Source organism: Platalea leucorodia, assembly GCF_965183815.1.
Source record: "Platalea leucorodia genome assembly, chromosome: 1".
NCBI lineage: Eukaryota > Metazoa > Chordata > Aves > Pelecaniformes > Threskiornithidae > Platalea > Platalea leucorodia.
This window is the reverse complement of record NC_138823.1, coordinates 26,205,253-26,489,954: the sequence shown is the minus strand read 5'-3', so window position 1 is coordinate 26,489,954 and position 284,702 is coordinate 26,205,253. Positions and strand designations below refer to the sequence as shown.

The following is a 284,702-nucleotide window of genomic DNA, read 5'->3' as shown; positions in this document are numbered from 1 at the left end:
GGGATGAGGAACGGCCAGGGAGAAGCAACTGGAATGGGAGCACACAAACGCCAGGAGCCTGGGCAACACAACACAGGAACCTGAACGACTGGTGCATGTTGTCAGACCAGATACTGAAGGCATGAATGGAAGAGGGTGGAATGGGAACTGTGACTGGAAAACAGGCATTTTAGGGAATGTGTTACCCAAGAAAGAGAAAAATAAAAGCTAATGGCACTACAGTAGCCATTAGCAGTGAGTGGCTTCCTAAATAAATAAATAAATAAATAAATCACGGGATAATCAAGAACCCAAAAGACATAATGGGAATTAAAAAAAACTTTTTGCGTACAGCTTAACCTATGAAAGGGGTTATTATATGTAATGGCAGCCTGCTGTAGCAGTAAGCTGGGGAGTCTGATGCTCCTAGACAGAAAGAGACAAGAGAGGATGAGACAGTAAAGCATAAGAGGGAAGAAAAAAAGAAATGTGTAAGCCAGAACACAACAAATCACAAGTATAGGAACAACCTACCCATCCAGAAACAGTTCTCAGAAAGACAAGGGCTGCATCTCGAAAGCCAAGCAGGCACTGGGAAGGAAACCATCTAGAATGGATGATCAAGTTTCACTGAAAGAAGACCAGCCAACCAAGCAAGCACTCTCCCTCTGGCATGCTCCAATGTGAAGTCATTTCAGAAATGTACTTCTGGACTTTTTTTTACTAAAGCATAAAGTTTTAATAAGAAGAAGTTGCACTAAACTAAGACCTGAAAGGGAAACTGTGCAAAGAAATTCTCTATACCATCGAATCCCTCTGCTCCAGGCTGGGCAAAGGCCACTGAGCAGCTCCCTGTGCAAGGACCAACCCCACTCCTCAGACACCGAGTACCGATCAGCTGCAGCCACCGCTGAGGGCACACACCCCAGTGCTCCGCTTCACCTATGCTTTGCTCAACGGATCAGAAGGACAGAAGACAAATGCACAAAGAAAACCAGGCACGCTAACCCTCCGACAAAAGGGGCACAATTAGCTCGGGTGTTTCCTGATGCCAGATTCACATGGCCGATTTCAGCTACCGCTTTTAAAAACCGGAGGAATTAATTTGCCATCTTTACCCCTCAAATTGCAGTAACTGCTACAGTGAATACCATTTTCGATATCTTATGCCAAAAAGGGAGACAATTACTCCAGCCATCTTCCATCTCGCAAAGGCTGGCTATTGAAGCACATAAACGATCAAGCAGGGATTTGGTGGCAGTCCCTGCAAGGAGAACCACGCTGCACCAAACTGCGGCGGGGCAGGACGAGGGTGCCGGGCGCTATTCGGACGAGTCAGTGGCTGACAGGATCCCCAGTGCTTGTGAAACACATCCTCTCCCTTCCTGCCAAACCGACGCGTGTGTGTGCGTTAATAAAAGATGGTGCCAGCTGTGAACCTGCTCCAGCACAAGGAACGGTGATGAAGAGAAGCACAATGCGCACCATCATCTCAGTAAAAATTTAGGGAAGCAGCATCACGATGAAGTTGGAGATACACCACCGGGGTCTTCAAGAACTGGATGTACTACAGGATTTCCTCGGGGAAAGTCAGTGTTACTTGTTTACCCTAAATTCAGCGACCTTGTCAGTTATTTGTCATGAAAAGATGAGGGTTTGAGCAATACGCACTTCAAACATGAATTTCACAGTGAAGCAATGATCACCAGAAGAGAGGGTGTCGTCAGAAGGACCAAAATCACCGCGGCTCACCGAGGGAAGGCTGCGGCAGCCGAACCCGCCCGCTCCCGCCACACCACCAGATCCGCCGCGCCAGGGCGGTGCGGCGGCGGGGACGCCCCCGCCTTGCGCACGACGGGGGGGCGGCTCCGCCGTCCTGGGCCCGCTCGGCTCCCTCGGCCGGCGCTGCGCCCGCACGCCGCCGCGCCGCTCCCCGCTACCGCACGGCCCCCGACGGCCGCGCTCACCCCGCGCAGGGGGCGGCGACCCGCCGGGGCGGCCGCCTCTCCTTCCGTCCCGGCGGAGCGGGAGCGGAGGGTGCCGGGCAGAGCGAGCGGCGCCGCGCTCCGCCGACGAACGGCGCTGCGGGCTGCCCTCCCCGCCCGCGACAAGTCGCGGCAGGAGCGGGCGGCCCCGCCCGGGCCCGCTCCCCTCCGCCGCCCCGTCGGTCGGGAGGCGCACCTTGCCGGCGGCGGGAGGCGCAGCCCGGCGGGGTCCGGGCCGCCGCCGGTGCGCGTTAGGGCTCCTCGGGGGCCCGGAGCGGCCCGGGACGGCGCGGCGTCCGCCGCCGCCCGCCCCCCCCCCGCAGCCGCGGCCCGGCGCTGGGCGCCCCGCCCGCAATCACGGCCCCCCACTCCGCCAACCGCCCCCCTCCGCGCTTGCCACGTCCCCGCTCGGCGGGGCCAATGGGCGGGCGGCGCCAGGTGTGTGCTACCTGCACCACGTGGGGCGGGGGGCGGGCAGGTGAGGGCCGCGGCCCCGCGCGGAAAAGCCCGCAGCCATTGCGCGCTTCCCAGGGGTGCAGCCGGCGTGGGAGCGGCCGCCGCCCGCCCCGGGAACGAGCGGGGGTGGGAAAGGGGGCAACTCCGCGCCTCCCCCGCGCCAGGTCTTCGGGGAGCGCGGCTGCGGGTGGGGGCACCCTCGCTCGGAAGCGCCTCGGGCAGGGAAAGTTTCTGGCCTCTTCTCTTCCCCCTCCCCCCCTTCGCTTCCCCCTTTTTTTCTCTTCCCCCCCTCCCTTTTTTATCCTTTCCACTGGCCCGGTGGCACCATGACGGCGTCTCCCGACTACCTGGTGATCCTCTTCGTGACCACGGCGGGCACCAACGGAGCAAAGCTGGGCTCGGATGAGCGAGAGCTGCTCCAGCTCCTGTGGAAAGTGGTGGACCTGAGGAGTAAGGAGGTATTTTTTTCCCCGAAGGGGGAGCGCCCCGACCTGCTGCTCCCCTTGGCCCCTGCCGTGCTGGGTACAGGCGGGGCGGCCCCAGCGCTGGGCTGGCCGTGGGTGCCCCAGGCTGGAGCAGGCTCTGGTGGAGGGCAGGGGCCGGTGCTGCTGGTGGGGACCTCCAGCCCGGGGAGCTGACTCGCCCCTCCTCTGCTTTCTCTGGAGCTGGGGCACCTGCACGACGTGCTGGTCCGGCCCGACCACCCGGAGCTGACGGCTGAGTGCCAGGAGATCACCCAGGTGGATGTGGAGAGCCTGGCACTGGCTCCACCGCTGGAGCAGGCGTTGAGACAGGTGACACCCCATAACCGGCTGCTGGGCGCTGGTCTCCCCTTGGGGGCTCCCCGGTGGGGTAGAGGCAGTGTCCCCGGCCATTTGTCCCCTCCATCACCACCACTGGGGCAGCGAAGCCTGGCACAGGGGCACCACAGACACGTGTGGGCCAGGGAGCCTCGTCTATAGTGGGCTTTGTGGGGATTTCTCCCTTGCGTTTTGCTCACCCACCTTGGGAGGGACTGAACCCAAGAGAGGGAGGTCAGGATGAGGCCCTTACCCTGGTCTCCTGCCGTGCTGGACCCTGAGTCTCAGCTAAAGGCGAGCCCCAATCAGTGTTGGAAGAGACCAAGTTTAGGTGCCCCCGAAACAGCTACGTGGTGGCAGGCCCTCTTAAGGCTTGTGGTGGCTCATCAGTCCCGGGAAGGAGACAGTACTGGAGCCTCTGGATACACAGGGAGGTGCGCGTGATCCTCATGGAGGGCAGGGCTGAAAGCCTGTCTCCTTTCCAACGTGCTCGAGTGCCCTGTCCAAAAGGCTCTTCGGCCCCAGCACTCCCTCAGCCCTCTGCAACCAGCTTTATGTCTCCTTGCAGTGCTCTTGCAAATGCTCCTGGAAAAGGTTTTTTTTTCCTGTGATGTGGACTGTCTGTGTGGCCACTTCTCAGTAGAAGGGGGGAAAGGGGCAATTTCCTTGTGAAGGTAGTTATCATTAAAGTTATCATGTGCTTAGCTAGTAAGAAACAAATCTACAAAAGTGAAGGATTAGTCTCACACAAAAAGAAATTACAGCTCCATGTTCCTGCTGCCCAGGAATAACGTGTTGCCAACTGATGACACTGCCTAGCGCAGCCACTCTGATCTCTTTTACATGTATGGTTTTTGTTGTTCCTGCTTTCAGTTTAATCAGTCCGTGAGCAATGAGCTGAACATCGGTGTAGGTACTTCCTTCTGTTTCTGTACTGATGGACAGTTGCACATTAGGCAGGTTCTGCACCCTGAAGCTTCCAAAAAGGTATGTACTTGTAGCTTAAATTTGACTCCTAGCGTGCTTTATATGTTTTCTTGCAAAACTAATCAACTTCTCTTTAATATGTGGGTGCCTCCATGCAACTGTAGTACAAACTGCTCATATGTTAATATGCTTGCTAGACTAAAGAGGCTGTCCACATGGAAGGCATAGGCGATGCTGTGTGCTTATGTAGCCCTGAGATGCCTTTTTATGTTAAATCAGAAGAAAGACTTTCTTGAATTAAGTGTTTGAGAAAGGAGCAATGCATTAACAGAGTACTTGTAGCTCCTGCACCTGTAGGAGCCACAATGGGTTAACAAGTGGGAATTTGCAAGTGTTGCCAAATAGTTAACCACCTTAATCGTACACTGCATTTTGAAATTTTATGTTCACCTTCAGCTTTATCAACTTTCGATCTTTCTGTATTCAGTTGACGCTCTGAGGGTGGTGCTCATGTGTGTAAGGAGCTGAACAGTAGTTAGAGGCAGGCTGCGGGTGATGACTAGTCCCGTAGTCTAGAGTTTTCTATAACTTCAGAGTTGCCACATCGTTAACAGTGTTACGAGGTCCTACCTACTTTTCATTAGTGATAGAGTTGCAGCAATATGCCGAGTCTCTAGTCCTGAAATAACTGCATCAATATTAATAACATCTCATTTTGTGGTTTGCTGTGAACATGCATTGCTCTGTAACTGAGCTGTCCTGCTCCTCTCATTGCAGCTGATCTCTGTGCCCATCAGTTTGCTGTTTCATCTTTGAAGGGGCACTGCTGCAAGTCTGTGCTGTTACAAAACTGATATTGGATAAGTTTGTTGGTGCTCTAAGTATTTATACCTTTGAAGGTTTAGAAGAGAAACAGCGTGATTCATAGTGAAGGGACAGTCCTTAATATGTAACTTGTCTTAGGGTATAATGTGAGACAATGGGGAAACGGGTTTTTAACTGACGTTCTTGTCACTTGTAACGGGTACGTGTTTTATACAGTTAATCTTTCCATGCAGTTAAATTATGTGGATAAAAGAAGGAAAAACTGCTACGATTATTTAAGTTATTTTGGTGTCTGGGATAGGCATCCTTTTTCTGTATCATCACAGGGTCACTAATAGGAATCAAATCTTCATCAAAATCTTCTGTTGCTGTTTCATTGAGAATTATTCATTTGAAATCTGCTCTGTGCTGCCTATAGATTAAGTAAACCAGATGCTTATGAGACCTGTAATAGTTCTTTGGTGAATACCCTAATCTTGAGGTTGGGGTGGGGGATCACTAAATTCCAGATAGGCAGAAATCACTAGGCTCTTGAGAATATATTTATTTCTTTTAAGATGCCCAGTCTGAATCAATCTAGCAGCTCATGGTGTTTGGAGAATGAATTGGCATCAGCTCTTCCAACTGAATGTTGGTGAAGTACAAAACTTGATCTCTCATGGAGGAAGACAAATAGCCATGCTAAAACTAGAGCAGGAAATCTTGGCAAGCACACCTGCATTTTCATAACTTTGTCTTTAAAGAGTATCGTTAGCATACGGACAGGTGCACTAGGCAAAGATAAGCTCTAATTTTCTCAAAGCAGAACTTGTTTTAGAGCCTAAACTTCTCTCTTTGGGCTCCCTAAATGTGCTTTCACATATCCTCTCATTCTGTTATAATGCCAACATGCTAACTAGTTGTTAAATCACAGAAAGCCCTTACTTTTGGTCTAGAGAGGCACTGCAGGCAACAAACAGTCAAGTGGCATATGAAGTATTGTGTCTGTGGGGAAGCTCTGGGGTGAAGAGCCAACTGAAGGAGTAGGGGTTTGTGTTAAACAGCTTCCCCCAAGTCTTCTCTATGTCTTCTCCTTCCCATCCCCAAAAAAATAAAAATCATGTGGTAGATGTAGTGGTGGGGCAAAAAGAGTTTTATTGACTTCCAGTGGGCTACATAACTTGCTTCTGGTTTCATATGCTGCAATTAAAGCAGTTAACCACTCATAGACTGACAACTTCTGCACCATATCAAACCCTCATCTGCACACAGTCGGGGTTTTTTGTTGTTGTTGTTTTCTTTCTTTTTTTTTTTTAAGGGAATAAATATTTGAAGTGTGACTATTCTCTGAAAACTCAGCCTTGTCTATAAACCAAAACATCTTCTGCTAGTCTTGCAAAATTTGCTTGGCTCTATAAACTGAACTGAGTGCCCTCTGGCTTTTTACAGTTAAAATTGGAATCAAGAATTGATGATAAATGTTGCAATAGCAGGCATTTGCCCTCCTACATATATATTGGATTTGAGGCACTAGTAATAATAGCAAATGTTTCTCTGGCAGTGAAAAAGCACATTTCTCTTTTTAAACCATGTAGGGAGGAAGCTGCTTAAGCAGGAAAAGTTTATAAACATGCTTATGTGGCTAAGAAGAGCTATGTGAGTTTCTCTGTAGCAAAGGCTGTTTGTGTTTCCTACCCATTATAAGGAAATTGTTAGAAAGCTTGGTATCTAATGACAAAGTAGATTAAACTCACCCTAGCTGACAGTCGTTACTTTGTCCTTTTACAGAATATCTTACTGCCTGAATGCTTCTACTCCTTTTTTGACTTGCGGAAAGAGTTCAAGAAGTGTTGCCCTGGCTCACCTGACATTAGCAAACTCGATGTTGCGGCCATGACCGAATGTATCCTTTTAACAGTGATGGTGTCTACTGCTGTTACAGCTTTGGCGGAGTTTTAGGACAGATGTGTGAGTAATGCCTGCAACACATGCTTGGGGGTGGTATAACTTTAATGAGTGACTTGGAGCTGTACTGAGCTTTCTCACAAAGATAAAGATAAAAACATATGAGGATACATGCTCCCATGGGGAAAATCCTGTATTTCTTTTTGATTTCTGTGCATTTTCTTTACTACCTTTTATAGTCTTGTGTCTTTAAACTTCACAGTTTTGTGTAACTGGCATATTTGTTCAAATAACTGATACTTTAATATTAAAGTTGTGAGATTGCTTGTTGCATCAGTTACATTTTTATTTTATTTTTAGGTAAGAGTGAATGTTGGGAGACCCTCTTAATTTTTAGGAGGGGGAACGGTTATTCTTGGTGTGAACTTGTAGACAATATTTGATTTCAGGAGTTAACCTAAGGCAGGGATGCTGTTGTCACATGTGGTATTCGGTCTCACGGAAGCTGTACATGTTACACCTCGCAAGGTGAGGCTGGGCTGGCAATAAGATGCAGTCAGTAACATGTTTCCACTTCCAGTGATAGGGATGTCTAAAATTACTTTCTGAATAGTCTTAAGCGGTCTGTAGCCTAGTCCTGTCTGTCTCTTTACTAGTCTTAGCTCGGTTTTGTTTGCATGCCATGTACAATTACCAAAGCCAAAACTGGGACGGTGAATGGTTTTTAATAACTCTTTTTCTCTGTCTAGCTTATTGTGTCCATAGAGTGGTTGCTATTAAGAGCTGGTATTTTTCAGACTCAAAAGTCTGTGGCTTCTGAATTATTTTGGCCTTTCACTGTAGGACTAGTATTGCCTGGGCTTTGTACCTGTGTCGGGGGGCATAAAATATCTATGTATGTGTGGATTTTTTGTGTTTAACCATAAGGTTGAATACTGGAGGCTGTCTGCTCTGCTTTGCCATCTGGAAATTAAGATTAAACTCCCCTAGTGAAGGAGCAGAAATCAATTCTCCCCTTACTCTGAAGTAAAGCAGTACACTTAATGTAGGAGTGTGAATTTTTATGTAGAAAAGTGAAATAAATACTTGTGTTGCATAGTCTAGAAGCTGGATGATGGAGATTTCTTAAAGTTATGGTCAAAAAACTTAATACATTGTTTAGGGATGCTTTGACATGAGCTGGAGAAGTTAGAGACAATTAACTACTTCGGCTGTTTTGGAGAGATGCCTTTGCTTTCGCCTTGTGTGAATGTCTGGTGTACGTCTTGCCACTGTGGAGATAGTCGTATGGCTGTAGCCATCTGGAGTGCCACTGGTCAGCTAAGGCGCAGTGACAGACTGTACTCCCTGCCTGCTGGGAGAGGGGAGCAGGCCACCCTGCCTTACCCAACTGTCAGGAAGCCCCTGAAGAGTCAGTGCCATCTGAGGGTGGTTTTGGCAGTTGCCAGTAGTATTTCCTCCAAGTTCCTAGAGTCTTGGTCAGTCTATCCAAATGCTCTCAACTTGAGTCTGAATTCTGGATACGATATGCTTCTTACGGTATATAAAGCTAAACAACTGTGGTTTGTCTTGTTTTGTGACTGCTGATGCTCTTATCTGTAAGCTTGCTATGTTGATGCAACGTGGCTGAAATTAACTGTCTCTGCCCTATACTGCTTGAGAGTGTTGGGGATGGAGGATGCAGAGACCAAAAAGGTAAAATAATTTGTGTTTTCCTTTTATTGACAAATATGATAATTTTCTTTCTCCTCACCTTGCTGAAATGTACCAACTTAATCTCCTCAGTGTCAGAAGCTGTATAAGTTAATTGCATTTGGAGAGTCTGGATGTGCATGTAATGCTTGCAATGAAAAAAAAATTGTTGAAGTAGGTGCTAAGTCTAAAGACTAGATCAAACAGTTATGTGCAGAGATTTCCCGTCCGTCCGTCCCCCCCCCCTCTTATTCATGTAGGTGACGCAGCTACTTTCCTTCTGAGACAGTTACGTAGCAAAGAAAAAGAAATGTCTAAATGAAAAGTAACTTGGATTTGAAGTGGATATGCTGGGGTGGGGGACACAAAAGCAAATTAAAAACAAATGGAGTAGGTTGAAATGAAGTTGCAGATTAGTGCACAGAATCTGACCAAGCTCTTGTTATTCTTGCCGGAAGTGCAAATCTTCCACCCGGTAGCTAAAGGGGCTGCATGAGTGGAATCTTCCATGATTTGTGCCTCACAAACTGTACTGGGCCAGGTTTGTTAGCATTTGGTGGGGAAAGAAAGTTTTGGTTTAGGGTAGGGTACTGACTAGAGATGCAGAAGATTTGCATTAGCAAACTGGTAGGAGGAGTAGAATGATTTTGGGGCACATCCCTTCATCTACTTACATCTCCATTTACCTGTGTGTAGGATGGTCATGATCAGTAAGAGAAACCTTGTGTGATATGAAAGAGTTATGGGAAAGCTGGGTATTATTGTCTTCCAAATGCTTTTATTTTGATGGGTAGCATTTGATTAAACAACAAATTACAGGCAAATGGAGAATGTACTGAGAATGTACTGTGTTGCTCCCAACAGTCAGGGGAAATAACTTCCTACTGTATAGTCATTCAAGATATATATTCCAGTGTATAACACACTGGGTAATTGGTGCTTGGCTATGTATTTCTTGCAGACAAGGCAAGCACAATCTTGAAAAAGAACATAGAGATATTAAACTGAATAATTGGCTAGGTTATTCTTCCTTTAGAAAGTACTTCTGGGCCTTACTCTCTCAGCAAACTACTTGAAATTGTGTACAGCAATGAAACCATTCCAAATCCAAGAGCTCAGGTGAAAGCTTTACATTTTCACCTTCCCTGCCCCCCTCTCCCCCCCTCCCAAATTATAAATTTAATGTACAAACAGCTACTGATTTCTTTTAATGCAAGGTAAGGAAATGTTTAAAATGCTGTGGAATTTGAGGGACTGAGGAAGAACGGAGGCTAGTTGTAACTGTTATCTCTGAGTGCTACTGCTTTCTAACTTAGTCTCAAAACAGTTTTTGGTGTAGGAGACAGTCTTCTGCCAGACTTTCCTTAGTCAGTATTGTGTAAGAGTAGCAACTGCAGGACAATTATGAGAAATTTCGAGTAACAAAAAGAACTTGAGAAAAGTGATCATGTTCTGGCAGAGAAAGGAACTCAGGTCTGTCGAAATCTTTTTTTTTTTAAACATATATAAGTATACAAAAGGAGCAGGGTTGTTTTTGCACCCTCTGTACCTCCCATACTTGCTGCACTTCTTGATTTGCAAAGCTTGCTGAGCCAGTTTTCACCGCTGTGAGTGCCTTCAGGGTGGAGTGAACAAAGCTTGCATGACTATTCATATTCAGTCTGCAGAAGACTCATCCTTTGCCTCAAGATTGGGTGTGCAGAAGCTATTAAATGGCAAATAGCTCTTGCTTCCTCCAGTGCATGGTTTGTTCCACTCACTTCTGAGCGGGGTTTGTGAGGATAACTCCTTACTAGGAGTATCTGCTGGGTGTTGTTGGTAAAAACACAGGTGTACTTCAGAACAGTCTGCCTAATGTGCTGGATACAATCTGGATACTGCAAAACGGAAACTTGGGGTTTTTTTTTTTTGTTTTGTGGGGTTTTTTTGTTTGGTGTTTGTTTGGGTTTTTTTTTTTTTTTTTTTGACCTGGATGTCTTGAAAACAATGATGTGGAGCACAGTTATAACCACTAGTACTTAACTCTAGCAATAAAAAGCCCATTATTGGGTATTACGTGAGAATCTTGCATATTGCTATTTGTATTTCCTGTGATAGTACCCAGGAACTGAGTAATATCAGATAACCTCTATGCAAAGTAGTATTTAAAAAGATGTAATCTTCTGACTGAAGAGACTTAAAAACAGAACAGAAGGGGAAGAGGATCAGTGCAGACCAATACTAGGTCATGTCATGTCGTCTCAGAGCTAAGCTGGTCGTTTAGTGCTTCTTTTGCCATAGTTAAGAAAGCAGTTGAGACTCTCGGAAATGGAAGAGGCAGTGGTAGGGAAGAAGTCTTGGAGGGCACTGGCAGTGGGCAAAGCTGTGGTGACAAATCTGAGGAAATGGTTAAATGGTTTAGAAATTTCTCCCATATTATATAGGCAACTGATAGAGAATGTGCTCCCCCCCTTACTAACTTCCTGAGTGTTGCAGGAGGTGGTACTGCAGCTGCACAGCAAGATTAAGAAGTTCCTTGTTTCCCATCCTGCCTTGTTACTTTGGGTGCGTCTTTTGCCCATTGCTTCATTTGGAATATATGTGTGCATGCTATTGCATATAGTAGCTTTAGACAGTCAGATGTGTTTTCTAACAGTTTTTCAAATGTGAACTTGGATTTATCCACTGTAGTCAACTCTTTACAGTTGCCCGGGAGAGGCAACCTTTAAATATCACTGTATACAAACACATGTGTGGTCTCCTATCCCTTCACAGAAAAAGGGGTGTGTTTTATAAAAACTATTCCATTAACAGCTTTTCCCAAAGTGTCCGTAGTTTCCAGTGCCTCCATTCATAGGAGTCCATCTGTATGTAGTCAGTCTTGTTCATTAGAATTCAGGTTTTCACTTGGTTAATGTTATTATTAACGTGCTCCTTAACAGATGCAGAAAGCTATCAATTTTCTTCTTCAATCTTGCCTAAAAGTCTTGCTTCTAGCTAATCAGAGATGAAGGTGTGAGCGATTTCTCACTCCTAGTAATGTTGATGACTTTCTTCCTCCCCTCCTACTGTGTTTATATTAATCTAGCGTTCCTTGGCACAGCTGACTCCCTGTGTCTGAACACCTGGTACCAACTTCTGTCAGCATTAAGGCGTTTTTAGGAACTGTATCTCCTGTTGATCAGTGTTTTCAATGAAAATGTTTTCTGAAGAAAATGAACAAGGGGTGGGAGAATTGTTTGTTTTTCCTTGTGTGATAGTCTTGCTTCAAATTCCCAGCTCTTTCACACTGTTGCATTCCCCTCTCTGGCGGCTGATCGCTTGTAGGCATCTTTGGCTCTGCAAAAAGGAAATATTGAAATGTCTCTTTGGTTTTGACAGCACATTCTAGCAGCCAAGCGTACACGTGTGCACATGTGCATGCATGTCCCCTGCCGTAATAGCTATTGAAACTCCTGCCCAGTTTCTCTTGGCTTTGACAGAGGAGTGATAACATTTCCAAAATCTTCATAAAAATGGTCAGGCAGGAGCAGGGTTCCAATGCCTGCATCTTCAGCAGCTTCTGGTTCCCTGGATGGGCAGCAGAGCCTTTGCACAAACGCAGCGCAGAGCTCTTAGATGCTGCAGGGGGAAGGGTGTCAGGAAAAGGAGGAGAAGCACTCCTCTGCTCTGATACACCAGGTGCCCAGAAACATCTGTGTGGTGCTGATTAAGCACCCTCTCTGCAAGGGAGTCTGTTTGTGGATTATTTGTTGTCTTGTCAACCCCCCATACCCAAGGGGTAGGGAAGGAGATGAGCTTGAGTGTACAGCTTAGGAAGAGATACTGCAATGGAGAAGTTTCTTGTTGTCATAAATATGCATAGTGTCTGAAACTGTGCTTTGGGGTTGTTGCATGTGGTTTGTTCAGGATTTTCAGCTTGGTTTTTAAGAAAACCTTTTAATGTTCTCACTACTTTACTCCAAAGAAGGTACTGGGAGGGAGGGTAATGGCTATGCTAGCAAACTGCGTTTAGTCAAGCAGCTGGGGGGGAGGAATCGCTGGTTTAAGTTTTCTTTTTTTAAACTATGACAATTCACTTAAACTTCGAATGTTCTTGTAAGACTAAGCACCATCCTCTCACCTTCCATACTCCAATGCACACTTAAAACCAACAAAGCCTCAAAATCAAATTAGCCTCAAAGTGTATTGTGTTGGCACAGCAGCTTTCCTTCCCTTGCTGTGGAAGAGGAGTTCATTAATTCAGTTGAAATTATTTTTCATCTCACAACAAGATAACAGTTAAACTCCAAAAACAATTAAAAAAATAATGTTTTGTAGGAGTGACTTGCAGTCATCCCACAAATAACAGGGAAGACTTTATTTTACAATGAAATTTGTGCTGTCTCCCCTGTTGATGAGACGATAGGACAAAGCTGGTGTGTGGTGTCTGTTTCTAGCAGAAGCTGCTGTTCTGTTCCCTGCCCTTCAAGTAGGCATCTGCCAACTCAAAAATCTGCTCAGCTCTAGGTAGAGAAAACTTGTTTTCTTTTAGGAGGATCCTTGCTATCTTGGACGGAGAAGCAACTTTGAAGCACCAAGATGCAGACTCTTCTGAGCTCTTGAAATGTGTCTAATGTAGTTTTGTGGGAATGTGGGCAAAGAATTGGTGCATTTGACTGTTTTGAATGTCTTGCATTACTGTACTGCCATGCCGGGATAGGTCTTGTTTAAGAAACTCTTTCACTTTTGGTCTAAAGTCTTGATGCAAGGTGATAAAAGAAGTCAAAAAAGCAAGTCCTATTCCCAGACTGCTTTATATTTCACTTCTTTTTCTGTACTTGGCTTTTTTACCCTACATTCCTCAAAGAAGGAGATGTGGGTAGAAAAGACCTTTTTAAAAATTCGCTTTATAAATGATGGAGTTGCAAGTAATCTTACAGTCCTGTAGCTTGGTGTTAGAGAGGGGCAAATATGACAGGAAGCGGGGGAGAGACCATAGTAAACTCTGTTTAAAATTGTGTGAAACAAGATGGTATGTGCAACTTAAATCAGACTCCCTTTATGAACGTGGGGGTTTATATCTGGTCATTCTACAGACCGTCTTGCCAGGGCAGAACATTTCCTGCTCTCTATTGGCAAGAGAGCTTATCCTTGCTATCATCTTCCAAAATCCTTCAGACTGATGCTCTATTTTGTCTCTTGGTTATCCACAATGGTGCAGTCTTAACAGATTCTCAAAATGCTTCTGCGTAACAGCAAAAAAATTAGGTTGTAACTTCTAATAGACAAGGCTTAGACAAGGTGCCATTTGTGAATGTTGTCAAAATGGTGAGTAAGGTATTTATTCTACTTTGGGATTTACTTGTTCAGAAAGCATGTGGTATAGCCTCCTATTTCTGGAGCTTCTAGTTGATGGTTTGCTTCTCCTCCTTCCCCAAATCTTCCCCTAGAGATTAAAGATGATGTTAATTAAAGAGGACAGGACTCCAGTGTCTTATGCATGCAAAAGTGTATCTGTCTGTCAAACATGCATAATGCATGAGTGTATTAAATATATATGTGCTTATTATGGGGTCTCGTGTCCCCAGACACTTTCTGGAGTGACCTCACACTCCCGCAGGTGGCAGTAGTTAGAGGCCAAGGCAGGCTAATGTATCCCAGCAGGAAAATGGATTAAATCTTCCCCTGAGAAGCGACTTACCATCAAGGATAACATGAAAGCTTGTTGCTCTAGCAGGAAGCCAATTAGAAACCTGTTTGGTGATGATTGACTTAACTCCAGCGTAAAGATTTAAATCTTGACAAGAACAGTCCAGCGTTTCCCTATGGAGCCTCTCAAGTTGAAGATATGGGGAATATTATTTTAACACTAATATCTGAACCATACAGTAAGTGATTGTGATGAACGAGTTTTCTATATTGCTTGCTTGGTTTTTCCTGCCTCTCTTGTATGCTGAGGAAAAAGAAAATAACTTGTACTGTATTTCATAGATCACAGATTTTCAGATCCAGAAAGAGTGAACTACAAATTTGAAAGCGGGCCTTGGTAAGTACCTTCTCCCTCTTCTTGCTGCGTTCCTCTCCCCTCGCCCCGGCCCCTTTTTTTTCCCCAAGGTACTGTTTAGATAAGCTGTACTTCTTTGTATTCCTAATTTGCGAATAGCTGTTACCATTATTTTATTTATCTTGCCACTGCTGTGGGAATAAATTAGATGCTTTAAGTAGGAAAGGGAACAGATATTCTGTAAGTCTATAATCAGAAGCAAGACAGTTTTCTTGCTAGGGTTTGGTGTTGCCTGTTAGCTGCTGGTAGTTCTGGGTTCTGCTAATACCTGCTTATAATGGGTGTTAAGTGTGCTGTGCTATTAACAAAGAATGTAAGCACTTTTGCAGAAGTAACCCTATTGGTACTAACTCTTATGCTTTTCCTGCAATTTGCTTCACAGTTGCTAAATACACATAATGATTTTTTTTTTTTTATAGGGAAGAAACATTGTGACATAAAGACATTGTGCCAAAGATACTGTGCTACCCGTAAATTGTTTAGGCTATGATGATTGTGTCTTCCCAAATATGTTTTAAACATAAAGCTTTATCTACTTTTGATGGCTGTTTTGTTGTTGTTTTGGTTTGGTTTTTTTTTTTTTAAATGTAATCGTGCTTTTATTTGTGTGAATACAGATTTTTCTCAGGGGTTTGCTGGATACTCCCTCTGCGGTATCAGAAGAGACTGGTGTTAAACTGACCTTATTTAGATTCCCATCTTGCATGAGTACTTACTTCCCTCTTCCAGATTAAGGAACTGTCATAATGGTAGATAATGCTCGCAATTCTGAGCCAAAAGAAGCAAGAAAATAATGCAACAATACTGGCAGAAAGTATCCAGTGAGATTAGTTCAGGGGTTATATTTTAGCATTGTTCTAAGTTTTTTCCCTTTCACTAACAAAATCCTGGGATGAGGTGGAAGATTCCCATCTTATTTGTGATAGCAAGCAGTACAGACTTAGGAGGCGGGGGGAGCAGTTTGGGACAGACACCTATAGAAAGGCCACCTGAGAAATTAAAATATAAGCAAGAAACGTGATCCTCCTACAACAGGGTATACCACAGCCCTTTTGTAGGAGGGAGTCCTCTGCTGCTGAACAACACTTCATCTGCTTAATCAATCCCATAGTCTCTTCTGTGCAAAAAACCTGTCCTTGCAATAGCCAGAAAGGCAGCCTTGGGTAGCTGTAAGTGTTTTGTTCTGCATGGCACTTTTAACGTGTAAGAGAACAAAAGAGACTGCGGTAATGACCAATTAAACCTGGCTTTCTGTGGCTGAGCTATTCCCATGCTAAGCAGCCAATGTAGCCTGTAGCTATATTAGTCTCTAGTAGCACAGTGATGGCCTGAACAAGCAATGTTAAGGCTAAACTCTTTGGGCAGGAGTCCTTTGTGTGCTGAGTATAACCCTGAATGGATTTGGTCTTGGCTTGTGACTGGCTCTTACACACTGTCACAGTACAAATAACAAGCACTAACCTCAGTTACATCTAACTGCTCTGCCTCAGTTTCCGCTTGGCTAAGATTAGAATAGCAAGTTTAATTTTGTGCTAGTAACCCTGTTCAGACAATGGAGAAGCAACAAACCATTGGTATGTCAGGAGTGGGGGGTAAATTGGAAACATGCTCAAAGAGATGAGAGCTCAAGGAGCAAATGTGGTGAAGCAGGAAAGGGGAGCTGGGAAAGGGGCAGCTTAACAGAGCAGATGTTCCCTGAGGAGAGACACGTACAGTGGCTTTGGAGGGCGGTGGCACTTAGCCATCGCTGCCCTGGCAGTGCCATCCAGCAGACACGGAGCAGGGACAGAAGCCTGTCCCTGGAGCACAGGTGACAAGCAGGGAGGATGGTGTGTGGCAGATGTCTCTGCATTACTCCCTCTTTCTGTGCCTGCAGCAGCAAGATGGAACTTGTGGATGACAATGCTGTTATCCGAGCAAGAGGATTGCCGTGGCAGTCGTCTGACCAGGACATAGCAAGATTCTTCAAAGGCCTAAATATCGCTAAGTTAGTAGCTAAGAATTTACCTCTACATTTGTAGGACTGTGTCTGCATCAGTCATGGAGTTTTATCGCTCTCTTGATTTAAATCCTGCAGGGGAGGTGCTGCACTCTGTCTCAATGCCCAGGGTAGGAGGAATGGGGAGGCTCTCGTGAGGTTCGTAAGCGAAGAGCATAGAGATCTAGCACTACAAAGGCACAAGCATCACATGGGGAATCGATATATTGAGGTGCGCGACACTGGCTTTGAAATCCCTTTCTTAACAGGAGTGCAAATAGCATGCTAATCACATGTTCTCTTTTCTTTCCTTAGGTATACAAGGCAACAGGTGAAGACTTCCTTAAAATCGCAGGAGGTAATTTTTAGGGAGCGAGAAGGGAGGGTTTGTTCCATCAGCATCTGTAACTAACTTTTAGCTGTAAACTGCTCCTGTTGGATGTGGCCTTTCATTTTCTTTCTTTGAACAAGTAGTTGGCTGGTGTGTTGACTACTATGCGTTCTGCTAGCAGCAGTCCAAAACATTCCATAATTTATTTGTCCATCGCTCTCTTCCACATTCTTGCCATTTTCAAGCAGTCTATCAAATAAGGATTTGATCAGGCAAGGTGATCTTGCACATGAACTTAATTTGTTAGGTCATCTTCTTAACTGAAGGGACCTAAACGTTATTGATTGTTGAAAAACAAAACCTGAGTAGTTTTGCAAAACAATATGACAGCTGTTGCTGTGGAGATTTGCATGTAGAAGCAAAGAGATATCGCAGTGTAAATAACAAGGGATTTATGGAACTGATTTTCTTCACATCAAATCTTTGGCTCAAACTGAAGGGAGAATTTAGGGGGAATGCTTATTTAAGGGGAATATTGAAATATTTGCAGCCTTGAATTGAAAGGCTGCAAACCTTGCTCTACGAACTCTCCCATGGTCTCTCTTCCTCCCCTTTATGACTGCAAGCATACAGAATTTGAGTTAAGATCCAACATGCTGTTATGTATCTACAATACCACCTTAAGGTCCTTGTTGGTTCCTGACAGAGATTTGGTCTGGGGATTGTAAATGACTAACTGGATGTCTGAGGTTGAGTTTTTAGAGTGGGAGAGGCTATTAAGCTGTCAAATAAATAGCTAATTGATAGGCTTGGTAATAGTTCTACCATTCAAAGTAAAGATGTTGCATGCTGACATTGGGGAAAAATGGTGCATGTCTGGCACCACCAAACTTCTTTGCAGAATGAGCTAGCTGTAAGTGACAGGACCGTGTTAGGATGTGAGGTTGGTTAGCAGCTAGCTTTGGTTAGGGTAGTGTTATAAGTATGAGCATCAGTGGTTGTCTCCTACAGATACTGAAAGTAGAATTGGCAGACTTTGGCAATTTTATCAGGATAGGATGAAATTCCTCGGCGGTTTTCAACATGCCCTTCGAACTTTCTCTCCCAGCACAATGGTCTGGGTACTTGGTTACTATATATTATGGTTTCAATGAGCATGCTGAAGGTATTCCTAAGTTAGAAAGGCAAGGTGCATAGTAGCACAGATACTGCTCATGCAAGAGATTCACAGACTGTGCTTTCCTTGGGCTCTGAACATTGTAAGTACTTCCTATTTTCCCTTTGAATAAGGATGAATCTCTTCCAAATGACGGAGTAACATTGTTAGACTTTAATGCGAAGTGTCCTATACAATATTTCTAGTTTATCAAAGTGGGATGTCTTTTCTTGGCTCTGGAGGCAAATGTTGTTCTACCTGTTCAAAAACTGTCTGTGGGGAGCAGAAGATAGCTATGCCAGACTTGCTCGCGATTTTATGTGGCTGCCTAGACTTAAGTGCTTGTGTACTTCTTTTTGTTAAAGGCACTTCCAACGAGGTTGCACAGTTCTTGTCGAAAGAAAACCAAGTGATTGTCAGGATGCGAGGTCTTCCTTTCAACGTAACAACAGAAGAAGTGCTGTCATTCTTTGGCCAGCACTGCCCTGTAACAGGAGGAAAGGAGGGAGTCTTGTTTGTCACGTACCCTGACAGCAGGCCAACAGGGGATGCCTTTGTGTTGTTTGCTTGTGAGGAATATGCACAAAATGCACTGAAAAAGCATAAGGACTTGCTGGGGAAAAGGTACATTGAACTCTTCAGGAGCACTGCAGCAGAAGTTCAGCAGGTGGGTGTAAAGCTTACAAACATTGGCTTCTTATCATCCAAACTCCTACATTGGCATACAGCAGTGGAAGCAAATACTGCTTGGCCATGACTTGAAAGCTTCTCTTCTCTCACTCTCGGCTGTTGCTGGAAAGAGTACTGTCTGAATTTCCATGAGGATTTGCTCCCTCTAAGTATAAGATCTTGTGGTATATGCATGTTCTCAGTCATATATACAAACCTTTGGGGGTTTGGCTTCCAATAGCCTTGCAAACAGTAGCTACAGCAGAAAGTTTATGTGGGTCTAGTGCTTTCTTTTCTAGTGCTTTTTTTTTTTTTTTTTTTCACTATAGATACTGAATTTGTCTAAGTCCAATGATGGCTGATTCAGGAGGAACATTAGCAACAAATCTTGATCTGAAAGACTTATCTTTAGTCACTGGCACAGAAAAACAGAGCCTTTTGATGTAGTTGTCAGATACATTGCTCTGAAGAAGACGAGTCTTATGAGTTGCCTCTCAGGGCAGGTCTCAGCCATCTTCTGCCAGCACTGGTTACCTAGCAGAGGGTGGTAGGACTTTGTGAAACTTGGCCTGAAGAGTGCCCCCTCTTGCATTAACATGGCTTGATGGACCATTAATTGCAGTTATGCTGTCAGGGAAAGGAAGTAGGGCTGAGAGGATTGTGTATGTAGGTCTCCAAAGATTTGTAGAGCTTCAGCTGAAGTCTAAACATGATTCTAAAAGGTCTTGTCTATGATGCAAATTATGGCCAACCAATAACCATGTCATTGTAACCAAGCAGTGGCGCAGTTCTGATCCTCCAAATATGTAGAGATTTCAATGCCTCGTTTGAAGGGTGACACTAATGATGAGAAAGCATAGCTGCAACACTCTTGTCACTGTATTTTTTTCTCAAGTGCTCTCCTAAGTTTCTTTGTTTCGCAAAACCTTCTGATACCTGTATAAATGTAAATGAATCTTAATCTTGCTCAGAGAAAGTTGAAGGGTAGTGAATGAATATTCAGTGAACTCTTGACCAGGGAAGGTTTTTACTGTTAAAATTCATAGCAAGAAATCTCAAAGCATGACTGTTGCAGATACTGTGACTCAGTAGCACCACCTATGTTACTTGATAGACTATTGCATCTCAAGTCAGGGATGTTTGGTAGTGAAATATGCTTCTACTTCCCAGGCTCTCCTAAAGTTGTGCAGAGGAGATATTTTGGGGTAGAAGCGTAACCATGACGCTGTAGATGGTAGAATGCTTTGGGATATTTTCCCAATAACCATACTGTAGAAATGCAGGGTTTGTGTTCTAAGAGGTCTTTTGAGAGTTGCATGACAGTTCAAGTAAATTCTCCAAAGCAAAATTGTTGTTTTCAAGGAAGAATGATCCAAAGATTTACTTTAAAATATCTGAATTCTAAGCACTGCTACTGTGCTTTAGGGCCAGAATCTACCTCCCTTGTTTCTTAAAATACTGCCCAGAGTGAAAACGGATGGCATTGGTGTTACATTCGGTTCCTCTGAGTTGAAGAATGAGTAAGGAGGCTTTCTGTAACCTCTCTGTTTTTCTGTTTTGCACAGGTGCTGAACAGGTACTCTTCCACGCCTCTCATTCCTCTCCCAACACCTCCTATTCTTCCAGTATTACCTCAACAATTCGTGCCTCCCACTAACGTCAGAGACTGCATACGTTTGCGTGGTCTTCCCTATGCTGCTACTATAGAGGACATCCTGGAGTTCTTGGGGGAGTTTTCTACAGATATTCGGACCCATGGAGTTCACATGGTACTAAATCACCAGGTGGGTAGGCACCATGTTTTTAGCCAGTCTGTGCCAACTGCCTGTATATGCAAACGCAGCCCTTCTGATGATATCAATAGGGAAGCACATTTGGGATTGACACTAATGGCATTAATTGGCCTCCAGCTCTCCTCTAAAAGTGTACTGGCAATAGATGTGTTGGCTTATTTGAACTCTGCAGCATTTGCTGTAGAGTGGTTTCTGTTACTGAGACCCATGTGCCTAACCCTAAGCCACAGTCTTGGAGGGGTTGGTGCTCCCAGAGCAGCAGCAGTGGTCCTGCACTGTAGGAGGCTTGAACTGAAGAGTCCTGCACAACAGCATGCGTAATTCCTCTTGTAGCAGGCAACGAGTGTCTTCAAGTGTGGGCAATATTAGCTCTCAAAGGAGTGGTTTGCCCCTGCCTTGCTGAACAATGTGCCTCAGGTATATTTGAAGACAAACGTGACTGTGGCCTTTTAGAGACAGGATTTCCTATGGCGTAAGTCAGCAGCTGAAGTTTCAGGTTTCCTGAACTGTGTTGTTGCTTTCTTTAAACAGTCACAGCTAAGCACCAAGATTAACAGCTCATTGACATGTATAAACAGTCACATCTTTGTCATTGTTTTCTGGAAGCGGTTTCTACCAAAACTTTTTAGACAAAGGACTGTACCTTGTTGTGATCAACTTTATCTGCATAGTCTTGTGACTTTAGGGGGAGGAGACTCCCTAGCAGCTCCTCTAACTCTGTGGAGATGCCCTGAGTGGTTACACTGATTACACCGATTATTGTGGTATAAAAATGGTTCTTCTAAAACTGTTTTGGTTGACACTAAGCCTAAGCTGAAACTACAAAATACTTCCTTGTCCTGGAGTAGGTCTTCTGTGTTCCCAGGGCGTGGGGAGGGAGAAGGGACTACAGTTATTCCAGTACCTCTTTATCTAAAGAGATTCCTGTGTCTGTGAGGACTTGACCTAACCAAGGCTGAAAAACTATAAGGAATGTGCAGGGCTGCGAGAGGCTAAGAAAAGATGCAGATGTTAAAGCACAAGTAACGGTTTACAGTAGTGTCAGCCCTTGCCAGCAGTAATGAAAGAACTTGGAGGAAGAAATTGATGTGTGTATATAGTCCTGAGGGCTGTCTGCCACCACTGCCCAAAGCTGTCAGTTTTTTGTTTTGTTTTGTTTTGTTTTTCCCTAGATACTGCTTTTGCCTGACCACTAGACTTTTATCTTTCTGCATGCTCTCCCTACTGCCACCATTCCTGGTTTCAACCCTCTAATCATGAACAACTGTGTAAAGGATGGTGATAAAGTTGCTCTTCCCTCCGAAAGTAGAACTGGCCCAGAACTTAAGTTAGAGCTGGGTTCAGATCTCTACCTCTAGTTCTGGCTACTTCAAGTCAGCAGCTGCATGTGGCTAAAATGAGGCCTCCCAGTTGTGTATTCCACTCATTTATAGCTGTATATAAGGATGTAATTTTTTTTTTTCCCCACAAGCTCATACCAAGCCTTAGGCTAGTACCCTTCTAAAACATTCCAGCCCATATTGGCCTTAACAAAAAACAAACCAAAAAACAAACAAACAAAATCATTTAATATCTGGCACTTGACTGTATTTATCCTTGAATTTTAAAAATCACAGGTAATAAATGTGGATTAGATCTTCCAGTTCTGCATTCTTACTAAATAGGTGCTTTGAGACCTGCTCTTACCAAAGTACCCCTGAATCGTAGTCTCTCCCATAGGTGTCCGTATTTTTTTTTTTAAACATAGAAATAACGTGGCTCAAGTTACAATGTAGCTTAATTGAAACAGGTAAATAAATACAATCAAGTTAGCACAAGTTGGAAGAATGCCCATATGATGCAGTGGGCGGACTAGGGTTCCCCAGCAATAGGGGGGCAGCTTTAGGGAGGAGAGTTTAAACATGGTGATGGGTGCTAGGGATGACTCACTGTACTTGACTTTGGAGATGAACGTATTTATGGCCGAAGAGACTGCTTTTAACAAGACAAATTATTGCTATGCTGCTACTTCATGGGAGCTCCAGAAACATTTCTTTCTGTCTGCCTTGTTTGTAGGGACGTCCATCGGGAGATGCTTTTATTCAGATGAAATCTGCAGACCGAGCTTTTCTGGCTGCACAGAAGTGTCATAAGAAGACTATGAAGGACAGATATGTTGAAGTCTTTCAATGTTCTGCTGAGGAGATGAACTTTGTATTAATGGGGGGCACTTTAAATCGAAATGGCTTGTCCCCGCCACCATGTAAGTTACCATGTAAGTTTTGCATGGGTCTTGCCAATACTCTACGCTATGTGCGGGTAGGTGTTGGAGCTGCTTTCTTGACTCTGATTCTTGGAAAGGAGTGTCAGATGGGGGTATTAAAATAAGGTCTTTTCATCTTAAATCATGAGCAGCTTGCAAGCATTATTTTTCCCTTTGGTTGTGAATTACTATGACTGAAGAACTACTTTAAAATTACTCTTGCTCTTCCAGTGGCAAACTTCCCCTCCCCTCCCTGAAACTTAACTTGGCCAGGCTGAGCCATGACTCGGAAAAGTAATTTGTAAGCCCTGCCTGGAGCTTAAAGAATAGTTTCCCATTTAAACTGATTTGTATTTACATTTTTCATCATGGTGAACATGTCAAGTAAAAGCCCTTCCCCTTTCACTTCCAAAACTTAATTATGACACAATTGGTAATGCTCTCCTTTGGGACTTAACCGTAAGTATTCTGTCTATTGCATCCCTACTGACTGAGCTCTTCCTTTGCTTTTTGTTGTTTGTACAGAATTGAGATTGCCTGTGTGGGAGTAAAATACATATAGCTTTGGCCTCAGAATTGCAGAAACTGTATTTCATGTAAAATTATGCTCCTCAGAGCTACTAAGATGAACATGGACTTCTAGATGAGCATTTGGGGGAAATGCTTTAAGAGCTCAAGGGCTAACTTGTTAAGCATACATGCCATATAAATCTGAGCCTATGGGAAAAATAATACTTTGCTTCCAAGATCATAAATGGCAAGGTAGTCCAGTAGGAGCTTTCTCTCTGTCTCTCTATGCAAATGTGTTGTTGTTGATGTTGTTGACTTTTTAAAGATGTGTCCTCTAAATCCTAGTCAGAGCTGCCAATATGGCAGCAAACTTCTTGGGTGTGGTTCCTTTTGAATGTGAGTAGACCTTCAGCTGTTCCTTAGGAGATAAGTTTTCCAGGTGACAAGCTTTTTTTTTTTTTGTCTGTTTTGTTTCTGTTTTTGCAATGCAAGTATCCTTCTGAGCAGGGATCTGCAGTATGTAGTCCTGTGTGACAGCTGTTGCAGACAGGGGTTGGAAACTTTTCCCAAGAGCTCCTAGGACAGGTTCTTCAGCAGTGTCTCAAACTTTGGGAACTCTTAGGTGGCAGTGTTGCCATTTCCAGCTGCTAATGCCAGTGATGTATTCCTCAGATAAGCCCTTTCTGCTCTGTCACTGCCCTGTCCCACAGTGCAGTGAGATGCTGTCACTTTAAAGTAAGCTTCTATTTTTGTTACTCAGGGTTATCTAAAGCTTTTATACATTCACTTATGGTACTGGGGAGGAGAAGAGGGAAGAAAAGAGTGGCAAAGGAGGAGGGTGAGCTCTTATACATCAGAATTCATTTAGAGCCTCACATCTTGCTGGAGCAGCACCATGTGCAATTGTAATTTTTCTCTTTTTTTTTTTTTTTTTTAAATGAGTGTTAACACTTGAAGCAACAAAGCCATGGCTTTTCCCACTCTGCTGTTGATTAATTGAAGACAGAGCTGTTTGGGGGATAGAGAGTGTCAGGATGAAAAGGGGAATGTTAGGCAGATCTTAGGCACTGAAGTTTCCTTCTTACAGTGGAGAAGTCTCACACTTCTTGATTGGAGATGTCATTAAAATTTGAGCCAAGACAAGAAAAACTGGCCTCCTCTTCAGAAAGAGACCCTATCCTAGAGCGAGAGGTGGCTTTTTGTGTATTACTGACTTTGCTTTTGACTGGGGGGATGGGCACAACACTTGTAGTCAAGCCCATATTGGTGGCTCAGATTTATTTTCTGTGATGAGCAGGAGAATGAGAAGCTTGTGAAGGTTCTTTACTTACTGCAGAGTTGTTCAGCTAATGAAGACCATATATATGCTGGAATTTAAAAGGTCCTAATCTATTTTCCATTTGTTCCCTTTAGGCCTTTCACCCCCTTCCTACTCCTTTCCAGCTCCTGCTGCAGTTGTGCCAACAGAAGCTGCTCTGTATCAGCCATCTGTGCTTCTGAACCCACGAACGCTCCAGCCCTCCACAGCATACTACCCTGCTGGGGCTCAGCTCTTCATGAACTACACAGCATACTACCCCAGGTAAAGCAGAGGAGAAACCAAGCAGGAACAAAGAAGTCTTTTTCCAGCAAATGCACAAAGCTCACAAAAGAACATTGTCTGCCATGCTAAAGGCTTGCGCTACCGAGAACAACTTACTCAGTATCTTGTTCAGGGAAACAATTTCAGGTTATCTAGGGATTTTCCAAGTTTTAGAGTATTTCAGGTAGTGATGCTTTTTTTTTTCTAAACATAAGTCACACAGTTACAGCGGGATTTTGTTGGGTTTGTTTGGTTTTGGGTGGTTTTTTTTGGTTTTTTTTTTTTTTTTTCACCTAACATGCCTCTTAAACTTGTTAGTTTGTGGTGTTGTGCCCTCAGTGGGAATTAGTGTGTGCAGTATTCCTTCCCATGTCCATAAAGAAGCCCTTGGCCCCTTTTTAGAAGGGGTGGATTGGGGTCTACCCTAACAAATTCTGCTGAAATTCTGCCTCTTTGTTTTTGTAATAAAGTAACTTTTGACCTTTATGGTGAAAACTCTGTTTACTTATTTATAAAAGTACTACATTGAAGCGCACATGTATTGAATGCATATATAAAGCATATAGAGGCATATATTCTTCCTGACCTCATAAACACCTCTCATGAAGGGCTTTTGGCTCTTCTAGATGTATTAGCTATCTTCTACAGAACTAAAACTCTTGATACCATTTGTCTTCTGCAGTTATGAGGCCTTGGAAAGAGCCATGTTCCCTGTAAGCCATAAACTATTCCTTGTCTGTCAGGAAACCTGCTAAAGAACTCAAGTATTCTATTAGATTCTGACCAGTGCTTTTTATCTCTGGAGAAGGATCCAAATAGCTACTTATGAAGTTGTTGAGCAATACGAACTCTCTAGTACCTGTAAGATAACAAAGGTTTTCTTATTACTTTACACTAAACCAGTATGTGAGCTGCCTGGTTTTGGTTTGTTTGTTTTTTTGTTGTTTTTTTTTTTTATTAAAATGTTTCTTCACTCATGAATTAATTTCTATAATGCCTTCATGTCTGTCTTATGGTTATGATAATATGTTACTAAACTCAGCTTCTTTAATGTAAGATCAAGAAAAATAAAATTCCAAACTTGCACTGGCAATATAAAACAAGTTTCTTAATAGTTCTATATGTCATGAGAACACAGTAGCAGTAATAGTTTGTAGTGACTTTGACATGTTGTACTTATTAAAGTAATAATAGACTGGCCATTGCAGGCTAAGTGTCAGGCCCTACACAGATCTCTCACTGAATGGGATCCCACGAGTCCCATCACTAGCTGCTTGGGCTGTGGGTATATATGTTGGTTACAGACTGATCAATCCCGAGTCCCAAAATATCCTTTTTAAATGTTCTTGTCTAACTGACAGTTGTATGCTATTCTTAGGAAACCATACCTATGTAGCTTCTGTGCCAATTACAAGTACCTCCCTCTTAACTCCAAAAATTTTACCTTGGTTTTTTTTTGTTTGTTTTTGTTTTTTTTTTTTTTTAAACTTGTCTTCTTTCCTTTTTGTGAGATCTGGTGTTTTGATATTGCTTTTCCATCCAGAGTAAATGTTTGATCCACAGACAAATAGTGTATACTCTAATAGAAGTAGTGATCTTTGTAGGTGATATTTTGGGTTTGTTTTGGTTTTTTTTTTTTCTAAAAAAAGTAAACTTTATGGCTTTTCAGGCAACTTCTCATGCTTTGTAAAGAATGCAATAAGAAATTGCGTCCCTTTCACACAGCAGTCGGAACTCTCTTAAATCGAGTTTTCTGGTTCTGAAATTTAATTCAAAAAATGTTAAGTATGTGCAGCAGGAAAGAATGGGGTATCCTCTGTACTAAGTGGTGCATTTAAATGCATGTACATGGAAAAGCAATACAGAGCTGGTGGCTAATGATCAGACAATGGTTCATAAATCTAACTAGTGAATACTTATGGAAATAAGGAAAGTTTCTTTGACCTGCTGCCAAAAGGTTCTACCGCTTGTGTTTTGCAAGGTCAAGTTGCTTTATAATAGCCAATTCTGTTCTCCGCACAGTAATCAACCTAGATGGGGGAGTGGGGGGGAGGCATTGCTTTGGTCTTCAGTATCTATCAGAAATCCCTGAAACTCTCAGACTCTTCTTAATGCTCATCTAGCTTTGCTGATGAAAGCCAATGGTGTAAAGAAATGAATGCCTTCTATGCTATTAAAATAGCTTTAGTGAACTCCTAGTGAAAACGAGGGAGAGCAAGTTATTCGGGATCTGTCAGTCTTTGATATCTCCGTTCAGCTTGTAATTATATCTGGCAACATGTTCTGACAGCAAATCAGTGGTCTCAGTCTCTGCCTAGTCCCAGGCTTTTAAGAAAAAGAATAGGATGCATGAGAGAAGGGTTTCTTTCCTTATCTAATCCTGGATAAACAGGTGTACTAGTTGCTGTATGTATGTACATTGAAAGTAATGAATAACTGCACTACTTGGCAACTGCTAACGTGTTCTATGGAAACTTTTACCATACACAAACTCAAAAGTTACTGCTACAGGATTTGTAGTTTTAAAACAAAGTTAAATGCTGTTGTATTTATTCAGTTCTAATGCTATTTTGATCACTTTTAAGTAGGGCCTTTAAAACCTCAAAAGTTTCTGTCAAAATCCATAACTGTAGGAACACATGTAAACTTTGTTCTTTTTTCAACAATCTTTTGAATAGTGAAGTGGGAAGAGGAGCTTCTTACTCAGTGGGTAGTATGCTGGTGGGACTTAGCCAAAAAATGATGTGGAAACTGAAAACCGATGTGGGTTCAAACAAACTGGATAAATTCAAGGGCAGGAAATTCATTGTGAGTTAGTGAATACACAGAAACCACATCTGGCTCAGGAAGTCCTTGAACTCAAAATAACTGGAAGAATGTTCTTATGTTCTGTGTCCTATGGTAAACTTTTGTGCTATTGAACCAAGGTGGGTAGGTGAACTTGTTTGTTTGCATCTTTGAAGTAGTATTTGTCTTGAGAGATATTGGTACTGCTTGTGAGCATGGGTCTTTTCCAATGTGTTTGTAGTTGTATTCAGCTGTGCTAGTCTAATAGTGGTTAAGTTTGGGTTATCTCCCTGTTGTGTCGGTGTATGTACAGCTCTCTCCCATTGGGGTGATTTGAATTAAAAGGTCTTTTTGTGTGGTAGTTAAAGGCATGATTCTGACACTTGCTGCACAAGAAAATACAGAGTAATTTTTAGTGTCCTCATCTGTCTGCTTCTGCCTCTTCCTGCTATGGATTAGGTATGAGTTTTCTCATTACACACTAATCAACTTGTAAAAGTATTTATTTATATATTATATACGTATGCAACATACATATAGCATTAATATATATGTATGCATGCATACATAAAAAGTGTGTGTGTGTATAAAAATAAAATGACCAAGGTTAGAAAAGCCTCACTTGTTTTCCGTGATGGTCATCATGGAGGATCTGATCCATCCTGGAGAACAAATGAGGCTTTTTTCTAAGCCTGATCATTGCTCAGATCCATATTGAAGCACAATTAAGTTACAACCAGTTTAAACTGGCAAAACTAGGAAGAAGTAGGCTGGATTAGGAATGATATCATTCAGAGCTGCTGCCAGCAGCTTTATTTGCATATCTGTGTGTCTGGCTAACCAGCATCACTTGACAGAACTGGGTTAGGAAACAACCATATGTGTATTTAGCCTGGGAGATCTGTCACAGATGGAGACCAGCAGCAGCCAGAAACAAAACCTCTTCATCAGCTTAGTTGTACTCATAGCATCATAGCAACACTCTGGACCACAGCTCTTAGGCTGTAGTACTCCCTTTCTTTTTTTATTTTTATAAGTATGTCAGCTTGGATTGCATGAGATCACATCTGCAGTGAATGGGCTCACTGAGCATAAAAGCCTACTGGTGGCTTCTAGTTGCTGTCCAGCAAATGGAGTTCACGTGTTTACATCACGTGGCAGAATTTGGGACCCTTCATTACCTATCCTTGCTCAGGGTGAGCCAATCTCCATCACGGATTTGTCAAAATAACCTCAACTCTTTAGTTAATGGCACAAACTTGTCACCAGAATGATTGATTGTTTCTGGGGGGAAGCCTTAATGATTCACTTTTCTAAGTGAAGGTAGTTTGCCAAGGATTAGAACAGCAGGGATGCCTTTAACTACTACTGTATTTCATTGGAGGAGTGCATTAGCAGGGAAGACTGATTTTTTGCGCGCCTCCGTAGGCTGTCATTATCTCTTCACTTGAAGGTTTTAATTAGTGAAACTACCATGGTGTCTGAAAAGCAGCAGAGTGGCAATGCCTTGATCAATAGGTATCTGAGTATTGGGATAGTAAAATTTATTTTAAAGAAACAAAACAAAAAACCAACAAAAACCCCACCTTTCTTCAAAGTTGATAAGCCTGTAAAAATGTTGTCGCTGGTAGCAGTATCCAAGATTTACTCAACCCACCATACAAAATGCCACCATGGATGCTGGTGGAGGTTCTTCTACTTACAGATCCCAGTTCCTTTTGTTCGCTTAATATACTGAATGATTTGATGTTCAGTTAGCAGCTCTTACTGTCACCTCCTGACTTTGCTATCTAGTAAAACATTTGGATTAGTATGACAGATTAATTGATGTTACAGCATTGTGCAAGCTAGCTGCAGAGATCAGTTCGAGTATAGTTTTTCCTCTTGCTTATTCACAGCACAGGTCAGTGGTGGGAGAGAAGATCCTCCTGTTGCACCTCAAGGCATATCTGTCATCCATGCAGGTGGCTTTTTTAAACATTCGCAGTGATGGCCAGGTGATCTCAGGTTATTCAGGGCGCAAAGATGTGTTGCTGGACGCTTCTCTTTACTCAGCAGCGGCCCTCTACAGGGGTGTGTTGAAAGTCCCAACACTACTCAGGGCAGACCATTACAGTATTCTGTGGCAGCAGGCACTTCTGGCTCTATCCCCGTTGCTGCTTCTTGTCATGCTACCATTAATTTATACAGATGGGAAGCTGCTCGCAGTAGGCAGACTGGTTAGAGATGCGTTGAGTGGGCAGCAGGTTATCTGGTTGAACCTGGGGATGGCATCTGTACCAAAGGAGCTTTTGGTGTTTCCAGGGGTAGAGTTGGACTGATTTTGGAATAAGGCTCCTTAGAGGTGAAAACTATTTTTATTAAAAAAAAAAAAAATCACAGACTGTGTTCTCAACAGGGAAGGCTATTTGTCCATGATTAAACAGCAGTCATGGGGATCTAAATGTTTCTATTTAATGGATGACCTGATGACTTAGTGCTCATACTTCTGCTATTTGTCAAGTTATATGGCCTTTCTTTAAATGTGGATAAACATTACAGTCTTGGAAAAGGAAAATTATTCTGGTTATGGAAGTGCTTTTGCTAATAGCATGTCTTGTTAGTTTTTGTGAACAAAGTACCATGTTAAAACTTTCAACTTCAGTAATTATACCACAAAATTTACTAACTTTGCCTCTCTCAAACTTTGTACGAACCACTTCTAAAAAAGCTTTATACTGAAGCTGCATTTCCTCCTGCTTTTGGGCTGCTTTCCAGCAATCAACATTATAGGCATTATGCTGCAAGCTTGTGCATACATGCACAGTATGCCTGTGACCTGTGCCAGACCAAGAGGTAGTTGAAAATCCCTATCGGTCTCTGAAAAAATCTGCTGTTCATCAGATGCTGGGGTGATCTGTCAAATTTCCTTGAGGTTTTGAAGGCTGTTTGGTGATGTGCACCTTCTGCTTTTTGCTGTTCCTTCTGCTGGCTTCAGTCAGAGAATCTGGCTTTGGGCTGCTGCAGAGCTCCTCAGGGTCTGCTGGGCTTCCTAGAGCTAGCAAAGGGGGAGGCTAATTTAATCTTAAAACACCAGTGGATGAGCCCAATGCATTGTTCTTCCCTGCCCCCCCTTTTCTTTTCTCTCCCATGACTTTCCCTATTAGTGCTCTTCTGTGTAGTATTGTGTGGGATATGTAGTAAGACTAACCTGCAATACAGGACCTGGTTTACAGTCCTGAAATTAATAGAAGCTGTCAATCAGTAGCTTGATGAAAAGATCTTCAGTATTTGTTGTCACAGAGCAGCAAATAGTTAATAGTTAACGAAGAAAAAACTTTTTCAGGACTACAGAGAACAAAGTCATAGGAAAAATAGGGATAGAAAATCTGCAGGGAGGGAACTGAAACGTGTAGGTGGTGTCTACGCACGTATCTGTTCCTACATGCAAATAGCACTGGGTATGTCTGTGGTTCTCTTGACCGACCTGCAGGATGCTTGGCAGAGACCTGAAAACCTGCTTGGTTATGTACGCTGACTGCTCCCAACTCACACCCGCTTTTAATATAAACCACAACTTCCTTCTGGATATTGGTATCTGTTAAGCAAATGTATAATGGAAAAAAATTATTAGGAAATCAAGCAGGAGAGACAGTGATCCTCACTGTCTCTACATAATATTTTAGTGATGAATGTTTGGGATCCCTTGAGGTGTATAAATGCTGTTTGAATGCCAACATCGACCTTTAGAACATGTGAAAACTTGTTCTTGCATCCAAAACTGATTTCTGAAACTTAATTGTGTTTTATTTTGAGAGTCTTTGGAGAATATCACAATCTCAGAAATACTGATTGGAAAAAAAAAAAAAAAATCCAGTCTGGCTGTTGATTAGATCCAAGAAGAAGGATCAGTTCATAAGGAAAAAAAGGTTTGCATTGGGAAACACTTCATATCCTATTTGATTTAAAGAACTAGAATGAAATAAGAAGAGTTAAGGTCTTGCGCTGCATCATTACTGATATGCAACTACTGAGAACGGCTGTAGAAATCTTCTCTGACCCCATGTAGAACATCGAGTATTTGTTCCTGGGATTTGTTTAACTAGAGAAGATAAGCTGGAATAGCTATTTGTCTTGTATCCCTCCCTGGGCCCTTCTCATTACTAGTGTCCTCTATCTGCTGCTTTTCCATCTGGAGACGTGACCACTCTAAGTTGCTTGTTGCTATTCCTCCAGGAGGTTGTCATCCCTCAGTTTGGGGCAACGCAGAAATGGCCGGGGGCAGCCCATGTATTCTCTTGTATGGGGAATTAGAGCAGGAGGCGCCCTTAGCCTCACCTGGTGCTGAAGCTGTCTGTTACCTTCATCTCCAAGGTGGTGGTGTAAATTAGAAAGCGGTTGTAGCATCTCAGTGCAAAGCCAGCAGGGTTAGCTTGACTAGCGGGAGTTTTAAACAGCGATGTCTGACTTCTGCTAAAGCAGATAAGGATCCTGCAAAAATAATAATAAAAATAAATACAGTGGGGTGCAGGGGGGAGAGGACTGAAGGAGAAGCACTTTTGCCCCACTGAACACTGTCGTACTAGAGCTGAGGAGAAAGCACACAGAGACTCAGCAGCGGGGCCAAGTAGCTGGGACCGTGGGAAAGCTGTTCCCTGGGATATCCAGCCAAGGCTCTTGTGGCCCAGCACTGCAAGTTCTCGTGGCCCAGCCTCTCAGCAAGGGCCAGAGAGGAAGAGGAACTTCAGTTTAACAGCAATGCTTTCCAAAGACAAGGGCTGTAGCCTTGCTTCAAAAGGAAGGCTAGATTGCCCAAGGTGTCTGTCTTGTGGGTCTGTTTTCTGGTGGTTTCTTGTTTTGGTTTTGGTGGTTTTTTTTTTTTAACAGCAATGCAAGCTAACTCTGTCTTGCCTTACTAAATTAGTTTACCTCAGAAAGCTGCATCATGGTCTGGTTTGGGGGTTGGGCTTTTTTTCTCCCCCTAATAAGAATCAACTCTGCAAAGAAAACTGGAAAAAAGTCTTTTTTCCTTGCTCTTCATATGAGTTTTGGAAGTAATGGTGTTGTTTTCATAAGGATTCTAGAAAAATTTAAACTATTCTATAGCTTAAGGTCTCATATGGTGTTCTGTTTTCTTATCTGAGATGCACAAATTACCCCTTTTTTGGTAGCTTCAGCTGTCTGGCCGAAAGGATTAATGTTGATGACACTTTCCACAAAGCTATGTGGTTGCAAATAGTCTGGGGGGTGCATCCTGTTCAATGAAACAAAGAGTAAAATTTTTTTCTTAATTAAATGTTATACATATGTGTCTAGCAGTAGCTGAAAACTCATATGGATTACCGGACATTTTAGCAAAAAGAGGGTATTTGATGGAACTGCCAAATCAAAACAAAGCAAGGGTCTGTTAACTAGCTACAGTTTTGTGGCAATTTGAATGAGGCTGTGGAAGACCTGACACAGAATATCAAAGCTTCTAACATCTACAAACTAAGAGTATTTTGGGTGGTAGAGTATTTTTTTTAATTGCTCCTGAATAAATTATATTAACTATCGTGGCATTAATATTGCTTTAAAGCAAGACAGGCATGTCCCTTTGTGGTACTAGACTTTAACCTGTGGCAGTTGCCATTGACCACCAAAGATGCTGTGTCTAAAGAGTCCATGAAATATAAGTAAATAAAAGCAAATACTGCCTTGCTAGCATTGCTGGCAGCTGCGGAGAGCTCTTTTTTCAGAGGTATTTGGCAGGTAGCTAATGGAGAGCACTGACTTGGAGCTTGCACCCAAACCATAGATGGGCATACCTGCCATGGATTCATCTCCTTGCTCTTTAGATATGTTTAAAACTTTGTGGTCGTACACAGCATATGGTGGCAATAAGCTCCACAGCTGAATGGTGCACTGGGGGGCAAAACTTATTTTTAGCCTCTTTAGTGTCATAAGTTGACAGCTGGACCTTGTGCTTGAGAAGTTGAGTAATACATAGGTATAGTGACTGTGGTGGTATTTTTTTAGAGATTAGTAAGATTATTAACATTATGGAAAAGGCATGCAGGGAGCCATTAGTGAGAAGTGTTGTATTGTGGTAAACTTTTATGAAGATGCTACTCTACAGCATAAAATCTTAACTTCCTATAGCTGGTTTTCTGACAATAGGCTCAAAACTGATAGAAATGATTGCAAGTGTCATCTTTGATAGTAGACCATCTTTGCTACCTAGTGGAGCCACCAGTGAAGAATCATTCACAAACGTACCCAGGAACACAATATTGTGGGGATAAACAAGCATTATAAGCAGTTCCTATAGAAAAACAGCTCTCCTTCTAGACATGGATAGCTGCTCACTGTAGGAGTAGTAGTGTTAGACCTCAATCAATTGCATTTGCTTAGTGAAATTCCTTGAAGACTTTTGTCTGAAGGGAAACCATAAACATCTGCATGTTGTGTCCAGGAATGGCTCTTGTCTGCTGGATTTGCTTGTCACCTGCTGTGATTGAGCTATCCCCTTCCATACCGTGCTGCATGAAGATGACCCAGGGCTTTGCAAATAGTGGGAACTGGGGAAGGGGAAGACTGAAAACAGTGGTGAGAACACATGCTTGAAGGCAAATGCACCTACTAGACTTGAAAGGTACAGAGGAACTCGAGAAGATGAGCTTTAATTTAGAGAGATTGAATATAGGCTAACACTGTAGGACTCGTGGGGAGGAACGACTCCTTCACAAGGCATCTTGGGACAGTGGCCTTTGGGCTAAACTTAGTCTTCCTGAATATCATTTTAGCTAAGGATTTAAGCTCAGATGTAAGCAAGCAAAGGGAAGACTGACAGTTTTCAGCAGAAACTTTCCCATGGTATTTTTATAACCATGAGTTTGGCGAATAGAAGTGGACGTGGTCTGGGAGCTACCTTTCTAGTGTGGTTTGGGGAAGCTATTCTAGGTCTAAGGAATAGTATGAAAATGCTGATGGAAATGGTAGGTGCTTGAAGCCATGCTCAGGAGATCAGGAAAAATGATCAAAGTAGCTTTGAGCAAGAAGTGTGGGCTTTTGGGGGGGTTTATTTGCCTTTTTCTTTTTTTTCTTTTTTTTTTTTTTTTTTTTTTTTTTTTTACTTTCATCTTAAAATTGTTTAACATGCAGGAGAATCCAGTGGCATCACTCAGTGTTAGGACAACTTCAGGGATAAACGGCCTATGCGGATCTACCTAGTAGTGAACTTGTTAACTTTTCCTTTAGAGGCTTTGAGGGTACGGGTGGCTCCAGCTGTACGGGAGGTGTGTTGTCTCTGATCTCCAGGGACACTCTCTTGAGACCAGTCAGTTGTGACTGCCAGAGTCTGGAGACAGTCGTCTTCAACAAGACACTGTGTGTACCCATGTGTTACGCTGTTAGGGGAGGCTGATTACCCCAGTGTAGTTTCTGCTGTTGAATTGCTCTTGATGCCATGGCAATGGGAGCATTACAAATATCTAATTATATGGCCTGTACTTTGATATCTGCCCAGGGCTTTAAGAAAGGTTAAGGTAGCATAGCCAGCTGCTGGCTCTCTCTGCTGCACTTGTTTGGCTTCTGATCGCTTCTGTCTTAACTTGTGTTTGTAGTATGCAGCAGAGGATGGACTTGTACACACAAATGATCCGGCCAGGACAGTGTCCAAAGAATGGATTTGCATTTAAAGGCCCCAGCAGTTAGACTTCCTTAGAGAAGGTAAGGATAACGAACCCCAGGAGATGGATTTGGGGGTATCATAGCGTTTTCTTCAGTCAACCACCATACTCAACATAATTTTTCATTTGCTGCCCTGGGAACATGGCTACTCTTTGCTATGTCCAGAATGTCACACTGCAGTACCTCAACGCCTTGGCTATTAGAGCCATCATTTAAAGGATTTTGACAACTCCAGTCTTGTTATGGGCTGCTGCTTTGCATACTTCCCAGGGCTCCAAATGTATGCTACCTCAAGCTTTAATATCAGTACTGAGAGCCTCCAGAAAGCTCCTCAGAGTCAGTTTTCTCTGAGGACCAAAGTGCAGAGATGATGTTATTCTCCTAGCAATGCGCTAGGATATAGTGTTGGTTAGGCAGAATGAGCTGTGTTCGTAGGTAGCTACAGAATCTGATTTCTAAACCTTGTGCTGATGTAAAATTGCAGCAACGAAGTAGACTGTTTTTGCGTAACTGGCAGCTACTCTCTTGCTTTTGTGAGCTTTCTGATCAGGCCATTTCAGCCTTTCAAGCTTGGTTTACTTGATCTTCTGTATAGGAACAGTCAAAGGGTGAAGTCACCCAGAAAGCATTTGTGCAGAAAAATGTGAGTTGAACTGAAAAGCAGTGAATTGATGGCTGCACCATGTGCTTTATCATGTGCAGTAGTCTTAGTGGAAGATATGGAAATATACTTACAAAAATGCTTCTGTAATCTCTAGTCTTTTAAAAACATGTTGTCAAAGAAGTGATAAGATTTCTTTTTTGCCCTTTTCTTTCCCCTATTCCCTTCTTCACCTTCCTCTCTGAAAAATAACAAAAAAATGCCCTCTTTTTCATTCTTCCTCTTCTCTGAGACAAAGGCAATTTAGCCCATGGTGTAATCCACTTCTGAGCAAAATCTTCACCTGCAGCATCACCTTGCTGTCATCTGCTCCAAGAGTCCTGCTAAGTGAAGTATAGAACGTGTGAAAACAAAAGTGACCATCTCAGCTAGTTGGCCAACAAGCTGTTTTTTGGCTGCGTTGATAAAGCTAAACCCCATCCACGTAGCTAATAATCTGAGGCTGTAGCCATTTAGTAGCATCCTGCCTTAAACTATGCTACACTGCTTCCTATGCACCCCTCGCTGGTTGTCTATGGCGGGTGCTGCCATGCAGTGACCCAGGTCAGGAAAGCTGATCCAACGGGAAGAACCCATGGGGAAAAGGGTTCATCTTTCAGGCAATATTCACCCAATCTGGTTTACTGCTTAGCTGTCTGAGTACCTGTGTCAGCTCAGAGAAGGGAAGGTAGAAGTGAGCAAAGCAGGCGCTGAGGGATGGTAATGGCATTGCCACGTTGGAGCTGATGGTAAAACTTCATCATGAAAACTAAAGGGTCGTGTAATATTAAATAAAGTCTAGCATACTCTTAGTGAAACACTGCTGCTCTCTTGACAGAAAATGTCATTGAAATGCTGTGTGTGTAAGGTGAAGACTAAAGCTTTTGATCCTTCAGTAAAGATTTAATATCTTGGAAATCAATAAATTAAAATTTGCTTTTATCGTGGGGTTCAGTGACCTGCACAATTCTTTCATACAGATTCCTCCACCCTTTCTGATGTTTTGAACAAACAGAGCAAGCCTAGATGGAGATTCTGATTGTGTTCCCAGTTTTACCACTGCTCAAGCTAATTGTGCTCAAGAAAAATCATCAGAACTCTGGAAATCAGCAGATGGACCTCTAACTTTCTTAAAGTTAATGCACAGTTTTCACAAGCATGTGCACACAGACCACTAAGCCCTTCACTGAGAGCACAGGTGCTGAAATCATGCAAGCCCTCAAGGTTTTTTTCTTGGTAAAGTATTAAGCTGCTCTTAACGCAGAAATAGTTTAGCCTGAACCTATGAAGTCTGATCTACTACATTCTTTGAAATAGCAAAAAAAGTCCTTTTTACCTAAGTTTGCACACAGTTTAAAGTTGTTTTTTTTAAAAGTATTTTAAGACCTCTAACTATGCATTTGATATTTTTATAAAAAAATTGTTTTCTTGTCTTGTACATATTTGTCTGATTGTTCTGTGCTCTGTATACTTTAACATATTTTAATGGGCATATTTTACACAGTACAGAAATAATTAGGAATGTAAAATGGATTATCTGAGGGGAAAAAAATGCTGTAACTCTGTAAAAATACAAGTGCAGGATGTTAAATGCTTTGTCTCTGATTCTGATCTTATACACTCTCCGTATGTACTCAGGTATTTAAATTTTAAAGGGCTTACAGGAGTAGACATTTTCAAACTTTGATCACACTACCTACTCAGAAAGTGAGGAATGCAGTTAATCTCTCATGTCATACTATTTTTATTTTTCCACTTCCTGCTCTGCTCCCCCTATTTAGTGTTTAATGATATCATATTTAAGAGAAGGAATCGTGATCTGTTGTAAGACCGACTGCCTAGTCTACTGTAAGGGAGGGTCAGGCAGGGACAGCTGTTTGAGTTTGGTCTCTCTGAACTACAGCGAGTATACTTTGGCCATAACCCAGCACCACAACTGTCACTCTTGGCAAAGAAATCAGATGATGTACATGCTCTTACTTAAATAACTGATATCTTTTAGCATTTAGCATCTCTCTCGCTGTCCTGGGACTGGACTTCAGCTACCGGTTAGAGCACAACATCTTTCCACGGCAATTATACTCAAAGGGGAGTGGGGGAAAAGAAACCCTGAAATAGAGATGTGTAAGGTTAAAAGTTGCAGATGGGTTAGGTTCTCTGGCATGTTCAGAATAAATAATACAGAAATGAGGATTGCAAGCTGATCTGGTCTTGAAATTGGCCACAAGCAACTCTTCTCCACTGCACGTTAGAAACTGTCTTCCAAGAGAGAAAGTTACTGCCAAACAAGATAAGGTATCTGGCAAACGGACCTGTCTCATTGTTTAAAAACACACAAATCCACAAGAACGCACTTGGTTATACTTCTAGAGGTTGATGTGGGAAAGCATTTCTTATGGGTGACTCCTTGCTGGTCCAGCTTCTCCTGGAGAGCACAGCTGGGCTGCTGTCACCCCAAAGGTGACTCCCCTCCCAGAGACAGGCGCTCGGAGCACTGTATGTGCTTTATCCCAAGACTCGTAAAACACGTGGACGGTCCAGGGTGGAGAGCCTGGGAGCTGGGAGCTGCGTCTGCTGGGGAGGCTGAGCTCAGCACCACGTCCTGCCTCTCTTGTTCTCCCAGACCCCTTTTCACTGTGGCCGAAGGGCTGCACCTTGGTGCTCCATCGGTTGCATATTCTCTTGAGAAGAAGAGAGCAACAGAGTTTTGCAATGTTGCAGCCTGGGAAGGGACTGAATCCACCTTGTAACCAGTGGTTGCCTGAGGCAAATCTGTCACCTCTGCGGTTATTAGGCTCAGGGGACCGTGGGGGGCGTCCCCAGCGGCTTTGGAGCCACTTTCTTCTCTTCCCTGACTTTTCCCCAAACTCGGCAGAAACGATAGCAAAATTTTAGGACCTAACCCATGCTGTGGTTCCTGGGTTAAAACAGAGTTCCTGTGAAGCACTTTGGGGATGGAGTGCTTATGTTTCCCCTATAGCAGTATTTAGTTACTGCGAGACCAAATCCACAACAGTGCCTTGGTATCTATGAAAGTAAGTACAAGGGGAGAAAAAAAAAACGGAGGGGGGGAGGGATGGCAAAGTATGGAAAAACTTTTCCAGACAAGGCAAGTGATAATGGAAATGAGGTTATCTAATTAAAAAAAATTCCCCCCCCCCCTTCATTTTTTTCCCTTATTTCTTTGCTCTTCTCTTTCCTGTGTGCCACCCTCCCGCAATCACTACAGTCCTGGTAATCTGGATTTATATTTTCTTCTGGCAAACTTCACACTGTTACAGTTTGAAGTATTTGACAGGACATTCTTTTAAATCACTGTTCTGTAAACATGAGTATATTGAACAGGATTAGTTGATGCAAAATATTTTAAAATGGTATTTCCAACTTCTCTTTCTGAGAAGGTGGTTCTGCCTTTAATGCTGGAGCACAATTATAAATTAATAGTTATGCAGAGAGAAAATTAGCCTACATGAGCCACTTGGGGAGTGATGGTGGAATACAGTCTTTGCATATTAACTGCATAGGAATATCCTAACTACGCAAATACAGTTAAGGAATGAGTGGATGGGAAGCAGTAGGGCACAAATTTTTTTATTGGAAAAATAAATCACAAACTGAATGCAACAATAATTAAATGCTTTGGGGAAAAAAAAAAAGGCAAACCTCATGTTGGGTTGCACAAATGGGATTTTTGTTTGGGATGCCCTTGAAGTTTTTGAAGTTTTCTATGCAGTGCTGGTAAAACTTTAGTGAAAAGTTATGGCCAACAGTTGGCACAAAAATTGCAGAAGTATGTGGACCAACTGCAGAGTGACCAGACGGGATGTGGAAACAGATCCCAAGGGCCTGCTGAAGGCACTGGGATTGCTTAGTTTGGTGAAAAGGAGGCTGAGGAGGGATATGAGAACAGTATATAAAAAAAAAATATGGCTATAAAGAGAGAAGGAATAAATTCTTCCCATTGTGGATGGGACCAGGAGAGAGAGATGGAGTTACAGCCAGGGATTAAGCGGGACATCAGAACAAACCTTCCCATGCTACCAATAGTTAAGTACTGATCTGCCTGCCCGGGAAGGCTGCTCAGGCTCCACCCCAGCAATTTTTTGGGACTGGTTGCCCAAGCACCCATCAGAGATGGCACCGGTACAGCTAATCCCACCGTTAGTGCCTGACGTGGACAAGATGTCCTCTTCAGGTCCCTGCCAGCCTTGTTTTATATGATGATACCAGTTTCTTCTTAGGACCCTGGCCTCAGATTTTATAAAGTTAGATGCACATCCTAATGTGCAGATCCTTTGATCCGAGTTGGGTCTTGTGTTACTTTTCACAAGTTCTCTCATATTTGGGATTCTTTGAATTCTGTTTGTGAAGTTCAGAACTGAATCATTTATATTCTTTTTCAATCAAGCAGTCTGTTTTAATTGATTACAACAACATTAAGTTTCATTTAACCTAAAGCTGAGTAGTATACCACGCCCCCATTATAATGGTTGTATGTTTTAGAAATCAAACAAACTAGAAATAAGGTGATTCCTGCAGAAGGGGAAAATGTGCGTATATTCAGTTTTCTTTTTGCAAGATTAATTGGGAAATCTCACGGCTTTGATATCTTCAAATATCTCGGTTACCTCAGTTAGGCACGGGATCTCAGCTGGAGGGAATTTTATTTATTTAAGCAGGAAAGCCTGAGCCTCCATCAGTAAAGATGAAAGTCCAGTTCCACAATGTAACTTTCTCTGAGATTAAGGTTATTGATTGAACTTGAGGTGTGAATCTATCACTCAGGTAGTCAGTGTAAATAATATGTAATATGAAGGTAATAACTGGAATTAATCTGAAAAAACATTGTGAAAATATATATTATGCTTTCATAAAGAATATATTTAAAATTATTGTATTAAATGGAGGAAATTCACCTTCTGAACTACAGTCTTAGTAAAACATGTTTTAAAATTTAATGGTTTTATATGTTTGAAAAAAAATTTAAACTGCAGAAGCTTACGATACCTTCTACTAGCCTGCATAACCTAAGGAATGACAGCTCTGTTTACCCTGATGATAAAAGTATGTCCAGTATTCAGGCTGCTACATCTTCATCCTGTTTCTTTTTTTTTTTTAACTGAGTCTCAGCAATCCTGTTGTCTTGTATTTTAAAATCCCAAATTAAAAATCTAAAACTGAATATTTGTGTACTTCATGTAGTTTTTATACAAGCTTCATGTTAAGGCATTTTTTAAAATAAGCTTTTGTCTAACACTTATGAGCTTTCTGTGGTCAGTATGCCAGCCTGCATAGCATGATGTTACACTGTCTAACTAGGAACATTACAATCTTTTTCTTGTTTTAAAACAATTTAAAAAAAAAAAATAATTAGATAATTCTATCACTTTGTTTTCTGTGAAAATAACACCCCACATTTAGGGTAGGATTTTTTTTAGCCTAAAGGTGTTCCTAAAAATTCCCCCTGCAAATTTTTATTCTTCTATTTGCGCTTTTGCAAGACGAGGGATAATCTTACTCTAACATCTCGTGACGGCAAGAGCTTTAAGCGGGTATTGGGAAAAGCCAGTTTCCACACCGCCTGCGGGCAGCTATAGAGAGCTCAGGGTTCTCCATTTCGCCAGGTCTGACACCAGTAAAATTTCTTGTCCCAGATTTCCTATCATGCATCTTGAGACATCAAAACCAAACAATTTTTAAACTATCGAATACTTTAAGTCTTTAATTATATTTTGGTCTGTGGGTTTTGGTTGTTTTCTTTTCAAAGATTGCAAGCTGAAAATAAATATACATTGTTTAAAGTAACTTGCAAAGGAATACCCCAAGTCTGTGAACACAAAGTGTTTTTAACCCATAATTAGTAACTTGCCAACCAAAGTTGGGTATGTGCTGGTGTCTGAATTGCAGCAGTGCCGTTCTCTAAGGAGATGTCGTTTTTCAGGGTGCTTTTATCACCGCCGACAGCGTCGAACGCTAGGACTGCTGTACGTCGGGATCTTACAAGTGGCGAGATCCTAAAAGCAACGCTGCCAGAAAACAGCAAATTGCAATGAAAAATGCAATGCCTGCGCTGTCTTTTTTTTTTTTTTTAATAGCTTAACACTTTCAGCAAAGGACCTTGTTAAAATGCAGAGCTGGTAGAAACTGGCCAAAATAATGAGAAGAGAGAGAAGACTCTAACCCGCCCTGTGATGAAGCGCTCCAGGGAGGGCTGAGGATGAAGATGCTCTCTCCCCTCTGCCACCCACTTCCCTGAGTATGGACTCTCTGCCTTTTTTCGTGCTCCCACCCTGCTCTTTCTCCGAGGTCACCTCCTCGGCCTGTCTGGATCTGGGGAGGGGTACAGCCGGGCTGTGCCCCTCACGGGGGGCGAAGGCCTGGCAGGGGGCAGTGCTGGAGTGGAAGGGAAGGGGGCGAAAGGTGGGGTACGGGGACCCGAAGCACCAGGCATCCCGCACGAGCGCTGCCCCAGAGGAGAGGGCGGCGAGGGGCAGGCACGGCCCGCTCCCCAGCATCCCCCGTCCGGCCCCTGTCCCTCTCCGGTCCCATCCCACAGGGAAGGAGCCGGCGTGTTTGCCGGGCTCAACACCACCTCAAAGCAACCAGTTATTTCAGTGTGTGCTCAGACAGGCACGTTCAGCTTATGGATCCACGCAGACTCCTTTTTTCTTGTTGTTTAATCATTAACCACTTGAACGGAGATGCAAGCAGCCCTCTCGCTTGCATCCTCACCCGCAAAGGGAGCCGAGTGACCCTTTTGAACACTGCAGGTCAAAGATGGGCTACTTGGCAAACAAGCCTGGGCAGTCGGAGCGAGCGTAAGCGGGATGAGCTTGCTTTCGTCCACCTTTGCCGCCTCTGACCTGCTTGGTTTGAGAAGCTGGTGGAAGGTCATGCTGTGCTAAATTGGAAACAAAGAAAATCAAAAAGTTTTTATGGTGTAAATGGAGTGTGGTGATAAAAAATGTTGTCCCATGGCTCCTGCATGTCGCGTGGCAGTGACTTGGCTTAGTACCTGCGTCTCCCTGGGGGATGCGTAATCCTGGTCTGCTGTGGGAGCCTCTGCGATGAGACAGTACCAGAGCTGGAGCAAACCCTGCCAAGGGGACACGCGGCCGAAGCACTGGCTACAGAACTGAGCTGGGAAACAGCTGAAAAAGCACCATGGCCGCACTGAGAAAAGTTACTAAATATCAACCCCACCGCTTTAGTTACTGCTGCAAGAGATGTGGCTGCACACGTCAGCCTGGCTGGGCCCAAGGGAGAGCACCGATTTAGTGGCCATAACTGAGCAAGGAGCCCACGTGAACTCCAGTAAACCATATCCTGATGGGCTGTGACTGCCTGTGAGATGTCTGGAACACAGAAATATCATACCCAAGGAAGGGCCTGGAGACCCAAACTTTGGTTTTTTTCAACTTTATCGCTCCAGTTAATGAAAGATATCACCTCTGCCCACAAGGTATGCATGCCCCTGTTCATACCCAGGGGCCAAGATTTTGAAGTATGAGAGCAAGCCCAGCCTCCTCCCTGGCCATGCTTGCACCCGGCCCTGTGCCACCGCACACTGCCCTGGCTCCTGGGCATGTCTCTGAGGGTCCGAGGGCACTCTTGGACATAAAGAAGCAACAGAGATCTTTAACCACTGCCATAGTTCCCTATTACTGATCACGGTTTGGAGCCGGATCAACAGCAGTAGCCACGCAAGGGGAGCCCCAGCGCAGAGCCAGGACCAAGCAGGGAGTTGAAGTAGCACCACCATCAATACTGGGCTGTCACTAGAGCATCACAGGATCCCAGGCAATGAAACAGCCTGAAAAGACCCAGGCAAAATTTAGGGAAGGCCAGCTGGAGGCATGGCGCTCTGCTCTTGATCGCTCCACACTCAACCAAGGCTTCCCGTGACAGGCAAACGGGTGGCAGAAGCTTATCCCACCCAGTCTCATTGCACCACAGAAGAGAAACCAAATGCAGGAGTGGTTTGGACCACAAAGGCTGTGAGCCTTGTCTACCCCAGCAATCAACAACTAGTATCGTACTGATTTTTGAGCCTGACTGGTGATAAAAGAGCGGTCCTGGGCTCACCACACTCATGGAGGCTGGGGTGGGAGCGCTGAGGCCCTGCTGTGAATTACTGCTGGAGTCTGGGGGGGTTTGGGCAGGGGCTGAGGCTGTGCCGGCCCCGCTGCAGCCAGATCCCTGATAGGGAGGGAGAGGGGTCCTCTCTTACATGGCTGCAGTCATGTTTAGGTGCACTTAGCAGTGAAAGCCCACCGTGATAGCATGGGAATGAAATAAGAATGCACAGAAATGAGCGCAGAGAAAATTAAAGATGGCCTAGATTAATCAGCAAGCCTGGTTTGCTTTTTAGAGAGCTGTTACACATTGCTGCCTGTAGAGAGGATCCATCACTGTATAATGAAGCATCAGCAGCAAAAGTGGGATTTTGTGAGTGTTCGCTCCGAGATCTCTAACGTCAAACCCCATGTCCTGTGTCCATCCATGCAGGTGGGGAGTTGCATGGGGTGATGTGATCCAAGGACTGCTGGCTCCGTCCGCGCTGTCTGTGTGTCCCTCCGCCTGCTCCTCTGGCTGCCAGGAACTGGGAGAGCACCCCTGGCCCTGCTTTGCTTCCAGCCTCAGCCCCTATATCAAAGCTAGCGTGAGGTTATAGAGGACAGCCATCAGCTGAGCCAGCCCTCGGCAGGCAGCGACAGCGCCTGGCACGTGCATGCTGCCTGAAATGGCACAGCAGCACGTCACCCGCATTTCTTAGGAGACTGGTGTGTAACTCGGGGTGCAAGATACACGCCAAACGAAGAACAAAGAAGCCCATTTATTAAAAAGCTTCAGCCTGTGGAAATCTGCTTGCAGGATGGAGAGGGAAGGGATGTTACATGTTTCTTACAAAGGATTGTAAGTAAGCACAAAGTTATGGAGTGAGAACATTTCTAGAGCACCCCGCTGCTTGGGTGCCATTCCTGTTTAAAGGACCCTTGTCACTACTCTGATACAAACTGTAGCTGGGCTATTTTTACTAACCAACATCTCAGATGGAAAATACGGTTACAAACAGATGGAAAAAGCTAGTAAGATAGAGCTGATAGATGGGCTTTAACACTTGATTCTTTTTCAGACAGCGACTCCAAAAATAGCAGAATGGAATCACACGTTCATTGTTTCTCTCTGACTTCAGATAAAAAAGCATCCATCCTGCGTTGGGAGACAAAACTACAGCTACAGTTTCAAACCCAGCCTGGTCTCCAAGTCTCAGGCAGGCTGGGTCTCCTTCCCGTGCGCGGTCACCAGTTGTGGCTGCTCTGCCGGTTCAGTAACAGCCGCGCTGGCACCTGGTTAAAGCTTCCGACGGTGCGGGTACCCGGGGGCACGGCTGTGCCACCCCGGGAGCTCATGGGCTGCAGGGGCCCCTGGTCAGCAACGCTGCCGGGGCATCACACGACGTCGCAGTGTCCTCCACCCACAAGCAGGATCAAGAAAGTATAACAAGGTAAAAACGAATAAATAATGATGAAATAAAACCGGGTGCTGTGGTTAGCTGTACACCCCAGGGCAGTAACAGTGTATCTGAGGTCATTACTCTGATCCTCATTCTTCGTGACAAGGGGAAAACAGTCAGCAGAGCTGGGGGGCTCTGGCGCAGCCGCCCCATCTCCGCGGGCAGCAGCCTGACGGGCAGAGCTGAGCCGCCCGCCCAGCACCGCGTGGCAAGTCGAAAAAACTACTTGGAAACAAGCTCTTGGCCACAACGGGTTTGGAAATAAACACCACTTGTGCTCTGTTGTGCAGGTGATTTTCTCCCCCTCCCAGCTCGTTATAAAACCCGTGAGCTGTGACCAGCTTTCTGGATGCTACAGGCCAGTAATTCTCCCATTGAAACGTTCTGGCTGCGGCACAGCGAGGCCCAGCATTGCCTCCGCCAGCTGAGGCCGTGGCCACAGAGCACGCTTTCCAACCCAGGAAGATGGAGGCTGGTAGGTGGAAATAAAAAAAGGCAGCATCTTCCAAATCTCTCTCTGTATGTGCTCTGGGATAAACGTATAGCGGCTGAACGAACTGGAGGGAAGGAAATTTCTGGTTTAATTAAATGAACAGACTGAGCAACCAGGTGCTTGAATAAAGAACAAGAAGAGCTGCCGCTTGTCCAGGAGAGGACTTTGGTGCTGGGGGCTGGTTCGTGGACGAGCGACTTTCTCCTGCTGCCGCCCTTGGGGAAAGCACTGTATTGTCCCCTTGCGTGTAGGTGACTTGGGCTGACATCAGTGGTGATCTTACACTTGCATGGGAGGGGGAACCGAGCTCCCCTTGACGGCAGACGCTGGCTCTCCCCGCAGCGCACACCAGGATCACCTGACAAATCCCATACGAGTGATGCACAACACGCTTCGGGTACCGACAGATTTACAGAAAGCTGCTTAAGGTGGAAGGCAGCTGCACGGCAGCTGTACGAGGCACTTGCACATCCTTATTTCGCTGTGTTCAACTCAACTGAACTAATAAGACAAAAGGCAATTTAAAAGCGCTTTGCAGATTACCTTGTTCAAGAGCTTCTTAAAAGCTCACACAATGAAAGTGCATTTGAGCTAAAAATATGGCATCAGTCATGGCAGTATATAATAGCTATAATGTTTAATCTAGGAGGAATCAGCTCTGTTAAGCGTATCACTTTACAACTGCTGGCACCTGGGAATAGTGTCTGTGTTTCTGGGTCAGTCTTTCAGATCCCAGTTTGTGAGACTAAAAGGGACTGAACGTCTTATACCTAAGACGTAACAGCCCTCGTATCACGCTCTTTTGTAAATCTAATGGCCAACAATGGTGCAACAAAAATCACGCGGGCAGCTGGTGAGGGAATTGATGCCTGTGATTTAATCCATCCCGACGTCAGTCTCAGGAACCCCATTTCAATGCAATTTGTGTGCTGTGGAAGCGTTTCTGCTGCTGAGTTATTTCTGTTGTTTCAAGCCTGATGGTGGTCACAGCCCTGCCGCCCCATGCTGCAGAGCTTCCCCCGGTCCCGCTCTCTGGAGGCTCCATGAGAGCGGAGCCTGAGCAGCCCCTTGGCTCAGGGGACCTGAGTTTCACCTTATGCTTTGCTAGCCAAGTCATCTGACTTCTCTCGGTTTTAGGACAAGACGGCTAATGAGCATTATCTGTAGGCGAGGGAAAGTGCAAACAGCTTTTATCTCCACGAAGCCAGGCAGTGTGTCCCCCCACCGGCTTGGAGTCAGCCGCATCTATCTACGTGGTTAAAAACTACCAGCCCCTTATCTCCCAAACCTCTTGTAACAGAGAGACCTGAGATATCTTGTTTTCTGGCTCTCAAGACAAAGACCAAGGCTTAGGTCCGCACTTTGAAGTTTCCTTTCTCCAATCGGGAGTTTGCAGGGCTTAGTGCGTACCATCCCCAGCCAAAGAGCCACGCCAGCGGGACTGCTGTTATCACAAAAGTGAAACCTATTTAAACTGCCACCCTGCTATCGAGTATCCCAGTCCCGATACGGCCGAAGAGAAGCAGGTAGTCAGTTCAAGGGCTAGCACTGTTTGCTTGATAAATATTGATGGTGTGGAGCAAGGAGTACTGCAACGCTGCGAATGGTCCTTAAAAATGTTCAGAGGATGAAAATTGCCAGCACTGTTGTGATTTTGAAGCTCAAATAATAAATGATTCAACAACTGTACAGTTACCATGGGGATGAATTCTCATTGAGCCTAAAATTACCAAGCTGCTGACAAGGACCTATTTTTAGTATCAGCAGATGTGTATCTTTAAAAACATCAGCACAAACCTACTACTGTGTGTTTGTGTATGCATGCCTGCTCGCCTGTAATTGAGTTTTCTGATGCTAATAACAAAAGCAAAAATAAGTAAATGTCTGATTGCTGCAACGGACGATGCAGCGATTTCGGCTGGGGGCGGTAAGTGGAAGTTGCAATTAATACCTGATAAATAAAGCATGCAAAGTGGCCAGATTGCTAGTATGTAACTGAACTAGTAAGCAGAGCCCTATCATTACCGTCAGCTAATGTGTTACAGTAATGGAGCGTCTATTTTTGGTGTCTATGAGTATCTAATGGGAAGCGCCCGTCTGCATTGTCACAGCCCCGCGACACAGGGAAACGGAGGCTCAAAGCTGACATGAGCTGCTGGCACAGATCCTGAATCTCTGCGCTCAAAGACTGAGTTTGTCAGCACTCTCCCTCTATTTCACACTTGAGGGAGGTGCAAGGATAACCCCCCCAAAAAAAGCTCACAGATTAGGCAAGGTGTTAATGCATCCCCAGCAATGACATAGCAGCAGCCGGTATCGGTGCCAAGTTGTGGAGTGCTTGCTAACCACCGACCCACTCATCCCATCCATGCTGACTCACCACACCGTCAGCGATGCAAATTGTGCCGCCAATTTAAGAAAGGTTAAGGCTCCCGCACCGCTGACTTTGACTGGGGTTTTCTCGTTAACTGTAATAGGACAGGCTGGAGACCTGCCTTTTTTTTATAGCCTAATTTTGCTGAGGGAGAGGCCAGAGGGTGGCTATAATGACATCTCATTTGATGATAAAAGGATTGGTTTGTTTTTGCCAAACACGTAGCCGGACAGACGTATCTCTGCTCGCCTCTTGGCATGCCAGTGCAGTACATATACATGCAAACAGAGTTTGCTAGCAAACCAGCCAAGCAAAAAAGCAGCACATTACAGCTGAGTAGAATAATAGGGCATTACAGGAGACAGTTCAGCAGTTTTGTTCAAAAACCAAACAATCTCTTCAAGTTTCTTAAAGGCAGAGATGGAGACAACGGAGAGGACTGCAGTGGTTCATAGCAGGCAGCAGTGCTCCCTGCCTGCACTGCCACGTGAGGTGCCAGTCGTGCCTCCCACAGAGAGCAATGGGAAAATAATTTGAGATTTTTGAGATAAGAGAGAGAAGAAGAATTAAGAATCAAGAAAAGCCCTTGTGCCGAGACACATTTGAAAAAAAAAACTGAGAATGATCTTCTATCCCAGAGTAAATTATGTAAAGGGCCCTGATTAAACCATCCATCATTTGCCATTTTCGATATTTAATTAGGAAAGAACGGTTAATTCCTCAGAGTTGGCTCTTTGAGATGAGTTGGCTCTTTGAGATGTGTTGGCCATATACACTCTGCTCTTGGAGCACACGTGCCTCTATTACAAATGTCTGACTCTGCTAAGAAATACCATCATGTTCTGCCACTGTAGAAGACTCTCCCCATTTTTTTGTATAATTGAGCTTGTATAATTTGGGCCTTGGGGGAGTTTTGTCTGACTTCGAAGAAGCTGTCCCTGTGGAAGCCAGCCAACCTATATTCCAGGTGAGGTTTAGAGATGCTCTCGTTCAGAAAGACTGTCTGAACAGCTTGGCTATGCTACTGAAGATTAAACTGTGAGCTTCAGGAGATCTGCATAACTGAACTGCTTGGGCTGGCCCTGCCCTGTTAAGATCGTACATGTGGGCTCTCATGAATTTCCTCATGCCCTTGCTAAAAGAAGAATAGGATGGTATGCACTGGAGACCAGAGGCATACGGAGCACACAGACATGTCTGAGAGACAGTCTCAGGCTTGCAGCTTACCTGAAGCAAAGGATGTGAATTTAATTCTGTAGCAAACAGAAACGACCTCACATTCAATTTTCAGTTTGAACAATTGAAATTGGTGATTTTTTTGTTGTCTGGTCGCAGTGATCTGAAACCCTTAACTTGGGCACTGGACTAGAACATTTTCTGAGAAGTCACTGGTTCACAGCAAACTGCTTCCTGGTACGGAGGGTGCTGACAGCTCTCGTCGAGTCCCAGGGCACTTGGTTTACTGAGGCAAGAACTGCCACTATGAACACAATCCTAAGAGCACGAAGGATGGGGTCCTTCAAATCTGGGAGAGGGCTTTTTTCCTTGCTCTCTTACCCTTGAGCACACATTAATGTTGCACTGGTTTGTTCCCTCTTGAGTCCAAAGGTATCAACAGATGATCCAGACGTGAGCCATGGGGGGAAAGTAAGAATACCTGAACCACGAGGATGACATCTGGTCCTTTCTGCCTGCCTTTTCCAGCGCTGGAGGAAAAGGTGGACATGCCTGCCTGAGCAGAATCAGCCGAGCAGTGGACGTTCTGCCTGTTGTAGATGAGCAGGTGGTGGCTGGGGAAATGCTGCTATTGCTTTTGAGCCCTCACAGATCTCAGTGAGAAAGGGCAGAATCTAGATCTAGAGGAAGCCATGGAGGAGAGTCTTGTCAACCACAGGACCATAAAGGAGAGTAGCGATCAAGATGAAGCAGGGTGAAGCTACATCAGGAAAAAGTCTTGAAATTACATGCTTTCTAAGGGGCTACATTTACATAGCCTGGATTCCTTATTCCTAGCTGAGATTTAGGGAAATACTGGGTGAATTCCATGCGCTGTATTAGAACGGAATATTTTGTTTTAGGTGGATGTGCCAGCTTTGTAGGATCATAGGATAATTGGGGTCAGGGAGATCTCAAAAGGTCTCTAACCCAACTGCCTGTCCAAAGCAGGGACAATTCTGAGGTCAGACCATGTGGCATTTTATCAATCTGATCTTAAAAATCTCCAAGGGTGGGGACTGCAACCTCTGGGCAACCTGTTCCAGTGTCTGACTGTCCTCACGGAGAAAAGGTTTCTCCTTATATCCAGAACATAAGGATGTAGTAAATTATTTAATCAGCTTCTCTGTGCCTCAGAAACATCATCATACACGGTGAGAATGCTAACCGCTGAATAACAGCAGTTATTCAAGGGAAGCCGTTGATGCCAGGGTCACCCAGGGCCACGAATCTCAGCTGTGAGACTCTCAGTACCACGTGCAGAACAGCAAAGGTAGTCCATGCTGACAACATATGTGCTGACGTCTTTGGTATTGACAAAAGTTTTGTCACCATTGCTGAATGTACAGTCAGAAGAACAGTAAGACAATAATAGATACTATTTGTACTTAATAGTATCTAACTGTGATATGGGTTAAAGTGCAGCAGCAACTAACTTAAAAAAAAGGTAACGCAAAGAGGAAGGCGTAACTGCTTTCAAAATCACGAGCTTTGCAATAACCAAGGAGTCAATAACCAGGCAGGTTCTATTTTATAGCCACAATGATGGAAATAAGACTTGGGCAGTGCTCGCTTTCCCCATCTCTCTAGGGCAGATGGAGGAGTCTGAGGCTTCTATGTGCAGCATTAGACAAAAGATTCAGACCTCAAGTGCTGGGGTGTCGAGGAGTACCGATGCAGAAATAGATATGGTCAAGCCCCAAATGATGTCTGTCCTGCCAGTGCAGACCCACAGTTCTGGAGACAATCAGTGATATGAAAAGGGCAAAATCCCTGCGAGACCCAGGCAGGTGCTGAAGGCAAGAACGCACCAGAATAGAAGGAAGAGCTGGGTCAGTGCTGCCCATGGTCAGCGTCCACATGCCAGCACCATTTCGTAGACAGTCAGGGTAAGCTGCCTGAACCTGTCTTAGTTTTCTCTGGCTACTGTTTTTCCTCATCAGGAAGCTTGTTTCTACCTACAGTTCTCCAGATGGGTCTCTAACAGTCTTCCGTCTCATGATGGGGCTCCATAATTTGCTCTCAAAGCTTTAATAATCGCCATCTCTAGGAGTTAGTAAGGGGAATTGAGGCTGACGCACACCTCTGGGTTTCAGCATAGGTCCTTCGATCTAGAGTATCTGAAACCATTTTTTTCCCCAGAGTCCTTCATGTCCTTGTGTTGGTTCAAATCTCACCTCTTTGGGGGGCATTTGCTTTTGCTCATATTCTGTTTCTCTTCCTGGCCAGCTCCAACATTTCCTGGAGTCTCTTCTCATGGAGCCCAACTTCCAGTCCCATATCCCTCTGTGGAGGCAGCTTGCGTGGGCAACACTCCTTCCTGCTGTTTCATGGTCAGTCCTCAGCATTACAGCCAGAGGCCAAAGCAGTCACCAGGCATGTCTGATGGGCTGGCTGGGCTCTCTGCTTCTCACAGAGGGAACCTTGCTCCCCTGACCACCCCAACCACCCTCCCACCACCCTCCGCAGAAGCCAGCTTCGCATCCAAGTGTACATGGTCCAACTGACCACAGCAGGTCAGGTCTCCTGGCTCCAAAAGCACTGGACCACCCATACCACCATGCACAGCTAGCAAGAAAATCAACTGTAACCATGACTAAAGATCTAAAACCCAAGAGTATGGAAGGGATAGTAAGCTACGTAACCAAGAGGGAGCCAAACTGGCAGACATCAGGATGAGAACTGCTGGGACTCTCTTCCACCATGCAGCAGCTGGTATGAAGCAGCTGACCAACATCTGAGATATTGAATTACCTAGAGCTCAGGTCTTACCCAGTATGACAATCCCTTGAGTTTTAAAGATTTAATTATGTGGGACTGTCACTTACGGAAGATCACCTTTGGTGTCAATCCATTAATCTCCTCTGCTGAGTCACAGGAGTTCAAATAAATTGAGTGGACTACTTGCAAAGTTGAAATCACCCACTGAAAAATCTTTGCTCTTTCTATTTAGTTTTAACATTCAAGTTAACTTCCCCTCTCCAATTTAAAACTTTCTAAAATTTATGGACTTAAAAGTAGTGCCTCCTGGATAACACAATTTCAACTTCTAGGTGTCTGTGCTTGTTGTACTTAAAAGGTGAAGATCAGTTTGTAATATAATTTCCCCAAGCAGATAGACTCTGAAACTATTAAATGTTTTTCACAATTAGATTTTGAGCTGAATTTTTCTTTTCTTTTTTTTTCCTCCTCACCCTGAAGGAAAACTTTTCTAACTCTAGAAAATATGAGAAAAATCTCCAGTCTTGCGAATGAGAAAAAACATTGCAACCACATTCAAAAAAAATGAAGCCAAAGAATTGAGACTTTTAATAATGAATAGGTTAAAACCATTACGATCATAAGGCAGATCTGTATTATGCTGCCTGCAAACTTCAAGTCACTCCTGCATGAAGACATCCTTGAAAGGGTCATTCAGCATGGATATATACCTGACAAAAAGGATTTTGGGGTTTTTTTAGGAAAAAGCAAGTGGATTTTCGCTTTGTTTATGAAAAAGCAGGTGAAATAAAACCCATTTGAAATTCTATTTCTTACAGTAATTTGGTAGTTCTGATAGGGTCTGATCTGCTTTTACTAAGATAAGACCTGTTCAGGAGCAGCTATCAAGGCAATGCACGCACAAGACATATGCAGTATTGCACTATAAATAAATTTGCCTTAAATTTGACAACAAGACAAAAAGCACAATAGTGTTCTTCCATAATTTTTGCTGTACACTAGATTTTTTTTCCTAAAAATCTAATTTTAAAGCTATTTAATAGCACATATCCTTTATGTAGGACTATCTTTTATTCTTAGTGTCAATAAAACATCTGCACATTTGACCCTGTGCGCAGGTACTGTTTCAGCAACTCACATTTGACCCCATGCTTGTGTGTGCACATGCCCAGCACCCATGCTGTGCATGTTTGCTCTTTAGCCCCAGAGCATCTCTGTCTTACCGCAGGCTGAACAGGATCAACACAAACCAAATATGTTGTGAAAGGGTCTCCAGCAAAATACTGGGAAAAGTGAAAAATGGGACAGTGGATCACTTCCAAATCCCTACGGAGGTAGGCAATTTGACTTTCAAAGATGCTTCACATCTGTAGCTCCTCTTAAAGGGGGAAAAAAAAGGGGGAAACCGGATCTATAGAGATGCAGAGGTGGGAATTTCTGTGTCTTATTTCCATTCTGCTACCAGTCTGGCACACTCCAGGCTGACATATTCCTTTTTTATGGGAATAAGATTTCTGTGTCTTGTGACCCAGGATCCACCCAGTGTTCAGGACAGAGCTGACAGGGGCTGAGGAAGTTCACATCGGAGGCCTTGGAGGAAAGCAGCTGTCAAAGGAGCCTGATGGAAGCTAACAGAAGAGCTGAATCTGAATCTGAATTCTCTCAGTGCCAGGAGGCACACAAGGCGCGAACATCGTTCTTCCACTTCGATCGGCCTGCGGCTGCGTGCTCTGGAGTCCCAAGGGCCACAGCGCAGTCTTCTGTTGGTTTTTTCCTCAAGACGTGACCGATCCAGTTCCATCTCCTCCTCCTCACTTCATTACTGATTTTCTCCATCTCTGAGTTGATGCTCATCGTTTCTGCAACTTTTTATTTTTTTTCCGGGAGGAGGTAGTTGGCCTCCTGCCCAACCCCCATGACTTGGAGGGCCAGTGGTTTTTCTGTCAGGGTGGCCTTCCCTTAGGCTGCGTTGGTTCGCGGCACCTTCTTCAATTTTATCCGGTGCACCCTCCAGAGAGGGATCCCCTATCCACCACCCAGGGGACGCGCCTTCTAGCCGTGCAGCCCCAGCCGAAGGAACAGAAGAGCAGCAAGATGAAAAATACAAATATTTTCTTTTTTACCTTCCAAAATGGTGTACAAATGAGATGATAGATGTCACACTGGTGGGGCATACCTGTGCACTGACTGACAGCTAGGTATTGCCAGAATACCAACCGCTAATGCTGCCTGCTAACAACAGGAGAGGATTAAATATCCCCCTCGTCTTCCATCCTTCAGGAGAAGCTGGGGATGTACGTCCTCACGGTCAGCCACCTGCTTCAGCACTGCTTGCCTTCCTGTGGAAAACTACTAGTCTTGTAAAAATGAAAAGGCATTGCGACGTCAGTTTAAGAACGCTAATAACCCGAATTTTCACCTTAACTTGGAGCCCATGCTTCTGTACACTTAAGCCTTGAAACTAGGACAATTGTTGTGATACAGACAGAGTAAGTCTCGACCTCTTGTGGTAAAATGCTTAGAGCAGCAAATATTTAGTATTAAGCCAGCCAGGATCCATTTCTTCTAATTAAAACATTTTCATCCTGCTGCTGTTTCATCACATACCACCAAATGAAAAATGTATTTCTTTAATTTAGTGCTGCTCCTAGAAGTGATCCCATTGAGCTGGAAGACTACAACCTCTCTGGACTGTAAAATCAGTCGGAGGCCACCATCTGAGGGGCAGCCGATAGCACAAGCCCCGTACCATGCTGGGGAGCAGTGAAGTTCCTCGGATGAGGACTGACAGTACCTACATGGGAGGAAAATGAAAGCAGGTCTATTTATTCTCTAACTTACCACTTGGCTTCCAACTGTAAAAGCTCCAGCAGGGTTGGTTTTTTTTTCCCTAGCTTTACAATTGTTGCTGCTATAAAACCTGTACTTGGGGTTGGAATTGAATGTATTAAACTTCTTCATACAGCTCAGGAGCTTACAGCCTTTCTTTAGCACCTCTTCATGGAAGTCCTGCCAAGTCAGTGATTACCAGGGGGACACAGAGACGAGGTGTTTTTATGATTTCTTTTGATTGCTGATGTCCTAGTGCCTACAGCGATGAAGAGTACCCTTAGCTGACTGTATTACTCTACCAGACACCACCAGATTAGATCATGGGAAGCAAAACCAATACAATTTAAATACAGGATATTGCATAAGGAACAGCTAATGCTGCGTGCCTCTGAATTTATGGTGCCTCACGTCCTGTAGCTTCCTCTAGTGTGGAGCCTACAGTGTCTACTAGTGCGGCTTGGGCACACTGCAGCCTTCCTCTCGCCAAGGGCACCAATTCCTTCTTCTCTAGCGGCTGCCTTTTGCCGTGGGAATTGCAGAATGGCAGTTTTGTAGCTTTGACAAGGCTGGTTGAGGTTAGTCACACAGCTAAAGCATCATTTTTGGAAAAGAAGCAGCAAACCAACCTCATTGACTCAGGAAATGACTTTGCCAATGTCATTTTTGTGTTGCTGCAAAGGCATTTATGTAGTTATCGTAGCACTTTAAGTGTTTTCCAGCTACTTCTAAAAAAAAAACCAAAACACAGGAGGAAATTCCCATAGAAGTTGAGAGGAATTTTTCTGTTAACTTCATCTGTTCATTTCATTGCAGCTAGGATTTCACCTCTGATTTCTGCCCCATGTTGTACAAACTGAAGATGAAAGACAGTTTTAACTTGCTCTCCAACTCATACACTGCAAGGTTTATAAGAAGTAAACCAGATCTTGGCTACCAAGAAGTGACTGAGCTACAATATTTGAAACCAAACAAACGAGCAAGTCAAATGTACCCACCAAAAGGCAACTGAGGAGAACAAAGCTACTTAATATTTGGGAAGAGCAATATGACATGGACAAAAAACATGTAAAAGTGGTGAAAGATTACAACCACAAGCTGAAAATAATAGCCTGGGTAAGGAAGGAATGCAAGGTGAGGAGAGGAAAATCATGAGGCCAGGGACTAGGATGGAATGAGGGATGTTCTTTAGATGGAGATGGAGATGGAGATGGAGATGGAGAAGCTGCCAACACTGGGAGTGGCCCTGGCTGGCCAGAACTTAAGTTGTGCATTAATCAGCCTACATCTTTCTTCTCCCTTATGCCTTCCATGAGATGCACTTGCTATTTTCTTTAAAACCTTCTTTAAAACCTGATTTTAAGACTTAGGGCGGAGTCTCTACTTTCCTACCATGTTTATTATGCCGAGTACCATACCAATATAATTTCTACAAGAATCTCTAAGTGCTGGTGCAATACACAATGCTAAGGTAGAAGGGAGACAGGAAAGGGGAACAGTAGACAAAAATCATTCCACCTGCCAGACTTCTGGCTAAACCGAGTTACTTTCAAGAGCTCGGGGAACATGAGAGTAGAAAGAGCAAGATATAACAAGGGTGCAAAGCTGAGTTTTGGGCAAGGTGTCAGGAAAACCTTTGTTCAGTCATATAGAGAAAACTCAGGAGGAATTAAACTGCAATGTAGACTACTAATGAAAAAGCTGTGGCAGCCTTGTGCCATGCTAATGCAACACCACAGAGAGGCGCATTCCAAGATGAGATGGTGAGTCTTTTGTGCATTTGTTTACAAAATTATTTAAAATCAAGTTTATCCCCAAAATATAGCCCCCCATAAATATAATGAAAATAAAGTTTTTCCCCAATGCATTGCAGTATCACTTATTACAAATATCTAAATGGATTATTTTTGATCCTACAGCTCACATGTGATCCACTGCAAAATCTCACGTGTTGAACAATTTTTTCTTCACAAGGTAGAAGAAAAATAGAGAAAACCTAGCTAAATGCCTATTATGAAAATATAATTTTATTCCAAATGTAAAGCTGAGGTAAACTGTCTTTTCACTTACTAATGAAGATAGTGTAAGCGAACTGTGAAGGCCAAATGTAGCACATACCCAAATTTGCTTTTTGCTTCTCCAGAAACCAAATAATTGGTATCTGAGGACCAGCACAGGCTAAATGTATTAAAGAAATCCTACCTCCAAAATAAAAAAAAAACTTACAAAAATGTTTACTCCACTGTTCAACCTTTTTTATCCTATTTAGGAAACAAAGCAGACAATGACTTTTATATCAATGTTCCTTTTTGTTTGTATGCCTGCATAGCGTAGCACAAGGCAATATCTGAGAGAATTTGCAATGAATCAATGGAAACCTTCTGGCAGTATTTCAACTCGTCCAACATCTTGTAAAATTTGGCTTCCGAAACCAAAATAAGCCACGTTCGATCCGTTCTCTTATGAAGATGCGACGTGCTCTATTTTGAAGAAGACAATTTTGAAGACTTATAAGGAAGATGCGATGATAAAGGCTGCTGGCATGAGCTTAGGATGTTCACGTTACAAGTGATGAAGATGTGTCGTTGAGTTATGCAAGTTATCTGAAACAAGTGCCAAAAACCCTTTTACCAAATCATCACACACTCTACGTAACACTTAGCTCACTATAACCCTTTTCATATACACATCTCCCAGCCTCGCACAAAGGAGAAAGTAAAAGCTATTTTAGAAGTAATTTAGGAAGCTTAAAAACCAGCCAGTCACTGTGAAATTTATTAGCATCTTTTCTAAGCCTCACTTCAACTGCCAGTTTATTGAAAAGTGTTATTCTAGTAAAATCCTTAAAAGGAATGTCTCGAGGCTTTCAATGACTACAAAGGACACTTGTAAAGTTAGCTGTTCTCATTAGTATACAGAGGCTAGGATTTGGGGAGGGGGAAAGGAGAAGCGGGGGAAAGGGGGACGCAGAATCGATGCATAATTATCAGTGGCAAAAAATTCAAATCGACCATGCCAGCTTTCCGAATTTCAGCTGACAGCCGCACATACAGCTTTAAGCGTAGTTGTGTAACAACTCGGGCTCCATCGGCTATGCTCAGTTTTTAGCGTGTTTCCTCCAGCTCTTTTAGTAAAGATAATTAAACTACTCATCCTACGGTTCAAATTCAGTGGCGGCACAACAAATACCTATCTGCCTGAGCATCTAAAGGACAAACATGAGAACAACTGGCTTTTTAGTTGTTGGCTAGTGGTTATATTTGAAGCTAAGACTTCTTTTTACATTCTATTGAACTTTTTTTCCTGGATTAAGACAGAAACAAGAAAATTTCAAATAAAAATTCATTTGAAGTAAGGACAACCTACACATTACATTATTGTATTAGAGGAGAAGAACTAATGGTAGATCTGAATCCTTTCCAAGTTGTGCAAAATGCCACAAAAGCAGCATAAGTTATGAGAAAAAGGACTTCAGATGTTAGTAATTAAGGAGGTTCTAAAATGCGCTGAACTTCTTCCTTTGCATTTTACATGCTTTGATATGGAAAAACTGCATTCTACTTATAAATTAATCAAGATAAAGCTAATAATAACATCACATACTGTTCCTAGCACACGAGGAATTCAGTGAGACATTATAAAAACCTTCAGCATCAGTTTCTATCAGTAGCTGGTAGCAGAGAAAGAAATCTAAAATATTTTGTGGATTTAATGTATTCTTGAAAGAACTAATCGCACAAGTAAACGTAGCTGCTTAAATTGCTCTCTTGGACAAAGGCAAACATCTTCCATTTTCTTTCATGTGGGATTGCTACCTTCTTCAAAGGAGAAGCTTTTACCTCAAATTGAGTGGGGGTTGGGAGATTGTTATGCTCCAGTCTGTCTGATGTGTTCAGTTCTGATCTTGAAGCTCATTCTTTGACTCCTAAAAACCTAACGTAGGATTTCACCAAGGAAGCTATTCAGAATAGGTATTGGAACTTAATCATCACCAGCATCAAATTATATGTTTTACGGATTTTTTTTTTTAAATTGCTGCCTAGACCTCTCTCCCCTCCTTTCTAGAGTCTTTTTTCCTCCCCCTCCCTGGAGAAAGAAAAAAACCCAAACAAGTAACCAACACAAGCTCTGTTCCTCCCCCAGTACAAGATACCCAATTTTGGTTTCAGTATGATTTGACTTATAAATTCCAACAGCCACATTCTCGGCTGCTCGAAGGGGCGTCTCACAGCTTACAAATGAGCTCTGCTGGCAAACAAAGGGGCTCAGTTGCATCTCCGTGCATTAATAACCGGTGTCCCACTGCATCAGACTATGCGGATTGTTGTGGGGATTTTTTTTTTTGTCTGCAAAATGGAGATCTCGCAACTGAAAGATCAAGGGGAACGTGCCTACTGGAGCATCATCCAGATAGTTTTGTTCTCATGAACCAAAATTCACTTCCCCTTAACAATGAGACACAGACCCAAAAATAAAAACAAGACCACGTTTATTCAATACAGACAGGTTAATTAAGACAGTAAGTCCTGTAAATCAGGAACACATTTCAAACACTCCGGTACGAAGTGCATATATTTAAAATCAACAGCTGCACCTTGTATTTGAGCCATTGAGTTTGTTGGGGAAGGGTGGATTCAGGTGGATTTTTTTTTTCTTTTTTTTTTTTTTTTTGGTAGAAAAAACTTGTTTCGGCTACCTTATGTGAACAATGCGTCTCAGGCTCCAGTCACTTATCAGGCTTTACAATTACAAGTCCAGCTGCCTTCCAGCTTTGATATTCACATTTTTAAAACTGCTTCATACAGTTGCAACGGGAAAAAATAATAATAAACGTTAAAATAATAATAAAAAAACCCCAAACAAAAAAAACCAAACCAGCCCGGGAGGGGAAAGGGAACACCTCCCGCCGGGGTCAGCGGGAATTATTGCAAATGGCTCCTGGGAAACGGAGCCCGGCGGCGGAGCAGCCCCGCGGCGGCGGGGGACCGGCGGCGGGGGGCCCGCGGCCCCGGTGCCCCGCTGGGGGGGGGGGGGGGGGGGGGGGGAGGAGGAGGAGGAGCTCCCGGGGAAGGCCGAGGAGGGGGGAGCACAACAACAGCTCGGGGCGGGCGGCGTGCGCGGCCTCCGCCGGCGGGGGAGCGGCGGGGCTCGGCGCCGGGCCGGGGGTGACCTTGGGGCGGGGGGGGGCACACCCGGCCCACCCCAACCGAGCCCGACCCCGCCGCGGGGGGGGCCCCGCCGCCCCGCTGCCGCCGGGGAGACTTACATCGCGGCCGAGCCCGCACCCGCTCCCGCAGTCCGCTCGGCGGGGGGCCCCGCCGCCGCCGCCGCCGCCAGCGGCCGCCCCCGCCGCGCTCTTCTGACCCGGCCGCCGCCGCCGCTCGTCCCCGCCGGCTACTGCAGGGGCTGCACCGCCGCCGCCTCGGCCGCCTCGCCGTCCGCGCCGCTGCTCCCCGCCGAGGCGCTGCCGCTGGAGGCCGTGGAGGCCGCCGCCGCCGCTGCCGCCGCCGCTAGCTGCAGCCGCCGGACGGCTTCTTTGATGAGGTTGCCGGAGAGGATGAGCTGCTGCAGGAGCCGGTGGGGGTCCTCCTCCTCCGCCGGCCCGTCGCCCGGCCCCGGCGGCGGTTGCTTCCTCCGGCGGGCGGCGCTCCGCAGCCAGCCCCGGCCGCACAGCTGCTTGGTCACCCGCTGGTGGCCGCTCCGGTCCGGCCGCGGGGGCTCGGCGTGCTGCTGGTGGGCTTGCGGCGGGGCCGGCCCCCGCGGCGCCAGCAGGCCGCCGCCGCCGCCGCTGCAGCGCGGCGAGTAGGGGGCGGCGCGGTCGCGGGCGCTGCCCGGCCCCAGGTGCTTGGGGGCGCGGGGCGGCGGCGGCGCCCGCTGGGCGCTCAGCTGCAGCACCTCGCCCAGCTTGGCCACCAGCGCGTCCACCTCCTTGGAGCCCGCTTGCCCCACGGCGACCGAGCGCTCCAGCAGCAGGAAGCGCTCGCCCGGGCGGCACGGCATCTCGGCCGGCGCCCTGCCGCGCCGCAGCCGCAGCGGGACCGGGGCCGCCGCCCGCCGCCCCGCGCGCAGGCGAGCACACGCGGCTCCGGCGGCTGCGGTTGAAGCTGGAGCCCGGCCCGCTGGGGTTGGTTTGTAAACAATGGGTGACGCGGGATCCCGGGCGCCTCCCACTGCGCCGGGCGGGGGGGGGAGGCCCCCGCGGCCGCCCAACCGCCGGCCGCCCCCGCCGCCAGCGCCCCGCGCGGCTGGCGGGGAACACTCGGCGACGGTGCGGCGGCGGCTCCCGCGGGCGGAGACCGCCGGCGGGGCGCGACCGCCCGGCGCCCACCGGCCACACCGCTCCCTCTCCCCCCCCCCCCACGTCTGCGCGCCGCGTGGACCGTCCCGCTTTCAAACCCCGCACCTCGGGCCCGGGAGGCGGGGCCAGGGTGATTGGCGGGAGGGGTGTGAGGGGGCGGGGCGGGCGGGCGGCCCGGCGGAGGGGAGGCGCGGGGCCGGCCCGCGGGAAGGGGCCGCGCTGGGCGACCGCGGCCCGCCGCCGCCCTGCCGCCTCGGGGCGGGTGCCCGGAGGAGAAGCGGGGGGCGCCGAGGGGGGCGAACGGCGCCCGGGCGCAGAGGCAAGGGCGGGCGCCTGCCCGAGGAGCTTCCTCGGGTCGGCACCGCGCCTGCCCCAGCCCCGCCGGCCTGGCAGAGGCCGCCCCGGGAAACCGTTAGCGCTCTGACGGGCTCCGCGTGCGAGCGAATGCCCGTGGCTCTGTAACCGCCTCCCTGCTGTCGGGGGACGGCGGTCGCGCGGGTTTCCGCTTTCCCCGCCACGCCGCACGTGGAAGCGGCGCCCGCGTCGCCCTCGGGGGGCGCCGGCGGGGCGGGGCGGGCCGCGGCCGTGCCCGCCGCAGCAGCCCCCCGCGAGGGTCGGTTCTCGGGCGGCCCCACGGTCGCGCCGCAGCGCCCGGTTGCGAGATGCCAACGCGGCGGCCCACTGCCGCCCGTTCGCGCTCGGCGGCCGCGGCTCCCCTGCCCGGTGTGTGCCTGCCCTGTCCGCGCCTCCGGCAGCACGCTGGTTGGGGGTTAATCCCTTGGCATAGGAATGCCTTTGGGGTCTTGTTTTCCATCACTAGAATTAGCAGACTCGAAGCAAGTCTCTGCGAGCGTTGTCTCGGGTTTTCTACCCGCCTGCGGTTTACTTCATCGCCTGCACCAAGGCTCCGTCCTGCCTCTTCCCGTCCCTGTCCCATTCCTTCCCTCGAATCCGCCACCACGTCCTTTAAGCGAGTGCTAAAGTTTCCACGATGAGCCTTAAATAACATTTTCTGGATGTCAAAACACTGGGGGCATAGTCCAGAACACGCTCATTCATGTCACTGGGCGTGCGGTGGGGGAACCGCTCGTGAGGTGGCAGTTGCTCACGCGCATAACTGCGATCGGCACCGTGCCCTCGGTTAATCAGTAAGCGGCTGGCAAAGGAGAGGGCATGGCCTTCGGTCCGTTTGTCCGTGTTTGCCTGAGCTACTTTCACTTGCTGTACAAAGCGAAAGGGGCCCCGTGCGTACGTGCACGTGGCTGTGACCATGCCTGTCACCCGAACATGTTACTGGTCCCTCCAGCCTAGGTGTCCAAGTCGTTACTACATTTCCAGGATGGATTTATGTGAGCTGGGCATAAAAAATGCTACCTAATTGCATATTATTTATTCATATATGTACTTAGCGTACTGATATTTTCTTACTTTCAGCGCCTTCTTGGTACCTGGTCGTTAAGACAGTTCTCCAGGTAATGAAAAAGTGGGATCTTGTTTCCCCACGCCAAAATATTTTTAAGAAAACACTTCTACCCTTGTTCCTTAATTATGCAGTATCTTTTCAAGTGAGATAAAGAACGGCCTACATAGATGCAGCGGATGGATCTACTTCAACTCCAAGGGAGATCTATATTCAGAGCACTTCTGAGTAGGTAATCTGGTATTCTGTTCAAGCAAAACTGCAATAAACCAGTACAGCTTATTCCAGCCTTTTCTTCTCCTCCCACAAAAGCAAAATAAGCTATACCAGCAAAAGCTCAGTGCTGTTTGTGATTACATCTACACCTGGGGCTTTCATGAGCCCAGCAATGATAATCACAAATCGTGCTTCATTGCATCCCTAACCAACAGCAGCGCTGGGAAAAGTTTGCAGGATAGAGCAGATCAGTGCCACAGATAGGGAGCTCAGCGCGCAGTCATTAGCAGAATCCTGATGTCCTCAGATCTTTTTTAATGCAAAACTTCAGTGATGACTGATTGACAATCAACTGAGTAAGTATCTGTCGAGGATTTTAGGACTAAACCCCCTGAAAATATTTACATTGAATGCTACTAATCAGGGTTAACAGTTTTGCCACCTCAACAAAATGGAGTGCTGTAGATCTGCATATCTTAAGGAGTTATCATCAGAAGGGCCTTTCAGATTACGTTCTCCTAGAGGAATCGGGAACCTCAGCCATTGCCTTGGTATTCTAACTGTTCTCTTCACAGTAAGAGTGAGAGACAAGAGAAAAGCTGAAATGCTGGAAAAGACATATCCTATGCCAGATCTGAAGTTCTCCCTCAAAGGTTTGTTTATGTGGGAAAAACTATGCCAAAGAGGGCTCAGAATGAATTTACATGGTGCTCACATCTGTGGAGCCGCTCTCAGCACATCGGCACCCAGAGCCCTTTCTGGAGTCAAACCCCAATCCATGCCGGGAGCAGGCCTAAACTGTCTGCGGCCACCGTCAGATGTTCCCGGCAGAAATCGGTTTTCATAAACAGCAGTTTATGAACTGTCAGTTGTTTGCTAATGTCTCTCTGCAGAAATGAGAACAACTTCAACAGCGGGTTTTGCAATAAAGTGGCTGTCGTACATGCAGGTGCCGTGATGCAGAGTTTGTGAGCCTAAGTGGCAGGGTTGGCTGCCAGGAAGAGGCTGGGGCTTCTTCCCTTGTAGCCATCGGGTCACTTGGCCGAGTCCCGAGTTAGCTATAGCAAGGTATTCTCGTTTAGATTGGGGGAATCGCAGCCTAGTTACCGTACTTCGTCTTCTACTGCTGGTGATGAGTTCTGCAGCACTGCTTTTGCTTTAGCAGCTTACCACAATAATTTCAACTTAAAAAACCCCAAACCCAAAACATTCAGGATAGAGGCAGGTTCTTTTAAAAATAAAAGGATGAAAAGAGTTGCAAAACCGTTGACAAGATTTTTCTGACCACCGACAACATTTTTCTGAGCAACGAGCATTGCTCAGAATTTTGAGACAATGACACTTTGACAATGACAATTTTGAGTCTTTGAGACAATGGCGTTTTGACAATGAATGTTGTCGCAATTCCTTTTTTTTTTCCTGATACATTTCTCTGTGTTGTCGGTTTCTGTTCTGGGATTGCCAAAATTCCCCCTGCAAATTGTTGCCCAAGTCATTCTATTAGCACGATGTTACAGTTGCAAACAATACTTGGTTCCTTTATATTAGTATTGTTCATCTGCACTCTCACTTTATCTGTTCACATTTTTAGGAAACAGTTTTGAAGATATTTTTAGTAATACTTGACTTCCAGATATCCCTAGCAGAGGACAAAGTCTGAGTTTCATAAACAAGTATTAATTGTATTAATTATCTATAACATTTTGACACAATTTTATAGCATTTGCCGAGGATACGTTTCATTTTCAGAATATAAAGATTAATTTATATATCTCACCTTTTGTACTGATCCTAACAAGGTGGGCAACTGGAAGTGACTTCCGAGCTTTAAACCTATTAGGGACAAAGAAAAAAACCCCTTAAGTCCTCTGAAGTTTGCAATCCAGTGTAATCTTCTCAATCCTTTCGCTACATGTATGTGTTTAGGATCACACACATGTTCTAACCGGTAACGGAAACCCAGTAACCCAATCACCATGAAATGAGAAATAATACTTAGTTTGTGCAGGTGTTTACATTTCAAACCCTTACGCTGGAACTGCGTGATCTGTGATCTCAGACTTCGGCGTTGTGTATAGGAATAAATCAGGTTGATAAGTTTGTGACGGAGACTATGTAGCGTTGCATCGCAATGGTAAATTACTTATAGTGTTGTTTACAAAACAGTAAGAGGGCTTTGAACTGGGTGAACCCGGTGACTAGGAGTCCCTTTCTAGTCCTTTCTTTCTTCAGGCATTTCTCAACGTCTTTTATTTTCAACAGAAACTTCTGTCACATCTATTAAATATGCAGAGCTTCTCTTCATAGCCATAGTGTCAATGAAGGATGCTTGTGCAAAGTAAATTAATTTCCTGTGCACACTTCAAATGCAGAATGGGGAGAGGCCAGAACACCATCCAAGTAAGATGAGTTTAGATTCCCCAATAATTGTTTTGTAGCCTGCGTTTGTAATAGATTTCCAAGAACAAAAGACATTCCTTTAGAAACAGCTGAGGTTGCTAAGTGACACAAATGTATTTACTGTGTCATAACTTGCAAAAGCCAAACACATTAAAACAGAGGAATTAATAAGCAGAAATGTCGTGAGTCTTACCCTGACTCCCAGGGTAAATATAAACCTGTTGGCCAACCGTTTTACGTGGTTTTGGATGCCCAGTCTGGGACCTCAATGGAAACAGGAAACATTAGTTGCTTTTGAAAATGTAGTCTTTCATCCTTAAGAAATTCAAATATGAGTATTTTGTCCCAACACAAGAACCTGAATTCAGATGTATGGGATTTGTTTCTGTCCTGTATTGTTTCTGTTTATACCCAGTCAGTTACCTAAGAATTTGCGTGTAGGATGCAAGTTCCTCACAAGGCTGGGAACTATCCGGTCAGTTGTGAGGCTGAGTTACTTCTTTTTGCTGAAGTTACCACTGTTTCTTACATCTTTTAGGCACAAAAAATGGTCTTTAGGGGAAAAGCTAAAGCTGGCACCTTCTTCTACCTTCTCTTCTAGTGTCTGACACACCAAACTACTGTATCCCAGCTCGTCCATGCACCCAGGATGCATGTCCCCTCTGGAGCGACCACAGGAACCTTCCTTTGGCCTGACAAACTGATCCTTCCCTTTCCCCAAGCTGCAAAACCTCTTCTCCCTCCTCTGATGATACACAAACATGCTGCAGATTCCCGGGGCCTGCCCCAAATGTGCAAAGGTGCCCGGTGTGCAGGGATTGCCTCAGAACGGTGCATTACACTACCTGTTTATTAGGAGTTGTCAGGTTGCCTTGCACAACAGCCTCTGCTAGTTTAGGAATGAGACAGCAGGCGTGGGAAAGGAGCCTGCAGACGTCTCAAGGACGCGCTAAACTACGGGGCAACCAGGTCTTTGTTTGTTTATTCAGATAATTGACTCACTTCCAGCTTTCCTAATAACCGGAATACATTTTAATGGTAACATTATATTATAAGCAATGGGCCGGTGTAATCCGTCATGTGGGCTTTTATGGATTTTCCATATATGCAGTTCCTGTGAATAATTTCAATTTGTCTGATCTTTTCAAATATTAAAATATAGGAAGCAGAGATGAAAACAAAATATCGAACCACCCCTGAAATCCCATGAAAATAGACTTTTGCTACATCTCTTGAAAAATACCACAGATTCAAAAGAAAATCCCATTCCCCTTTTGTCAAAATTCCCTGCACATTTCTGTACGTCTTGACAAAATCCCTGTGCTTGCTGTTATACCTTCAATCGGTAATTGTTTGTTAACCAGACACGTCTCTTGACAGTTCTGTTACAACAAGCCTATCTACAGCGAATACTGAAAAGCCACAATCAATAAACTAGTATATAATGATTACAAGTAATGTGTCTCACTCAGCATGTAGGCCAAAAAAGTTAAAAAAAACGCAACCTCTTGTCTAATTGTGTTTGAAGTAGACTTGTCTAAAATTAAGGGCACACTTGTCCCACAAGGACCGGAGCCAATTCCACTGAATCAATGGAACCTGGGCATGACTGCCAGCTTTCTTCATTGAAATCCCTCCTTCAAGCATGCTTCTGACATTAAGCCATTAGAAAAAGATGACTGTTACTTAAAAAGAAAAAAGAAAACCAGGCACCACCTGAGATCTGACCCCTTCTTGTTTGGAACCTGAACTGCGGTGTTTGCGTAATTTAGGGCCTGGACTGAAGCATGATCAACCCTTGGACCAGCAACATCTTGGGGCAGCTGCTGTAGTTATAGATATGGTTACATTTCCTTCTTTCTGCTCCCTGACCACAGCTCATCTGTTTTTTTTTTCCTTTTCTTTGTGGCGTTACTCTCCTCATTGTGAATTCCTCAGTTTTCCTGCTTATTCTGGTCCTGCACAGTACTACGATGTCATTAGTGGTACTTAGTAAGTCTGCAGTTTGATCCCTGCCATTTTCCTCTGCAAGAGTCTGGGATTAGCAAAAGATTTAAAAACCAACAAACTTCATATCCATTTTTCTGAAGTCTTATTAGCCCCTCAGAACAAGACGGATAGGTCTAGCTTCTTGAAACACCTTCCCTTATTCTCCCTAAAAAAATTATGCGTGTGACAGTCTGATTCCACTGTACCACCCACCTTTTTGCCTCATATAGTCCTTTTGATCTGCTTGCAATCCTTTTTTTCGTGTTTTTTTCTACTTAACTTTTCAAAATCCACACGCATTTGTGAAGTAACTTATTTCAAGCTTTTTTCTTTACGCTGTCTACTTATTTTATCTTCCAGCCACCTATTAGGTCAGCCTGATTTTCCCTTATTAAATCAAGCCAATATATTTAGACAGTGAATTTCCCAATAGCAAAGTCAACAAAAAAGATCCATAAATTATTACACAGTAATAATTTCCATCACAGTAGCAACCGTGTTTTCCTGTATATTTTGTTTAGACCTAAATTCACCCTCAGTGGATAATGAAAAACAACCCTTTAGGTTGCAGACCTTTCAGCGTACAATGTCCAACATAACAGATTTCATGAGATCCTTGGGTGCTATTATACATGCATAATTTAGAGTAAGTATCGCAGGTCGTGTTACTTACCTCCTTCTGATGTAGGGCTCTCAAGACTTTTGGATAGAAAAAAAGCTCTGGCTTACCGTAAGAGACATGGAGAGGTTCCTGCCTCATTCACTTTTCCTCTCTTCAGGGTTCTGCTGAGCCGCCACAGTTCACAGCCAAGGGCACCCACGTAAACCGGCTGTGATTTTAATTTTCCTTTATAGCAAGACCTGGATTTGTGGCAGTTCTGTAGCTGCAGAGGAGCGGGCTGAGTTGCCCCTGAAGTGGGAAGAGCAGGCAGTGGGGAAGTGAGCGGAAGAAGCTCTTGCACCCGTCCCAGTGAGAGCATTGCCTTCCCACTGGATTGGGTTGAATGGAGACCTGGGGGATGAAGCTTTACAGGTAAAGTCCTACGGGAGCCACTGCTTTCTACATGATTGGAATTCTTCTTATTGGGCTCTCACTGTTGCTGTTGATAAATGTGCTCTCCTCTCTTTGAAGACATTCAGCATTTTGGAATAATTCCCCCCTCTTCCCTCTCGATAGCATCGTTTAAATTAAGAGCACCAAAACAAAATTCCTGCCAATTATGAAGAAACTTTTCCAGTATTTTAAAGCCAAATAGCAATAACTTTCCTGTCTCACTCCGTGTCTCCTCTTCCCACCTGCTACAACACAATGATTATTGCTACTGGACATTTTGATTCCCACATTACATCTGTTTTGCTGAAAGACGTGACTGTATTTCAGAGGGGCGAGTCATGGGGGTTCAAGTGCTTTTTTGTCAGGAAAATTACAACTAGCCCTCCCCAGTACTTCCTGAGCACTGACTGCATTTTGTTGGGATTTACAAGTGATCTGTGCGCTCTTGCAGTAGCTGCTTCAAGCCCCACGCTAGTATATAAAGGGACACTTGCAGCCTCTGCCCCCATGAGCATGTCTTTATACCTTCGCTTGTGCCTGCTGCAGTAGCCACAGCTTCACAATGCAAAATGTTTAGTAACAGTATTGCTTAAAGTCTTCTGACCCCTCATGCCTGCTGCCATGCCCATGTTGGAGCCCTCACCGTTGTGCTAGCAGAACTGTGTTAAGCTATGCTGGGAGCCAGTGAGTTGGTCTTTAAAAATATGTCTTTTTCAGGACTCTTTAAAAATGCTGGATCAGCAGAAATTAGTAATGCTGGAGCACTGAGAGCAGGGCTGAGGAAGGATGATGGGACAGGAACACTGAAAGCGGGTTTTACCTGTAAAAACTTCGCACCATAAAACCATGGACTGAGATTTCTGCCAACCTTAACGCTTCTTAGCAGTACCGCAAGCTGTCTGTGCTATTAATCCTGGCCCAGGCGTGAGCAGGATCTCACTGGGAATAAGGAAGGAGGAATGGGGAGGCGTTGGAAGACCAACAGCATTCAAGTGGTGCAAAACTGTGCTCACAGGACAGAGTAGCTGACAAGATAGACACTTTAATACCAGCCTATATCTTCCTGTTAAACTCACTGCCTCAAATCAAAAGCAACAGCAGACCCAGACTTCATATTTTTTATGTAGAAAGAATTCCAGTTATAACTGGAATAAGTTATAACTCAGGTTAGCTTTGCAGTGAAATTAAGCCCAAAGAGCTTATAAACAGAAACCTTGATTGCAAAATTGATTTAAAACTGTGTAAAGTAGATCTGCTGGCACAATTCTATTTTAGCAATGAAGACAGGACCCCAAAGGCCAACATTTCTAAGGCAATTTGTCCAAGGAAGAAACACCCCTTTTCAGTTAATGAACCATTTTATAAAGCACTTAATATTATTAACTTTCATTATAACTTTCCTATAAAGTACACATTAGGTCACCATCTTCAGCTAGGAAGTCATCACTCAAGTTATGTACCATCGGCATTATGAGTTCATATATTTCAGAAGTTCCCTCCTTTGCTCTTTTCACAAATTTACCTACATGATCCATTTTTAAATGGTCCCGACTTTAAGTTTGTGTTTCTTACTGAATGTCAAGCTGCAAGAGGAAAACTTTCCACCACGTTTGCCAAAATTCATTGTTGTTGCAGCCTGGTGGGTTTTAATACTTTCGTTTAACGTTCAATTGAATAAGATAGTAAATTGAGCAAAACAGTGCTAAAACCAGAAGTTGCAACATGGTTTGTGAAGACGCAGAGTTATAAATGAGTTATAAATAAGCTAGGAACCAGAGAAGCTAGACATGATCTGTCTACGTGCTTGAGACTACCTTCCTTCTACCTCAAAACCATACCTGACCTGAAACATACCCACACAGCAGAACAAAAATAATTTAAAAATATCAAAAGGGAGAACTCCCATGGCAGTTCCAGCTTTGTGATGCCTTTCTTCCTCACGGCTTTCCTACTCTTCATATTTATGCAGATTCTTAATCAGCACTGGGCATTGCATAGTCTGGTACAGCAAATTGTGGTACATCGGAATAGGGATTGCACGTCAGAAAATAAAAGGTTAATGATGATGATTAAGGTTGTCCTGGGATTCCCGTATGCACTCTTATTATCACTGCTGCCATCATTCAGCTGCTGAACTCTCCATGCTGTGCTCATTGATGCCTCTGCAACTGAAGTAGGTAGGATATTAAACTGAAGAAATTTCTTGAAGAGAATGTGAATCTAAATTGCTCTCCCTTCATAAAATCATTCTGAAAGCACTGTGCAGTCCCAAAATCCCAAAAGAAAAGCTCTTCTAAGATACCAAAAGAGGAAGACGGCTGCATTGCTCAATTAAGAAACCCCTTGATGAGCAGAAGGGAGTGACCACATGAATATTTCCTGTGCTGAGGTACCCCAGCTTTTGCAGGGGTGTTGTAAGGTGACTTGTGTAATTTGTGGGTAGTCTGGCCGGCACCTCATCGTGGAGATGCCATTTGATAATGGCCTAACCTGGCTAAGCCAACCTAATGGCAAGTTGCCTTTGAAAGCCCTTCCCCAGCTGCACCTCTCTCTGTGTTTCTAACACATCCCTTGTGCTGGCCCTGGTGCTCTTTGGAGCCACAGCCAGTCAGATCAGAGGGCTCAGCCAGCAGAAAACTAAGCCTTGAAAAAAACAATTAGGTTTGTATCAGTTTAGCTTTCTGCACTGGAATGTTTATGGTTTGATGTACATCCCTGGGAAAGACCTTGCAGAAAGCATGGCTGGCAGGCTGGAGGGGGAGTGGGACTTCTTTCAGCTGTAAGTTTGACTTAACTGAATCATAAACCTGCAGGTGGAGTTTCCCCAAGACACTGACTTTGGCAGTGAAGCTCTTTTAAGAAATGCCTGCCCTGCTCCATGCCCAGCTGATTGCTCCCGCCCTTGTGCTGAAGTTCACAGCCTCCTCAAATGGGCCCGTGCAATCATCCTCTATAGGTCTAGACTATAAATTGGGCTGTGGCTCAAGGTACATAACTTCTCACGCAACAGCAGGGGTGATGAGCTGTGATGTAAGACCAGGAGTGAGTAGCTGGAGGTCATAGGGCAGGAACTTATTTAACCAACGTAGTTGCTGGAGCCAGTCTCTCATGCAACTACAGTTGGAGGGATCTCAGTGGATCACGTTCCTTTAACTCATCAGTGTCTGCAGTTCCTCTGTGCTTATTAATTAAAGAAAATGCTCTGTGTGGCAGCTACAGTAGTGGATTCAGTTTTCTCCACAGAAAATGTTCTGCTGGGGGAACAAATTAACACATAACTATTATCAGGAATAATGTGGCCAGCAGGACGAGGGAAGTGATCGTCCCCTTGCACTCAGCACTGGTGAGGCCGCACCTCGAGTACTGTGTTCAGTTTTGGGCCCCTCACTACAAGAAGGACATGGAGGTGCTGGAGCGTGTCCAGAGAAGGGCAACGAAGCTGGTGAAGGGCCTAGAGCACAAGTCTTATGGGGAGCGGCTGAGGGAGCTGGGGTTGTTTAGTTTGGAGAAGAGGAGGCTGAGGGGTGACCTTATTGCTCTCTACAACTACCTGAAAGGAGGTTGTAGAGAGGTTGGGGTTGGTCTCTTCTCCCTAGTAACAAGTGATAGGATGAGAGGGAACGGCCTCAAGCTGCACCAGGGGAGGTTTAGGTTGGAGATTAGGAAAAACTTCTTCACTGAAAGGGTAGTCAGGCACTGGAACAGGCTGCCCAGGGAAGTGGTTGAGTCTCCATCCTTGGAGGTATTTAAAAGACGTGTGGATGTGTTGCTTAGGGACATGGTTTAGTGGTGGACGTGGCAGTGTTAGGTTAATGGTTGGACTTGATGATCTTAAAGGTCTTTTCCAACCTAAACAATTCTCTGATTCTCTGATTCTATTATGGCATAGCATTGTGGGCTTGTATGTGACACCATGGTTGTACATCATTTAGTCTTGCAACGTAGACAGGCATCGCAGAGAGGACCCTAATACAATTGCAGTACAGTTACTAGGGCTTACTACTGCCACAGATCTCCTTTGCAGAATGGAGCCATGCAAATCTGCTCAATGTAGACTCATTAGCTCATGTTACACCCCTTCAGAATCCATTGCTTTAATCGTGATTTAGGAATAAACAAAAATCCAATTTCTTCCATGCTGGCAATAAAATATAGTTTATGTTGGGGGGAAAAAAAACCCTTAAGAGTGCCTATATTCAGTCTTGAGCTGAAGTGCCTGAAGGTGTGGTCTTCACAGGCAATCTCAGTGTTTCACTGGAGGTTTGTGTGCAGACAAACCTCCAAAAGGGGTGTGATTCTGATGCAACCATATGACTTGCAGAACTGGTGTCTGAGGCAAGGGCCAGTCACCATAAAGAGCTCTCTCTGTTGAGGCTGGTGTAAGGGACGAGTGAGCTTTTTGGACCTCTCCTGCTGAGAAAACTTCATAAAATACTTTACTTACAAAACGGTTTCTGCTTGGAGAGTGTGGCAAAGTTCAAACTAATTATTCACTGTTTTGTGTGAACTCTTTCTCCCATCCTTAGATGTTTGAATTGCCCAGCTCACAATGAACGCCTTCTCTTACTACAGCTGAGACAAAATGTGTAATGGATTTTGGCAGATCCCCTCCCACCCCTGCCAATATCTAAAGGAGACTAATACCACTGGTAAAAAAAATATGAAGAACTTCACACATATAGTTTCTCATTCTGATAATAAAGCAAACATGAGTGTGATGGAAAGCATTTTCTTTCTGAACTGAGTTTTGTATATATATTGCTGTTTGGAGCAACAAAGAAGCCATTGTAATGTAAAAATGTCAGTCCTCAAGTTGAATTTGTAGTTGCAGTTATCTGATTATATAAAAGGAGATGCTGAAGAACTGTAAAACTCTCAAATATTTATTCAGCAAAAAGGCTGAATCCCATACACACTTTCCTAGCCATGCACATGTGCATGTTTCTTATATGTCATTTAATGTGTGCTGCATTTTATAGCACAGCTTGTGTAATTCGTAACTTTGATTTACTGTATGATTTCCTGAGCATATAACAATCCCAAAATAAGCACCATTTTGTGGGTAGCAAAGTATTTGAGTGCAGCTCACCACCTCCAATGTGTCAGGAAGATCTATTGCACCACTATTAATGGCATATTCAGAAGAACTCTTACTCTACTATTGAAATTCTTCTAAGACTGTGTTTAGCTTTGGCAAATGTTTCCCACGTGTCTTTGAGTGGCAGTCCATCTTTTGATGTTTATATTTGCCATCTGGAGATGTCAGCTTTGTTCTACAGAAGAACTATGAAATGGTGTAAGTAAATTTCAAGAAGTGGAAAAGAACATTTTGAAAAGGTTTACAAACAAATGTACCCATAAATAGTATAGAAAAGTGAAAGTTTTATTCATGTGTAATGGTATGGACATACTTTTTTGGCAAGTCACTCTACTATCTGAAATTTTTTTCAATCCTAATGCTACAAATAACCCAAAAGGAATTGTAGGCAAATTCTGTGTGGGAAAGAATATATACTGTAATTTTTAGCTTGTTCATTTTATGCATGTGATCATAAGTTCGGTATGATCAGGCTCAGAGTTCTTCTAGTACTCCTTATAATGAGGCAAATTTCCTGATTTTCGTGGATCTTCCACACAACAACTTTTGTGGAAAATATTTGAACAAAAGCTGATCTACATGTAAAATATAAAAAACTCCTGGGTTCCTTGGTCAGGCAGATGCAAGAATTATGCATGATTCTTATGGCTGTTGCCATTACTATTCATACTTGCAACGATTTGAATGCAGAGTCTGTATTACCTTGTACTCAGCTACAACTCAGATATCTAAGCATCAGAAGAGATTAAATATAACCATGTAAAAGATGTAACCTCCTGTTATGCTGCAGTAGGTTTGTTTTGCCACCAGCTACGGCAGGATAACCGCTAACATGAAATTAAGATCTTGGCAGGTAAAACCTTTCCAGTCGAACTTCATAATTTCCATAACGTGGAACATTTGAAGGTATAGCCACATTAAATAGAGTGAGACGCAACCGACGGTTGTAAACCACAGAACAATTAAAACTCAATCCCTAGAAATGTGTTAATGTTCTTTCCAGTTATTTATGCTGTTGAGATAGGCACAGCCATATACAGTACTCAGAAACGATACGCATTCATCTATGTTTATATCACCAGGAAAGGCACTGCCATCTGCCCTTAGCAATTCTCTCTCTACTCTTTGCTCTTTGTAAGATGAGCCCAGCTTCAATGTCACGCTAAGATTTATTGCTAGCGATCTGCTTCGAGTTGTTTTCTGGTCACCAGTAGTTTGTTTGGATTCCCTTTTCTCTTCACTGTTGGCTAGTGCCACCGTGGGACTTGGGCTTGTCAGAGTTATTTTATACATCATTAGCTCAGCGGTGCAGGGGATGAATACTTTCCCATAGAAAAGTAATTCTTTCTCGGAAGATGCATGTAAATCGTGGCTGTTGAGACAGTGGCGTTTGCAAATTTCCTTGAAAGCTCAATACTCAGGATTTTATTGTTCGCTGTCTCACACCTCTTGCCATCATTTATATTCCTGCCAAAGAATGCTACTGAATCAGCGGCACCTCATGCTGCGTCTTCCAAGCTTTGAGACTGCCTGCTTTGTAATCTTAATGCCCTTGTACACAAGTCTTATTTACTTATTTTAATGTCATTTCAAGTTCATTTCCTTTAATGATCAAAAGTCCGTGGAGTGGTTTAGCCCTGAAAAGGAATGATACTACAGCCCTCGCTGCCTTACGGAGAGTAACTAGGGCAGATGCCAGCTGGGCGGCAGCCAGCCCCTGACTACAGCATTTGTAAGCTGGGAAGCTCCAAGGTGAAACATAATCAGGCACACTCAAAAACTAGGGGCTGTAAATAGAATAAAACAAATAAACGCATTCAGAAAAATGAGGGCTGAAGGAGCTGGGCTCTTTGCAAACACTCTTCCTATTTTTTTGACAAAAAGTCGTCATTTCATTTGTATGGTAATGCAAGTTCTAGGTCTCGGCACTGCCCTCTCCACAGCCCAACGCGTGCTCGATTTTCTGTCCTATTCCTTCTTGTGATGTAGTTTGCCGAAAGACTCGGGTACATTCCTGTTAGAGTCCGTGGGTTTGGCTGACAGGGTCAGGATGCAGCAATTCTCCGAGTGGATTTGGGGTGCTTCGGTGGCCGGCTGCTGGCATTCGTGTGCCCGGGGGCTCATTTTCAAAGCCTGAGAGCTGCTCTGTCATTGAAACCTGTGAGGGCTCAGGGCATTCAGCACTTCCCCTACGCTTCTCCAAAGTTAAGGTTTGATTTGTAGTATAATTTCTTCAAAGTCCTGTTCTGTTCCTGCTTTGCAGGCAGCCTGATACTACAGCAGTGCCTGCTGCTAACGGGGAAGTCAGGCTTGCAGGGAGCCAGGTACGTTGTGATAGCAGCAAAGTTGTCAACCATCCCTCCACACCCCAAACACTTCAATGCCTAGATAGGCCCACATATGTGCTAACACTCGTTAGCACAGAACTGTATTAGCCAAGCTGTCAGCCTGACTCAAAACATTTTCCATTCAATTTTTATCTCTATGTCCTCCGACTTGTCCACCTTTCATTTTTTCCCTGGTGAGCTCTGCCCATCGTTACCAAGAGCAGCACTTTCTGGAGTAGTCTGGAAGAACCTTAGTGATTCCTTTGCCTTCCATTATTCCATTATTTAAATTTTACTTTAATTAAAACATAATTTTTTTCAATCTCCCTGCACTGTAGCAATATCAATGAAGCAATGTGTGTCCCACCCAGATAATGGAGGATGGTTCCTCCTGTTATTAATCCATGTTATTTGTGAAATTCCAATAGTGTTTGCTTTATTTAATGGCTGCACAAATTACCTCCCAGAGGAGGCTGCAGACTTATTAAAGCTTATCTCCCTTGGGTCTAATTCTCTTCTGTATTGGTTTCTTGTGCAAGGTGCACATCAAATATTAGGAGGACCGTATATTTGGAATTCACTAGCATTTTACCTTCATCCACAAAAACCTACAGTGACCCAAAAGTCATGCTGGCAACACCGTACTTCTGGGCAAAGATGTCTTTTGGTGTGTTCTCATTTGCAGGGCTCACTGGGATGCCTGTAGTGTAGAACTATGCTGGCGACTCTTCCAACTGTACACCAGCCCTGAAGGACTAGACAAGTCAAGAATCAAAATTCTTACTGGTGGCGACCAAGTGGGTAAGACCTAAAGCAGCACTTCCACAAGCATTTTAGAGAAGTTTACACATGTAAGTCTCTGTAAAGGGCTTCTTAGGTTGAGATTTTGAAGGAGGCAGAGTCCCTTGGTGGAATTGTCTAGGGAGTGAGCACACCTCATAGCCAGTGGGTTCCTACTGTGATCTTTTTGTGATGGAGACAGGTCTTAGACCATGGCTCCACTAAGGGAAGCATCAAGGCACTTTTAATTACAGGTATTCCTTTCTCTGACATTTGTCTCTACCCCTGCCAGTGCTGCTGCAGGCTGCCCCATTGGTATGTCAGCTTAAAAAAGTAACCGTGGGGGAAAAATGTGCTGACTTTTCAAAGCTGGACCAGTTTCTCAATCACTCCCACAAAGAGCTGGGTCGGGTTCCCCGATGGGGTGGTGCGTTGTGATTTTGGGACTGGGGACTTGTGGTCAGGACAGAGGGAGGAGGATGGAGGGGGGGGCTCTGTGGTTTTGCTGCCCATCTTCTTGGTAGTTACATTCCAGATATGGAAATATATTCTAACTGGAGCAGATTTACTGGGGCACTCAGGAGAGAATGGCTGTTTTTGCAGCCGGTGTGTAAGAGCGAATTACCATATAATATGCATGGGAACTATGGAATGAAATATCCAAACATATGAGCACCTCTGTTTATCCTTACAAACACACTCTGAAATATTACTTCATGAGAGGCTGCAAGAAAGAAGCCAGAGCAAAAGGAAAAACCAGAATCATTCACAGCTGTCAATTAGAAAATGATGCAGTTCGTCAAAAGAGTTGAGACTTTATGAAAGCCAGCTACGCACTGCAGTCATTTATGCTTAGTACTGGCTTGTAACTATCGCTATATGTAAAAGGATAGCAAATAATTAACATAAAACTGGTTAGTTATTACTTGGGCCTGGAGCCAAACCATGTTATAGCTGATGTACCATAAAGGCTTATCCGCACTCGCACTGTTCCCACCCTTGCTCCGGTACCGGAGCGGCTTCTGTTGCAGTAACAACTGCAGAAGCTCTTGTTCGACCAGGCAGGGGCATTTTTACTGCCATGTGGCCTAATCTGGTTGTGCAGTCATGTGTGCACAGCGCAGCGTACGGATGTATGTTTTACAGCTTTTTCTTAGAAATGGCTTTAATATGCATGCCAACAGCCAGCATATAAAAATCATTTCCATCGAGTGATTTTGAGATATAGGCAAGACAGATTTCAAGGCTTGTTATTATGCTACTGTGATGGGCTTTAAAAAGGAAACATTTTTCCTAGCATGTTATAAATATCTCATCATGCCATTACAATCACAGGCTAGGAAACTATCACAGCTACACATGAGAAAGGCAACACTGCAGTAATATAAAATTTCTCACTCTCTTTTGTTTTCCTGATGGAAAGCTGCAAGAAGGAAATCCTGCTAATGTCCAGACATTTTCTTGCCCTTTTTTTAAAACCAGAATTGCTTGTTGTTTACTTCAGAAACTGAGGCTTTGTTTACGGTGTGTTCTGTGCTGTGAAGTGTATGGAAATACAGGCAGTCCCTGCTTGAGAAGGCTCCTTTCTCGCTGAGCTACTCCAAGGCTACGTATTCACAGGGGGACCCAGATTCAGGTTTGGTTGACTAACCCAACACATGCATGTGTCTCAGAGGACTCAGGCATTTGAAAACATAAGCCAAAGTTTCTAAAAGTATGCAAGGAGTTAAACAATAAACCATATCAGGTAGCCTGTTTATTACCATATGGCCATTTCCACTGCTGTTCTCCATAAAGTCGTGCCAGCACTTTCATTTTAAACACTGTTTTTCATTAGTTTATATAACACAGCTGTAAATATTTTTTCAGGCTGAAACTTGGCATTCAAAGTCACAGGGGAGAAACTAGGAAAAAAACCCACCCCTGGCTATACTGCTTTTGAAGGATATAAAAGCGAAACTGCTGGGAGTGTTGCATGGGACGGGTATGTTCAACTCAATAAAAGCTTTGGATAACAAGTGGAGGACGTACAAAGCCGTCTCAGCAGAAGTCCTTCACAAGGCAGCAGCCCTGGAAAAGGCCAGGGAAAGGGCCTGTGTGTTGAATCTTGAACTGGAATGGAAGAGCTCAATAAACAAAATACCAATATAGTAATGCTGAAGGAATATAATTAGTCACCACATTCTTGACTTCTGCTCTCTAGTATTTCCATTGTAAACGTGGATCATCTCCATCAAGCATGGGGAGAGCCATGGATACAACTGTGTGTCTTTGTATAAGTAACACAGATCAAGGATCTGATCACTGAGGTTGAGATCATACAAGACAGCTAAGCCATCTAACAGCCCAGTAGAAAACTAGCCTCTTTTTTTTTTTTTTGGCCAGCCTAGTTTTCTGCCAGGTTAGTGAGCTCAGTCACTCTGGTGAAGCCTCCAAATGCTAGAGCCAATGCAAGTGAAATGGCCGTAGCAAAGACCGTCTTCACAGTGCCTGTTGACATAGCTCAGCCCCTTTGCGTGACTGGCCTGGGCGCATCTTCCAAGGGAGACATCTCAGGAGCAGCGTTGAGCCGCTGCTTCTCCCCACTCATCCTGGACCCTGTGCCACCTCTCTGTTGGGCTGGCACAGCTGTTTGTGCAGCCAGGTGGTGAACCGCGCCAGGGAACATATATCGCTTTGCTGGGTTATTTCCTAAGGCGGTTTACTGCATGGTTACACAGTCAGGCTGGTGCAACTCGGGAGGCTGTAAGGAGGCACGAGTGATCAGCTGATAGGGACAGGGTAAACAGCAACTGCTTTAGCCAGTCCAAAGCGGTACTAACACCAGAAGCCAAACCACGGGCTCAAGTTATCACAGTTCTTTCCATTGGCTTCAGTGAACAATAATTAGTCCCCCTATTGCAACCCCAAATCTCAGTAGGAGTGAAATCAGTGAGCTTTTTTTTCCCGTGATTTCAATGGAATTGTGTTTAGAGTAAAAAACTCACATGAGTTTTGATGTTGTTTATGAAGCTCCTGTCTGAGGGCATTTGGAGCGGGTACTAAAAGGCCATTTGGGTAGCAACCCATAGAGTTTTTCCCATTTCCTGGCTTATTCACCAGCTTTATGTGATTATTGATATTCTACAAGAGCAGCTATTGGTCTCTGCTATGACTAGGGATGATGTAAAATAATATGAAAGTAAGTCCCTTCAATCTGAACCAAAGGAAAAAAAATCTGTGACTGATAGAGGCTCCTGTGCATTCAGCTCAGCTGAGAACACAGGCTGGGAAAAAAGCACTGGATGCCTGGGACACGTCCACTGAAAGCGAGCATCCAGCTTTCCTCTTCCCCATGCTTGGCCAGATACTCTGTGCTTGTATAGCTTTAGCAGCTGCGCAGAGAAAGTCCCGTGCTGGCTCCCCTAAAAGCCATCATGGACTTGCCCATCTGGGTAGGTCAGTACATCCATTAAAACCCCACTTGCATTAAACCAGAATGGAGAACAACTCTCCATCACCATCAAAGGAAGTCCAACACCTGGGAATTAACACAACAGGCCCTTTAGGCGTGTAGCTCATGCTTACGGCAGGATTACTAAAACCTCACTTATTTTTGGCTTGTTTTGGATCTAGGTGCCCAATATCCACTGTAAATATTGAAGTTTTGGCCAGGAACTCCCTAGACATGGCAATACCGAATGATAATTCCTGCTTGAACCTGCAAGGGTTTGGCTCTTTGAAAGGAGCTTTCAGCACCCCTAGAAAAAATCAGAGGAAACAACTTGATGCCTCTGGGAGGAAGATTTGTTTCTCAGTCCCTGTATCTGAAAAATACTTATAATTACACCTAACCTCACAGAAAAGCTGTGAAGCTCAATTAGTGCATGGAAAGCCCATCGGTGTGTACACAGTGAAGACTGTTGCCCTGGCAAGGGAAGGGACGAGGTGGCCCAATATCTCTGCGGTGAGTCAGTGATGTTACCTAATCCATAGCATAGCTGTGCCGTGTGGGATACTCGCTATAAACACACTGCCTTATCACCTGTTTACCAGGGAGGGTGAACTGGTTCAGCTAAAATAAGAACAGGAATAAACCTGTGTCCAACAGGTTTACCTCAACCTTACCTGCGCTTATGCCCCGGTACTCCCCGTCCTGGGTGAAACGAAATCCCAGAGGATTTTTTTTTTTTCTTGAATCATTAATTACTTAATTGAACAAAATGAGGGAGGATGAAAATAACCCAGAGAAACGTGGTTTTGAGCAGTGTTTCAACCAAAGTTTCCAAGCTGAAGTACAGCAATAAATGTCAGGGACCAGCTGCTTCCTTTCTTACCTGAGTCCATGTGGAGATGGTTGTTCCCTCCAGATACTCCCTTGGGAAACACTGGCTGAGAGCTTTATTTGCAAAAGAAATAAAGGATGTCAGCAAACAGAGGTGGACTTTATATTACTACCTTCTCATTTTTCCCTTTCCAATCCATCGAGTGCCATGCCTGCATTCAGGGGACTCATAAAACCATTTGGCCCGTGAAGGCTCTGGTTCCACTCCTCTCTGAAGCCACGTCCCGCTTCCCACCACCGTGCGGGAAGGAGAATGCGGCCAAACGTTCAAAGCATAGCACGTGGGTTCAGCAGACGTTGGTTCTCCGCTCACCCTGTCCGTAGGGACACGTTACGTGTCCTGTGGCACGTCACTGTTGCACATGTGTATGAGGATAAGAGCACCTTGTCACCTCTGGAGGATGCTCCAAGTGCCTTAGTGCTAGGTAAGTGGGCGATCATTAGAGAGAGATGCTTATGAAGTGCACAACTCCAGACATCCTAAGATTGCAGGCAATGAGGGCTTTATGTATTATTTTGACAATTACATGGCATTTATATTGCAGGAGCAATCAGACGTGCTAGAAACTGTACATACTGATAAGGAAATATAGTCTCTGTCACTAGGGGACACTTTTAAAAGATAAAGGAGATGGAGCCTGGGGGAAAATAATGCTCTGTCTTACAAACACATACCAAGGTAATGATGAGAGCTCTTGCACACACTTATAGATCACACCCAGGGATATACACTCATAGCAGAATTGTTAATTTTAGCTTTCCTGCTCAGTTGTGTTTTGTTTAGAAATCCAGTTTTTGAGTCAGGAAAGGCTCATCAGAGTACAAATGATAGAGGCGGGGAAAGGGCTAATCAGTAAGAGGATAAGAAAACTAAGGGAGATGGGGATAAAGAAGGAACAGAAAGAAAGAAGGTGAGTGCAATAGGAATGGTAAAACATATCAATGGAGAACGCTAGCATGGGGGAGATGGCAGGGTGTGGAGTTAGGAGAAGAGCATCATAAAGCAGGGACAACTGCCACTGGTAGTTTAGGAAAAGAATGAAAAATAGCCAAAGTTTTAAACGTGTATAAATGTTGGGCTCAGGAGCTCTAGAGGCATCAGAAAGGAACTGGTGACCACTGGGACTGAGGCAGGGACGCTACCCGAGCAAGGACAGAAGAGGATGCTGCCGCCCCCTCCCACGCTGCTTCCCCATCAGCACCCTTTTGTTAGGTCTGCTCTTAGAGTGGTTGCTCCTAAGGCCACCAGTCACGGTCTGAGCCATCCTGCACCCTGGTGCTGAGAAATGTGCAAAATACAGAGTCAAATCCATTTGCAGTTGTCCTTCTGTCCTGGTTTAGAGTTAATTTTCTTCCTAGTAGCTGGTATAGTGCTGTGTTTTGGATTATTATGGGAATAATGTGATAACACACTGATGTTTTAGTTGTTGCTAAGTAGTGCTTACACTAAGTCAAGGACTTTTCAGCTTCTCATGCTCTACCAACTGAGAAGGCTGGAGATGCACAAGAAGCTGGGAGGGGGCACAGCCAGGACAGCTGACCCAGACTGGCCAGAGGGATGTTCCATACCATATGACGTCATGCTCAGTATATAACCTGGGGGGAGCTGGCTGGGGGGCAGCGATCGCTGCTCGGGCATTGGTCAGCAGGTGGGGAGCAGTTGCATTGTGCGTCACTTGTTTTGTATATTCTTTTATCATTATTATTTTTTTTTCTTCCTCTGCTGTCCTATTAAACTGTCTTTATCTCAACCCACAGGTTTTACTTTTTTTTTTTTTCCTATTTTCTCCCCCATGCGACTGGGGTCGGGGGGAGGGTGAGTGAGTGGCTGTGTGGTGCTTAGTTGCTGACTGGGGTTAAACCACACCACCTTCATTTCAGTGAAGTCCAAAACTAAATTTGGGGCTATGTTTGGGTTTTAAGAGGAGCTGATGCCAGGGTCAGCCATTTCTTAGGTGCAGTCTTCCTCATTTACAAAAAAGCTCTTCAAAGTCATGTCTTCCTGAGCACTGCAAGAAAGCCAAGCTTGCCTTTCCAAAAAACACCACTCCCAACTCTTAGTTTCTTCCTTACTTCGACTAGAAGTAAGTTACTACTTACTTCCACTCCTTCTCTGATATTTTCTGTTTTCTTTCCATTTCCCATGCGCATGCAGCCTTTGGTCTTTGCTACTCAGAGTGATGCCTCCCACTCTCAACGCTCTGCAACCACATTACCCCTTCAACCATGTCATCGCTACTGCTGCAGTGCCAACCGCCGAGCAGGAGCAGGAAACCGATCCAGGGTTGAAGTACTGCTTTAAAATTGGGAGGAGAAGGGCAGAGAGGGAGGGAGAGGCATGGTTATTTTTAACCTGGATCAATTCCCTTACTCACTTCATGCTGCAACCTCATAGACATTTGCACCGGTGGAGCAGGCAACAGCAATGAGCTGGTGGCTGGGGAGTGTGTGCTGCTGAACCTCCCTTGCCAACACAAGGGTGGCATATGCGTGTGCTCTGCTCTGCTCAGCCCGTGAGGTGCTGGCCAGTGGCTTCTGTTGCTACCACCTCAAAAATGTACCCTTCGTTCCTCCTTCCACACGGGGAGTTCAAGACAGCAAGCAGCTGGAGGTGAAAGCTTTTATTCCCACAGAAAACCAGGGTTGTATAAGCTCTACGTGACATTGTTTTAGCTGAGCTACCTTGTCCCGTCACACAGATGAGGATCTGTTTGACTGTGCTGACTGCTCTTACAACATTATCTCGAGTTTCGTGGTATCAGGTGACGTTGGTAGGGGCCAGCTGTTGGAATCAGATGATCATATGTGAATCTCAGCTTTCTTTTTCCTTTCTTAAAGTAAGCTCATGGTAGGAAAACGAGGGAAGCCTGACAGCGTGACACAAAGGCTGAAGCATTTGAAGGCCCATAAAACACGCTTCAAATTTACACATTTTGTAAAATCTCATTATTTTTTGAGGCTTGATTCATGACGGCTGAATCCTCGGGACTGGCAATATTCATATAATGTAAAAGAGCTATAAACATTAAAGAAGTAAAAATGCACAAAGCTTCTACATCACCCGCCAGCTGCAGCCAAGCTATGCCTCATCAGGATTTATTGCAGCATCCTCAAGCAGAGAAAGTGGTGAAGTGGTACTATTACTTCTGATTACGAATGGACTGGGTAAGAGCATCGGCGCTATAAACACTCCATTATAGAATGGGCTGGACAGTACAACACCTACTATATTAATAACATTCAATTCTTCAGTTTTAAAAATAGTGCTCTCAGGAAGAAAAGCAATCGCATTCTGGTCTGACACCTGAAAGGAAATGTGGGAAGGAAATAACTGTAACTGGCACAGCTAATAATGGGCTATGATGTTACCCTCCTGGGAAGCGGGGGGAATTGTCCTGCACTTTAGACTGGAATTAGCCTGATTTCTCAAACGCAAATCTGTGTTAATCCTTCTAAAAGTTAAAAAAAGCCCAGGTGAGGTTTTGGTCCCCATGGAGCTCCTCTGTGCCATTTTGATGGAAGAAAAGGGTCAGAAAGCTGCCTCCACAGTTCGTCCGAAGGTGCCCCTCAGAGAAGGGAGCCAGAGACATTCCTGCCATCCCTGCGCAGTCTCTCCCTGCCTGCCAAGGGCAAGAAGAGGCTGGAGCAACCTGCCCTTCGGTAACCTTTACCTACCATAATGGTCCCTTGAGGCCTTTGGCAACTCAGAGATTAGAGGGCTCATCTGAACACAGAAGCTGCACCCATTTAACTTATATCATAGCTTTGATTTGTGTTCCCAGACCCAGTTCAAGGTGTGGTTTCACAGGTTCCTAGCTCTCTGTTCCCATCCCTCTGCCAGAGGTCTGTCCCTCCCAGTGGAGCTGGTGGCCCTTGCTGTGGGTGCTCATCTTGGCTGCTTTTGTGCAAAAACTGGGCAGTTTCCCGTGCACCTGCCTCCATCAGCCACTTGTGGGAGGATGCTGGACTTTCTCCACGGAGGAGCTGGGGCACAGGGGGGTTCGGTTCTGCCAGCTCACTGTGGGATGATGATTACCAGCACAAGCACTGATTAAACATCTGTCAGCACAGCTGCTTCCACAGCCCCAGGGAGTTCAAACCCTCCTCTCCCACATCCCAGCAGCATGCCCAAGTGACACAGCTGTGGGATAGCTGGAGGAGAAGGGGACGCTCTCCATCTCATCCCGTGGTTTATTATCTGCTGATAAGAAAGAAATCAAGATTCAGGCAGAAGGAGCAAAGAGAGGTCTTAGATATCACATCCTACTGGTGGATCTCAGAGTGGTGTTGGAGGTGGATAGTTTTACACCCATTGCATAGACACTGCACCAATAGCATTGAGTAGGTGGTTGATTTGCTGAAGGTCACCTAGCAAGCAAATGACAGAACTGGGAAAAAATGTCACCCTAGACCCTTTCCAGTGACACACTCACTTCACGACAGTGCCCCCAACCAAGAACCTCTCTGGCAGAGACAGACCATAGTTAAATGCATGCATCTTCCTCCCATCCACTGGGCAGGCATCAGATTTGAACTGAACCTGTCCTGTCCCCGCCTAGGCCCCCTTCCACCACCCAGATCGTGCACAAGGGGCCTTATATCACCCCACTTGCCCACATACACCCACCCCGGAGGAGTGCGATGGGACGCATCCAAGCTTCAAGACACACCAGTTTATCCATCCCAGGCTAACGTGGCATCTTCGGTTCAACTGATGCAAGATTACATATGGGCCACAACGGAAGCCCCCACAACATCTGAGAAATAAGATTGCTGAAGGGGGGCCTAAAGATTTGTTTAAACCTTTGTCCTCTCGCTTTTTCAGACTAAGTGGTGCATTAGCACAGCTGAAGATCCAACCTATTTTGTAGCAAGTGTAGATTGAATTAATCTGTCTCAACTCCAGTTGTACAATGAGAGGCTTCTTTAATGGCAGGAAGTCGGCTGTTCCCATATTCTTCCCTGAGACAAAAGTTCTGGGCACTGCTAGATGAGAAAATAGCTATGGCTTTTTCTGAAGAGCCAGTGAAATAAAATCACCAGAGGAAGTATTCCAAAGCCCTTCAGTACAGCAAACTGTGTGGGCAAAGCAGTACAAGCAAAGATTACATCATCCCCAGAAACAACCAAACAGCTCTGTGAAGGTAATTACCAAGTATGATGTAAACAACTGGATAGGGGTATGTGTAAACACTGCTAAACCAGAATACTGAGCGTGTTATCCTGGGGAACAGAATGAGAGCATTTCAAGGCATATGTTAATTCATCAGCTCTCACCATTATTCCTGATCACAAGTGCTTGCGTTTCAATACTGTCTTGGGAAGCTGTGAACATCAAAGCCCAGAGATGCGCACACACACACATCCAGGTCCACCAGCTCTGCCGGGGAGGTATGAATCTCCAGCAAGCAGATGATAACAAATAGCAGGAAGCCCATGAAACTACATCTTAAGCCAGATCTGGGAATGCAAATCAAAGCCACGATTTAAGTGACTTTGATTCAGCCCCTGTGTAAAGACTAGAAACTGAAAATCAAAGAGGGGCTTGATGCCTTTTTCAAGGAGGTAGCTCCATGGCCTAAATGAAAAGAGTTGGTAGCTCCCTTAGAAGCATGGGTCCAAATCTCAGCCAAGATGAGGGGAGAAGCTCTTTTCTCTTTTCAGAGCTGGCTACACAAAGGACTTTACTTTGAAGCGTGGCGTCGCAATGTAATTGCTTCATATAAGCTAGTATTCAGGAGCAGTCTCCAAATGAACACACAGCTTTTACTTCCCGAGTTGTTTTTTCTGCTTGGAGAAAGGGAGGGAGGATACTTCAGCCTGTACGGTGAGCTGGTACCCCACGGTACCATCCCTGCGGGATGGCTCCTGTGGCACCCAGTGGGGCAGGTGACAGAGCATAGCCAGAAGTCACTGATTTCCACCCAGATGTTGACACCGTCAAACCCCTGTGATTCACCTTTCGGGTGGTAGCATTGTTCAAGTTCCCAACAAATCACTACGAACAAACCAGCTTTCCCTGAGGTAACTGGGGTGGCAATCGGTGTGGGGATATTTGGCATGTCCGTGCTGGACAGCTGCAAGTTTTCCAAGCAGGCACAACTCTCCCACGCAATTTTGGCTGCCGTTTTTCCAGCTTCCTCTTCCTCGCCGACAGCAGTGCCGGAAGGACGAGGATGCAGAGGAGGAGCAGAAGGAGCACAATATGGCTGAGCAAGGTGCTCTCCTGCAAGAACTGCCTTTCAAATGTCTTCCCTCCTCATAACGTGCTTTCCGTCCCCAGTGGGAGAGGAGTATGCCGAGGGCCACCACTGGCTCACAGGACATGCTTCAAGGTGAGAAGAGGCACTTTTCCACATGCGGTTCACCTGAGACCCACCACATCAGACTGCCTGCTGACAAGCAGACAGCCATCGCCATCCAGAAAGGTGTCGTGAGGGCAGCACGTGAAAGTGCCCAGGTCCCAGGGTGTTGTTAGTGTCATCTATGCGGGTCCCTAATTTCACTGGCTTGGCTGGCAGCACAGCCTTTGGTGTTGTTATCCCTGAGCCAAGGCTTGGAGTTAATAAATACAACGAGGTACCCGTAACTGGGTGCAGCCCTGGCCTCGATGGGGCAGACTGCAGAAATGCAGGATCACTCCTGCTCACCTGGGCCAGTCCCATCTCAGGCTACGCCACTGGTGGTACCTCAAGCTCCGCAGATTTCCAGTAAAACTTCATCTAGGGGTTGTCTGCTCTACTTCAGGCCTTGTGAAAAGCTTACAGAAGTCTTGATCTTTACAGTGTATGAGATTCACCAGATGATTGTCACCTGCCTCCACTGCTGAAAAAAAAAGAGGACTGCCATCCCACTTAAGAGTGTCATTAGCAGTGCCAGGGTTTCTTCTTTAGTTTCTAGAAGGTCCTGTCTGCACCCTCTCTGCATGACTAAGACATTGGTGGGACATCTGGATCATATAAAAGTCCATTTCATGGCTGCGGGAACAGTGACAGGACAGCAGTGCAGCGCAGCTCCCCATCGTCACAAGCTGTATGGAGACATCAGCTGGGCTTCATGAGCTAAGTGTGATCGGTCCACAGCTACAGCTGCCCCCTCAGCTGCACAGAAAAGAAAGAGGCACTCGCCTCAGCTGGAGAGCAGAGGCTCAGACACTTCTAGGCTGTCTCAGCAGCCTGTGTCGTGCACCCACTAGAATGGCAATTTCCAGAGCATGCGTCAGACAGCCCTCCTACACTGATCCTGAGAGCAACACCTTGGATACAGGCCTGACATAATACTAGGAATATTTGTCATGATTTGTGGTACATAGCATCACTGATACGGTGACATGACCTGCTGAGCTGTGTGGGACATTTCCTTTGCTGTGAGGTGCGAGTTCTGCATGCTTGGCAAGTCTTTATTAATTTTAAATAGAATGGTGGATGTCAATTAACTGTGGGAGATATGTCAGCATTTGTTAATGCACTCTGTACTCCTTTATTAATTTTTCATACCGTCATGGATGTGAGTCTGCTCGGGGGAAACGTCAACAGTAGCACAGTGCATTTCCCTGCAGGGCCCTGTGTTCAGAGGCAAGGGATGGAGAAGAGGGGGAGGCTCTGTATTATTGCTTGGTGAGGTTTTTTTTTCTGAGTGCCTGAGTACACTCATGAATGTATAAAATTGTGGAACTTGTACATAACCAGTTTGAGTGCCTAAGTGCTGGCCTGTGGGGCTTCCCTCCCTGCCTGCAGCGTCATTCCGCAAGCTTTGTAGGCCTTTTCTAGGTCATGATCGATTTTATATATTGGACTGCATGTTGGATAATGCTGGTGCATTAAAAAAAAATAAAATTCAGCTTTAAAATGAAGACAAAGATTAGACAAAAGTTGTTTTTTTTTCCCCCCATGGAAAGTGCAATGCTTTAATGCTATGCAAACAGAGCAAAGGCAAGGGGGCTAAATTAAAGGACAGGGGAGATTTTGGTATACAGAGCTGGGAGCGCTTGACACATTGTGGAGAGTCTTCCAGTGTGTGACCAGCTTTCCCTATCTAGGAATCTTGGGAACTGGTGTGACATGGCTTTGTAATCTGCTGACAACATCAAAGGTGGATCCACCTCCATGAACCATTTTTGCACTGGTTCTTTGATCAGGAAGAGAGCTGTCTTGCATTCCCCAGCCTCTGCTCTTCCCAGAGCATCACGCTCCTGTCCTGCACATTTCCGCATTTCTCAGAGCTCAGATGAGGTCATCAAACATTTCCTTCTTTGCTTTTCCCTTTCTTCACTCTCAGGTCCTCTCAGGATGCTTCAGGCACAGATCTTGTAGAGTCAGAGAAGTCATGGGCAAACTTTGTCCCTTCCCCACAGCAGACGAATTAAGGGAAAGGACTCACTGCCCCAGTCTCAGGTGCCACCCTTGGAGCCTTGCCCCACTTTTGGGAGACTCATGAAACAGTGAATGCTTCCACCTCTCCCCCCATGTGATTTCAGAGCTCAGAGCAGGCGGAAGGGGCAGCCGCCTCTGCCACAGGGGACGTGCTGGCTGCAGTCCAGCTACATGGGGCTGTGGTACAGACTGCGCTGCAGGACAAACAAATCATAAGAGGACAAGAAAAGTGGGTTTCTACAAAGGTTGGGGGAAATCCACTGAGATCCGTATTTCTGTTAGATCATGAGAAGGGCTTGGCTGATGTTCTGCTCAGCTGGTAGAAGCTAGCCATGAATTTGGGATCCTAGGGGAGGCAGCCAGGAGCTCCACACTTTGGGCATCTGAAATGCCATCTGCCTCCCTTGCAGCCCTGCTCCGAGTCCCAACGGTCTTTAACACTGCTTTGCAATGAATTTGAAGACTAGCACAACTAACTGTATCGAAGCCTTAGTAATAGCACTCTGCAGTGTATATCCTACTCAGACTTCCTACAGTTCTTCTGATAGAGTAATGCCACTTCAAAATTGTTAGCAACAGGAAATGCTTGTCTGAGTTTTATATGGTTTTGCACTGGCAAAGGTCGGCTGGCTGGCAGGCAAACGGGCAGTATGAGGATTAAGCACAGCGATAGGGTGGTGGGAGGAGGCAGGGAAGAGGATGGGGAGCTGGCTCTGAGGCAGGCAGGCTCCTTCTTGCATCCCACGTTTGTAGAGAGGGAGATTGTAATGTGCGGTTGTTCCACAGCAGCATAAACCAATATAAAATGGGACTGCCAAGGGGTTCATCCTCCTCACCAGCCGTAGCTGTACTGGCCTTGCACGCCCAGGGCTGGCAGGGAGCCAGTGCAGGGAGCTGAGATGGCTGAAAGCTAGCACCATGGGGAAAAAAATGATGAGTCTCCAGACAAACCAGCTCCCTTCCCGAGTCACTGTGTGGTTGCACTGGTGCCAGTGCTGGTGCCAGGGGTGGAAGACAGGAAGGATGGCTGCAGCCCCAAATTACATCAGATTGAGGTCCAGCAGAGTTGTGTCCCAGCTTGGAAGGCTCCTTGAAAGACATCTGGCTCCTGGCCAACTTCTTCCTTACTTGTCCATCCAAAGTACAGTGTGCTGCTGAAGGGATGCTCTGTTCTCAAAGGCCACAGGTATGTTAATAAGTCAAATGGCTGGGGGCTTCTTCCTTGGCCCTAAGGGCAAGTGGCATGGCTAAACTCTCCTCATCCATCCTGCCTCTTGAGGAATAGTCCCTGTATCATTCATATCCCCCAGACTGGGCTGGACTGTAGTCTGGAGCCAAAATCATGCCAGGGAGTGCTGTAGTAACACTTAAATGGCATGACAGTGCGATGGGATGGCTCAGGAGCGTGGATGCTGGAGCAGGGGATGGCTCACATGCAAGGATCCAGCTGCTGAGGACCACCTGCAACACAACGTGGAGATATGGGAGGAGACCCACAGGGAGCCACCGGCTGCCAAGGGGCAACTTTTCCTGAAAGGTTAATCGGGCTCCTCTGAGATGCAATGCGCTCTGTAAGTGTAGACACCCCCCGGCCCCAAAGTAAATATGTGTCTGTAAAAATACCGTGCATTTCATCAGTGACATTGCTGTAAGGAAGTGCGCCGTTCAGTGTTGTGAAGTGTTTGTGTAGCCCAAAGAGACCCAAGAGGTGCTGCACAGCCTGTTCTGTGAGGGGCTTTGGGGCAAGACCTTCAAATGTCCTGGCTGCTCCACGCTGGTATTTAAAGGTCAGTTGTATTCTGAAAAGTTACCTCGACAGGCATGGTGGAAATTTGTCTTTCTAATCAACTCACAGATTCGCCCGGCTGACAACTGAAAATGTACATTTCCAGACTTGCTAGCTCACAGTCAGATCAGCTGCAAAAGCCAGAGCAGCTTTTTCTGGGTCTCCCACCCTCAGCAGCGAGGGCTGTGTAAGAAAGGCTTACAAGTCTGCGAATGGGGCTGGGGCTGGAGTAGAAATGCGTTGTCTTGGATGAGGAAGTTCTGCAGCCTTAGCAGGCACAAAATGTAACAAAACCTTATTTTAGTGAGTGAATTCCCCAGATGTGCCTGGGAACAAGTCAATTGACTACAAAAGATCTATTTATCCACAATCACTATTTAGAGTAAAACTGTGCTTTGCAGTCTTGAAGGCACTTTCGCAATAGAGGGGTTTGCCCCGGTGTCCTTGGCCAAAAATAGTCACTTCTCTTATTTTTGTCCTGCTAACGTATGCCAGCTGGCTGCCACCCTCCATTCCTGACGCGGCTGCATTTCAGTTCTGTTGTTTATGTAAAGTTTATGCAGGGTGATTTAGGGTCCTTTGGGATGAAATGTACTATGTAAATATAAAATTTTATTTCCAAAGCCCTTCTGTAGCCATTAAGGGCCTAATTCATCCCACCAAGCAGGGGTTCACACCAAGAGCTGGCCAAACAGATGCAGCTCCCAGCATCTTCTGGCACCTAGCAGGTTCAGGCACTGGAGGAAGCTTCCTTGAGCAACTTCTGGAAATACCACAGTGCTGCTCGGTGCCCCAGCACTCAGCTTCGGTTTGGACCAGGATTTTGAACGTCCAAGTGGAAGGGCTGTTTGAATACAAGGGTCTAGTTTGGCACTTTACTACATAAACTTGTTTGCAAACAGATTGGAATCTGGGTTTGGAGTTTTGCGTGCTCCTTCACAGTAGGCTGTAGGATAGTTTGGATGCATCTGGTTAATTTACCAATACAGCCGAGCAGGTGATAAGGAATAGGGTGGGCTATAACCATCTAAGTGCTTCTCTTTCAACCTCATTATAAATAAAGACTGAGACTGAATTTTAGCAATCATCATGACAACTTCTTTTCTGGCTCTAGGTCAGATACCCCTGTAATTTGGAATAATGTGCAAATTTACTGCTTTCACAAATAAATCCAGCCCTGCTGAAGAATTGGGAGAAGTAAATCAGGTCCAGTGCAATTATATCTTGCCATCTATGACAAGTAGGGGCCTATCCCAGACTCTATGTAACACATATCCACAATGCACACAACACAATACAAAATGCAACATTTGCAAAATAGCAAAGCAAATAATCTACAAGATATAGCTGCCTATTTAAATGGTGTCCTGAATATTTATCCATAGGAATTCCCGTGTCCCTTCAGCTGTAGAGGGAGTGGAAAAATGGGGGCTTTCTAATATGGCTGGAAAGCTAAAGAAAGTAAAAAAAAAGGTAAAGGTAAAGTTTGCAAATCCAGGGTAGCAAAGTCAAGTGTCCAGGACCACACACCTACAATACCCTTTCAGCGGTTTTTAATCAGGGATCTTCAACCTCCACTGACTGCAGAAGGAATGACATTGAACAACAAGAGATTTCCCTTAGTTTTTAGAAGCCACAAAGCATAAAGCAGAGCTCATGTGCCTTAACAGCAGGTGAAGTTGAAACTTCACCTGTGCCCAGCCAGCACCAGCTTCTGCCAGCCCAGACAGAGCCTGTGACACGAACGCCCGTGCCCATGTTTGTGAGTTGGTAAGCAGGAAAGTCTGCCGCCTTCCAGCTACGCCTCCTGCAGCTGATTCAACTCAGGTGAATGTCTCTGCCTCCAAAAGCAGCAGTGGGGGACAAAAACGAATGCAGGCCTCTTTCTCCAGGAGTCCCTCAGCTTTGCAATGAATTCAGTTCCCAAACGTGCAATAGCAGCAGCACATACTGTCAGGCTGGGCCTTTCCCGTGCGCTTTGTAGCAGCACCGCAACCGCCAGAGCAGCAGGAAAGGGGAGCTGCCTCACACAGACGCTGCTGAGGATGCCCTTGTCAAAACTCAAACATGAAAGGAGACTTGTGGGCATTTGTCCCCAGGCAAGAAAAATGAAGACCAGAAGGAAAAGACTGACATCCACACTATGCCTGGTATAAAATGCTGGGGGCTGCCAATTAGAGGAGGGAGGTCTGCTCTGGCAGTTCTCCTTGCTTCTGAGAGCAAGTGCTGCTGAACGAACACCTCGGTCACCAGCAAAGCTCCTCGTAAGCACTGGGATGCCGTTTTGGAGATCACTGGATGCCTTTCTCAGACAGGCTACTGGGACTTCACAAAGCAGGCAGGAACACTGCACCGAGAATTAAAACCTGGAGCTGCTGAATTTACAACAAGCAGCCAGACTAATCTGGACATTGAGCAGGCAGAATAGATATAATCCACATCTCCAGGCCAGAGCCATAATCCTCCTTCGTTTATGGGATGATGCACCTCTGCAGCCCACTCCAGCAGAGCCTGTCACCCTCCTGGAGAGCAGACTCACCCCTCGTACCTGTCTGAAGGCAGAAGAGACCATTGGAGAGAAGAAGTCTTGGTACTAGCCATGTGAGAGGTGGAGGCAGCACAAGGCTGAGACACGAAAGTCTTAAAAAGTAGAGACTGTAAGGCATTGTTTGGGATTAGGGTTATTTGGGATTAGGCGCTATTAGCAGTAGGCGTTTTGCTGACGGTGTGTATGTGACAGCAGCGGGTGAGCGTGGGGCAGGGCCAGTGACCACGGGGCAGGTCCCACCAGGCAGCCCACAGCCTGCGAATGGCCTGACTCTTCCCCACTGAGACAACGTCCTGGAGCACATCAGTTGTCTCCTGGCTTTGTTACAGCTAGGTGACCACAGCATAGACACTCTTTCCAGGGGAGCTGGTGGGTCCATGAGAGGTGCTGCTGCAGCAGGGGTCCTCAGGCCGAGGTGTGAAGGAAAGCTCAGGGTCCCTCGGGGCAAACGGAGGGGTTCTGGTGATCTCTTTGCAAGCCAGTGTGTGTACGCATAGGAGGAGGTACATCCACACTGTCCACCTTGCCCTCCTTTACTATGTTTTTGCCTTCCACCCCTGCCACTAATATCTCAATCCCCTACTCCCACCTTCCCACTGCACATCCCAATTTCCCATGCAGGATCCCAGATTCACAGCTCCTATTCTCCTACTACTCATCTCCCCTAGGACATTTCTGTCCCAGGTCCAGCTTCCTCATGCCCATCAATCCTGGATCAACTCCATCCCCACCTCCATCTGCTGTCAAGTCCCACCAAAGCCCATGCAATCTCCTTTTGTGGCCTCCCTGGACCTGGTTGGATTCCCACTGGGCTCCTGCAGCATGTGCTGGCAGGTGAGATCTGCTCCCCGTGTTACTCTCAACCAGCAGCACACAGCATCCCTCTTGTTTTCCCCTTGCAAATTCAGGGAAAGAAGGAAATAATTTGATTTTTCAAAGGTGCCTGTGACTGTTTGAAGCTACCTGATCCCAGGGAAGAAGATGGAAGTGTTCTGCGCCCTTCCTCAAGTTTCTTTTTATCTCTGTGCCCACTACAGCTGCACCAACCTCACAGCACATTAGTTAAAAAGCAGTTGCTGCAGAGGAGCTTAGGAGACTACTTTGGGTCCAAATGGGGGAGCTCAGAACCAGTGGGGAGCAGGAACTGGCTGCAATGGTGATGCTCACAGACCACCAGGACTAGGGTGCCTGTGGGCACCACACTGGTCCTTTTGCTCTAATCGGGCACTGTGAAATGTCAACCTGGCATTAAAACAAAACAAAAAAAGTAAGCATTGACAGAACCATGTCATATCCAGAGAGAGCTGAAAGACTCTACCACATATTATGCCCTTGCTGCTACAGAGGTTGCTGCTTCACTCATGGTGAGCACATCACCATCACTGAAACAGGGGAACGGTGCCAACGTGACACATTTTTAGCGCAAGTGCATGAAAGGGAAACATCTCTTTTTAAAAAACCCTCTTCCTCTCCCAGGGGCTCTCATAATTCACTTTTCCTCTCCAGCATGCCCTCTCCTCATTACACTCCCAATGTTTCCAGCTTTTTTTGCTTCTGATTTGGCAAAGAAAAGTTCATTGCCATGTTGTTATTCCCAATCCGAGAGTTAGGGCAGCAGGAGGTGCACTACAGGCTGGCAAAGGGGCCGTGGTGTGTAGTTTGCCTGTCTCTGGTATCAGCTGGGTTTGGGATGAGTCAAAGAGATAAGCGAGGGAACAAACAAGTGGGAGAGCGGATAGGCCAGTCGGCAGCGTGGCGAGGGTGCGTCTCCTGCTGACTCAGAGACCTAATCAATCTCCTAGCATTTCTCACGCCTTCCAGCTCCAGCACCAAACCTCCAGGAGTTCTCATCGGGGGATGAATTCCTCCTCCTCCTCCTCATCGGGAGCATGCACTTGAGCCCTCTGCATGGGAAACACTCCTGTCTTCTCCATGTGGCAGAAACACCCAGCCAATGATTGCACACACTGGCTAATGGACGGACACGTGTATCCCAGCTGGTTGTACCTAGATACATAATGCAGATACATTATCCCTGATTGCAAGCGGTAACAGCAGCCTAAGGAATGATTAGATATATTTTATAACGGAATTAGGAGATTGCAAGGGAAATGGAGCCTCAAAGGAAGAAGTTCAGACATCCTGAAGAAAACAAGCAGAGGTACTTAGGAGGACGCATATTTTGCTAAAACACAAGTCCATCAGAGGCAGCTGGGTCCTGTGTCACAAAATGAAATGATCTCTTGGTGTCACTCACACAGCGAGAGCTATGAAGCTTCCTCTGAAGATCTGTTGTGAAGGCTGGAAATCAAGTTGTCAAAGGAGTCCACTTGTTCTGAGAAGAAAGAGACAGGATGAGTGCTACCCCAGTGCCTCGCTTGTGAACCTTGCTGTCTAGAAGGGAGTTGTACTGCAAGACTAGCACCAAGCTCAAGTGGGACCCTCTTTGGCTCCTTGGTGGAGCACATGGGCATCTCCTAAGGTTCTTTGTCTTGCCCTCCTCTTTTTCTTCACCTGCTTCCTATGGCCTTTCACTGTGGACGGGGTTTTGATGGTTGTTAGTGGTTGCCGATCATTTCAGACAGCCTTTTTTCCTCCCTCAGGGCTCCTGACCGCTCCCCATCCTGGACCTGGCTATAAATGATGTTCCTTCTTCCTGCCTTGCCCCAACTTTTGTTCTCTCTGTTCTCTCTCCCTCTCCCTCATTCTCTGAAGTGCTTGGCATATGTCTTTCATCTGCCCAGAGTGGGCTCCATGGGTATGCAATGAGCATAGAAGCTAATTAGTGACTGATGTCTCAGGATTTTAACTTGAACCTCGTGGTGCAGCCATGCCTTGAACGTAAATAAGGCACATGCTTTTGGGTGAGCATGTGGGGTCCCTTGAGAGCTCTTCAGTGGAGACCAACCTGCTGCTCAGGCCCAGGTGTGACCTCTGTAGACAACCTGGTGGTCGCCATCACAGAAACATGGTGAGATGACTCACACAACTGGAGTGCTGCGATGGACGGCTACAAGCTCTTTAGAAGGGATAGGCAAGGAAGGAGAGGTGGCAGGGTAGCCTTGTACGTCAGAGAGTGTTTTGATTGTCTAGAGCTCAACGAAGGTAATGATAAGGTTGAGTGCTTATGGGTAAAGATCAGGGGGAAGGCTAGTAAGACAGATATCCTGGTGGGAGTCTGTTACAGACCACCCAACCAGGATGAGGAAACAGACGAAGTCTTCTACAAGCGGTTGGCTGAAGTCTCACAATCTCTAGCCCTTGTTCTCATGGGAGTCTTCAACTTACCAGATATCTGCTGGAAATACAACACAGCAGAGAGACAGCAGTCTCAGAGGTTCCTGGAGGGTGTGGGAGATGATAACCTCCTGACGCAGCTGGTAAGCGAGCCGACCAGGGGAGGTGCCCCACTGGACCTGCTGTTTACGAACAGAGAGGGCCTGGTGGGTGATGTGGTGGTCGGAGGTTATCTTGGGCTCAGTGACCATGAAATGATAGAGTTTTCGATTCTTGGAGAAGTAAGGAAGGGGGTCAGCAAAACCGCTACCCTGAACTTGAGAAGGGCAGACTTTGGATTGTTTAGGAGTCTGGTTAGCAGAGTCCCTTGGGAGGCAGTCCTGAAGGGCAAAGGAGACCAGGAAGGCTGGATGTTATTCAAGAAGGAAGTCTCAAAGGTGCAGGAGCAGGCTGTCCCCATGTGCCATAAGTCAAGAAGACTGGCGTGGCTGAACAGAGCTTTGGCTGGAACTCAGGAAAAAAAGGAGAGCCTACCACCTTTGGAAGAAGGGGCAGGTGCCTCAGGAGGACTACAAGGATGTTGTGAGGTTATGCAGGGAGAAGATTAGAAAGGCAAAGGCCCAGCTAGAACTTAAACTGGCCACTGCCGTTAAAGATAACAAAAAATGTTTTTACAAATATATCAGCGACAAAAGGAGGGCCAGGGAGAATCTCCCTCCTCTCTTGGATGTGGAGGGAAACATTGCCACGAAGGATGAGGAGAAGGCTGAGGTACTTAATGCCTTCTTTGCCTCAGTCTTTAATAGTCAGACTGGTCATCCTCAGGGTTTTCAGGCCCCTGAGCTGGGAGATGGAGATAGGACGCAGAATGAAGCCCCAGTTGTGGAAGAGGTGGCAGTCACCGACCTGCTCCTCCACCTGGATGCTCACAAGTCCATGGGGCCAGACGGGATCCACCCGAGGATACTGAGGGAGCTGGCAGAGGAGCTTGCCAAGCCACTCTCCATTTATCAGCCGTCCTGGTCAACCAGGGAGGTCCCAGATGACTGGAAGTTAGCAAATGTGACACCCATCTACAAGAAGGGCCGGAAGGAGGATCCGGGGAACTACAGGCCTGTCAGCCTGACCTTGCTGCCGGGAAAGGTCATGGAGCAGGTCATCTTGAGTGCCGTTACGTGGCATGTGCGGGACAACCGGGGGATCAGGCCCAGCCAGCATGGGTTTATGAAAGGGAGGTCCTGCTTCACTAACCTGGTCTCCTTCTATGACAAGGTGACCCGCTTAGTGGATGAGGGGAAGGCTGTGGATGTTGTCTACTTGGACTTTAGTAAGGCCTTTGACACTGTCTCCCACAGCATTCCCCTGGAGAAGCTGGCTGCTCACGGCTTGGATAAGTGCACTCTGCGCTGGGTTAAAAACTGGCTGGACGGCTGAGCCTAGAGAGTGGTGGTGAAGGGAGTCAAATCCAGTTGGTGGCTCGTAACGAGTGGTGTTCCCCAGGGCTCAGTGTTGGGGCCAGTCCTGTTCAATGGCATCCTGGCTTGTATCAGAAATAGTGTGGCCAGCAGGACCAGGGAGGTGATCGTGCCCCTGTACTCGGCACTGGTGAGGCCGCACCTCGAGTACTGTGTTCAGTTTTGGGCCCCTCACTACAAGAAGGACATCGAGGTGCTGGAGTGTGTCCAAAGAAGGGCAATGAAGCTGGTGAAGGGTCTGGAGCAGAAGTCTTATGAGGAGCGGCTGAGGGAGCTGGGGCTGTTTAGCCTGGAGAAGAGGAGGCTGAGGGGAGACCTGATTGCTCTCTACAACTGCCTGAAAGGAGGCTGTAGCGAGGTGGGGGTTGGTCTCTTCTCCCAAGTAACAAGCAACAGGATGAGAAGAAACGGCCTCAAGCTGCGCCAGCAGAAGTTTAGGTTGGATATTAGGAAAAACTTCTTCACCGAAAGGGCAGTCAGGCACTGGAACAGGCTGCCCAGGGAAGTGGTTGATTCTCCATCCCTGGAGGTATTTAAAAGACGGGTAGACGTGGTGCTTGAGGACATGGTTTAGTGGTGGACTTGGCAGTGTTAGGTTAACGGTTGGACTCAATGATCCTAAGGGTCTTTTCCAATCTTAACAATTCTATGATTCTATGATTCTATGGTAACAACCTCTGAAGTACTCTGAAGACTTAATGTGTGCTACTCACAAACTGTTTTGAAAATTTCCCTTAGTGCTCAATCTTGCAACAAACTCCATCAGGAACATTGGTGAGTTACTTGCAATTGCACATGTGCGTGAACATTGTGGAAATCGCTATGAATCTTTAGAGAGTGAACTATGGGCAAATTTGGAGGAGGTGGTCAGGCTTTCAGATGGCCAACTGGCATCCATTTCTGACTCCTCCTCTGGTCCCTATTTATTAAAAGAAACTGAGTTGAAACAAAGGGAGTGAAATCAAGGAAAAGATGCTCCTAAAGCTAAGTTATTAACATTACAAAGAAAACGAGACAACAAATCAAAAGCAAATAAACGCATCAAGATGATCTCAATAATCTCAACACAAAACCAGTTAATCCTTATAAACGTTAAGAAAGGCTCTTCAGGAAGCAGCTGTCCCTTTGGTTACAAACACGCTAAAGTTAATTTAACATAGAAACCGGAGCTGCTTAAATAGTTTAGTTTTGAGACAGTACTATCTAATGTTCATATCACAGAGGCAGTTATAAAGCTCCCATCTTAGATTTCTGTTCTCGCAGAGTAGGTAACCCTTTCCTCCCCTCTGCAGCCAGAGTAAATGACAGATTTCAACAGAACAACTCTAATAAACAGAATTTTGACATGTCTTATTAACCAGAAACTATCTGGGGCAGCGTCAAGGGCTCTAGATTTTTTTTTAGCATAAAATACTTTTTCTTTATGAGCCAACATTTAATTCTAAAATATTTTCTTCATAGTGCAGATTTTAGGGACAGACACAGGCATGCATGCACACAGCAACGCTTTCATGACATAGCCCGAAGTCTAAGAAAGTCCAGACATTTCCTAGACATTAAACACAAACAGCAAACATTGATAAAGAAGCCACTTCCCAGAGGACTGGGCCTGGAGCTGCAGTCATGGAGGCAGCAGGCGTCCTCTTGGCTCAATGCTTCTCATGAACAGACCTTGTTTGGGTGCTGGCAGGGAGGCAGGAGGCAGGGACAACATGACCAGCAGAGTTTTGACTTCTCTTTAAAACGACTGTGCTTGGAGATACCGGAGAACCAGTCTTCTCTCAACAGGCTCATTGACCTGAGAAACCAGGTGAGATATCCCAGACTGGTCCTTAATGTTCGTGAACTTTGCTTACTCTGCCTGGTGACATTTCCCTCCCCAGCCTGCAAGCAAATCCGGTGCAAGGCCTGACTTGGAGCTACCCCAGATTTGAACTTAGCAAGTGGCAGGTTTGGAAAAAGTCCCATTTACATCCACAGAATAAACAGTATTTGGTGCCTTACAGAGCAGACACTGTACGTCTGCAAACGTTCCCCTGAGTCTTCATTCCCCTCCCTCCCCCCCTTTTTGTAAATAAAAAATTAAATGTGCAAGATGTTTCCTGAAGATTTTGGCATGGTCTTATCTGGATAAAAGGTCTCATGACGACTCTCTTGCCAACTTATAGAAATTTCAACACAAAACTATCCTATAAAAATAGCTGCTTGCCAGGGCTTGTTTGCTTTCTTCCCAACCATCGCTCAACATTCACCCATCTGCAAATTCAAAAATAAATGTGTACAATTTATTACTACTGTCATCATTCTTCTCCTAAAGAAGGCAACATATAGTCATCATTCTATTTTGGAAATAAGCTAGAAGTCAAGCAGCAGTTTGTCTCTTGCACTCCTTTAGGGTAACGAAAACCTGCCAGTTATTTCTTTGCTGACTTGGCCTCTGAGCAGTGCTGGGCAATGCTGCCTGATGCTTCCACAGCTGATACCAAAAACCTCCTGTACCCCACCAAGAACAGCATTTGCAGTATCCCTTTGGAGAAGGAGTGGCCATGGGATTTCTGAGGGGCTGAGATCTTACTGTCATCCCCAAGGAGACTGGTCTGGCCACGGGGCGAGGGGATGGGGAGCAGGGGTTGAGCCCCGAGAGCTTTGCCCCAGGGGGATGCCACCCAGGGCAGGGTGGCAGAGCCCTTGCCTCTGCTCCCCATGCACAACCCCCCTGATGGGCACTAACAGCAGCATCACTCTGCTCCCGGTTTGGGGGGAAAAGTGTTGTGGTAGGGGAGAAAGAGAAGGAAGCCATCAACTTCTTCCCTCCCCACCCACCTTCCCTTCCCACTTTTTGGAGGAGCAGTGATGATAGCACCGCTCCAATGCCATCATTAGTTTGTAGTAAATAGTAATAACAACACGTATTCTGTGTTCTGGACTTCTGTGCCCTTAGTCTTGTCCGGCAGGGAGAAACCCTTGTCCCTCATCCAGAGAGTTTGGAACCTGAGGGTGAACAACAGTGGGACTGGGAAGACCCACTTTTCTCTCCTCCATCACAGACTCACTTTGTGACAAGGACAAGATGTCCAGAGCTACAGAGAAGTGCCCAGCTGGCTCTTCCTTTGAAAACCTGACCCTAAACCTTCTGTGTCCAAGCTCTACATCTCCAGTTGGCGATAAAAGCACTTCCCTACACCACAAGAGTCCTGTCAAGAGATGTATTCAAAACTGAGAAGCACACAGTGATGGGGTGTTGTGGTTTAACATCAGCTGGCAACTAAGCACCACACAGCCACTCACTCACTCCCCCCCAGTGGGATGGGGGAGAGAATCAGAAGGGTAAAAGTGAGAAAACTCACGGGTTGAGATAAAGACACTTTAACAGGTAAAGCAAAAGCTGCGCACGCAAGCAAAGCAAAACAAGGAATTCGTTCACTACTTCCCATCAGCAGGCAGGTGTTCAGCCATCCCCAGGAAAGCAGGGCTCCATCGCGCGTAACGGTTACTTGGGAAGACAAAATGCCGTAACTCCGAACATCCCCCCCTTCCTTCTTCTTCCCCCAGCTTTATATGCTGAGCATGACATCATATGCTATGGGATATCCCTTTGGTCAGTGGGGGTCAGCTGTCCCAGCTGTGTCCCCTCCCAGCTTCTTGTGCACCCCCAGCCTACTCGCTGGTGGGGCGGTGTGAGAAGCAGAAAAGGCCTTGACTCTGTGTAAGCACTGCTCAGCAGTAACGAAAACATCCCTGTGTTATATCATCACTGTTTCCAGCACATACGCAAAACAGCCCCATACAAGCTACTATGAAGAAAATTAACTCTACCTCAGCCAAAACCAGCATATGGGGCAACCAAGTCCCTGTGATAATAACAGGGAGCAATATGCTGGGAGGGGGAGCCATCCTAGCATGTACGATTGCTTTGCTAGCTCTTGGTGGGACAGGACCACCAAGCTGGTGGAAACTGAGACCTTGCTGCCACATTGGCTTTGCAGGGGCACAAGGACCCGAGGGCTTTGGCCGGGCGAAGCAAGTGGCAGGGCATGAGCATCACCCAGGGCTTGCAGAACCGGCATCCCAGCAAAGAGGAGGCAGGCCCATTGCTTCCTTGCTCCAAAGAGGAGGGAAAAGAGAAAATTTAGACCCAGTTGCCTGGTATAAACATTAAAGGGATTTTGCATGCTTATATTTTTTTTCCTCGGAGACAAATTATGCTGCTTTGGGTTGCCATGGTTTCTGGTTTCCCTGGTTACCCCTCAGTATGGGGGGGGCGGGACGTGGGATGATGAGGGGAAGGAAGGAGGAGCCAATTGCAAAGATCCTGAACAAGGCAGATGACATCAGCAGGGTTTTTTTCCCCGGGAAAAAGAACAAAAAGACAGAATGGATGTCTCTTGGCAAAGACGGTGGCTGTGTTTTGCTCCCTTTGATGTTTTGCAATTCAAAAGGGGGAAAAGACTGCACAACAAAATTAATTGTCAGTGAAAACCCACAGCCCACTGTTTAGTATTTCCTTAGACTTAGAAACAAGAGGATCAGTGGGGAAGAGAACCATGATCCAAAGAAGAAGTCGCAGTGATGGGAGCGCCTGGGGGCACGTGCAGGCTGGCAGGCAAGGCCAGGCTGCCTTTACCAGCTCTTAAAATGGCCAGGCAGTAGCAGAGCATTGATGCAACTCCAGCTCCAGAGAGAGCAGGTCAACGCAGCTCTCCTCGCCAGCCCCATCCCGCTGAGCCTCACGCAGGCTGTCCCCTTCCAAAAATCAAGAGGACAATGGATACAAAGAGGGCTTCCTTACTTGGACAAGTGCCCAGTCTTTAGTGAAACCCCCATGTTGTTTTCAAGCAAGCAGTCAAGCTTTGAGTAAGGACCAAACCAAGCCTGCATGAACCCTCTTATATAACCGCATGTTTCAGTGGTTGGAGAAGAAATCCAATCTGATCCCAGTGGCAGCGCGCCAATAATCCTCTCACCTTTCTCTTAATATCCTGTGACTTGGTGATATATGTCAGGCCATTTAAACCCCGGCAGCAGAGTTCAGGTGCCGTACCAATTATATTGAGTGGACGGGGAGACATGCTAGTTGAACGGGAAATAGGTCAGAGGAATAATTTAACTAATAAATTATATTAATGAGAAGTTCTTTAGGGAGCAGTTGAGTTTATAGTTCTGCAGTGGAAAAGAGGGTCAGCAGGAGACAGGAGAAAAATGGGAGTGGGTAGTGAGAGGACCTGGCAATAGACCTGGGTAAAGCAGGGAAGAGCAACAAACGGGTGGCCGAAGAGATGGGAAACAAGATGAGTTGAGCATGTCTGCTCTCTCCAGCACAGACCCAACTGCACTGGGCACTGAAATCATCTTCACAGGGCACAGAGATGCTTGGGCTAGCTCATGTCAGGAGGAAAATCGCTGCCTTAACCAAGCTCTCTGCCCAGGTCAAAATAGGCAGTTTCTCATCAAGGCTAATTAGGTGGAATATGGTGTCTCACAAGGACAGCAATACCGACCTCCAGCCCTGGCAGCAGCTCACTTAGACCTAGCCTGGGCATCTTTACACAGCATTTCATTCGCCACATAGAAATATCTATGGACCTGTCCAAAATCCGCTGACGTCAAGTCTTCCCAGTGCTGGGCTTTGAATCAAGCCCAAGTCTGGCGTCTAGAAATAGAGTTAGCAAAACTGAAACCATTGCCAGGAACACATAGTATCCTTGGGTTGCCTTCATTAACAGTTCAGTTTGAAATGATTCCTAAGGACTAACTTGCTGTGCTCTGATTGCTGCAGTTTGGAAGTGCAGGGGGGGCGTTTCAGCAAGGAGGGAGCAGAGACCCTGCTCCTTTCTGCAGGGTCCCGTGGCTGTATGTGTTGTACTTGCAGATAAATCAAGCCAAGGCACACTTTCAGATGGTACTAATGGTAATTCATTAAATGTCCTACAGGGAGTGCAGGGCATTACTGAGCATTGGGCAAAAATTATAAGGATGAGTAAACAAGGCACCTTTGGAGTCTGGTCCCTGCCTGTGATAACAGAGAGATAACTTCAAAGTTATGTTGTCCTCACTGCAAATGAAGACCTAGAGATTTGTGACATCTAATTTTAGCTGTTTTGAAGTAAGTTAAATGACTGTTGTCAGCCAGGGGCATAGCTCCAGCCGTGTCGAAGGGAGGAGGGCAGCTGGGACCACACGCCTCGGAGGTGTCCCTCTTGGGCACCTTGCATAGGGTGGGATGAAGTTTCTCCTGGTGGTGCCTGTTTCTCTCCACCATTTTCAGACAAAGCCCAGCCAACTGATTTCAGTTACCTGACTTCTGAGCAGACCATGTCAGGTGTACAAGCCCCATCTGTACTGTCTGTGATGGCTGTTGGCAACGACAGCTCTGTCCCCTGTCCCCAGAGCTCCTACTGAACGTGCCCAGGCCTGAAACCCCTCCTGGCAGCTAAGGACAAAACTGCTCCTGGCAGGAGATGGGCATGGGATGGAACACCTCCCCACAGGGAAGGCATTTTGGCCTTCTGGTTTCTCTCTGCCATACAGCATCCAGTCCACAGAGTTTATTGCAGGTTGTGGCTGAGTTTCATTTAGGGCTGATGCCGAGCAAACCACAGAAACAAGGCCTTTATCAGAGCATTTATTTTTATAGTGAGATTTGAAGAAGTTTTACAGTACTAGCAGTTTGAAAAATAATCTTCAGCATTCATGAGATGTTATAAATTGGGGCTTTTATGTATTAGAGACAGGGCAATAAATGCCAAAGGGGATTTATTGGTTATTGCTGCTCTGATAAAAGGGTCATTAAGAGTTGTAAAAGTCAAAACGATAATGGGGAGATGTTGTAAATGCTGTAAGTGAATAGAATGAAAGAACATGATATACTCGTCAGCTGAGGTCACTTCCTAATAGTTTATAACCCTCTTCTAACCACTGAAGAGAAGCCTGGGTTTGCCCAGCCAGGCAATGGAAAATGCCCATCAGTCACTCCAGTTGGGGTACTGGGGCATCCAAACCAGCACCTTACTGACTAGCACCCTGAGAAAGCCCAAGCCAATAGAGTAAACCTGTATACCATGTGGGGATCAGTCTCTGAAAGGGCAACTGTGGAGCACAGGTGTGCATCATATGTGGGACAGCAACAAGGGCCATTCTGAGCGAGGCACTGAAACGGTCGCATGGGAAAACAGACCTACGTGCCCCGAATCTGCAGCTGTGATGGAGACAAACCCCATCCCTTAAATGCAAAGGGAGTTTTGTCTGAAATACTCCTGCAGGACTGCCAATGACTTAGCAACACTGTTTGCTTTATCTGCCCTGCACACAGTGTCTGACCAATGAGTCCCATCAAAATTTAAATGTGAAAATTATTTTAAAATGAACACCATCAATTCCCACAGCTTATTATAAGCAGAGCTGCTGACAGCATCTGTTATTAAGGTCTCCAGCATGTCCCATTAGGAGCCTTGTTTTCTGTTGCTTGTGATTTTGTCAAACTTGAACCAATATTTTTCATTCCAAATCTCTGTCTCCTGTTGAATTACTGTGGAAAATTTCAGGCAGATCAGTGCAGCTGTGTCCAGCTGTGAGGCTAGAGGAAAAGACATCATTCCGCCTGTGTCAAAATAAGACACTGGTGACTTTTCCTTTGAGGAAGCCTAATTTCTCTATACTCAGAAGTCTGTCATGGCAGCGTTATTTCTTTTCAGCGATCTACTTCTTGCAATTTCATAGGAAAATTAGAAAAAGCTGGGAAATTATGTTCTCTGGGAGAAAAATGAATCAGCACGTACCCAGTGGAGATGCTACTGCATCACACCTGACTTCCCGGAGTGCTCTAGCCCAAGGTGGCCATGACTTTACCTGCAGTTACAGGTGGGATGTGCTGTCGGTCCAGTGAGGGCTCGATGCCAGAACTAAGGGCAAATGGTGATTTTAGGTCCTTAATGCAACCTGTGAATGCAGCCGTGAAGAAGTCACCTGATTTGAATGCAGAGCTGTGGGAAGTTTAGGGTCTGATTTATAGGATATAGGCAGGATAAACTGCAGGAAGGAGGGAGAGGAGGTTTACACAGGGGCAAGGAATTGCAGATGGAGACAGTGTGTCTGGAGACTGAATTTTGCTGATGAGTAGGGTGGGCTTCACTGCAATAGTGCCCGAGGGAATCGTCCTTATTCCCTTGGTTTGTTTTCCCCATTCCTCTGCATGGGTGAAATCCTCACCCTCCTCCCCCTCAGGAGCATTATTGCAATTGCCAGGTGAAACATCCGCAGGTGGGAAATGCCAGGGACTCCCTCCACATCTTCTCTTTTTCTGAGCTACTCCAGCGATACGATCATATGAAAAAACCCACGTAAGAATAAATAGCTCTGTTTTCAGGGTTTGAAGAGTTTACAGTAAACATGGGCTGGGCACACTCAATACAGAGTAAACAAACTGCTCATCCTGGGCACTGGAGGAGAGGAAAGACCAGTGGGTGATCATGTGGCTAGAGATTGTATCATAAATCACTTGCCACTGGGAGACAAAGGATGGTTGAGTAAGCATCCTTAATCCTGGCCTCTCTTAACTTTCGAGTGTTTTCCTTCGCAATCCGACTGTGTTTCAGCTTCTGCGGTACATATGATATTGTGGCACGCCACGTATCAAGACGCTGCAGACTCTCTCTGACCTAGTAAGAGAGGCACGTCGGATTTATTCCCATAACAAGACTTGAGCAGGCACACTGCAGACCTGTTCTCTCCAGCAGATGAGCTAAGGAGCTTGGCATTTCACCTGGCCTTAATTCCCCCCGCAGACCAGTTGAGGCTCCTTTTGGAACCTGATAGAACGCAGAAGCGCTGTAGAGCCCAGCTTGGTTAGTAACTTATTTGATCTGGCAGGTACTGCAGCACCTTGACATATCGATTTCACATGAGTAAACTAATCTGAAGAGGATTAAAAGATTGGCTGGCGTTTGGGAAAACGATGGATATTTTTTTTCCTAGTGGGATCTATGAGTCATCTTTTATTTGACTAGTCATCCAACTTTCAGATATTAAAATACTTCTTGAAAATACTTCTTGAAAATACTTCTAAACCCTTTACTTATTTTAATCAAAAGAGCACTGTTGTTGATTATACCTGCTTTTAAAATCTTTTCATTTTCTGGTCAGGAGCAAGTACAATAATGCATTTTACAGCTTAACTATAAAACACAAGGAATAAAGAATTTCTAAACATCACATGAAATGAGAAGTTATTCTCTGAATTATTCGCAGAACACTCGTAAATAAGGAATTTATGTAGAGAAAATAGGGACCCCTATGCATACTCAAAAGGGAAGAAGTTCATCAATGAAATAGTATGAGCAACTATAACTGTAAACAACATTTTAAAATCAGCAACAGTACTGGAGAAGGCTTCTCAGACAAATATCTTCAAGCGACTGACCAATTATGACATTACTCAGAAAAAATCAGACAAGTCCCAGCCCTGCAAATGCCTCAGCAAATTATCAGCATCCTCAGAGAGGATAACCTCATTTCCAGGGCACCACTGAGAACAGACAGACAAGTTGGGTTTGTTTTCCATCTAGTCTTTGTCTTCTTGTTACTGTAAATGGTATGCTGTTGTTTGGTTTCCAGCACTTATGGTTAAGCTACTTATAAACAGCATGACTGTAACTTCACCCGTGGAAATGATGGTGGATTTATTTACAAGATATTCATTTGCACTTGTGTAATTGAGTGGAGAATTCTCCTCCGACCTGCGTGTTCTCGCCTGGCATTCTTCCTGTTGGCTTGTTTTTAATTACTTCTAATATGCATAGTAATGCTCTTAATAACTTTGCTCAGGAAATCTACATCTGCAGTGGGCTTTTAATTTACAGCTTTAATGTTATTGTTTTTATTTTCTTCTTTCCACTAACAACGCAGCTACTGCTGCTTCAGATGTGATCAGAGGATTGAAACATCCCTTCGGTGTGCAATGGGAGGCTTGCTGCTTTACCACTGCCTTTCCTGGAGTGAGCCAGGAACGCACGTGGGACAACGCCGCGCTTGTACTGGTCAGTACATCACCCGCCGACAAGCCCTGAGCATCCTTCTCCACAAAGCCTAGGTGGGCCCTGAGTTAAGGTTACACTCTGCTGAAGTACACTGCAGAAAGGAAAATAAGGAGCCTTGTTCTAACCCATATTCTCTTAATCAGTTCTGTTTCTGGACATCTGCATCCTTCTTTCCCTTTTCCCCAGTTTAAACAACCTCACAGCCTTCATGGAAAGCAACCTATCGCCTCTACCCCAAATCCTGACTGTGAGTGTTGTTTCTTTGCTTACTCATGCGGCAGTACGGGTTTCATAAATTACAGCATAGCATGGAGCCTCCCATGCACTAACAAACCTCACATCAGGAGATTAACTCAGAAGTCATGAGAGTAATATATTGGGGATGCATTTGCCTTCATGGTTTTGAGTCTTCACAAGGTTCTATCTAATCATGAAAGTTGGGAATTTGCTTTTAAAAAAACTAAAACAAAGCAGAAAGATAACTGAGATTCTTCCCTAGGCACGTGACTTCTGGAATGTGAGTTAAAAGCAAAACATAAAACAAATATAAAGCTTTAGAAGTCAGGAGAAGCAGAACCACTGCAAAGACTAATTTGTGCGTGGTGTTTATTGTGTTATACAAGCAAATAAACTCTGAGGTTACATAGCAAATAATGATTGTGACAGATGAGCTACACTGTAAAAAGTTCTAGGTTTGGTCCAGATTTTTAAACATAAACTAAATAATTTTCTGAGAAACTATGTTTAATATACATGCGCTTTAAAAGTTCTTTAACTCTGCAGTACTATGTGGAGTAAATAAAACTCAAACTCTGTATTTACATGCAGTAAATGTGCACAGTGATGTGTTTTGAAAAGGAGGAGAGTTAATAATGCATGAAGGGTGCTACAGGTGGAGGTGGAGTTATTGGCCTCTGGTTGCTGAAAACTTTTGAGATGCAAAGGGAGTCACACCGATTTAACTGTTAGCTCTCCTGGGAGGTTTTTCTGGGGTTTGTTGGTAAAGTTGTGATTCACCTTATTTTTAGTTGAAAATACAAAAAAAAGAGATTTTCTGGGAAAAAAGATGAAAGAAGGGTTTCAAATGAAACAAATATTGGCTTAAAGAAAAAAAATTGGTATTAAAAATTTACAAATTTACATTTATTTACATTCTATATTAAATTAAAAATATATTGTAATAAAATATATTTAATATCTTAAAAATAAACCACTGAGAAGATGTTGGTAGAAGTTTTGTGGACTTTTTTATTAATGACATACTAGACGATCCACAGTGTAAAAACTCCTCTTTCTCCTCTGTTCATCCTATGTATCCGTTACCTTCAATCTGTGCTTCTTGGCGTTAAACCTTTTTCTGTCTTTCTGAGCCCCACAGTTGTGCTGCTCGGGCACCATTCATCTCATGCACCTCCAGCTCTCAGCACAGCGACGGCAATAGTCCCGACTCCAGCGACGACAGACCCTTGCCGGCTGTGACTCCTCACACCTCTCCTAGCCAGCTCTCTCAGGAAGGGATGAACAGCCCCCAGGAGATGTCTCTCTGTGTCCATTAGCGCAGCTGGAGTTGGGATGATGAGCTGGAGCAGCATGCGGGGCGTTCAGATAGCTCAAGATAGGGGAGAGGAATCCCACCTCTTTTCCCAGGATTACACATCCCGGGAGGAAAAGGAGGAACCAAAACAACCAAAGAAGAAATCTGATTCCACTGGGAGCTGCTGATGAAAAGCATTTAATCCAGGCTCTAAAAATTGGGCAGAAATATTCATTTATGTCTTACTTTAAGTGGCTCACATTTATAAAGCAGTGCAAAAGCGAAGGGGTCCGCTCCCCTTCAGAGAGGAGAACTTCCATGGAAAACACATTTCGTGATCACTGCCACGGGGCAGCAGATCAGGTATGACAAGAGCCATTAAATCAATAAACCATTGCGAAACCGAAGGCCGGAGCTATTGGGAATATACAGAAAAGAGCACAAGACTGGCCGAATTCTGCACTGATCAGCTTAATACAAATCAACTGGCAATTTGAGGGCTAACGAGGATTCAACGAAGGTAAAAGTTCTCCCACAATGCTTGGCATCAGATGGGGCATGGTGTTTGCTAGGTGAGAAAGACTGCCTTGTCCTTCTCCACCCTGAACCTGTTTGTGGGTAAATACATTCATTAAACGTCCCAAATGACTTCAGTATTTCAGACTACTACCTTGACCCTCAACTCCATCTTTCTTGAAGCCTTGTTTATCAGTGCTAATGACCTATTTCACGGGGCAAGTCTTCATCTTGGCTGATATACTGTGTTCCCAAAGGCTGATGTAACAAGGGTCGCAAATGTCTTGTGACAAATCTCTTCCATCCTCTCTAGGTCCCATGTGAAATCAACTTGCATGTATCCTAGATTATATACTGCCGAGCAAGGAGACGGCATCTTGGCACAAGCACGTTTAAATCCCCCTAGGTGCAGGGAAGGAGAAACAAAGATTCATTACAGTAATAAAGTTTCAGCCTTCTAGGGATGAGGTCAAATGAGAGCAGCAGAGTGCTGGCAAACAGGAGAGCAGCATCTTATGTACGTGTGAGCTATAAATAAGCCTTCCGACGCGTGTCTGTTCAGCAAGGTCCATTGAGGGAAAATAACCACCTCATCACTGAACATTGCACAGGGCAAGAAATGTTCATTGGTCAGTGCTGTAGAAGCAGGATTAGCTTTTTATCTATCTGAATTTGCTCTCTTGGCTTATTTACCTTTAAACCTGGCCATCAAGTTATGAGTCCTGACAATTTCTCTATGTCTAATCCAATGGAAAAATGCTACCTACTATTGGTGCACTTACCAATTTTGTATTTACTGAGAATCCTTTCTTTGTAACGATGGAAATTCAGTGTTTAGGGTAGGAACTGCTCACTGCAATCAAGGCTGGAAAATGCAAGAGCGCACGCCAGAATGCTGCCCACTTCTTTCGAGTCATTGAAAACACACGCTTGTATTAATATGATTACATTACCACATATTAGTATGTTTTTGTTACAGAGTAAAAGCTACTGATCAAAATGACAAAGCAAACCGAAAAGTACAACTAATATCTAGGTTGCAACATGTTGCCATAACATTTCTGAGAAACAGGAGCCTCCTGGGAGCGGTGTAGGTGGCATTCGCTCACCTCGGAGCCCCGTCGTCTCTATCAAATTGCATTTCCCTGCCACTGCGCATGCCAGAGCCTACCTTAATTTAGACTCTGTGCTCATAAGACCCTGAACTCCTTCCACTGCTCCCTATTGCGGGTACAAATGGCAGCCAGAATCTCCCAGGACTGCTCCCATCAGCCTCTTGCCCCTCCATTCAGTTCAGCAGAGTTAGGTGACATATGCAATAGCTTGGATTTAGTTCGGTACTTCTCCAGATACCAACTGCAAAAACCAGGGGGGAGGAGGAGGAGGAAAGAAAAATCCGCAAGCAAATGTAATACCCGCAGGCTGATATGTCCATTAACCTTTCTAAGGAAAGGCAGGAACACTCATTTTCTAGCAGTCTATCAGTTTTCTCCCCATTTACATATGTACTCTTTGCCCTGGCCATAAAGTGTCTAAACGAAAATTTATTGCAGGGGACTGGCTATTGATTTGCAAGCCTCCACATCTGGAAGACATGAACCAAAAAAAAAATGTCCATTCTTTGAGCTAATGAAAATTTAAACTCTAGCATGTAAGAAATTGTTTCAGGATAAAATTAACTGACATTTTGAATACTCACCATTTACACTTGGGTTTAATTTATAGTCAAATACTGTTTACAAAACTCACCAGAGAAGTTTCAGTGATATTTGTGGGACTATTTGAATTCAGGGAAGCCACATTGGGCCCTTACAGTGATGAATTGTATCCTTCTGAAGAATATTCCAGGAAAGGGTTACATGATTGCTGCTTCTCAGGGTCCCTGATGTCAATGGGATGGATACCATAGTCTCTCCTGAGACTATCCATAATGTTTCTGTGAATGAAACGAGCTAGTCCATGACCAAGCAATTCAAGTAAACTTTCTCTCCGGGAGGGAATCCAGGTTTCCCTCTCCATCTCTTTGTGTTTTGTTCCTTCGCATCCCTGCCAAAAATGACGAGTTCAAGGACTGAGCCTAAATTTCCTGTCAATTCCTGTCCAAGTTGTTGCTGTTGACATCCTGACTCACTGAAGAGGAAGGTATTATCTGCCTCCGTCAACAAACATCATTCTCTTTGCAATTCCTCGGGCAGGACCAAACTCTTCACCTGTAAGGTCAGAGTTACGTAAAGCTGGGAAGGATATTTAACAAATGACTCTAAGATGACGTACACAGGAAAAAGTAGCGCGGCCAGCTAAGCTCAACCACAAAGCCTGGTTTCCCCAGATTCTCCCATCACGGGAACCATATAAACATTTGGCACTTTCACTAGCAATATGCACCAACATGTTGAATGTTTGCTCATCTGAACTCTCATAAATTAATCTCTTCATAAATTGCTCATTAATGATAGATGTCTCATCCACCTACCATCCAGGCTGCCAGTTTTACCTGAGCAGAAAGCACTTGCATCATCAACTCAAAAACACCCAGAAAGATTTACAAGGAAGCAAAGAATCTGCTTTTGTTTTGAGATGACTGTATTCAGATTAAATGTCAAGTTTAGCCACTTTTTGCTTGAAGCAAACCCATACCTTTCCTTCCCTCCCTCCACCTGCCAATGTATATTTGCTTCTTGTGTAAGCATTGCAATAAGGTATTACAGTAACAGCCACTATAACACCGGTAATAATACCACTGATGATAATAAATATCTTGCACTAATATAGCACCTTTCCTCTGGGGATCACACTGGGCTTTAAGAAATCAGTGTGGGCATCTCCTCCAGAGCTTCCATTGGAATGGAGTAAGCTGAGATCCCTGCCTAGCCAGGTCCTCTCTCTCATGGCATTGCTCCCTGAGCCCCCCTCTCCAGCTCAGCACATTCATTCAACGCAATAAGGTTTCATCCAGAGCTAGCTGACCGAGCTATCGGAGATACCAGGAGTGGTACAACTACTTTCACTGGAAGAGGAGCACAAATTCGAGTGCGGCAAGTGTTGCAGCAACACAGCTGTGCTGCTTTCTGCGCCCAAGGTTTGACCAACTTTCTGCATATCAGATGGTGGGGACTGTTTGAGAAGGAATATGCAACTGCAAAAATGAGTCCAAGGTGAGCGGCATAAGGATGGGGAGATTTCAGATGGAGGAGGAACAAAAGAACCAAATCATGGCTTGTATGCTTAGGTTTGTTACCCCAGCTGATAGAAATGCATCTCTCAGGAAGAGGAAGTCTGCAAACAAGCTAGAGATATTCCAGTAACATCGTGAGCTTTGACACATGCGATAAATCATTCCTCTTCTTCAGGTGACCCAGTTTTGTCACTGGATCAATCTCTCATCTTCATTAATTACTATTGAAATTGCAGGCAGCAATCCATTTGCTGTAGAACAAGCAGGAAACAAAGTATTCAAAGTATGATGAATCAGTGCTTTAACTAGCCCAAACATGACAGGCAAAGCTTGCTGCCGTCACTGGTGATTCCCCAAGAAAAGCATTTATGTAACTGTATAGTTATGCATAATTATACAGCGATGCGTGTCCTGCTTACGTGTTAGGCCTATTTATTCCATGCGTTTTTCATAATGCCCCATGTCTCATAAAAGCAGTTATACAGACTGATGTAGGTGCCAGTAAAAGTAATAATTTCAAATCATAGAATCATAGAATCATAGAATTATTAAGGTTGGAAAGGACCTCTGAGATCATCGAGTCCAACCTGTTAGCCTAACTGCCTGGTCCACCTCTAAATGTGGCAGTTTAATTCAGACAACTCCAGGCTTGGGGAGCATCAGTTCTGGGAATGAAGTCAAAGCCTGGCAATGCCGACCGGGAGTCAGGAAAAGCTCAGGGAATGGAACTGCCCTTCCTAGAGGAATCACACTGTAACAAGCCGTCTGGCTTATGTTTGCTCCTCAGAAAATTACAGCTGGGATTTTCAGAGCTGCCTGGGAGTCGAGAATCTGCATCCCAGATGGAAGTTGCAGCCTACATTAAGAGCGACATATAGTTCCATCCACTTCTTTTCCTGCTGTCTAGGAAATCCTAGCAGACAACAAACAGTTTGGTAGCTTGGTGATAGCTAAGCTGCCTGGTTGGAGCGCACTTTGCCCGCGTTGGAGTCTGTTCCTACTCACTCCACTGAAAAGCAGCACCAGCTGCAGAGAGCTGCTTGAGTCCAAGACATTTTAATAACACTGGACGCAACTCTTGAGGAGGGACCTAGTGTCTGCTTAGTGTTAGGGCTATAAGTTGTATTCCTGATAATTTATAATCTTCAAGCATCAGGCCAAACTCCTTTCTGCTTAAAGTTGGAAACCCATCAAAAGCAAATATTGCCCTTCCTTCTGCCAGCAGTAACGTGGCCAGCCAAGAACATGGGGCTATGGGTGGGAGTCGCTGTGTTGGGATGGGGAGATGTGCCCGATTAGTGTATTTAGTAAGACACTAAGGCACAAATACATTAAAGATCGCGTTGCACCTCTTCTCTGAAAAACACTTACATAAAAAAAGGCCAGCACGATGTTCCAAGAGCAATTTCCTGGATGTGATCAGTCATTCCTGCTGATGTCAGTGCCAGGGATGGGGCTTCAGTGACTTCCAGTCATGCTAGCCCTGCCCTGCAGGGACAACACGGTGCCTGGGAAGTGACCTGGATTCTAGCGCTTGTTTTGCACCAGCTGAAGTGTTTGCTAAGCCCTCATCATCAGCACCTGTGCAATGCCACCAACTGCACTGTCATCGCACAAGTGTCACCGGGGACGCCGGCGGGAGCCGGGGAGGCTGCGCTGCTCGCGGCCAAGCAGCTGATTAACGGTGACGATGCTGCACGGGGAGGCGAGGGGCCAGGCTGCCTTCCCATGTTGGCAGGGCAGGCTGTGGTGGGGAGCAGCACCTTCTTCCTCAGAAATGCAGCCCCAACAGCCGGGCTGCAGAGACAAGAGAGCCTCCAGGCTCTGAAATCTGCAGGGGATGGTTAAAAAACTAAAGGCCATCAAACCCAAGGGGAGGGAGACAGGGGGAAGATACAGCTTTGACCAACCATAGAAAAATAAATACAGCCCTGACACGGCAGAAGTGATAGTGAAATCAGAGACACAAGCTGCAAGGAATGTCGTCATAAGCAATAAAAAACCAAATTGTGGTTTAGTAAGAGCTGACCAATGTCCTAGGTGGCAAAGCGTGAGTCAAAGGAAGCGCTGAGCTGTGAGTCATCCACCTCAAAGGGCTTTATTCTTGGATAAAAGTCAAAGAGACAGCTCAGGGAGAAAAAAGGAGTGCAGGAAAGAACAGAGGCAATGGCAGAGCACTGGGCCTCCTCGCAGAGCAGAGGCCAAGCAGAGGGCAAGGCTGCTATCGGCCAGTTACGCTCCCTTACAGCTGTTTCTAGCCGGGCACATAATACACTGCGTGTTTTACAAATACAAGGGTCAGGCTCCTGCCCTGGGGAACTTGGTCTACAGCACAAACAAGAACTAGACCAAGAGCAGAAAGAGGGAAATGGTACAGAAAGCAAGTCCCATCACTAAGGGTGGGTACGTGTGTTTAAACAAGCAAAGAAATAAGTATCAATTTTTTTCTCCTGTAGTCTTTTTACCATGACTTTATTACTGATACAGTGCTCCGCCAGCACTTGGACTGGAGGAGCAATACAGCAATTAGCCAGCTGACGTGGCTTGGTCTTATGAAGAAAGATGAAAAGCGAGAAACTAATACAGAAAATTACAGGTCAGATAAAGGCAACTGTGATAAGGATCAATGCATTTTTGGAGGGTGAAAACACAAAGAAGGGTGAGGAATTATTTAAGGTGATACAAAAAAGGGATGGAGAAGATGATGGGACTGTTAGAGGGAAGTAAAAGAGAAAGCGGCCAGGATGAGAGGCTGTACAGCGTCACGCAAATCTAAACACAGGCTGACTTAGGAGTTAGCTCTAGATTACAGGGAAGCATCAGGAGTGATGGGAAGAAGTAAAGAAAACGAACGTGCAGGATCTCATGCTGCTGCCAGGACAGTATTGGAAAAATGCATCTTTGAACGCATGGTAAATACAAGAGGCAGGGTAGAAGACAAAAGAGAAGAGGAAGGTGGTCGTGGTAATCACATCAGTAGTGTCTTCTGTTTCGGGGGGAGCTGCTAAAAGGGATAAAAAAAGTTACAAAGGCTCCAGCAGAAATCATAACATAAATTTACCACCAGAGGACTGAGGCAAAGAGAGAACAGAGCGAAAGTATGTTTCCATTTCCCCAACTCAGTTTCAGTGAGCAAATCTAAATTAGCTCCACTGATTTAATGGATATTAACTGAGTTTTACAATGAAGCGGGTGACGACAGAACCTGACTCACTTATATCCTGGGCAAGGCACGCAGGAGCTGAAGTGATCAAAAGCACTGGAAGCTGTGCTGGGAGAAAGTAGGAAGAGAATTAAACAGATAGAAAAATCCCAAAGGTTCTATATGGTTCTATATGGTTTGTGCAGTTTAATTTTCTGACTTCTTAGATCCAGTTTTAAGTAATGGTTCCATATTGTCATAATCCCCCAATATCCCCCCCTTATTTCCTTGCATTCCCCATACCACGTGGGAGAGCACAGTGCGAAACTTTGGTCTCACAAACACTTATGTAGGCAGTATTTTTTACATCCTGGTAGAACATATACAGCGTATAATTAAAATAAGCAAAACCTTGGGATACTGATAATCCAGAATCATAAGGTAGAAGCCAGAAAATTAACCCCACAAAAGGCTGAAATTAGGAGAATGGCTGAAATCTCTGCAGTCATTACCTGATTATTGAAACTAAACTTTACAAAAATGTTTAGGCATGGGATCTTCTAACATGCAAAAAAATATAACTTGGTTTGTTTACAAAATAAACGAGTACACATTCTTTACTTTTGAGTAATGACAAATATGCCCGGTATTAATGCTTTTTAGTAAGGTACATCTGTGTCTGTTTGCCTCCTGACATCTCCAAAAGAGAGAAAGAAAGATCGTTAAGCCAGAAAGCATCAATATCATGGACTTGTAAACAAAAAGGAAAGTTATGTCTGTAGGACTTAGAAATAATATGTAAATAGAGAACGAATGTCATCATGGAGATACATGATGCATGTTTGTACAGAGAAAGCTTGGAAAAAGAACACAACATCCCTGTATTTATTCATTGTAATGTATTACAGCACAATGTTTAGGGCACATTGTAAGCTGCCAAATGAAATAACTTTCATATAATATTAGGTACAGAAAGCATTCTGGAAGATTGAAGTGCAGCAGTAGTAACATTTTCAACATTACTCTAAAAATTATTTCAGCATATTCATTCTGGGAGAAAGAAACTTGCATGAAAGATGATTTTTGGTTCTCCCACCTTCAAAGGTGCAATTTTTCCATAGAAAAGCTTGGAAAAAATGAAAAGCAAGTGAGCAGGCTGGATTTTTCACTTCTCTGCTACCTGTACAGTTGTGCATGTAAATAACTTGATGTGCATTTATAGTTCTACGGAATTCCAAGTGTGGGATGATCCACATGCTGGAACATCAGTAGAAAACTGGAGTTGCACAAGAAATGTAACAAGGTACATTATGAAAAAGCAGGTACAAAGAAGGCTTAAGAAAAACAAAATTTAGAGCATAACTGAGCAGTCATTTGTTTTATTCCTGTCCACATATTGATGGGCTGAGTACAAATATTTAAAACAATTACTGTTGTTTTGATTGCTATGATTATTTGTGCTTATTCCGGTAACTTACAATAGAATCAAGTTATGAAAAAAATAAACCAGATCAAACCCAATTACATTAAAAATGCAATGGATAATTTATGGATCATTAAAAACATAAGCAACTCTCTTAACTATCCAATAAATCAACAATTGCAGAAGTATTTTAGATTTTATTAAAAAATCCAGGAAACTTATAAATCTCATTTTACGCTCCAATAGGACACACAAATTGGTTTAGTTTTTCCTTGCAGCTCCTACACAAGTAACCAAATCAGTTTTCCAGCAGTTAGTCGGCCATCGGCCCGACTGCACGTCAGAAGGCATATCAGAAGACATGCCATCCCCAAGGGGTGATCTCCACCAACCTCTCCGATAGCTCCTCCAATGGTTGCTTCTGAGGGGTTTAAATAAGCCCAGCCGCTCTGCTCAGCGATGCACTCCTGCAGCAGACAGGGCCAGCTGCTGAGAGCTGCCCGGGTCACAGCCTCCCCACCCAAAATCGAGCCCAGGCAGCGCGGCTCTCAGCAGACCGTGCCTGGGGAACTCCCTCCACACACACACATACAATGAGATGCAGACAGCACAGATCCTGGCCACCTGTCAGTTTTTTCACTCTGGTTATTTCTAACCTATTAGTTAGCGAATATCCAGGTGTCTTCAGCAATTTCTCAATATTCGGTCAATACCATCCTGCTCCCAGAGATGACAATCCTAATCTGACAGTTCATGTTCAGGGCGAGGCTCCCTCAAAGGCCGGCAGAATTTAGTCCAGAGCACTTACGCAGGGAATGATGTCTGCGCCCTGGAAGTGAACCTCAGTGCATCTCTACACACATGCCCCAGATCATTAGAGAGAGATCCCCAAGCTTTGACACTACAGGTCTGACCTAAGACAGAGAAAAATCTAAGACAATTTAGCTAAGCATCAGATTTTGCCCCAGCCTTCCAGCTTTTGCTAGACTATCTCTGCCAAGACCATGGTCCTTTAGACTCTGGAGCTTCTCAGCATACTTTTAATGATTGTCATACTGCAACAAACCCAGCTCCGTGTATGTAATCAGCTTGACTTATTGTCATGGTCAGAACTCAGGACTTTCACCACCAAAAATCCAAGCTACTACTGCTTTGGGGTGAAATATGCTCTTTCTCGCAGCATCACTACTTGTGGATTGGTGCAATTGAATGCTGTGCTTCAGAGACTCCACAAAATGACAAGGTCTTGACTGGGGGAGCCTGTAAAGGCTCCTGCAATAAACAATGTAGGAGATGAGTCTTTGTAGCCACACCATACCATTCTTTGCGTCTCTTCCTTGGACCCCCACCTGTTGTCATTTTAAGCATAAACTACCTAACTTCATCTTAAAGATCCTTTATCACCAGTCCTGTCCTCCTCACTTAACTACTGTCTCTAATTGCATCCATCAGCGAATATGCTGGCTTCCCCAGGTCTTCTGTTAAGTTACAGAAAACACTTTTCCATGCTATCCTTTACGCTCTGAAGGCATGCCCAGCTCACATTCACAGAATTACCCCATCCCTCCAAATCCTTCTTTTGCCAGAGTGCTAGCCATAATCATGATAATCATTAGGTGGCTGGTATGCTGAAATGCCCACCTATTCCACTGCTTAAAGATGTTTCATCTCTTCCTTTCGCTCTTTCACTGGCCTCCCTTTACCTAAACACAGCCCATTTTCCCAAAAGCAGGCTGTAACTTCATTAGGGGCATCCTTTTGTGCTGCATTTGTACAATCCCTGCGCGAGTGGAGTGCTGGTACCGTGCTCCGGGAGTTCACCGCGATGCAAAAAGCAGCCCAAAGCAGGCATGCGTCAAGGCTCAAGCAACCCCTTCTCTCACCAGGCCCAGAGTTTTGTGCATGGCCACCAGGCCCGGACTCTCTGGATAACACCGTGTGCTGAATTTGGCAGCTAAAAACCTGCAGGGTCGCGCTGGGCACGGAGGGCGAAGCCCTGATGCCACAGCCTGAGCGGGGTGCCAGGAGGGAGGCCTCCCCCGCTCCCGGGGAGGGAGGCTCTTCGTGCCGAGCGGGCGGCACCCCCAGGGGAGGCTCTGGTTCGGGCCCGGCGGCCTGGGCCGGCCCCTCTGAAGGAGCAGGACTGCCCGGCCCGGAGGCACCCCGGCTCTGGAGCCGGGCTGGCAGGCGGGGGCGGCAGGGAACCGCACTTCGCGGCCCGCGTGATGTTAATTTGGAGGCTGCGAGGCGGGGCGGGCTGACAGGAGGCCGCGGCTTCGCGCCTCCCGAGCGGGCCGGGGCCGGCTGCAGCGGGAGCCCCTCTCCCCCCGCCCCGCGCCGGAAGCGCGGGCTCGCCGGCCGCCTGCGCCTCGGTACGCCGCGGCTGCGCTCCGGCCTCCCCCTCTCGCTCCGCCACCATAGTTCCGCCGGAGAAGGCTCCCGACGGCGGGAGCAACGGCGGGGCGGCAGGAAGTGAGGGGCCGCTGCGCTCCGCTAGCCGTGTTATGCGAGAGCGCTCCCGCCCCCGGGGCCGACGAGAGGCGGGCGAGGGCGGCAGGAGCGCAGGCGGGGCGGTGTCGCCCCGGAGAGAGCGGCGGGGGGCCCCGGCGGGGGGCGGCGGCGGCCGCAGGCTGGCGATGGAGGAAGGTGAGGGGGGCGGCGGCGCCTGTGTCACCCTTATCCCCCTCCGCCGCCGCCGGCGGGGCTGCCCCGTCCCGCGCCCGGCCGTACCGTGTGAGGGGGCGCGCGCCCAGCGGCCGCCGCCTCAGGGCGCGGAGCTGGGGGACGGGGCGGGAGGTCGGTGTGGCCCCGACCGGCGCCTGCCGTGCCGGGATGGGGCTGGGGGCGGGGGACGGGGCCTCTTCCCCTGGCGCAGGTCGGCAGCGGGGCCGCGGCGGGGGCTCGCGGTTTTGTGCCGGGGTGGTAGCGCACGCACGAAGGTAAAGCGGCCGCCTGCAGGACGCGAGCCGGCCTCCCCCGGCGGCGTCGGTCCCACCGCTGCAGCGGCTGGGGGCTGTGCGGGCCCAGCCCAGACCGATCCCCCCTCGGGCCCCGCTGACGAGGCCTCCGCTTCCCGCCCAGGGCAGCCCGTCGTTTGCGGCACCAAGCGGGAGCGAGCCGGGTGGATGGGAGCCCAGAAACTTGGGGTCTGTTTCTCTTCCCTCGCCCGGTATTGCTTCTGTGCAGAGCACCCCGGGGCGGCATCCCTCGGCTCCGTGGATGCCTCCGTGAGTGTGCTTTTCCTTTGGCATCCCCTCCGTTTCTCCGTTTGCATGTGTTAGTCTGTCTCCTCTCTCGTTTCGCTTTTAGTGCCCCACACAATCATTTTTCTCCAGGTCTCTTTTGTGCTAACCCCCCCTTGTGAGGACTGGGAGATGGCATTTAGTTTTCTTGGGGAGATGAATAGAAACATGACTGTAAGTAGAAGCAGAAACATGACCCAGAGAAACGCAAGAGCAACATAAGCATATGCGATACTGTCCCATGGCATATTCCAGCCTCCCAGCTGTTCTCAGCTGGGGGACTTTCTAAGCTGGATGTGGTTTCTATGTATTTAGTGGTCTTCGGCTATTTGTCCTCCATGAATGTGTCCTTCTTCTCTTGAATCGATGTAAACTCTTTGTGTACAGAACATTCTTTGGGTAGGAGTGATCTACGTGAAGGTGATGTGCGACGAACTGGTTCCTTTTAGCCTGACTCACCAGGTTTGTTTGATAACTTCTTGTTCCAGTATTAGAAAAGAAGGTGAATCACTGCACTATTCAGCCTGTTTGTGCACTTCACTAGCTTGTAGACCTCTGGCATGTTCCTGTTGGTGATCTTTTCCAGGCTGAGGCATCCTCAACTTGCTTCCTTGTTCCTTGTACGGGAGTCATTGCACACCTTTGATCATCCTTGTGGCCCATCTCTGAATGTTTCCCAGCTCTACTTTATCCTTCTTTAGATGAGAGGACAAGAATTACAGACAGTGCTCAATTTGCAGCCGAAAAATGGATTAATATAGTGGCACACAGGAGCAATGAGTTATGCTTTTCTGCAGTAGATACACAAAAATAAGTGGAATGCATGTTGTCTCAACAAGAGTTGAAATAAAATGCACTGGGAACTTACAGGGAACTAGAAAGCAATCTCAGATGAAAAATTGCTTGCTGGATAGAGAGGTACTAGGGGCTGTGTCATCGATTCAAAGGCATAGATTATTTTTAGTTGTCACCTTGTTTGACTTTCATTTCACCCCATTTAAAGGATTCATAGAAGTGGAAACAGCATTTTTTTCTTGTTTGAGGCAGCTGCAAATAAAGCAGAAGTAGCATACTTGGATCTTTCTTTATTATTGCTTTAAGTGGGGGAATCTGTTGAGCAGTCTTCAAAACCGAAGTGAAAATTATTTCTGACTGAGATGTAGTTGTTTCAGAATTAGAATTTTAAATTGTTCTTTCTTTGGGACTTTTGTGTTACTGCTGCTAACTCTAGACTTTATAAGTGTGTTACACTCCTAATCTGGTTAACTTATCTGCCAGGAAAATGAAAGAAATGCCTTTTTCTCCAGTGTTCTCACTGCTGTTGCTTTGGTCATAACTAGGATGACAAAGGCAGACGGTTGTCTTTCCAAGCACATACCTGCCCATTCTGGTGATCTAGGTCTTTTCCCCCCCCCATTTTATTCTATGTGGTACAAGTGATTTTTAATTGCAGTGCACTTGGTATTTGTGATGCTCATTAACTTAATATACATGACATGAAGAGATACTGGTGTATATTTCATTTTGGATTGACATAACGATAAATGTGATATTGAACGCCCTAAACCTTGTTTTGTTTAGTATCTTTCCAATTCTTGTCTTATTTAAGAAGGTAGACATTTTCTGCTCATTCCATGAAAAATGTTACTGAGATCTTGGTTTGCTCAGAATAATTAATAAATTGCTTTGAAAATCCTGTAAAACACGAATACAGGTGTCCTGGTACAGGCAGACACTACTTTAAAGGTTTATTTATATTACTACCTCTAGTTTCTGACTTTTAAAGCTAATAGTTGGGAGTTAAAAGTAGACCGATTTAGACTTGAAGTAGTATACAACCAGAGTAATTAAAAGCTTTATTGTGGGATGTGAAGATTGACACTTCAAGTTTGAAGTTGAGTGGCTTTATGAAAGAGCTGGTTTAAGTCCAGAGGAAATCAGTGGCTACAAAATTCCAAGCAATGTTGGACACTACATCAAACCGGATAGGTAAAAATTCTGGAGTATGAGTTACAGTTAAACCTTTTCATCACACATGGATGTCATCTTTCATATAGTAATTATAACAGATTTTTTGCAATGAGTTTTTTTGTATGGAGACTTGCACTCTGTGTATTAGCCTCATTGCCTTTCAGACTGTAAAATAAATGGGCCAGCGCTTCAAATTGCTGTTGTTTACAGAAAACTAAACAGAAGCCGAAGAAGCCCTCAGTCTTGCGATGTGATCTACGTGGCCTAGCAGACTGGGCTTTTTAGTTACATGTTGGACTAAAAATTCATAAATCTGCTTAGTTCCACTAGATCTGGAAGCAGGAAAAAAGTAATATGTTTGCTTTATAAAAGCTTTTACTGCATGAATAACAGGCAGCTCAATTTAAAAGTTATGGACTAGCCCAATTTTTGTATTACAGTAATGTGCCTGGTACACTACTGTACTATAGCAGCGTAAAACCAGGATGAGAGTAGAATGAAATTGGCACCAATTTCTCCCAGTGTCTATACCAACTTCTTTAAACTACTGCTTTCCTTCCTTTGTGTAATACGTTCACCATGGAATAAACCAGTTAGCTTCCAGTTTGGGTTCTAGGTAATCCCAGAGTATGGCCTCAAGAGAAAACTGTTGTATTTTTGAAGGAATAACATAGGAATTGATTTCTGTATTGTTATATAGTTATTTTAGTTAGGCATATGAAATACTTTACTTGCGTCTTTTTGTCAAATGTATCTGCTGTGGGGTTGAATCAGTAGCGATAACTGGCTGTTACCTGCTGCTGTGTGGATTTCTTAGAGTGTGGTTTTAGGTATTGTGTTCCAATAACTTCCAAAAAATGTCTTCAGGGGCAGCAGACCTGCGACAGAGAAAGAAGCAAAACTGCACAGAATCTGACAAAATGGCTCCAGAGGAGAGAAACAAAGAAAACTCAAAGCTGGGAAGATCGCCAAAATGTAAGCTACAGAATTTTTAGCCAACTTCTGCTATTTTTTTTTCGCTATTCTTTTACATTTTATGGGAAGATATTTGTAGCACAGTAATTTATAACAGACTTATTTTGAATTAGGTTTTTGAATGTTACAAGAAAAAACAGGCATGCACATGAGAATTCTTTAATAATGGCATTTTATGTATTGCAGAGTAAAATGGTAGTCCTGGATTGTTTCAGGTTGGGGGGGAGAGGCAGAGAGGCTAAGAATCCTACTGTTGTTACTATTTGAGTATAAATAAATATTTTAATTGTGCTTGGAGTGATCTTTCGGTTGGGAAGCTGAAAGGCATGAAGTAATGGTACTGAAACAAGAACAGACAAAAAGTCCGTACAGCTTTTCAAGAAAAAGAACTAAAACCAGGTGTAATTTTAGGCAAGTGCTCACCAAGCTAGCAAAAACTTTTTTATGTTAAAAGTGCATACTAACTTGAGGGAGCTAGCGGTGAAGTAGACAGCCATTGAATGAGTTTGGTAAAATTCAGATTAGTTCCTTCCTCTTATATTTGAAAACAGAACGGAGAATAGAATGTCTCTGTATTGATGTTAGGTGTGGTATTGCCACCTCTTTCTGTTAATGTCTTTAAGAAGTTTGTGATGTTTTGGGTAAAACCTAGAGTTCGCTCTGTTTATTTGGAAGACACTTTTCCTTCTTGGAATTCATTTGAAAATGAAGCTTACTGGAATGGAGAGAAATTTGCAGTGTAGTGTGTGAGTATTTTATCTGAGAGTCCTATGAAGCACTGGTAACAACTGGGAAAGAAAACTCTGCAGGACAGAAAAAACAAACCAGTTCTCGATGTATCTGTGCTGATGATGGTGTGATAATTCTGATGCCCGTAAGTTTACTTGCTGTTCAGAAATGAGTCATATTTAGGGCATACTGTTTGTTTCTAAGTCCTCTGGACTATTATAGCTTTTTCACTGTCCCTTTTCAGACATGTTAATTCAGCGTTTTGCGAAATTTTTCTTTGGCTGTCTTGCGGCCGTCACTAGTGGAATGATGTATGCTGTGTACCTCTCAACATATCATGAACGGAAATTCTGGTTTTCCAGCAGGCAGGTAAAGAAAAAAGTTAAACTACTGAAACAAAAGCCAGATTGTGTCCTTGAAATCAAAGCTGATCCATGTCAGGTTGGAACTACTTGCTTGCAGAATCCCATGTCGTTCTACTCAGGCCTCTGTCTTTGACATAGTCTCTTTTTTTGATTTTTTTTTTTTTTCTTTTAAAGCGTTTTTCTTACTAACAGAAGTCTTGTCATGTCATGCTTTTATATGTTTTTCTGTGCCATCCTTTATCATTTGGAGAAAAAAACAAAGCATACTGGGATTGCATAAACTAAACAACAGGAATTAATATTTTTGTTTTGTTTTTAAGAACTGTATTATTTAGTGAAGTGTGGAAAGTTGAATGAAATTCAAATTTGTGCATATGAAAGGATCCTGTGGATCTTGTGCTGAGTTACGATGTGGATTTGAGTTGCTCTGATTCTAAGCATGTTTGCTGAGTTATAGAGAGCATTATATACCTGACAGAGGTGCTGTGAAGATTAATGTCTTGTGGAATACTTTGAAGATGTACAGTGGAGTCATAACCATGTGCTGTATTACAAAACCAGTCTATCTGAAAATATACAGTCGTCTATGGGAAGAGATTGCAGGAGGTGAATATATTTTTTTTTCCCCCTAGGAACTTGAACGAGAAATTACATTTCAGGGTGACAGCGCCATTTATTACTCATTCTATAAAGAACTGCTAAAGGCTCCGTCCTTTGAAAGAGGTACAAAACCCGTTTGTTTTATTAACCTTGAAAAGTCCTGTTCCTTTGGAGACAGTAAAAACTCCTGCAGACTGGGGAGACTGATTTTATACTCTCATATAGGTATATCAGTCAGATTAATTTAAAACTGCATGCTATCCTAACTTTTCAGTGCCTTTTAAAAAACAATATTTAACTATCCTGTATTCCAGCAGATTGCCTTTAATCAGTATTCTGGAATAGGGTTAATATTACTCTCATATTGCCCCATATGGAAGTTACCATTGGATTTGCCAATGCCACATAGTGGATTTTCTGCCATGTAAGCGTAATTGATCTTTAATTTGGGAATGGAGGATGGAAATGACTGTTTTCCATACTCCGTCAGAAGACGGAACAGTTTCTGTCACGAGTTGATCTGCTTCATCCTGTCCCTGCCAGAGGTTTCGACTCCTGTGAGCTGTGATGAGTAGATGTTGATGAGCACTGAGCAATGGGGACAGAAGCCAACAGAAGGAGAACAAACTGGGTGGTGATGGTCTCTCCTCCCTTTGCGCTCCTGCTGTTTTGCCTGCACTGGCTCTGGTGCTCCCCAGGTCCCTAAACCATCAGAAAACTAAAGCAATGAAAAGAAGATGGAATACTTTCATGCTAGTGAGTTCAGGCTGCCTGGGCTAGCATGGGGAAAAGGCGAGAACTCCAGGAGAGAAGAGGGAATGAACAGCCCTGTCTCGCGGTGATCATCCATTGAATTAGTTCAGTCCCCTCGTGAAGCCTCATCCGAAACCAGTTAAACTTTGTAGGTGTAGCTTTATTGGTTGAACAGTTTCCCACCTGATGTGCACATCAGCAATATAGGATAGGTCTTTGGTACAGTCAGTTCCTCTTTATCTCTGGGGAGATTACCCATGCTGTGGACAGATGGACTGCCCCATTCAGGTGTGCTGCCTCTGCAAGCAGGTAGACTCACGTGTCTACTAGGTGTTATGGGGGCACCCAGTTTTCAAAGGTATATCACAGCTGTGCTGAACCCAGTTGTAAATCCTGCAAGACCTGGTTTGGCCTGCAGAGAACCAGCTGCAGACCAACACACCCAGACATGCTCAGAGCTGGAAATGGTAATCTTGTTTGGCTGTTGCATTGTTGTTGAGGGTTTTGTTCTTTCCCCCCACCCCGCTCTCTAATTTGGATTATTTTTCCTCTTCCCTCCATTGTCCTGAGTAATTATGTAATTTTAAAAATTATAATATCTCAGAATGATGTATCCTTCAAGTATGCCAGCTTCAATTTCATCTCAATCCCATACAAAGGCATATTGCATTAAGTGAATGATTTTTAGAACTCTCAGAAACACAAGGCTGAAAAGGGTGACAAGGCCATCATATCTGACTCCTTTGTGGAGACAGGTTTAATACATCCTGCTCATCCCTGTTAGATCTTTGTCTCACTTCTTAAGAACCTCCTGTGAAGGTGATCTGTAGGTAGCTGGTTCCAGGGCTGCATCAGTATGTTACTGAAAATACTACGCTTCAGCTGGTTAGTTTGGAGCCTTCTATTTAAAGGCTAGATCAAAAAATGTAATAACTTTGTTGCTAAATCAGTAGGGTAGAATGGCATCTGGCACAGAAATTTCTCCTTCCTTTAAAATTAGGAGTGGTGAATCAGTAGCTTTAACGATCAAATCTGTTCCCCTCTACCTTTGAGTACACTTTCGCCTCTTTTAAGAACAGCAATAGTAAGTGATTCCAAGAATAATACATTTTTTTGTCTATAGGTGTTTATGAGTTGACACACAACAATAAGACAGTATCACTGAAGACGATAAATGCAGTCCAGCAAATGACTTTGTACCCAGAGTTGATTGCCAGTGTTTTATATCAAGCATCTGGTAGCGAAGTATGTGCATTTCTCCTACTTTCTGTGCTTTCATTATGGTTGTGTATGTGTGTGTGTATGAGACTTTCTATGCTGTATACAATAAATACATGCAATTTTTGTTGAATGAATTGAGCTAAGCCTCTTACCAGGTACAGGTTCTCCTCAATTCTGATCAGTCTCTGGCATAGGATTTTGTGGGTTTATATGCACTAAACTTTTCTGTCTGTTATTCTTTACGTCTACAAACCGCTTAGAAATGTGGAGAGTATCTGTGCTATCCATTAAAATCAGGGAAGTTAGCTCCTTTGGAGTACAGAAGTCTGTTATAGTGGTGCCTGTCTCTACCCATTCCTCTGTAGATAAAAGGGAAAAACACTTTTGTAGATAAACCTTTTGTCTCTTTCTGCTCTACTTGGGCTTTGTTCTGCTTACACTGCATACTTGTGTCCTCTCTCATTTATCTTTCCTTTTTTTATTATTTATTTATTTTATATGTGCTTCTCTGTGTTTGGAACCGTTTTTGCCACATCTTTACTTCTCCAAGTTCCTCCCCTACATAACTTCTTCCAGTAGTCCTGGGAACTTTATACCTCACTGCAGTATAGTTTTATTTAATCTGACACATACAATGTTCATGCTAAAGCAAATACAAAAATCGTGGCACTAGCAAGCTGAGTCCCGAAGCATGCTCTTAATTCAAACTGCTTTGTTCTCCCTGAGCCCAAAATAAAAGCATGCTCAATACTTTTCTAGAACAGGGGCCGTCTCTTACCTGTTTGTAAAGCACCTAGCACACTGTTAGCAGTATACAAATAGTAAATAGTAATCATTTCCAGCTTCAGCTCAGTTGCCACTATGTCTCTTCGTTTTTATTTGTAATTTCAGGAAGTTATTGAACCAGTGTATTTCTACATTGGTATAGTTTTTGGACTGCAGGGAATTTATGTGACTGCATTGTTTGTAACCAGTTGGGTTATGAGTGGGACTTGGCTGGCAGGAATGCTGACTGTAGCATGGTTCATTATTAACAGGTAAGAAAAACATCTTTATACAATCTAGTTTGTCAATAAGGCATTTTAAAATATTAGAGCGGATGGAAATGCTTTCTATTAAACTTTGTGTTCTCATTGTGAGAGCAAGCTTTTATGCCAAATACAAAACATCTCCCAGAGATGCACTGATTCTCATGATGCTTTTATTAATGGAAAGGCCTCCTGTTGTCCAAACCATCCACACTGCCAGTTGAACTGATTTTATATATGTGTGTGAATACAGGAGTATTCTCACACAATTCCATTTTGCAAACACATTCCTCAGAAAGTTTTGGTTTTGTGCTGGTGAAGAATGAAAACAAATTTCCGAAGCTGCTGTAAAACAGAATTGCTTTCTGTGGCCAGCTCTAAATATTGTGGTGGTAGTGGGTTTTTGTGCAAAATGGAATCTTCTTAGATGACCCTGATCTCAAGATTTTTTTATTTTAAAACATTTCACTTGCAAGAAAATGTCTCTTCCCTTCATGAAACACGACAATAATAGGGAGCCTCATTTGGGCAATGAGAACTTGTGTTCAGGTTCCTGGTTTGTCATCAGGTAGCTCTGGGGCTTTCTGTGAACTTGAGAGCACTTCAAAGAAAAGAGCTATGGAGGAGCAAAATGTTAGAGAGAGACCTTTAAAGTTGAACTGTGGGGAAGCATCTTTTAGGAGTGTGAAGTCATCATGACCAAATCTGTGATTAGTAGCTAAAAATACTGTTCATCAAGCTGGTGTGAGCAGTGGAAAGTAGGAAAAATGGTGAATAAATCTGTATTTTTTTCAACAGCAAAGAAGATTAAACACTGTTAACAAATTGAAAGGTCTAGTAGTTAAAAAAGCTCTAAATACGCCTCTGTAAGAGGCTTCAGAGGTAAAAATGAAAGGTGATGCTTTCAAATATCTGAATTATAAAGGAGCTTGAGGATCCTTTTTAAAAGCATAGTAGACACAAAGAAGACTATGTACCTCTGAAACTGATGCTTTTGATCACATTTGAAAGTGTGACTTGTGCTTCTAAGTCACTTTAGCACTTTTTAAAACTTTCTCCTACAGCCCTAATTGTGCAGATACTGTCAAGTCATTCCATGGGAAGACCCTGCTGCTGTTCTGGCCCATGCTCCCCATCCGTCTTTAATCTCTTGTTTTGCTGGGCAGAATTTTCCCTGTAGACAGAGCATCTGCTGGTGCTACTGCTATGAGGGAGCACTGCTTTGGATTCTAAGTATGTTGTGCTCGATCGCCTAAATCACTTATTTAAAACATATTGTATGAGAACTGAAAGGAATCTTTTCTCACAGCTGTGAGCTGATTTTCATCGTAATGTGAAAAGCTGCTGTTACGGCAGCAGTCCCCTGCCTGTGGACATAAGAGCATTTAGCACTGCTCGTGGCCAGAGAAGGCTCCATTGTCACAGTGCAGGTTGGCCGAAGCAGTGTGTGATGCATCCGGCTCGCACAGTGTTGTGGTGGGTCAGAAAAGGCTGGAGGCAGATGCTTTTTGGCTTCAGTCCTATAAACGCCACCTAATAAGGAGACCTGCTGAATAAATGAGTAAAGATTGGACCCTCCGTGCTGATACTAAATTTGTGACCTGTATCAGCAGCGAAATTGTGTCAGTATTACTTTACACCTAATACAGGAATAGTTTGCTTGCAAGGCCGCACTGATAACTAGAAGTGACTTTTAGGCTTTCGTTGATATTTTTGTTCCATAAAGCTTTCAATAATTTTGTTTGTCTGTACTTTTTTCTAGGACAGATACAACAAGAATTGATTACTCCATACCATCAAGGGAAAATTGGGCTTTGCCATATTTTGCATGTCAAGTAGCAGCTCTCACAGGCTATTTAAAAAAAAACCTAAATTGTTCTGCTGAGGTAAAGCAAAATTAATTTCTTAATAAAGAGTTGCTGGTAGAATTGTGCTCTAGAGTAGTTACCTCTGTCACTATTGCCCTACTAGGCAGAAAACAGTAGATGTTTTGTTTGTTCTTTTCAAAACAGCCACTTGGATTTCACCTAGGCATGTGCAGTTTTTGCTAAGCGACTCGTGCCCTGCCCTGTTATGCCCCCGTGAGGGTTCGGAGAGAACAGTGTGGTAATGAGCTGTGTACTGTCTTTTTAAAATAAACTGATGCAGAATTTTTCTCATTATGTAAACTATTTTGTTGCTCTTCCTGTTGCTCAGAGAAGATGGTGGTAACTTCCTTTCCCTGTCTCTCTGTCAAAGATGTTTCTTCTGATTGGCTTTAAATGTTTTTGAATATTTCAGTAATTGCTTTCCTCCATCTGAGAATGTGTTAAATATGTCTGAAGTCAGTATTTTAATTATTTCCTAAAATAATAATTAATTTCCATAGTTTCTGTTTTAATGACCTCTCAAGTTACTTAGTGACAGAGATGCGTAAGTATGAAGTTAATGCTTTTTTTTCTTTTTCTCCTCTAGAAGTTTTGTTACCTTTTGGTGAGTGCTTCAACATATACCTTCATGATGATGTGGGAATACAGTCATTATCTCCTGTTCGTCCAGGCTGTTTCTCTTTTTCTGCTAGACAGCTTTGCCCTGGCACAGACAGAGAAGGTATTAGAACTCTTCAACCTACTGATCGTTGAGGACGTGAATACAGCCTCAGAGGTGCCTGCCATACGTACTGCTGAGGAGGTCCAAAGGGCACAGACTGAGTGATGACTGGAGTGTCTTGCAGCCTGGGTCCAGCTGACGTGCATGTCATGTCCATCAGAAGAATAAAATGGCTTTAAACTCACTCTCTTTTGGATTACTGTGTTTGGGACAGCTTTCCTAACAAAAGGGTCAGAAGCTAAACAATGACCTGAAGCATCCTTGGAGAGCTGAGAGAGTGATGAATGATACTCAGTCATGCATCCTTTTTGGCCTAGCTGCCTCTTCTTTTCCTTTCCCTATTCACGGCAGGGTGGGGCTGACGAAAATACTGCTCTGTTGGCTCTGTGCAGTTAAGGGGCTCATTTTCACCCTGAATGGCCTGCCCTGTACTGATTTAGTCAATAAATAGGCTAGACAGATGCTGAAGGCCAATTGATCTTTTTAATACAAGAAAGTATTTTAATTTATTCTGCAAAATGGTTCTTAGAAACGGTGCAAAAATAAGGCATTTTTACTCTGCCTGTTGCAATGGTATATATGCTACTTTGTACATGTGTGCCTTGTAGTTTTATTAGATGTAATTTCCATTTCAAACTGCATGTAATACTTATTTGTCACCTCTTCCTTCAATTGCTGTTTTTTCCTGTTCCTCAGCAGCGGGAAATGTTTGATCTATTTTAGTTCAAAGCAGGGTCCTTAAAATATAAGGGAGAAGATGGGTGTTTTGGTAAAAGTCTACAGAATTGATTATCAGGGTTTACCAGGTCTGCTTATCAATTAGTAAATAACAGAAAGTATCAGTAAGAGTCTGTGTATTCCTGAGATTGGTTAAATGAACAAGTAATTGGGAGGGCAAGGAAAGCGCATGTTTACAGTAGTCAGCTCTTTCACACAAATTGTTGTTTTTCATACTGTTGCATTGTGGTTACTGCTTCATTCTGTTACAGAATGGGGAGAGCTTGTAAAATACTACTACTTTTTTGGCATTTTTACAGAATTCTTGTGAAGTAATTGTGCACTAGTTACTGGGGCTGACCAAGATCATTTTGCTGTGAAATACTTTCCAGAGCCAAACAGTACCCTGCTAGATTCATGAGTTGGAGGATAGAGATCCATTAATCCCCTGATTAACAGAGGAATGGAGTGAGCTATCTGCTACTCTAAAAAGCAAGACATATATCCACTGTAATTTTATTTTATTGTGTTTTGTTTTGTTTCTTCAACAGGTGCATGAAGTATACAAAATCTACTTGTTTTCTCTCTTCTTGGGGTACCTTTTGCAGTTTGAAAATTCAGCCTTACTAGTGTCACCGTTACTGAGTCTTGTAGCAGCTTTAATGCTCTCTAAATGCCTTCAGGTAACTAGACTCTCCTCTAACTCTGAGTGTAGTTTTTATTATTGAAACTGAACTCCAAATGATACACCATTCTTAAAATATTTTTGCAGATGAATATGAAAAAAGGTACATTTATGTCAAGATTGCTGAAAATAATGTACATTTATTTGGTGTTTACAATAACAGTGACAATAAACTTCTTACTAAAGGTAAGATTCCGCTATAAAAAATTATTTTAATTGTCAAAATCTAAATGGGAAAGTTGCAGATGTATCTTGGAAAAAGCTTTTGAAGTGTTGCTTATCTTATTGATCTGAGAGTTCATAGCTTAATTCATAGCAAATTGGAGTACTAAAAATTGAGTAATTTTGTATCTATATAAAAAGTCTTTAACGACTCAAGCAGCTGTTTTTTGTTGGAGTTTTGGTCTTTTGGGTTGAGGTTAAAGTATAGTATAGAAATACTCTTTAAATCACACTTTAGCTATTTCAGAAATGTGTTTTTTGTTGTAACTTGGATGGCCTCTACAAACTGGTCTGAATATTAAAACAATATTCTTGTGCATGGAGAAGACCTGGTAGCCAGGAACAGGTATGAGTAGTCTCAGGGTAGATGGTAATTTTCAATTAAATTTCAACTAGAACATGGCAACAGAGACCTTCACTTAGAGTAGGAGTCAGCTAGGAGCTGAGATTACACAATGGGATTTTAGCCTGGTCTTGTATTTTGATTAGCAACTCCCTCTTGCTGGCTCTAGTCTTTTACATAATTTATTGTGCTTTTCCTCTATGTCTGAAACTCACCCTGGTTGTGTTAATTAACAGTGTTGACTTAAAAATAAAGAAGCTACTGAACCCTAAAAAAGTTTCAGAGAATGCTCAGATCTGATTGTTTTCTTGTGCCATTCAGACTGGCTAGCCTTGCTGTATCTCCAGGAAAATAAAACCTAACCTTGAAAAATATGAGTTAAATTACGTAGACAGTACACAGAACTTTTGGCTGCTCAAACAATTTATGTGAAGATTACAAATGCTCATAACTTTTGCTAGGCTGCAGTCCTATTGTTTAGTGGAGCCAAACGCAATGTTCTTTGGCTTGCTTGGGGGTAAGTCTATGTCTGTTTTTCATGATCCTTTTTACACCACTCGGTAGTCTTTTGACAACTTACTGACAGCTTTTCACTTGCCCTCTTGTTGGGGTACATGAATGAAATGAAGGGAATTATATTCTTAAGGAAACCCTAAAGATAGATTTATTTAATTGAAGATTTACAATACTATACCAGTACCATAATTGGCACACTTAATCCAATTTGTTAGTTTTAACTAAATCTTGAATAGTTGATTGTTCCCTGCCGTTTTGTGATCTGAATGAAGTGACTATGTGAAAGTCGCTTCAAGTACTTGATAAGATTTTTCTCTGCGAAATTAATTTTCAGGTGTTTGTTCCTCATAAAGAAAATGAACATTTGCTGAAGTTCATTGAAGTAAAACTTGGCTTAAACACAACTAAGTAAGTTTTTAAACTCTTTACACCTTCTAAGATATCCAAACTTCTGAAACTGCTCTGAGAAGTATAAAATTTCAGTGGCTTGTGAGAATTTTATAGAGGAGTTAGGGAAACAGTTTCTATTTGTTGCCTGGTTTTAAGATTGAATTAAAAAAAAGATGCATATACAGAATTTACTTAGGATTTTGAGGTTTCTGAGGCACCTCAATATTTTTCATGCCTTGGGGTGAAAGCATTTCATAGATTTTTTTTTTTTTTTTTCTTTTGATGTTGAAGAGCAAAAACTTTCTGTACCCTGTCTAGTGTTTCTAGTAAGACTTGAAAGCAAAGCTAATAGAGTAAAGGTGGTGGTACTAACTTTTTATAGCCTGGAAAAGAAAGAGCTCTGAAAAGAGTCATGAACTATCGATACTATCTCGAAACAGGGTTGGGTTGTGGGGTTTTATTTTAAGTTTTGTAAGAATAACACCCCCCCAATAACCCCCTGTATGTTTTGGAAGAAATTAGGACAAGGGACAACTTAAAAGTCAGAGGGAATTGTTGTGATTCTAAGAAAAACTGTTTGCATCTGTAAGAGTTGAATGTTGGTCTACAAGAAGAAGACATCATGGCTACAGATTTTCTGGAAAACATCAAATGGAGTGTTGGTAAGGACTGAGACACCTTCTGGACCCAAGCCAAGACTTGCAGTTCTGTGCAGGAACTGGGACTCTCTCCTCAGAACTGCATCTCTCTTACAAAACTACTTCACAGGAAGAAGTGGAAAATGACATCACACATAACTGAAATTGTTGGGGAATTTTTGGAAGACAAGATGTAACAACATTGACTAAGATGCATTGTTTAACACACATACATGCACGTTCTTAAGTATTTTGCAAGAAAAGAAAGGACTGCTTCTGGTCAGGATTTCAGCTACCAGGTATTATGGACTTTATTTTTTTTTCCTCAGGGACTTGCTACATGTTACTTTCCAGGCTGTCAAACTCTGCAATGAAGCCAGTCATTGAGACAAACTGGGTGCAACTACACATAGAAAATTGTGTAACTGTGGGTTGAAATTACGGTTTGCAGCACAAGAGCTTCAAGATCTGTCTTTTAAGGCCAGTTTGGACATGCCCAGCTGTTAATCTTTAAACTGATTCTGTCTGATTGAAAGCGGTTCAGTTCTCTAGTCTCCCCTTGCAGGAAAAGAAAAAGAAAAGAGAGAGGAAAGCGAAACAAAGTAAGACAAGAATGAATTCACGGCATTACATGCTGCACCAATTCCACTTGAGAATCCACATTAATAGTGCTTCCTGGCAGAGTAGATAATCTTTCTGCTCATTAATTGAGAAAGAAGAATGATTGAGTGGGTTCGGCTACAGAACTAGAATTTCAGCATTAAGGATTCTATTCTTGGCAGTGCCTCGGGCTTGTTTGTGATCTCAGATGACCACTTTCCCCTCTTCATCTCCCCGTTTGGAATGAGGACAAGCATACCTTCTTGCATCAATATCACTCAAATCTTAATCTACTGTGACAACAAAGTGCTTTGTGGTCCCCATAATGGAGTTGCATGGGAGGCTGGGTTTTTGTGATTTAATAAGAGAGTTGTAGTCTGGTCTCTTCAGATCACAGATTCTTTTTTGGAAGATAAGCTTTTGACAGTTACGCTAAAGAGTACTTGCAAAGCAGTTTCAAATGATACCAAGATAACTTTTCAAAGATGAATTTCAAATAGTTTACTATTACATGAAGAGGTTAAACTGTGATCGGTTATGTGCTGGGTTTTTTTTCTAATCTGTGGGGTATTGTTATTGTTTTTAATGGGATGTTTTTGCCTTACTAGGAATTTTACAATGAATTGGCTCCTTTGTCAAGAATCTCTTCAGGCACCCTCCCAAGACTTTTTTTTGCGACTAACACAGTCATCATTATTGCCTTTCTATATTTTAGTATTAATTATCTGCCTTTTTTCTGTAACTCAGGTCATTTTTAGGAGAATTTGGTAAGTAACTTATTTATACTGAAAAATAAGAAGTTAAAAATAAGAGGTTCATGAGTGTCTAAGTGAATGGTCATCGTGTTTGTTGTTCCAAAGTTTGTTGCACCATCGAGCTTGCCGGGGTGTGAGCACCAGAGGCTCCTAAAGGAAGTCCTTTAGTAACGAGCTTCTTGACCATCCCTCCAGTCAAGACAGGGAGTTGTCATTGGTTTGTTTCCCCATAGGTGCAATTCCTGCAGAGCTCTGGCAGGTCTGGGAAGCCTGCCATATGAGGATAGGCTGAGAGAGCTGGCTTTGTTCAGCCTTGAGAAAAGGAGGCTTAGGGGTGATCTCATCACCACGTACCAGTACTTAAAGGGTAGTTACAAAGAAGATGGAGACTCCCTTTTTAGAAGGAGTCACATGGTGAGGACAAGAGGTAATGGGTACAAGTTACTCTTAGGGAGATTCCGATTGGACATGAGAGGAATATTTTTCACAATGAGAACAGTCAGCCATTGGAATAATCTCCCCAGGGAAGTGGTTGACTCCCCTACGCTGGACACTTTTAAGACTCAGCTGGATAGGGTGCTGGGCCATCTCGTCTAGACTGTGCTCTTGCCTAGAAAGGTTGGACCAGATGATTCTTGAGGTCCCTTCCAACCTGGTATTCTATGATTCTATGATTAATGTTTTGTGATGTGTTTATGTCTCTTCCTGTTGCGAGGGAGAAAGATGTTTTGTGTGTTTTCCCCTTCCAACAGCAAAGTTATCTGATTGTTGCTAGAGGATTTGTTTCTCTAGTTTTTTTTTTTTTTTTTTTTTTCCCCAAGTTTACATACTGCGAAGGATGAGATGGGTGGAGTTGAGAGGATTTCAGATTTCTAATACTTCACTGTTGTTTTGGGTTTTTTTTTAACTCTTGTTTACTGTGATAAGGTCCATCAGCCTTTGCTGCTTAGAACAGAGCTGAAGTAAAACTGACTCAATTATTTTTAGTTTCACAGTGATTCACAGTTCCCTTGAGAGAAGGGATAGTCGAGCTGTCTGTTTACAGACTAAGAATAGCAAGACTGTAGATCCTAGCGTAACTTGGCTTGGAAACTCAATGGCTAGGAAATTATCTCTTCCTGGTAGAAGATGAATGGTGCAACTGCTCAGGTATTAGGGCAAATTTCTCACTTGTCTGCAGCAAAAATCAATCAATTTTTTCAAGGACTAAGACTTCTAATAGGTAAAGATTATACTGCTATAAATGAAAATGTTTGTCAGGTTGGATGTGTGATAGTATATTCAAAAGAATGAAACAAATTCTTCCAATTTTTTGCTAGTGTTGAAATAGCTATTTACTACTTTGTAATGAGCAGTGACTCCAGTATGTCCTACAGCTTTTTAAAGAAAAGCTTAAAATAAACCTTCTTCCCCTCAATTTTTTTTTTTTTATTTTCAAGCAGTTAATAATCTCAAATATTTTTCCATTTGTCATGAGGAAGCTTATTATAAAATTGTAACCTGAAATCACATCATGGTAGAATAAAATGTTATCTATTGTGTGCCTTGCTATCTTGTTAGTAGAAAAAATTTGTTGTAAGATTTTGGTTATGATTTTTATTTATAATATATTACTGAAATTTATAATAATGTGAGTAAAAACTGTTTTTGTTATCTTACTTTGTCATAAAATGGTATACACATTCCATACACAACTATTGTCCTACAGATTTCATAATTCTTCACCAAGCTAATGAAATGAAGAAACTTAGTTAGAATGCATGTACTGCATGCTTCATCTAAATGTTTGCAGAGTGTGCATGCTCTTAAATTAGACTGTCTCTTGTTGCTGAATTACCTTAAAATAGGATTTACAGTCATAGGCAGTGATCCCATTGTATTAATTCACAGCCATTGCTCCAGAGAGGTTACAGTCTAAAACAAGGGACAGCAGATACTGATAGATCATTGATGAAGTACAAAAAACAAATAAGCAGTGCAACAATATTGAATGATATGACAAAGAATGATCTCAGTGTACTGCTGACTTAACAGTCATAAAAGTGTTTTTATTGGCACCTGTGCCTGAGATAATGTCTGAATTAAGTGATGTCTCATTTTCTCCAACTGCAGTGGTGAACCACTGAAAGAGACAGTTAAACTTGAGGATGGTCGAATTGGAGAGAGGCCAGAAATAGTTTATCATGTAATTCACACAATTTTACTTGGTTGTCTAGCGATGTGTTTGGAAGGGTAAGTCTGATTTTGATGTATCTCTTTTGAAAGCAACAGAGAGTTCCTCACTGGACGTGATACGCTATTCACCCCTTTGAAATTCACCCCTTTTCAGAAATGTATTTGGCATATAGTGGTACTAGTTAGTAGGGGAGGCAGCAGAGATAATTTTGACTATAAATTGGATACAGGTACATGATGAATTGTGCTCGGTCCCTTTAACGTGTTTTCCAAGTTTTAATGCAGCCAAAATCTGAGACATTAATTGAAGCAAATTTTAATCACTTTATGGTGTTTAAGTGTAGAACTGCACTGTAATTCTTTGAACATTGTATTCTAGCGAGATCTTGTGTAGTGTTTTGATGAACAGTGTATGTTCTGGAATATTGGGACATGGAAGATTTCTTATCGATCCTTTTGTGTCTAGGCTAGCATGAAGTATACCTTTGCTTGACATGCTAAAGCAGTAGCAAAGCTGTTTTCAAAGGTATTGTGTTAGTCTTTAAACCTACAGAAGCCAATGTTGGGAAGATGTTATTGTTCTAATCTTGGCTTTCAGCTAAATCAGCTTGAAGGTGGTAGACTTGTGTTTGTATTATGCTCATTGTCCTAAAAATCTGAATATTCACAAATTATTAAAGTGAGCAGACTGTTGTGTTACCATGTAGTTGTCTTGACTTGTCTGTCCTTAAGAGGCGGAGACAATACCAGCAAATCGTAAATTATTTATTAAATATTTTCCTTTCCTTTCTTCAGGAACTCCCTTATAGTACAGTGTCTGTACAGCTTTGCTGAATAGCTGCTTTTTGTCCTTGCTTGGCTGGAAAACCGCAACAGCCAAGTGACTTTACTAGTCTCTTTGTTTTTCTTTCATCCTCCCCTGAACTCTGAAGGATTTTGTCATCTTTGACCTTGGATCTTGCTCCTACATCTTGCAGCAGATAATCAGGTGCCTGCTCTTCTGCTAAGAGATTTTCTTGGTTTACCCTTCAGTGCCATCAAATTTGATCTCAGATTGCTTGAACATCCAGACTGTGTTTGACATGAAAAAAAATCCAAATGTTTTTATAAATAGCTTGAATACAGGGGCATGTGCAGAGTCCCAACTAAGTTATTGCAATGTTTTTCAGAATGAAGTATCTATGGACACCTTATGTTTGCATGCTTGCTGCATTTGGTGTGTGCTCTCCCGAACTTTGGATGACGCTTTTCAAGTGGCTTCGACTGAAAGCTGTGCACCCAATATTGCTCGTGAGTTGCCGTTGCTAATATCTTGGGAATTACAGCTAGCAAGCATATAACTTTTCAAACAACAATTACCTAAGACCTGTAGAAGAACCCATTAAAAGAACATGTAGTTCTGTGAGCAGTGGATCTCATATAGTCTGCTTTTTCTGTGTCTTTCATTCTTAATATCACACTTTCACACATTCTCTGGTACCTGGTGATAAAGTTGTGTTCACACTGCAGCCTTTCCTCATAAGAAGGAGAGCTGTCTTCATCTCTCTATATTTCACTCATCTGTTTAATTTCTTTTAACAAATCTTTGAGACCTCAAGCCCTCTGTCGTATTTAGTTGAGATTGGCCAAGAGGGTCAAGCGCTCTGTAGGAGGAGCGCAGGACAAAAAGTACAGGCAAGCATTGATATAAGCCTTGTTTCACTAGGCAACGAGGCTAGAAATGTGGTAGTTAGGTATATTTAGTTGCTGAGAGTAAAGCTGCTTCATAACAAATGGTATGTGGAATTACTTTGTATAAGCTTTGTTCATGTGTGGCCATTATAGAGAAGTGTTGCGATTGAAGATGAGCTTGTGCTACAGTGCAAACAACTCCCCCGCAACCCTAGCTTTATTCTTAATATACCAAGAGTTGCTTTGTGCAATTATTGGCAGCTTTCTGCATTTGTTTTATTAATAAAATAACCATAGGATATTACTTACCTTAATTTTGAGAGTTTTATGGGAATAAATATTTTATACTTAAATCAGAGATTCGCTATGTCACTTGTGAAAATGCAATGCACTGTTACATCAGAAACATTGACAGTGTTCTTCTGATCAAGGAGTAACAATATGTTCCTGTACACGGTAAACACATTCCTTTATATACCTCATGTTTTCTTCTATAAAGACCTGCTTTATTACTCTTTGCACAGTAGATGTGTTAATAGCTTATTATCAAGAGAATGCCTTGTGTGCACTCCTTACCAAACGTTTCCTGTACCAGGCGAGCTATTTTCTCCTTTTCGCAAAGCAAAAATTATATCAGCTAGAACGATGGTGTGCTGAAGAATGGGTTTCTGGGTTTTGCAATATTGTTAATCTGAACAAAAGTGTCAACAGTATCAGAGGTTTGAAATGCTCGTTTCATACTTTTTTGCCTTTCTTAGATTATCTCATTTTCATTTGTATGTGAGAGGTGTTTACTTTTCTTCGCTTCCTTACATCATGTGCACATTGCATCGTTGTTATTTGAGCAGTAGTTAACCATCCCTAATATTAGTGGTAAAGTTATCATGCGTCAAATAAGTTCTTCCATGCTAAATTAGGCAAATTCTTGTTAGTGGGGAGTTTTTTGCCTAGTAGAAAACTGTGAAGTTTCACCTACCGTCACTCCAAGGTTTCAGGCAGAAATGCAGCCTACTGTATGAGCAGAACCAACAGGTAGTCCAAGGCTGAAGAACGGAGAACGGTCCATAATCCATTTTTTCTAACATGTATTTTCTAGGCTCTTATTCTGAGTATGGCAGTTCCTACAATAATTGGATTCAGCTTGTGGAAAGAGGTAAGAGAAGTACCTTTGTGGGTTTTTTGTACGTAGGCACAATATGAGTCAAAATGATGAGGAAATATAATGAAATATACTTGGTGAAGCTAAATATATATGATGAAATAAAAGCTGTCATCCACTGAAAATATGTTTTGTTTTGTTTTAAACAAAACTGTTTACATTTTTCAGTATGCGGTATTTGACAGTTTAATTTGTTAATGATTGCTTTTTGTAATTAAGAAGTCTTTAAATTTAAATCAAGACTTTATTATATTCAGCTGTTATGCTTTGGATATATAAACTGACTCAACAAAGAAAATATTGCCAAATAAAAACTTGAGATATTAAAAACTGTGTTGCCTCAATCTTGGTTTTAGTGAGAGGGAGTGAGGTTAGATGGAAGTAAAATTATGGGAGGCCATATGCAAATAGTCCATTTGAAAAGTTCCCATCAAATTATAATGGAGTTAAATCCTTCATGCAGAGCAGTGTGTAGAGGTTACAGTACAGGGAAGAAAAGCTACAGATGTTTCCATGTTTAAAATAAATACTTAGTTCTTTATTGCAAGTCACAGACAGACTAGGAGGAAGAGTGTTTGGAAATTATTTTTTAAACTTCCACAAGTGCAAAAAATATGGGAAATATCCCATAAAGTATAACCCTCTACTATACCGACATAGCTTCAGAATAGTTTTATAAGAATTCAAATAATTATTTTTTTAAAAAAGCATTCAAATACAAAAACCAGTCTTGACCAACAGTGTTTTAACAGATTTGGTGACATCTGTCTTATAATAGAAATTGCGGTCGCAGTGTAATCTGACTTTTTACACATTTCTGCCAGAGCAATAGATATTCTCCTGAAAAAAAAGCTACAGTTGCTCAAGAGAGTTATGAAATCTATTAGAATAGAGGAAACTAGGTTAGTTGACCAAGAATTCTTTTTCAGATTATTTTTTAATAAAAGCATTGTGGCAGTTTGGACTCTAGAGGGCTTCATCCATTGTACATCCAGCTTTTGCTTTTAAGCAGTGATGAACAGTTTGTTCTCCAGGTTCATAACTCATCCCTGAGCTTGGAAACTTTGATTAATAGTAACGGGACAGTGCAAATGCCTCGAGGCTCTTCATCTGTTACTGTGGCTATAAATGGGGGAGCGTACAGCTCAGCATTTTTCTGCTTGGCTGCCTCCTGACTCAGTCTGGCATAGTCCCTCATCTTACTAGATTTTTCTAAGGGCTCTGATTGATAAGTGAAGCTGGTTCTCCTTGGGGTGGCAGTAGCGGTTCCTCTTTGTCTCAGTCGTTCTGGGGACAGTTCAGATATCTGTATAACAGCACTGCTACAGCTTTCAGCCCTGATACAAACATATGGCAGCTGTTCTTGTGCTGCCCTAACATGTCTGGTTGTAGACTGCTATCACTTGACAGCCGAATTGTCCAGGTAATGGGAGTGGAAACTACTCAGTTAAAAGCAGGCTTCCATTTCCAGCTGTCTGTCTGCTGTGGCTGTCCCAAAGTAAGTTGTCCCTTTAGTCTGGCATAACCTGTAAACTTTATCCTTTTCAGAGCTGGCAGCCAGTGGCTTTCACTTACTATTTACAACAGCATGCTCCAGCCCCTCAGGGCTGGCCAACTTCTAGCCATGCCTTCCTCGGATAAATGCTCAAAATGGCTCCCAAAATGTTTTTCAAGAGCATAACCTGAGATATCCTACTTTGTACAATATAGTGTACTTTTCTTCACTGCAGTAATTGAAGTAAAAGTCAGAGGAAAGTCCAGGACAGATTACCCACATAATACTCTTCTAGGAAATTTCTTCTGTCCTTTCCCACTTGCATAGCACCTTTCCATCATGTCACAACAGTCCAACCCCCTCCTGTTCAAGCAAGTTTACCATGAGAGATTTGTCAGCTTCTTGCTTCAGTGCCCTTATTTATATGCATTTGCATATGAAAACCTGAACTATGGTTTTGGTGCATTTAAGGCCAGTTGAAGTTGATGAGTGTTGTTGCCACGTAGTTTCTTGAGGTTTTTTTATTTTTTTTTTTTTATTATAAGTATCCTAATAAAATAGGAATAGAGATGAGACCTTGTGTTTAACATACTTATTTTGGAGGTCTCCTGCTGTCAGATAAGTATAAACAGTGTGTTTCACAAAATATTCACACAAAAATACCAATCAGGAGGGAAAACTCAGATGAAACCCATTTCTGTTGTGTTATTTAAGGCCTTAATATAATGAGATGCTCTATAGGTTGGTTTTTTTTTTTTTTAACTGTAAGTAACCAAAAATATGTTTCCATCAGTTTTTCCCTAGGATAATGACAGAGCTTTCAGAACTACAAGAATTCTATGATCCTGATACAGTAGAACTCATGACATGGATAAAGTAAGTATGAAGTCCTACATTTCTATTTTACTTCTTTATGTCAGAGTGTTTTTGTCTCAGCATTTTGTGGAGTTACTGCTATTAATCTGTGTTTTCCCTTGCTAAGTCATTACATGATGTAGAGGGAGGAGAAATGTGTATTTTAAGTTTGGTATTACTCCCATGGAAAGAAACAGGAATTCATCATTGATTATAAGAGAGAAAGATCCTGAAACACTCAAGCATTACTAGACCTAATTTCCAAATAAAGGTGGGCATCTTAGTGCTTTGTTCTTCGCACGCTAACTTTTCAGTAGATTAGGGGATTCGTGTTGATTGTAATTCCACAGGGGACAGAAACACTGAAATTTTTGTGTGCATGAGCCAGTAAAATGAAATGTCTGAATGTAAGGATTTAGAGACTGGTCAAGAAACATGCAGTGCGACATGTATGATTCAAACTTCCCCTTTGACCAGAAAGCTGGAAAGGTTCTTCTCTGTCTGGCTAGGCAGGGCATAGCAAATACTGAGCTATGTAATAGTTCATACTGAGCCATATACATAGCTAATACTGAGTCAAGTTATTGTCACATATATATTTTTCTTCTCACCAAAAGTTTCAGAACTGGATTCTGGCCTCATTCAATCTAACTTTGAATTATATCATTAGGATCTGCACTTCTCTGAAAGTTAGATCCCGTGTGTTCAGATAACTTAACTTTGTCTTTTTTTTTTTTTTTTTTAGAATATTATTTTTTGTATTTATGTAGTCTTTAATGTCAACCTATTCATCTTCAGAAAAGACAAGGCTGGTAATTACGGTGTTCCAGCCAATTTCTTCTTTCTGTTAATAGTAGTGTATGTTGTTTGTCACTGCTGTAGCTCTTCAAGGCAGCAAATGGAATAATGCCAAGTACGTAATGGCTTTTACATTAGTCTGCATATATTACACTTCAAGTACATAATTAATCATGGTGAATTGCATTGAGATTCACTCAGCTAAGAGCAATTTGACTACCCTTATTTGTAGCAGCTGTTCATATTTTTAATGAAAATAAGGACTTTTTTTTTTCTTAAGTATATACTTAGATATCCATATTGGAATTTTAATTGAATGTCATTATTATAGTATATTTTCTTAGAATTTTCACTCTGATAAAATGAATTTATTTTGAATTTTCTCTGCAGGAAAAGTTGCCCAAAGTCTGTAATAAAATGTGACAACGACTGTTTTCTTTCACTAATGCAGGAACATGAATAGTCAAAAGTTGAAACCAAACCCAGAAACATAGTTACTGTAGATGTTATTCTATATCATGACACTACTTACTCATAGGCGATTAAATACATGGTCCTAGAGATAAAATTAAAATAATCACGAATCTTTCCCTTACAAGATAACACAATGTTGTTTCTCCTTCTACCTGCCCCCCCTCCCACGGTTGTTTTGTCACAAGTCAGCAGCCATTCAGGAAAGCAATAGTTTGATCCGTTCCAGGACCACTCTGAATGGTGCTCTATGGATTGCAAGGAGGAGAGGAGCACAGCCATCAGCCCTTGCCCCAGCGGGAGACCTTCCTCGCCAACTCCAAACTGCTGCAGGTCTGAGCTTTTCCTGGCAAGGGAACTACTGCCACTGCAGCATTAACACCAATTGTAATTAGACCCCCAACGATATCTTCATGCACTCCAATTCACACCACAGCACCTTAAAAGATTCACACAGTGTTTAAAATTAAAAATATTGTTTTGGGAAATGCATCCTGTACTCAGATATGTATGTTGATGTTGCTTTTGCAGACGACAGGCTCCTGTGGCTGCTGTGTTTGCAGGCAGCCCACAGTTAATGGGTGTGATTAAGCTTTGTACCGGATGGATGGTGTCGAGCTTGCCTTTATATAATGATGATGATCTTCTAAAAAGAAATGAAAATGTGAGTATCTAATTCCATAAATGCGTGTGTACTATCAGTGATTTATAGACTGTTCCATCATGTAACACTGAAGTGCCTGATTGAGATGTGTGGGAGTACTGTAAATGTTAATGCTCCAAAGAAGATGACCTTGTAACATTCCTCATGACACACACGTTTGCATTGCTCCTCTGTGACTCCCAGGCCACCTGGCAATGCAAATTATTTGTTTGGTGCCACTCCCACTGCATGTGAGCGGCATTCCAAATACCACCCCCCCAAGTATTCAATTTATCACTGATTTTTGCATTGCATGAATATGTTTTCTTGATTTATAGATTTATCAGATTTATTCAAAGAGGTCAGCAGAGGATATTTATAAGATACTCACATCTTACAAAGCCAATTTTCTGGTTATTGAAGATTCAATTTGCAATGAAGTGGGACCTGTAAGAGGATGTAGAGTTAAAGATCTATTGGATATTGCTAATGGTCATGTAAGTAACAGTAAGAAAAAATGAATGTTTGAATGCATAAGTAATTCATTTAAAAAGAAATCTTCTTATAATGCGGATCTTGTTTTTCTGATTGTAATTGACATGTAGACAAAGACTCATAAATTTAAAGAGTGATCAATTAAGTTTTGGTTTGTCTGTTTCTTATACACCCGTAATCTTACCCCTACTGTTCTTTACCTGCCCTAATCCCTCCTAATACATTAGTATCTAGTTGTGCTGCTTTTCTGCCAATCATTAAATACCATTTAACTATCTATAAATGTTTAAGACTGTAACACCTGAAGTGGTTATTACAAAAGCAGTAAAGCCCTGCCTCAGAGGGCATTCTTTACTAGCTTTAAAGATGAAATTTTAAAACTGATAAAGTCAGTTCTTCTAAAACTCTGCCTGGGATGAGGACCAGCCTGCATTCAGTTCAGTACAGCCTGTTTGGTAGTGATGAGGTTACAAGTCTGTTCGTTTCAGTCTTGCAGATAAGTTAGCACCCCAATAGATAGTTTAAGCCATAGTGGGTAGAAAGATTGGTTGAATAAACTGTAGAGTTACAAAGATATCCATGACTGTTACTTCAGTCATTGCCATGCTGTGTCTGTTCTGAACGCTGATAGTGCTGCTCTTGCTGCTGAAGCAGGGAATGGGATGGGATTTATAAAGTGATCTCATTACCATTTGGTCATCTGCTCCCTGGGAATCCAGCAAAAGTTTTGACTTTATAAAGGCAGGAGTGGCCCTAAAATCGCTTAGGGTTTGGTTGCTTATTCTCAGGTCAACAGGAGAGGGGGAGTCACCGGTTACTTCTGAGCAATCACAGGTTAGCTCCATTTGGTTGGTTTCCTGACTAAGACAAAGAACTTAAGCATCTGTTTGACATTACAGCCTGTTGTGTATCAACTATACCAAGTTAATCCTTGGTTGGAATGCCTTTTTTTTTTTTTTAATGGGGAGGATACATGTTTCTTGTATATAGTCTTATATTCCATTCTTGGGGAAAAATCCAAGCTGTTCATCTATGGTAGGTATTTTATAAGCTCTACTTTCAATGATATACGTTTCAAAAGAACTTGTAATGCAGTCATTTAATTTCTGTAGTTGCTTTCATTTGGAGGAGTAATTATAGGGTGTGATATGTTTTTAGGCAATTACTCTTTAATTTCCCCAGGAATCTCCAACTGGTGTCAGTTTCACTTGTAGGTTTCCTGGCCAGTTTATCCATGGAGGATAAACTGTCTCTGTTTTTCTATTAACTTCCTTACCATTGCTGAAATCTGTCCTTTTTCTTTCTTTGGCTTGCTGCTAAAATCATGTATGCCACGATTATTCCATGTTGTAACCATAACAGAGTGCGTGTGCATGAATAACCGCCATCATTGAAAATCAGCACATGTTATCTCTCAGTTTCTGCTCAGATCTGTTTTTTGCATGTTCCTGTTCCCTCTTCACACTTAGGCTGTCAGCTGGAACAATTAACCACAATTCCAGGATTCTGTTCCCTCATACCCCTGTATTTCTCATCTCCATGCTTTCTGCATGCCTCTCTCTCACACATAATCCTGATCGCATCCTAACTTCAGCAGCACAGTTTTACTGTCAGGTTTTTAAGTTTTTGTTTGATTCATAGATCAGAATGAGTTTCTTCCTCCTTTAATTCCTAACACCCAATTATTCAGGAGTTCATACTAAGGAACACTTCCCAGTACTTTTCAGAGCGGCTGTTGCTGGCGATGATAATTTCAATCAAAGAAGGGAAAAAAAAAAAACATCAAAAGACATTATCCAGTGCAAGGAGCCCGTCTTTGATAAATGCCACACACAACACTGTCAGCACCCAAAACCAGTCATTTACTATTTTTGTGTAATTAGGGTTGTTGAAGTGACAAAGGTTATCCTATTTATAGTGGAGAGATTAAGAAGGGGAAAAGAAGGTTCATGATTAGAGTTTCAGTTAAAATCTGTTCTGCTGAATGTCTGTAATCTAAATCTGTAACAAAACAACTGTTATATACATTTAAATGTAGGCAACTGAGTGTGCAATGTTTTTAGAAAAAGATTGGTTGGATAGTAATGAACATCACTTATGCTTCCTGTCTGTGGCTGAGTCCGTACTGGTTTGGATGCTAAAAATGATAGTTGTAGAAAAAATATTGGAATGGCCAACAGAAATAAAGTATTTTTTTCAGAAAGTTGACATAGTTTGTTCCTGATAGTTGATATAGTGTGTTGTCTCAGGAAGCTTTGAAACAAAACTCTCAGTTTGCTTGCTAACAAAAGTTGTCTAAGTCGTACTGAAAGATTATCAAGACTTTCCAAACTAGTGGAAGCTAGTGCATATGTAGTTGGAGACTGCAGCATTTACTTATTCCCCAAGTAAGTGAGACAGTGGACAGGCTGTTATGCTGTTGACAGGTCTATGGATGTATTTTCCAAATTGCTGTGTTTAAGAAGACAGGTATTACTTTCTAGCTTGGACTATGTCCTATAGTCCTAGTCCGATATCTTGTTTGTGACACTGGCTGAGAGCATATGATTATTAACAGGGCAAGACAGCAGTCTGTTGCTGAAGGACTGTAGTTCAAGGGAGATATCTTTGTGTTTGGTAGCCACCGACAGATTTTTCTCCATTTATTTGTCTTACCACTTTTTTTAAAACCATGTAAACTTGTGCCATTAGAAGGAGTAGCAAAGGGATTTCTTCAAGGATACCAGATAGTAGATGCTAAAACGCACAAGCAATTTGCTTCCAAATCAATCAATTGGAATTTATAGGGTGATATATGTGTTTGTCTTCAGTCTTTATTAGGTATGTCAAACTTATTTGGCCTGGAAAAGGTAATTGAGAATTTCCTTCCCTACATAGGTGGTATGCTGTGTGCAGTACTGGGTAAACGGGGCATGTGGATAATTTCCACTGCTGTTGTTCTTCATTGTATGAATGTGGTACAGTGGTTTTAATGTCTGCTATCCTGACAAAGGTGTTAATTCACAAAGGTTATTTTAGATGGCTAAACAAATTACAGGGGAATATGTTTTCAGCTTATTGGAATTGTACAGCATGGAAATTAAATGTCTATTGTAAATGAAATTTACAGAATACAGAAGTAAATTAAATGTACAGAATTATGTTCTGTAACCACTTATCTTCAGTATTTTAATTAGATCTTCTTCTTTTCTGACAGGTGGTTTGTGAGGAAGGTGACAGTTATGCCTACTCAAAATATGGACGATTTTGTCATGAAATCAAAATGAACTATTCTCCGTATGTGAATTATTTTACTCGGGTATACTGGAATAGATCCTACTTTGTATATAGAATCAACACTGTGATATCCTTCCAGTCGTGAAAAAGCATACGAGCTTCTTTCCAAGGATTGCTTGTGAATGAAATTCAGTTGGAAAAGTTCCTTTTGATCAAGGAAGTTATTTTTGCAGATACATGTGCGCATATGCAGTGTATTGACAACTTTATTTTACCAAACTGGAATTCTTTGAACTACATATCAACAGACACAGATACCATCCTTGAAGGAAACGGGAAAAATTGTTAATTTTACAGTCTCTACAAAGCGTGACAGTCTTCCACGTTTTTGCATTTTTCTTCCCATTATAAACCATCTTAATCTTCATGTAAATGCGATTTCTAACTTTAGTATTGGAGAGCTGATGTGGGTAGACTTCAGTAAATGCAGAAAAATTAATTAAAGAGCTCATTTAAGTCGTATAGCTTGTATTTTCTAGCAAGAAAGCAATCAGTATCCCGAGTCTTTTCAAGTAAGTGTTCGGGGTTTTTGGTTTTCTGTTGTTTTAATTCTTCCTGTCTTCCACTATAAACACTTCTATGTTTATCAAACACACATTCATACATCTTATGTGTAGCTATAGCGTTTGTATAAATCAAATAAGGAAGATGTTATTTAAACAACGCTTCCATAGGTTACAGCACTGACCTCTACACTGTTGGAGACCTGTTGGTGGAAGTGCTTGGACTTAGACCTAGCAGTAGGAGTTGACAAGGTCAGACCTTCAGTTTGGAAAGAACTTGTCTTCAAGGTTTTTCCATGCTTAAATGTGTATGTGTGTATGCACATGTGTGTCTTAGCAGCTGTCAGAATGGGCCAGTATACGACAGTATGCCATACTTGTTTTTAGACAAGTGTAGCAGGACAACTCGGTTTGCTACTGAGACTTCTGCACTTCTGTTTCACCCCCTCCGTGTGCGTGCTGGTGTATATGTGTGTGTATGGGGAGGGATGGGTGATATTCATTTCATTCAACTTCTTATGTGACAGTTATGTTAAGATAGTGCCATAACTGTAATTTAAAGCTCTCTAATCACCACCATTAAAAAATAATGGTACAGTTGTTCATAGCTATTTTTATATCAATTATGCAACTACACTGAGATCTTTGAAAATTTGGGAAAGTACTCTGCAATCTTGCTTCCCTATAAAATTTGTCTTCCTCGTATCACCCCCTTTGCCTCTACAACTATTTTTCTTAACAAATTATCTCTTCATCCTGTTTGTTGCTGGCTGATATGCTTTCAAGAGAATTATGCTTTAATTCCAACTCTGGGCCTGATCCTGGTGTTGTGAATGGAAAAATCCAACAAAAGGTAATGGTAACTTTGCTTCTGTAGGTGTAGCTGGACAAAAAGCCAGGATGTAAATTTTGGAAGAGGTTATTCACCCGTTAGGAGTTACCTGCAGTTATGGATTCTTGTAACACCTGGCCCAGAGACCAGTCTATCAGGCATGTGGGAATGATTCTTTGGAGCCCGGATTCTTTAATGAAGGATCTGGCATAATAGGATGAACCTGCAACTGAAAAATCTGCAAATGAAAGCTGCAAAACGATCCTTACTGCACTTGTTGATAAAACGCAAATTCAGAGATTTTAACTCTGAAGCTACTGGGAACTGCAGCATGTTGGTGTATATGTGTGATTCCTATCTGCTCTATGCAGATACATATGCTTACTTTACACTAACAGATAGTGCTGAGATTTTTTTAAAACCTATTATCACTATTGGAGTGATTTAAAAGAAAAAAGCTTTACTGTTGTAAAAGCCAACATTTCTGTAATCTATTTGTTACTTTCAGTTATATTTTTAGGCCTGTGAGTCTTGACAAGATGTTAAATTATCCATTTTATTTGAAACCAATGTTCAGATAAATCTATCAAATATACTGGATGTGATCATTGAGAGAAACATTTATCAGAATAACTGAGTTACAAGTTAAAAGTAAATATCCTTTCTGGGGATACAGTCATTGTGTTGAGGACAGTGTGTATGTGTGTCTCTGGTCAAATGCAGTCTGCATTTATTTGCTTATGCACAAGTGCATGTATTTTCCTGCACTGGACTGTTGCAGACTTTTCAATTACTAGATAACAACAGAAGCTAGTGTATTAACTTGAGCTATTGCAGGCCTGCAGCAGCCTTCTCTGTATGTGCTAGTACAGATGTAGATGTAATATTTGGAATTAAGTTTAGAGTTCCTTTATTAACAATTTCAGTTTGTTTGAGTTACTGTCAAGGAATTGCGTGTCTGTGTGTCAGTCATTTACTCGCCTGAAGTTAATCGTTCATGAATACCATTTCATAACAGCAATAAGGCATTCCAGGTAGCAAACTTCAGGGTTACAACTGCACTTGGGTGGATGAAGTCGCATAGTTTACGGCTTCGTGCCTTAGACTGCCATGCCAAGATGCAATATTTAACTATCCTTGACTGCCTGTTGTGTTTTACCGCAGTGCTGTATGTATTAAATTAGTTACCACATAGGATGTAGTTTGAATACTTACATGTAGAGCACACGTGTTAAGAAAAACACGAACAAGGTCATCCATACATGTAAAGAAAACTATCTTGTAGCACGTTCGCCTTTATACATGTTTAAATGAACCTGTTGAACTTTATTTGAACTGTGACGTAGTTGTTATTATCAGTTTTGTCATAGTTTTTAAGATGTATTCTTGATACTTCGATTGATTCTGCTTTAGGAGAATCATTTAAGATTTTTACCTTGCTTTTTATATTAGAGAAAATTGTATTGCAGCACCATTGGCACAGCAGCCTTAAGTAGCAGAAGGAGCCTTTTACATGGGAGAAACGTTGTTCGTGTTCCAGTAAAAAGGCATCAATTTTAAAATGAGTGACGGGAAGAATCGTATCTTACGAAGCAAATGATAAGCTTGAAGTTCTTATCCAGCTATGGATTAGCAAAAATACTATTGTCTATTCTAATCTCCACCTTCTGTGAAAAGGGAGCAGTAAGTTTCATGATACCCCTCAAGGATAAGGACAATAGGGCATAATTACGTCGGACTTGTAGACACAACCCTAGCTTGGTTTTCAACCAGGTCACAGGTTTAACTCCCTGAAAGGGCTGGGGGAACGTTTTGCAAATTTTGATCTGTTTTGCTACAGATGTTGCAATTCAGTTGAAACATGTGCCTTGCAAGCTTTTATTAAACAAACAAAAAACTCAATTGGTGTTTCTTTTTGTGAAGATTTTTTTTTTTTTTTAAATTCCCGTCCCTCTGATTTCTAGAGCTTCCATTGTGTCTTAATACCCCAGCCTCTGAGGGTGCTTGTGTAGTCAGTGGTGCAGCGAGGATGGATGCCAGCCATCTGATTAACAGCTCTTCACTGGGAACAACGAGAATTTGCATAGCAATTTGTGTCACTATTTTGCTGGCTTATTTCCTCCTTCACATTTCCAATTTCTGATACTCTTGATCTTAGTAAATGCAAAAAAATTACCTTGAAAGAATAAATTGAGTCTAGTGTTTTCAGGCACTCACCTGTTACCATAAGACTTGTGGATTAAAGTTTAATTAAACCACAGTTAAACTGACAGGTACAGCTTTGTCTTAATCTTAAAAAAACGCTCTTTCACTTCCTGAATTACCACGTACTTGAACTCAGTCGATAGATTTGGCAGGAGATATTTGAGACTAATTAAGTAAAGGCATTTCAGAACATAAGCTTCTGTTCATATTATTTAAAAAAATACTGGGTTTTATTTCTTCCAAAGTAAATGGAAATACAATTTAATACAAGACAATCTTAAATAGAATTTCCGTTCAGGAGGGTAAGGAGGAAATACACAAATACAGAATAAAGAGGGCCAAAAGGTTTAGCGGGCATTGAAAATTCTTCAAACTATTTGCTCTGGTGGCATTGCTCTTTACTGAAAGGTAGAAGGCTAGGGACCAAATCTTGTTCTTACCACCTTATTTTTACTAAGTCACCTGCAAATGTCCCAATCTTGTGACCCTTCATCAGCTTTCCCATGCAATTCACATGAATAGGAGCTGCAAGATCAGGTCGTAGGGATTGTAATCTGTCATTGAAACACTTCTTAATGACTGCCATTAACTATGTATTTCGTATTCTTTAACCAAAAATCGAACAGGAGAAAGCGTAGGCTGTTTGTGTGAATGTGTGGGCATGCGTGTTGTATTTGCATTTAGAGATGTCTGGTTTACTATTGCGATTTGGAGATGTAATGAGTAACTTCTGTTACCTCTAATGGTGGTTGAATCTATAAATCTCCTAAATATTGACGGGCAGGTGGACTCTAGAGTACGATGGTATTCGAGATGAAAGAAAAGCTGAGTTTATTCCAACATAAGCAATATTTCATGTGAAATAATACCTCAACATAAATCTGTATAATCATACCTTTAGTACTCTTTTTAAAACTTAACTTGGGGGGCGGGGGGGAGGGGAAGTGAAAATTCTAAAACATGCAGTGTGTGTTATTTCAGTAATCATTTCTACATCATCAGTACAGCTAAAAGAAAATATCACCATTGTGTTGCTGCACTCTCACTATGCCAAATGCAGGGCTAGCGATGCCTAAAGGTCTTCTGAATTGTTTGGTACCTCAACTAGATGTTTAATTGTGTAATTAATCTGGCAACGTTTTCAACTTCAGCGCAGTTAAATGTATGTTATTCTGCCTTTCAAGTCATGTTTAAGGTTACCTATTTATTTGATGGAAAAGAGGTGGGTGTTTAATGCCTTTCAAAGTTTCAAACTGTGTTACTGCAGTAATGCAGAATTATTGGTGGTGCTTTACTTGTTAACAGTGACATTTAGCAGTCGTATATGTGGCGTATGGATATATCTATGTGCAGGTATTTAATAACAGACCTAAGGAATCCAATTCCTTTTATCCTGTTTGTTGTCTTGGACAGTTTTTTTAATCAAAATAATGTATACACAGTAAATATTTTTCTCTTGTGATAAACTTTTTCTGTGAAAAAAAAAAATAAAATTGTAATAAAAGCCAAGTCCAGAAAGTATGGATTGTTTGGGACACAAACCGTTTTATGCTTTCTTTTGAGAAATCTGATACCCTTTCACAAAAAAACCACGTAGTTCATAGTGAATTAACCTCCTTCCTCTGTTGCGGTAATAAAATGATTTTTGTATTCTGTTGTATTATTTGCATATGCAATTTTCAGTCAAGTGAAGACTGCACAGCATAGCTCAAATACCTGTCTTGACAGGGCAGCGTAAATGTTCTTACAGCTCTTGAGGATTAGCAGCCTGCTCAGACTGGATCCATACGCCGTGCTGACAGTGCCGACCTGTTGAGACACAACGGTATAAGGAGGAGCAGCAAAATACGAGGTGCTTCATACGGAACTGTTGAACTCCGACTTGCTCCCTAAAGATCCTCCTACAGCAAGCACGTCACCTGGAAATAAATTGCTATGCAATATCAAATGCTTACTGATTTTTTTTTTTTTTTTAATCAACTAATGTATCATCTGTCTTGAATTTTTACAGATCGTGATTACATATATTGGAGCCTTCTATCATTTTAGAAGATATTATTAGTAGGAGAGAAGTCTTGGAATGCAGACTGCTTGGTAATAATTTACCATATAATGACATGAAAACCTTGACATTATTTTAGTTAAATTCTAAAAATGATAGAAATACCGGATAAAGTGCTCTCCAAAAATCAGTCATACAGCACCTAAAAAAATACGTATTTACATCTTTAATTCTTAACGGGTTTGAACAATTCATCAGACTGCTTCCTTTTAGACCAGTCAGGAATCAAGCTTAATTTTAAAAAGATGAAATGCAGTGATGTTGGAGTATTTAAGCTTATCCGTGAATTCTTCAAGCACCCAGGCTTTGTGATTGCTTAGCTGGAATGGGAATGGAGATTTCTGGCACCATGAAATATTTGTTGGTGTTTGTGTACTCTTCCCTGTCTTTATCCAAAACGGAGACCATGGTTACCAGCTGTGAAATACAGAATATGCTATTATCTATAATAGAATTTATATTTAGATGTGTACATAAATAGATGTATATAAATGTGTATATATTTTATGTGTGTATATATCTGTATAAAATATATATCTGATTATAATCAATGTTTGAGAGGTGTTAGGTAAAATTACCATTGGTTTGGGGTTTTTTCCCTGTTAAATAGTGGCTCTGTAATCTATTTCTAGGACCTAGTTCCCCAGATTTTCCAATTTTTGCTGTGACCCAGACTAGCATACTTCAATTCCTGTATGCTTTCAGATTGCTTAGGTAACAAACATGACAGACATTTTTTAATAGTAATGAGATGAGATGCATTATAGAATATACAAACGCAAAGCAATAGAGAGTCAGACTGAACTATTCAGTAGGTCATGACACACCAGCAGTATATACACGTTTGCCTTCAGCATTCTGAACAGCTTGACCCTGCCTTGGAACAACTTCTTGTTTCAAAGATTTGACTGTAGTGTCTGCTGTCAAGCCTTGACTCCTGATGGTGCTATACTGGCTGGTTATAGAAAGACCAAAACCCTGTTAAGACTGACTTTTTTTTTTTTTTACACTGTTGCAATAAATACCAGCAGATTCTGTAAGATGCAGGTGAATACAAAATGATGCCCTAAGCCATTCTTCCCTCTGAAGAAAGTTGACAAAGGACGGGCAAGAATGCAGCCGCCTTAGAATCACAGAATCATGGAATCGTCAGGGTTGGAAAGGACCTCTGAGATCATCGAGTCCAAGCTGTTAACCTCACTGCCTGGTGCACCTCTAAACCATGTCCCTAAGCACCACATCCACACGTTTTTGAACACTTCCAGGGACTGTGATGGTACGACTTCCCTGGGCAGCCTGTTCCAATGCCTAACCACTCCCTCCGTGAAGAAGTTTCTCCTAATATCCAACCTAAACCTCCCCTGGTGCAGCTTGAGGCCGTTTCCTTTCATCCACCTCGCTACAACCTCCTTTCAGGCAGTTGTAGAGAGCAATCAGGTCTCCCCTCAGCCTCCTCTTCTCCAGGCTAAACAACCCCAGCTCCCTCAGCCGCTCCTCATAGGACTTGTGCTCCAGACCCTTCACCAGCCTCGTTGCCCTCCTCTGGACACGCTCCAGCACCTCGATGTCCTTCTTGGAGTGAGGGGCCCAAAACTGAACACAGTACTCGAGGTGCGGCCTCACCAGTGCCGAGTACAGGGGCACGATCACCTCCTTGCTCCTTCTCTTCGCTGCATCATGTTACGCTGCCTGTGAGACCCCGCGCGCAGGAGCGGTGGCCCCCCCGGAGTCGTTGGATGCTGGAAAGAGCGCGTGTGGTTTCCTTGGCTGATCTAACTTCAGCTCTGGGTAATAACACAAAATCACTGCTGCAGAAGTTTATGCAATTTTAGAAAGGGACATGAAAATCAAGTCTTGTTTTCATTTCATCATGAAAACTGATTTCTGAAACACACACTAGCAGTGTAATTTGTATCTATTTCCACATTATTAACACCTGGATAAATGCTGCTGCTTTTTTTCTTTTTACACCCCCCACGCCCCCCCACACCCCCGCCAGTTTGGCCCATTTTATGATGATCTGAGCTGTACTCTGAACTGCTGGTTGCACTCTAGGGACATGTCCCAGCTGTGAGAGAGGGCTAGAGGGAGGCCAACGGGCTTGCTGAGAGTTTGGCCTCTGAGTTTGGCCTCTTAGATTTAGTGGTTGCAATTCAGTCCTCAGTTCACCAGATAAGGTTTGCTAGAGAAGAACCCTAAAATAAATTTTGCTATGATCCTTTGGCAATAGAAGCTGACAGTGTCCTGAAGATATCTACGGAGCTTATTTAATTAATTTCTATTTATTTCTTCTCCGTGCTGTTTCCTGTCAGAGCCAAGAGCCATCTCCACTGTCCTTTCTCAGGTGGCCTCGTGGGTTAACGCTGCATCGCTCTCTGTGGGTTCTGCTTCAGTTCCACAGGAAGAGTCACATTCCCCTGGAAAAGACGGCTGCACGGAAAGAGCCGTACCGTTTTCTTGGCAGTGTCCTGAGAAGGAAATGAGTTTACTCCGGAATGGTCAGTCTTGTACCATTTCCGTATATACTGTACATACATATACATATATAATACAGCTTTTGAGCATTGCTTACCATTCCTTAAACTGTTTAGCTGCCTGTTGATCCCTGATGAGCACGTAGAGTCGGCTGTGAACAGTGGAAAATTTTTTTCCTGGTTTTCGAAGTAGTTACCAGGACAGAGTATCACCCGCCGACTCTAAAGAGACCCAAACACAAGCCTGTGCTTTGACTTCCCCAGTCCCCCTCGGCTGAACGGGGCTCCCTCCCCGCCCCTCAATTCCAGAAGAAAAATGGTTTTCATTGAAAAGTGTGATTGAGATGTTTAGTATTTTCATCAATGCTTTCATATTTCCAACAAAATAATGCAGTTTGGTCCTATAGCTTGAAAAAAACATCTGAGTAGCCCATTATAAATAACTTTTACCATTTCAAAACAGGTGTTTAACGCATATACGACTGCCCGACACCAGTAAGAGCAGTATTTCAGCCGTGCCTGGCTGGGAATGCAGTCACATAATTTTAAAGCAGGTAATCACAGTCAGACGCACCTCAAGTGTGTTTGCATCTCTTCAAATTGTCGGGTAGGATGCGTGTCCACAAACATATATATATTTGTTTTGTCATTGCACGGGTTTTGTGCAACTGGGTGTTGAAAATAACTAGTTGTGCTAGTAAGTATGCACGGGGGCAAGGCTGTCGCTGGTTCTGCTCTGTAAGGTGGGCCTTCAGTTCCGTCAATGGAAGTGATGTGCAGCAGAAGCCTAAATTTACATCACCAAAATGATGTGCTAACAAGCATGTTAACAATACGGGGGTTCATACGTGTCAGGGAGTACTGTGAGTAAAATCCAGCTCGTGTCTCGACAGGCTATAGACAAAACCGTATGTTTCTAAATGCGCGCGTGTGAACATAAGAGAATAGAAAGGGTAGCGCATCTCGGAATGGAGGTGGAAATTGAGCACTTGATATCGAGAGGATTTCATTTGCTTGTTGAGAGTTTGCCTAAGGCCAGTAGGACGCAACGCATTTCAGAAGAGGGTATGTTGCGCCGTATCTCAGTACTTGTCCTAAACTGAACGCTCGTTCAGGTGGTCTGGCGGGCTCATTAAGTGTTGCACATTAATGAGCTTTCTAGTGCCTTTGCAAGGCAGGGAATTATTCACGTTTTATTTTTAAGTAGGGCACAAAGAGTAAAAATAACGCGCTCAAAGCTTGCTACAGCACGTTAACCGTGGATGGATCTTGCTGGTTACTTTCCTGTTGTTACTGGTAAACCATTCCTTAAGAATATTTGGGTTTACTTTTTGCCTTGCCAGTCTGAGATCTCACATCGTGCCCGTTTTTAGAAACGATCGCCCCTTCACCTTCCTAGGGTAAAAAGAAAGGCTGACAGCTTGTAATAATGCGATCACCCAGTGTTCGCCTCTCCTTAAAACCGGTCATTGCCCAGGTGGCAGAGGTGCAGATCTAGCAGTTGGGTGTCACCTTTGACTGCTGCCCGTAATATTTGTCTAAAGCTGACTGAAATGGTTTCTGGCTTTCTTAAGCAAAGCTTCACTTCCAGCCTAGAGACGTTATCATTGAAGTTACAACGCAGCTGGCAACGAACACCCCCGCCTGGCTAACAGCCTTCTAGTAAAACTAGCAAACCTGTGGTCAAAACAGCAAGAGGGAGCCTTTCTAATGGAAAAACATTAACACAGTTTGACCAGCTGGATGCGGAGGCTCGGCAAAAGGCTGTTCCTAAGCTGCTACCATCACTATGCGAAGGGGGATGTTGCTGTGCTTGTTTATTAGCAGGAATGGAAGATGCTGGGACTTGCGCCTGGAGCGATGAGAAAAGGAGTGATGTTTGGTTTGAGGAGTAGTGGGGAGTGACTGGAGTGGTCTGGCTTGCATTCGTGCTTCCACGTTATAACCAGCGCGATGATTCCCACGCCCAGGTTGTTTTACACATCTTTAGCAGGACTGATGCCTTTACTTGCCTAATTCAGAAGGACCATTTCAGTATCGCTCTCAAGAGCAGCAGACACAATTCTTTTCACAGAAGTATTTTCAATGCGATAATTGGTGCTACTGTTCATGTGTTATGCTGAGACGTGTTTTGCTCTTCCCCCTTCTGCCACAAAAGCATTTTCCCTGAAGGAGCAGCAACCTGTATACGCGCCCCTGAGAGGCCACGCTTGCAAGACCAGCCCAGCTCACATCAGAAAGATATGTCTGCTTGGTGACAACGGTTTTTCAACGGTTCAAGTATCCCAAGGCCCCCTCTCCTTTATGCAACAGTGTTTTCTCCTCCGTTTCCTCTACTGGTTGCTCTTTTAGCTTGGCTGGAGTTTTTCGTGTACTCTCAGGAGAGCAGGTTGCCCGTTTGCCCCGCAGCCCCCCCCGGGCAGCACCGCTCCCCCTCCCGTGTCCGCCTCGCCCGCGGAGGCGCGGGAGGGAGCCGCTGGACACGCTACACGCCGGCGGCAGAGGGGCGCGGAAAGCCAGCTCTGGAATCGGGAAAAATGAGGAATTTGCCCGGAATTGCTGTACGCTTCGCCACGGACGGGGCTGGGCCTCCGGCCCCGGGGGGAGCGGGCTCGCCCCGCCCGCGGCTCTGCGTGGCGGGGGCGGGCCGGCGCCCCACGTGGCGTGGGTGTGCGGGGCGGCCGCGGGGCGCAGTGCCGCGCCGGGGGGACCGGCTGCGCTCGGCTCGGCTGCGCTCGGCTCGGCTCCGCTCGGCTCGGCTGGGCGGGATGCGGCGGCTCCCGGCCCTGCTGCTGGTGCTGCTCTGCGGGGCGGCGGGGCTGGGGCGCGGCGGCGCTCCCCGCCTGCTCCGCTTCTCCGGGCAGGTGCCCGAGAACAGCCCGGCGGGGACGCGGGTGCGGGGCTTGCGGGTGCCGCTGCGGAGGCTGCTGGGCCCCGGGGAGCCGGCCGGGGAGTGGGCGCTGGAGGGCGACGGCGCCTCCCGCTTCTCCCTCCAGCGGCGGCCGGGCGGCGGGCGGGGGCTGCTGCTGCTCCGCACCGCCGAGCGCCTGGACCGGGAGGCGCAGCCCGCGTACGGGCTCCGGCTGCGGCGGCGGCGGGCGGGCCGCTCCCCGCGGGAGGCGCTGCTGCGGGTCCGCGTCCTGGACCGCAACGACCACCGGCCCCGCCTGCCGCCGGCGCGGCCGCTGGAGGTGGACGAGCTGGCCCCGCTGGGCACGGAGGTGGCCCGGCTCCGCGCCTCGGACGGCGACGAGGGGGCCAACGCGCGTCTCACCTACCGCCCCTGGCCGCCCGGCGCCGGCAGCCGCCTGCTCTTCGTGGTGCCGCGCAGCGGGCAGGTGCTGACCGTGGGCTCGCTGCTGGGGCTGCGCCGCCTCCGCCTCTGCGTCGCGGCCCACGACCACGGCCGGCCGCGGCCGCTGCGCAGCCCGCCGCGGTGCCTGGGCCTGGCCGTGCGCGGCCGGCGGGCGGCGGGCGGGGGGAGGCGGCGGCGGCGGCGGGCGCCCTCGCTGCCGCCGCCCGAGCGGCCGCCGGGGCCCGGCTCCCGGCGCTACACGGCCCGCCTGCCCCCCGGGGCGCGGGTGGGCGACACCGTCTTCACCGTCCCGCGGAGCCGCGACCGGGCGGCGGGCGGCTGGTTCGAGCTGGCCTCTCCCGGCGCCACCCCCGTGGGGGTCGACAGGGCCTCGGGGCGGCTCTACCTCCGGCGGGAGCTGCGAGCGGGCGGCCGGGCCGAGGTGCTGGTCAAGGTGCACCGCGGCGGCGGACGAGGTAGGGGCCGGGCCGGGGCGGGCGCGGGGCCGGGGCCGGGGCGCGTCCCCCCGCGGCGCTGCCCCGGGTGGGGCGGGAGGGAGCGGGCGCGGCCGCGCCGGGCGCTCCTCACTCCAGGGGATGCGGCCGCGCCGATGCCGCCCTCCGTGGGGTGCGGGAGCTGCCCCCAGGCCGCGTTTGGTGAGCTGGGGATCTGCCGGCTCTTCTCTGCTACCGGCTGCGCAGCTTTCGCCTCCCGTCTGTGGAGGAACGGATGAAACCGTGGGCAACGGTGTTTTGGTTATGTTGTCTTGTCAGGAATTCCTGTCACAGCAGGTTCACTTCTGTAGGACCAGAGAGGTCTGCTCATGGGTTAACGAGCAGTTAAAGCTTGTTAAAAAAAAGGGGACGCACCACAGCAGACAGCTTGTCTTGTAGCGGGGGGAGTTCATAAAATCTCAGAGTTACTAGAGAACCTGTTCAGGTCGCTGTCGTCCTCCGTGACCTGGGGAGGGAGACGTGCTGCTGCCCCGGGGGCGCGCGCTTACGGACCCGGGGGCGCGCGCTTACGGACCTGGGGGTGCGCGCTTACAGACCTGCAGCTAAGGCCCATGGCGCTTGGGGATCCTTCTGCGACCGTTCGCTGAACCCCGCCGAAGTGATGCTGGAAGTCAGCCACAGCGGTGGCAGGGCAGGGCAGGGCACGGGAAGGGAATGAAGCTGTTGGGCAATTGATGTCAGTGGGCTTAGGATGAGCAAAAAATAAAAAAAACCCCTGAATCTGGAATCATAGGATTCGGTGTAGAGAACAAAATGGAGATGTTGTACCACTGTGTAAATCCTCAATGCATCAATGGCTTGTATACTGTATGTGCTTCTCCTAATAACAGCAGAGAGAACGGCTAGACTCCTTAAACTTCTTAAACCATGTTAAGCTTGAGGTACGTTATGGCTACTAAAGCCATCCTTTCCATGTGTTACTTTCATCTTATTCAGAGTAAGTTTGATAGTGTGTTTGTAATGGTAGCTCAGGTCTCTGATAATGTTACTGGTTATCATTTGCTTGTTTTTTGTTGGGGCTTTTTTCTTAGATGTTTACAACTTCTTTGTAGGAGGCATATTTAGAGTTTTCCATAAATGTTTTTTACAGCCTAATGCTCAGGAAATGTCAAACATAGAGCTGGGGGGAATGCGAATGTGTTGAAGCGTGCGGGGGGCTGTGATCTCCATTACCATCCCGCACTGTGTGCAGCCTGCAAATCCCAGAGCCACCTGCCCGAGAGACTTGTTCTTGCAGGAGTGGGCTGCATTATGCAAGTGAGAAACATTTAACATAATAAAAACGCGGCTGCACAGTATTTCTAGGTACTAACTTTAAACAAATCACCCAACAGCGAAAGCAGAACTTCTCATTCAAGCTGAAGATGGAGTTGGAAAGGTGATATGTTGCTTGACTGTCCTGCTTATTTATAATGAAAGCAAACAACCTTCTGAGCAGTGTTGTACAAACGAGTAATCATGTTGTCCGCCAGCCTGGTGCTGTACAACATGTTTTTGCCGCTGTCTATGCATTGTCTATGTCAATAACGTATTGACAAGAGATGAGCCTCAGGGAGAAAGGAATTGGATGATCAAGTGGGACAAGGTCATTTAGACGCTCCTTTAAGCTGCTTTTAAAATCAAAACGATCTCATCACTTTGTATAGTAACAAACTTGGGATCTTTCTCTGGCTGCTTATTTTACAGGAAGATGATGAAACAGTGAGAGGCTTTGAGCATCCATTTTTTATCTGAAGAAACCTGGTGAACTGTCTAAAGCCAAACAGAATTAACCTTGGTTTGCTTCTCATTTCTCCTCGTGCCTCTTACTAAATATAATTAACAGTGGGTCTCATAGTAATCAATATTATGGAACACGTGCCAAACTTTTAATCCCCTCATTAATTGAAATCCAAAACTATTGGACCCTTATTAATTGCCATCTCTTATGTAAAAGTTGTGAATGAACTTGGGCGTTTCACATGTGCTGCTTCTCCAGTGAAGCGTCTGTCTTGGGGTTTTGTTTTTTTCAAGAAAAGCAAAGCTTTTTTTGGCATTTAAAAAAAAATAAAAGAGGAGGTTAGATAGTAACTGAGAGCACCGTTTCTTGCAACTGTAGTCCTAGGAAGACAAGGTATTCATGTACACAGTTGAAATACTGAAATGAACTGAGCATAGAGTACGGTAACTTTCTGAATCCTGCCTGTTGCTCAGTTGTACTCGTAGCAGTGATGTGTATGGGGCTGCCCTCTGTTCTGTGGGGACACCGTAGCTGGCACCGTGAAAATACAGTTCTTTTCGCCTTGAGTATACACTTGGTACATGAACTATGCATTGCAAAAGGGTTTGCACGGCTTCTGTGAATTGTCTTATTTACCTACACCAAGCAGTTAGCATCTTCTTTAGGAATCTGACAGGTTGCCTCAGGCTCTCAAAGCCTTGCTGTTCTGGGCTCTGCATGAGCGTAGTTGTGGGATTGGGACCTGGAGTTCAGACAAGACTCTGACACAAAGATAGGAGCCCTTTCCTCGTTCACATTTTCTTCTGGGACGTTTAACATCGTGGAAACACTGACTGCACCATCAGAAGGCAGGGGAACAGCGCGTAGCCTGAGCGTGGAAGGGCTGGGGGTGGTGGGGAAAGGGCTGTAGCTCCCCTTCCCTTCCAAGTCTGCCTCTGTTCACGCACACCTGCCCACACCTGCAAGCACCCACGCAGATTCTCAGACTTGTTACCGACTTACAGAGGGTGGGACATGAGCAGTTGCACAACTGTTCCCTCTTCCTCCACCGATGACCATCCTTTCTGGAGCTGGGGGTACGTACTGGTGCACCCTGTGTAGAAGCTTTATGTTTGGGACTTTGTCTATCATGTTTCAGAAAGTGAAGGAACACAGTTTTTTACCCTGTGTTTTGATTCTAGCAGACTTTCAGCTCTGTTTTATCTTTTTTTAATCTTAAAAGCCTACCACGAAGGGCTTATAGAGCACATGCTGCATTGGCTTGGAATAGGGAGACCCCCTGGGTGATTTCCATGCTCCTGCACACACCGACACCGCAGATACAGCCCACGTGCTATCAAACTGAAAACAGCCGTGGTAAGAAGTCACTCCATAATCTACAAAGGTTATTTTTCTTTAACAACAAGAGAGACTCAAAAGCCCAGCAAGACAAATCTCTTCCCCCTCCAGCATGTCTGTGGCGCTCTGAAGAGTAAGCTTGAGGCTAGCAACCCTTTCAATCAGGGATGCCTCAAGACATCGAAGTGAGGTAAACGCCAGCAGTTGGTTTACGACTGAAACGAATAAAATGGTTGTAAGGCTGTTCAGTATTTTCAAGTTTTGGAATTGAGATGGATCTCTCATTCCCTGTTCTTGTTCAGGTGGGATAACAACTATTTACTGCTATAACTGAATTCCAAGGAGATAGATCTTAAACTTGACTGAGGAGGCTGTAGCATAGTGCTGTTCCTATGGGAGAATATGATCAGTACTGAACCTGTATGGCTCACTGGAAGCAAACTACATTTTAAAAAGGCATCTGTCAAATCTTGAAATTCCTGAAAATACAGCCTAGACTGCACACAGAAACATTACATGCAAGTAATGCATGTCCCTTGCACTTTCTTAAAAAACTTCCACCAGGATGCCTGCTGGGAAAGGAAAGCCTTTCAATCCACATAATACAGCTTCTGTAAAAACTAACAAGTAATCCGTATATGTTGCTGGCTATGATTTCAAATCAAGATATAGCTTAGGGTTTGTTTTTGGTTTTTTTTATGGAGCCAGAAATGGCCCATTGCTTCCTGGCACCCCTGACATTTTTAGAACAAAATAAATCTGACTCCAGAAACAGAAATCTGACCTGGCAATCAGGTTTGGAGGTCATACTATATGCTGCTTTTCTTTTTTTTTTTTTCCCCCTCCTGGTGTCAGACTGATTAAAACCATCTGTGGATACCATTGCCATGCCTTCAAATTCAGGTGCCGACAGAGAAAAAGCTTGCTTCACTTAAACCGTGAAACCATTTTAATGTCCAAGGATCATTAGACAAAACCCCAAGCTCCAGGATGAAGGTTCTTGTGTTACCCTGTCTGTCTGTATCTTCGGAAGAATCTTACTGCAAAAAAAAATTATGTCAGAATATATAATGACCCAGAGGCAATAAATAAGTGGTAAGAATGTCTGATAAAGTCTATAGCTGAGAAACCAACTAAAAGCTTAAAAACTGAAGAGGTAAATATAAAGTTTATGTTACAAGTATTCTTAGTAAGGTACATGAGAAGCTTTTTAAATGATGAGAAAGCCTTTATCATAACAAGTTAAAGAGAAAAGCAATAGCAGGCCTTCAAAATAGAATATTCAGCCCTTTATTCTTAATGTTAACATCTTAAATCCTTTCATACAGCCTATGATTTCATATTTCTGAGTTTTCATTACATTACAACAGCAGGAAGGCATTTAAAAATCTGTTTCAGACCCCGATCAAAGCTGCACCAAGCCAGAAATATCCCTGCATGCTCTCAGTGTTGTTGGTGGAAGGACTCTTGGTGACAGCAAAGTAAGGAGCGGCTCATGCATTTGACTACGAATGCGCTTGCTTTACATCAGGTGGGTTGGCTGAGCTTTTGAGTGAGTAAGCAAATGCTATGCATATGGAATAGACATATGCTTCGGGAGAGAGAAGTAGCAAAGCGGCGAGGGATATGGCCGTGGAAGTCGAAGAGGATCTGTTTAGAAATTCAGCATGTAAGGAGAACTGGGAGGTAGGCTATCGACTCTACTTTTTCATTTCTTAGGGGACAGCACAGGAACCAGCACGCTGCTCCTTTGGAGGCTGCTGCTCTGGTTAATCCAAACACACCTCTAAATGCCTTTACCAAAGGTGCATGTGCTGCTGGGTTTGAGGTGCATCTCTTACAGCTGCATCCAATGGTGTTAGCAAGAAATATTGCTACAACTCTTTTTGGCACCTCTTTGTACATCTAAAACACGCTATTGCTGCTGAAAAAAAGTACTGGTATTTTGCTGGTGACGATAACTTTTTAAGTGTTTGGAAAGAAGTTAATACACTGAAAGTATGGTCACAGGAACAGCTCTATTGCACAAAGCCTCAGCAGCAACTTTTTATTTTGAAACCATTTGAACAAACCTCAAGGAGAGACTTATGTTAAAGGACAATGCTGACACAGGAACAAATGCCTGTAGCTTCTCTGCAGAAAGACTGGGACTGGAAGCAAGGTGATTCCTAACCACTGCAGCAATCAGACTCTGCCTCTCAGGAAGAGGATCTTTTATGCCCCACACAAACTACTTTAAACTTATTAAGTGTCACTTTAATAAGGAAAAGTGGGTGCTGTGTTGTGTGGGACAACGGGAAGGCAGAGGCAGCGATTGGGAGCGTGTCCAGTCGTAGGCTCCTTGAAGGATGTTGGGTTTCTTTAATGATGCTGCCCTTACAAAAAATGCTTGGGAATCTTCCTAGAATTTGTGACTCTACATTTTGAGCCCCCTTTTTGTTGGCAGACAAGAGACCTTGCAGGTAATTTCAGTTCAGTGACGTAAGTACAGTCTTGGAGTGTGTTGTACCACAGAAATGTCTATTTTTTCTGTATCGTTTCACCTGCTTTGTGAAATATTGACCAGAGCGTGGAAGATGAAGTTGTGAGGGATGGAAACAAACCCAAAGAACATTCCTCTCCTTCCTATCAACAGTAAAAGCTGAATGATTTGCAAAGAGAAGCAACTTTTAAATGCCAAGATTGCAGCTGTGTCTTGCAGCACTTTCCTTCTTTAAAAAAAAGAGTAAAAAATTCCCCAAATGTCCTCTGTGCTGCTGACTCCTCAGCTATTTTTACTATGTCAGCATGGTCTGACTTCTTCAGCAACCGACGTGCCTGCAAATAATTAGGGATTGTATAGTATTTAATAGCATCTTTTAATGGTGATTAGTAGGCTGTTAACATGGCAAGATGTAGTAAAAAACTTGTTTTATGAAGAATCCTGTCATCTCGCAGCTTTTGAGATCCTGTAAATAATTGTACTTCCCACCTTCTCTGCGGTGCTGTGAAGGGTCCCTAATCCTCGTGGTTGGGTAGTAATGGACAGCTGTTGGCAGATAAAATAGATTTAAGGGTGGAAGCAAAGATGCTACTTCTGTAATCACAGGTCTGACAGTGCTTCAGAGCCTTCCTCTGGAAACAAACAAAAAAAAGGAAATGTTTTAAGAACTAGAGGATGACGCCACAGTCATGCTTTAAAGGCTAGGGCAGGACGATGTGGTAGCAGAAAAGATAAAATGGATTTTGCAGTTCTGTTCCTGCTTCTGCCTGAAGCTTTTCCTGTGATGTACGGACATCTGCCTGTGGAGACAGATGTCTTTGCTGCCCAACAAATGCCGTAGGTGTCTCAGATACCCAGTGTGATGGAGGTATTTGCTGTAGCTTTGCGTTCCCACAAAAAGTGAAAAATTAGCTGAAGATTTCTCTTTGCTGCCCGTGTGTACAGTGGCGCCTGCAATTGCCCTTTAGCTCTCATGGTCCCATAGGATAAGTCTATGGGTGGTATTGAGGTAAGCAAGACCCTGCCTCCTAAAATTGGCGAGGTGGTGTATGAGTGGAAAACATGTCAAAGTGCTGGTGTATATTAAGAAATATGTCATGAAAATAATGCAAAGTGATCTCTGCAGGCTGGTCTGTCGAGCTTGATGGCTGTGGTTAACCAGGGAGGGAAAATTGAAACCCACTGACATAGCTTTAGATGAGGCAGTTGCTACAGTCGCATTGCCCAGCTGTTCTGTGGCTGTGGGCTGTTTACCCACAAGCTAATGTAGTGGTTTGTGGGCTTTCAAGGGAGTAGAGAGACCTATGAGTCTTTTTTTTTTCTTTTTGCTTCTGCCGAAACACACTGATCTTTTCATAGTCTTCAGTATATCCAATTACATTTAAAAAAAGTTACTCTTGAAAATTGTAATTTATAAGGGAAATTGCAAATTTATAGGACAAGCATTTACAGGACTTCTACGACAAGTTATATTTATATGTATGTATATACACAAGATATTTTCTATCTCAAATATAATTTTGTATGGTATTTGAGATAGAAGTTTGTTAACTTATTCAGCGCATCAGGTGTTTTCTGGCAATTACATTCTTATTAATTTGAGGAAATACAGGTCATTTGAAACTAATTTTGTGTTTCAGTCCTGAAGATGACAAGGGTTTCTTAGCTGTGATAGTAACCATTTCTCAGGTGTGGATTTCCTAGTGAGGGTTCAATAGCGAGGCAAGGCTCCTGTTGTCTTGCCCTGCCACTGAGGGGTGACAGTGTGGCCTGACAGCACAATGAGGGGCTGTGTAGGCATCCCGCCTTGATGTCCTGTTTCAAGCTGGGTACTTCAGAAACATCTTCACATACCATGCTGTCTCTTTTATATTCAAATGATTCATTTTGCCAGAGAGGATATAAGCAAAATATAAACTACCATTTTTTGTGCACGTTTTACTTCTCAGCTTCCCAACATTAGTCCCTCAAACCCACATCAGTCAGCACAGCTCTAATCCTCATCTTGGGAAAAGAAAATTACTTCTATCACGTTTCCTCCTTACATTAAGGGAGGAAAATAAGTGATTAAAGGAACACAGAATTGATATAAGCTTGCAAGAATAGCCATTTGCAGTTTAAAATCCTTTTCCAGTTCTTTCTTTGCCTTCATGCTCTGGTCCAAGGGTGGCACAGGTATATCTGCTCTGATCTGCTGAAGCCAGATCTGCTCTGATCTGTTTAGCTCTAAAAGACAGAAAGTTAGCAGCTCTTCATTGTGTGGATGTCCACGTGGTGAGCTCCCCCATCCTTGCACTTGCTACGTCCTAAAACTTTTAATTAGGTTCCTCTTGGCTGGTGGTTGGTTGACATCCCTTGCATGCCATCCCTGATATGCTTTTCTTATATGTAAACAAGGGGTAGAGCTGAAGCCTCGGGGATATACTGGTATCTCAAACAAAACCAGCCCCTTAATGTTCTCTTCTAGATTGATCATACCAAGACTCTTTTTCAAATGCATGGGGCAGAGGCCAGGTGTTTTATCCTGTTGATAGTCTTGTTGCACAGGTCATAGAGCCTGGTTTCCTGATTATTTCCTTCCTTTCAGTGGATGATTCATATTGACAAAATGGGTGAGCTGTAACATCACTGGATGATGTTGCATTTTGATTTAATAGGATGCTGCGGTTGTGTCAGTGGAACAAAATAAAACACTATTGATTTCGGAGGCCTGATCTGTTAATGCCTTTGCAGTTATGACAGTTGAAAAACGAATGCATTGCTGGAAAAAAACCCTACTTTATCAAGACTGTTTTTGTTTCACTGACTTGTTTCAAGTCAATGCAATAATTTTACATAGTATTTGAATGACACGTGTCTGTAACACCTTAAAATCCTTGAGTTTCTCATGCCTAGTATCTGTGCAAAGAGGAGACAGCTACCAGAACAGAAATGTTCATAATCCTGAGTAGTGAAGGCTCAAAGTGCTGCTTCTGAACAGCTTTTTCTGAATGACAGGGCAGAATAGGGCTGTTTGACTGGCTTCCAGTTAATCTCTGGTGCATGTTCAACACTGCTTTTTTTAGAGTTTGGGACTTGCTCCAACTTAGACCTGACCCTTATAACAATCTTTTCATCATAGAATCATAGAATCATTTAGGTTGGAAAAGACCCTTAAGATCATCAGGTCCAACTGTTAACCTAGCACTGCCAAGTCCACCACTAAACCATGTCCTCAAGCACCACGTCTACCTGTCTTTTAAATACTTCCAGGGATGGAGACTCAACCACTTCCCTGGGCAGCCTGTTCCAGTGCCTGACTGCCCTTTCAGTGAAGAAATTTTTCCTAATATCCAATCTGAACCTCCCCTGGTGCAACTTCAGGCCATTTCCTCTCATCCTATCACTTGTTACTCTGGAAAAGAGACCAACACCCACCTCACTGCTTCCATTCACTCCCGGCCAGAATTAGAGCTCTGATGTCTGTATGCAGATAACCTGGGCTGTTTTGTCAGCATGCTTGCAGGTTGCTTCAGTTTAAGTTTTGTTTACTTGCACAGAGAGAACAGCTCTGCTCCTTCAAGCCTTAAAAGCAGAGATAAATGCTGAGGGGCTGAAGGAGTGAGGCAGGTCTCAGCTGCAGAAAGATGTTCCGCTTGATATTTGAAGTTTATTACCACCTACTGCTGTACCAGGGCCCTCCAGGTTTGGCCTCATCCTGTGTTTTTCCTTTCATATGTGGTGCTGTCTGTTTCTAGAGTGGTATTCATTCCTTCCCTCACTTCTTACCTTTAAGTGAACAGCAAAAATTAAAACACAAGGTCTAAAGAATGTTTGTGCTAGAAATTCCCTCAGGCTGCTGGGGAACAAGTGACACGTGAACATGTAAGCTTCAGAAATCAATGAGGTGCAAAAGCTGAAGGGCAGGGGGATTAAAGTGTGATGGAAAGGATTTAACAGTCTTGCTGGTACCGTGCCCCTGCCTAGAGGCAGGCTTTGCTCTGTCAAAGTGATTGCCGGCAGATATTTGTCTAGTCAGGTCTTAAAGATCTTATTGATGGATGATCTCTCGCCTCTCCAGCTGCTATCAAGTGTTCCGTTATCCTTATAATTCAAAAATTGCTGGGGGATTCCCCCTGCTCCAACATCTAATGCAAATCTTTTCCTTGAGAATGAGAGTTTGTTATTTTTGTTTTGTGGGGTAGGGAGCAGCTGACTGACTTCATACATCAGTCCTTTGGCATCTTATAGCACTGTTAGCATGTCCCTTGCAGTCTCCTGAAAATCTCCAGGTCTTTCCACCTTTCTTGACAGGCCATGTTTTCTGGTTGTGTTCTTTGCTCTTCTCTGGACACTTGCCAGCTGGTCCACATCTTTCTTGAAATCCAATCCCCAGAACTTTAGTTCACTGGAACAGGTTACCCAGGGAGGTTGTAGAGTCTCCCTCCTTGGAGATATTCAAAAGCCATGTGGACATGGTCCTGAGCAACCGGCTCTAGGTAGGCCTGCTTGAGCAGGGCGGTTGGACCAGATGGCCTCCAGAGATCCCTGCCAACCTCAACCATCCCATGAGTCTGTGATCTCAGGCTTTGCTAATGTCACAATTTTACCAAGGTTCAGTGAGGGCTGAACATGAGCCAGCAGTGTGCCCAGGTGGCCAAGAAGTCCAATAGCATCCTGGCTTGTATTAGACATAGTGTCGCCAGCAGGACGAGGGAAGTGATCATCCCCCTGTACTCGGCACTGGTGAGGCCGCACCTCAAATACTGTGTTCAGTTTTGGGCCCCTCACTACGAGAAGGACATCGAGGTGCTGGAGCGTGTCCAGAGGAGGGCAACGAAGCTGGTGAAGGGTCTGGAGCACAAGTCTTATGAGGAGCAGCTGAGGGAGCTGGGGGTGTTTAGTCTGGAGAAGAGGAGGCTGAGGGGAGACCTGATTGCTCTGTACAACTGCCTGAAAGGAGGTTGTAGCGAGGTGGGGGTCGGTCTCTTCTCCCAAGTAACAAGCGATAGGACGAGAGGAAATGGCCTCAAGCTGCGCCAGGGGAGGTTTAGGTTCGATATTAGGCAAAAATTTCTTCACCGAAAGGGCAGTCAGGCACTGGAACAGGCTGCCCAGGGAAGTGGTTGAGTCTCCATCCCTGGAGATATTGAAAAGACGGGTAGACGTGGTGCTTGAGGACGTGATTTAGTGGTGGACTTGGCAGTGCTAGGTTAATAGTTGGGCTCGATGATCCTAAGGGTCTTTTCCAACCTAAATGATTCTATGATTCTACGAGTCTATTTAAATACACATTTCAGAGGAGGGGAGGTGAAGTTTTTGCAAAAGTCCAGAAAATTATCATTAATTTGAACAAAACAAATATTTACCCTGACATGGTGTCCTGAACCCAGTGAAATTTATTCCCTTGTCTGTCTTTTTTAAAGCATAAAGCTCTGGTTTAGGGCTGACATTTTGACATGGTGGTGGTTTTTACAGTTCTTACAGCAGGATTAGGACTCTGTTATTGATTGATATTTAATACTTGGATCGTTTACATGAGACAATATTAAGGAAAAAGCCATATAATTATTGAAATCATTCTCTAGGTTTCAATAAATGGGAAAAATGCTTGACTAGGTATTTGTCTCCGCAGAAATTAGGACTGCTTGAATTAGACCAATGAATGAACAGAAATAATTTTTAATGCCGTGTGCCTACAGGTTTTCATTCTGTTACTTGGCCTTAGTAAAATGACACTGTCTGTATCTGGGTTAATTAAGACGTGTGTTTCTCAGCCCTCCCTCTTGGCTATGGATAAAATACTGACCGCTACAGCTGCTCTTGTGAGCCACTTGCTTGTGCTGAGGGTTGTGCCTTGTGTTACACCGAGCAATACAGAGCAAAAAAATTCTTAGAGGAGCGTGTTTAACGGATGTTCCCATTTATGCAATGTCAGTACATTAGAAAACCAGAAACCATGTAATCTAAGAATTTCCTCTAGCTGAAGAAACCAAGTCTTAAATTATTTTAAATACTTTTTAAAATTCCACAAAACTTCAATGAAGTCTTTTCCCTCCTGGGAATGATTACGTCTGGTAAATTTGTCCAGTACATATTTTTACTGTGAGGTAAGGCTGCTTGTAAATACAGGTCTTGCATGTCAGTGGATGCTCCATCTGTGGGTAGTCTTTTATTTAGTATCGGATCCCTGATGTCTGCAGTTAAAATTTGTTTGGAATTTCTAGCTTACTTCTTGCCTTTGGTGCTGCTTTTGTCCATATGCTGCTGTCCTCTTCCATCCTATGTGAAATGTGGCCTTTCTGAAGGCAGAGATCAAGGGTTTCCTGTATGAGACATACGGACACCCGGGTGGGTGTTTCTTTTGAGAGTGGTGTAGCCCTTAACAGACCTGCAACCTCAGTGCAGTTTGTTGAAGTATGCAATCATATTGTATCAGGCAGACAACGTGCATTTCTCATGTGTACTTTTCTACTTCCCCCCCTTCCTACATTTAGGGTTTTTTTTTTTTTGTTTGAACTTATTTTATATATTCAATAATATATTCATTTTGATTTGAAGTCAAATCTCAAAGCCACCTATGGAACACAAATGTGCTTAGGAAAATTCCTTCAAGAAGCTCATGTGTACCTTTAGCATCTGTTAGCAAGTTGTTGTGAGTTCAAAAGGTTTGAATTTAGGTCTCCCAAGAGGTAAAAATACTGTGATTAAATCTCTATGGGTTCTTTGCAGTAGAAGGTTCCTTCTCTTTCTTCTCTGGTGACAGCCCTTTTGCGCGTCAGGAGTTCACCCCTTTTCTTGGGCTGACACTAGCGGTGGCACAGCCACCCCGGCAGCAGATCTGGGGTGATCCCAGGAGTTGTCCCACTGATGGTCAACCCTGCTACCTGAACGCCCTTGGACCGTGCTACCGGTCAGAGATCAGAGGGGATCTAGGTTAGATACTCAGTGTTGCGGGTCCTTCCAGGCTGCTCCCAAGTCTGACAGTCTGAGATTGGGCAGATGCAATCGTCTGCACCCGTTGTTTTAGGTATCAGAGTTCACTTCTTAGCCACAAAGCAATACAGGCACAGTCAACGTATGTGCCATTTTTCTCCAGGGATTCAGGTAGAGGTGCTTGTTCCTGTCCCCAGATCCTCCATGCCCAGCAGAGAGCAGTTTGTGTTGTGCTTCCCCTGCCAGTACGTAGGGCTTGCTCGCTCCCTGCAGCTGCTGGCTGACCTGCCCCTTCCCTTGCCTCTCCCTGCAGAAGCAAAGCCCGAGGCTTTGCCTTGGGGAGGGGTGTTCCGTTTCAAAGCCAGTGTTTTACTCCCCTAAGATGCAACCAGATGGGATGCTGGGGGCAGAAGGGGAAGGCACGTCTGCCTTTCCTTGCATATCCAGTGGTTTGAGAAAACTAAACAAATTAGTGTTGGAGCAGGAAGAATTTTAGGAAGTTTTGATTGCTTACCACTTCCACTGATTTTTAAGAGAAATATGTGAATAAGCTCTAAACCTGATTTGGTAGAACTGGCAACATTTATGCTGAATTTGTTGAAAATAAAAAGGCCAAATTTCATCCGAGTCTGGATAAGTACGCTCTTGAAACTGTGTCATGGCAAGTGGTGTAACTGACATAGTATTTAATATGCATATCTAATTAATTAAAAGCTGTTCTTGAAAGTATTTTTAATTAGTTGTTAACTGCACTTAATGCACATTGAGCTGCCAAAGTCTGTATCTGTACTGAATTTTTTGCGCATGTAATAGGCTGAATGTGATGGGCAATTCAGTTTGTTTACAGATACTAATGGATAAGATCTTAAACATTCCCGACTAAAGTTTGTGAACAAGCTGCCTAGAAATGCATGTTTCTTTTGCAGATAATGACTGGTACCTCTGCCACGTGACACTCCTTGCCCCAGAAGAGGAACTTCTGTCCTGGGGCATGTACCCATACCCCTACCTGGCACGTGTCGATCCAGACGCCCGAAAAGGCACTCTTGTCTACCAGCTTGTCGCTTATTACAGTAACAATGAAAACACCAGTGCTGGGATAACTTACACACTCATTGCAGGTAGGTCTATTCTGAAAAAAATGGTAAAATTCTGTTAAGTTGCAGATTTTTCTTAACAATTTCGCATTTTATCATTTCGTTGATAGATTTTTCCCTTGGGGAATCCTTAAAGATACAGCAAATACAGCAAATAGAAGCTGCAGGTACTTTAAGTAAGACAGTTATGTGGATGGAAATCTTTATTGCTGCCACTTTCTTTGCTTTACTTCTATTTTGAAATCAATTGCAGCCTTACCATTAGCTTAAGGCTCCATTTCTTGCCCATTCTTGTCTCTTTGACACTGCACTGGTCAACAGAGCATGGTGTGAGTAGAAAGATAAGGTGCACAACTGGAGAGGAAAAAAGTGCATGCAAGGACATAAGTAGATGATTTGAGGATTGCTTACCTTAAAATAGTGAAGATGCAAACGTTCTTGCTGTGGGGCATTTTTCAGACCGGCTTTGTGCATATATTGATAGGTGGTGAAGAGCGATTCCGAGTAGATAAGGATACTGGCGTTATCATGACGACTGGCTTGCCTTTGACGTGGAACAAGGAGTACATGGTTACTGTGGAAGCCACCAATGAGTACGGCAATAAAAGCCCCTACGCCTCCATTTCCATCCTGGTGGGCTCCCGACCTCCGCAGTTCACTAACATGTCCTACAGTGTGTTTGTCCCTGAAAATACTCCAGCAGGAGAAAAGTAAGTTGTACTTTGTTAGCTGAGCTCCCTCCCGGCAGTCTGAGAGGAACTTCACAGAGCGCAATAAAGTGAAATTTTTGTGTTGTTGCTTCTCAGGGCTATGCATATGTGTTTGGCTATTACTCTTTAAAAATAGTGTTGTGTTTTCTAAAAGAAACTATGCCTTTTCTGGTGTTTAAGAGTCTCCAGTGTGGCACATGGTGTAGTCTGGGATGCTGGAATTCTGCTGAAATTATTACTTTAATGCTCTTGGGGTCTTATTGCATTGCATCATGAATTAAAACTGCCAGACTCCTGGCTATGTATCTTCTGGAGCACTTCAGATATAAATGAGTGCTTGAAAAATACTGTCTTTTAATTAACCAGATTTGGAGTCGTTTGTATCCCATTCGAGTTGTATTTAAATTTTTAGAAAGGCAAGTCATTGCCAGACTCTTGAGATAACAACACCCGTGTGAAGCCCAAACAGATACAGCTAAGTCCCCAAGGGGCTCTGCCGTTGCGTGAAGAGTAGCTAAGCCACGCCACAGTGGGGAGATGCTGCCGAGCTGGCTCTGGTTTTATTGTCACTGTTCAGCTGCTTGAGAGCAGCACGGGCTTTTAAGGCACCAAGTAGCAGGTGGAGCAGTGCCATAGGGCCTTTAAAGGAGTAGGAAACCTCAAAATGAGCTGATGAAGTAGGAAGAACTGCTGGCGGTGTGCCACTTACTCCTTAAAAGAGACTGAATGAGGAGGAGGGAAATTTGTCTCCTTCCCAGGAGCTTTCACTGAGATGGGCTTGAAGTATATTGTCACACTGGCCAGAGACTGCTGTGAGAGATGGAGCTTCAAAGCATAAGTCACGGCAGGAAGGCAAACATTCATTTCGTGTCTTGCCAAGGCAGACAGCAGGGTCTGGAAAGGCCCTATGCTTTGCGGATTTCCCATCCATCTCTGAACCTGTCCCTTTTCTGAATATACGGCTTCAAAGAAAGTCTATAGTAGCTCAGCTATCTCTGTAACTGAAGCTAAACCAGTAACTGCTGTCAAGTATTTGGAAGGGTACAGAAGGGAAGAAAAAGATGTTCTCATGTTAGTAGGGGCTTGAAATAGGTTGTTATCCCAGCCCTGCTATGTCAGAGGATCAGTTTGGTGAGACAAGAGAGGGTAGGTGGGCTCCCTGTAGCACGGTGATTTCCAGTCTGAATACAAAGCTGACCCCAGCATTGACAGAGTGAGCAATTCACCTTTCGTCACCCTCATCTTCCTCTTCTAGGTGTTCAGGAGACAGCTTTTGTTGTTGTTGTTTTGAAGCAAAGGGTTATTCTCTCGTTCTTTACAGAGTAGCAGTTGTTGAGGCTGTTTCTTTCCAGAGCCAGCCTCTTTCGTACACTCTGCTGACAAACCCCAGTGGGCTTTTCAGGGTGAGGCAGGAGAGCGGAGAGCTCAGCCTGACCCACCCCGTGGACTATGAGAGCGAGCACCACCTCTATCACCTCTTACTGAAAGCCATGGAAGTTGAGAGCACCCTTAGCAGCGTGACTGAGGTACGTGGATCACTTCGCTTCCTACCCACTGTCACTGCAATCTTCGTTACCTCGTTAGCAGGAGCAGTTGCACACAGGGATAGCCTAGAAAACTCATGAAGATGCTCAGGAGGGAGGAGGCCTTATGGTGCAGGCAGAAGGCTGGGCTCTGATCTGGGCTTAGATCTAGGCTCTGCAAAATACCTCTTGTTATTTCTCTTTGGCTTTGCCTCCTATCTGCTTGGAAGTGGAGGAGATAATACTTCTCTGTGTTACAGGAGTAATGTGAGAAAAAGTTTAGCATCAGAGGCGTGAGGACAGAAGAGCAGCAAAAGCAATGACTGCCCAGGCAGTGTCCAGAACAAGGTGCCTGTTTTCCTAAGTGTAGAAACGAAAATCTCTTCTCAACATCTCTTTTTGTCTTAGGTCATGGTCCATATCACCGATGAAAATGACTGTTCTCCCGAATTCCAGCACTCCATTTACAGCAGAGACAACATTCCCGAAATCATTCCTGTCGGCACGTCTCTACTGCAAGGTGAGGACCATCCCGGTACCTTCCGTTTTAGTCTTGCCGCGGACCTGCTAGTCTGTGTTACGTGTTCGTGTTCTCACCGTGAGGAAGTGCTGTCTCTTCCGCAGCGAGCACTGCCTTTGTATGATGTGGATGGTGGCCTTCCTGGAGAGCTGTAGATGGCTTTTAGGTGTCCTGAAAGTAGCGTTGTGAGTGTCTTCAGATGAGGACCACTGTGCTGTGTCACACAGCTGTGCCCAAGGAGCAGTGAAGGCAGCGGACAGGCAGTCACTTAGTGGATTGCCATAGCTTGTTTCCGTCAAATCTTGTGGTTGTCTTTTAACTCAGCTTGCTCATCTTTTTGTGTCCTGGAAGCAGCTGCAACTAGTTTCTCTTTTCTTAACGTGTTAAGAAAAAGAAAGAGTTTTTTAAATGGGCAGTTTTATCAAATAGGTATTAATGCTGTATAATTGACTTACAAAATGTTAAAGGAGAAACCTTTGGAAAGCCTGTAAACTTTTATATTTATGGTTGTGGCTTACCAGTTATCATTCCAAGTTCGTTGTGTTTAACATGGCCACATATCACTCGCACATAAACCCTGAGTGCAGAGATGACATTTTTAGAGGCTAGAATAGTATTCTGTTGAAAGATTAGAGCTGTTGGAAATAATTTTAAGCCTCAAGTTCCAACCAAAACTTCAAGGTCACTCTTGAAATTCCGTGGTTGCACAAAGAAGGAGTGAACTTGGATGATGCTGCATGTCTTGTCTCAGTCTTCAGAGCCCAACAGACAAGGAACAAAAGTCCACTCTCCAACCTGTTTTACTCATGTCAATTAAATGCCTTCAAAGATGTCTCGAGATCTGATGTAGTCTGTCATGATGTGATACATGCCACAGGTGTGTTCTGCCTAAAACTGAGGGAACGCTTACAGGCTCGCAGTCAATATTCAAACTGAAAGTAGGGGCAGGTACCGGGGTAGTAACGGGAACACGGGCTGAGACCTCAGGCGGGTTATGAACTGTGTGAGAAATGCGTAAGTGCCAAGGCAAGACTTAGCAAAAATTCACATGTCTAAACTGTGTCTTTTGAAGACAATGATGTAAATTTCCTGAATTTGAAGCTGAACATGTGCAGGTTGTAGTGGTGATAAGAAGCTTAGCTTCCCTTGCATAGCCACATGCTGATAAGAGAGCTGCAGGGACTGCTTTCTCTACACAGTTACCAAGAGAGTTCAGAGCTTGCCGTAGCTCGTTTTTTGGTTTAATGGTTCTTGGGAAGAAATAAATTGATTGGAATGATCAACTCCTGAAATTCCTAAGCACGTGATTTTCCTTAAAGAGAGGTATGCTGTTCTCTCTGGGAGAGTTGTAAAGCTGATCAAAAGTCACCCAGTTGTGAGGAAAAAACGCGTGCCCCATGTCCAAAGCAAGCAGAATGGCAGAATGGCAAAGCTGTGCAATTGCATCCTGTTTGGTTGTCTTGCCATACAGGGCACATTTCAAGAGAAAGAGCCTTTTTAGAGCAGAAAATGCGAGGTGGAAATATAGTGCCGGTCAGTGAAAATGGGTGGGTGAAAAATCACTTGGTGTTGAAGGGCTGAGCAGCGTTGGTAGTGGCTGCAGGGAAGCTGTATGTGCAGTCACCTGTGCCCTGTGCTGGATGAGTGCTGTGCCACTAACTCTGACTGCCAAAGCAAGTATCATCTCAGGGGAAAAAAAAAAAATAAAGGCAGCTCTTAACCTGGGCTATAGTTCCTTGAGGGGTGGGATGTTGCAACCTCAGAATGTCCCACAAACAAAAATAAATGCAAATTCGAGACAGCCTTTGCCATTCTGCGGCTGACTGGGTTGCTGTCGATGACAGTGAAAAAGACAGTGTGATATATGCCATTTGTTAAAACTGTAGATGATGTAAGTGTAGGTTTTAGTTGTCAACCATTTATATTTTAACACACTCAAAGTCTGGCTTGTATCATGTTTGTAGTGCTGATGCTACCCCTAGCTGAGTCAGTCTACTTAATCATTATGGGCAGATTTATGCTCACTGCATGTGCTTTAAGATGTCTGGATGCAAACAAGCTATGATCTGAACAGCATGGAGGGATGCTCTCAGCAGGGATTAGTGTACTCCTTTGGCTGCACCACTGTGCCAGCAGAGCAAGGCTTAGAGTTGTAGCTGGCAACTTCGTGCTAACATACTAGGCTTTGAGCTGGAGTTAGCTTGCACTAAGCTTAGACCATGGGTAGAGCTAGCACAGACCTGTTTGTAGTTGCTATATGATCCTCGAAACACCTTTGCAATGCAGATCAGTTTGCAGGATGGAATGAAATAGAAAGGGCATGGAATTCCCAGTTGCTATTGGGAAGTAAGGCATGTCTTTGTCATATACAGGCAAGCGTCACGTTCCCTACTTGCCAGAAATATCTGGGGGAAAAAAAGTATGATCATTAAGCACATAAAATGTATTTTTGTGAATGGCCACAATATCTTGGTAATGACTCTTCAGATTAAATCAGAACTTTTCAAATCAAATATGTTTTCACTTTCTGCATATCTTTCCAAAACCAATACTTGACCACTAAATTTAACAGTTTTAAGTCACTTTCATTTCAGTCTTTCTAGAGTTTTTGCTATATGTAGGTTTTCAGTACAGCAAGAGAGTGATAAACTCTAAAGCCCTTGCTTTTGTAGTGTGTAACACACCCAAACATTTATTCACAGTAGGATTTGGAGAGATGTTAAACAAAATGTTACAACCACCCTAAATGACCTTTTAAACCAAGATGAGTAACCTTCCATAGGAGACGTAGTTGAGTTTTTTGCAACTAAGTAGCACAGCATTTCAGTGTGCTTTTTGAAATCTTTCTCTTCCCCTTTGAGGGGAATTAACCCCTTTGAGTTAATATTCTGATAGTGATGGGTCCTTGCTCCTTCATCTTATTTTTGGATGACACTGTAGCTGCCTGCCAGGGTGTCCACGCACTGCAATAACTCTGCTGCTTCCAAAAGGCTGCGTGATACCGCTATGGCTGCATCTGCACCCTCCTGGTAAAATAAGGAGTTTGTTTAACACCAGTGTGGGTATGAGTGCAAGCCTCATTGTTTGGCTAGAAAAATGGCAGGGTAATTAAAGAGGTAGGCTTCTGCTCTTAAAAATCACTTTTGATACTACATTGTGAGCTCTAGCTCTTTGTTCTGCTGATTTGCTGCTTCTGAGCAGATGGGACACCCAATGTACTGAATAAACACTTGCTGGGGAGGAATGTTTAATCACTTTTTGTACCTTGAAGCACTAGGTAATTAAAAAGTACTTTAGCTATAACATAGCTGGGAGCTAATTAAATTTGAACAGCATCCCTGGAGAGAGTGAGGACACAGTTTATGACTGATAATGTTCTACCAACATGCATATTGATTGTGTGGTAATTACCAGTGTTGACTGCTATTTGTACAAGGCATGTTGTATAGTATTGGGATCACGGCTGTCTTGCAAACCTGCCTTGCTGTGATCACTCAGGCTGGGCTGGAGGAGGGGAAGAGTTGTTTTGCTTTTTTACTCCCAGCCTCCTGCTGAGTTCCCAGACTCTTACCACAAAAATAAAGCTTTTATGGATAAAACAGATTTAGGTGACATTTGTTCTCTAAAAAAAAGTATCTGAAGTTTACTTGGTAGGAAATAGCATAACCAAACCTCTTTTGCAGCATGACCATTCTGTTAAATGTGTTCTCTAATAGTGCTTGCAACAGACTGCGACTCTGGCTCCAACTCTGAGATCACTTACTTCATCCAGAGCACTGATTTTTCCATCACGCGTCACGGGGTCATCAATTCTAACCAGAGGCTGAACTTTGAGCGAGCAAACCATATGTATGAGTTTGTGGTGATAGCTGTCGATAAAGGACATCCCCCTCGGACAGGGACGGCATCTGTGCGGATTCGAATGGCCAACGTGAATGATGAGGCTCCTGTCTTCTCCCAGCCCGTGTAAGCCAGCTTGAACACCTGCTTTGGTTTTCACAGATGCTATTCGTATGTGTAACCTTAATAACACTCAGCTATATGGTAGCTTCTTGTTTTGTGCAACTATAGTACCAGTGAAATCGAGGGGTAATTTGTATGAAGAAAGGCTTTACAAATTGGCCTTTCATTTCTAGATTGTATCAAAAAGATACACCAGCTGTGATACCAGCATATTGACTTTATATTTAGAGAGAGAAAATAGAATGAGTAAAAGACCGAACTAGGTCTCAAAGTGATTGTCTGTGTATAAATATATGACAGATAAAAAGGGTAGTTAGCAAACATTAAAACTTAATTTTATCATCAGCAGATTGTATTATAAGCTAATTTCATGAAGCCCTGAATGAATATAATTTCTATTTTTTGCGCAAGTATGGACATGTTTTAAATACAAAACGTACATACATTTATTTACAAAATGAAATACTGTTTTGTATTCATCTCTGTAGTATCTGATGCTTTACATTAGTATATAGGGACATAAGAAACACTGTATGGCAGTCCATACTAGTCCTTTTTCTCATCTTTAGGAGACAAGTGATCCTAGTTTGCAATGCAGTGTAGTGTGGTACATATTGATATCTTCCAAAAGATCCTTGGAAATTACGTATACCAAAAATGCAAGGTTACAATCCTAAAATACATACCCTATGCCAAAGAAAGACGATCAAAGTCTCGTCTTAAACTGATTAAGGATTCCATGATCGCATGCCCAAAGCTTAAAAAAAAATTACATTCATAATGAATTTAAAATCCTTGGCTGATGGTTAACATGGTGATGGTTATTCTGATACTGAATGTGCTGCCATTGCTCCCTTATGTGCATCAGTTACAGAACTTTCCTTTCGGAAGATGCTGGTCCCAGCACCCTAGTGGCTACTGTTCGGGCAAAGGACCCTGATGGAGATGGGCTGCTATATCTAATTACAGGAGGCAATGAGGAGGGCAACTTTGAACTGGATAGTCAGAAAGGTAAGGAAAGAGGTTTTAGAACAGTTATTTACTGTCTAATGTGTATTGACTCTCCGTCACCTCTGTGTCAAAAATCATGAGAAAGCACCATATTTATATAATCTGCAAATGGGGATGTTTGTATCAATGAGAATTAGCTCTTTGATACAATGGCCTTTCTCCAAATATCAGTCAAAACTTAGGATCCTGGTCCAAGGACTGTGCAGTCTAAGATGACTGATTCCTATGCTTTACAACCAAAATACAAACTGAACCAACAATACAGTGGCAGAGAAATGTGATGCTCACTTGATTGTGTTTGTTTGTTTACACGGTAAAATAAAATGGCACTTTATGCTTCCAAATTTAGGTATCATTAAACTCCGCAGAAACCCACCGCCCAACCTGAAAGGGCCACAATACACGCTGAACATCACTGCGATAGATGACAATGCCTCCGGGGGACCCACCCCTCTCAGCAGTTTTGCTGAGGTTATTGTAGGAGTTAACGACATTAATAACAACAAGCCTGTCTTCAGAGAGGTAAGATGTCTTTCTGCAGATATTCTTTTCCCATCCATAACTGGGGTTATAGACTCCTCTTGGCTACTGGTGGTTGCCGGCAGGCTGAAGGGACTGTGTTTGCAGAGCAGAATGAATCTGTAAGTGAACATGCAGCCAGCTTTCTTCATACTTAAAGTGTAAAGTCTTCCTTCTCCTTTTTTCCTTCCACTCCCTTAAGGCTTGATTTCTTTGTGAGTATAAATAATAGAAGTGATTTTCTTCTTAGTTCTTCTCAGATGTGCTGGAAAAAACATCGGCACTGTGCAGCAAATTCATGTGGCTCTGTGTAATATACAGGGTTGGATGTTTGGGTGTGTTTTTAGTGCACTTACTACAGCGGCAGCACCTGGGTTCTGGAGAATCAGCCTCCAGGCACGTATGTGCTACAGGTAGAAGCCTACGATGCAGACCTCGGTGTCAACGGAGAGGTGAAGTATGGGCTCATGCACCGAGATGGAGCTTCTCTAGGCTTCAGCATTGACCCAGACACAGGTCAGTAGCTTTCAGGTTACTGAGATAAAGTGAAAATGTATTGTAATGACAGTGCCACTGTATGAGTGTGTCCATGTGGGCTCATGCTTTAACAGTGTAACTGCAGGGTTAGCTGTAACAGCTTATAGAATAAACACTGAAAAAAGTTCAGAGTATATGGATAGCCGTGCACATAGGTTAAATTAAGGTTATAGTGATTTAAATGACAAATTAAATAGGGAAACAAACCCCATTTCAATAAGAAGGTAAAAAGCTATTCTGTATCAGTTATCTTCCTATTGGATCAAGCGTAGCTATAAAAATAGCGAGTGACTCTAACAGCTTGAGTTTGTTCTTCCCTTCAATGTGGCCACAGTTTATTTCTCATCTCATGCACAAATAGGAGGTCCAGTGCAGTGCGTATAGAGTCAAAACCCTCGTACCAGAACAGGGCAGTGACAGACAGTCTTGATGCATTTCAGATGAAGAAGTTATAAAACTTGTTGATGTTTCTATAGTCAAAACAGTAAAATGGGGTATTTGCATGTCCAGGACTGTGCAGAAGACTGGAAGGGCCTACAACAGAGCAGCAGAATCCTGGTCCCTAGCATAGTAGAGACATAGGTCTGGAAGTGGCCTCAAGAAAGCCAGTTTAAAGTCTTCCAACCAGAAGAAAAGAGCTGAGACAGGGAGAGACTTGATTAGTAGAGGGGAAAAACTGAAGATTTGGAGAAATTTGTTTGATTTATTAACTGAGCTACATGATTCTACTCAATTTTAATCTGTTCAATGAGGCAGCCTCCAGCTCCTGTATTAGACATGACTTTGGCTACATCACTTCTGCTTTCTGTGGCATGACTCTTCCCCAAAGTAATAATGAGCTGCCTTTGAAATATTCGGTTACTTGGACTATCACTGGAGTAAACCTAAGAGAGGCCTCGCGACAAGGAGGAGAAAGTCCTTCTGTGCTCCACAAGGAGTGAGATAACAAGGCACTTGGACTGAAGCTCCTCATCAGGGCAGCAAGAGAGAAAGCTGTTGGCTGCTGGCAGCATGTGACATGTGGGGAAGGCAGAGGCAGGGGAATTGGAGCTGGTCTTGTCCAAGGCACGTTTTGCAGGGTTGGTGTGGATTAAGTTTGACGGTTGCACTGCATGCAGTCAGAGCTTCCTCTTGTGCAGGAGATGTGCAGGTCCCTTTCTGCAAATTCAGTCCCAAGGCTGTGACACGCAGAACAGGAGGTGTCTGTGTTCCCAGGAATCATCACAACCACGCAGAGTTTTGACCGGGAGAAGCAGAGGGAGTATACGCTGTCTGTTACTGCTACCGACCAGGCACAGGAACCGCTGATCGGCGTGTGTCAGATCACTGTCCTTATTGCTGACGTCAATGACAACGATCCCAAGTTTGAGAACAGCCGCTATCAGTGTGAGTGTTTCTTCACTACATGTCCCAGTACTGCAACGTGAACCTGGTTAGTAGTGCCTTATAACAGTGGTCAGTTTTTTAGGTGACCAGTCTACCTTTGCTGCCCACTAAGCCAGTTACCGCTTAACCCATCATCACTGGAAATATGCAGAATTGATCAGTCCTCTTTATTCATTGCGATACTCTTGAAAACATTGACAGTCTTCGCTCCTACAGATCAGGCAGATCCCTTCTCTTTGCGGCTTTCCCCTGCCCAGTTTTTCTGTGCACTGAATTTTTATTCTATGTCCCAAAACGAAACATGACATCCTAGCTGGGAATTCATCAACCCTGACTAGAAGAGCAATCGTCATCTGTGTCTCTTTAATACAGCACCCCTGTTCTAATAGGCTGGAGTGGTATTTATCTCTTGTCAAACAGCCCGAAATCCTTGGCTTCTAGCCTGCATTTGGCTGGGAGCCCCGATGCTTCCTGTAACTGTGCTACTGAGCTAGCTTTTCCCGTTTGCCCTGGTGCCATTCCCTTTTTCATCCCCACATGACGTGCTTTTCACCAGTCTTTAATTTAACTTGATGCTTCTCCAGTAGAATCCTGCACTTCAGTACACTTGGACCCTCTACATTTGATGTCACCCACAAATGACGAGCATACTCCCTAGTTGCTGGACTAGAACAGGCCCGTCCTTGCATAATTGCCTCAAAATGGCAAAAGATGGTTGATGATGCATGTGACAGCAACTCAATTTTGGACACGTTTTGCCAGTTCTATGGAAATGTCATGTAGGGCAAAGCAGTGACCAGTGCCTTATTAAAATGAAAATGGCTCATAAATAAGTCATCTTTAGCATCACAGAGGCCAGCATTTTAGCAGGAGTCAAAAAGAGGTTGGATGCTTGCACAGCAGGATTTTAACAAGGAGGAGAAGAGACCTGCTAGGAAATAGTCTAAATATACATCCACACTTCAGAGTTATCTTATAGTGACTAACTCCAAGTGCCAAATTGGGTAAGATGTGCAGATTGGGAATAGCTGTTTCTACATTCCTACCAGTGGTTTCTCCAAACGTGGCCAAAGGAGTGCTGAGAAATCAGGTGGGAGTGATCTCACCGGAGAGAAATATTTTCAGACAGAGCAGAGAAGTCCTTGAGGTAAAGGTCATGTTTGTGCAAAGATGAACCTTTCTACTCTACCTTCAAACATGTCCTTCAGGTGAAACTGCCCAGGATTATTATTTTTAAAAGTAGTGAAGATGAGCGGTTGCATTTGGTAAAGAAGTGACTTCGGCACTTCTGAGGAACCGGGCAGATTTTTTTCTTTTTTCATGAACACAGGGTTCCAACAAAGGTCCTGAAGCAAAGGCAGCCCTTTGGGATGGGGAAACTGCAGATAATGAGGTCACTTTATGCATAGCACTTTTCCAGCATCTATACATAAGTAATCAATGCTTGTACGTCACAGAATTAAAAATAGCTTCTTCTCTAACAAGATCAAATGCCATTAGTCAGGTTTCTATTCTTCCTGGAAACTGCTGGTCCTTTATTCCTCTGCAGTAGGATGTTGGTCAAATCCCTGACTTAAGCCATGCATGTTATCATCTGCCTGCAAAACAGGCATCAAAGAAATGCTTAACTCCATGCAGTAGGGATGGTATAGTAAGTGTTAGAGTTATGCCAGCAGCAAGCAGAAGTACATGAAATGAGAGAGTACGGCCCTTCCAGGTAATTTTGTATTTTTTCTTACAATGTGATTTAACAGGATTTGACTATAAAAGCATAAATTTAAACACAAAAAAGGATATTTTACAGTGTTTCTTAGCAATAAATTCCATTCTCATTAATCTATTTTAGTGACAGTAAATCTCTTTTGAGAGTAGCTTTGGCTGTTACTGACATAGCAGGGACATGAATCCTAGGCCAATTACATGTCCTGGGGGATGAGGGCAGCTAGTTAAAGCTCAAATTGTTGTTCATGGAGCAAGTGGTTGTGGTGGTTTAAGGTTTTGCTGCCACAGAGTGTAGATATTGAGGGAGAGAACCAAAACAGAAAACACAACCACTCCACTTCATAAATAGTATGCAATTCTGATTGTCCCACCTTGAAAATGCTAAAGGAGACACATACAAGGGAAATCAACAATATGAAACAGTTTCTGAACAAGAAGTGATTAAATAGACTGGGTTGTCTAAACCTAACTGTGACAGCCTTCCCACTGCCAGGGCCATTTCAATACACTGAGCTGATGGAGCCTCAGTGCATGGAAATGGCTCAAAAACACGATCAGGCAAGCACACGTGGCTACTTGGAGGACGAATTGGGACTGGATGGCTAAAGATGGAGGGAAGAGCAGGACCAAGGTCAGATCAGAGCAAACTAAAGACTGGGGTGTGGAAGAGAGTCAGCTGGCAGGGATGCAATAGCTTCATATAAAATTGTGCCTCACAGAGAGAAGGAGAGTAGGAAATGACCGCTCGCAATTTCCCATCATTTTGTTGGTGTCCCGGCCAGGAATCAGGCTTTAGGAAGACAAAGTGACTTACTCTTCTGTGCAGCTGGTACTTCAACTGTGTGACTCTTTGCCACCAGATTTTTAGATGATCATTATAAAAGCGGGTTCAAAGAAGGATTGGTCTGTCTAGGACTACGGGCATAAAGACACAACCTCTGTCTCAGGTGAATTGCTGGGAACAGGGAGTGAGACCTAAGGAAAGGGGCATGTATAAAATGATCATTTTCCTTGCCCTGGGCAGCTTCTCCAAAACACTGGGGTGTTGGGGGCATCTTCACTATGACCCGAGTTCTTCATGCTTTGTGATGACCTACTGCCTCCCGCTGGCGATGCTGCCGCCACCACTCACATTCAGGGTTAATTCAGTTCACACAGAATTCCTTTTGATGCCAGCCTGCTTTTATCAGCAGCTGAGCCCAGCAGCCTGGGCTGTGATCTGAAGCAGCTGGCGTGCGGGTGGCTGCAGGGTTTGCCAGCGCCGCCGTGGAGAGGCACAAGCGCTGGCAGTGGCGTAGTCAGTAAACCTGCTTCACCAGCAGCTCGCTTAACAGCCCAGCGTGTCAGGGGAAAGGGAAGGGGAAGGTAAAAGAGGACTATAGACACTCTGTTAGTGATGATACTTTATAAGCTGCCTCATTACAGAAACATGTAATCTCCCATGAAGGGGACTATGAGGTTTTACAGGGGTATTTCAATTATGCACAGCCTGGTAAACCAGAGCAAGACCTGCTGACAATACCTTTGTCTTTTCAAAGACTTCCTCAGCGAAGACACGCCAGTGGGGATGAGTTTCCTCCGTGTTGCAGCTCATGACAGCGACCAAGGTGTGAATGCTGCTGTCACATACTCAATGTTAGAGCATCAACTGGAATACTTCCAGATCAACCCCAGCACGGGCTGGGTATATGTGAACCGTCTGCTATCCAAGGTAATGCGACTCTGCTTGGAAGAAAGCAGGCTACGACCCCTCAAATCCACTGTAGAGGGTTAATTGCAATCTCTTGATTTGTACAAAATGGTTTGCAAATATCCTCAATCTTCTTCATTTCATAGACAACGCGCATTAGTTGCTATATTGTAGCGACAGATGGAGGGAACAGAAGCAGCACTGTGGAGCTGACGGTAACTGTCACTAATGCACTCAGCCAGCCGCCCCAGTGGGAGCAGAGCAGATACTGGGTAACCATCCCCGAAAACACCACTCGTGACACCAAGATAGTGGTATGTTAAAAGTGCAATTACTCCCCTCCCTCTTCATTTCATTTCAGCTTCTTCCTCTGTTGTGCTCTGTCTCCATGTCAAAGTACGTGGATGCCCACTCTGCAACCTTACTGCATTGCGCTGTTTCCTTATCAGCCTTCGCAGCTGCGTACCCTGCTAGTGTTTGTCAGGAGTACCTGTTGCAGCATAGGCTGGCATTTCAGCTGGCAGCAGTTTTCCCAGTGACTTCTTACACCAGCAGCTGTTAGGGTGTGCTCCTGCAGAAGCAAGACCCGTGCCCTGCCTCTGTGGGAAATCCTGGAGTGCTCCCACCAAGGGCCAGCTCCTCACTCCTCCATCCTCAGCGGACTGTGCTGCCTGCCTGCATCTGTCCTATAGCTTTTCTCAGTTTAGCACTACAGCATGGCACAGCTGTAGTTTGCTTTGGGCTCTTCTAACCCAAACCAATTCCTTTTTAACCTGTACAGACTTATTCTTTAAGGATAGCCTCTTCTGTAAATTGCCAGATAATTCCCGCCTTCCTCCTCCTGCATGTAATATCCAAGTACTTGCAAACAATTTAGGTTTTGTCTGTATCTTGCCTGGTAAGATGTACCACTCAGTGGAGAAATGATCTCTTTTTGGATTGCTTTTGTTTTGGAAGGAGGAGAGAGGAGGGATTTGCCTTAGCCAGTGATGCAGTTCTTGCTTGGCACATTTACAGGCAGGTAAATGTACTGCTGATTAAAAAGACCTGCATCAAACCTAAATGTTGTAAAATGAAACTCAGCTCTGTAAACTGTTTCTCTTTTGTCTGTTATCCAAGTCATACAGGCACGTATGTTCTTGGAGAACATACATGCATGTATGTTCTTGCCATCAAACTGAACATTTGACACTTGCAACCCCATGCTTCATGAATATATGTGGTGGCTCTTTTCTTCTTCAGACCATCAAAGCCACATCCCCTCTTGGTGATCCCAGGGTTACCTATAATCTGGAGGAGGGTCAAGTTCCAGAGACTAACATGCCAGTTCGTTTCTATCTGAAGCCAAACAGAGCTGATGGATCTGCTTCTCTTCTAGTCGCTGAACCACTTGACTTTGAGACAACTAAGTTTTTCACCCTGACAATCCGGGCGCAAAACGTAGCAATGACCCCTTTAGCTTCCTTTACCACTGTTTGTGTGAACGTAACAGGTAAGCTTTGCTGCTGTTAGAACAGCTCAATGTTCATGTTATTTTTAGTGTAACTCCAAGAATTAAGGTAACGTCTGCGAAATGCCAGGCCACCCAAGAGTGCTTTGTACGTTTCTATACTGTAGAACGAAGTTGTGCAGTCGTTATAAAGGTCTGTTTGAGACAATTTCTAAGTGCAACTATAAAACGTGAAAATGTGATAATGCAAAAATGGGCCGTGTGAATGTTTATGCAACACTAGTGCCTGCTTTTATAAGTGTAATTGCAAAGATTTTCTTTTGATAGGAGGAAAAATCTCGTAAATGTCCCCAAGCCATTGAAAGGAGATGAGTATTACTAGAAATGTTCTGTGCTGTGGAAAGAGAAACAGCTCAGATATCAAACAGATACCCAAACAGTTTAGGAATTGTTGTTACATTCAGAATTTTCTATCTAATGTTGAGGTTAAAACTGTAGAAATAAAAAAGCAAGGGTCCTGACAATAGGTACAGCTTTCAAAGATTTGATCCAACCCTCCTTATAGTGGGATCTTTTTGTAAGGCTCTACTATAGATCCACATGAAACTAGAAATCTGATTTTAATCCCTGCTCTTGGAAGCATTAGTGGAGTTACTTTTGATATGTGGTCATTTAGATGAAAATATGAATAAGTGAAGTCTCCAGCCAAAACATTTGTCTCGCTCACCACCATGGAAATGAGACACCTAAGTGGTAATTTGAACGGGAATTCAACTTCCCTGCTTCACTTTATCACAGCATTGTCCTGTCTTCCACAGTCCACCAATGCAAAAACCCTCAGGGTTTGTGGAGAGTGCTTCAAGTCAGGGTCTGAGCCTCATTGTAGATTATGGACCCTATCCCAAAAGATTTTTCCTATAGTGCAGTTATTGGTATCAGAATTTGGCAGAAACTTCAATTTGCTCACAAACAAAAATCCTTTTTCAATAACTTAGTATTTCATATGAAAAAAAGGTTTACACACACATGTATGCATTAGTGGGAGAAAAAAGCAAATTAAACACCTTTAAGACAGAAATAACCACCAGAAAGTTTCATATGCAGAATTGTCCTTTATTTATACACAAGCATACAGAAAAAGAAGTCTTTCATAGCATGTTATTTTCCTTTCCTTACTCAGTGAATTTGCTGAAACTTACCTCTAACAAGACATATTCTTTTCTATAAGATATGAAAAAAAAAGCCTGCTAGAAAACAGGTTTTCACACATAATTATGCATATAAGGCAGAAATAAAATTGAGATTTACAGGAGCCCACACTGACAACTTAAAAAAAAGTAATTTAAGGCATTGGTCCTAATGTCTTAAATAGTTGTCCAAATAGTTGTGTGTCAGAATCAATGGAGTCACGTGGCAGTAGTAAAACTAAATGTGTGCTTCAGGGTTTGCAGAATGAGATATTAAGAATTTTGTCTGCTCTCCATAAAGACAGATGGATCCGAGGAACTGTCATTACAGCTCCTCTGTTTCGGCAGTGTGCCGCAACGCAGGAAAATGACTTTCTTAAAATGTGGCTGTTAAACTGTGATAAGTGCAAAAAGATGTAGGGGACTATGCAGCATTTCTGAGTTCAGCCGTCTTACAGACGAAGAGGAGCGCTGGACTGATTTGTCATGTGTTGAGCAGGAGGATGTAATTCCAGAGCAGTTTAAATGGATCCGAGTCAGTGCTGCCGTAGTTCTCCGGCCTGTCCTTTGAGCTCACCTGGTCCTACACAGCAGTTTTAGGGAGAACACATGTCAGAAACTGGCCCTTCAAAACACTGGACATACTTTTTCCAGTTTAGGTCTCTGCAGGGGTCAGGCAAGGAAGACAAGCCAGACCAGCACTGATATAAGCTCGATGTGGCTTTGCCTTGTGCCTAATCTGACCTGACTGCAGACGGCCGCCACCAGGGCAGCCCTTCCTTTCCTTCACCTGCACAATCCCACCACATCCCTTGCATTGGATGTGGTGATTACAGAGCTGCAGAGCATGTCAGATCACAGCTAGCCCTTCTCTCTCCAGAAAGTCAGTCTCTCTCAGAGCAACAAAATGAGCACTTTCGACATGGGGCCACGTGATCCGGCTTGTGGAAAGGGGGATCCCATGGCTTAGAGCAGGATGACAAGAGCGGGAAGATCAGCATGCTCCCTTTGGACATTGGCCAATAGTTAGATGAGGGGAGGCTAATGTGCAACTGCATCCTAAATAATCATTAGGTCCTACAGCCTAACATAACTCTGGCTATACTGCCCTGCAAAGGCCAGGAAAAACTGTTTTACACACATTCTTTGTCAACTCTATAGACTCCACAATTTTAATTTCCATTGTATGTTAATCAGCCCTTAATAAAATGCTGAAATTAACTACTGCTGTAGATAACTAGCAAAGAGTAAAAAAAAAGTCTTCAAACATTTTCTCACTGTGGTCCCCATCACCTCCTTTTGCAGATGTCAATGATAATGTTCCATTCTTTGTGTCTTCTAACTACGAGGTGTCTGTGCCAGAAGGAGCTGATATTGGCAAATCTGTGGTTCAGGTGTTAGCTACGGACTTGGATTCTGGCCTACATGGAGAGGTTTGACCTTACATCCAATTCTTTTCCTCCTAATAGGCAAGTTTTAGTATTGTAACTAGTGAGAGCGTGCAGACAACAGATGACAGTGTAATGAGCCACAAACACTTCTTACAGCACTTGTCAAGCATTTGCTTAGCATATGCCTGATCTGCATAATATGGGATGCAGGCAGAGAAGATGCTGTTCATGATCTTGGGATCCTGCATCATAACAGCTCATCCTGATCCAGCAACTGTGACAAAGCACTGCTGTGTGATTCTCAGGGTTGCTCCCATGACAAGACAAGGGGAGGTGGCTGCAGAACATGTTTCCAAACTGTTGCCTCTCCAGCTCATTATTTAATTGATCATCAGTGATTATGGTCAGTTAAACATGGCCATTTAAATATGGTCAATTAAATAACATTCCATTTCACCATGATTGGTCAAATGGTTGGTCAAACCAACATTTGACCATCATTGTCATAATGACCCAACCCTAGGAAAAAGCAGTGTTATGAAGGAAACTGCTCATTTTCTGTGCATTTTCCTGAGCCTTTTCCAAAAATCCTACTAGCTCTTCTGGGAGGGAACTCTGACTAGTAGAGATCTGCTGTTCTGTAACTGTCATTTTGCAACTTCTGAAGAGCAACCTGTGTGGTAGAACTGCTTGGCGGTGCTCTGAGCATGACTTGGGGGTGCGAGTGGAAATGTGGTTTTTTCAGAGGAGGAAGCCAAACCTTTGCTAAAGGGAAAAATGTGGATAACTTTCATCAGTGGAGGTTTTCATTTGTTCAGTCTCCTTGAACGGGACCCAAACTCTCAGCCCCATTCTTTTCGAGATCAGAAGCACAGTGGGTTGGCCAGAAGCTGGAGAGACACCAGGGAAGATGACATTCCATACATTCTCTGTCCTTCTGTTATTCGTGATCTTTCTTAACTGCTCCTACTGGCCACTGTTGGAGATCAGATACTGGGCTTGATGGGCCTTGATATTAGTGGTACAGATGTTCTTCTGTATGAGAATTCTGGGTTTTTATATCAAAATGGGCAAAAGACTTAGAAAAATTATATCCAGATGAACTGTCTTTCCTCAGTGTTGCTATTTTGCAGCCAGACCCAGTAGGTTACTGGGGAAGGGGGAAGTCCCAGCACCTGGAGATACAAATGAAAGTGGAAAATGCAACCTCTCTTAACTATTCCCTTTTTAGGTTCACTACTTAATACTGAAAGATGCTAGTGAGGATTACCAGTTCTTCACCATTGAGCCTAAAACAGGAATTATTTCCACCCATGCATCTTTTGACAGAGAGAAAAGAGCCTCTTACTTGATTGAAGTTCAGTCTCAGGACTCTTCAGAATCTGCTAGACCTGGTGTTCATGGGCAGCCCAACACAGGTAAAACTAGTAAGGAATTATGTATTGGGTAAAAGATATTAGAGATTGGGTTCCTTAACTTTCCTAGTCTTGGAGGGTATGTGAGCTGTTTGGAATATGACAGGGTATTCCACCTCTGCCATTTCTAGTCTGCATGTTCCTCTTGCATCTCCTTCTTAGACACAACCTACGTAAGGATTTTTGTCAGCGATGTGAATGACAACGCTCCGGCATTTCCTCGGTCAGTGTATGAGGTCAGCATAGATGAGGACAGGGATGTTGGAAGTCCTGTTGTGACAGCAACAGCAGTTGATGAAGATGAGGGTGAGTGGACCCTGCATGTCTTTCTAAGTCCTCTTAGTATTACTGTGTGTTCTGTGTAGGGCTACTTCCTTCATGGGCAAACAAATCTCTGCATTCAGGAGATGATTAAGCATTTCAAGCATTTGTAAAAGTGAGGCGAGAAGTTCTGGGCACACAGGAGCATTTTCTTTTATTAGGTGCTCAGGTTCACAGTGCAAAGGTTAAGCTAGCTGGCAATCTCTTTGGGGCAGAATGAAATCACCTGGAGTCACAACCGTGCTGTAACTTCAGAAGAGGTAACATAAAAACTCACTGAATCCTGAGCATGTGCTTGCTTTGTGCTGACTCCTCTGCTTTCCAGATCTCCCTGGGAGTCAGTTTTACTTATTTACTTTTACTATTGCAAGAAAACCAAACCTGTGTGTTTTTTGGTGAGTTAGTGGGTTGAATATGCTTGTGGAAGCATCTGACAAACCGTGGAAAATGTGGGATGACATGGCCAGAAATGAAGGCAGGGAGAAGTCAGGAACAAGGCAGGAAAAAAGGGAAAACCAGACCTTCTTTTTGGGCTCACATCATCTCTGATGGTATGAAACTGCCCCTACAGTGTGGTGAGACCAGATGGGCTGAGCCAGTCCAACAGCATGCATCACCAGTCAGTTCCTGTCTTTGCTTCTGCTGCAGCTTTTTTGTTCCTTTCATGAGTTGGTCCAGCTCAACTTGCTGGAGAAAAACAAACCCATTGAGAAAAGGAAGGCAAGCTGGTGTGTTGGTGACAGAGCCCAAATGAGCACCAGAGGAGCCTGTTGCTGGGAGCAGGTGGGAGTTGACCATTCCTTTTGGTGGCAGTGCTGTAATGCCTGTGCCTCTTAGTGCCCATGATGCAGAAGTGAAGAGGCCATTTAAAACCAGCCGCTGCACTTGAGAGAATTTGGCAAAAGCGACTAGCAAGTGATGCTCAAGCTCATGCTGCAAAGGCAGCCAAGCTCTTCCAATCACTAATGTTGAGAACAGCCTTTTCACTTTCTTGCCATCCATGTTGCTCTAGTCTTCTCATCCACAGTTGACTCACAACTTAAAATGCTGAATGTTCTTTCTACTCCTAGCAGCTCACCTATTTAATTCGGGAAATGACTTTCTATCCTGGAATGCAATGTCATGTATTGTTTTCCTTTTCAGATAAGTAAATATGAAGCACCAAATCATTTTATTTTTTTGTTCCTAAACGTTTTGCAGCAATCAAACAACTGCTGTTGTACAGGTGCAATGTTCTTCTGAGATGAATTCTTGCTCAAAATAGAGGACTTCTGTTATGTTTTAGCACCATCCAGTGGTTTAAAATAAAAAACTTAAAGAATATTGGCATTTGAAATGGGAGGCTTAGAAAACATTGAGCAGAAATAGTTTCTAGTATTTTAATAATATGTTACTTTTTATTATTGGCAAATGAATGCACAATAAATTAGAGGCACACAATTCCTTCATTATCAATAAACAGGTACATGTCTGTGACTGCAAATTATATTTATAAATGCAGACCTAACCCCTGTCTACCATACAGAAACCCTTCAAATTACATACATGGATCATTCTGTTTGTGGCTGCATCTATGTTTTATCTCCCACACACATGCTATAACAGTCTGGGCAAATAAGGTTTCTCTTGGATACATGTCCACTGTGTATAGCTGGATTGAGCATTCAGAGAGTGGACAGGCAGTGGTTGTTTACTTTCTCTTGTAGGTGCAAATGCCAAACTAAGGTACCAGATCACATCAGGAAATGCGAAAGGAGTTTTTGATGTGGAACCTGAGGTTGGAACTGTCTTCATTGCCCAGCCTCTGGATTATGAACAAGAACAACGTTATGAGCTCCGGCTTGTAGCTTCTGATGGCAAATGGGAAAACCACACTCTTATCATCATCAATGTTGTCAATAAGAATGACGAAGCACCAGTCTTCACTCAGAACGAATATCAGGGCAGTGTCTTGGAGGAGCTCACAGACCTGCCTGTACTTGTCCTAAAGGTAATGCAGTTTGCACAAAGCAGGGCAAAACCTGGCTTTTTGTTCAACTCAATCCCATCCATTCACAGAAATCCAAAAAGAAAGTTTCTTTAGGGTGGCTGAGCCCTGGTATTAGAATTTCGCTAGCAACTTTCTGTAAAGAAGAGAATAAAGAAAGCCTGGTTGAATTTGTGTGATGGACTTGCTCCCTTGAGCAGCATAAATAACAGTTGGACTCAGTGATCTTAAGGGTCTTTGCCAACCTAAATGATTCTACGATTCTAAATGTTGAAAAATGCGATGGCTTTCCTTTACAAAGCAGAGTTAGCATATTTTGAGTAACTGTATAAGCATAGCATGGTTGGCACATGTACCTCATTCATTTAAGTCACAGACCCTTTGGCTACATTTATACTACCAAATAAACATCACCGGGGATTGTTCTTTGACTCTGGAACTCGAACGTCTTCATTGTTTTGTTGTTAGAGCAGTCCCTGGCATGAGGACTGCTTGGTTGGTCCAATTAGGGTCTCCCAAACAATCCCTGGATACAGATCAGGAGCTGGACGTTCTCTCTGGCCTGTGCTGACAATCAGCTTGGATGTATGGCCACTCTGTTTTCACAGCCTTCTGTTCACTCGGAGAGGAACAGCCCCTGTTTGCCTTTGTATTCCAGCTCCAAAGAGTTTCACAAGAAACATTTGCTCGGCAGACCTGTTATTACTTCCACTTGGTTCTTCCTGCCGTTATTTCCTCTTTCCAAAAGATACCAGGAAGTAGAATATATTAGTCTGTCTAAATGCGATCCTGTTGTTTCTCTAGGCTGTGCATGATGTTTATTGAAAGAGCACTTGACCTGAATGACTCAAACCAATAGATGTTTGCTGTTAAAATGCATGCTATTTATTTAGCCTGCAGAATACCAACTGCCATCAATAACAGAACAGTGATTTCCCCTTTTCTTTTACATAAACACTTACCTGCTGTGGCTTGTTCCAGGTTTCTGCAACAGACCCTGACCAAGCAGCTGATCAAAATGCCATTAGCTATTCCCTGCACGGACAGGGGGCCAGTAGCGAATTCAGCATCAATGAGAACACAGGCGAGATCAGCGCAAATAGAAGGTTAGACCGTGAGAAGCTATCAACGTGGCGCTTTCTTGTTCTTGCAACAGATGAGAGCGGAGAAGGACTGACTGGCTTTGCAGATGTGATCATAGAAGTGAGGGATGTGAATGACAATGCACCCCTGTTCCTCTGTGTTTTGGATGGCTGTTTCATGGGCCACGTGCCTGAGGATTCTCCGGCAGACACTCCGGTCATGGAAATGACAGCAGTGGACCTCGATGACCCAAAGGCTGGTATGAATGCTGTGCTAACATACAGCATCATTCAGAATGTCCAAAATGAAATTAACCTGAACTTGTTCTCAATTGACTCAGTTAGTGGCACCATCTATACAGTGCTCGGGTCCCTGGATCGGGAGAAGGAAGACAAGTACCTAGTAGTGGTTGAGGCCACAGATGGAGGAGGCCTCACTGGGACAGGCACCGCCACTATTTTGGTGACTGATGTAAACGATCACGCACCAGTCTTCCTGCAAAGGATCTACACAGCATTTGTCTCTGAGAATGCGAGTATTAACACTGAGGTGGCAGTGGTGTCTGCTGTGGACAGAGATGAGGGAGAAAATGCCATGGTGACGTTCAGCATCCTTGATGGGGACAACGACCGCAAGTTCTCCATAGAGACAGATGAAGTCAACAACTGTGGGTTTATCCGGCTACGAAAGCGGATTGACTTTGAGAAGCCTCATGAGAGGGTGTTCAATTTGACTGTGAAAGCAGAGGACATGGATTTCTTCAGCATCGCTCACTGCGTCATCTATGTGGAAGACTCCAATGACCATGCTCCTGTCTTCTACCCCCAGTTCTATGAAGTGGCTGCACTGGGGGAGGACACGCCAGTTGGCACCAAAGTTGTTCAGGTTTCTGCTGTTGACTTGGATTCTGGCCTGAATGGAAGGTTTTCTTTCCACCTCCTAAACAAGTCTGACCCAGGTGGCCAGTTCTCTGTGGCTAGTGATGGGTGGGTGATGGTTGCAGGACTGCTGGATCATGAGACAGTGACACATTACCAGCTCATTGTCATTGCCACTGATATGGGGCAGCCTCCTCTGACTGGCAGTGCCACTGTTTTAGTGACTCTGCAGGATGTAAATGACAATGGGCCAGAGTTTGAGGCTCATTATAACCCAGTGGTCTGGGAAAACACAGCTTCTCCACAGGTCGTCCAAATGAACGAGACCTCTACATTGCTGTATGCTAAGGACCGCGACACTGCTGCTAACGGAGCACCTTTCTCCTTTCACCTTCTCAGCAATTTCGATAGTCTGACTAACTTCAACTTGCAGGACTTCCACAATGGAAGTGCCTTGCTCACTGCGCTGCATACCTTTGACAGGGAAGTACGCAAGGTGTTCTACCTGCCCATCCTGATCACGGACAGCGGGATCCCACCAATGAGCTCCACCAACACGCTAACCGTGAATATCGGGGACCAAAATGACCACCCGCATTCTGCTGGCTACATGGAATGGCTCATTTACAGCTATGATGGTAAATCACTCCCTGATGCTTGCTTCCAAGTGTGACAGTAAGGTCAAAGGAGCAGCTCCGAGAATCACAGGAGGACTCTGTCCTGTTCCACATAAGCTAAGATCTTAGTAGAGGTGCTATTGAAGGTTGCTTAAGCCCCACCTGAGAGCAGTAGATGTGTGGGGTACAGGACTCTGGGCCACTTGGTTTGTGGAAGAAACTGAGCCAGCCTTGAAGGAAAAGTATAGCTGGCTGCTATTCTATGCATGTTTCTATCAAACTTGAGTAATGGTCTCTTGTTTCCAGATGCAGTTTTCCAGCAGCATTAACATTTCAGGGAGAAAAAAATTAACAAAATTCATAATGTTGCTGAGAAGTGATGAGTCTGAATGCTGAGAACCTTCTTCCTCCTCCTTAAACCTTTTTCCTCCTCCAGACTGAATTCAGTTTTAGTGAATATTTTTAAGCTGAACTCATGTGTAAACTGCCTGAGACATTCATATAAGCCTTCAGCTGACAAATGCTGTTCTGGGGGAATTTTCTGTGAATGTTGGCTGCAGGCAGTGCAAGAGAAGCCACCTTTCCCTTCTTACTTTGGCAATTAGCTAGCAGTTCTCTTGTGATCCAGGGTCCCCACATAATAAGCCCAACAGCAAAATAAACCACACAGGTAAAAAGATTTTGGGATGCTTGCATCCACATAAGCTTAGGTCATTCCTTCCTCTTCGACTCTGCTGTGTATCCTATGGTTTGATAGCACATTAAATAGATTGTCTATTGTGGGCACACTAGAAACTACTTCTGTGTAGATGCTGTTGACCATTTATGCATACTGAAACGTTGTTCTCCCTGTTGTGTGCTCACTCTCAAGTTCAGCTTCTTGTAAAGTTGAAACCAAGTCTGGTTGCTATTTGCTGAGAAACTCAGCTTGTAGCCTAGGTACCAGATGTTTTCATTACACCTGAATTCCCTTTTAATTGCCTCTTTAAAGGTTAAACTCATCTGTACTGTTAATTTCTGGGAGGGACTATTCAAGTCTTCAGATCTTAGGTTATTTAAAATACTAAGGAGAGACAGAATCAGAAGGCTACTCTCATGTTGTATGCTACATTCCTATAACGTGGGAATCAAGCACCAGGGCATACTGTCTCCCGCAAAACATCTGGTGAATGTTGCCACAGTTGCAGGAGAGGCACGGTTTTCTCTCCTTTTTGCATGCAGTCCCTCAATTGTCAGGGTTTGTGCTGTTCCCTTTCACAAGGTGAAGTCCCACATTTTTTCCTCTTCTTTGTGTATCCTTGATTCTTTACTCAGTAGATATATGAATTCAGATACCTGTGGATCTTTCCTTCAGAAATAGTTTTTGTAAAACAACAAAATACTGATTTACGAGCTTTGCTGAGAGGATGCAAAACCAGCAGAATACCTGCTGCTTTCCATCTCACCCCAAAGTCTCACCATCTACTCAAAATAATCCTGGCTACCGTATTTTGGACATCCTCTCTATCTTGCTGTAATTTCCTCCAAATTGCTATTGTTTTTTGCCCAGTCAGCATTTTGGTTGTTTATCCTGCCGAACCCCAATCCCTATCTAAAACACTCTGTAAGTTGGTTGGATACTGCAGCCAAAATAGTGAAAATGCGTAATTCTGATGTTGTTTCTGAGTATCTCTTACATCTTTCCTCAGAGGTGGCTTCTCTTTTTTTCTTGTTGTCTGCTTTTCATTCCAGCCACTTGTTGAATTAAATCTATGTAGGTATATAGCAAACACCCGATAAGCAGGACACCATGTGGTGTTTCTAAACTGGTGCACATCTCTCGGGAACGATCATAACTATTTTTGTAGAGATTTTAGACTTAAACAAGTAAAACTTGAATGGCCAACCTGTTTGTGTATGTGTGAGAGGTCTGACCATGCCGCTTCTATGCTATGTTGTTTTAGGTATCCTCCCAACGACTGTACTGGGCCAGGTCCATGCCCCTGATGATGATGACTGGGATCGCAAAATCTACCAATTTGAAGGAAAAACGTCAAGGTATTTGGAGATAAAAATGGAAGTTGGGTGAAATGTATGGAAATCTTGCCCACACACAAAAACATATGAAGTATTTAAACTGCCTTTTTTTGAAAACAAGTGTGCAAAAGTATTGTTTTGGTTAGACGCTTGTGTATAGCTCTCCAAAAGCCCTGTATGCCAAACCACTCCACTTCCCGTTGCCTGATGGGCTGGAACACCGTTCCGAATTCCTGTTCACAGTCATACGCATAATCAGGATCAGTGAGCCACTACAGAAGAAATACCCACGAACTTCCACCCTCCTTCCTCTATGCTTCTGGAGAGTCGGTGTTTCCCTGTCACCACTGGTTTTAGGACCTTACTTGTATTGGATGTGTTCACACCGAAGTGTCTGGATTGTGACTAGGGTTGAGATGTACATGATGGCTTTCCCAAAATAAAGTGGATCAGAAAAAGCAGTAGTGATGATAATTGATAATTGCTACTTAGCTTTTAAACTTCTCATAGCTTGTTTCTTGGCTTAACTCTTATTACAGGTACTTTATCCTTAATGATAACTCAGGGTTGCTGGCTATTAAAGAAGGTACCCCACCAGGAACATACAACATAAGAGTCAGAGTCATTGATGGAGTCTGGCCAGATGTTGTCTCAACTGTAAAGGTTATAGTGAAGGAAATCAAGGATGATGCCCTCCATAATGCTGGTTCTATACAAATAAAAGGTAAGCAACATGATGAAGTACATTAGAATTGTAATACTGAAATCTACCTCTTTACTGTTACTGCTATGTTACTTAGAATTCTAATGCTCTTAAACATGAGATGAGAGTTAATAGTTTTCTAGGTAAGGGTTTGAAAATGCATCTTTGTTTGCATGGTCCTCTGACACTGCATATGAAGGTGCATCTATGGAGAAGAAAGACAGCAAGAAATGTTCATCTGATGCGGAAGACAAAGAAGCAAGATTTCTACACCAACTTTTTAACAAAACAGCAATTTGTATTTCAGAAAAAACTTAATTTGAACAAGTGTCTGCCTGAAATTGCCCAAATTTTTTCAATCTTTGTGGAAAAGTAAAATCTTCTTACACGTTTCTGATTTAAAAGAATGAAAAAAAGAAATTAATAAGAGTCAGAAAGCTTGAGAACACAAACCCTGAGTGGAAGCCAGCATGGACAATTTCAGAGCCTAAAAATGAAAATACTCCTGAATTTGCAGTTGAGTGCATTTTCTGTAACCTTAATATTATTCTGTGGTGCTCCTCTCGTATTGGTACAACAGTTGCAAGATATGTGTTTGTCAGGTTTTTAACTTTTATTACAGATATCACTCCCGAGGAGTTCATATCCCAATCCCCTGAAAAACAGAGTAAATACTACCAGATGAAGAAGCTGCTTTCAGAAATTGTATCAGTCCAACTCGAAAACGTTCACATTTTCAGTGTATTAAATAGTACAAGTCAAACCCAAGGGGTTGATGTTTGGTTTGCAGTTTATGGTCCACCCTATTATAAAGCAGAAAAACTTAATGGCAATGTAGCAGCCTCCAGAGTGTGGGTAAGTATCCATGCTGCCTATGAAACCACAGTATCTTCTCATTGTGTCTATTCAGATAATATCCATTGCCTAGTGAATGCCTGTATTTAGAATGACTGAAAGAGTAATGTGTGAGAAAAATTGATAATTTTAATGTATAAAGCCAAACAGTCCTTTAGCACTTATATTAAAAGTTGCAAATATGAATGTTTTAAAAACCAGCCTATAAATACATATTAAGTCACTCAAACACAATGAGCTTTTAGGAAAGTGAACATGTTTTTCCTACTGAAATGACTGTTAAACTCTGTATAAAGGATGTGTTTGGCTGTTGCCTTTCCACACGGTGTCTTAATGTTTCCATTTATAGTCTTCTACACAGAAATGTTCTGTAGCTGAAACTCAAAACCAGTCAAAAGTTCCAACTTTCTGAGTTAAGAGGGCGAAGCAGTAAAATAACCATTCTCCAGTGGAAAACCAGGTTGGAAATGTGCATTGACAATTTAGTAAAGTTCCTGCCCCTCTTGCAAAAAAAAAGTTTTGATCAAAGTTAAATGACTCGCTCTGTTGGAAATGCGTCTGTACACAGAGGCTGAAATAAGAGTTACGTTTAGAATCAGTGCTGCAGTACCAACTCAGTCTTGCCAGAAAAGGTATTTCTCCATTGCCCAATACCTGTCCACCCTTCCCAGTGTTTTTAAGACAGAAGCCCAAATTAAAAATACAGATCAGATGCTATGTAAATAATCCATCAGAACCATCAGAGATTAAAATTTATCTACTCAGCTTATGATGAATATGACAATATTTTTGTCTTCTAAGTGCTTACTCGCACTATAATTGACTTATACCAAGGCTTTGGCCTTAACAGATGCCAGGCTGAGCTACCTTTGGCTGATTAGAGTGAGGTAGATGTTGGAAGGAAGTGGCATAGCAACCAGTTTTGAGAATAAATAAGACTTGAGCTTTTTGTGGCTGTTGTTGTGAGCTTCCTTTTTCTGGAAAAGTCAGATGAATGCAACTAATTGTTCTCCACAGCTGGAAAACATCTTGGATATAAATATCACCCAGATTGGCATTGATGAATGCAGGACTGCAAACTGCACTCAGAGCAGCGGATGCATCAGCAAGCATGAACAGAGTCATGTGCCAACAATAACCACAGCTGGAAGCATTTCACTGGTGTCTGTGACAGTTCTGAGTCATGCCCTGTGTGGCTGTGCAGCTCGGGAGAGCCCTCATCTCTCCTGCTCCTCATACCAGACAAACCCTTGTCTCAATGGTGGCACATGCGTGGATACTGATTTGGGCTACAGGTTGGTAAAGCTTTGTCTGGTGTGCAAGCAAAATGCTTCTAGCTTAGTCTGCAAGGCGGAAGACTGGAAGCTTGGGGAGATGTCACTGCGTGTCTTCTCGCTGTGGCAGATCTCAGTTTTGTTATACTTCACGGACAGGTCTTGCAAACAAGCCTCTATTTTCAGGTAGATACTTAGGTTCATCATGGTCTCCAGGAAAACCTTGGGAAGTTTGCAGGCTGCACCGGTTCCTTTAATGTCATCCTGCAAAATGCTCTTGTGCAACCTACCTTAATGTTGTTAAACATTTAAATCATGTCACTTATGCCACTTAATAACCTCTTTCCCACATTGCTTGCCTCATGTTTTCTCCAAAAATGACATCTCATAGACAAAATAGTATGAAAGTGAAAAAAATGATGGGACTATAGTAGGTCCCTTTCCAGAAGGCAAGGCTTAAGCATATTTGCTTAAAAATGGTCATCCCAACATAGGAAAGCAGAAACAACTAGCCAGCCTCTTCTAAGAACCCTTGATAGGGGTGATAAGACTCAGAACGAAGCTGCAGAAGCCCTGGTCATAGTAAAGATCTGTGTCTGACATTGCTTCTCGGATGTAATCAACCAGGGAAATTTTTCTGCCAAGAAACTCTTGGTAGGCTCCGCCACCTATCGTTTGCTCAACATTGAGGCTTCTTTACTTCTGCTCCATTTTCAGTGCGTTTTTTTGAGATCTTTTTCTGCATCCTACCCCTGTCGCTCCGCTCTCATTAGCTACTAGCAACCTATGGGCAGTAGAAACTAAGAAATAGGAGCCCAGCTGTTCTCCGTTCCTCCTGCCTGTTTATGTTGCTCCTTTAGTTTCGCCCTTACAGTTTTTGTTATGGTTGTGCTGTGATTACTCTTTTCTACAGAATCCCCAGAGTATTAAGGAAAGAACCTCAAGCATCTATTTTTGATAGCGTAAAGAGAATAAATCAGTAAGTAGCTTGCAATAAGAGTGAAGTTATCAAGATCTATGACTATCATCCCTTTTCTCGCTTTTTCTGGGTGATATTACCTTCCACACCCTTCCTTTGCTTTCCCTGTCAACATTATAAAGTCTTTAAACAAGCTGATAACTAAGCCTGGTGAAAAGTGGGTTTCTTATCTTTGCTGAGGAGATTAGAGGTTTTCAGGTGTTTTGTGTATTACGTCTCTGTCATTTGTTCACAGAACTATTCTTGCATAGACATATTATCATTTAGAACTAAAGCTAAATTGTGTTTGTACAAACAAGTCAATAGGGAACGTTTTCTGATGGGAGTTTTTTTAGTGCTTAACCTGCACTATGGCCTAGGCAACATGGGCTCCTGTGTTTCCAGTGGAGAGTCCTGCTGTGGGGAGAGCCCTTTGCGACTTCTGCTTGGATGGTGGATTTTTGCTTTTCTTTATTTTTTTAATAGATGCAAATGTTCTGCAAATTTCCATGGACCAGACTGCCAGCAGACAAAACACAGCTTCAGAGGCCACGGTTATGCCTGGTTCCCTCCTCTTAAGCCTTGCTTTGAGAGCCGCATCTCCTTAGAGTTTATCACTGAAGTCGCCGATGGCCTTCTGTTGTACCACGGACCAGTGGCACAAGGGCAGCCGGGAGAACGGGAAGATTTCATTGCATTAGGTTAGCAACTTAAGGGGTATTTGTTCTTTGTGTTCATGTGAAGGTGAGATTCTCCTTACAGTTGATAGAGTTTTTTTAAAAAAAGGTTCAGAAAGTTACTTTTGAAAGGAAAATGCAGCACAATTTGCCAGTATGCCCAGTTTGTACCCTGTGTCACTGCATTAGAAGTCGGATTTTTTTAAGCTGTCCAAAGAACTCCTCCAACTAAAGTCTAACTGCAACAGCCATTTCAGCTGAGTTTCAGTGGGAACGTGATTAGTGTGTATCCAATAACAGTCTTTCCTTTGCAGAGCTTTCTGGTGGCATCCCGTCGCTGACCCTGAGCCACAGCTCTGGTGAGCTTTTCCTGAAGCTGTCACGAAATGTTAATGTTGCAGATCGCCGCTGGCACAATATTAAAATTATAAATGATGGAAAGGCAAGTGTAAATATGGACAACCCTATGGAAGCACTAATTCATGTACATGGTTATTCCTTCCAAATCCTTCCTCCCTTCTGTAGAGCTGTTTTATCAATCAGTCTTTCATCATCTCTGCAACAGCAGGGATTGAAGTTTGTCAGCTCAGGTGTCCCCTTAGTCTTGAAGCAGCGAAGCAGAACAAGGCCTGGAGAAGTCTGATCCAATTTTGAAACTGGCCCTGCTATTTTCTTTGTTTAATGATCCTATCTATCGCTTAGACTACAGAGCTGTGATAATCCAGGGGCTAAATGCTTCCTGGACTGATGGAGTGAAGTATCCTTAATTTCTCTGAGCAGGAAACCCTGCCCCACCAAGTGACTTCAGACGTGCAGCACAAAGGAGATAGATATGCTTTTGCATCAGGGACACATCTTGCTGGTACAACACTGATGAAGGCATCTGCTAGGCTTCCCCTTCCTCTCCCACATAAGACAAGCTGGGGGGCATGTCAGGATCTGGGATGGGGAGCCCGTCTACTCTGCTAGATTGTCTCTCTAGGTTCTGATTTGGCAGAAAACTCCAAGAAAATGCCATCTTCCATCTACCGTGTCAGTGACTTGGCATGGTCATGGTAGAGTCAGATCTTTCTTTTGTGTGGCACCTTAGTTATACGCCATGTGCAGTAACCTTCCAGATTAGTACATGGAAGTGTCTTATTATTTTAATAAAGTTTCCTGCACTGTAATTGCTAATTACTATTCCTCCTTCTGCTAAGTGAAAGAAAATGTGTAATTAAAATGTATGCATGCCTCTGGATGCAATTGTTTTAAATAATGCTTTTCTCTAGAAAGTGAAGCTGATTCTTGACCACTGCGTAAATATCTCAGTTAGAGACAACGACAGTGTCATTAAGAAGATCTCCCAAATGGATCTGTCTGCCTGTGAAGCCTCCGGAGAGACTGTGGGATCTCAAAGGTAAAATAAAACCAACAACAAGAACTGGAAACATAATTACCCAAAAGAGCTAAGGAAAAAAAAGGGGGGGGAGGGGGCAGGGATCAGCCAAGTTGCTGTATTTTGCATGCCACTAATTCTTTCTTTCCCTCCCTTCCCTTCAGCATGGGTAGGCTCTTCAGTGGCCATCAGCCTCTGCAGCTGGGTGGAGTTAAGAAGACTTTGCCGTACCACAATTCACAAAGGCGCTTCAGAGGGTTTGTTGGCTGCATACGCAATGTCATTGTTGATAGTAAGGTAGGGCTACTAAGACCAGTCTTGAGTTTACTGCTGTTAACTGTAGACACCTGATGTGATGCTTCTCTTTGTCCTTTTCCAGGTCTATGATTTAGAGCACCCTGCAGAGTCCTTGAACAGTGCTCCCGGCTGTGCCCTTACGGATAAAATGTGCCAGAGCGGTGGGATGGCCTCCTGTGGTGCCCACGGCAAGTGTGTTGGTGGTTGGGATTTCTTTCGCTGTGACTGTTCCCCAGGATATGCTGGACCAGGGTGTGAAAAAGGTACTGCAAGCTCTAGGGAGAAATTCATGGTGAGGATCTGTGGGAACAGCATCAAACATACTGCTCTAAATTTGCCATGACTTTGAACTGAGTAGCATAATAAGACCATGCTGTACTCTGGGAATGATTTATATCTGCAGCGACATAAAGATCCTTCTAACTCTTGTTGAATAAAGATAATGTCACAGATGAGGGTCTTGTTGAGACCTGCTTTACTTTTCAGGGGAGGCAAGTGGTCAGATGGGTTGTTTTGTCCTTTTCATCACAGCATCTTATTTCTCAGTGGTGAAAGATGAAACATTCTGCATTGTGCCTTCTTCCTCTGATCACACTGCTATTTGTCACCTTGCAGTGGTTATAGGAGTGATGAGGTTGCCAGCTTTATATGTTGTCTCTGTGAAACCTCAGGGCATAACCCTGAAGTTATCCTCAGGCCCAATTTTCTATCTATAAAATGGGGATAATTGCATTTGTGTCTGTCACTGGAATGAATTGAAGCTTGTGCAATGCCCCTAGACCACAGCAGTGGGTGCATGTGGGGGCATAATATCAGGCTGGCTCCAGCAAACATGTTATCCTGTACAAAATCAGCATGAAATATGTATGAGAGAACAAAAGCATGCAAGGGTGGATAATGAAAACTTCAGAGATGTTGTAAGAAAGTGCAAAATTTTAGCACAATTTAAAAATTTAGGAAATAAATTATTTAACTCCTCATAGCCCACAGCCATGTTCAGGGTACAGGGGAGACACACTTGAAGTTGGCTCTCTCCTCCCTATCTTAATACCTTCAGCAGCCATTGCTCTAAAGCAGAAATCAGAAGTGAGTTACAGGTGTTTATTGAGACTTTACCTGCCCTGTGTTTGCCTTCTCCCTCTCAGTACAAGGTACAAACGATGGGGTTGATCATGACAGTCCATAATGAGCACCAGTGCCCCATAACTTCGGGGGCTTTGTGTAGTTTTGGAAGAGACTTAGACCCTCAGTCCTGTAGTTTGAATGAGCTACAGGTGAGGATGAGCAGCAGTGAGCAGCTGGAAAGGAGCACATGCAAGCTAGCTTTGAATCAATGTGCTGTGATTAACAGACGGGACTGGTAGCGTATTACACATATCCTTTCAGCTCAATGCACTTACTTTTCCTTCTTGTGTATGGAACAATAATACCCTATGCAGGCAGCCAGACCCTCTCTTCCTTTCTGCATCTGCCACACAGGACTTAAAAGGTGTGACGGTAAATTACTCAGTGGAAGCTCTGTCTGTCCAACAGGGCAAGGACTGGAATCATAATTGGCACACTCTAGGCCTGGAGCCTTCACTGTTTAGAGTGTTTATAATGACCACAGAAATGGCTAATATAGTTCAGTTATTTGTATTAATGTTTTGCAGACAGATGATACTGGTTTATAAACAACTGCGTAGATTTAAATCTTATTCTGTTCTGCATTGTCTTGGGATGCTGGTTCACAAACCCAACTGTTGTATTGGCTCCTATCCCTCACCACTGAGGGACAAACCAAGTGCTCAGAAAGTAATCACTCGAAATCCATAAGTCATAGCCTGATGTAACAGGAAAACTTCAATTGGTTCCAGCTTCTTCTGATATATTGGGCTGCAAAATGCTGGTGTTCAGCTGGTGCTTTATGAATGTCTGAGCCATGCTTGCAGCAAGGAGCAGACAGCTGGGGGCAGGAACCACTGTTGTGTCCCAAGAAAATTTATCCCTGCTCATCAGTTACAGCCTGTAGCTGCAAAGATGGTAAATAAGAGAGAACAGTGGGCTAGGAAGAATAATATGAAGGGAATAAGCTAAAGGAGAAAATATGCTTTAAGAAAGAAAAGAGAGAGGAGAAACAGTGATAGGAAAAGAGAGTGCAGAAATGGTCTCTTGATCATTTGATAGTTCATGGCCTGTGAACCAGTCTAAGTGCCCCAGCATCAGCTGGGCAGTTCTTGGATTTCTACTTGTGTGACACTGACCTCAGATTAGCTGTTGGTGACCCAGCGTTCTTCCTGTCTGGTCACTAACTTGGACTATATCTTTATTTGGTAAAAAGAAATTTCTTTTTTCAACTAAGCTGTGCCCAGAACAAGCAGGTCTAGGATTGCTGTCGGGTAGCAAGACTGAAATGGGTGTCTGCTGCATAAGAGCACCGGGGTCTGGGTGGTTTAGTGGTTTTTGATTTCCACAAAAGTGTGCAGTGCAACTTCATCACGCTTTCTGCTGGACGACTCTCAGATGGATTCCCCAGGATGATGGGGAAAGAATGAATTTCAGTGCATTTTCCCCAGTTAACAGAATAAACACTGACTTAATCTCTCTTTGCAATAAAAAAAATAAATTACATATTATAACTTTTGACTCTGTGCCAGATCCCAGGCTTTCTCTTGTGCCAATTGAAATAGGAAGTAAAGTGCGTATTTTCTAACAGTGAGGGTTATTAAACGCAGGACTATACTGCTCAAAGAAACATCAGATTCTCATTTTTTTTTGTCTTCAGATCAATACCAACTACTTTACTGGAAGATATGTTTCGGATCGTAAAAAAAAATATGTAGGAGTTGTTTGACTCAGTGTAGGAGTGACTGGGTAGAACATGTAGCTTGTAACAGACAGAATGTTAGAGACATTATCTAATTGCCCCTTTCCTACCTAAATTCTGTGCCCTTTGTTTGTTCTTTTTCTCTTAATTCCCTTGGGGGTGGAGGGGTGCTTTCCATGATGCTTCCTGACGTTGTCAAAGCTTCTTAAGAACTAAAATTCTGACATTCAGAATTGCTTAATTCTCAAGCAGTAGAGATCTGAGAGAGCAGTAATTTCTGAGATTCTTTGCTTTGGTTTTGTGTGTGTTGTGCTTAGTTCTTCCAGAATGGGCTTTTGGAAGGGACAGCTGGATCCATTATGAGCCGAGAAGCATCCTCAGCACTCAGAGCACTCGGATCCAGCTGATGGTACGCACCCGTATCTCCCACAGCACCCTTCTCAGCTTGGCCTCTGCAGATGGGAATGGATACATCCAGCTGGAGGTGAGCAGTCCAAAAGCCATTCTGTTTCAGTGCTCTTAATTTGTCATGGAGTACCCCAATAAGATAAAAAGATGCAGTTTCTGATTAAGGACACCTGTTCTTTAATAAAGAGCAAGAATTTTTTCCATGACGGTAACTACTTTCATTTGTGTTGTCCTTCTCAGTATTACCCTTTCATAGCATAGATTCTAGCTGTTTCACTGCAAAAAGTACGGGTGAGTGAGTGCATACGATACAGATGAATGAGGAAGATTGTTTTGTCCTGTTTGCCTTTTCCTGTTGCTTCTGTCTGTCTCCAGCTATAAAGCTTGTCTCTATGTTTTCGTTGCTGTTGAAAAAGCCGTCAGGATTATATTAGCCAGAGTGAGGCTAATTATTTGAGTTGTAACAGGAGGGTCAGCTGGGAAGACTTAGAGGTAGACAGCAATAGGGAGAAGATTGATAAAAAGGTTCATCTGCGAAGAGAGAGCAGCCTGTGAAGAAAAAAGCTGATAATCCTTGGACTTGCAGTTTTCTTGTGGTAATTTCTATCTGGGAATAAAGCACTTAAATGAAAATTATACTCTTAGTTTGTAAAAACTCAGGTCCATTTCTTGAGGCAGGACAGTGTAATAACATTTAGAAGTGCATTTCTGTTATTAAATGTCTTTATTGTTGTCTTCTAGGTGGTTGAGGGTTTCTTTAGTGTTAACTTCAGCTTGGGGGACAAAAATCACTCTCTGAGAATGAGAACATTACGTATAAACAACGGCCAGTGGGTCCTTCTGACCATGGAGCGCTACAACAACGAATTTACCCTGCGTGTGAACAGTGGTGGAGGTGATCAAGAAGTGACCTCTGTCTTGGGTACGAATAGATGGTTTGAAATGGATTGGGCGAGCATTGTGCTAGGAAACCGCCTTCCCAGTCATTCAGAGAGTGATTTCCAAGGTACGTGATATGATGAGTTCCTAAAAGGAGGGAATTAAAGCCTAAAAGGAGGGAATTAAAGCCTAAAAGGGGCATCTTTGAGTGTATTGGAGAGGCTAAAACCCAGGTAAGAATTCCCATGGCGACTACTATGCCCATGAAGCTCCGTCGCCTCTACTAGGGAATTCAGAGCTAATGTTCAATTCTCTATTTGCCGTTGTATCTGGTCCTAGTGAAGATGTGAGATTTCCTGTAGATATTGAAAGACAGCACTTCAGATTTTTATTTCTCATGCCAGCAGCTCCCAGTAGGGACCTCATGCTGCTATCTTCACTCCCTTTTTGCCTTGGAAGGGTTTAAGTAACAGACACAACACCTCCTGGTAGGAGAAGAAGGATTTGCAAGGCAATTCATGGCACGCTTTCCATTTCCTGGGGTGGGGTGCTGGGACTTAGAGATTGCGGCTCAACGGAAGACAGCTTTTTCCATTCTGTTGCTTCTCATTCAGCCCCACTTTTAAGACTATATTTTGAATCTAGATTAATTTAGTGGAGCTGTTCTGGTTCACAGCACAGTTCTGCTAAATTATTGCATTGGTGCAACCAAGCTGTCCTGGAGAAGTATTGTCAATCTGTAGATTGGCCAGAGCACATAGGCGCATGTCCTGTAGTTCTTCTTCTAAAATAAAACTGATAAGCAGTATAAGGATCTTTTAAAAAAATATTTTAAGTTTTTTACAGTGCTCTAAGATCTCCTGCATATGTGTTGGGGGCAAGGTGGAGAAGTTGCTAACTCAATGTATTTCTCTGTGTACTCCCCTGCTTTGATGCAGGTTGTATGCGTGATGTCCAGCTGAATGGTCAGCCACTTCTTGTGGAGGGCAAAAGCACGGAGTTTGGCTTAATTCTGAGGCGGCAAGGTGTCACGATGGGGTGCCATTCCAGTGCCTGCAGCAGCCAGCCCTGTTACAGCCCTTTCCTTTGTGTAGACCTGTGGAGAAAATATGAATGCCGGTACATTAAGCTTTTGTTTTCATCAAGGGGTGGTTGGGAAGCTCGCTCTTTCTACCTTAGTTAAGGCAACTTGCTTCTAACAGTGAAACTCCCTGCTGCTCCTGGCCAGAGAGGGGCATCCCAAAGACAAATCCTGCTCTCCATCTCATCTCCCAGCCTGGGCCAAATTTGCCTTTTCCTGTAAGTTTGATATGGAACCTATTTACTCCACCATTTTTTCCATGGTGAGAAGATCACAGGCCAGTGAGGAAGTGAAATACCCTTTGATAAAAGGTGGATTGCAAAAGATTTGGTCTCTCCTTCTCTGTGTGAAAATATATATACTCTGATATAGCGCATATATATATATCTCTCTATATATCTATATCTATCTATCTATATACTGTGTGTGTATATATGTATAAAATATATATTGCATATACAATATATATTTACATATATTTTCTGTAAAGAAGTTGAAATTAATCATACTTTGTATGAAACAATGAGATTTTCAGAATTAGACTGCTACAAAACTGGTTTCAAAAATTGGCTGCCCAGGGCCAGAACCAAAGCCCACCAGCTGGTATCCTACACAGTTATTTCCTTGGAGAAGATCCACTCTTTAAGGAAAATTTCCAAAACATATATTAAAATATACAAACCAAAATACAGGCATTTCTGTTCAAAAAAGCCAAGCATACATACACACGGGACTGGGAGAAGGTTGCTTCAATTCAGCAACTGCATTGCTTCAATTCAGCCAAAATTTGGGACTTCTGAGGCCTGGTGTTTCATTGCTGAAAGAGGTTGTGAGATGGTCTTAAGTGTGCCTTGGGACACTCCTTTCTTCAGTCTGCTTGTGAAAGAACAATAAGTAGGCTCTTCCATTTATTCACTAGTATTTCTTCTTCGGATAGCAGAAAGCAGGTCTGTGCTCCTCACAGCATTCCTGCATGGCCTCTCCAATTACCTGTCAGAAGAAATCACTTTCTCTTCTGATTAAAGTCCTAAAAGACAAGATGGGTCATTCTGAGTAGATCAATGACATCTCTTTCCCAAAGGCCAACATTTCAAAGCTTATACTACGTGCTTGCTAACCCCATTGATCTCAGGCATCCATTTCCTTCTAGGGGTTTTGAACATGTCTGTAGAAAAGGGTTAGTCTGTTCAGAAGCTCCCTTTTTTAAGGAAGGAGTGAAGCTCTTCTGCATATCTTCTGGATAAGGAAAGCAGAACATATGTTCATGTTTTCATAAGCCTACTAGCTCACTGTGTTAGAGTTTACATCTGTTTCATACTCTCAATGTGGATTTGTGGTTTGCTTGAGAAGACTTTAATTATTGGCTTTGAAGAAATAGAAACAAACTTTGCACAAAACAGGTGCTTTGCTTGCCTGAAAGATATCTTCTGCTTCTGTTGTTCAGGTGTCCAGCTGGGAAAGTAGAAGTGACTGACAACCTTACAGGGCTCAGACACTGTACCTCATCACCTTGTGGACACTGGACCTGTAGGAATGGGGGTACTTGTGTGGCTCAATCCCAGGACAAGACTATCTGCCAGTGCCCCGAAGGTTACAAGGGAAGATGGTGTGAAATTAGCCAGGTGAAGGCTGGAAGACCCATTGGACTCAGCTCTGGCTCTATTCTGGCAATCAGCATGTGCCTCCTTGTTTTCCTAGGTAGGAAAGCAAGTACTTTTTTTCTTTCTTTTTAGTCTTGTACCTTGCTCCATTGAATCAAATCTGTTTTACCCTTGGATGTTGTGATCAGTGTTTCACTTTTTCTGGAGATCACCAGTTGGGAGTTCATTTGAGGATGCTAAGAGACAGGCATCAGCACATAGTTACAGTTTACTTGCTTTCAAGCCACTTCAAGCAAATTTAGGACTGCTCTCTTTCAGAACCACTTATTTTCAATCCTTCTTAAATAAGAGCCTTCCATGTATGTGTGCAAATCTGTGTGCAGCCACATCCATCTGAAACTCCCACCTGCCCTGAGCCCTTACATTTGTATCAGTTAGGACCTACAGCTAGTATGTGCTATTCACATATTAGGAAGGCAGAGATCTTTCTCTAGAAAGTTTATGATCTTAACAGGCAAGCCTCATTAAGAGCGTGGGGCAGAAAGAAATGTTCACACTCTGTCCAGTTTCAGGCGCACTTTGGCTGAAAAGTTAATAACACCGTAAAACTGTTTCTCATATTGATAAAGAAAAGCTGCATACAGATCTCAGAATAGTAAAGACTCCATGACTATATTACACTTGTAACCTTCATTAAAACAGTGTTTTACTTACTTTGGGTATCTTATTTACTCAGGATTGGTGAAAGGCCAGAGATTGGCCAAAATGCCTTCTATTTAAATGGATTCCTTTAGGTAAGTAAAATACTCTTTTAATGAAGTTTATGATGTAATATACGTAGATGATTCTTTACATTCCTGAATATGTTGTTTATATATTAACAATTACACATCTCTTACCTGGGAATTTGGTTGTCAAATTAAGCATTGATTTAATATCTCAGGAGTTATGTAGCTACTTGTTTATCATGCATCATACTTTGTCATATGTCATATAACATATATGTGTCTTCATTTCTTCCAGCACTCTTGGTTTCCTACACAGTGTGGAGTCAGTGGGGAAGTTCAGGGTTTCGGAAAGGAGGAATTTACCACATTCCTGAAGAGCGTGAAAGTTGGGAGGATGTTAGAGAAAATGTTTTCAATTATAATGAAGAAGGAGGTGGTGAACGTGACCAGGTATGATGCAGCTTCCATCCAGTCTTTGCAAATCCAACCTCTCCTCACCTTCCTTTCCCAGACCTTTTATTTAACTTATTGTCCTTATCCAATTGGCTTTTTTTTTTTTTTTTTTAACCTGAATTACTCTTGAGTGGGAGGCTTCTATTTCAACCCAATCTGTACCTTTCAAGATGCTGGTCATCTGTGGCCACCTTTGAGGGGGCTGCTCTGGACACAGCATTCTTGCTTCAGCTGAAGACTAACATTATGCAAAGGAACTTGGTATTACCTGAACTAAGCCCTCTGAACTAGGCCCTCTCTCTTCTTCAGTTTCTAGAGAACTCACAGAATCCAGTTTTGTGTTGCAGTGATCTTTAAAACATTTTTTGGTACGTGTTTCCTTTTGTGTTGTTTCTCTCTGATATCTGCATTCTTTTTTTTCCAGAGTGCTTATGATATAGATGAACTGAAGAAGCCTCTCCATACCATTTCCCACTTCTCCTTGAGGTCAGCTGCTCCACACTCCAGGACACCCACTGGCCCAAAAAGAGACTCATTCCCAAAACATGCACATCAGAAACAGTCAACATCAGCTGTTACCAGTGTCCCAGACTTCAAGGAATATGTTTCTCAAATCATCTGGAATGCAGACAACGATCTACAGAGTCTTCCAGCTGACACTATTCATTTTTACTGCTTAGAAGAGCAATGCTCTCTAGCAGGGAGCCTTAGTTCCTTAGACTCTATTAGTGGTGATGAAGATCTAAATTACGATTGCCTCCAAGAGTGGGGGTCAAAGTTTGACAAGCTTAAAGAACTCTATAAGGTCTCAAACAAACATTTGTAACCAGAGTTAAAGGAACTTGAAACATTGCCATGCCATATGGACAGTACTTTTAAAAATGCCCTTTTTTATATATAAGGTACATCAAGTAACTTACTTGATGCAAAATTTTAGTTACAGTAGTATGATATACTCACTTTTCCCGGAAGTGATAATCCGAACAGTCTTTTTATATGCACTGTATAGTTATTTAATGGTAGAAGTGCAAAAACTTTTAAAGCATTAATTTTCTTGAAAACTTCGGAATGTAGGATTTGTATAGAATGGCATTATAATATCCCTTTTTATTTGTGTAGACCACAGTGACTTACTATAGAATCATAGAATGGTTTGGGTTGGAAGGGGCCTTTAAAGGTCATCTAGTCCAACGCCCTTGCAATGAGCAGGGACATCTTGAACTAGATCAGGTTGCTCAGAGCCCTGTCTGACCTGACCTTGAATGTTTCCAGGGATGGGGCATCTACCACCTCTCTGGGCAACCTGTTCCAGTACTAGAATTCTCCTGGATGCAAGAACTCGAATTGTTTTCTCCCTAGTATTAATATGATTCCTATCAGGTGGGTAGCAATGGGTAGGGCATTTTTTAATCGCATTCATTTTAGACTGTGAAATAATTATTACAAATGTTAAATATAAAACATTTTAAATTTCTATTTGTCAGCTTTTGTCTTATCCTCCTAAACTGTAATCTCCCCCAACATCACACACACCACCTCACTCACAGTTACAGGCTGCCCAACTGTGTGAAACTTTTCTGTCTGACCCTTTTTCCAATTACCTGTAAAGAGGAGGAAATAGCGGAGAGATCCTAGCTGTGAATAGCACTTTGCTGACATGACAATTTACACTCTTAAAAGCCGTTGTCAGACCTGGGAAAAGTTTATATTCAGTAAGCTTTTCTTTCCAACTTTGCTTTCCACATGGAACCCTTCTTCATAGTCTGCAGCTGGAAAACGGAAGAGCTGATAGCAGGTGTGAGGAGAAGCTAGAAGGGAATCCAGGCAAAAGTTAGAACTAGACTCTTTCCGTCAGGAGAGTCATTGTAAAAATTGAGTTCCTCGAAACAGAAAGCATGGGAAACCCACCCTGTTCCCCTTTGCCTCCTCCTGCTCCCACCCCTCAAAAAAGGACTGTGGTTTGAGCATGGAAAGGGAGTCAGGAGCTTCTGAAATCTAACATTGACTTGAACACTCACCTCTGTGACCATGGGTAAATCACCTTCCCCTTTCCCTTTCTCTCTTTCTTACCTCTCTGACATAGGGGCAGCTACCAATGCCTGGGGTGATGTGTGAATGTTGATAGGTGCTTACAGTGTGCTTGAAAGCTCCAAAGTGCTAAGGTTTGTTTAATTGTTTTCTACTCAGTGTTTTTTTAATTATCAGTACAACATGATACTCAACATTTGTTTTTTATTGAAGTCTTGAAACTTCCTTTGATTTATAGATACTGTTTTACAATTAGACCTTTTGTCACTATTCATCATTTTACTTGGCATAAAAAATGCAAATGTAAATGAGTTTTGTACCGAGAAGGAAGATTTTGATACTGTTAGAACACGTATAAATTACACTGAAAATTGATTGAACAAAAACAGCATGTGAACTGAATAAAACAATCTGCATTCACTCCTTAAGATTATTTATATCAATTATACCAAAATAGCAATATTTAGTAGAGAGATTTGGAGCAAAGAGCCACTCCTTCATGCCAAAGTCTCCTATGGCTGGGCATTGATTGTTCCTACAAAGTCATAAAAAATAAATATTGTAGCTATATTAACATATAGCCACATCTTGCTTAATGTAAATTTTTCTTCTGTTCTAAAGATGTATGATCTTGCAACAAATTACAAAATCTCTTACATCTGGGGATATTACATATGTTGTTGCTGCAAATGGAAACTGCTGAGCCCCAGAACTTCAGTACGGCAACTGTTCCAAGTCTTGTGCTCTTATGACAATTTCATGAAGTGCATATACATTTTTATTGCTTTATTAAGTTGCCTCTTCTGAACTTGGTATCAAGTAAAGCTTAGCATAATTATTGATAAACTGTCTCTTCCAAAAGAGACCAATTAGAACAATGGGCTACAAATAATGCTGACAGGCTAACTACGCTCTCCCAGAGGATTATTTTGTAATTCATATTCTGAAACCGAACATTTTACATATGGATGTATTAAACAATAACTCAGGAAAGTTGAAGCAGTAGTTATTTTTTTTCCCTCAAATAACTGAAGACACAAAGTAACATGCACGACGATAACAAATCGCATTGTAGTCAGGACATGTAATGGACTTCTGTCCTCATGGAAGATGAGAAAGGGGAAAGTCCTTCTGTCTCCTTGGGTCACTTATAGCCAAATGCAGAATGTTTATCGCTGGCAGGTCGCTGTCTAGCTGGGTAGTTAAATGGGCTGAGATGGAAAAAGGGCACTTGTTTGATGTAGTATCCCCTGTTCTGCTTGCTGCGGGTGCTGCGGCTGTGGAGCAGATGAGTAGCAGTCCTGTAGGAAAGGAAAAACAGCCCAGTCATTTACGGCAATGACTGGGGCAAAATAGATTTGCATTGTGTATCTACATCGAAAACTTGCTGTGCAGAATTTGTGAACTCTTTCTTGGTAAAATACTTGAGAAATTCAGCCAAATGACTGAAATATTTAAGAGCTTCTGCTAGTCATCCTGCTTCTCCCCCAGAGTTTGACATCCTCGGCAGAGGCGTATCTGAAAAGCTTGGGAACCGGCTCCCGGCGAGTTGCGGCTTGGAGACTGGCACGGAGAGGCACGGGCTGCGTAGGTGCGGGCGTCTTCGTAACGGTGGAAGCTACTGCTGAAAAGAAGTAGCTGCTTCTGCCACTTGACTTGAGTCTGCCCCTGTTCATGGATCAAGGTCTTAATTTCTTTGCCTTTCCATAAGGCATTGAGGTGTGCGTAGGCAGGGGGAGGACGGAGGATTCGTCGTTTTACCCTCGGCTGAGCTGCGGGAGCCTGCTCTGACCGCTGCAAGGGCCCAGCTCGGAGCACTCCCTTCTTGCCCTCTCCTCTAGAGAGCTGCTAGTCACCACATACTCAAAAACGTGTTTCCCGTTACTTAGCGGAGCAGCCGCAGCGGAAGGGCAGGAGGCAGAGGCACGGCGAGGGAGGGCCGAGGGGCCGGCGGCGGGCGGCCGCGGCTCTCAGGGCGGGCGGCAGGGGGCGGCCGTGCTCCCGCCCCGCCGTGTGGGCGGGGCCTCACCCACAGCGCCGCCCCCGCGCTGCCCCGGCGCGCCGAGGGGCGGGGCCTCGCGTAGCCCCGCCCCCTGCCTGCGCGAGGGGGCGGTGGCCGGCGGCCATCTTGTCGGCGGGCGCTGCCGCCTCCTGCGGCGGAGGGCGCGATTTGCGCGGCCGCGTGCGGGGCCGCCGGGGGCCGGCGGCGGCAGCGGCAGCAGCCATGAGCGCGGAAGCGGCGGACCGGGAGGCCGCCACCTCCAGCCGGCCTTGCACGCCGCCGCAGACCTCCTGGTTCGAGTTCCTGCTGGAGGAGGCGCTGCTGGAGCAGCACCTGCAGAAGCCCTCTCCCGGTGCGTGTGGCGCGGCCCTGCTGGCGGCCGCTTCCCCTCGGCTTTGGGCGCGGCCGGCCGCCGCTCCCCGGCTCCTCACGGGCCCCGCGGAAGAAACGCTCGCTCCTCTCCCTGCGGGCCCCTTCCCTCGCCGCTGCGGCCTGCGGCTCGGCCGCTGCCTCCGCCTTCCCGGGGCCTGCTGCTGGCGCTGCCGGCCGCGCACCGGCGCCGCCTCCCTCCCGCCCTCCTTCGTCTGTTCCTCGCTCCCTCCCTCGCCTCTGGCTTCCCCCCGGGGAGGCGCCGCGGGGCTTTGCCGCCCCGGCGCTGGTAACGCGGTGGCCAGAAGCCGCCGGTCGAAGGGCAGGCTCGGGCGCGGAGCGGTCGTGAGGCGCGGGGTGGGGGCGCGGGCGGGCCGCTGCCGGGGGGCTCCTGGCGCGGCGCCGCGGGGCAGCCCCGGCGCGGGCGGGCGGGGGCGGCGGGCGTGCGGCCGCGCCGGCGCGGCCGCAGGGACCGCGAACGCGTTTCACTCGTTTTGCGTTAACCTTCCTATTTAATAACTTCATTTCTCCGTCTTTCCGGTGTGGTAGATGACTTTTCCTTTCGCATATGTGAGTTTTGTTTGGGGAAATGTTGCAAGTTCTTTATTTTTACAACGTGAAGCGCAGTTTGTAAAAATCATTACAATTTGCAGTTGGTTTTCTCCCACTAAGTCTTGCTGCCGTCAGGAACGAGAGCCCTCCTAAAGGTTCAGTGCTGAAACTGCTCTATCTGTTTAGACCTGGCATGAATAGAAACCTGGTCTGATGTATTATAAGAAAGTGACCATATTTAAAAGTAGCTGATCTTCTGATGATCGTAAGCGGGAATCATCTTTTTCAGTACCTGAATACTACAAGTAGGTGGACGAAACAGGAAAACCTGGGACAGTATTGCCTCTACAAAAAGGAAATTTAAGCATAGTCAGGCTACATCTTTATGCTTAGATCTTACACTGCTATTTTGCAATTAAAAATAATTATTATTACTAGTTCTATGTTTTACAAAGTTCAATGAGAGTATAATAATTATGATTTGTCTTCAGTTTTTCAGAACAGCTCAGAGGTACTGGTGAGACTATCTTATTGTAAGGGAGAGATTTGGGGGCTTTTTTTTTTTTTTTTTTTTTTAAATCAGTCTGAAGGTATCTTCTAAATGTATTCAGAAGTACCAGCAGTTGCTTGTAAATACATTTTAAAAAAACAGAGGAGAATTACAAGGAGGTATATATTTTTACAACAGCTCGCTTGTGATTTCAATAGGCAACGTTTGTTTTCTGGAGATGCAAGTACTGAAACATAATTAATACAAAATAGTGAAAATAAATAAAAGTATGAGAGTGTGGTTACCATGGTCAAGTAAACTTGAAGGTTAAACAAAGATATGTTAATAGTCTGACTTGAGCCAGCATAAGCAACATACCCTTTGGGATTAGAATCTGCCAGGTGACAATGTCAGCTGTATAAATGACAAGGAGATAAGATCCCTATTCATAGCTGCAACAAGAAATTAATTTCTGGGCTTACAAAGGATTTGAGGAGTGGCTATGTTTTTTGCAGATCCACCACCTGTACAGCTGATTGTCCAGTTCTTGGAACAAGCTTCGAAACCATCAGTGAATGAACAGAACCAAGTCCAGCCACCACCTGATAACAAAAGAAACCGCATTTTAAAACTTCTTGCTCTTAAAGTTGCTGCTCATCTGAAGTGGGATTTGGATGTATTAGAGAAAAGGTATAGTCTGTACATCTTCATGCTGAAATTACTAAACTGAAGCGGCTTGAGATCTTTATTTTAACAAATGGAAATCTGTCTTGCTCCCTTTTCTGACAGTATCTTCCTTACATTAAGAAGAGTCTTGGGTGTGACAGCTGAAATCAAGTTCTGTTTCGTCTGTGAGTTAGAAAAGGGTTTTGATAAAGACGGTGTCTGTGAGCAGCTCAATACTGTTTATAATTTAGAGAGGAAGAATAGTGGGTCTTAGGCATTAAGATATGCACATGTAAACTGCATAAAGATGAATTTTAGGTTACGTTTTCTTCAGTGACAAAACTAGCTTAAGTTCCCCAGTCTGACATGCTTGAAGTTGGAGGTCTTGCTCCAGTTTTGTTGATGTAAAGCACTCCATATATCTGCGAACTAGATACTGAACTGACTGTGGTTGAAATGGGCAAAATCCACCTTTGCATTTTTCTTTGAATTTTTTTAGCCCAAATTATTTCAGTTGCTGAATGGTCTGATGAGACAGAACAGTTGAGAACATCTTTACTCTGGCAATGCTTAGCACGTTAGGGAGCTGCATTTCAGAAATGTAAAATCTTAGTGGGGCAATACGTGTCCCAGTTGTAACTTGCATAGAATCATAGAATAATTTGGGTTGGAAAAGACCTTCAAGATTGAGTCCAGCCATTAACCTAACACTGCCGAGTCCACCACTAAACCGTGTCCCTAAGCAACACATCTACCCGTCTTTTAAATACCTCCAGGGATGGAGACGTCACCACTTCCCTGGGCAGCCTGTTCCAGTGCCTGACTACCCTTTCGGTGAAGAAGTTTTTGCTGAATATCCAACCTAAACCTGCCCTGGCACAACTTGAGGCTGTTTCCTCTTCTCCTATCACTTGTTACCTGGGAGAAGAGACAGACTCCCACCTCGCTACAGCCTCCTTTCAGGTAGACCCTTTCGGGTCTCTCCTCAGCCTCCTCTTCTCCAGACTAAACAACCCCAGCTCCCTCAACCACTCCTCATAAGACTTGTGCTCTAGACCCTTCACCAGCTTCGTTGCCCTTCTTTGGACACGCTCCAGCACCTCGATGTCCTTCTTGTAGTGAGGGACCCAAAACTGAACACAGTACTCGAGGTGCGGCCTCACCAGTGCCGAGTACAGGGGCACGATCACTTCCTTAGTCCTACTGGCCACACTATTCCTGATACAAGCCAGGATGCTATTGGCCCTCTTGACCACCTGAGCACACTGCTGGCTCATGTTCAGGTGGCTGTCAACCAACACCCCCAGGTCCTTTTCTGCCAGGCAGCTCTCCAGCCACTCCTCCCCAAGCCTGTAGTGTTGCATGGGGTTGTTGTGACCCAAGTGCAGGACCCGGCACTGAGCCTTGTTGAACCTCATGCAGTTGGTCCCAGCCCATCGATCCAGCCTGTCCAGGTCCCTCTGTAGGGCCTTCCTACCCTCCAGCAGATCAATGCTCCCACCCAGCTTGGTGTTGTCTGCAGACTTACTGAGGGTGCACTCAATCCCCTTGTCCAGATCATTGATAAAGACAAAAACATTTGGCGTGCAGACACCTTGGAAGAAGAAAGGTCTTCATTAGATAAAAGTTACATTGACTCTGAGTATGTTGAAGTTTCTTTAAAAAAAAAAAAAAAGTCGTTTTATTTCTCTTGAGTTGATCTGAAAATCATATGGTCTTTATGATGTTATATAGAAATTTTTTAATTTCAGAATTATTTTGAAAAAACTGTATTCCTTCAGATTACTGGTAGGGCTTGTTTCTTCCTATATACTTTTATTTGTATTATAATATTTTTGTTGTGTTTTTTTTTTTTTTATAATGTCCTATAACGAGCAGTAAAAGGGCTTGGAATGAGATGTTCTTGATTTTTACCTATGAAGTTCTCTTTTTTTGTTGTTGTTGTTCTTGTTGTTTTGTTTTGTTCTCTCCAAATAATATTTTTGTCATCTGTTAAGCTATGTCATATTTATCTGCCTTAGTGAAGCATTGTGCAGCGGGCTTGCCAAAGTACCTTTGCAAGATACTGCACAACTGCAGAGAATAAATGGAAACCTTTATTGTGGTTAGTTGTGAAAATATTATATGGACAAAAGTATCTGGTATACAATAGGGATTTTTTAATATATACTCTAGCTTTGAAAGCACATGTATGTAAATGTGTACAAGAAGGCTTTTTTATGGCTGTTTCCCTTCTTGCAGGAGGAGTTTATGCTGACATTTATTCATGGTGTATTTTTTGTCAGTTATTACCTTTACTTCTAAAAATGCAGGTATAATCCTGATTCAAAAATCAGCCATACTGTATGACAGTTTGGGGCTGATTCTGGGTTTTGATAGGATTGTTTTGTCCATCTGTGGTGAGTTTTTTGAGAACCAATCTGAAGTCATTTCAACCACTAATTTATCATTTCTATATAGTAGAGCTCTTGTTCTGTTAGCTCATGAAGCCTAAGATTGTTCTTGATTAAGAAACATGCTTTTGGTTTTTAACTGATTATATGCAAAGGTGAAGTCATGGTAGTTAAAAAGAAATAAAATAACAGCTTGAGGCCAGTTTTTTTCTGAAACTTCTGCCTTTATAAACAGTTGAATGATGTTCTGCTCTTGCCAATGAAAACAAGATTCCTGGACCTCACATAGTAAAAACAGCATTTGTTAGTTTAAAGTGATAGCTTGATAACAGACCTGGAGTCTGATACTACACAAGACCTAAAATTTGTTAAATGGGAATTCTGCCTTTAGTTGCTAAAAGTGTAGTTGCCCTGGTTGTTTTCAATGCTGGTTGCAAAGAATGCAAATTTTTCACAGAAGCAAAGGTGCTTTGGCAGTAGCTGATCACTTCTGACTTCAAATAATGTCTAAATCAGTAATAGTGTTTCAGTTGTGTTAAATTATACCTCAAAGGCTTGGAGTGACGCAGACCAGCCTGCATCTCTTCTCATTTTATCAAGGAAGGTTCTGTCCCAGCTAATGTATATTTTACATAATACAGCTTGCAGTGCTCTACAGTGTTCTATTCCAGTACCTAGTCTTAACTTCACTGTTTGCTAGTGGATGCTGCAGAAAGGGAGATAAAGCCATAACAAAACAGTGAAATATTCCCTTTACATGAGTGAAATTCCATTTGCAATGGAAACGTGGTTGTTTACCTTTTGGAGGTATGATCTGGAAGTTCTTTGAAAATAGTTTCTTATTAGTTGGGACCTGCTGCTATAGGTGACTGGATTATTCTGGGGATGTGTCTGTGTGGACTGATGCGGTGGTGCATAGTAGTAGTTCAGCTGTCAGGGCAACCTTCCACATTGGCTTAACTTACGCTGCTAATACTGGTAACTGCTTTACATACCTGATCTAGAATGCCATCTGATACAGAGCATTTCCTTATGCTAAATAAACATACTGCTCTTACTTCCATGGGATGTTAAGTAATAATATAGTACTGTATAGCAGTGTATATAATTTAAACATTACAGGAGTAGGATTACTGTATGAAGTATCTGATTCTCGTTTTTTTTTTTTTTTTTAATAGCTTGTCTGTTCCTGTACTGAACATGCTACTGAATGAGCTTCTGTGTATCAGCAAAGTTCCCCCAGGAACTAAACATGTGGATGTCGACCTGTCCAGCTTACCCCCAACCACTGCAATGGCAATACTACTCTACAACAGATGGTAAACTACTTTAAGACAATAGTCTTAAAATCATGATAGAACAAAACAATGTTTTTTTCTATCTATATACTTGTACACAGAAGGAGAAAGAATCTCAAAGTATTAATAATTTTTTGGTCCGTAGTTAGGTTATAGTGAGGAGCTGAGTCTGGAAAGCTGTTCTACAGCTGGCTTTGTTCCCTAAAATATAATCAAGGTAGTAGTTTGAACTGTCACCTTATAAAGAAAAAAAATCTTGCTGTCTTGTAGCTTTTTATGGCCATAAGAACATTTCTTAAATACTAGATGTGCTGTTGAGTGGAGGATGTATTCTAATGGTATAATGTACCTGAAGTGATAAACTGCTATTTTCAAGAGGCATGTAATCTACTTGTTACACTTCTGAGGCTAATACCATTCTTTGCTTAATTTTCTCCCCTATGTAGGGCCATAAGGACCATCGTTCAAAGTAGTTTTCCTGTAAAGCAAGTGAAACCTGGTCCACCCCAGTTAAATGTGTAAGTTACAGGTATAATTCATTTGGAATTTGTGTGTATTTTGTAATCAGAAATTTAATTTCTAATTGGATTAAATCATGTTAATAACATACAGTTGCCTAAAATGGCTAGTTGTAGCATGGAAAACTTGCATTTCTTTCAAGTATATTCTTATTTTCCTGTCAGACATGCTTGATACGTATATGTACTTGTCTGTTGTTCCACTCTTTTAGTATATTATAATCTCTGTGACTTCATAGAGGCATGAAGAAATCATGTGAGAAAGGGAGATGGCGATTCGCCTGGGCAGAATGGTTATTCTCTGGTTTAAACACAGTACATTTCTTGCATCCTGTTTTAACTTAGAGTGTCTTGCTTAATACAGTTTTATTATAGCAATTTGCCGCATTATGTATGATAACCTGCAAAATGAAGTATTTTCACTTGCTTCATTAGGCAATAAATTGTAATTTAAAGTCAGTATTCATTTTGAATTTAGAAGTTGTGTGGGTTTAGTTACAACGTGTCCTTGACACTGACTTTTATGTTATAAAATTCCAATAAAGTTGGGAGTATCTCAGTGATACTTTTCATGTGTTTTATGTTAATTCTGTACTCCAGCATTGGGCCATACTTGTTTGAGAGAGTCTGTTTAGTATGTTGATTAAAAATACCACTACTACTACTCATTTTACTGTAAATCTTGTATTGTCCTATATGTGTCAGAGTCTGATCCTGAATCAAAAGATTCTGTGCGGGGAAATAATTTGAAAATACTTGTAATTTTTACATAAGCACATGAACGCACTTCTGGCCCTGACACATGCTCGAGAAGAATTAAATAGTGAAGCTTCAAGAGACTTGAGGCTGTGGAAGTTGATTTCTTCGTGATAGTTTTGCTAACATTAACAACCTGATTTTTAAAGAAAAAAGCAATGGAAACTTTGTCACTTCCATTTTATTGAACTACGTTCTCATCCAAAACTACCTTTTCGTTATATAATTCTGTATTTCAGATATAGATAGATGAGAACAGTCAGCGGTCTTGCGTAATGATGTTTACAATGTAATTAAGCAAAACTTACTATGAATTAATTGTTGTGGTCTGGAACATGAAATAAAATAACATGCAGGTTTGCTTTATAATTGAAATTTTGATGTCTTCTCTGTGTTTTCCAGGATGAACCAGATGCAGCAAGAAAAGGAACTAACTGAAAATATTTTGAAAGTGGTGAGACTTTTTTCCCCTCTGTATTTGCTTGAATTTACATGTAAATATGAACGGACAAGAAATAAGCAATTGCATCACAGTTTTGTTGGATTGAGTACATTTATATTATATTAGCCACTTTTAGTATTTGCTACACAGTTCCACTGTGTGCATTTTGGATGGCGTTGTCTCTGCACTGCATGTGGTGTGGGATTTGTTTTCTGTGATTGAGTTATTCTTTCATCAGTCCATCCTTGGAGCCATATGAATCGAGCAAGCCTCTACAAAATCAGTGTGTGATGAGTAATTAAGACAATACCATGCTTGAGCTGCAAAATCATATGGCAGCAAAATTCAACACTTACTTAAAATGTTTTTTTAAAAAGGATTTAGTACCGGAGTGTTTTCTGTATGTAGCTTTCAACAGAATGCTAGTTGTGCCTGAATTTTTTCCCTTTGAGAGAGGCAAGAAAGAGGAAGAACAAACCTTCTACTTCCATAAATAGCCTAGGTCATTTTCCTACCCTTGTACTACTTGGAATCAGTTAAATAATTTGTATTATACATTTTCTACAATTTTTTACTTTTTCATATTTTTTCAAATAGGTGAGCATGAATGATGTTTAACTGTTTTACCAATTCATCAGATTTTTTGAAAAAATCTTGATGTTCACATAGAAGCTGGTTTTGTTTCAGCTGTGAAATAATAACTTAAAATTTGCGTGACTTAATGCTCCAGAAACGGACAAAAAGGTATAGGTGAAACAGAGAAAAATTATTTGTTTCAAGTGGAAGTAAGGGTTTGATCCTGTTTCTCTTGAGTACTTGAAACTGAAGTAGAAGTCACAAATTTCTTGTTGTACAAGAAATACAGGAGCAGATTCTACATAGCAATAAGACAGCTGTATAAGGACAATTTTTTTTTTACTATCGTTTTACTGTACTGTTACATTTCTAGTGTTAATTTAAACCCAGAGCTAAACTGAAAACCAAGAGGTTAATTTTTTCAATGCATTTGAACTATTGCAGTTGAAAGAGCAGGCTGCTGACTCCATCCTGGTCCTAGAAGGAGCACTTAAATTGAACAAAGATCTTTATGTCCACACTATAAGAACTCTGGATTTATTAGCCGTGGAGCCTGGTATGGTGAATGGAGAAACAGAGAGTTCCACAGCTGGACTGAAAATCAGTGCAGAGGAGATACAGTGCCAGGTACCTTACATTCTATACTAAAGCTTTCAATTTATATCTATTTCTTTAGACAAAGTGTTAAGTAATATTTTTGAAAGAAATTGCAGTATTTTTCTGTTAATATTTCCTGTGTTCTTTTTTTAATGCAATGAGATAGACTTCATTTTTACATTATTAGAACTTTTTTGAACACTGTAAATACAGTTGCTTCCCCCTCCTCTGGAGTAAACCAGTATATGGCAAGGACAGCTTATTGCATTGTTCTTAACAATTATATGGCAATCATTCTGTAATTTTGTAATGCTTGTGCAGAATTGCTCATACCGAGATCGCAGTTAAAGAGGAAACAACTGAAATATGTGGGGAAAGGTGTGTGGCATATGTCAGTACATTAGATAAAACTAGGAATAGTTTAAAGTACGTGTGAGGTTTGAGCTGAAATACTTAATCTTGACTTAAAATGTTAAATAAATTTCCAAGATAATGTGTTTTATATCAATGCTGTTTGCAGGTTTGCTATGATTTGGGTGCAATCTATTTTCAACAAGGATCTACAAATGCAGCTGTTCATGAAAATGCTAAAGAAAAGTTTTTCAGAACAAAGGAGTTGATTGCAAAGGTAATAAGTGTTTTATTAGTGTGTACGTTCAACTCTTCAAAAAAAAAAAAAAAGCCTTCTCTAAATTATTGCTTGCTTCCTTTAGCAACTTAATAACTGTTAATGGTACACATGGTTTTTAAAGAAACTCCATGGGATTTTGACAGCAATTTTTGTTTTTTCACATTGTTCCTTGTTTGAAATTATATTAATCGGCTGCAATATATTGCTGCTTTGTTCTACATTTTGTAATGAATATTCTCTTACACAAATTGTATTGATGCAGGAAATGCAAAAATAACATCTCCAGTGCTAATATAACTCAACAGTACATTCTCTGTCCATTGTGGTATTTTGATTCTGGTGATGTGTTTTTGAGGAAGGTAACCATACAGCACTTCCTATTCTTTTTTTTATCTAACTTTCCATTGGAAATCAGATTATGTTCTGACCTTTTTAAAAAATGCAACACTTTAATTTACAGCTAAGGTATGCTTCCTTTTTATTTTGCTTCATATTTATATTCCTAAAACTGCAAAACTCTAGTTAAATAATAAACAACACATGGTCTACACTGTAAAGAGCACATATAAAAGTGTGCTATTTAAAAAAAAAGAAATGTGTATGCGCCCATTCTTTTGTTGTTTTGCTGTTACTTGGGGAAACTGTGAGTCTCGTGTTTCTGAATTAACCTTATGTTTCATAATATTTTGGCCACTAAGATTTGATTAACTCTTACTTTTCAGAATGGTTCATCATCACTTCATTTCACCATCGATGAAGAACGGTTAGCTGGGTACTGTCAGGCTTGTGGAGTTCTTACCTCATCTTCTGATGATGCTTCTCAACAGGCAACTCCCTATAGTCAAATCCATAGCTGTATGAAATCTGGCAACTATCAGGTAGGGTACTTAACCCACGTATGTTTGAGGGTTTTTTTGTCATTCTATGTTGATGATTCCACCTGAACTGATAGGGATTTTAATAAATTTTAAGTGTTCCAGTTAACCATTAACATTCTGGTTTAGAACACATATATAGGAATGATACATGTTAGATTAAAATATCTTGGATTCCATACAATGTAAATAATTCCTACTAGCTCATGTGTGGAATTTTCAGGTAGAATCTAGTTCTTTGGGTTTCAGGGAATGTTGCTGCTGAGATGTGCAAGTTTTTTTTTTTTTCTTTGATGCTCTGATGCTAGAGAACTTTTTTGTTTGGTCCCTTTCCTGTTGTTTAATGAATTTTAGTATTACGTATGGGTGTAAGCTGCTTCTGTTAAGATAAAGAAGATAAAAAACCTACTCTAATCTGTATCTTTTGCATTATCCATTGACTATTCTGTGTTTGTGTTACAGGACTTAGTGAAGATATTCCTTGAAGATAATCTAACCCTCAGTTTACCTGTTCAGTTCAGGCAATCGGTGCTGAGAGAACTCTTCCAAAAAGCTCAACAAGGGTGAGATGTTAATAATGATCTCTTCAGTGATGATGAAAAACAGTTTTCATGAGTTTTATGTTTTTCATGGAAAGTAAACAAAATCTTCTAACAACAAATTACTTGCATCCAGAAAACTTCAGCCTTTATTTCTGTTAGCAATAGTCTAAACTACATCTTCCATCTAAGGAACTATGTTGTGATATATCTCGCTTTGGCCATATATGGGAAAAAACTTAATGAGTATTAATACTTACATGAATTAAAAAAAATCAGTAAAGTGGTAAAACTCATAATTGATCATATATGTGTGTGTGTCTGTATATATAAAATTTCTGACAAAGGTAATGCCTCTTTAGAGGTCTCCTAAAACTTGAAGTCAAAGCTGGTCAGGCTAACCATACTAAGCGGTAATATTGCAGGAGAAGTGTTGGGAACACGGGTAGTGTAGTTATCTGTGATTATGAGCCTTGTGTACTGCTGAACTAGCCCAGGGCTGAAGGGTTAGTACGCTACATTTATAAAAAGAAAAAAAATTATAATAAGTGGAGAGAATTAGGCACGTTACAAGAGCAGCTTGTGGATGGCTCCCAACTGAGAAATGCTGAGCACATGGTCACATCCAAAATTCAACCTTCTGTGGAACATAAACACCTGAATCAGGGCTCTATGGGAAGTATCTGCATATAATCATGATGGTAATTTTTCTCTGAAGGGAAGGTGCCTACAAGTATTTCAGTTGAAGAAGTGAGAGAGGCTCAGTTTTACAAACACGTGTGTGAGGAAAAGGAAGAATCAATGGTGACAGCCTGTTGTGTAAGAACTTAGTAGTTACTGAATTCAGCTTTCACTTCAGTGAGAGAGGAGTCAAATAAACATCTCTTAGAAGAGGATCTTAGAGGCTGTGGCTTAGCACTGTGTAGGGGTGTTTTCATCTCTGATATGGCTGATACGGAGCGCCTTCAGTGATGAGCACTAGACAGAGAAGGATGGAGGAGCATGACTTTGCGATCTAGTTGAGTCACACAGAGAAGGATTAAGAGAAAGAAGCCATAGGCTGTGGTTATTTGTTTTGATTTTTGTCCAATAGTTGTGTATTCTGAGGTGAATAAATACTCCTGAAGTCTTCTGGGCTGTCAGCCATGCTCAGGGTATGCTTGCCAAGAAGCGATGCACCTTTGTGTCAGTTGTGCTGACAGAGCTCTAGTTGGAGTTCCAGTGGTGCTCAGGCTGAAGCAATAATGAAGTCTGCGTGTGAAACAGAGCTGTGGGCAGGGAGGGAATTTTCTTTTAAAAAAAGTGAGATCCTGGGTAAGCTTAAGCAGATCCTGAGTAAAGTTTTTCAGAATGCAGTCTTGGACTGAGGCATGTGCTCCAAACTTGTCTTGGGATCTGGCAGCTGGAGCTTTGCTGTGATACCAACTCTGTGTTTGTCAGAGAAGTTCTGTGATCTTTGGTTTTGTGTTCTTGCAGGAATGATGCTCTGGATGAAGTTTGTTTCAAAGTCTGCGTGTGCAACACAGTCTGCGATGTATTGCAGGGCCGAACAATTGATATTCAGTTTTGTCAGCTGTTCCTGAAACCCAGCAAAGAGAAAATAGACTTCCTTCTTGAGGTAAGAAATTATCTGAAATTAGAAGGGGAAATGAGATATCTCCTTCCCCATAGAACTGTATTATTGTTGCAAGTAATGCTCAAATTTCTGAAGCAGAGAAAAATACTTTGTAAGGTAACTTCTCAAACATTATTCAACTTCTTTGCAGTTAGTACAATTACACTCTAGGGGGTCAGTCTTGCATCTGTGTTCATAGCTCTGTTTCCGTCTGTTGGGGAGGACCCAATGTTGACCTGTTGCTTCAGCTTGGATTTGAAATTGCTGTGATTCCTGACATCATTAAATTATATAGAGATATTGTTGAATGTTTGTTTTCAAAGGAACAAAGAAACAAATTCTCCAAGACAGAGTTATTAGAAGTATCTGTTGAAGAGGACCGCTTTCCCTTACCAGCTTTGTTGTGAAAGTTTGCGTGTCATGAAATGATCCTGAGTTACTGTATATGTGAGATTTAAACTGTTGCCCTCAGTGAAGCTTTTTAGGAAACTATTATTGCTCAAACTAAACTTGCTTCTTTTGTTGCTTTGCTGTTATTTTCATACCTTCTTTGCTTAATTTGAGCTTGTCTTTTGCTTGTCTCTTCAAGCATGTGGCAAAAATTGACTGACAGTACTATGTACTTCAGAGCAAGTAAAAGCTGTTCCATCAACTGCTTGTATTAGGACTTAAACATATTTCTCAGAAAAATATTGTTTCTTACAAGCTGGCAATTAAATTCAATTATCTAGTTATCTTTCAGCTACTGTTTTTTTTTTTAAACCTGTTAGTCCTAGTGAGTCTTATGCTTTTGCACTTAGAAATGTTGGTTCATTTTTAAACTTATGTAAAAGGGCTTTGTATTTAATGATCTTGTGAGGCTGACTGATACTGTAGCACTCAACGTCAGCACACCTGAATATCAGAGGAATAGGAAAAAGGAATGTGAATTGTGTCTGAGGGAAGATAACAGTTGTCTGAAACAGCCTCTATGGTGTACAGGTTGAAAGAAACTCTGATCCATCTGTGATGGCTACAGTGTTTATCAGATAACTTTGTTGCCTCCCTTGACAGCGAGGGTTACTGCCCGATACTAACTGTGAGTCAGAAAACAGGGTGGTAACGCTGTCTGTAACTAAATATTTTAAGAGTTTTAAGGCGCTGCTTAATTATTTACTTCTTTCTTTCCCAGGTTTGTTCAAGATCAATAAACTTGGAAAATGCTTCCGAAGCACTGAAGAGAAAAATGGCAGCATTTCTCAAGTATGTACCCATGTTGAGATAACATGAATTTACACTTTGAAAGCAATGTAATACAGCACAATAAATGTTTTGAGAACTTATAACTGGAAAAAGCAGCTTCTTCCTGCTCATGTATTAACTCCTTTATTTGTTTAGAAACTTATGTTTGGGTTTGGAAGATCTTCAGCTTGTCTTCATGATTTCGTCTCATGAGCTGTTCATAAAACTGCTGAAAGATGATGAGCGGAAGCTGCTCATTGATCAAATGCGGAAGAGATCTCCTCGAATCAACCTGTGCACAAAACCTGTGACTTCTTTTTATGACATCCCGGGTAATTTTCACAGCATTTACATTAACTTATATGCAGGCAGTTACCTGTTTCCGTGCTTGAGGTTACTATGTGCAGGTTTGTTCTCAGAAAAATTTGAGAGAATGTTTTTATTATAGAATCATAGAATGCTTTGGGATGGAAGGGACCTCTAAAGGTCATCTAGTCCATCCCCCCTGCAATGGGCAGGGACATCTACAACCAGATCAGGTTGCTCAGAGTCCCATCCAGCCTGGCCTTGAATGTTTCCAAGGATGGGGCATCTACCACCTCTCTGGGCAACCTGTTCCAGTGTTTCACTACCCTCATCGTGAAAAATTTCTTCCTTTTATCTAGTCTGAATCTACCCTCTTTTAGTTTAAAACCATTACCCCTTGTCCTATCGCAACAGGCCCTGCTAAAAAGTCTGTCCCCATCTTTCTTATAAGCCCCCTTTAAGTAGCGAAAGGCTGCAGTAAGGTCTCCCCGCAGCCTTCTCTGCTCCAGGCTGAACAACCCCAGCTCTTTCAGCCTTTCCTCGTAGCAGAGGGGTTCCAGCCCTCTGTTCATTTTTGTGGCCCTTTTGGGAGAGAATACTTCCCATTTTTAGTTGGTCAATGTCCTGCTTCTTTGAAGGTGGCTGTTATTTGCTGGTATTTTGCTTGCATCTCAACTGAGTATAATAGGTGCGTTCAAATGAATGTGTCCTAGCTGACCAAGTGGAAGAGAGATGTGGCTGTTGGTTTGAACCAAATCTGGCTGTGGCAGCTGTTCCCAGAAGGGGCACCCTGCCTCTGGACTTACACCAGCACTAATGCTTCTGTGACTGTGTGGGGAGCTGGACCAGGAGTACCATCTGGATGAACTTTTAAACCTACCAAAGTAAAACCCAGATCTTTTCAGCCAGTCCATTTCCCAGATATAGTTGGCTGGCTGTGCAGCTGCACAAGTCAAAGCTAACATAAGAGGTGCCAGATGGTGATTGGAGCTGGAAAGAACTTACCTTCTCAGCTCTAACACAGCCTTGCATTGACTTAAGCCAGTTGTGAGAATGCGTATTTTCACTAAGGCAGTATAGGAACTTTTTTTTTTGGGTGCAGATCTTGAACCTATTGCTTCATTGTAGCAAGGGTAAGGGAATACTCAGAGCTGCTGGTGTGAGAGAAGGGTCATTTGCAAGCAGCCCTTTAGGTCAGGGGAGCTGGGAGGCTAGCACAAGGTGTTTGTGGAAGGGCACAAAAGGATGCATGGGACCTACAAAAGCATTGATGTTTCTGCTGTTCTTACTGTGTTATGTTTAAAATGTTATATACTAAAGAAATGCAAGCATCTACATTAAGAAGGAATGTGCTGGAGACCTGATTGCTTTTCTTCTAGCTTCAGCAAGTGTCAATATTGGCCAGCTTGAACACCAGCTCATATTGTCAGTAGATCCTTGGAGGATTCGACAGATCTTAATTGAGTTGCATGGTATGACTTCAGAACGCCAATTCTGGACAGTTTCAAATAAGGTAATTTATTTCATGTGGTCATGAGAGAGCGTGATTCAGGGACTGGTTAGGTATCATACTGCAGTGAACAGTAAACATTTTGTCTTAGACCCTCAATGTGATTTTCTTTTTCCCCTCTCTCTGCATAATGCTGGTTTTATAAGAATGACACCTATCTAAACTCACATTGTCTATGAAAAGTATTACAACAAAATGTATAAGCTTTGTTTTAAGGAATTACTGACTGTATCACAAGCTTTCCTTGTGAGAAAACAAATTTCTGTAGCTTTTACTTTCAGTGTTCTGACTAGTCAGCAATATTATTTTAATTTAAATTCCTATCATTAGAAGCTGGGAGCAGGAGAGAAGAGATTTTTTGTTGTTGTTGTTGTTGTTGTTAAATAAGGATTTCTTGTCTTTTTTTGTTTTGGTTTTTTTTTTCCCTCCCAATTATTGCATATTCAGAGTATGAACAAAGTAGTGTAGCTAGGCATTTTTATTATACTTCTATAGGAGCAATACATTACTTCTGTAAAAATGAAAGAGTTGGCACTTAGATGTCAATCACTTTCAATATTTGAGTTTTGTTTTTAATGTTTTAAGCAGTGATGTGAATTCTAAAACCTGTTTCTGTGCAAATGTCCTATGTATTTCTCTCCCAGTGGGAAGTACCAAATGTTTACGGCAATGTTATTTTAGGAATCAAAGACAATCTGACTAGAGATTTGGTCTACATCCTTATGGCGAAGGGATTACACTGCTGTGCAATTAAGGTGAGCAAGCCGTCTGAAGTTACGGGTGAGTTAGTTTGGACAATTGAGTTTTAACAAAACTGAAAATATGGAAAGCCCTTTTTGAGAAGAATTGAAAAATTGGGAGGTGAGGGAGATGTAGTAACAAGCTCTGTGTGTCATATAATGGTTAAATATTTCTGTCTCACAAAGTTCCATCAGTAGAGCAAAGATAATGGCTTTCCAGGGAGTTGGGCATGGAGGTAATTTCATTCATACGAAGTTTTGTTTATGATGTACTAAATCATGTTGCATCTAAAGCCAGTGGTGATTTGACTTACTGATATGAAGTGCTGTTCTTCTGGCTGTTTTACATAAGGAATTTATTGGAATGCTGTTTTGCCTTGTAATTGACAATACTGTAGTTTGCTAAACCAGAAGGTAAAACCGAACTGTACCTAATATGCCAGTAGTTACTTCTGGTATGTTTTTGCTTAAACTTCTTGTTTTGTCTGAAAAATCTGGAACTGTTGGAACTGTTAAGCTTAACAGCAAGTCCAAAGGACTCAAAAATGTAAATAGTAATTGTGAGATACTTGAGCAATGCTAATGACGATGGATGCCGAGGCTGGTTCAGCTGGGATAGAGCTGAACAGCACATTAATTTTTAGTCTTTTCCGTTATGAATCCATTATGAACCATTAATTACAGGAACCTCTTTATTGCAGGATTTTGTCCATGCAAAACAGCTTTTTGCTGCTTGCTTGGAGCTTGTGACAGAGTTTTCTCCAAAACTCCGTCAAGTCATGTTGAATGAAATGCTACTTTTGGACATTTACACTCATGAAGCTGGAGCTGGTGTTTCTGGAGAACGTCCTCCTTCTGATCTTATAAGCAGAGTCCGAGGATATTTGGAAATGAGAGTACCTGGTAAGTACATTGCTGTCTTCCCTGGGACGCTGTAAAGCACAAAGCTTTAGCAAAAGGAAAAAAAAACAAACTTTGTATTGTAGATCTACCATTTAGGTGTATAATTGGAAAAACAATAGTGAAGTTTGACACTGGTTTCAGTGAGTCTTTAGAAGCTTGGTTAGTTTTTAGAAGCTGGAAGCAGCAACTTCATGATGCCTACGTGGTACTAAACACTGACAGTTTCTGTTTAGTGCCACTTAAAGGACTTGAACAGGGTAAACGTCTGCATTTTCACCTGAAAAGTTTTGCTGGTTGTTAAAGCAGTCCACACAGCTTCACACTGAGGGAGGCATGTAGTACTGTTGTGGTTGGAGGAAGCTGTTGTTGCTCCTGATTTTCAGAGGTGAAGTCTCTTGTAGGGCTAAGCATTGTGTTTTTCTGTGATAGATATGGAACATGGGTAATTAGAAGGAATGTGTTTTGCTTGTTTTCATATAATGCTGTGTTTTCTCAAAAAAAAAAAAAAGTTAAGCAAGGAATGCCTTTTCTTCCAGATATTCCTCTTCGACAAGTTATAGCTGAAGAATGCGTTGCCTTCCTGTTAAACTGGCGTGAGAATGAGTATTTGACCATGCAAGTTCCATTACCTCTTGTTCAAACTAATCCTTATGTGAAGGTAATGAGTGCTCAGTCTCAAAGCCTTGTCAGTCTATAATTGACTTTTTCTGTCTCAAGAGTGTCAGGTTTTGTGACTATAATGAAATAAGTCCGGTATAGAAGACAGCAGGGCTAAGCAATAAGTGTATTTGACGGTTGACAAAAGACATGGAGGCTGTGCTGCAAGAACAGATGAAACTGCATCTTAGCCCTTGTCAGCTGCCAGCTGAGGTTGGTTCCATAAGCATCAGGCATGTGTGGTTGTGATCCATAAGCTGATTAGAACCTGTAGCACTTCCATAAAGGACTCTTCTCTCAGCTGGAACTCAGCCTAGATTCACATAGGAGGTATGAGAAGTGCACAGATCTCAGGCTTCATGTCTGGTTGTTTTTCTGTTCCTAAGACACTTGTTTTCCAGGTGCGCTGTAGTGGTTCCATTTCTGAACCCAACACCAGTGTTGAATTTCTGGAGACATTCAAGCACCGCCTTTTTTGAAACTTTACTTTCAAAATGGTTTTACAGCAATGTTTCTACTTCAAAGTCAGGCAATGAAGCTGAATGCAGATCATATTACAGGACAGATTAATTTTTGGCCTGCTCTGCTTACCTGGGGTATTTCCTAATTTCCATTTTGAAGTTCAGCTTTTTCTGAATAGCAGAGGGTGCCAGTTTTGGTTCAGATTAATTATTATATGGACGTGAAGAAAGCTCTAGGGAGCCAGTCTTTGTAAAACTGTATTTTTAGTTTTTAGGTTTTATGCAATATATTTAAGTAGAGTGTAAAGCTTGTGTTCTGGAGCCTGTAGTAATGAAATACACCCTAAGGAAACTAATAAAGGGGAAAATCCTCTGTTGTTTAATTCCTGTCTTCCAGGTTCCTCATCAGTGTCCTCTGCTGCAAAGTTTAGTCACGTTGCTTTGTAGTTTGTAACTTAAAATCACTTCCTTAGCCACTTTAAATGCCAGTAATTCCTTTGCTGTAGTCAGTATTCAGAGGAGCGGTAGTGACTGTATTTTTTTCTCTCGCATTGCGTAGCTGGGACAGTTGCTGGCTGCTACATGCAAAGAACTTCCAGGTCCCAAAGAAAGTAGACGGACAGCTAAAGACCTTTGGGAAGTCGTTGTACAAATCTGCAGTGTATCCAACCAGCACAAACGGGGGAATGATGGCAGAGTGAGTTTGATAAAACACAGGGAGTCTACACTAGGCATTATGTACAGGTGTGTTTTCTTAAATTATTTTTAAAGATTGTTTGAATTTTATATTTGACCCCGTGTTCCCTTCAAAAATTGTCTGGCTTCCGCTAGCAGAGTGGTGGCAGCAGCTAAAGATCTCTACCGAGTGAACGCTCACTGGTGGTGTTGGGTATTAGCGGTGATGTGTTGACTTTCCCTTTCAGAGAGAGAAAAGGAGCACATGGGATTCAGGTCAACATATAGATGCCAAAGCATATATGCCTGTGCTCCCGTTATAATCGGTGCAGTTCTTCCAATGAAGTCAATGGCATCTAGAGGGCAGTTTAGCTGACTGACGGGAGGTGTCTGCTTTACATCAAATAGAATTGCTCTGCAGACTCCATTGACTGCATCAGTTAACTACTTTTATTAAACACCTAGCTCACAGCATAGGTGTCTACACTTAGCTTTAGGTTTCTGAATCTAAAGCTAGATGTTATTCAATCTTGAAATGAAATTCTAGTTCAGCTGAGCCCCTGGGGAGAGGGAAAGAAAGAAAATATTGTTGACTGGAGTAATTTCACTGTCAGTTACCTAACTCATGCCAGCCTTAGCCTTAACTGATTGATTGATGGATTGGTTCAGGACTGATTTTGTAAGTGTTTTCAGCCTGTTCTTAAGTTCAAGCCTGATTATAAGTTGCCTTTTATGGTAAATTCTGGAATGTATGATTATATTGAACAGCTTTCCATGTTAAAAACTTGGAAAAAGTGCCTCTGTCAAACTATTGACTGTTTCTTTGCCTTTCTTGAGCTAATCAGGTTAACGTGTGCCTAAAGGCCAGCTGCTTTTGCTTACGCTGCTGTGGGATGGGTGGAAGAGGGTATGTGCTCGGTGTATATTTCGGCTGTATACTCTGGCAAGAAAAAGGAAGCAGTACAGATGTACTCTAGGATACTGAACATTTTCTGACCCCCTCTGATTCATACAGTAAAGGGCAGCGACCCTGTTGTTGTTATGGAAAAGAAGCAGTGAAACCTTTTCCAAACAGGCTGTGCTTGCCTAGATTACGGTGACAATTTCTGATGTGGCATGACAAGGAAATCAATTATTTAACCTGTTTTAAATGTAGAAGTAAAACTTGCCAGTGAGTGTATTAAAAGTGAATGACCTGCTTGAGCGTTTTCACTTTTATACCTTACATTTGTAAACTTAGAGGTTAAGGAGTATTTTGGTGGGTGAAGAATTTGTTTTACTGACTTTCGTTTTCAGTGTATTAAGTTTGCATATATTCTTTGCTGTGGATGATTACTTACAAGGATATTTGTGTCCCTCATTTAGGAGTGAATTGCTGTCCTTCATCAAAAAGCTTCGGGTGAGTTATAGTGGCCTTGAGAATGTGTTTGCAACCAGAACCTTCTTTTGGTATAATATTTTTCTGGACTTTTCCTGTTAAATTCAGAAAATCTGATAGCTATACAGGTGTTTTATATGTCTGAAGAACTTCTGAATTTGCTATACCTGCCATACAGCAGTGTGGGGAAAAAAAAAAAATTAAAAATCCTGAATTCTGACGGTGGAGATCTATTAACATTAGGAGTATATTTTGTTCCAGCTATCATGAAGTTCATTTTATTCCAGCTATCACGAAGCAAAGCATTCCTTTTGGAGGGAGAAGGAAGCTGCTACTTGCATCGTAACTAAGCAGCAGAAGTAAGAGGAAGGGAAATTGTTTCATACCTTGTGGGTTTGTAAATGTATAGAAAGTTGTAGGATACCTAGCTTAAGTTTAAGGCTAGGCAGTAGTCACAGAAACAACATAAAGATGTGTAAAACCTAAGTAAAGTTTATATCCAAATAGTTATTCAGGAAAACCTGAAGTAATTAAAGACTTCCTACAGAAATTTGCTCACAGTATTCCTGCGTTGCAGGGTTCTTAATAAAATATTGCCCTATTTCAGTAAGAAAGTATAATGATGTCAGAACTTCTTACACAGCTTTAAAGCTTAGGGAAAGAAGTGGAGTTTTGTTAGTTCATAGGAATACTTTTTTTTTTTCCTTACAGGAACCATTGGTTTTAACCACAATATTGTCCCTGTTTGTCAAGCTTCATAATGTTCGGGTTAGTATATATCATGAACATCTCACTTGGTTTTCTTGAAGTGTTTCTCTCTGTAATGCCTCTTACCATCTTTCTCCTCTTAGGAAGATATTGTGAATGATATTGCAGCAGAGCACATTTCCATCTGGCCCTCATCCATCCCCAAGTAAGATGATAATTAAATATACAATTTTCAAAATATGCGTTCACGCAGTTGGTTTGGTTCCAGTTACTGTGTGTTAGTTATAGTATGTTAGTGTGAATTCTGCCATGTAGGGGCACCACTGACCCCCATTCTGTTTGCGGGTGGATTGGTCTGATAGCGTGGAGGTTTTTGCTCCTAATTTGATGGTCCTGATGGAGCTGCAGGTAGAAACGGAGGGGTTTTTTAGCTGCATGCTTTACTGAGCTATATCATAGAATCATACAATCGTTAAGGTTGGAAAAGACCCTTAAGATCATCGAGTCCAACCGTTAACCTGTCACTGCCAAGTCCACCACTAAACCAGGTCCCTAAGCACCACGTCTACCCGTCTTTTAAATACCTCCAGGGATGGGGAATCAACCACTTCCCTGGGCAGCCTGTTCCAGTGCCTGATGTAACTATGTGAACTATATAATATTTTAATGCAAAATAACAAATATTTTTTTGGTGTGTGTTTGAATAATTGCCAAAATACTAAGTGGTATATGGTATGCATTGATTTGTTCTGGCTGGATTGAACTGTATTTCTCCAATGAAGTTCAGTGAGGTTCTAGCCCTACAGAGCCTCTGTTTTAGATCCCATGTATGCATCGAGAGAGATGATTCTCATGAGAAAGAGCGAGCGTGTAATGCTTAGTGTGGTTAATCTGTCTTTAATTGGTCTGGTTGAATAGTCTCATTGTTACCGACGTAGACGTCAATGTATATTATAAAGTTAATCAGAAGAAAGTAATTTTCAAGGTTACCAGAATTTAGCAGTACGGTGAGAAAAAACCTGTTTCTAAAAATGGAGATTCCACATGAGCTCTGGGAAAGACTGCCCAAGCAATGTGCCAAACCATTCCCAGCCTTCCTTTCCAAGCTAATTCCACAAGTTTCCAGAGATTGCTGTCTGTGGCCATTTATGCAGATGCTGTGATAAACTTGTAGTGGTTTCAGGTGTTGTCTTCAAACTCCTTTAAACGGAGAACATATATTCTCGCACGAAACCCTTTTGTGGTGTCAGCCGCAGATAAAGTTCTGACTTTTGGTCCAAGCCTGTGAAGGGTGTATTTGTTCTATCAGATTTACTCTATTGAAACAACTCAATAGTAGTCTTAGTTAACACTAAATCTTTCCTGGAGTTATTTTTGCTTGACATTTAATGCAAGGTGCTTTGGACTTAAACTAGATGTGAAATCAGATTACTGCTTAAAATACCAAAACAATAATTTAGGAATTATTTTGCTTCCTTTTTTCCATTAGTCTTCAGTCAGTGGACTTTGAAGCTGTGGCTGTTACAGTAAAAGAACTAGTCAGCTATGCATTGACTATCAACGCAAACAACCACTTCTGGTTAATTATTCAAGCAGATATTTATTTTGGTAAGTGAAACCAATGTCTGTTTTTAGCATGTGTGTAGGGGTACCTTGCTTCTCTGAGATTTGCTTGACATAACCTTCCTTGTGTTTCCTCTTGTGAAAAGAAGCTTAAGTGATATATGAGTTTAAAATCTTTACATGCAGTTGTGTAGGTGAATTTGGGAGGTTGTCTAAGCCCACAGAGAGACTGAGCTTTTGATGGGTCATGCGGACTTGCTTTTGGGGTAAGGGAAACTTTACCCTAAGTGTCCTCGTTAACATCACTTTTTTTTAGTGGGTGCAGTTGGTCCTTGAGTGGTATATTTTGCAAACCCCTAGCATTCGAGTCTTATTAAGTGGATGGAAAGTTGTGTGAATAGTGCTTGCTTTTAAATGTGGAGATCAGCTTCACTGGAGCAGAAGATGAGCACAGTAGAGAGGATCTGTGTTTTATATAGGGAAGTATCTAGGATTTGTAAATGAGGAAGCATGAACTCCTGATCTAGCATTGGTTGTGATGGGAAGCTCTCTCCTGTTGTTCTGTCCTTGCCTGCCACTTCCCCAGTACTTATCCTTGCTCCTCAGCTGAGAGCAGCCAGCAGAACTGGGATATAAATTCTTGCAGCGTCTGGGCACCATGACACGCACCCAGACTGTACCAGGGCAGCGGTTGCCTGGGGAAGCCTTGGCCAGCTCTGTGATACTATGCTTTGTTAAATTATTCCCCAACCTAGAGTCAGTTCCTGGGGCTTGCTTTAGAGTGTGAGTAGAGTAGAGAGGCAGGTGTTGACGAATGAACTTTCAGAAGATAGCCAGGCAAGTACGGTACTACCTGGTGTATGTGCTAGAGAAGGACGTGGCCATAGCCATCCTCAAAGGTAGCTCAGCATTTCTTCCACTTAAATTACCTGTTGAGACCGGTCTAGCGAAATTTAGCAATTTAAGCCAAATTGTTCTTTTCTGGCAGTAAAACAGGATGTGTGCTGTGCCTCTGCCATCTACTTGCTGGTGCTTTGGGCTATTGCAGGAGGCAAGGTGCATGTTTCCAAATCTTTTTTTTTTTTGCACTGGGAGGGTGTCTGTGGTGTGCTGTAAGATGTAGTGCAGAAATCCTAGCCTGTTGCTTCCAAAGGAGACAAATTTGTCTAGAAGATGCTTTATAACCCTTGGGGTGAGGGGAGGGGTCTTAGTCTTGTGTTTAGGGCTGTCACCTTGGATATGGGGGAGTGATTTGAGGTGTTAAACTGGCAGTATTTACTGCTCGTACAAAGTGGAACAACATCCCAGGAGGAGGATGCTTACGTAGGAAGCCTTGCAAGCTGGTACCTGAAAGAGCACTCCCGGCATGTGTCAGGTCTGTATTTCAGAAGCTGTGTGGACAATCAGACTGCTCTCACCACAGAGCCCTTGAAAACCGTCTTTGTGTTGGTTCAGTAAGGACTTACTGGGAGTAAAACTGGTGCTGAACCATGAGATGGGTGTGGTGGCATCAGCTGGCCCTCTCTAACTTGCACCAACTAAATTCCTTCACTGCCACCCGCGTGCGGAGTTCAGGGAAGACAAGCTGCTTTTCTGCTCTAAGGTTGATGGAGTTAAGATCAAATACCTGAACAGTAAAAAGTAATTCTCAAAAGGCAGAACTTTGCCTGTGTTGCTAGTTTTCCTGATTGTGTAGTTTTCTGTCTGTCGCTGGTTTACTGCCTCCTGTGTGTCTGCGCTTTTGAAACAACGATATGCAAGTCACCTTCCCAGTAGAATTCACCTATGAGATATATGTATCTGAGTAATTCTATAAACAATTGATCTGAGTCTTAGAAATAACTGCTGTGTTTACTTTTGAGACCTTATTTTGTCTTTTTCCACTGCAGCAACAAATCAGTATTCAGCAGCCCTTCACTATTATCTACAGGCAGGAGCTGTATGCTCAGACTTCTTTAATAAGATGGTGCCACCAGATGTGTACACAGACCAGGTGAGCTATGAGGGGATTTAGATGTACAAAAATATCTCTTTGGATCCAGTCAACATCCTAATTCTCTGTAGAAACAAAACTGCTAAACACGCACACGTTGATGTAGCTTGTAAGATTTTATAGCTGATGCATTTAGGGATATGAATCCTCATAGATCCATTTTTCTTTGCTTGTTGCTTGAAGGCCATAGAAAATCTGAAGCTTCCCCTTTTGCTGAAGCACAGAAGGCTTTTCTGTTAGTTTGTAGGCTGAATGTGCAGAGCTGCCAGCTGGGAAGGCACTGGTGCCGCACTCCGGTGCAGTAGTGAGCAAATGAAAAAGCCAAGAGCGCACACACGGCCGTGCGGTGTGGCCGTCCCCCGGCTCGTCCCGCGGGGCCGCACCGTGTTGGGCGGTGCCGGGCGGGCAGACCAGCTCAGGGCAGCGCAGCAGCGCTCGCTCTTCCTCGCTGGCTGTGCTGCAGCGCTGGCCCGAGCCTCCAGCCCGCTCCCGCCGTGCTTCTGGTGCTGGTATCGCGCGGATGGAGCCTGCTTGCTTCCACCCGTGGTGCAGACAAACGTAAGCGTATTGTCTGAACGCTTCTGAAATATTGTCTGCTGTAGCTAACGCAGCGGAGGGGCGGGAGCGTGGACCGCATCAGCAGGGAGATCCAGACCACGTTGGCTCCTTCTCACACACACCCTGGTGTTGGTTTCCATACTCTGACAGTGAGCAGGGCTGGGTCGCAGCGCTGTGCAAGGTTGCCCGGAGATGGGTGGGATTGTAACTTACCGCTGTCAGAGCGTACCGGAGGCATGGCGCTGTGCGTGGCAGGGGCCTGGGTGCTTGGCAAGTCGGTGTGACGAGTGGCTAGGCGCTGGCAAGCGGCCCATGAGTGAGAACCCCTTAACCACTGGGTGTGCTGGGGGGAATCTTCAATCCCCGCCACAGCACGTTCCGCTCAAGTCTTGCAGCCACTTTGGCCTTTATCCAGGCATTTGCCTTGTTCATTAGGCAACCACTGTGTTTCTTGTAGGCTGCCTCTCAGCAGGCGATAGGCTGGTCATGCCCAGGCCCAGGGAAGGAGGTTATTTTCATACGCTGTCCGATTGCTGCTCCTTTCGTGTACCCATACGTATGGCAAGGGCGAGCCTCAGGCAGCGCCTGGGACCCTGAAGGTTCGCAGCCCTGTCCAGGCTGCGCCCGCTGCCGGGAGCACGGCGCTGTCGGGCGGCGGCACTGCTGCTCGCCGCCACGTCTTTGCCCGGGGGTGCGAGCTGTTGTCCCTGAGCCCGCCCCCTCTGCCGGTCCCACCCGGGTCAGGCCTTTCCTGTGGGCGGCAGGAGATGAAGGCGAAGCTTTTTAACGACCGCAGCCCGGCTCTCCGACCAGAAACCCGGCGCTTTGTTCTGTAGCACACGTCGTGCTCTTGTGAAGTCTGCGAAGGGATGAAAGCGCCGTTGATCAGTGGATGCGCTAAAACCCAGGAGTTGTTGGGGGCGCGTTAGAAGAACGTACATAGTTATGTAGCTGCTCCCTTGTATTTAAAAAAAAAATTACAGAAATTGCTGTTTGTGTTCCAATACTAGCATTTCAAAACTTGTGTTTTGTGTTTTAACTGTTCTCTAGGTGATAAAAAGAATGATCAAGTGTTGTTCTTTACTCAACTGTCACACCCAGGTAAGAGTTGAAACATGGACATTTAGGAAAACATTAGTTCATAAATATTTTGATGTTAAGGGGGAGGGGGGGGAACTTTCTGAAAAGTAAAACTCAATCCAGTTGGATTGTTTCTTTTAAATATAATCTGCAATAAAATAGATTTTGTTGTTACTGTTGCTTCTAGGACACTAAAAGGACCCAAACTAAGGAGTAAATAAACATATACTTGGAAATGCTGTAGAAAGTAGAAATAGTCTGGGGGGGTTGTCCCATTTTTCTCTTAGAATAGAGGTGTGTTTGGTTTGGGAGGTTTTCTTGGTTGTTTGGTTTTTGGTTTTGTTTGGTGTTTTTTTTTTTTTTTTTTTTGTAGAGTTGAGGGAGAGTCCAGAATCTGGGGGGGGGTGCTGGGAAGCTGCTGTGTCTGTCATGGTAGCCCTGTGTGGCCACTGTTGTTCAGTGGGATTGCTCATTCTCCAAGAAGCAACGAGGCTGGTATTGACCTCTGAGTTAAGAGCTATTAAATGCATTTAGAAACTTGGAAGCCAAGTCAGTCCCTGGGTAAAAGGGTAAAAACCCTTTTGCTTCCCTTTAGCTACTGCTGTTGGTTATTGCAGAATGAGTTGCGTACGCTCTGGAAGTTCAGGTGCTCCGAACTTGCTACGGAAACCAGCAGTTGGTTGGGCTAGAAACGGGGTGGGATTACTGAGGGCTTCTGTGGAAGACTTCAGTTTGCGGGGAACGAAGGCTGTGAAAATCACCTGTGCGCCTTTCCTTACAGGTAGCCATTTTATGCCAGTTCCTCAGAGAAGTAGACTATAAAACTGCATTTAAGGCACTGCAGGAACAAAACAGGTAAATGGTACAACAAAGTTTATAAATACGCATGCACAATATGTGAGCGTTGGGTAATCTAACCTTGTATTCTCTTTCAGTCACGATGCCATGGATTCTTACTACGAATACATCTGGGATGTCACGATTTTGGAGTATTTGACATGTATCCTTTCACTAGAATGCCACTACAGAAAGCTCACACTGGATGTCCGTGGCTGGAAAAAGCCCACTTCCTACCCGTGTGTCTTTTCTTGACTCACCCTCAGATCTCCACCACAAAAGAGGCGAGACGGACAAGCGGCAGATAGCAGTAAGCGAACACAGGGTGCTTGGGGGTGTGGGATTTCCTCGCTGTGGCTGTCCCTCCCTGAAACCGTCTTTGAAAAGAATCGCCACTTCCCGTTTTAATTTTGTTGCCTAATTCTTAATATTGAGCCTGGATGCTGATGTGAAGTTGTTGGTTGAGGGGTGGGGTGGCACCGCATGTTACAGAAAGAAATCCCCCGTTGAGCCGGTGCTGAAAATGCCTTGTGGTGGAACAGCTCTCCTGGAACGCGTGGTGCTAGCGCTGTCTCATCTTTTGTTTCAAGATAAAAGCCATTGGCCAGACAGAGCTGAACGCCAGTAATCCCGAGGAAGTCCTACAGCTTGCTGCGCAGAGAAGGAAAAAGAAGTTTCTTCAAGCAATGGCAAAACTTTACTTCTAGGCTAATGCTGGAAGACTGTTCTAAAATGTGTGGAAGTGGAAAAAATCTTTCAAAACTTTATTATTTTTTAAATTCATTTAAATTTTTATACAACATTTACAGTCTAGTATCTTTCTTTTTAGAAATAGATGAAATCTTATAATAAACCCCTTATTTTTACAAACTGTACAGAAGGCTGGAAGCAACCTCAGCTAGTTCCACAATGGCTTGTTGGAAGAAGACATGAATTCAAGTTTGCTAAGTGTAGCACGAGTTTAATGTGGACGGGGGTGGCACGCGATGCGCTAGCGCAGCTTCGCGGGCTGCTCGCTGTCACGTAAAACGTGGCCCTGGATGTGGGGCACAGGGAGGAGCACCTCGAAAGAGGGAGGCGGGCGATACCCATCTTTCCCAGCACCATCCCTTCATCACAGAAGTGAAGCACCTCATAGGCAGAGGTAGTGAATATTCCAAGGAAAACACAGTAGTTAATGCTGTTTATAAACACTGATAAAATACAGCTCCACAGTTAGTTTAAAATACTGTTCCTATGACGTGAGTGGTTGTAGAGTACCAGCGGCTCACTTTTTTTTCCATACCCTCTCCAGTTCTGGTTATGTTTGTTCTTGTTGAGAGTTGGTGGCTGGATCTTCTAGGATAGACCTCCTTCCTCCCAGGACTGTACTCGTTCCAGTTAAGGTTACTTCAGCAGCACGTTCTTTGCTCGTACTCTTACCTGAGGTCAGCGCTACACTAGAACTGAAGTTTATGGCAGCCCTGAAGGGCCGCCTTAAATTCATCAGCCTCCTGTGGAGCTAGAATTGGATACAGGGCTGGCTACGCGGTAATGCAAGGGCGGAGTGGTTTCAGAAATGCAAACTGTTTACCCGCTGACCTCTGTAATACTGCACCTGAGCTCATGGGTGACTAACTGACAGGCCTTAAGCTCTGACCTTACCAAGAAAAGCAAAAAAACCAAAACAAACCCAAGTCAAGAAGAGGTAATATGTACAAGCTGTCATTACGTTCTCCTGTATGGCTAGCCCAAGTTAAAGCAAGTTTGACGTGTAAGTTGAGTGGACAAACTTTGCCACTCAGCCATTTTTAAAAAGTTCTTGAAGTTCATAAGTTAGGAATGGTCAGAGTTGAACTAAGTCATGTCTGAGAACGGACCAAAATAGTCCTGGCTCCTGTGGATGCGTGGTTGAAATCTTTTATCAAGTCTGTAGGAGGACACCAGTCTCAGTTTCTTTCTGCTGCTCTGTTTGGTGCGGCTTCTACGGCCCAAGCCTTGAGCAGCCGTAAAGAGCGTGAGTCACCTTTAGTGTGGTCTTGTTCTGAAGCACCAAGTCCTGTTTCTGAAACTATTCATGAAGGTTGCGGTCCGTATTTCATTTCTTCTCTGTACTTTTGGGAGGGGTTATGATTCCTCCTGTTGACACGGGGGATAACTGGCCTGGGGCAGTAGATGCTACTCCACTGTTAACTTCTTCCTGGGTATCGGGAGAGGAAGAGGACAGTTAATGCCTGTGACAAGTTCTCCTTTTTTGTTTCACTAGTATTCCTCACTCTGCCAGTACAATTCAAGACTCCAGAGTTAGGATACTGAATAAAAAACCAAGGCGGTGTTAGACAACAAAGTAAACATGATTATCTTTCAAACACCTCACCAGTTCTTTCCTTACAGCCCGCGAGCGTTATGGTAAAACACCTTTCATTTACAGCATCATCAAGCAGGAGCAGGAAACAAAAGGCTGGGAAGCGCTGGCCACGGCGAGCCAGGCCAGGTGCGCGCAGGAAGCTGTTCGGCCAGCGCAGCTGCCTCGGGAGAGGGGTGTGTAACCCACGCCCAGCTGCCTGCGCTGCAAATCCACAAACCACCTACCAGCATGTCCAAATAATTTGTGTGCGTTTGGATATTGTGTCGGTCTTCTACTGCAACCTTCTTAAAGTTCTTCAGCTTCACAGGGACTTTTTTTGCCACGCTCGCAAAGGGAACCATCCATTCTACACACTCTGAAATGCTGTCCCAGTCTAAGCCTAGAGGGCAGAACGCAGGAATAGATTTAGAAATCGTGGGGGAGTTGCAGAGTGTCCCAACACAGCCATAAATTTAAAAACAACTACTCATACTGCAGATAAAAAAACTCAGAAACATCCTCCCAGAAACTCCCAGCACTGAGATTTCATTACTGAAAAGCGTTGTGGCAGGGGATGGCGAGCGCAGGCCTCCTGAGCAAAGTGGCTCTGTGGCCGTGAGGGTTCCTGCTGCTCACCGGGGAGGCCGAGGTGACTTCAGCTTGAGCGCAAGATTTTGGTTCACGCCCTAAAACCACGCACTATCGTCACAGTCCTTTAGGTACCTCAGGCACTGCACACCTGCTGAGCCTAGGTAAGGGAGGGTTTTTTTCCCCCCCACTTTATAAGGGACAGGCTTGTGGGAATGAGCACACCGGGTAACTGAGGGCCACCGACAGCTGAGGATGCCTGGTGGCTGGCTACATTTTAGGTAGCCAACGATCCCCAAAACAACTGGAAGTCATGGAGCAGTAGTAGTAGCCCAAGAGCAAGAGGGATAAATCTGCTTCATTTCCTTAGCTGAGACTATGCTTCTGAAAGCATTTCCTTCTTTTTTGAGTCTTTGTAACATCTGAAATAGTGGTATGAAGGAAGCGAAGTTGGGGGGGGGAAAAACCCCACAGAACAGAAGAACAAGCTATCAGTGTCCGCGTAGCTTTGCTCTTTGGCAGCCTGGTAAGCCAATACGCTCCTCGCAGCCTCAGGCATGTAACAGCTTTCAGAGTCCCCTGCCTAACAAGGCCAAGCTTTACAAAGGCTTCTTACCTGAAGCTTTCTTGACAACTTCAATTGAGGTATAGTGGCAGAGCGCTGCAGCAGCTAGTGTTCTATACTGGAAGTCCAAAGAATTCACATCCAGAATACACAGGTCTAACAGCTGAGGAAAGAAGAGGTACAAATTTTAACAAGATATTTCAATACAATCCTGTCTCAGAAACCAGCAGCTACGATGCAAACCAATTTGCACTTTTAACAGTAATATGCAAGACACTTTGCTTGCACAGATTTAAGTACACCATGAAACTCTTAGCAGAGCTCCAGGGAGGTATTTTCTTAAATTAAAATATTACCTAGCAGCTCGGTGACTTAGTCTACTCTTCAGTAAGTCTCTCTGAGGCTTACATGCCCATAAAAATTGAAGCACAGCAATTTCAAAACAGTCTTCTCAGCAAATACAGAAACACCGTTACAGATAATACAGGTAGAAACAGTGAACCGACCATAGCATCTTAAATTACCCACCCTCCTCTCCGAGCTGTTGCCGCTGTAGTGCATAGCGATTAAAAAAAACAAGATGGATTTTTATTTTTCCAGCGTACAGAAAAGTCTTAAAATATGTGAGAGCAGGGAGACAAGAAACACACGGGTGCTTGTCCTCAAAGCTTAGCATGACATTCTCTGGCAGTCAAACTTGCGCATTCCTTAACAAAGTAACAGGCGAGGTGAAACAAGGAAAAGCGTTCTTTAACAGCTTTTGGGGTGTAATGTTCAGTTATGCTTGCAATCGCTCCAAAAAGCGTTTTCCGACACAGGTTACTACCTACCTGTGCTATCTGAATGAATTTTTCCTGAGAATACTGAGGTAGCAGCACTTTCGGAACATCCTTCAGAGCATCCACTTGAAGATAGAGGTTCAGCCAAGAGACGATCGTCACCGGGCAGAGTTCCCATTTTAAAGCCTGCGAATATGAAACAAACAGGTAAGCACCCTAAACCACGCAAGGATAGTTTTGTGCCCTGATCCCTTTTCCCGTACCTCCCCTTTGAGTTTGCTCAGCTTGTTGCGCAGATCCTCAAAAGGCACTAAAGATGATGTACAATTTCAAGTACCAATATTCATTTTAGATTGCATTCTCAGTACTTTTTGAACAGGCTGCGTGACAATCAGCACAAAAACGTATCTGGCTGTCTCAACCCCCTTTCCTATGCCTGCGCACTTGCATCTTGTGCATCTTCCCCATTCAGAGGCTGGGAAATTCAGAGTATTTATTTCCCCTGAGCCTTCAGGCTAGCTGCCTGAACCTGCAACTAGTATCTGCTAACGAAGAATAAACTTACAAGGAGTCCTGTGATGGTAAAGATGGATCCTTTCCAACAGAAGGAGCACTGAGTAGGGTCGATTCTTTGCCTGTCTCTCCTAGAGGCCCCTGTTCCTGGACAGCAAAGGACCCTGGCAAGCGCACTACGCTACAGCTACAGCGACAGCCGCCTGGCCTGGCCCGTGGCAGGCCTTTCCTTTCACGCACACACGAGAAACCCGTCCTTTTCTAACAGACGGGGATTTCGCCCCAGCCAGGGGCTTCAGAGGTCCCCTGCACGTACAATGACAGTTTCGTTGTTCTGCAGAAGGAGGGATGTACTAAACGTGTCCCTCTTCTAAGCAGACAAATGACATTAAAACGCAAGGCTCAGCTGGACGGTCTTTCAACCGGCACTTACAAACGCCACAAAGTTATTACCTTTAACATAATAAGTTCCATTCTTACAATATCATCTTCACTGCAAGCACCATCAGTGACGTAAGCAAATTCCTGTATTTTAGGAGCGTAGATTTCCTTTAAAGGAAGGGAGGGGGAAAAGTGAAGATTAGAGTGCTTTACAAATCTAAGACAGTTTGAGAGGATACTGGCAAATACTTTTCAGTCCATACTGGAATATTAACATTTCTTATGCTAGAACAGTGTTTTTCTCATTCTATGAAGTGACTTGAAACTTAGAGGATGAGGAGATATTAAAAACAAGTAGGTTATATGTTACCTGCTGTAAAACATGATAGATTTATCGCAACTTTTTTAGCTTTTGGAGAAATAAATGCTGACCAAGCAATCAGAACAGCCTTTCATTTATACCGCTTTCTACTCAGCTATTCCATTCGATGTAAAAATATACACCGTCCTAATTCTCATACAGCACACCCCGGTATTAGAAAAGGCTTGCCAATACAGGTTATGCACAATGTCAGTGAGGGCGGATGTAGCCTCATCGATTGAAAAAAAGCTAGAAAAAGATGAGAGAAAATCCCACAGCCACTGTAGCTGGCAAAATCCATGATGCAGAGATGGTTAACAAAGAAATTTGCCAACCCAGTTATGCCAGCTGGGGCCACGTATAGGTAGGTGGGTTAGTGAAAGAGAACTCGCCAGCAGAACCGCTTTCCTACCAGCTGGCTCCACGGCCTGATGCCCCACGCGCTTCCTTGGGACAGACAACTGCTTGTAGGGCATTACCTTGGCTGTAGGAACAACACCTAGGTCGGGGGGGTTCCAAGTATAAAAACTTAATATCCCGAATTTTCCTCTCAGTCTAGCCTACCACGACCTACAAAAGGAGACGTACAAAAATACGCTCCAGGCTCACAGATGTAGTGCGCGATGTAACGTATCACCATCACTGCACTGATTACGTTATCTTTAAAAGAAAAAATAATTCTGCTAAATGGGTTTAAAGAGATATCAGCCTGATGTACAGGCAGTTTGAGACTTAGGCTTGGTTTTGTTCAAGTCCCACACCCATTCCTGAGATTGTCTGCCAATTGCTGTATATTTGGAAAAAGACAAAACAAAATGAAACTAGTCCTAGCACATTTGCATAGCTTTTAAGTTTATGTGGTCTCCTTCCCTGCTGCTGAGGAAAGGGAGGACAAAGACTACACTCCAAGAGATTGACATATGCACAACTGAAGGAAGAGAAAAAAATTTCCCCTTACGACCTTCAGCGTTGTATGTACACCACCAAGTTCAAAAGATTCAGACAGAAGAAATAAATGTTACCACTGTCTTTTTAGTTATTTCAAACTTAATATCCTCCTCCCTGTAACAGAGCTTCTTACCTCAAGTTTGGAGGCAATGAATAATGAGGTAATTCCTATGAGCTGAAGCATGCTCTTGTTAATGTTCTTTTGTGTCAACATGAATCTATCAAAAAAGTCTTGAGCTAGGTAGAAGGTTTCCCTGTGGAGTGCATACACCTCACATACCTACAACAGGAAAAAACACACAAAACAAAATAATTCAGTTTTCTGTTAAAAAACTCTGTGTACACACATTGGAGTATTCAAGCTTTAACAGTAAAACACAGCATGCACAATTTCATCTTTCGCACATACAAACTATCATGTGCCGAGGTGTGTTAGGATGCAGTGGTTAGTATGGGACTGGAAAAAGTATTTCCCATGCTCCCACCTAAACATGGATTGTCTATGATGCACTAACATCCTTCCAAAGTATACTTTTTCCAATCTAAATAGCATCCAGTTTTCCCAAAAATGAGCACGAACAATTTGCCACTGAAAGAAGAAAGCCTCATGGAGGCAGGGGGGACAGCAAAAACCTCCGCTAGTTTGCTTGATTAAGAATACTCTGGGCTCCAGCCTCAAGCTGAAGTCACTGAGCAGATCCTCCCTGTCTGCCCCAGGGCAGAACCACTAAAAAACCTGAAGTCTTTGGCTGTACAGCAAATAAGCCTGGAAGCTCCTGCCCGGGGTGGGGGGGCTCTGCTGGCCAGCCAGGAGCCCGCCTGCAGCCCCTCAGGCACGCCGACAGCCTCGCTAAGCGGGAACAAAACCGCAAGAACGGCCATCTGCTCCACGCAGTCCCAGGTTTCCCTGGCAGGAAGAACTTTTTAATACTTGCATTGTATCAAAATGATTCAAATGCCAGTTCAACAAAAAAAGGAAAGGAGACTGCCCAGGCCTGGAGATCTTACCTACTTTTTCCTCTGATCTCTAACTAATTTCGGATGGGTCTGCCACAAGTTCAGCTTATCTGCAACTCTGTATCCCTTCGACAGCTAGAAACTAGTTAGATATATCTACAAATTACTTACAATCTACACACTGTCAACACGAAAGAATATCCAAGAAATAGATTCCAAGTCCAAGCTTCCTGCCCTGCTTCATTATTTCGCTTGGATACAAAGTCAGAATAAAACCTCACTACTACTAGCTATTTCCCAAGGTAAGGCTGAAAGTCCATTTGCAAATCAAAACCCTTCCTGACCATCAAAAATGCAACTGGTTGGCAGTAACACCACAGCTCATTCTTTTAGCCCTGATCTAATATTTGCCAATTGCTGTGCTACTCTGATATTTTTAACTACTGCTCCAAACAAGATTCAGAACTAAAAAAGTACAGACCAGGCCCACCCATGAATAAATGGTACAATTTCTATAGAAGTGTATTGCCCAAACATAAGAAATAATGCTTGGTCATGTTAAATAGTATCTTAGTTATGATGTTACAGAAGACAATGTTAGGAGCTACTGGAGGACTCTCAAAGTTGCTGGGATTTTAATCCACTGTGGCAGACAGAACCCCTGAGCTGGACAACAACAACAAGGCCCTTGTGGACATTTTTGTTTGGAAATTGGATGATTTCCTAAGAGTTCAAGATTTAAAAAAAAAAAAAAAAAAAGCAACAAAACAATTTAATGGTGGTACATAAATTACGCATTAGAGGAAGTAGGGAAATGCACAACTGGAATAGTTTTTATATTCAGACCATATTTTAAAAAGAAAACCCCCACACTCTTTTCCTTTCCCTCAAAATCCCCTGCTATTAGCACTGTTCCACCAAGACATCAAGAGCGCCACTAACATCTGCTTCCTTGGAGTGCTCAATACGGAACTGGTAAACCTGCGAAACCCTTCTGCTGATGGGCAAGGATTGCACGAGTCAAAGGTTGCTTTTGGCAGTGGTGACAGAATATGCTCAATACAGAGTTCTTGGAAACGCCTCCAGAACATAGCTCTCTACTTGCAACACTAATGCTCCTTCGCATAGGCTGCCAAGAACTTCCATTTTGTTTGACAACTGGAATACTCTGAAGTACAGTAATTAGACTGGAATATGGATGATTTATTTATAATCGTTTTCCAACAAGAACCTGTCTATATCAAGAGCCCTCAGATGTCAGCCAGTAACGTACTACTTTCTTCTGCTCTCTTCCTAGGATAGAATTAAAAATTTACTACTAAGTCAGAAGACAGTGTCGGGGCTGACATCTAAGAGCTCTTGATGTAGACGGGGCCAAGGTGATAACTGAAGTTCTCGATACAGATGCAGTTGTCTCATGGCTTAGATACAGTCTAAGATGTAAAGGTAGAGCTCCGTAACTAATCTGTCTATAGGAATTTTACTGCAAGTGTCTCAAAACTAGATTTCTCCCCTTCCCAGGAAATAAGTGTGGCAAGAGCAAAAATTTAGTACTATTGCTTGCTGCGCTGTGTGGAAGGTTCAGTGTCTCCTGCCAGGGAAGACTGAATGTAGCTCACTAAGAGGATCAAAAGCAGTAACTTGTAACACTTCTGTTGCAAACTAGTTTTAGCATTTAGCATACAGTACATCTTGCTATTAGGTCTTTTATGTAAAAGCTGTGCTTATATCTGCCTACTTCACAGGCATAACGCATGGCAAAGTAACTAAAAGAACACACCTCTAAGAGCCAGTCTAGCAGTATGGATCTCATGTGAGGTTGCAAACTAGAATGTAGTGATGTGAAATGTTTGCAATGAGCGTATCTGTTCTCCTTCTTCAGGATGTTGAGCCAGACATCTTTGGAATTTCCCCAGCTACGGAATAAAGTTACACAAAGCATTGTTAAGTATATATACACCTTCACAAAAGGAGCATAAAAACATTATTTATTGTTTACAGATATTCAGGAACAAAAGGAAATAGGTATACTTTGAACTAACTTTGCAATATACATATATATATAAAAAACTTTGCAGGTATACTTTGAACATTTTACTTCACCACAACAGCAGCTTGCCAAGATCATCAGCATGTCCAGTTTTATGGAACAGCCTATAAAACTGAACGTGTGCATCCCAAAGTTGCACGTACAAGCAGAGTTTCCTATTTTGCCTAGTTCGGTGGCCATCCAGAGAGCAAGATAAAAACCAAACCCTCCCCATAAAAAAGAAAAAAATCACCCCACTCCCCAAGAAACACAAAACATACACGAAGTTGTCCAGTTTCGCTTGAGAAAAACATTTACAGATGGTGTTTAAAAGTCACTCATCCATCCCTTCCTCTTCTAGCCTACCTCAAGGCTCAGAAACAGGTTATTGTAAGAAAAACTTGTTTATTGCTAACTGACAATGTATTAGCACTCAAGTCTACTTGGGAAGAAGATGCCCATACCTTTAATATAGCTGGGTTTTAATTTGTAATTAATTGTTATGAATTGATGTCATTTTTTTCTTGGATGTACTTCTCCTCCTACAGTTACTAAGAGGGACAGCACATTAATCGATGCAATGCTGATTTCCTACTGAAATTTTTGAAGTTAAATATTTACCTTTCCCCAAGCAGAAGCAGAGAGAGATTAAACAGACCTGATCACTGGTATCGCCTACAATTTCTAACCCAGATCAGTTCCGTTCTGCTGCCATCGTAAGTTAAAACGTGGAGAGATACTTGCTTGTTTAATGCACAAGTCTCCCCATTTAAGTGGGCAGGCATCAGAATATCTCCTATTGTGGCCTTCCTGCAGCAGTTAGGAAAACATGAAGAAGGCAGGAAAGAGTAAATGATCCTGTTATTCAGCTAATCAGAAAGGATGGAGCTCAGCTTTACCAGATGCCTATCAACAAGAGGTGAACACCAAGGATTAAACTCCTTGCATGGAATTCTGTATCTGAGCAGATCTTTGGGATCCAGCAGTTTCCAACAACTTCCTAAAGGAGTGCATGAGTCACTCATTCATCATCTTTCTTTATTATTATTATTTTTAAAAAACTACTTTGCAGTAAGCTTTTCAACACATATAAAAATGTGATTTGCTAGGTATAGAGAAGAGCATGCTGTTCTTTAAAGCACAGTTCAGCAGGCTTGGGAGTAATACTGGGAGAGAAGAGCAGCTGAGTTTGAAACTCAGCAAAAGAGACTGTAAGAGACCTATTGCTTTGCACTGAGGCAAAACATCACCATGCAGCATCTCCCGCTTCTGATCAAGTTTTGTCCGGAACAAATAAAAACATGGCATATCTAGAAAGGTTCTCTTAAAGTAATGCTTCACGTTCTGCTTCTCTTCTCATTCACCTCAGAAGTTTTCCCTAAAAGCAAATTTAACAACTCCTTCATTAAACACCAGGCTGATACAAACAGCAACTGGGGTACTCAGTACTAGCACACCTGAATGGCTAAGAAATTCAGAAGTTGAAAAATCCGATTTAGTCAGCTAATCTATCCCTCTGCAGAAGGGAAACTTCCTAGAACTGTGACTGTACCAAGCATACTGTGTTGCATTCGCAAGCTACCTGCACAGCAATATTGCCACAAGTTTATTTGAATATTTGCACAGTTTTAAGTTCTTAAAGAAAACTTTTTTTAGTATTTTTTGGTCACTCGGTTCCAATAGCACTGAAAGAAGTTTAGTTTAACCATTATGCGCCTCTTAACGACTTAGAGTCTCCAGTGTTAAGTTATAAAAGGACAGCTCTGAAAGGCAAAAATTATCTGTCCAGTGCATTTATAAGACTGGGACGGGACAGAATTTCTGTCCTTTTTTTTGGACATCGGATTGTTTGTGAGATGAGGAGAGAAGTAGAAGTATGGGTTGAGTACTGCCGACTATTATACAAACACAATACAACAACAGATTTTACTACACTAGTTCAGCATATTTGATAAAACATCAACAACTGCTGCATCTGGTAAACTTACTTGAGTTCTGGCAAAGGTGATGGATTTATGAAGAGGTTTCTGAACCTGTATTTTTTGAATCTTGAGAAGTCAGTGGTTACTGATTCTTTGTGAGGCGTTTCAATAATTATGCAAGGCGAGATGCCTCCTGTTATCGTGGGCGGCCAACAACTCTGCAACATAAACAAGGTATCTTTTAAATGCTGATTTTACTATGAGAGCAAGAAAGGCGAGAAGTAGATTACAGTAACAGCAACAATGTATGTAACGTCTTTTGGGACCTCAGCATCAATTCAAGTACTGAAACCAAGAGAGATAAAATGCCAACAAAGCCTTTCATAGTCAAGATAGAACATGTATAAAAAAATCTGATAAATTTGGGAAACTCAGCTTTGAGGAAGACAACTGTCTGTAGCGTATGAACCCACAAATAACCCATCCATTTCTTGAGCTGCTCAGTTACAGTACATAAGGTAAAGGTACTCATTGCTGCTAAAACAGAGGACATTAGGTTGCTGGTCCTACCTACTTATCTACTCAGAGGGAAAAGAAAGGAGAGGGTGGAGGTTCTACTGTCTCTCAGTGGACATTCAGCAACTTGTTATCTTCCAATTAAGCACTCCAGAGAGGAGCCACCCATCTCGGCTCCAGAGCTAGATACCCACTGAGCAAGCAGCAGCTGTGAACTATCTCTCAGCCTGCCAATGCCAAATATGGGATGCAATGACTCAAAAGGAGGACAGCCCGAAGATATTCATGTGGGAAAGCTTCGAAGAAGGAATTCTGAATTACTTTAGTTAACTCTGTAACTGTTTCACTAGTACTTATTTGGTTGTACATAACCAATACAAGTAAGAAGGTATCAAACGCATGGAGCATATGCAATGCTGTAATGGCTGACAGCCTTCAAAATGGTGACGCAGAACTTTAGTTATGTTCTGTGGAGTTAGGGGGGGATCCAGTTCCCAAAGAATGGCAACACCTGCCCCTGAACACCAAAACTTGTCCTAGGTAGCTGTTTTGCAAGGCAAACTACGTACGATTTCCTTAGTATATCTAAACCTACTCATAGCCAGACTAAAGTACCCTAAGAGTGAAGTTACATATTCCAGCAGAACTGATCTTTACAGCACACAGCCACTAGAAAAGGCAGATCCTGCTCGTTCTTCTCTCCTGTGATCCGCACTGCCCAAGTCCCACCCCTTCCTTCTTTTGTCAGCTTTGATGCTTGTCAGACCCTCTGCTGGGTTGATTCAACTCACTAAGCTGGCAGAACATCAACTCATTTTGTAGTGCCAAATTAGCAAGCTGAACCTGCATACTGCTTCATTTAAAGAGAACCAAAAACGGAGCAAGGCAGGGGATGGAGCGCTTGGCCAGCTACCAAGGAAGGAAAGAAAAGGGAGCAGGATTTCCCCCTTTCGGCAAAGGTAAGTTGTGACACGCAGTTTCACCCCAAGTACAGCTGACATACTTGCACAGCATTTTTCCCTACACAAAGTTTGCAAAGACAGCTTCACAATCCGAAGAGTTTTGCTTCACCATAGCCGTTAGTCTCATTTACTTTACAAATAGAATAACTGCAAACAAGATTGTTTGCAAGAGAAAACTACGTTATTTTACTAACCCACTTTAAAATAAACAACTGTAAAGCCTCTCATTTGGTTTAGGAGTAGCCTATGTTAGTTAAAACAGATTCCTAAATTGATTTAAATAATCAGAAGAACTGTTACATGAATGTAAAGAGGGCCTGCATGGTTATGAGTCATCTTAACTAAAGGGCCGTGAAACCACTCCTTAAGCTAAAACAAGTGCAATAATTGCGTTTAGACTTGCCTCTAGGCCTTACCTGCTCTGCATGCGGAATTATTCTGAAATATCTGGGTTTATTCTCATTTTCACACCTAACCTTACTCTGCAGTGGTTTCCACATTGAAGGACCCTTTATCTGCAACAAAGCCACGTGTAAAAAAGCCAAAATATATAAAAAGATGCCAAGGTGCAGGGCTCCCATAGTTTTTAATACCTAAAGGTAGAAACTTCCCCTATTCGATACTTTCTAGTGTGGAATGCATGACTTCACACCCACCAACGTAAACCAGATGGACTCCCTCACCTAGTTTGAACCGGTAATCAGGATTGAATTACCTTAATCTCATACTGATGCTTTTTAGCAATTTTCCCATCTTCTCTTTTCTTAATCTCCTGCTGAGAAGAGAGACACACATCAATACACTGACAATGACCAGCACAGCCACCTCAAAAGCTAAACTGTTGCTGCTCCTGCCCCACTTTCTAACTCAGCAGAGTAAAGATTCTCCCATCCAAATGCGCTGGAGAACTTTTGATATTATTAAACTTTTCAAGTTGCCCAAAGTGGTCACCTCTGCTGTTCTCCTTTTTCTGGTCTGGAGATGTTCTGGTGCCTGCAGTTCTTGCGGAGACTCTTCTTGACATGACAGTGGCTGCTGCTGCTTGGCTTGCAACCGGCTACTGCACAGAGCAAAAAGACATTGGACGTCAGGAGAGAAGCAGTTTTTAGATGAATACAGGTAAGTGTGGTGTATTATGACGCTAACGGTTTACCTGCGTCTTGACATCTTCTTTGGGTTGCGAGACCTCTACCTGGACCAAAGGAATAACACAAGCGCGGTTAGCGTAGCCTCAAGAAGTTACGACCGAGTTCCCGACTTTGCGTCATGAGACGCATCACAAAGAGCAGGATGGTTTACACAACTGAACTCGAAGGGCACGAGTATTTTACTGGTGCGAGGAGTGCCTAGGCAGAGGATGTCTGTGGTGTACAATCACAGGCAGCTCCGCGTCCTGCTGGGAGTTAGGCTGCTGAAGCGGGTTATGCAGGGATGCCCACCTACGCCAGCAGCCAGGTTGGCTCGGGCTAGCTGGGCTCCTCTAGCCCGGGGGCGAGCTGTAAAGGGACATTTCCCACGCAAGAGGACGTGGGGGGGTCCCCGGGGCTGTGACACCCCCCCTCCCCGCTCCCTCTACACCCTGCACACCGCAGCCACCGGGCACCCACACAGACACACGTTTTGCCGGCGCAGCGGCTCCCTCCGGGGCGATTTGGCCGCCGCCCCCCCCCCACCTGCCGGGATGGGCCCTGCCGGGCCGGGCCGGGCCGCCCGCCGCCGCCCGCGCTCCCGCCGCGCCGGTTCCGCGCCAATTTGCAGAGAGCGGGGAGGCGGCGGCCTGCGCTGCGCCGCGCCGTGCCGCGCCGGGCAGGGCCGGGGGGGCGCCTCGGCCAGCCCCGGGGCGCGGCGGGGGTCAGGCCGGGGGGGCACCGCCGCTGCCCGCGCTCGCTCTCCCTCCAAAAGGGGCCGAGCCGCCGCCTGCCCCCCTCCCCGCCCGGGCCAGGGGTGCTGAGGGGACGCGTGAGGGGGCAGGGAGCAGGGCAGGACGGCGGCCCCCGCGCTCCCGCCTTGCCGCGAGCGAGGCTCCCTCCAAAACCTGAGGGGGAAGCTGGGGGGGGGGGGGCTGCCGGGACGGCAGCCCCACGCACGGGGACACCCACCCCCCCGCCGGGACACCTTCCCCCGGGGGGGGACCCCGCACAGGGGGGGGGACCCCCCCAGCGCCTTTCAGCGCGGGCTGGGGCCGGGGCACCGCAGGGATCGGGGGCTGCGGGGAGGGGGGTCCCCACCAGGCGCCCCCCCGGCCAAGCCCCTGTCCCGAGGGCCGGGGCGGGAGGAGCCGGGACCCACCGGGGCCGGGATGGGGCGAGGGCGGGCGGCGCGGGCCGGCGATCGGGGTCAGCCCGCCAAGCGGCTCGGCCGGCTTCCCCGCCCCCACCGCGCCCGTCTCCCTCCAAAACCCGGCAGCCCGCCCCCCGCCACCCCCACGGGGCTCTCCGCCGCCGGGCGGCCCCGGGGTAGCGGCGGGGAGGCGATGGCGGGTTCCCGCCGACACCCCGGCCCGCCGGGCTGCCTCCCGCCGGCGGTGCCCGCCCGGGCCATCGCCCCCCGCAGCGGCGCCCCGCAGCGCTCCCTGCCCCGGGCGGGAGGGCACGGCGGGGGCGGATGGGGCCGCGGGCGGACACCCACCCCCCGGCTCCCCTCAGCCGCTCTCCCTCCAAAACGGTGCCCGGGCGGGCAGCCACCCCGCCGCGACTGCGCCCCTCACACCGACACCGGGTCTACCGGTACCGCCACTGCCGTCATCACCATCGTAACCGCTGCCACCATCACACCCGCCGCCACCATCGCCGCCGCCACGACGGCCGCCCCCCGTCCCCACCGGCAGGACCCCCTCCCGCCACGCCCCGCGCACCTCCGCCGCCGCCGCCCGGGCCGCGCTGCTCAGCTGGCGCCGGCGCCAAGTCGCTATATAGCGCGGCCCGGGCCCGCGCTGCGCATGTGCGAGGGCGGCAGACAGCTCCCCCGCCCGCCCTCCGCCGGCGCCCGCGCCCCGCTCGCCCCAGCGCCGCCCATTCGCCGCGGGGCCGCCCCGGGCCCCGCGGCTCCCCCGCCCGCCGACGCTGCCGGGACCCCCCCGCGTCCCGCCCGCCCCGGCTCCCTCGGCGGAGGCGTCCCAGCAGAGCGGCGGGCAGCGCCGGCAGGAGGGCTGCCGCCGCCGCCGCCGCGCCGGGGAGAGCCGCCCGCTGTCCCGTCCGCTCTCCCCCGCCCTGGCCCCGCCGGCGGGGCACCCCCGGCACCGTCATCCCGGTCCGCCACATCGAGCCCCGGGCCCGGGTCCGTGTCCGCGCCCCAGCGGGGCAGCTCCGCCAGCGGCCCGGGGCGCCGCGCACGCCGCGCGCCCGGCGGGGCTCAGCCCGCCCGCCCCGGGGCGGGGCCGCCGCCCGCTCCGGCCAATGGGAGCGCGCCGCTCCGCGGCAACGTGCAGCTGGCGGCGGAATGTAAACACGGCCCCGCCGCGCGCGCCCTGCGCCGCTCCGCCCCGCTCCCGCCGCGGCCTGAGGGCGGGGCGGCCCCTCCCGCCCGCCGCCGCCGCCGCCGCCGCCGGCCCCCGTCAGCGGGGGCGCGCTCCCCCGGCCCCACCGGCACCCCGTTCCGCTGCAGCCCTGCCGGCCGCGGGGGTCAGCCCGCCGCCGCTCAGCGACGCCCCGTTTCTCCCTGTGGCAGCGGCCTCCTGACCCGCCGGCGCCCCGCTCCTGGGGGAGCGGCCCTCTGGCACCCCGCGTCGCGGGGGGGGTCAGCCCGCTGCCTGTCGCGCCTCTCACCACGCAGGGAGGGATGGCCTTCACCCAGCTGTGCCCCACGAAGGCTCCCGGCTCTGCTGCCAGGGCCCTGGGCCTTCGTGGCCAAAACCTTCCCTGAGGTCCCCCCTCTCCCTCCCTCCGTTTGCGCAGCGTGTTTAACCACAGAGAGATTCGTCCCGGCAGAAAACAGGCCTTCCCCAAGCGCAGCCTCCGTTGTCTCCCGCGGACGGCCCTGTCCCCTGCCCGGAGGCCTTCCCCACCTGCCAGCCAGGCCGGGGCCGCCATCGCCCCTCGGGGTCCCGCCGAGTCCCGGGGCAGCAGCACCCGCCACAGGAGCACCTGGCCCGCGATCCCCTTCTCCATCGGGAGACGACGCCGAAGGGTGACCGATGCTTACCCGCGGTGCCAGGCATGCCTCTCAGTCACCGGTAGCATCGCTCAAGGGTTGCGTGGAGTTTTCTTAACAAATACCCTAAAGAAAGAAATCCACGCTGCCCAAAAGCAACCAAACCTCACAACACCACGTACTCAGCGATGCTTTGAGCGCACACTTTTCTTTAAAGCACCTGCGGCAGGCCCTCACCTCAACGCAGGGCACCTGTGGCCCTTTTGCTGATGGGAAGCAAGTGGTGTTTTCCCTCTCCTCTCTGGCAGCACAGAGCACACGTGCGACAAAACAGCGCCAAGAGAAGCCGCAGCTGCCTTCAAGTAAATCCACCTCATCATCATTTTTTTTCACTTCTGCTTTTTCTTTTCCCAAGTGTAACGCTATTAAGGAGTAAACATAGTTTTCGCCTCTAAATACACGATAGTAATCAAGCACAATAACCAGATTTTGGTGCTTACCTTCTCATAGCTTTTAATGACAAAGAGAAAAGGCAAGAGAAAAGGCAAGAGAAAAGGCAAGAGAAAAGGCAAGAGAAAAGGCAAGAGAAAAGGCAGCGCAGCCCACCCCACCACAGGCAGAGATGTTACAGTAGGGTTGCTAACAGCAGTTTAACAGGTCACAGGTTTGGGGCAGCAAGGGCCATCTCTCAGCTGCAGGTGCTTACAGCAACTGATGGAGTGGGGACAGCGATTCCTGCAAACTTCAAGTAAAGCAGCGTGCACGACAGACCTGCGAGATGGATGTTGCAGCCACCCAGCCCCCTCAGCTCTGCAAAATGCCCATTCCAGTCCTTATAATGAAGAAAATCTGCTAGTTGTGGCTCAAAAGGGACGTAAAAAACTCACAAACCACTGTCATCTGTTCAAGCCCATTGGCACTTAGAAACAATCTTTGTCAAATACCTATATCGCATCAGCTTGTTTCAAGAAATCTGTCTCATATAGTTCCTGAAGTGCCTCAGTTGGCATAGCCTTCAGCAGGTAGCTCTGTTAGTTGATCTCCACTGAAGTCCACCAGCAAGATACATCCTGCTGTCTGGAAGCACATCTCCTGCTCTGCCGACTGCAGAGAGAAGGCGGTCTCCTGAATTTGGGCAAACTTGACCTAACTCTAACCTCAGGCTTTTAACTGACCTGCTGAAGCTGAAATGCTACCATAACCAACTTGTTAAAAATGACTGGAACTTCATGAAGGGGCTAGCGAAGAGGAGAGACAAAGTATCTTTTTTCCTAAAAAACCTCCACCCCTCACAGATGTCAAATCAGGGCTTGGTGGCAGCCAGCCTTCAAGCAGCAAAGCAGTTTTGGTGCATCAGGAACAAATTCCATGGCACATCGTGAGAGAAGAATATCGTGAAGCGAATAGTAGCTAAAAATTGAATGGATCAGGTCTGCCATGAATAGGTCTCAGCACAATGATTGTAATGACTACGCTGCTCATTTTTCCACACCTTTTGATGCAAGCTGTTGCAGGTCGCGTGCCATCGTATTTGTGGTTTTGCCTCAGTAGTGGAAAATGCACCGGGTCCTGTAAGCATTCTCCACCCTGCCAGCAACTTCTCCCATAAATTTTCAGCAGTACAGAAAAAAAAAAAAAAAAACAAACAACCAGAAGCTAGTGTGTAATAAATCCTGCTGCAGACAATGAAATTATGATTTTAATGCAAGCTAATGTGCTGACCTTTTGATGTGGCAATAAAACTAAAGTGACTTAGTCCACACTGGGACATTTCCAAGTGAGATAACACACAGTACATCCTCATTCATTACGTGGATGCCTCCTTAGGGGGGGTGAGCATAAAAGAGAGAAGAATTTTTAATCTTCTAGAAATACACTATGACTGCTAAGCAGTATTTGCGCTGGGATCTGGTAAGTCCTTTTAGATTAGTCTAGTGGTTTTCTTTGGTTTTGTTTTCCTAATTACCACTTCTAGATATGTTCCAGAGAAGGTGTGAACCCCATTGGAAAGGTAAGGATTACAGGGCCTTCCTTACAAACTTACACAGCTGATGTTGCTTTTCTTGGTTATCCTTTTATGGATCTCTCTGAAGGAGCCCAGAGTCTACTAGGGATCTATAAAGCACAAATTGAAAGCCATGAGAATCAATCCCTTTACCGATTGTGCTTTTCTCCCAGAGCTTCTGAATCCACCTGGTTGTTCCCAAGGAAGGGAGCAGTACTCCATTACAAACATTTGCACACAGCTCCACTGTGATCCAGGCACAAAATAACATGGAATATTGCCTCCCGTGTTCCTGCCTTGTTGCAGTGAATATTTTACTATGGTCATTTGCTTGTACTGCTGGGCTTTGTCCTTTTGAGTCACAGCCATGTTGTCAAAGCCATTCTATAACCTAGTTAAGGGAAAGGCCTGCTCCAGGACTCTTGTGTGGATGAACTTCATTGTTTTTAAGAGGAGTTTTAAGCTTATTTATTGCAGAATGGCTCCAGGCACATAGCCTAAGCACAGCACCATTAAAACTTTACACCCCTCCTAAAGAGGAATCCTTTAGTAGGAAGTTGCACCCTTCCCCAACTGAAATGTTTTTCTTCTGCTGAACAGCATGCAATAATTTGAAACCCTGAGGTTTCAACCCCCTTGTTTTCTGTTAGAACCTATAATATTCTACTACCTTCCTGCTTGTTTCATTTCAGAGACTTTTTCAAACAAGGCATGATCCAGTTTAATATGCATTAAGGAATATTCTTAAGACCTTACAAGGTTGATTTGGTTTTTGGTGGTGGTTTTTTTTCTGATTTGGAAGGGAGAGAGCCCATGTAACAGCTATTAAGAACCTGTTAGCTAAAATATAACACAGAGTAAACCTTTTAGTCATAAGCATGTGAAAATGTCTTTCTAAGGTCAATACCAGCAACAGAGAGTATAGGCAATGACCAGCTATTGATAAGCAGCCTGTATGACAATCAGATCAGCTTAAGACAACCAGCACTAAGAATTATTTTTATAATAAAGGAAGAAAACTCAAGTAGAGATCAAGAATAAGCTAACAGTTCCCTTACAGTTTGCAGGGTCAGAGCCACAACAGTATAGCACGACACAAGGACTTCCTCTTTGACTTGATTTTTTCAAGGCATGCTTTTAAAGGAGGGGGTGAGCAGAGAGAGTGAGAGTTACCAGCCTTTTAAACCCGCATTCAGAAGTAGATGTCATCACTTCCCAGCAGCCATAAAGCAAACCAACGGACTGCGTCCTTCTAGTTCTTGTTAGTAGCCTCTTTCTTTCTTCTTGAGATGATGTACCTTTCTCAGCAGCAAGAAGCTCGGAATAAACAGTTTATTGTCCTGAAAGTCCTTTTACACAGGAGACACTTTATCCATGTCCTGTCAGAAACCCATATCCTTTCCTGTATGTGAACATTTAAACTCCCACTTTCAACACACCAAGGGTGAAACACCTTTAAAGTAAAATCTTGACAGTTTAATATCCTGAACAAAGCCCACAGTCAAAGCCCAGTAAGGACAGCGTCTCTGCAGCGAGAAGCAGCAGCTGTAACTAATAGCCAAGCATTGAGTCTATCTTCACCTACCCCTGTGTTGGATCTCCTGTCTGCAGCTCAAAGAAATCACAAGACCCACCTTCTTCATGTTTTCCAGCATCGCTTCACCGCTGGGCTGTAAACGTGACACCTTTCGGACCGGGAGATAAGCATAGGTAGGGGAAAAGAAGGAATCTCAGGTCACAGAAAAGAGCCACATAGAACACAAGTAGGACAACAATACAGCACTTTTCAAAAAAACAAATAGATTAACTTATCCTCACCATGGCCTCCTAGGGTGGGTAGCATGTTAGGAGACATCCCTTCCCCCTGCTGCCAGGAGAAGCATGCAGCTGGCTTCAGGGGAAGGCCCTCTTCTCCCTGGCTCAGCCTCTGACCTAGGAGTGTGTGGTTCCTCATTCAGATGACTCACATCACCTCATCAAACCTAAAGCTGCTGGGCCCTGGGCTCAGGACTTTCCCTCCCAAGCATGCAAGGTGAAAAGTGCTTACTGCTGACGTTCCAGTTTCCAAGCACTATAGCAAACACCTTGGAGGACTAAGGCTTACGATTCTCCATAGCTGCGATCTTGGCTATTTTTAGGGCGCATCATGGATCTCTCCAGAGGCAAAGGTGATGTGTGGGAGATAATACCCCATCCCAAACTGTCATCCGTTAGTGGATATTTGGTAAAGATGTATTTACTAATTCAGCTGTTAGGCGGTTTGTCACAAGCCACAGAAGCCAAACTCCTCTCTTTCCTCCCCATTTAATACAAGACATATCCATCTCCTATTCCTCAGTTTCACACTACAGACAGAAAAGCTAGAGCTGAAATTCACTGCTGGGAGTAGACAAGGGGATACCTCTGTCCATGTCAGTCCCCCCCCATTTCTTAACCGTGATCTCACCCTCTTTATTCACCTTGCAAAAATTGACAGCTGTTGGCCATTACCCACATACTCCAAAAGCCTGAAGCCTCCATCCTCTTTCCCACCTCTCTCTGCCTCCACTAATTCTCTGCAGAGCCCCATTTCAGGGAATCTGGGATTCTTTTGGCACTCGGATAGGCTGATTTTTATTATATTGCCTGACTAGGTCATCTTGCTTGGAGACAACAATGTGAAGGCTGCGCTTCAGAAGAAAGTATAGACTTATGGCACAGCCCATGTCTGCAAGTTGAGATCTGAAGTCTGCTCCTGGCCACTAGCCTAGTTTTGTTACTCTTATCTGGGTTTTCTTTTTTGGCTATTATCGTTTTTCCTTAGCTTGCCCATGAAATTACAATATAGTTATCTGCCTCATTAAGGTATTTGAGTGTTCAACTATCAATCTGCCCGCAAAACTTTGGAACAAGTCAAGAGATTTTAACTTCTAAAGTATTAGTTATACAGCAGTAGCTCCAGGACAGAATTTTCATGAAGAAAAAGGCTGGCTGAGAAACAAAACTTTATACACATCCTGTTAAGTCTCAGTTCAGTCCCACTTGTTCTAAGACCGATCTATCGTGACCACATCACGGGAACAACAGCGCCACAGCAGCACCGGGCTGTGCTTTTGATGAGTCATTTCTACATGTGTCAAAACCCCTTGCAAGCATCACTGAAAAATGGAGGTAACAGCATTTTGTGGTTGTAAACACGCGCCAAAAGAAGTCAATGAGACCAAGAAAGGAGATACTGAACAACTCAATGAGGAAACAGAGTGCCTCCATCAGCATTCAGTGTCAGAGAAGAGTAATTAGTCTGCTAGCTTCATCAGAGACATACAAGGATTTATATAAACAGGAAAACTAGAATGTAAAATGAGAACGTAAGTCAATATGGTTACATTGATATGATCCTTTATATGAACATTTTTGCTTTGGCACGGAGAAGTTTTGAAAAACACTAGTTCATGATGTTTTGGAAAGTGTCCAACCTAAATTTAAAAAGCTGCATTAAGTCTGAACTAAGCACTCCCAAGAGGAATGCTATCAGTATAGCTATGATAGGTTATCTGTATGGATATGATTATTAAACTTTCTCCTGCAGAATACTGTACAGCTCTCAGCAGAGACTCACTGCTTTGATAAATATACAGTCACAAAACCTACATTTGAAAAGGAGAGGATTTACTCAGCGCTTCCTCTGCGAAGATAGATGCTTTGTTGCACAAATTCCATTTCATCGCCATCAGTTAGACAGATCGTTTTGTCACTCAGTTTGTTCAGTGGGCGATAATCAAGTCAGGGACTACTTGTAACAACTCAACCCATAGAAGTCCATGGAGCCCAGCAGCCTGCATCCAATGTGCTGAGAGAGCTTGCTGATGTCCTTGCAAGGCCACTCTCTATGATCTTTGAAAAGCCATGGAGATCAAGGATCCCTGATGACCAGAGGGGGAAAAAAAACCCAAAACATTCACACACATTTTCATAAAAAGCCAAAAGAACAACCCGGCAAAGACCAGTGAGCTTATTTCTTACATTTAAATGGAATTCCCCATATTTCAGCTTCCATCCATTGCCTTTTGTCCTTTTACTGGGCACCGCTACAGAAGAGCCTGGCTCCCGTCAGGTGTTTATATGCCTTGACAAGATCCGGCTGAGCCTTTTCTTCTCCAGCCTAAACAGTCCCAGCTCTCAGCCTCTCCCCATTATTTCAGTCTCCAATCCTGTTATCATCTCCCTGGCCTCTTGCTGGATACACTGCAGTATGTCCATGTCTCTCTTGTTCTGGGGAGCCCAGAGCTAGACACAGCGCCTAGATGTGTCTCACCAGCACAGAGTGGAAGGGAAGGATCACCTCCCTCCACCTGCTGGCAATGCTCTTCCTAATGCAGCCCAGGAAGCTTTTAGTTTTTGAGGCCACAAGGGTGCACTGCTGGCTCACGGTCAACTTGGTGTCCACCAGGACCTGTTCTGCCAAAGTGCTTTCCAGCCAGCTGGCCTCCAGCCTGAACCGGTGCCTGGGGTTATTTTTCCCCCAGGTACAAGATCACATCTGCCCTCGTTGAACTCCATGACGTTCCTGCAAGTCCATTTCTCCAGTCTGTCAAGGTCCTTCTGAATGGCAGCACAGCCCTCTGGTGTACAAACAACTCCTCCTACCTTCTGCAAGCCTGCTGATTGTGCACTCTGCCCCATGACCCACGTCATTAATGAAGGTTTTTAATGGTGTAAGATCCAGTGTTGATAGGGTACACCAGCAGCAACTGGCCTCCAGCTAGGCTTCATGCCCCTGATCACAACCCTTTGAGCACAGCAGTTCAGCTAGTTCTTGACGCACCTGCTCACCCTCTACCTACATGGTCCATAATTCATCAGTTTGGGAGGATGTTATGGCGGACAGTGTTAAAAGCCTGCTAAAGTCAGGATAAACAACATCCACTGCTCTCCCCTCATCCACTTAGCCAGTCATCTAATTGCAAAATTAGGCATCCTTTCCCCTGCATAAATCCATTCTGGCTACTCCTAGTCACCCTCTTGTTCATGTTTGGAAATGGCTTCTGGGATTATTTGCTCCCCAGAGATCAAGGTGAGACTGTCTTGTAGTTCCCCCTATTCTTCTTGTCCTTCTTGAAGAAGATAGGAAGGATATTTGCTTTCTTCCAGCCCTCAGGAACCCATTGCTACATCCTTCAAGATAATTAGATAATTAGACAATGACATCAGCCAGCTCCTTCTCCAGTCATGGATGTGTCCCATAGATCTGTGTATGGCCCATCTCTTTAAGCATTTCTTAATTCGATCCTTCGCAATCAAGGGTTGATCTTCCTTGTTCTAGCCTTTCCCCTGCCTCAGGGGCCTGCAATTACCAAAGTATCTTATCAGTAGAGACCAAGTTAAAGACGACACGGACTACCTCAGCCTTCTCAATGTCCTTTGTCATGAGGACTCCTGCTCAGTTTAGCAGCAGGCCCACGTTTTCTCTAATCTTCCTTTTGCAGCCGATACACCTGTGGAAGGCCTGTTGTCCTTCACATCCCTTGCCAGGTTCAGCTACAGATGGCTTGGCTTTGGCTTCCCTAACTCCATCCCTGAACATTTGCACAGGGTCTCTATGGCCCTCACAGGTTACCTGTCCCTGCTTCCACCTCCTAAATGCTAACAGCAGCCTTCTATACAGATTCTTCATGGTGGTGCATGGCGGGAGGATGAAAGGCAATGGATATGAGTTGAAACAAGAGACGTTCAGCCTAAGATAAGGAAAAACTTGCCCCCCAACCCAGGCGTGCTTTAAGTGGTAATGTGTTTTTCTCTCTGTCTTGTTCCCCCACGGCACTTCTGCGTGCTGATCAGGAAACGCGGCAGTTGGCAGAGATGTGTAACACTCCCTAGACCACGCGTTGTCACTTGATCAGCGATGCAAACTGATTCCCAGAAGAACTTCTGTACTAGAGCAAGCATTCTGAGATACCCCGTACTTGTACCTACCACACCTGAATGGGTTGCTCAGGCATTTGGATTTTGACTGACCTGTAACATAAAAGAACAGACTGACATTTTTTAATAGGCCATTTTTTTATTGAGAGTTAAGATCATGTCTCCCCATGGTGCGCAGAACGCACTATGAAAACAAAATACAGAAGATCGCTTTAGTAAATACACACTGGTTAAGCAATGCTACTTTTTGGCAAAGTGCTGTATTTTGTCGGTTTTCAGCTTGTGTTAAACTATTAAAAATAAGAGCCAGACGTTCTTCCATATCAAAAGGACTGCTACAAATAGAGAAGTGGCTCTGGAGAGAAGCTGCCATATATGCATAGACTGATGTACAGTATTAATCCTAACTGAAATGTCCCTTTTGAATCTTCAAGTTTGCTGTGTAGAAGGCACAGTTTAAAATGCAAATCTGTCTATTGACCAATACATATGAAAATACAGTTTCAGCAAGATTCATGAATATCAATCAGTATGAGACAGTGCAAGGCCTCCACTTTTACAAGAAAAAACACACTTTAATACAATTCAAAAACCATATAAAAAGCCACACAGCTCACTATTAAAACAGAAAACCAAAACAAATCTAATTGCCCAATAGCTCCAGGCACAAAACAGGGCTAGACCAACATAAATACGTAAAACAAATTAACAAAAAGCCATTGATGCAGTACTATCTCACATAATAATATGGTTTCCAATATTACAAATTGAGAAGCACAGCTTTGTGCAACAAAACAGTTTATATCCTGAAAGATATAGGTTTTCATCACCAGAAAGTCATCTAGTAATGTAGTATAAAAAGATCAGTATCTCCCAATTCTAGGAGCAGTCTAAAGTTGCATTTACTTGCCTACTGAGAAGAACGGACCAAGGCTCTCATTGTAATGCCTGGGAGCCTTATACTCTCAACTCCATCTCCCTGCTAAGAGTTAAAGGATTACTTACTCCTTCCAACACAGGGAGGTGGAGACTCCATCTTCCTTCATTTCACTTTAAGAAAATTAAAGCTGAAGGAAAGTAGTTACTCTTATATAAAGAAAAATAATAAAGGAAAGCAAAGAATTTTCCTGAGCTAGAAAGTTGGCAGTGAGGAGAAGGAAGTTTAAGCCGGGCAAAAAGTTGGAGTGATAAAAGTAGATAATCTGAGGCAAGTAAGACTATTTGTGAACAGATGAGAGATTGGTGAAACTACAGCTGTTTGCAGATAAACCGGAGTATTTGGACCACAAAAGAATTGTTGTATGGACATGGGCACACACTACTGCAAAGAGTAGTAACAAAATCTGTTTTGGAAACTCATGATGTGACCAATTTTGTTTTCTTTCACTGTCCATGTGAATTCAGTGTTGGTTTTTGGTTTTGTTTTTTTTTAAAAAAAAGGGGGGGGGGAGCCTAGTGTATCCAGGAAAGCACCTCTTGCTTTTATACATTTAACTATGTCAACAACATTTAACTAAGTCAACACCCCTTTGCAACAATCCTAACTAATCCCAGTGAAGCAGGACATCTGCAGTGAAACAGAGGTTATAAATTTGTTTCCTGTACACTAAGTATGTGCCACAACAATTCCAGCTGCAGAATGTGCAACAGTACCACTACATCAAGGTTAATCCAAATTGCTCGGGTTTTTGCTTCAGTGAAATTGAAGCATTTGGCTGAATTTAAAATACTTCATAGGTCTGCAATAATTCACATTATTGATCTTGCCTAATTCCAAAGACTCCTCACATGACTCCTTATACTAACTTCTGTATAAGGACTACTGGAAGACGTGGGTGAATGTAATGTTAACACTTTAATGCCCTAGGCACTAAATACAAGGAAAAAAACAGTATGTCACATTAAGCACTGACAGAAAGGGGGATAAACTTACTTATACTTCCCCCCTTCTTTCAGTACAGATTTCTGCTTCCTCACCCCCATAGCCATTTAATCTACTTCCCAGATTGATCTATCAGGGTTTGGCATGCCATACGGCTGCTGTGTAACACACGTTCTTTGTTAACAGGTGAGCTTTGCTTTTTTTTTTTTTTAAGTGCCTGCCAACTTCCAAAACATCTCACACGGTGTTCTTAAGAAAATTACTTGTTAGTTTTGAATGGCTTTTCTTTCCTGTTGGCCCACAGAATTGCTATCCAGTCTCTGCCCCCAATGGGCTAGGAGAACAACCACTGCTGATCTATCTCAATTTTTATATACCCTGTTATCACTGTGTTTAGTTCTGTAAGACTGTTTTTCAGCATGCTCTTCTCCCTGCCACACACTGCCCTTCATTTCCAGTCACAATTAACTCAGACTTCATTTTCATAGAGAGAGAAAGAGATAAAATTAGGAGAACTTCTGATAAAACTTTCCTTCTAGCTACTTTTGAGCTACTCTCAAACCGTAAATATGAGACTATCTACCAGTAATTAGCAGCTCAGAAATAGCTACCTATCAGCCTGACTTCTTTGAAGAGCAGTCAGTCAGCTTCTGATGGAATTAAAAGAACGGTCAATCGACCATCTTTTTCCTTTAACTAGACTAGAGACTAAATGAAATAGGGCAGGGGAAATACACCTTTCAAAGACAGAAAGGGAAAGAGTTAGAGAAAGGGAGTAAGAACTCGAACTGTACCAAGTAAAACCCAGTTCAGCTCTCTGGGTTGTGCATCTGCACTTAACCTATAGGTACATTTTTCCTTCCACTCCGCTGTGAGGTACTACATCTGTAACACCAGTGCCATATCATACTGCAACAATATTCAGGGGACGTTTAACCCTTTACTGATACCCATATTAAGTACCCAACACACCTACACAGACTCCACTAACACAAGTAGGTACTAGGCAATTTAGTTTAGATGTCCTTCTTGTAACAGTTCAGCATAGCTATGTAATATCCACCGGCAGCTATAGTATTTCCTTGTTAGAAAGTAATCATATATGCTGAATACAGACAGATACACAAGCTGTCAAGTACTGGTCCTTAAAGCGTATGGCTAACCTCAAATTTTCTAACTCCACTTTGATTAATGCAAAATGTAAATGATTTCCATCTCAGTTAAGTTTCTTTAAAATACCAACTAACAACCCATCTATATATCATAGTTTATAAAACAGCACACAAACTATCGTACTGATAGGCTTCCAAGACATTGAAATTTAACATCAACATATAGGACTTGCTGCAAGGTGTTCAGAGATTTATGTGTCATTTCAAAAGAATGCAACACTCGTTACGATTGTGTTTGAGGGATTGATGATCAGCTTCAGATTGACCACACTTACCTATGCATGAAAACAAGAGCAACCTAAAAACAATTAGACCATAGATTAAAACCATGAGAGCCATCAGTAATTGAACTGACGCTGGCAAGGCTGGTGAACAAACAGTCCGTTGTGCTTGATTTGCCGAGAGTGGCAATCCCTGGTGAGGTTTTGGCGACGGAGACCGTTTCTGTTGAGATAGTGTCTTCCATTATGTTCTTTTATCCAGTGGGTAGGACGAAAGCTCTTGTTTTTTTCCAGAAAAGTTGAACGAGTAGCAAGAGCTGTGATGTAGCAGTGAACACGCTGTCCCGTTTCATTTCGGGCCTCCAGTCTAGAAACGTAACAAGCAGATATCAGTCATTACTGAGGTGCATTGGAAAGACATGCAAACTATAGAGGGCAGGATAATATGGACATCAACACCCAGCATTCAAAAGGGCACCCTTAATCTACTGGACAGAGAGCTGGGCTGAGGCGAGGTCAAGCCATCTTAGGAAAACCACACTGGTGAGTAATGCGTAGTGCTGCTGACTCACTTTTAGTGTGAAGGCACCACAACAGCCTTTGAACTTTTGGTGTATTATGCTATCGGGCCCTTCCTTCCCCACCCCACCTCCCTAAGCCCAAGATGCAATATAGATCAGAAATATAAGGCGATGTGTGTCACACTGCTCCAGCTTTAGAAGACTTGCAGTTATCTGCTAGGCGAAGTTTGGTTTAAAATCATCTTGAACATAAGTGGTTCAGCCTGAAAACAGAAGCACACTAAGGAAAATGTGTTTGGATTGCCAGCCACACAAGTAAACCCAAACCATGTTCATGCAGAGGAATGGGAAAGATAGACCAGTTGTGACACACACGGGAAGTAACTTAGAAGGACTGCTCCTCAGCCAGCCCTCTAGATTTCATGAGCAGAGAGTCAGCAGTTTTGGCAAACCCTTACTCCATCATGCACTAGTGAAAAACAAACCAGCAGCCTATGCAAGCAGGGACTGACATATTGAAAAAGGACTTCCCTACTTGACAGAACAATCACTGGTGTTTCCTGAAGCGTCCAAAGTAAAGCTAAAAATAGCCTGGCAGTTTTAAAAGCAAAGCAAATCCCAAGTCTGAGTGCGACAGCTGGTGTGAGACCAGTGGCACCAGAGCTTCCAGCCTTCTCTCTCCCCACCCAGGACCCGATGACTAGCTGTCAACTCCGTGGTGCCCAGGAAAGATGTCTGCAAGACCCAGAGCTTGCCCAGCCATGAGCACGAGGTCTCTTGGGAAGTCTGTTTTTCAGCACCAGCATGACTCCGTAATAACATCTCTTCTGGAAGAGCTTAACTTGCATGTACTGTACAATGTCTCTGTAGACACAAGTCTGGTCTGCCGTGCCCATGGTACACCCTTGCAGCCTTGCTTTGGGTGAGGGGGCTGCAGGTGCCTGGCACAGAAGTGAGCTCTTCTGCCTTCCCTCACTCCACACTGGAGCAAAATACTCCCTGTCAGCAAGGGAATACTCCCTCCCTTCTACTTTTTTCTTTTAAATACCCAAATCCACTTGCTTTTGGCTCCTTGGGTAGCTGGATATGACTGACTGAAGCCTACAGGCTCCAGAATAGCCACGTGCGACATGCTGGTTTTCCTCTGTTCATTCACTGGACATTGTCCTAAACCTAGCTCTTGAAATACAAAGCAAGAAACCAGCAAATAACACTGCACACATCAATTCACAGTGCCTTGTAAACACTTTCTATGCAGATTACACCAGTTTAATTTACATGAGGGTGCCTGCAAATGTGGGGCAATCCCTTAACACGTTCAACAGTGCTGGAGGTGGAACTCCAAATGACGCCTTTCTGGGGAAAGCCGTAAGGAGCTAGGAGGCCACACCACCTTGTGTTATTAGAACCCGTGTTTCCTAAGCATGCCCTTTCTGCACGTCATTAACTAGCAAAGGGCATCAACTGCTCATACAAAGTGTTGTGGTTTGTTACGAAAAAATATGATTAACCTGACAAACGGAGGAGTTTATACACCATCCTTTTGCTTTGAATTTAAAAGGAGCAAATAGATTTCCTCCACAAAAAAAAAAAAAAAAAAAAAAGGTTTAAAATTGCTGGTTGAAGATATTTAAGCTTTTTCCCCTCTTATAAAATACCCTTCCAGCACTGGTTTGCAAACCAACGCTCTTCTACTTGCCATTTTAAAGTGAAACTGGGACAGCAGAGGTGGTTTGAATTAGCTGGAAGACCACATACTCTTCCAAAATGTAGTATTTTGGTATCTTAGTGGTTGCCTTTGGTAGCCTGGCAGTAGTGAGCCCCAGGCACGGAGAGAACAGGGCTGATGAGCCTCCATCAATATTGTCAAAATGTAATTTTAGAGGGGCTGTGTCTAAAGCCAGACCACTGCTACACACATTCGCTGCTGCGCCCCCAGCATCTATTTTGCTAGAAAGCATACGTGTCCTGCTAGTTGCACTATAAAGCGAGACTTCACAAGAAACATTAAAGGCTTCAGAACCCACCCCAATTAATATTTAAGTAATTTTTCTGCACTTAGCATTTTGGCTTGTTAAAGCAGATGTAGTTAGGCTTGATCAAGTAACATTGTTTGGCACAAAGGTTAGTCCTAAAACCAGTATTCTTTTGGCAGACAAGGCTCTACAGGAAGCAGTGTTGCTAGCAGCCTGATCAAACAAAAAGCACTGTCCCAAAACAGTAGTACTTACTGTGCCAGTGTGCCTTAAGCAGCTTTTCTTGGCCCTACAATATTAAATGGCCAACCATTAAACCACTAGAGACTTCAAAACAGCTTTTGAAACTTACTGCATTATGAGTGTAATTGATTTTCCTGGTTTCTGTAATCTACCTCAGCTTCAGACTTAAGTCTACTACCAGTTCTGCCACCCAAAATAACCATTATGCAAAAGCCTAGATCCTCTGACAAAGCAACAGCACAGAATTCAGTATGAAGAAACTTACTCGCACACCAGCTGAGGATCACCACACCTTTAGCTTCCCAACACATTAAAACAGCTTAACTGTACAGCATAATGTAACACAAGATTCTTTTCTAGAAGAATTTATACCAGTATCCCTAGTTCACAAGTCACTGAGAAAAGTCAGAATCTTACTTTGCATGTTACTACCCAATATAACTGATATTTTAGACAAACTGATCTACTGTCTCTCACTAGGGTATGCTTCACAGCCTACAGTTCTCTTGCAGATTCCTTCAGACCCCCATTTTCAAGGTGATGTGTGCTCATAGCTTCCCCCTGATTTAAGTTAAGCTAGACCCTTGATGCTTAACATCACAAACTGCCCTCCCCAAATATTTATACAAATGCCCTGTTCTCCAAGATTCATGGTATCAGCACTATACATCAATATTATACAGCAGCATGTCATCTCAAAGTCACCCATTTCTTTGAACTAAGAACTTTAAATATGGCAAGGAGGTGGTCAGAAAAGTGAACGGGCATCTACCTACAGCAACTCTACCACTACACTCATTTTTTCCCCCTGTGTAACAAAGCTTACTATACTATGATTTTTTTTCCCAGTTGTTTCTAACTGTAGGCACCAGATGGAAGGAAAAGTCAGTCTTTGTTATTAACCAGGATTTCACAAAATACCCAATTATTTCCAAATCATTTCCAAATGAATGAACACATGAGCAAGTGCAGAGCCATGATGGCAAAAATACTCTATTTGTATACATTTATGTATGCTATACTTGTATAGCTCTATGTACCGGACAGTTAATATTAAAAAAGCAGTGCACAGCAAACATGCATCTGCAATAAATTCCACATGGCCAGATCTTTAGGATCCCAAAAATCAAGCAGCACTGCTTCTTACCTTGCTAAAAGTAGAAGTTTGCAGTGCAATTTTTTACCTTGAGGGGAGTAAGTTTTGTGGAATAATTCAGTTTGGTTTTGTTCCACAAGCCACCTGTGGAAAAATTTAATCCTGTCCTAATCTATCACTAGGTTGAGGAACAAAAAAATACCAAAACAGACTTCCCTGTCGGGATAGTTAAAGTAATATTTTTTCATCTCGTGAGGTGACTAAAAGGGTACTGACTAACAGTTATGAAAAATACACATAGCTATGGAGGGGGTAAAGTGCTTTCAAATCTACGTTATCAGCTGTATGGTTAACTGCCACCAGTTTCAACAGGAGTGGAGCATATTCTGCAAGGGAACAATTAGGCTCCATAAATATTCATTGCAGCGTCAAAATAGCATACCAAACTGTTTCCTGACACAGTCATCTTGTATAACATTTTTCTAAGCAGGCAGGCAGCTCTGACCACCCTACCCACCTTGTGTAGTATTCATGCTTTATTCACTTGCTCTGAAATAAGATGGAAAATTCAGTATTAAGTGTCTAAGGTGACCAAGCAGAAACCAGATATTTTCAGCAACAGAGCTCCTTGACGAGAGAAGTCAGACGTACCTGGGACTACCCGGGCTGTGAAACTCCTCATCTCCACATCCAGTCTCGTTAAGGCTGTGACAGGTATTGTGGACAGCATACACAGACATGCTGGGATGCTCTATTAGGAGGTTCTCCATTGGGCTGGTTTCCACTTTGATAGTGGTTAATCCACCTGCAGTAAAACATGGGGGAGGGGTGATAAACCAGCTCTCCTCCATGGGACATGACTCAAACTGGATGAAGCAAGATTCGCTGCCCTCCGGCAAGTGTTCCAAGGGAGACGGTAAACAAGAGAAGACGGGCGAGCCATCTGCGGACGATGCTTCAGTGATATCTGCTTCCTCCACGGAGCAATTAGTGCAAGTGTCTGCTGCAGGCCATCAGCCAGTGAAGAGGAACCCATGGACGTTGGTGATTGCAGAAGGTCAAAAACAACAAGGTTGCACATAGCCAGAAACAGGATATAAAAAAAAAAAAAAAGAAACAGAAATAAACCCATCACCACGTATACAAATTTTTATTTTTTTTAAAAAGCAAGGGGAGGGAAAAAGGGAGTTCCCTGACAAGCCACACTAGACATACAAAACAACTGTTATCAGTAAAGCAATACAATTGTGTAATAAGTCAAACATATTTTATCTGTACAAGTGGTTCTGCTGAAGCCTGTGTCAGGCTTATAAACCTGACATCACTTTGCTCATCAGTTTACATAACATGTTCTGGTACATTTGTTTGTAAGACACCCTACACTCTAATCCACCCTGGTTTTGCTTAGGTAAAGTTTCTCCCAAGCTACTGGTTTCTAAGCAGAGCTTACGTTTTACAGATGTCTTACCTATAAAGTCAACCAGAATCCACTCGTCGTCTTCTTTCTCACTGAACTCTGGCTCTTGGCTGGACAAGCTATTAATCTCTCCCATGAGCATGTTATTTAACCTCTGGAACATTACTAAGGAAGGAACAAGACTTTGGCTGGTAGGTCTTTATATCCAAGGTTCAAGGCACAGCTCACACTGTACTAGAAGAGTGGCATAGACTTGAGATTAAAGTGCATAGATGCTTTATCAGCTCAGGTACGGGACATGCAGAGGCATGACTGGTAAACAGTTTATGTGAAACCTGCAAAAAATGATGACAGGGGTCTTAATGACAAAGCAACAGATAACATGCCTAGGGAACAAATTAAAAACCCTCTTGTTAGTGCAGACTGAGGCACCAGTGAACATTTGTCCCTAAGGACTTCTGCACAGAAGCCTTGTGCCCACACTCACTGAGGTGCTCCCCCACCTCCGTGCCCATTTTCCTCCTGGTCAGAGAGCGATGCAAAGAGCCAACACACATTTTCTGCTCCAGACATCGCATCTCCTCTGTTGACACAGCCTCACACCTCTCCCAGGCTCCTGCAAGGGCTTCCAGGGGTGCCCAAGGCAGCGTATCTTCTCTCTCCCATCACACACAGTTCAGGGCCACTGCCAAAAAGTTAACGCACTAGGAAGGCACATCCCCTCTTCAGGTTCAAAGTGCACTACATCATTACCGGTGGGCTCCTTTTCACAGCGAGTGCCCAACTAGTCATATATGGTAAGTCAAAGTAACAAGGAAAAGTAACTCATATACTTAATTAAAAACGTTTATTTCTCAATACGCTTCCCTAAATCTACACGTAATGAGTCACCATAAGCCTGAATTCTGCATTTGGCAGTTAAGATGAAAAATTCCGTTACTTCAGAGAAGCTGAATGTTCAACCACCTCCGATCACAGCATGCTTACAGCCTTTGAATATTGATGTATGAGCCAATAAATAGAAGCCATTAAAGTAGCCAAATAAGTAAAGGCTATATGTGAAAAATATTCACTGATTTAACTACAAGTTAATTTCACCATAGTAACATTTGAATTACCACAGCATGTCAGAATTATTACAAATTAAATACCTGTTTAATAATTAAATAGGGAAGAAGATATGCATGTAAGAGGGTATGAGTATCTGTGTTCAGAAAGAGAAAGGGAGTAAGACACACTACACTAGACAAACCCAGCCATTAAAAGAAGATACAACCCATAAAGAATATTATTTAAGGCCAGTATACCTGGCTTCATCCTGTAACTCTCAAACCACGCTAAAGGGTCATTTTGGCCTCCTATGTCATCCCACCCCAGGACACCAGACCCCCATCACCTACTCGTTCAATGCAAGGACAAGCACCTGCTCCATACAGTGCTGCTCCTATAGACATTTATGCAGCTACCTCTTTATTCAAACAGCACAAAAAGATAGGGTTAGAATTTAGAGTAGCCTTCAGAAGCAATATGAAAAGGTACAGCCTAACTCAAGAAGCTATGCACTCTAGTTCTTCGACAGGAACTATCAGCTGCAGGAAAAGACAAGACTAGGAACAAATGGCTCAGCTGCAGTAGCGATAAAAGGCTGGTTTTCAGGACCACACTTGAAAAAAATCAAACATCTGGGCTCTCTTTAAGAGATCAGAAGTCTAAAGAAAAATGATAAAATTTAAGAAATTGAAAGGCTTAACAGAGGGAAGGAAAAAATGACAACAGTAGTCAAATATGTGAAGAAAGAGGTAAGCATTTATTCCCTTCTTCTACATTCACAGCAAGCAGAAGTGGCTTCTAACTGCAGTCAAGTTCAATTTTCAGCAGTTACTAGCAGGAAACGCTTTTAACCATTAAGGTCGCTAAGCCCTGGATGGGTAACCTAAGGAAACACCAAATGCCCACAGTGTTCCTAAGCATCTTCTTGAGAAGGTTTGAGTGCTTCAATTATAGACGGAGCTTGCTATGGATAAGGAAATGGACTTTAAGCGAAAGCTTGAAGTCCGTAGCTTTCCAGTTACGTTCCACATCCATCCCTAACCCTCTCCTGCGCAAGGCCTAGAGACAAGAGGGATCGGGTTTTCTCGAGGCTAACTGGCACGCCATAGCACAACTGCTGATCAGTGCTGGCTTTCCCCATGCTCCCACTGCCACACGCGTGGGGTGCCTCCTTCCGAGATCGAGGCTGGAAGTACCGCCCGGCAAGGGCCGCCTTGTCGTTCTGCAGGCAGCGTGGAGCAAGGGGAGAGCTCACACTCCTCTGTTAAGGCTCCACAGGCATCACAGACACATCAAATAAATAACCTCTAACGAGGAAAAGGGAGATCGCTGTTCCTGAGAACGTAAGCTAAACAAACTACAGCTTTTGACCCACAAATGCCTTCCTGTAGATCCAAAGCAGGTTCTCCCATTTTCCCCTTCCTCCACCCCAAGGAGGATCCAAAAAAACATCTGAACCATTTAGAAACTGGTTGATGTTTTGACATGCCGTTGGACAAGTGCCTTTAGAAATGCCACACTTGCGTGCTATTGTGCAAGTTGGATGGGGACCACCGAGCGACGTTGTTACCAAGGGCCATCCTTAGGGGAGGCGAATGAGACAGGGCTGAAAGAGAGGTGCTCTGGTTCCCAGACAGGAACTGTCAGCTGCAAGAAAAGACAACACTGGGAACAACTGGCCCAGCTACACCAGTGGTAAAAGGCTGTCACAGATAACACACCCGATGCACGCCAACAATATTGTATTGTTGCATAAAAAAAATAATGTTTTTTCTTCTTTCTCTCCTAGCAGAGGAGATGGGGCACATGCTAAGCAAAAAAAACAGACGGGAAGAAGAGGCACCCCCGACCCTGCGGCTCCCGCCGCGCCCCCGCCCCGCCGGCACCGCCAGGAGGCTCCCGCCCGCCGCGCTCGGCGGAGCGGAGCGGAGCGGCACGGCCCGCGGCAGCTGCGCACCCTCCCGGCCGCGCTCCCGAGCCCGGCCCCGCCGCTGGGCGGGGGGAGGACACGACTACCGGCTGCTCCACAGCCGGGAACGCGGCGAAGCCCCGCCGGCCTCCCTGTTCTCGGGGAGGGGGAGAGAAAGAGAAGACGGGACGGACGCACGGGGAGACCGGAGCTCCGCTGCTGCCCTCCACCGCCTCGCCCGGGCACTCGGACCACCGCTGCATCCCCCGCCGTGCGCCAGCCGGGACGCGGGCAGCCTGCTCGGCCCCGGCCCCGCGGACCGAACCGAACTCACCCGGACCAAACCGGACCGGACGGCGCCGCTCCCGACCCCGCGGCCGCCCCGACTCCGCGCCCCGCGGAGCCCCTTTGTTGTTACGGCCGCCGCGCGCAGCTGACGGCCCGGCCGCCCGGCCCCGCCCCTCCCCGCCCCTCCGCCAATGGGCGCCGCCGCCGGCTGTCGCTAACGCACGTGACGGGCGGGCAGGGACGGCGGGCGCCTGTAGGCGGGCCGCGCACCTCCGGCCGACTGACTGACTGACTGACTGACTGACTGTTTGTCTGACCGACCGACCGACGCACCCCCTCCGGCCGCCTGACCCCCTCCGGCCGCCTGACTGACTGACTGACCGACCCCCTCCGGCCGCCTGACTGACTGACTGACCGACCCCCTCCGGCCGCCTGACGCGGCCCCGGACCGGCCGGGGGTGGGAGCCGCCCCAGTCCGCAGCCAGCGCCGGCCGGGCAGGTACCTGCGTCCTTCGGAAGGTGCCGAAATCAGCGGGCGGTGCGGGGCCGAACTGTTGTAGGTGCAGCGCACCTGAACAATTCACGATTTGTCACGGTTTCAGTAGCGCCCGGTAACTTGGTTGGTACCAAGCGACAATAACATTTTCTATTAAAGTACAAGGTGTGCAACGTGAGTGTGCCGCAGTTGCTGGAGTCCAGATAAACTTCACGATCTTTTAACCTCAATGCTTAATAATATCTTTTTTTGTACTTTTTTTTTTTTTTTTTCTTGTAAGGACAAAGCTTTTCTATGTAAAACAAAATAGAGAAAGTACATTTTGGAAAAACACCGAAAAGTGTCTTCCTGCAGCTGGGAACAGGCTGTGCAGTTTGACTGACAAACTGCCCAGCTGTGCGGTTTGCGATATTTTTGCAAAACCTTCAAACATCTGGTATTTCATGATATTTTTCTAGGCTGAACTAACCCTTCCTGAATTATGAGATCAACTTGATTTTTATAACGTCGGCACTGTCAAGGGGCGTAAGCTGATTGTACGTTTGATTGAACTTTAGGTTTGTAAGTTGAAGCGAGCCGGGAACAAGCCCAGCAAGCCTCTTCCATTTCCAACGACAGGGGCTCCGAGGTTGGAGGGGGGAGAGGAGATGGCAGAAGCAGCGCATGTCTGCGAATTCGAGATAGGCGAGACAGAAAATTAAATTTACGGAATAAATGCCCCAAAGAATTTATCTGTATTGCAAAATTACATTGTGTTAGAACACGTTAATTAAGGTGCTACAAAGCACTTAGTGTAGACAAGAACTGTCATGTTTGGCAGCTGGGTTACCTTGGGTCAACAACAACAACAAATGTTAACCATAGTAGTCTTTGTTGATATGGACGGTTATATTAAGCATTACGTGTTAATCAATTAACATAATGTATTTTTCCAGTGTAGGCAAGCCCTAGGAAGGCTTGTATTTGAGATACAGACTCATAATGAAGTTAAAAGGCCAGTGTTTATATTTTTTAAAGTCCCCTGAGAAATAATTAAAGGGATATAAGCTCTTCCCTTTCTGTAGCGTTGCTCTCAATTTCTTTCCTCTTCATTTCACTTACCTTATTTCTTAATTCCCTGTCGTCACAAAATGGTGGAAACAATGACTGGCTTATTCTTTCCTCCAAATTGCATCGCTGTTGGTAGGAGAGGGGCAGATCTGAAAGCTACCCCTCTTCTCAACCAGGCAACCAGCGTGCTTTTGTTCCAGATCTGACAAGTACTTAGGCATATGAATGGTTACAAATGAAATAAATTACGTGTGTGTACTTGAATACCTGCCGACCAAGAGCCTGGGTATTTCATCCTGCACTCACTGAGGTCAATGACAAATTTTCTGGTGATTGCAGTGGTGCAGGTTGTGGCCTCATATGCTTTATCCAAAGTCTTTCATATCAATTAGCCTTTCTATTGATTCTAATGGTTGTTAGATCAGGCTCTCAGACAGCAAAAGAAATACAGTCACTTTGGTCTGGGGCTTGCTGGACACAAAAGCTGACTCAGGGACTGGCCTTCCCTTGAGGAATTTGACTTTTGTATTTGTATTACAGAAAAAAAAGTCTGGAGGA

At 43.9% G+C, this 284,702-nt stretch overlaps 7 protein-coding genes across 12 annotated transcripts; 4 read left to right on the top strand and 3 right to left on the bottom strand.

The window, feature by feature from the left end:
* Window positions 1-2,738: 2,738 nt before the first annotated feature.
* ESRP1 (epithelial splicing regulatory protein 1) lies at window positions 2,739-24,838 on the top strand (the record flags this gene model as incomplete). Its single annotated transcript, XM_082315847.1, has 13 exons — window positions 2,739-2,878; window positions 3,086-3,214; window positions 4,094-4,207; window positions 6,740-6,854; window positions 14,299-14,397; window positions 14,501-14,555; window positions 16,450-16,560; window positions 16,651-16,783; window positions 16,867-16,909; window positions 18,404-18,705; window positions 20,273-20,491; window positions 22,556-22,742; window positions 24,666-24,838. Exons 1-13 carry the CDS (start codon window positions 2,747-2,749, stop codon window positions 24,836-24,838), a joined length of 1,812 nt encoding a protein of 603 aa, XP_082171973.1. The 5' UTR covers window positions 2,739-2,746.
* Window positions 24,839-60,198: 35,360 nt separating this feature from the next.
* LOC309589991 (GSK-3-binding protein-like) lies at window positions 60,199-61,097 on the bottom strand. The gene has a single exon (XM_082310791.1). It carries the CDS (start codon window positions 61,058-61,060, stop codon window positions 60,455-60,457), a length of 606 nt encoding a protein of 201 aa, XP_082166917.1. The 5' UTR covers window positions 61,061-61,097; the 3' UTR covers window positions 60,199-60,454.
* A 59,612-nt stretch (window positions 61,098-120,709) lies between these two features.
* Window positions 120,710-152,827, top strand: DPY19L4 (dpy-19 like 4; the record flags this gene model as incomplete). The annotated part of the gene is made up of 19 exons (XM_082306440.1): window positions 120,710-120,851; window positions 124,286-124,393; window positions 125,367-125,491; window positions 126,120-126,210; window positions 127,964-128,085; window positions 128,953-129,098; window positions 130,852-130,975; window positions 131,544-131,678; window positions 132,947-133,078; window positions 133,168-133,266; window positions 134,496-134,569; window positions 136,398-136,556; window positions 138,657-138,776; window positions 139,889-140,009; window positions 141,487-141,543; window positions 143,838-143,920; window positions 145,700-145,832; window positions 146,150-146,308; window positions 149,503-152,827. The coding sequence occupies 19 exons, from the start codon at window positions 120,710-120,712 to the stop codon at window positions 149,665-149,667; spliced, it is 2,295 nt and encodes a 764-aa protein (XP_082162566.1). The 3' UTR covers window positions 149,668-152,827.
* A 7,635-nt stretch (window positions 152,828-160,462) lies between these two features.
* LOC309595194 (neural-cadherin-like) lies at window positions 160,463-215,870 on the top strand (the record flags this gene model as incomplete). The annotated part of the gene is made up of 33 exons (XM_082321828.1): window positions 160,463-161,429; window positions 174,850-175,044; window positions 175,505-175,730; window positions 177,052-177,256; window positions 177,662-177,773; window positions 181,490-181,739; window positions 182,605-182,747; window positions 183,097-183,269; window positions 183,614-183,782; window positions 185,019-185,189; window positions 188,450-188,622; window positions 188,748-188,915; window positions 189,844-190,093; window positions 192,544-192,671; window positions 193,861-194,047; window positions 194,207-194,350; window positions 196,072-196,355; window positions 197,334-198,951; window positions 200,874-200,967; window positions 201,486-201,670; window positions 202,272-202,504; window positions 203,522-203,799; window positions 205,223-205,437; window positions 205,728-205,855; window positions 206,685-206,812; window positions 206,956-207,088; window positions 207,171-207,351; window positions 210,212-210,378; window positions 211,044-211,308; window positions 212,120-212,300; window positions 213,707-213,960; window positions 214,887-215,041; window positions 215,469-215,870. Exons 2-33 carry the CDS (start codon window positions 174,915-174,917, stop codon window positions 215,868-215,870), a joined length of 7,530 nt encoding a protein of 2,509 aa, XP_082177954.1. The 5' UTR covers window positions 160,463-161,429; window positions 174,850-174,914.
* A 3,349-nt stretch (window positions 215,871-219,219) lies between these two features.
* INTS8 (integrator complex subunit 8) lies at window positions 219,220-246,868 on the top strand. Of its 3 annotated transcripts, XM_082325915.1 has the most exons (27): window positions 219,220-219,426; window positions 221,001-221,175; window positions 224,723-224,863; window positions 225,289-225,360; window positions 226,519-226,570; window positions 227,579-227,761; window positions 228,252-228,359; window positions 229,085-229,240; window positions 229,700-229,800; window positions 231,253-231,394; window positions 232,563-232,633; window positions 232,769-232,944; window positions 234,298-234,431; window positions 235,073-235,183; window positions 235,870-236,071; window positions 236,608-236,729; window positions 237,749-237,933; window positions 239,230-239,263; window positions 239,954-240,010; window positions 240,094-240,155; window positions 241,440-241,558; window positions 243,403-243,506; window positions 245,115-245,165; window positions 245,926-245,999; window positions 246,080-246,144; window positions 246,248-246,291; window positions 246,572-246,866. In XM_082325915.1, exons 1-27 carry the CDS (start codon window positions 219,297-219,299, stop codon window positions 246,686-246,688), a joined length of 2,988 nt encoding a protein of 995 aa, XP_082182041.1. In that variant the 5' UTR covers window positions 219,220-219,296; the 3' UTR covers window positions 246,689-246,866. The 3 variants fall into 3 exon arrangements, 2 of the variants coding, with proteins under 2 accessions (XP_082182041.1, XP_082182042.1); XR_014229657.1 differs by lacking the exons at window positions 246,080-246,144; window positions 246,248-246,291; window positions 246,572-246,866 and adding an exon at window positions 243,690-244,064 and having other exon boundaries at window positions 245,926-245,961; XM_082325916.1 differs by lacking the exons at window positions 219,220-219,426; window positions 221,001-221,175; window positions 224,723-224,863 and having other exon boundaries at window positions 225,288-225,371; window positions 246,572-246,868.
* A 76-nt stretch (window positions 246,869-246,944) lies between these two features.
* On the bottom strand, window positions 246,945-260,135 carry CCNE2 (cyclin E2). 2 transcript variants are annotated; one of them, XM_082330255.1, is made up of 11 exons: window positions 259,982-260,135; window positions 259,780-259,888; window positions 259,544-259,600; window positions 257,417-257,568; window positions 255,180-255,315; window positions 252,576-252,722; window positions 251,206-251,301; window positions 250,291-250,425; window positions 249,512-249,623; window positions 248,553-248,707; window positions 246,945-248,160 (listed from the first exon to the last, which is right to left on the bottom strand). In XM_082330255.1, exons 1-11 carry the CDS (start codon window positions 259,993-259,995, stop codon window positions 248,059-248,061), a joined length of 1,215 nt encoding a protein of 404 aa, XP_082186381.1. In that variant the 5' UTR covers window positions 259,996-260,135; the 3' UTR covers window positions 246,945-248,058. The 2 variants fall into 2 exon arrangements, with proteins under 2 accessions (XP_082186381.1, XP_082186380.1); XM_082330254.1 differs by having other exon boundaries at window positions 248,058-248,707.
* Window positions 260,136-272,233: 12,098 nt separating this feature from the next.
* TP53INP1 (tumor protein p53 inducible nuclear protein 1) lies at window positions 272,234-282,748 on the bottom strand. Of its 3 annotated transcripts, XM_082309008.1 has the most exons (5): window positions 282,645-282,748; window positions 279,403-279,686; window positions 278,586-278,937; window positions 276,851-276,884; window positions 274,353-274,465 (listed from the first exon to the last, which is right to left on the bottom strand). In XM_082309008.1, exons 2-5 carry the CDS (start codon window positions 279,512-279,514, stop codon window positions 274,448-274,450), a joined length of 516 nt encoding a protein of 171 aa, XP_082165134.1. In that variant the 5' UTR covers window positions 279,515-279,686; window positions 282,645-282,748; the 3' UTR covers window positions 274,353-274,447. The 3 variants fall into 3 exon arrangements, with proteins under 3 accessions (XP_082165132.1, XP_082165133.1, XP_082165134.1); XM_082309006.1 differs by lacking the exon at window positions 276,851-276,884 and having other exon boundaries at window positions 272,234-274,465; XM_082309007.1 differs by lacking the exon at window positions 276,851-276,884 and having other exon boundaries at window positions 272,234-274,465; window positions 278,586-278,934.
* Window positions 282,749-284,702: the final 1,954 nt, after the last annotated feature.

What these genes read in the sequence shown, in the direction of transcription:
- TP53INP1 (XM_082309006.1), bottom strand. Translation starts at nt 279,514, where the DNA reads ATGTTCCAGAGGTTAAATAACATGCTCATGGGAGAGATTAATAGCTTG. An exon ending in GATTCTGGTTGACTTTATAG is followed by an intron (nt 278,938 to 279,402) that starts GTAAGACATCTG and finishes GATGGCCTGCAG; the next exon opens with CAGACACTTGCACTAATTGC. An exon ending in CACAGCCCGGGTAGTCCCAG is followed by an intron (nt 274,466 to 278,585) that starts GTACGTCTGACT and finishes TTACGTTTCTAG; the next exon opens with ACTGGAGGCCCGAAATGAAA.
- LOC309589991 (XM_082310791.1), bottom strand. Translation starts at nt 61,060, where the DNA reads ATGCCGTGCCGCCCGGGCGAGCGCTTCCTGCTGCTGGAGCGCTCGGTC.
- INTS8 (XM_082325915.1), top strand. Translation starts at nt 219,297, where the DNA reads ATGAGCGCGGAAGCGGCGGACCGGGAGGCCGCCACCTCCAGCCGGCCT. An exon ending in CAAAGGAGTTGATTGCAAAG is followed by an intron (nt 228,360 to 229,084) that starts GTAATAAGTGTT and finishes CTTACTTTTCAG; the next exon opens with AATGGTTCATCATCACTTCA. An exon ending in TACACTGCTGTGCAATTAAG is followed by an intron (nt 235,184 to 235,869) that starts GTGAGCAAGCCG and finishes TCTTTATTGCAG; the next exon opens with GATTTTGTCCATGCAAAACA.
- CCNE2 (XM_082330254.1), bottom strand. An exon ending in GAAAAAGGAGAACAGCAGAG is followed by an intron (nt 259,601 to 259,779) that starts GTGACCACTTTG and finishes TCTTCTCAGCAG; the next exon opens with GAGATTAAGAAAAGAGAAGA. An exon ending in TCACCTTTGCCAGAACTCAA is followed by an intron (nt 255,316 to 257,416) that starts GTAAGTTTACCA and finishes TTTATTCCGTAG; the next exon opens with CTGGGGAAATTCCAAAGATG.